The sequence below is a fragment of the Calliphora vicina genome, chromosome 2, assembly GCF_958450345.1.
Source record: "Calliphora vicina chromosome 2, idCalVici1.1, whole genome shotgun sequence".
NCBI classification, from domain to species: domain Eukaryota; kingdom Metazoa; phylum Arthropoda; class Insecta; order Diptera; family Calliphoridae; genus Calliphora; species Calliphora vicina.
The window spans coordinates 104,047,551-104,335,908 of NC_088781.1; the positions used below are offsets into that span (position 1 = coordinate 104,047,551).

General features: G+C 31.1%; 16 protein-coding genes, 4 non-coding genes and 1 pseudogene across 23 annotated transcripts in view; 13 read left to right on the forward strand and 8 right to left on the reverse strand.

Annotated features, from left to right (window-relative positions):
* Window positions 1-32,021: 32,021 nt before the first annotated feature.
* On the reverse strand, window positions 32,022-97,197 carry LOC135952680 (uncharacterized). 2 transcript variants are annotated; one of them, XM_065502700.1, is made up of 8 exons: window positions 96,970-97,197; window positions 89,980-90,367; window positions 62,375-62,426; window positions 33,471-33,529; window positions 33,243-33,399; window positions 32,991-33,171; window positions 32,612-32,920; window positions 32,022-32,541 (listed from the first exon to the last, which is right to left on the reverse strand). In XM_065502700.1, exons 2-8 carry the CDS (start codon window positions 90,068-90,070, stop codon window positions 32,494-32,496), a joined length of 897 nt encoding a protein of 298 aa, XP_065358772.1. In that variant the 5' UTR covers window positions 90,071-90,367; window positions 96,970-97,197; the 3' UTR covers window positions 32,022-32,493. The 2 variants fall into 2 exon arrangements, with proteins under 2 accessions (XP_065358772.1, XP_065358773.1); XM_065502701.1 differs by lacking the exon at window positions 96,970-97,197 and adding an exon at window positions 96,289-96,425.
* On the forward strand, window positions 64,793-64,989 carry LOC135952754 (U2 spliceosomal RNA). The gene has a single exon (XR_010576118.1). It is a non-coding gene; the product is annotated as a U2 spliceosomal RNA (small nuclear RNA).
* LOC135952760 (U2 spliceosomal RNA) lies at window positions 70,386-70,511 on the reverse strand (annotated as a pseudogene).
* On the forward strand, window positions 71,629-71,825 carry LOC135952759 (U2 spliceosomal RNA). The gene has a single exon (XR_010576123.1). It is a non-coding gene; the product is annotated as a U2 spliceosomal RNA (small nuclear RNA).
* On the reverse strand, window positions 82,190-82,386 carry LOC135952755 (U2 spliceosomal RNA). The gene has a single exon (XR_010576119.1). It is a non-coding gene; the product is annotated as a U2 spliceosomal RNA (small nuclear RNA).
* On the forward strand, window positions 83,399-83,595 carry LOC135952756 (U2 spliceosomal RNA). The gene has a single exon (XR_010576120.1). It is a non-coding gene; the product is annotated as a U2 spliceosomal RNA (small nuclear RNA).
* A 2,148-nt stretch (window positions 97,198-99,345) lies between the features above and the next one.
* On the forward strand, window positions 99,346-100,199 carry Arf102F (ADP-ribosylation factor 2). Its single transcript, XM_065499603.1, has one exon. It carries the CDS (start codon window positions 99,581-99,583, stop codon window positions 100,121-100,123), a length of 543 nt encoding a protein of 180 aa, XP_065355675.1. The 5' UTR covers window positions 99,346-99,580; the 3' UTR covers window positions 100,124-100,199.
* Window positions 100,200-102,607: 2,408 nt separating this feature from the next.
* Window positions 102,608-103,522, forward strand: LOC135951358 (protein FRA10AC1 homolog). Its single transcript, XM_065500997.1, has one exon. It carries the CDS (start codon window positions 102,671-102,673, stop codon window positions 103,484-103,486), a length of 816 nt encoding a protein of 271 aa, XP_065357069.1. The 5' UTR covers window positions 102,608-102,670; the 3' UTR covers window positions 103,487-103,522.
* A 1,935-nt stretch (window positions 103,523-105,457) lies between these two features.
* Window positions 105,458-133,115, reverse strand: Eato (Engulfment ABC Transporter in the ovary). The gene is made up of 21 exons (XM_065502462.1): window positions 132,915-133,115; window positions 132,546-132,846; window positions 121,579-121,823; window positions 121,294-121,516; window positions 121,066-121,218; window positions 120,828-121,006; window positions 120,541-120,760; window positions 120,323-120,468; window positions 119,405-119,559; window positions 119,032-119,344; window positions 118,823-118,974; window positions 118,569-118,758; window positions 118,212-118,464; window positions 111,508-111,730; window positions 111,375-111,433; window positions 110,967-111,299; window positions 110,647-110,891; window positions 110,423-110,585; window positions 108,222-108,682; window positions 108,035-108,165; window positions 105,458-107,936 (listed from the first exon to the last, which is right to left on the reverse strand). Exons 1-21 carry the CDS (start codon window positions 133,098-133,100, stop codon window positions 107,462-107,464), a joined length of 4,806 nt encoding a protein of 1,601 aa, XP_065358534.1. The 5' UTR covers window positions 133,101-133,115; the 3' UTR covers window positions 105,458-107,461.
* Window positions 133,116-138,680: 5,565 nt separating this feature from the next.
* p38b (p38b MAP kinase) lies at window positions 138,681-140,421 on the forward strand. The gene is made up of 2 exons (XM_065500467.1): window positions 138,681-138,929; window positions 139,057-140,421. Exons 1-2 carry the CDS (start codon window positions 138,821-138,823, stop codon window positions 140,058-140,060), a joined length of 1,113 nt encoding a protein of 370 aa, XP_065356539.1. The 5' UTR covers window positions 138,681-138,820; the 3' UTR covers window positions 140,061-140,421.
* A 1,706-nt stretch (window positions 140,422-142,127) lies between these two features.
* Window positions 142,128-143,087, forward strand: LOC135951000 (STING ER exit protein). Its single transcript, XM_065500546.1, has 4 exons — window positions 142,128-142,325; window positions 142,383-142,534; window positions 142,596-142,847; window positions 142,910-143,087. The coding sequence occupies exons 1-4, from the start codon at window positions 142,205-142,207 to the stop codon at window positions 143,060-143,062; spliced, it is 678 nt and encodes a 225-aa protein (XP_065356618.1). The 5' UTR covers window positions 142,128-142,204; the 3' UTR covers window positions 143,063-143,087.
* Window positions 143,088-148,092: 5,005 nt separating this feature from the next.
* On the reverse strand, window positions 148,093-161,005 carry Gdi (GDP dissociation inhibitor). Its single transcript, XM_065502521.1, has 3 exons — window positions 160,449-161,005; window positions 149,837-150,312; window positions 148,093-149,766 (listed from the first exon to the last, which is right to left on the reverse strand). The coding sequence occupies exons 1-3, from the start codon at window positions 160,840-160,842 to the stop codon at window positions 149,305-149,307; spliced, it is 1,332 nt and encodes a 443-aa protein (XP_065358593.1). The 5' UTR covers window positions 160,843-161,005; the 3' UTR covers window positions 148,093-149,304.
* Window positions 161,006-164,613: 3,608 nt separating this feature from the next.
* Window positions 164,614-165,063, forward strand: LOC135951111 (lysozyme 1-like). The gene has a single exon (XM_065500692.1). It carries the CDS (start codon window positions 164,633-164,635, stop codon window positions 165,056-165,058), a length of 426 nt encoding a protein of 141 aa, XP_065356764.1. The 5' UTR covers window positions 164,614-164,632; the 3' UTR covers window positions 165,059-165,063.
* Window positions 165,064-168,674: 3,611 nt separating this feature from the next.
* LOC135950252 (lysozyme 1-like) lies at window positions 168,675-169,144 on the reverse strand. Its single transcript, XM_065499793.1, has one exon. It carries the CDS (start codon window positions 169,111-169,113, stop codon window positions 168,688-168,690), a length of 426 nt encoding a protein of 141 aa, XP_065355865.1. The 5' UTR covers window positions 169,114-169,144; the 3' UTR covers window positions 168,675-168,687.
* A 1,958-nt stretch (window positions 169,145-171,102) lies between these two features.
* LOC135950980 (lysozyme 1-like) lies at window positions 171,103-171,560 on the forward strand. Its single transcript, XM_065500526.1, has one exon. It carries the CDS (start codon window positions 171,129-171,131, stop codon window positions 171,552-171,554), a length of 426 nt encoding a protein of 141 aa, XP_065356598.1. The 5' UTR covers window positions 171,103-171,128; the 3' UTR covers window positions 171,555-171,560.
* Window positions 171,561-178,307: 6,747 nt separating this feature from the next.
* On the forward strand, window positions 178,308-178,791 carry LOC135950331 (lysozyme 1-like). The gene has a single exon (XM_065499876.1). The coding sequence runs from the start codon at window positions 178,353-178,355 to the stop codon at window positions 178,776-178,778; it is 426 nt and encodes a 141-aa protein (XP_065355948.1). The 5' UTR covers window positions 178,308-178,352; the 3' UTR covers window positions 178,779-178,791.
* A 2,858-nt stretch (window positions 178,792-181,649) lies between these two features.
* Window positions 181,650-182,107, reverse strand: LOC135950333 (lysozyme 1-like). Its single transcript, XM_065499877.1, has one exon. The coding sequence runs from the start codon at window positions 182,073-182,075 to the stop codon at window positions 181,650-181,652; it is 426 nt and encodes a 141-aa protein (XP_065355949.1). The 5' UTR covers window positions 182,076-182,107.
* A 4,249-nt stretch (window positions 182,108-186,356) lies between these two features.
* Window positions 186,357-186,817, forward strand: LOC135950956 (lysozyme 1-like). The gene has a single exon (XM_065500492.1). The coding sequence runs from the start codon at window positions 186,391-186,393 to the stop codon at window positions 186,814-186,816; it is 426 nt and encodes a 141-aa protein (XP_065356564.1). The 5' UTR covers window positions 186,357-186,390; the 3' UTR covers window position 186,817.
* A 17,228-nt stretch (window positions 186,818-204,045) lies between these two features.
* On the reverse strand, window positions 204,046-204,555 carry LOC135951055 (lysozyme 1-like). Its single transcript, XM_065500622.1, has one exon. It carries the CDS (start codon window positions 204,532-204,534, stop codon window positions 204,109-204,111), a length of 426 nt encoding a protein of 141 aa, XP_065356694.1. The 5' UTR covers window positions 204,535-204,555; the 3' UTR covers window positions 204,046-204,108.
* Window positions 204,556-205,966: 1,411 nt separating this feature from the next.
* LOC135951117 (lysozyme 1-like) lies at window positions 205,967-206,418 on the forward strand. Its single transcript, XM_065500698.1, has one exon. It carries the CDS (start codon window positions 205,986-205,988, stop codon window positions 206,409-206,411), a length of 426 nt encoding a protein of 141 aa, XP_065356770.1. The 5' UTR covers window positions 205,967-205,985; the 3' UTR covers window positions 206,412-206,418.
* A 6,087-nt stretch (window positions 206,419-212,505) lies between these two features.
* LOC135952557 (phospholipid-transporting ATPase VD) overlaps window positions 212,506-288,358 on the forward strand; it is a 110,648-nt gene continuing 34,795 nt past the window's right edge. Inside the window, exons 1-3 of one of the 3 annotated variants that reach the window (XM_065502559.1) lie at window positions 212,506-213,222; window positions 244,015-245,309; window positions 258,229-258,249. In XM_065502559.1, coding sequence (XP_065358631.1) covers window positions 244,270-245,309; window positions 258,229-258,249 — 1,061 coding nt within the window. In that variant the 5' untranslated portion in view covers window positions 212,506-213,222; window positions 244,015-244,269. The remainder of the gene's footprint in view (window positions 213,223-244,014; window positions 245,310-258,228; window positions 258,250-288,358) is intronic. The other 2 variants (XM_065502560.1, XM_065502561.1) reach the window with 2 other exon arrangements.

Sequence of the window (288,358 nt, forward strand, 5' to 3'; positions counted from 1 at the left end):
AGAATTAATCCCAAAATGAGCTTGTTTCAAGAATTTTGAACTAGATTTAAGCACGCATTTTTTCTTTTTAAAACGAGAACGTTTTGACTTTGTTCTTGAAGGTGTCAATTGTTTCTGACTCTTTAATGAATTCAAATTCTTAATTCTAGCTTAAAATTAATGTATTGGCTGTACCAATACATACTTATTTTCTACAAAGATGCCGATTGTGCACTTTTAAACAAAGGCATCTTTGGTGGGCACATTGTGTCAAATCATACAATTAATCCAATTCAATTGTGTGGAAACTTTGTGTTTACATTAACCATCCGGTGGTCTTCGACAATATTTATTAAATAAGAGAATTTGTTTACAAATTCGTCAAACTAAAATTAATTTGAAATAAAACAGTAGGGTAGCACTTAAAGCCATTTTTTCTTTTGGCCTTTTATATTATGTTTTATAAATAGATTGTTGAATTTGCAACAAATTATTTAATGGAATAACAGTACAACGTGGTATGTATTATTTTTTCATTTGTACTAAATAAAAAAACACTTACCTTTTAAAAAATCATAGACTTTAGGGAGATTAAACTCCTGGAGCAGAAGGAGTAGGAGGGTGTCGTCCGGAACCACTTCACATATATTATTTTTTTTAACTATTTAATTAAAATACACAAAGCACAAAGCTCAAAACACGTAACACTAAACAACGTACACCATTGAACACACAAAACAGACAGATGCAAATTGCGTGTCTATTCATGTAACTAACCGACAACGCGAGTAGAAAATTACTTTGAGAGCAGCTCTAAGAGTAAATTTTATACCGCTCTTTTTCTCTTAGAGATCAATATAAGAACTGTTTTCTTATTTCAAGTTATCTTACTCTTAATTTGAAGATTAAGAGTTAACTACTTGATTTAACTTCACACTTGTACTTAAAACAAGATTTTCTTACTTAATTCAAGAATCTCATTCTTGTTTTAAGAAAATCTCCGCTTGATTTTTTTAATCAATCCCATTTATACTTGTTCTAAGTACAAATGAGTATGAATCGTACTTAAATTTTTAAGTACAATTCTGGCTAAATTTGAATAAAATAAACTTAAATTTAGAAGTGCTTTTTTCTTTCTGTGTAGGTCTTTTAGGGCCTTTGAAATCAAGACTAAAAATGGCGTTCAAAAATGCATTTATATCGGGCAGTTATTATGCTTAAGTGACACCTTATTGTAAAGCTACATTCTCAAGCAATCCAAATGTAAAAAATCTAGCTTCCTAGCCCTTTTAGGGCCTTTGGAAGTCCGATTTATATGTAAACAATCCAAATGTACAAAAATCTAGCTTCCGATTTATATGCGGGCGTTTGAAAATGGTGTAATTTTTCGAAATATTTCGCATATAACTGCATTAATATCGGACAGCTATACGGTACCTACTTAACTAATACTTTATTGTAAAGCTTGTAACGATTTGTTATCTCAACGCTGGGATAGCTCAGCGCTGTCCAGGGTCGTTCAAGAAATTAATAATTTATAAATAAAAACAAACGAATTTAATTGTTTTCTCATTTAATACGTTATAAAACTGTTATTGAAAATTTAATTATTTGTCACAAAACAATAAAACATTTAACATTATTTTACACACTTAAAAAACTCCACCTTTCTTACTATCTGTTAATATAGTAACCTAGCTAACTAACTAGTTACCTTTACAATAGCCGAGAACAAACTGCAATGAGTATTGCTGTTGGTCAGCCTTTTATAGTCTGAGTACGATCGCACACTTCCCGATCCGACTGAAAGAAACAGGTTTAAATCCTAATGTTGTAGATGAATATAATAGGAATCCTATTCAATTTGCCTTCCTCAGATATTTGTATCTCATTTAATTCGGATACTAAATTTTCAATCTTAGTGGCAAAACCAATTCGTTCAAAATGCTGTTCGAATTTTTTACTAATTTGTATGCACCCTTCAAGCCATTTAATTATTCTTCTATAGTTCTTGGTATTGAAATCTGCTTTATTCTATTCTGTACTTTTGAATCTAACCTTGAATTGAATATGCAGTTAAAAAATTAATTCTGTTTTTCTACTGGTATAGTCTGTGTTACAATTTCTAAATTTTTTATGAAATTTGTCAATTCATCTTTCTTTCCTGTGAAAATTGGGACCAATTTTATTACTGCTGTCAATTCATTGATTTCCATATTTGCCATTATTATCGCCTTTCGTTTGTCAATGTTAGTTTTCTTATTGGAGTGCTCTAATATGTCTAAAGCTTCCTTTTTCAAATTCTACCTTCTGATATTCAGTCGGTTGTAGTTTCAAAAAATCGTCTTCCAAATTATTTATTTCTGTGTTCTTTACAGATATTGTGTCCATTGAATGAATACGGTCTATTGATATCAGTATTCGTAGACTGTCTAATATAGAATACATACCAATTACCTATGAAGTTTTTTTTCCTTTTCTTTAATGTTTTCTTTTATTAAAATATTTCCTTAATGAAAATATTTTTTTAATCGATTCTATATAGTTAGTATTTTCTTCTACATATTCTTTTACTTCAGATATCCTAATTAAAAGGATTCTTTTTATCGAATATTTTATATATTTTAATAATAAAATACACGAGACTACTAAAATTATTATTATTGCCAATTTTATCAAATTTCTACTGAGTATTATACGTATGTATTAGTTTCCTTTTTATCATTCATAATGTATTTATTATATTATTATATAAGTTAAGCACGACGAAGATAGTGCTTTAAAAAAATAAGGGTTGGGCCACCCATGGGGCCCAACTCACCTTTTAAAATGATACACGGATTCGATATTTGTTCAATTAATTTATTTTATTTTGACTATACCGCTTTCAGCCTAGAATTGAACTGATTTTAATTGTCAGTTCAATTAAGAATGAAACTTAATTCTAGTTGATAAAAAGTGCTAAATATAATTAATAAAAATGCTTACACTAACTTAAATTAATGGGAACGGATGGACAACCTTTCATTCCCATAAAAATGCACGCATAGGAGGGGTTTCAAATTACTACACACTTGCCCAAAAGAATTGCTTAGTTGCAACTTATATTGAGCGCGTGCACAAGTGGGGTTAATACCCTTAGTCATATTGAATGTGTAGTGTGTCAACTTATATATTATTTATTATACCCTACACCACCATAGTGGGGAGGGTATTATGCGTTTGTGCAGATGTTTGTAACGTCCAAAAATATTAGTCTAGCACCCACCTTAAAGTATAACGATCGACTTAGAATCACTTTCTGAGTCGATTAAACGATGTCCGTCCGTCCGTCCGTCCGTCTGGTTGGCTGGCTGGCTGTCCATGTAAACCTTGTGCGCAAAGTACAGGTCGCAATTTTGAATATATTTCGATAAAATTTGGTACATATAATTTTTTCGGCCCAAGGACGAACCCTATTGAAACTGGCTGAAATCGGTCCATTATTTCATATAGCCCCCATACAAATGTCCTCCCGAAATTGGACTTTATCGGTCATAAATGTTTATTTATATATGTATCTACACAAATTTCGCTCCAAATAACTTTTATACATACGAAATTCATGTCACCAAATTTTATTACGATCGGTGCATAATTAGTCATAGCTCCCATATAAGACCCGCTTCCGAAAATCACTTTAACGTGCATAAATCGCTTAAAAATGTTGGTATACACACAAAATTCAACATAGTTAACTTTAATATAGACATAAATCACACGACCTAATTTTATGGTGATCGGTCCATAATTGGTCATAGCTCCCATATAAGGCCCACTTCCAAAAATCAATCAAAAATATAAATTATTGATATTTTAAAAGAAAAATATTTTTACTCATTTACTTGGTGTAGGGTATTATATGGTCGGGCTTGACCGACCATACTTTCTTACTTGTTTTTATTTTGCCACGAGCGACTTCTCGTTTACTGGCCCTCAGAGTGCGAATTAGACGCACTTCTTTTCTTTTTTTTATAATATTTGAAAGAAAAATTAAATTTGGCTGTTTTTCTGCACCCTTGCTTCTATTAATGCCTCTATTTCGTTAATCTAGTTCCACATTCTAGTTGCCGCTTCCCATGATGGTGGTGGTGTACTGTTAATGCATCTTAACAATATAGCTTTCCTTCTTTTCAGCTTCTGTGTGTATCCTCCTCTTCGTTTAAATCTTCTATTCACTGGCAACTCTTGTTGTTCTTCTTTCGGTTTTGTTCTTTTTTTATATTCCTCTATTGGGTTGAGGACCAACCTTCATTATTATTATTTTGATTAATAGTTATTTGGGTGCTAGAGAGCACTCCTTTTTATTTATTTTTTTTTATATAAATTAGTTTATTGTTATTTACTTTTTGATTATCTTTTACAGATAATTTAAAGTTCTATTTTCTTAATTTGCTGACACTCTCAGATCACTTAGTAAATAAAATCCAATGACAATATTATGTTTTCAAAATTTTTATTTTTATTCTTTAAATTTTCACAAAATTTAATTTTTTATAAAAAACTTTAAATAATTATTGTTATTTGGATTTAAATAATGTTTTTTTTTTCAAAATTTGTAAATATTTCATTGTATTTATAATTGTTTATTTAGTAATTTTATTCTTTATTTCAGTAAAAATGTTCATTGGGATTTAACTAATTGTTTATTTCACTTTATTCTTTATTTTAATAAAAATGCTTAATTATCTTTTCCCTTTTTCTAAATTTATTCTTTACTTCAGCAAAAATGCTTAATGGGATTTAACTTATTGTTTATTTCACTTATTCTTTATTTCAGTAAAAATGTTTATTGGGATTTAACTTAAATGTTAATTTCACTTTATTCTTTATTTCAGTAAAAAGGCTTATTAGGATTTAACTTATTGTTAATTTCTATTTATTCTTTATTTCAGTAAAATGATTAATTATTTTCTTCTTTTGCTTAGTAATATCAATTATGTTCAACTTTTACATTATCCCACTATGTGGGTCTGAATCTGCTTTAAGACTAACTTCAAATTTTGATTATTTAAAAAGACCCAAAACGCTTTGCCGAGTCTGCAAAATATCGCACACAAACATATTGCCAAACCAACCAATCACGTTAAAGCACACAATGAGGTGATCTGTAATAAGACTCTCGAAATGAATGTACAGAATTTATGCAAACGCAGCACTTTAAATGTGCAATAAATGCAGAACTATAAATATGTGAATTTTGAATTTAAATTTAAAGACGAACGTGTGCCCAATGCACAGCGTACGTTAACTTATAAAATTTTTAATTTAATGATTCTGCCGAGCATTAAAATGCCCTTTGATTTGATTCCGAATAAATGAAACACCAGTGTTGGCTTTTCTAAAATTCTGAATGAATCTCTTTATTTTTACATGAGCTTATATACTTAACTTATTCTAACTTATTACAATTATATGATTATCTCTTTCGGTTCCATGGATAATAGTTTTAGTTTCTTTTACTTCATTTCATTTGGCCAATCAGAATGTATCGAGATCATTTAATTTTACTCAAATATAAGTTACTCAGAATTGAGTGCATTTTTATATGTGTCATACAGTGTCAAGTATGCATTGTATATTTGACACCACTCAATTATGTTCGATACTTGCATTCATTTATGATTGCCCAAATGTATGTGCATGGTGTGTATGGTGAACATGTGTGGTACACTACATTATTTTCTTCCGCTAGATTTTCTTGTTGATTGTAATCTTCTTCAGATTTTTTCTGTTAATTACAATCTTCCTCAAGATTTTCCTCCTGAAGATACTCATCTGGATTCTCCTCTTGAAGATGATGTTCTGTGTTTTGAATATTGGATATTGTTAGTATTGCCTCGATACCTTTATTTTGTAAAAATGAATATTGTTGTTTAATGATAAAGCTGCAGGATATGATGTGTATAGATATTGTTTCCATTTGAATATGATCCATTTCAACCCACTAGGCTTGATCATAGCTTTTATCGTTTTCCCAATAAGACTTTAATATTTAAATTTCTAATATTAGTTTCTACTTATTAATATTGTTTAGAGTATGTAACACGAATAATAATTATGAATATTTATTGTTAATAAATGGTAATCAATGTTGTGGTGGTGGACTTCTTTTTACTTTTCTTCTTTAAATTATAGTCTTCTTTCTTTGGCTTCAGATTAATAATTCTTTATTTGCAAAATTCTTTTCTTCCCCTCTTAAATTCCAACGTCCGCGTTGGATGGGGGTAATGCTTGCAAGTACTTGATGCCTCAACCGGGTTTTCCAGCTTTACGTCGGTCTTAATTTTCAAAGTTGATTTTCTTGTCATTAACTTACAACATTATGCTAAATATTTATACAACCGTTAAAAGTTCGAACGATCCAATGCCAATTTTATGATTTGTAGTTAGCTTTTAATCTCGTCAACGTTGTTAATGTGTAGTTCTTTCAGCATTTCCAGTGATAGCATTTCTTCATATCTTTCTATTGTATTAGGTGCTTTTACTACAGCCGGTAAAGGTTTCATCATGGTTATTTCCTTATTGAAGTATTACCTTTCATCTATGGTAATCGTGGTGTTGTGATATTTTACGATATATGTTCCATGCAATAAGACTTCCTTTTTTCAGTCCTTATTAATATATATACAGTCACGGACAAAAAAATAGGGTCACTCAAAATTATTAAGAATAAAGCGGAAACAAACAAAAAATTAAATTGTAATTGTGTGTTTATTAATTTCATATTATTGCTATGTTTATATGTCTTTACTATTTATATTAAAAACTCAAAATAATTTACTTATGGAAAAAAAAAAATTAATTTTGTAAATTTCATTGATTTTTAATGGACAAAAATATAGGGTCATTAACGAAAACGATTAAAAAACTTAAACTACATTTAAAATCTTGGTTCTAAAGCTAATATTTTGTACTGTAACCCTTATTTCTAAGAACAGCTTTGCACCTTTTTGGCATTGATTCCACCAAATCTTGACAAGTCTTGTTTGGAATAGAATACCAAGCGTCTTTAATTTTCTCCCACAACTCCTCCTTATTTTTTGATTTTAGTGGTCCAATTTTTTGTTTTACGATTTTCCATAAATTTTCTATCGGATTTAAATCCGGGGATTGTGCTGGCCATTGCATTACGTTCACACCGTTATCCAGAAACCACTTTTTCACAAGATACGAAGTGTGTTTCGGATCATTGTCCTGCTGGAATATCCATTTGACAGGCATTTCCCATTCGGCATATGGTAGCATCACTTCGTTTAATATGCGACAGTATAAGTTTTTGTCCATGTTTTCTTTTATCCAGTACAGTGGTCCCACGCCATGCCAGGAGAAACATCCCCAAACCATAATACTTCCTCCTCCATGCTTAAAAGTTTTTGTTGTATAACGGGAACAAAGTTCTTTATTTTTGGGACGTCTTACCCACGTTTTTCCATCACTACCAATTAAATTAATCTTACTTTCGTCCGACCATAACACGTTTCTCCATTTTTTTACGAGTATGGAATCATCACAATTCAAATGTGTTTTTGCAAATAATATACGATTTTGCCGATGCCGTTTTGTCAACATAGGTACTTTTCTAGAAGATCTCCCGAATAGATCTTTTTCTACTAACCTCCGTCTCACAGTCCTAGTGGAAACTTCAACTCCTATCTCATTTTTTATGGCAGCAGCAGATTTAAAAGGGTCCCGAGTTGACAACAGCTTGATATAATTATCTTCTTTTGCGGAAGTCTTCCGCGGCCTGCCTCTAATTGAATGATTTTCTTTACCTTTTAAAGCATTAAACACAAAGTTCTGTGATCTGCCGATAGTTTTGGCAATTTGACGTTGACTTTGTCCCTTATTTTTTAAATTTTGAATGATGGAACGCTCAGCGTCTGTACAATGCTTTGCACGACCCATATTTTGACTATAACTGATTATTTTAGAGATATTTTTTTTAAAATTATGTTTTTAATTCTGAAATTACTACTTACAAAGCACTATTATACAAAAACACGTTTTATTTTTGAAGGTTTTAAGCTTTTATAACTGTTGTTTACAGCTGACCCTATTTTTTTGTCTGTAGTAACGAATGGTATTTGTAATGTAAAACGATTAATCATATTGCTTTCATTTGAAAAGCATTGCCAGATGCTAATTAAGAACCTAACAATCATTGTTAAAAAAATATATTCTTAATAACATCTTTTTTTTTAAAAAAATTTCGAAAATTTTATGTGTAATTTTACTGACCCTATTTTTTTGTCCATAACTGTATAACTTTATATATATTATATGCTCTGTATATGCTCTGTCAAATCATCTAGTATTTCAACTGATTCATTAATGTTATAATAGTAATTATATAAATTTCCAACAGGTGCATTAAATACTAAATTTTGTGGTTCAATTGATTTCAAATATATATACAATTCTTTAAAAGTTAAATTATTTATATAATTATTTATAATTCTAATACAATTTTTTATTAGAGTACTATTTACATCAAAAAATTTAAACTCTGATGATAGCCACATTGTAGTGTTTAATAAATGATGAGTTGGAGAAGTAGGGTGTTCTTTAAAGAAATCAATTATTTTGTCTCCCTTTCCTCTCTTTTTATACCCGGTATCTTTTGTATTTGATTGGTCACAGCCAACAATAGTTTCATTACCAATTGATGATTGGGATCCAAAGGTGACTGGATGAGAAAAGTTGAACGATAATTCGCTTCCTTCCACCAATCTGTCTTCGGTTTTTTAGAGATCTTCGAAAAATCTTATACATCTAGCTTCACTACTTGGTAGCCACGTTCTTCTGGCGATGTTATAGTAGAGATATTTCCTGGAATCCTTCTGGAGATAGATTGACAAATTGACCCAGTGTTGGATCGTGAATTTCCAACTTGGAAAGACTTCGAGAATATCTTCTATTGACTTGTCTTGGTAAGTATTGGATAAAGGCACATCGAGAGGAGTTGTTGGAGTATGTGCAATCGTGGACTATGTGGATATGGTTTCCATGATGCGAGATGATGAGGATGGTCCCATAAAATTTTCTGCATATTTGTTGGTAATCCAATTTGAAGTTTCCAAAGTCATCGTCGGCTCCAAATACATCGTGGACCACTCGCTGTTTAAGAGGATATTCACTAAAACTTTGAGTGAACACTTCCCTAATTCTTTTTTCTGGAGAATTAAGGTTTTCTGAGCTGATTGAAGGGAGTCCATCAATATATGTAGTATTTTCTTTGCCTCGTACTCCTTCTCCTTCAAGGAGAGACAAATAAAAGTCTCTATAGTCGAAGTTATCTCCAGTAAGAACTCTTTCGTCCATATTATTAATATTAAGGATAGAAGAAATATATGAGTTACTTCCTCCTTCATGATACTTGCCTTTTTCAGTTCTTCCTCCACATCTATTATATAACTTTAAATAAATTAAAAATTTTCCATGCAAAAATCACGTGAAATATGCATGGTAAAAATAATAACACATTGTACCGACGACGACGACGGGCAGCAAACGTCGGCAGAGGGGCAGCGCAGCATTTTCCTGATTCATGGCTTAGCTTAATCATGGCCTACGGCCGATAGCTGCCGAATATATATAGTTATATATATATATATATATATATTACTTATATAAATTTATATATATATATATTATATAATATCACTTATAATTAATTTTACGTTGGGCGCCAATTATGTTTATTAGACTGAATTCCGATTGCAGACATTTGTCAGCAATATTATAATTTTAAAGTTAAGTAAAAGTAATTTGATAATGAACATTAAATTATTTTAGTGATTCTAAAGCTAATTTCCCTCATTGGTAAGAGCTTCTATTATTTCCTGGCGTATACGTCGTGTGTCCATATTGTTTACTACGCCACTCACCAGTCTTTACACTATAAATATCTTCAGATACTCCTGTATATTGGCTGGCTTGAGTGTACCCCAAATCTGAATTGTAATATTCGCTTTTTTCTCAAAACTTTTATTTAATTTTAAATATTGCGTGTTGACGCTTTTATAAAAATCTTAATAATAATGCTTAATTTATTAAAATGGCGATCACAAAAACTATGGAGTGAAGTTAGAGTCATTACTACTAACTACATCAACCGTGTGTAGTGTTACCAGACGAGATCATAACAACATATTTTACTAAATGTTGATTTTATTAAAATTCATGCATAATTATTTAATTATATTCAAATCTAATTAATTATATCCCATTTTCGAAATAAATAAAACGCAGTTGCATTTTATGGTACATAAACACTTATTTAAAGGTAGTGAAAATCCGTATCCGTAACACAGTTGCAATTTATAGTACGTAATCACTTAGCGACATGGAGTGAAAATCCATACCATATAATGCAACTGTGTTACTGATGAATCAATTTCGCATCACATAATTGTGTTTAAAATACAATAAAAATATTAAAGAAAACTTAAAGACAAACATAAATTAAATAAAATTTTGTCTAATTAAAAACATATTCAGCCCAATTATGAATGAAAATTCCCCGGGAGTTTTCTCCCTTTTCTCATTTTTCCTATTCAAATTCAATGGGAAAAAACTCCCGGGGAACAAACTCTCAGCCCAGGACGTCTATTGTCCTGGGCTGATTTAGGACAATAGACGTGTGCATAAATTTTTATTATTAAAAAAAAAATATTTTAATTTATTCTTTTTTAAAGCTTTCAATCATCTAGAGTCAAACAAATTATGATATTTACTTATTTTCAAATATAAATAATTTAAATTTATTTTTAATACACAAAAACAATAACAAAAATAACAAGTAATTTGCTTTAAATTTTTATTCATAATTGGGCTGATTTAGGACAATAGACGTGTGCATAAATTTTTATTATTAAAAAAAAAAATATTTTAATTTATTCTTTTTTAAAGCTTTCAATCATCTAGAGTCAAACAAATTATGATATTTACTTATGTTCAAATATGAATGATTTAAATTTATTTTTAATACACAAAAAATAATAAAAATAACAAGTAATTTGCTTTTAAATTTTATATAATTATCTAAAACTAAAGGGTTTTGCCCATAAATAATTCCAAAAACAAACTGTATTAATCTATTTTTGTAACTTTATTTATTGTAATTTATTTAACATTTTTTAACTACTCAAGGCCCTACACCATATCCATAGCATTATTTAAGATTATTATTTAAAAATTGTATTAAGTTAATATTAAAAAATTCAACAGCAGCTAAAATAATGTGAAAGAAGTGAAACTAAATTATCTACATTCCTTAAGCTCTTATGACAACTGGCTTTTTTTACTGGTATAGTAATGAAATAAAAAGATTAGAGCTAAAATAATAATTAAAATCTACAGCAACATAAAGCTGTCCATGTAAAAACATTGATTTTCTAGATTTATGGTGTTTTCTTTTCTGAGAAAAAGTTTCCATTTATGTTACCATTGGCGCAGGGGTATGTTCCATTTCAAAATATGTTGCATAAATAATTGGGAAGTATGTTACATATTTCAAACTCAATTATATTTCTGGGTGAGATAATACCCTTTTTTGCAACTGCGTTAAGTACTTTTTTGCAATTGAGTAACAGCTGATTTCTATTATTGACAATCAGTGTTGTTAATGCTGTTGGCAAACACACACAATTGAATGTCGAAAGTCGCTTTAACAGTGTTAAATATCGCTTTTTAATACAAAATTCATTCACGCTAAATATACATTAGTGTTAAGTGTAAAATCAAGAATTTATTTTGTTCCATTCTAATAAAAAAAAAATGTTTCACTTTGCAAGGGTGTGTGTAACATAATAATAATATTAAACATTTATAAGGCATAATTTTTTTTAGAAAAGAAAACACCATAAATTAAGTACATTCCTTAAGATCTTATGACTACTGGCTTTTTTTACTGGTATCGTAAAGAAATAAAAAGTTTAGGCAACATAAAGCTGTCCATGTAAAAACATGGATTTTCTAGATTTTTAGTCCACAAACTTGCAAATACTGACCTTGAACTTTATTAATTGTCATTGCAAATGCTAGGCGAATAGGAAACTGTAATCGCTTAAAATCAAATGGCATTATCCGAAGTTATCATCAATAGCAATAATTCTGTCCCTTTATACATACTTTCAAGTTATAAAGGTCGCCTCGATTATATTGTTCATTATTAATTGCTTTACTGTAAGTCGAGTGCCATTACAAAGTCGTGGTGCATCCACGTTTCTTGGTAAAATAATAGGAACACCAATTTTCAACTGCAAGTCATGTGGTGGAAAGCCCGGTAAATCTAACGAATGGATAATTGACGACATCCTCAATATTTGTAACAGTGTCGATCGATTTATAAATTTTTAGATTACCATGCTAAACAGTGCTTTGTTTTTTGCTTGCTTTTCTGTTTCAGTGCCGCTGAAGTAGATGTCCTGTATGTCTTTTGCAAGCGCAAACTCCCAAGTCATATTTAATGTAATTAATTCCCTTGATATATTTAATCAATTTTATAGCACTCTATGTATAAAATTACAATTGTCCATTGTTGTACATTTTAGTAGTGTTATGTCAACAGTACAGCCTAAAAAAATTACCGTTTTTTAAATAAAATTACCGTATCCGAAGTTTCAGAATGTTGATAGCGTTAACGTCTATATTTTTGGCTGCCAGTAACAAACATTGCTTGTTTTTAAAATTTTTTCCGTTATTGGAGAAAACGCAATTTATTAACTCTTCTATAGATTGATGAAAATGTTATACATATTGTTTCTGGATCGATTGGCATTTTTGCGTTCCCTAAATCCAGTAATTATGTGGACAAAGTTAAAGCTGAAGCGTCACGTTGCAACTGAACACTCATATTAGTCGTAAATTTTAGTGTGGGAACATGTTTCCAAAGGTATGATGAAAGCTGAAGCGTCACGTTGCAACTGAACACTCATATTAGTCGTAAATTTTAGTGTGTGAACATGTTTCCAAAGGTATGATGATTTTAGACATGCATTTTGCTTATCAGCTGGCCTTGATCCCGGTATTACCGGAAGTGTTTTACGAAAATCACTAGCTATTAGAATTTATGCACCTCCAAATATATTGTTATTACTTTTTAAGTCCTGTAAAGTGCGATAAAGGGTTTCCATTGAGTCATTATTATTTCATATTGTTGCAGTACTTTACCCATAGAAGAAGAATTTTTCTTTATGTTGCATGTGTAATCTTCTTTAAATTTAGGCTTCAATGTTAATTTGAAACCACCGAAGAGTGTTGCAGCAATGCCGGATGATGCAATATGTTTTTACGATCGAACTTTAGCCAAAATCAATGAAATCAAAAATGTTTTTCCAGTTCCTTTAGGTGCATCAATAAAATACACTCCTTCATGTTTGTATGATATTGCTGCCATTATAGTGTTGTATGCTATTCTCCGCTCTTGTTGTAAATGTGGTAAATTTTCTTCCAAAAAACTTTCCAAATCTTGGGAGTTATAATCTCTTTCTCGTCGCAAATCTTGATCGTGTGCATCAGTTCTTGTCCGAATCGAGGAAATCATTCCAACTTCAATGATTGCGACATTCTTTATCTCCAAACATTTATCTTCCAATAAAATTAATGCCTCATTATACATGCTTTCATTGAGTTCAATTGTTGCATTGTTTGTGGTAACTCTCTCCCGGTGTAATAAATCTTCAGCCATATATGTTTCGAATTTATTCCACAGTTCTTTTGGATTGGCTGGTAAGCAAGATACCAATATTATTGCAAATAATGTTCTTATTTTCGAAGAATGCCGCTGCATTTGCAAGCGTTGTTTCCCAATGACTACCGTTCTCCAATAATTGTAGTTTTTGACATGCCTCTCGATATGTTGAACATATTTTGCCATAAGTTTCCTTGTTGATGAATTGGAATTTCTGAATACAACAATGTGTTAGCAAATAAACCCATTCTGCAAAGATAAAAAAATGTAGTTAGTGTTAGTAGCCGGTGGTGCTGTTGCTCTCTCCCGAGCAATAAACCCGTTGTCCATTTTCTAGATGTACTGATAAATGAACAACAGTTGGACTACTTCATTGCTACTAATGTACCTGGTCATCTGATACTGAGTAATTTCATCATTTGGATTTTGTAAAGAAAATACAGCCATATCCGATCCTTTAGTAATGTATTTGCAGATGTTCTTTATTGAGTTCACGGAATTACAGTGCTCATCAGGTCATAAAGTACATTAGTGCGAGGTTTAACTTGACGTAGTTTAAACATTAGTTGATATGAAATAAACAGACCTTCAGAAGTATGTATTTCACCTTTATTTGCAATGCGTGATGGAGTATCTGTCAGGCGGCGAAGAGCTCCACTAAGCATAGAACCGATAGAAAGATCGTTAGCAGTATGATGATATAATTTAATAACAGAAAATAAAGCACCAAAAGTATAAGAACCGATGATTACGACATTTGCAACAATATCAAAGTAAGTTTGTTCATACATAGCAAGATATAAGTTAAAGATGCTATCAAGATTGTACCGATTGATTTAGCATGTACCTCATAAAAGTTAAGCAATATCTTAAAAATTTAAGTTACTCCTTTCATTACCAACCTACGAATTTCAGCATATTTAGGACTATGAACTTCACGAAGCAAAACTTCTTCATCATGACGTTTACCATTTTCGGAAGTGGACCGTGATGTGTAAATTGTCAGTGATTTTTGGGTTAAAACGCGAAAATTATAGTGAATATCGTCTTCGCGACTGGGAATAATTTCGAGAATGTTATCATTAATGTAATTTCAAATATCACGAACGAGAGGGAAGACACATTCAGCACGTCGGAACGAGCCGTCGGGATTTTTTGTAACATAAACAGTAACTGCCTCATTGGTAATGGGAAATGGTAATTGACGAGGGCCATTATTTTGAGGAGATTGAGAATTGGTCGATACGGGGGTGGTAGAACAACTGAAAACGATAGTGAGTACAAAGATTTAAGATGAAATTGATATGGCGTAAGTAAGATTTTAAGTTTACTGAGCTCACGGAATTACAGTGCTCCACATTTATATGCGCTTTGAATGTATTCGAAAGCAGTGGGCAGTATGGTACTATCAAATTTCACGTACCTTTAATAATATAGATTGTCCACCATTATCCACGATAACGATAAACATGAATCATATTTTTCTTTACAATTTCATGCAGATCAGGATCAGTGTTAGGTATTGTCCGGTATTTCTGCAGAAATTATATCGTCAATTTGATCAGGCGTAATTTTTTAAACCAACCAAATTAGGATGTGTACATGGATGAATACATCCAGCACCTCGTTTCACCAAACACACGTAATTTTACAATAAAATCCATAAGAGATTTTAATTTTTGTTTAAACACACGAGTTTCGTGATTGAAAAATCGGTGAGAGCGAATAAAAAGAATTAAACGTCTTTTCACTTCTAGCTCTTAAATATCTCTAATTCTTTATTCAATTCCGATTCTTAATCTAGCTTAAAAATAATGTATTGGCTGTACCAATATATACTTAAAATAAATAATATTGGTGTTTGACCAGAAGACAACTCTGATATTATTTCCCTCCACATAGGATTACATGTGAATGTAATAAACAGATCTGTGCGTCCATATGTTCGAACATACTTCATTGCGTCCTGTGTGTATTCCTGCATGTGACGTGGACTACCTGTAAATGTTGATGGTAGTATAATGGCTTGACCAAGTTCATTAGGATTGATATCGTTCTGATTATTCAACGCATCTCGAAGATGAATGTAATTGTCTGCTCGTAATTTAGATTGATTGTGACGTATGTATAATAGGCGCGTTCCGTTTCAATTTAGAACGTGATTCACATTTTGGCGTATCATTATGCAATATGCTGTTGCTGGATTAATTTGCCGTAACTCAAAATGATATCCATCTTCCCCATAAGAAAAAATAATTGGATACTGAAGTGCGTCATATGAACGATGAGTTTCAGCTATCCTCTTTGTTCGACCTTCGCGGCGACTATCACTATCTATCTATCACTATCTATCTATTGGATCACCAACCATCAAAATTGTGGGTGTAGCGTCCTTGGTGTTGTCCAGCAGGTGTTTTATCAGCATGAATTTTTATGACGTGGTCATCTGTACATAATCGCTGGTCATCTTAGGCTTGCTTAAGGGTCCTTATTAACTCGTTGTTTTCATGAAACATTACCTGCAATTCAGCTACAATTCGTTGCTTTGTGCTAGGGTTATAATGCTGCCGTTGTTGTATACAACAACGGCAGCATTGGAGCAGCTGGAGTAGGAGGGTGTCGTCTTTGTCCGGATCCACTTCACACATAATATTTTTTCTTTAATAAAAACAAACACGAAACCACAAAGTATACCACTGAACGCACAAAACAGACTGATGCAAATAGCATGTCTATTCATGTAACTAACCGACAGCGCGAGTAGAAAATTACTTTGAGAGCAGCTCAGAGAGTAAATTTTATAAGAATTTTTTTTCTTATTTCAAGTGTTATCTTACTCTTAATTTGAAGTTTAAGAGTTAACTACTTGATTTAAATGTCCTTATTAACTCGTTATTTTCATGAAACATTACCTGCAATTCAGCTACAATTAGTGCCAGGCTTATAATGCTGCCGTTGTTGTACCCGATCATGATCATTTGCCTGTCCCATAAAATAAATATGAAGAAACTTGTACTCTTCATTTGGAATTGGCAAAATTGATCCCATTAGATAATAAATTTGTTTTGCCAGCATATCTGGCAAAACAATTTTATCGTTTAAGCATCACATTCCAGGAGCTTAATTTTTGTACCTGTGTGCATTACAATATTGGCAAATGCTGTAACATGATGCCGCATATTTTCTAGGCGTATTTCCCGTTCTGACGGCGTTTCGTTAGCTCATCATGTTGTGGCACGTTGTCGTTAACTTAGAAGGGATTCTTCGTTTACTGATGATGTTTCAATAGCTCGTGTTGCTTTATCATGATTCCGTTCTGACGGCGTTCCCTCGTAATGTTGTGGATCGTTGTCGCTGACTTTGAAGTCGTTCTGATTGTGATTCAGCAGTTCGCTATATTGATGATCGCGATCTTTCCCTTTCAATACTTTCGCCGTCTCTGCTGCTCTAGACGTTGAGAATTGGCTTTTCTGGATTAAAATTTTAAAAATGTTAGCATGGAGGTTCCTTTGCCTATAACAGTAAACATCAATCTTGGTGAGAAGATTTAATAACTATTAGGATTGTTTGGTTTCTTATTTAATATTTATTTCATTATTAATGGCATTGTCAACAGCTAAAAGAGAATTTTTTTTAAAATTGTAGCAATATCGAGGATTTCAGTTGTGTAGTTATCATTGAATTATCATTATTCTTCAGTTTTAAAACGGTAAATATACTAGGGCTATGTTCTGTCTATTATCGCATTCTGAGAAATGTTTTATTTTTCTAACAATTATTTTTGAAGTCCGATCGACTGTTATAGAAGACAGTTTTATCGATCTTTATCGCTTTTGATTGATGACCTCCAAATACTTCCAGTGTTCATACGAAATTGTTGGACATTGTTTAATTATAGTCCTTATGTCCCTATTCTTGCTACTGATACGTAGCTTTTTCTTAGCTATAAAATAATATGTCCTCGGTTTGCTCATTTTTGAGCAACACAATTAAGAGTGAATGTATTTTCTAATTCTGGGTAATGAGAAGCTATTAATATCACCAGCATCCCCATAATCAATAACCTAGTAACCAAGATAATGATTTTGAAATGAAATTACATTCATAAGATTTTGTTCAATTTATATTTAATTTCTTACAGAAACTAATTCTCTCTTATAAAAAACACGTCTCAACTTTTGAGAATTCAACAACCCAGTATAAAAAAAATTTATAGATTTGTTAGCTTTTTAATTCTATAACAATAAAATTCCAAAATAATGTCAGTGTCATAAGGGCTTTACAAAACATTAAGCTTAAACATTTTCTCATATAGTGTAGGGCCACTGAAACTGATCAGTTTTAATTGATCAATTAATTAAAATTTTACACATTTCAAAGCTAAACATATTGCAGAGCATAATAATATTTAAGTAATATCAAGAAACAGACTTTTTAATTTTTAGCATTTATAGCAATTAATAATTTAATTTAAATGTATTAAAAAAAACTAATCAAACAAAACAACTGAAACTTTAAATGTAATTTATTTTAATTATTATAAAAAAAAACTATAATGCAAAGTGCTTAAAACATTCAACTAACTGACTAAACTAAAGAAGTATCTTAAGCTTAAGATTTATAAAATTAATAATTATGTTTAAATTGTAATTAAACTTAACTCCCATATTTATACCCCCCAAAAAAACTTAGACACTTTTTTAATTGCTTTCTTTTTTTGTTAAAAACATTTTTAAATTAAATTCAATGCAATACAATTAATTATCTTAATTATAAAATAAATTTATAAAATATTTAAAATAAACTACACCATGTAAGTGTGTCTAAATTGTTGAGAAAAATAATAAAAATAATAAAACGAAAAATTAAATGTGATTGTATATTATGGCTAAATAAATTTAATCAATGAAAAAAATTTTATTAAAATCATATAAGTTTAATATTAATTTAACTGTAATAATAATAATGAAATTTTAATTATATGTATGTATGTGTACAATTAATTGTATATGTATGTATGTACAATATTTATGTGTCTTTCCGAATCTGAATTATTTCTATTAATAAATAAATTATAATCATTATAAAACAAAATAAAAAAAATATAACTGAAATTTCGTTTTATTTATAAAAAAAAATATCTCTTCAAGTTGAAGATTTCCATTAAATAGAGTTCTTACTATCTGTTATTGATTTGTTGTAAGTATAACGCCTTAGCGCCAAATTATCATAAGCGACATTTCCAATATTTTTTTTTTTTATTGTAAAAATTTAAATTTTATGGAACGACTGATGTTTTAGCGTTCTCAGAATATCAAAATTGTTAATAACTTCAAAATAACTTTCACATGCGCAAAGAAGAAGTGTTATCGTATTTAAGTTCTGAACGTGGACCTCATGGGCCCACCAGGGGTCCTCAAAGTAGAACACCTCGGGTATGTTACATTTTTAAAACGATCCCATTTCTTGGTTTGAGTTCCGATTTCAAAAAAATTACACATAAAATCTTTTCATCGAGCGCTACAAGAGACCTAGTCGTAACTATCAATTATCTCTTATAGCTTAGTCCCCTTTTACAATGCTGAAATTGAAAGACAGACAGACGAAGTTTGTAGAGTGTGTAGTACACAAGTTTAGGTTAATTCAAAAGAGAATAAGAAAAATGTCTGCCTTTCAATTTCTGCATTTTAAAAGGGGATTTGGAAGATAGGGTACGTTCGTAAATGCAGTAGTTGTGCATCACTGCAGCATAATTAACGTCAAATGTTCAAAAATGCATCACTTGGCAGCACTGATTTATGTCAAATGTTTTTTTTGTAAACAATTTGCAGTGCTGCCACAAATGTTTGCAAATACTGCCACAATTTAGTTTCTGATGCAATAGTGCGCTTTTTAGAATATTTTGTTGAAAAAAAAAACTAAAATAAATGAAAATTTTACATTGTGGCAAAATGGAAAAGTATGTAGTGGTATTAAACAATAATTGTTAGAAAAAATTAAAATAAAAATCATATTTATAGTTCCTAGGAAGATTTTACGTTTAATATTCAAAAATTAATAATAAGAACCAGATTGGACATGGAATCAGAGTTCCAGGAAGGAAGACAAAAAAGTCGGTCTTGTGGGGAAAGGTGTTGTCAAAAATTATGCCAGACTTTGAAATAACAAAGGAATAAAAAAGCCGAAAATTTTGCAGAACGTTCGATAAAGCAAACTCTGTGCAGTTGTTGCGCAATAGCAAAGCATCTGCAACAGCTGATCCCGCATCAGCAACAAAACTTAGCATAACTGCGGCAGTAATGCACAAATTTACTGCATTTATGAACGTACCCATTCGCATTTGAAAATTAAATTTTCAAAATTTTTACCCAACCTACTCCAGTTTTTTGATAACAGCGTATCCAAATATTAGTAGTCCTTCATTGGACTAACATCATGTGTATGTGTCAAATAGAAAAAGAACTGTTTAAAAATAATGACTAAGTCCAAAGTAATATACCTTTGAATTTAAAAAATTTTAAAATGCCGATTTTTTGTTAGTTTTTTGAAAAAAATAACATTTTTTCTTTTTAAGTTATCGCAAAAAATTTCTAAGAGGATGTATAAGGAATTTATACTTTCTGAAAGCTAAGTTTTCATAAAATATTTTAAATGAAAAAAAAATTAAAAATTTTTGTTACCGAAGGGACCAGGCCCATTAAAAAAAACACCAATATTTTATGTAAAATTAAACTTTAGGGCAAAAATTCTCAAATCGCATATTCGATATCAAAATATAGTAACCGATTTTAGATGGCCCAATATGTTTTTAATTACTTTGTAAAGGGTTCCGATAAGTCCGACCCTGGTATGGATATCATAGCCAAAAAAAAACTAAAAAATTCCATTTTTGGGATTTTTCAACACTTTTTTGGGAATTGCGGGATTGCTGATAATAAATTTCAAAATTTGTTTTTATTTTTCCATTTTAAATAGAAAAATCTACATAACTGTGAAATTTTATTAATAATTATTCATAAATAATAATTTTATTTCAATTCGAAAAATTTGTATCTATGCAAAAATTCATTAAAAAACATTTGTTGTCATATTTTTCAATAAAGTATTCCACGTTCAATATATATTGTGATATTTGGATCGCGATCCATTGTAATGGATCACGCAAAATTAGGTTATTCTGCGATTTAGATCGCGATCCATCAATACTACATGCTACACGTTCAATAAATATCGCGATACTGCATCGCGGTCAATATATATTGAACGTGTAGCAGTGCCCTTATAATTATTTTTGAAAAATAGACAAATAGCTTGAACGAAATTATATTATATCGCATCATAACATTTTTAATTATCAGCCCAATTATGAATAAAAATTCCCCGGGAGTTTTTCCCCTTTTCTCATTTTTCCTATTCAAATTCAATGGGAAAAAACTCCCGGGGAACAAACTCGCGCGGAATTTTTATTTCATAATTGGGCTGTATATGTATAAATTTCAAAATAATCAAAAAAAAAAAAACTTTTCATGTAAAATTTGTGTTTTGTCGCTTACGATAATTTGGCGCTAAGCCAAATTATCCAAACTTCAGATACGATGCGGCAAGCCGTTAACATTATCCGAATTGACTCGAATTTTTAGAATTGGAATTATCAAGTGTGATAATAAAATTCATGGATATTAAAGCCCCATTTTTAAAAATAGTTTTCTCCAGAACTGAAATATGAAATTTAGGTCTCGAAGAATGTTCAAAGAGCTGAAGAAACTTAAGACGAAGTGCATTGACCTACAAATTATGAACCCACTATTTAACATGATCTCGTACTTAAAATCCAAACGTAGCTAAAATTTTGATTAAAGAAAAATGTAAACATCGTTTTAAATCACTTAATTTAGAGATTTTTATTGGAATTCTTTATTGTTATTATTTTGTTATTGTTATACAAGTAGACAATTTACAATATTTATTTAAATTATATAATGTACTACATTCTATATATATATATACGACAATTGCATATATATATATTTAGGTTTATTACTATTGTATTTATATTCATTTTATTTGATCAGTTTTAAACAAAAATAATTAACATTAAATTGATTTATATTAACAATTTGGGTTCTCACAACTTTAAATAACAATTTGTATTTATTACAATTATTGAATAGTTGATTTGAAAATACATATGTATGAATATTTTAAAATCAAATACACCATTTTGTTTTACAATCTATTGTAATTTTTTGGAAGCTGTGAAAAGCCCTAATATAATAATTTGTTAATTTTTTATTACATATTTTTTTTATTAAATTGTTTTCAGTTTATACTATGTATGTATTTGAATATTTTGTATTGAAACATTTGTATGAGTGTGTGTGTGTTTTATGTATGGAATTATTTTTTAAATATTCATCTTGTTTTTATTTGTATTATTTATTAATTAAAATGTATTTATTTTGAATTGTATTACGTACAAATTTGATTATTTATTGTTTTAAATATTATTTTTTTTTATATTTTATATGTAAATCGTATACTTGATTTTATTTTAAAACTTTTTTTTAAATCAAAAAAGTCGGCTTAACTCCCCCGCCTTCTTATTCTTTACATTATGACAGTAACTAACATCCATATTCAAAAATGAGTTTTAAATTTAATACTGATTTATTAAGCACTTTTAAAATACAAAAATTCCTGTTGTTAACCTTTGACAACTTTAAAAATCTTTTTTGAATATGGTGGTAAATTTTTTAAAAAAATTTCAATATTTTTATACGAAAATAATTGTAACAAATGTTTAGAACACAGGGGAGTTAACTGAAAAAATAAAGAAATACCTAAAAAGTATTTTTAAACAATATTATTTGTGATAATTTAAATAAAACATAAAATATAATTTAGATCATGTCTAATAGAAAATGTTCACACTCTTTTAGTTGATTTACAAATACAAAGAATTTAATCTAAAAACAAGTAAGAGAGCTATATTTGGCTGTGCCGAATCATATATACCCTTCACCAAATTATACTTCAAAAAGCAAATTTTAAATATTTTTAGGTAAACAAAATTTATTTTTTTTTCTAAAGCAGTTTTTTTCATTTTTTGGAAATTTTTTTTTCGAATTGTTATTTAATTTTTTTTTTTTAATATTTTGAATTTTAACATTTTATATTTAAATTTAAAAAAAAATTTATTGTTTTTTTTATTTTTGGTGAAAAAAAATTGGGGTTAAAAAATATTTTTCCGATTTTGACCCATTGTAGGTCCAACATACTATGGTCTTATATACGTCGTTGCAAAGGTCTGTGAAATATCTATCTTTAAATATCCATATTGTCTATATTAATGATTTAGTAATCCAGATATAGGTCAAAAATCGAGGTTGTCCTGGTTTTTTCCTCATAACTCAGCCATTTGTGGACCGATTTTTATGATTTTAAATAGGAAACTTCTCGAAAGCATGTCTGACAGAATTATTGAAGATTTGGATCCCGAAGATATCTGGAGTCTTCAGTAAATTGATTTCAACAGACAGACGGACATGGCTTAATCGACTCCGCTATCTATAAGGATTCAGAATATATATACATACTTTATAGGGTCGGTAATGAAAAATGTAGAAATTTCAATCCTGAAGGATTGTAAATTTCCTGAAATAATCACTATTGATCATACATGTTTGATATTGAAAATCGGTTTATCAAAAAAAAGAAATTAGAACATATCCGTCCAACACCAATTAAAACGAAAAAGTTCCTAAACCATGGAACTGTGGACACTGCAGTGTGCATCCAATACTGTAATTGTTGACAAGATTAGATGCTAAAGCATTATAGATTTATATTTGATCTATAGACTAAGACGAAATGAGACTGTTTTATAGCATCCGTTCGAAGATTTTAATAATTTGTATATTCAAAAATCTTCATGTTGTAATTTTTAATATAAAATCAATTAAGCTTGACGGAGTTCTAGAGTCAGTACATCGAACCAAACTTCGAAAAAATCTGATCCCATTAAGGCACAAATTTGAGGGGAATTAATCAAAATCATTACCAAATGCTGGTGTCTTGATTAGATTTTAAACGTATGTATATGTTTTATATGAACTTAATTAACATTAGCTATGTTCAATAACTAAAAGTTGTTACTAGTTAGTAACAATTGTTACTGGAAAAGCGTTCATTAACTAAAAAACTTGCAAGTAGAGAAAAAATCAAGAGCGTATAAATTTTAGAGAGTGTTCTCTCGTTACAAACTATTACAAGTTCTATTTTGAACTCGTAATCAGTGTTGCCAGACAAAGTTTACCTCATGTCCCCAATTTGAAAGTCGATGTCCCCAAAAAATCCCCATTTCAAAATTTAAATCCCCAAGTTTGTACCCGTAAGTTTATATGTATTTTTAAAAAACAAAATTAAAAAAAAAACTTATATTATATTGTTAATACAAAATTTTACTATTGTCCGTTTTACAAAAAGTTGATTCATCGATTTTGGAACAACTTGTTTAGAAGATATTATTTTTTAGGACTCCTTGAGAAATCAAGAGTTTTTAATATTCAATTTTTAAAATGTAGGGGTTTGAATTTTTTATCCCAAAAAATTATGTTTTTTTAAAAAATGTAAATTCAGTTCACCTTTTAGTACATAATTAAGATTCGAATTTAGAACTTTAACTTAATTTGCAATACAATTGATATATAAGATGGATACTGTATTCGATTATAGCCATGTCCGTCTGACTGTCTATCTGTAGAAATCAACTTTCCGAAGCCCCCAAATAACTTACATACCCGATTCATACATCAATATCTCCGGAATTCTTCCGGCTCGGTTGCTGTTTAAAATCTAGAAAATCGGTCCAGATATAAGGAAAAAACCAGGACAACCTCTATTTTTGACCTATATCTAGATTACTATGACCATAGTATGTTGGACCCATTGTAGGGTCAAAAACGGAAAATATATTTTTTAACCCGATTTTTTTTCACCAAATTTTTTTTTACTAAATATTAAAAAAAAATTTAAAAAAAAAATTTAAATTTAAAAAACAATTTGAAAAAAAATAATTTAAAAAATGTTGCCTCTAAAAAGCCTTTAAGGCGCTGAGGCATAATTTATAATTTGAATTTTTTGTAATGAATAAAGAAAAAAACCCTTAAAAAAAATTAAAAAAAACTACTTTTAAAAATAAAAATTAATTTTGTTTACTTAAAAATATTTAAAATTTTTATTTTGAAGTATAATTTGGTGAAGGGTATATAAGATTCGGCACAGCCGAGTTTTTCAGTGCTATATAATTTTTCTTATTTAAATGATGATAGAATTATGGTAGCACTACTAAATGTCAAACAATTATCGATAATTTTGCATAAAACAGGTGTTCAACCAAAACAAAAATTTGTACGTTTTACCCAATAAAAAAATTAAAGTTTATTAAAAAATAAAATTATTGGTAAGAAAATGGACAAAGAAGACACCGCATCGGAAGTGGAGTTTTTGCTTTGGAGTTTATGAAACTTAAATAAATTTTAAATAACTAACGTTGGCCATTTAAGTACCATTTAAAAGAGCACTGAAAAACTCATTGAAATAGAACATAATGATAATTAATATTTAAATACGAATTCAAAAAATAGCTCTTAGAGAATGATTCAGCTTTGTATTTTTAGCAAGAATTTAAAACAATTTAACATCTGTGAACATTTTTTCAAACCTTTTTTTAATTTTTAGATTATCAAAGTAAATTGTGGCCTGGGAGCAAAAAAAGTCTCGAAATGCATATCTAAAATTTTTGTCATTTTCGTCAAATTCTGAAGAAATGTAATTAACATTTTTAATTACCGATACAAGCACTATAAAATTTAAATAAAGAATGTCTAAAAATGTAAAATCCCCAAAAATGCATGTAAATCCCCAAATTTTGTTAAAATCCCCAAATCCCTCCCCACGAAATTCTGTCCCCAAAAAAATCTTGAAATCCCCAGTTTGGGGACAAATCCCCACATCTGGCTACACTGCTCGTAATAGTTAGCAGCTTATATTTTATATGTTTTGTGTTATTGTTTATTTATTTAAAATTTTATTTTTGTGGTGAAAAAATGCCAAAACAAAAGTAATTTCAATAAAATTGTGTGTATAAAACAATTGTTACTGGAAAAGCGTTCATTTACTTTTTACTATTTTTGAGAATTTAAGAGAGTAATTTTGTAAATTTTGATTTTATTCTCTCGTTGCAATTATTTACTGGGAAAGTAAATGAACAGACCTATTATTAAATTCAATATGAATCTGTTCCTAATAGTCAATAGGTCTATTCAAGGTTTGCTTCCGAAAGTAATTTTAAGGCTCAAAAATTGATATAGGAATAATCATAGACACTGAAATTTGTATAAAAAGAATTTATATTTGAAAAACCTTCAAAATAATTTAATATTATGGCCAAAATAAGAAAAATTTCAATTGAAATATACTGTTAACATCAAGATGTATTAACAAGGTGTCAGCGTAACTACAACAATACAAGAACAATAGTCATTTTTGTTTGTGTAGTGTCATAAAAAAAATCACATTTTTTCTAACACTTTTAAACATTTTATACACATAAAGTGGTGACAAATACTCACTTTTTTAAATATAAAATAATCTTTTTAATCTTATAACAAAATTAAAAATGTTTGTAAACGAGTAGAGCAAAAAATAGTCAGCTGGCGTTACGCTGCCACCTGGATAAATATGCCTTGGTTAACATGGATTTAGTTAGAATGTGGTTTGAAATAAATTATTTGTTTAGAAATGTTTTGTGGTGATATATTAGATCATTCACAGCCGAATTTAACATTTAATGTTGTTCTATTTAATTATTTTAAATTGTTTTTAGACAAATTGTAAGGATATCAGATATGTCACAGGCATCAAATTCGTACGAATGTGAAAACAACAACGTATTTAGGTTCTATAGAAAACGAAAAATTCCACTTTTAAATGAAAAAGTTGAAGTAAAAAATAAAAGAATCATTTTAAAATAGTTCATGTGTACTTTTAGGAGGAATAATAGTAGGTTGCGCCTTAAGGTATGTGACGTTTATGTAGCGAACGTTTTTATGAAAGCTAAAGAAGCAAAACCAAAACGTTACGAATTGGAAAATACGATTATTTTCACTTTCTTAAAATTGCTGAATCGGAAGTAATTCTATAGGTTTTTGATATTAAATATTACACTTAAACAGCATTATCTATTATTACTTCATTTACTTACTGTATAATTTTACTATTTGCTCTGGATATATCAAACTGGTTTGAATCAACTTTAAATTTAACCAAATTGTGAGAATATATCAGAATTGAAAGCATATTTGCAGACTATTTTTACTTAACTCTCCATTATAGAACATTTGCTGCCATTTAAAATCTATAATGTATTCAAATCAACTAATAGAGTATCAAGTTAATTAAATCAGTTTGAGCTGAACAAAAATATTAATTCAAAATTGAAAAAAAAATGTCTAGAATACATTCCATAACACCATTCCCAAAAACAAATTTTTAAACTTCATTTAAAGGCTATCATTTGAAAAGAATATATTCATTGTTGAATTAATTCATAATAGATTTCATTTACTTATTGAACTATTAAATTTTTGTTAATTAAAATTTAATACAAATGGAATTAAAATATTTTTTCTTCATGGAATTCATTTAGTTTTAAATCATTTACTAAATTAATTGAAAACAAATTATATATGACGGATTTGATTTGATGAAAAATTTGATTATTCAATAGTTTTATAGGCCATTTTGTAATGGATTTGAATTCAAGAAAAGTTGAATGATTCAGTAAAAAAAATAATGGTCATATCCTTGGCAAAATTTTTTTAAAATTAAAATTTTAAAATTGACTCGACTTTACATTAAACCTACATACATACATACATACATACATATATTAAATTATTCTTTTTTACATTTTATTGGAAAAATGTATATAAGTTTGAAATATAAGTTTGCAATTGCCAAACACATTTTTAAGTCCATTTTTAAGTCCAGAAATTCATTCAAGTTTGTTACAATTTTACAAATTAAGAATAAAAAAAAATTGATAAAACAAATCGTAAATAGTGATGTTGATTTTATCACAGAATATTCGTCATTCGAATACTTTTAATAATAATTGAAAAGAAATATATAAAAACGTTTCTATCATGGTGCAATCCAACAGATAGAATTATTAGACAGAGTTGTTACCTTGTTATGTCAAATTACAGAAACGAAGCAAAATAAAATTTAAGATTGTTTCTTTAGATTTACAGCACTTGCAGCACCCAAATAGTTTATTTTATCACTGGACATTTCACAAAATTCACATTCGCTTAGATTTGTTCAAAAGAACATTTACAAACACTATTTTTATAAAGTTATTTTAAATCAGATTTAAATATTGTTTAGATTAAAATATTTGTTTTCATCTTCAAAATTGTATTATTACTAAAAATAGAGAATTAAGGAATATTTTAATCTAATTGCAACAACAATAACAACGAAAAGGAGGAAAAACTGAGAAGCATTGCCAGCTTAATTGATCCCCGCATAATTTTTTTGTCCACTTAATTGATCAAGAACAAAAACAAAAGAAAAATTCTTGTTTAATTGCGTTACCATTTTAATTTACTTATTTTTTATATTAATTATTGTGCCATTAACAAACTTTAGGAACACATTTTATTTATTTGTATTTTAAAGCCTATCATTTTTTTTCTGAATAACACCGTAATTCTGTATGAATTATGAATTCTCAAATAAATGAATTCAATACTTTATTTCGATCGCTTGCATATTAGGTGCATGAATAAGAAATTTCCATATGAAATCTACTTTTAATCAAAAAATTATGATGTTAACAAGATCGATGACCAAATACAATTGAAAGTGTCTGGCGAAACAATAAAATACAAATCGATTGACACAGTAATGAACGAAGAACAAGTCGTCAATTTTCCTACTGAATTTTTGAATTCATTAGAACCAGCCGAAATGCCACCACATGTATTAACATTGAAGGCTGGATTACCGACTTTTTCCGACACAGTACATAATCGAGATCGAGATGCAATATAAAACAGATGTTTTCTAAAGGCCAGCAACGCGGACCGGATGCCTAGTATTTAATAATTCTCTATTTCTTATGTTATTTTTTGACAGAGTTTTTTATTTAAAACAAAAGTGAAGTTTTTGGTACAGAAATTGATTAAACATTTTATAAAGACAAATAATTACAGAGAAATATCAATTACACTTCGAAAACTGAAAGTGGTTTTTATTCCGAAAAAATTTTCGTTTTACTTTTTACTAATTTCAGTTTCGATCGAAATGGAATTCTGTGACAGGCCCGATAATTTAGTTTGATTTTGAAAATTGAATTAAGAACTAATAACTTTGAACATTTGTGAATAAATGTTGAAATCGTACAGCCATTTAGTTTTTAAAATCCATAATATGGGCAAATTAACCACAAGTGTGAACTCTTTTAAAATTTCCTTTAGACTTCTACGGTTCTATTCATAATGAAAATGTCCTTAATAACAACTAATTAGTTGCCAACTTATTAACATAACAATTATTGTTATGAATCTATTAGTTCATAAATTTAAGTTTTAGTAAATTTATAATATATTTTGTTTAATTTTATTATTACAAGAGAAAAGAAAAACTATCACAAAATATGGTTGTTTTATAACAATTGATTACATACATATTTATATTTATAGTTTCTTTTGTTTTTTAATAATTTTATATAGAAAATTGGAAGAATTTTTATTTTAAGATATACACAATTTTATTTATATATAAAATATCATAAAATTATATGGAAATTTTGTATATATTAATTATAATTTTAATTGATTTGCTTGGTTAAATTGTTATTATAGTTATTTTCAAATTATTTATTTGCTTAACATATAATTTTATGTTATTAACCAACATTTTCACAAAGTCTGATGTTTTTTTTGTTAAACAAAAGTTATAAAATGTTTTTATGACGTTTAAAAAATAACTAGACATTGTGAAAATGAGGTTAACAATATTAAAACAAATTTGTGAACATCTTAAAAATTAGTATTATTGTTTTTTTTAATTTGTATTATTAATTATAAAGTTAAAGATATTTGCTTTAAAACTGCACCAAGGATTTGATTATAAATTCACTTAAAATTACTATGCAATTACAATTGTTTTTAAAGAAATATTTATAAAAAAAAAAAATTCATAATTAAATTACAATCATTTTTGTTTGTTTGTAGAAAACCACAACCTTTTTCTTTTTGGAAAATAAGAATAAAACAAATTTTGAAAATAATAAGCAAAATTAGAAGAATTCTTTTTATCTTAATAATATAGCAAATGTATTTCAATTGTAATTTTATTTGTATTAAACAATCTGTAGAGGCATTTCTTACAAAATATAAAAACAAATTAATTGCCAAATTCTATATGCCAGGCGAGTAATTTGAGTGAAAATTTTTAAAAAAATTAGTGTTAAATTTTCACTCAAAATACTCCCATGGAATATAGAAACCGGGGATAATAATTTGATTTTCTAGGGACCTGATTCAGTAACAATTTTAAAATTTTTGTATTAAAATCACTCAGTTTTCTAATTATTATTGGAGTGTTTTTTTATACAAACATTTTCTGTATCAGGTCAATTACACTGTGCTCGAAATTTACACTTTTTTTCTGTCAAGAAGGGCACCCAGTGGCTTAAACTAATTCGGGTACGCTGAATTCAGCGGTACTAGCCGTTTTTTTAGGTTAGCTCGTATTTTCGAGATATACCGTTATTTCGAAAATGGAGGAGGTTGCACAAAATATATTCGCGTAACTCTAAAACGGTTTAGTTTCTTGAATAAACTGAAAAAAACGAAATTCCACAATAAAATTACATTTAAGTAAGGCTTAACATGTTTTTAATCTTCGCAGTCGTTTTAGAAATATAAATTTTTCTTTGGCAAAAAAATTTTTTTTTAAAAAAATTTTGAAATTTTTGGTTTTTAAAAATTTAAAATTGGAAAATTCATATACGCTCTAAATTTTTTTTAAACATATAGAAAACGAAGTTCCAAATAAAACAAGCCCTAAATGATTAAAATCTGTCCACAACTTCTAACCCTCCGCTACTCGCAACTGATCTGGTTGATGCAGGCAAATATTTTTTTTTGTAAATTTTTTTTAATTTTTTATTTTAAGCTATTTTTTGATAAAATAATATTTTTACTGCAATTTTTTTTTTGTATTACACTTTTAAATACATTGCATTTAATATTGTTTTTATGTTTTCGAAATAAAAAGCGAAGAGATTATTTTCAAACGCGCCTTTTTTATTGATATCAATTTGATACATTGCGACTAGTCTCGATTGAAAATGATTCCGACTAACGGAGGGTTAATTTTATTCACAATTGGGGTATTCACACGGTCTACTATTTGGTCATATTGTCATAATGTCCTAATATATTATGATAGTTTAATCAAATTTTTGTTGTGTTTCAAACAAAAAAGTTCTAAACTAATAAGACTATTTGAACTATCTTTATTGTTTTGTCATAAAATAATACTTTTATACTTCATTTTCCAATTTATCATGCCGTTTTAAAAAACAAAAATTTCGAAATATTGCTAAAAAAAATAATCCCTATTTCTAAAATTACTGCAAAGAATAAAAACTTGTTAAGCCTTTCTTAAAGGTAATTTTATTTCGGAATTTCGGTTTTTCAGTTTATTCAAGAAACTAAAACGTTTTTGAGTTACGCGAATATATGTTGTGCAACCTCCTAAATTTTCGAAATAACGGTATATCTCGAAAATACGAACTAACCTAAAAAACGGTTAGCACCGCTAAATTCACCGTACCCGAATTAGTTTAACCCACCGCTTGACAGTTTTTTCAACTAGCACAATGTTATTAAATCATTGTCAGTTATTAAAGAAATGCTCTGTTTCTTTTTTTTCAATTATAATCCTTTAAACTCAATATCTTGGATATTGAATTTTTATTATATTTACTAATTGTATACATAAGGGCGGTTTTTTTTTAATTTTTTGGGGAAATTCGAGGTGTAATTGCAAAATTAGTATGACACTTGGTATAAAAGTGAAACTTTAAAAGTAAGTTTGAAAATAAATTTTAAAATTTTACTGTGTTAATAATCCCAACCGCCTTCCTCGAAATTCCCAAAACTAAACCAGCCTAATATACATTTATAATATTTCTCATATCAGTTAATAAAATAATAATAAAAAAATATTGTATATGTAGATCTATCGTTGTTTATTGTTTGAGTTTAAGACAATTTTATTTTAAATATTTTGAATTTAATTAATAAAAAAAAATGGCAATGTGTAAAATTTATTAATATTTTAATGGAATTATTTTATTAAACGCCTGATTTTCGGTGTAAATTTTGTTTTGTAGCAGTTAAACCAATTACTATTTATATAAATCAAAAACACCGAAATCATGGCGTATTAATTTGTTGTTATTTTTTTATTGTTAAGTTTTATTGATGGGTATTGATGTGCATCCGGTTGCTTAATAGAAAAATTCGTATACATGTGTATATTAATTAATTATATGTTTTTTTATAGTATTTTGTGTCACATTTGAGTTTTGTTTGTGGTAGATTTTAGTTTGAGTTGATTTCTGTTTCATGATAAGAGTTCGCAATGTTTTTGTTTCAAGAATCGGTTTACCTCATGGGGTTCCGATTCTTTAAACGCTAGCGATTCCGTTTAGTCTTTCGGCTGACATTACCCTCAATTATGATCTGTTAGGAAATAAATAAAAATAGTTATACAGTTTAAGAACTCTACTGATATTCTAATATCTATAAATACCTGCAATATCTGACTTGCTTCAAATGCAGTTCCTGGCAGTAATATAACCGGCGAAGAGACATGGCCAGCCTCCACACACAACATATTGGGAAATTCATCATCGCCGAAATCGCCTATCTCACGGGCCTTATCAATCCAAGGATTCCAGATAACAGTATCCGGGAAATTATACTTGTGTATGCGCATTTTACGGCCCGACACCACATTCGTTATAATGTGCTCTTGAGGCGTATGCTGGTAAATACGATCGGTCCATTCATTAACCGTCACCACTTCACGGCCCTCTTGATACATAGCACCATCGCGAGTCTACAAATTAGAAGAAAAAAATAGAACATAAAAGGATTTAAATAAAAACAATCAATATAAACCCACAAACCTTATCCATAAAGGTACAACCATGCAGTCCAGTTATTTGACAGCGTCTAACATCAGGAACTTTTAAATACGTATGCAACAATAGATTAAATGTAAGCGCTAAGTCTTTGCTAGGATTATAAACACCTATATGGAAATGCAATTCCTTTTCACGCAATATCAAACGATATGTAATGCGAAATCTAATAAAAGTTTTAAATAAATATTTTATAAACATTTTCTCAAAATCTCTCTCTCTCTGTCTCTTCCTTACTGATAATTCCACATGGATCTGGTGAATTCATTGTCCATTAAAGAAAATATAGCCTCTACATCACCATTATGCAGCCTTTCTGGTGGTCTCTCCAGGTTCCATCGCGTGATGCGTGCAAAACCATGCTGAGCACCAAATGACCATGGACCGAATTGAGCTGTGAACAGGTTAAGTATAAATTTTCATTAAGAATAGCTCAAGAAGAATATTAATTTTCTGTAAACTTACGGAAGACGAATGGTATGCCGCCGCGTATTGCCTTTTTCCCATCAAAAGAGGCCAATTTGCTGTAAGTATACAAAAGGAGAAAAATTAATAAAATTTGTTTCTAATTAATAGATTTGATTATAAACATTTACAATAGAAGATATACACAGAATGGAGGAATTTTCTTTCCTTTCTCCTTCTGTATTCCTTATTTTTCACGTCAAAATTCCAACCCAATCTATTCTTTTGCAGATGACAGCAACATTTGCCATTCATATTCATTCTGAACATGAATTATACCTTTAATCGGGACCTTCTGGAAATCTCTGAACGGGATCGTGTGAATAGGGTAGCATTCAACGCTCACGACAGACCATGTCGATTCATCTGTATTTATGGGTGTTGTAAATATTGTGGATTCAAACGCTCCTGATGTTCTGGGCATGAAAATACAATGTGATGTCCACTGGTCTAAACACATTTTTAAAGTGTTGAAAGAAGCATTCAAGTGTCTCGCATTACTGCAACGGTGTAGGAATAACTTCACTCCATCTGATCTCCTCACTATTTACACGACCTATATCCGACCGAAAATGGAATACAACTGCCATGTATGGGCCGATGTTTCAAAGTCTATTTTGGAGCTTCTCGACCTTGTACAGGAGAGGGCGAAGGTGATTATTGATGGCAGTAGGGTATCCAACTCTATTGATTCGCTGGATCTCAGTCGCTATGTAGGCTGCGTTTCACTGTTCTATCGGTACTACAATGGAATGTGTCCTGATGAAATTAGAGAACTTGTTCCTGATAACCGCAGATTTTTACGTTTTTCATCAGCACATTCCTTTGTGGTTGAAGAAATTCGTTCTTTAGTCGTAATGTAAGTATGAGGAACAAACTTCCCGCTGAAGTGTTTCCTGTCATTTTCAATGTAGGAAAGTTCAAATCGAATGTCCACAAACACTACTGCCTCTTTCATCCCTCCCATAACATATTTTCCTAGTTTCAACACACTGCATTGCATGAGTAGAGGTCTTCCCTGAGTGCTGGTCCAAGAAAAAAATAGGGAATTGCATCTAATCTGCGAAACATAATAAGGAGTTATTTAAAATTAGCAATATTCAAATAGATGATGTCAGCCATTTTTGCTATCTTGGGAGCATAATATCCAAAAACGGCGGGTCGGGTGAATACCTTTCCCAGCATACAAAGTTAATAATTTTTAACACGAATGTGAAATCCACTCTACGTGAAACGCTGCCCCTCGAGACATGCAAAAAATCAGGGTGTTTGTGAACCAGTGTCTTCGCAGAATTTTGCAAATATTCCGGCAAAGAGTGATATCCAATATTAGGCTCTGGGAAAAATCCAATCAACAGACCATAGCCTCAGAAATAAAGAGACGTAAATTGCGATAGATTGGCCATACAATGAGAAGGTCATAGAACGAAATCACAAGAAATGCAATTGAGTGAAATTCACAAGGCAGCAGAAGAAGGGGACACCCAGCTCATATGTGCAGAAGGCAAATCGAGGCAAATCATACGTGCAGAAGGCAAATCCGGAATGGATAAGGGCTGGAGCAAAATGAGAGAGTTAGCACAAGACAGGAATATGTTCTAAAAATTTATTGAGGCCCTATGATCTTTATAGGATCCTACCCTACAAAAAAAATTTGTTCAAAGTGAATGTCACTTACACGACTTCTTAAGCAATAGTATATGTATTACAGTTAATTCTTAATGACTTCCTAAATTCGAATAAATTTCTCTATAATGAAGTGCTTAAAAAAATCATCTTAAGTCGAAGGTCAATGAGAATAAGCCACAAACCGCAGCGCCCTCAAAACTAACATAACCCATGCCATCACATTCACATTTGGAGACAATATTTAAGATGAATAACCCATTTGTCCCTTGGACATTTAACTTATTGTAAGTGTATAAATATATGTATAAAATAGTATATATTGTTACGTTTTAACCTTTTCAAAACGCTGGTTTATTTCCTTTAAATAAACCGGATACTTTTGATTACAAATAAAAGCCGTTTAGTAGTTTGGAAATGGTAACAACTCTTTATTTATTCAAATGTACAACAACAACAGAATTAAATAGCCACTCAATGTTTTTTATACACGTTTATAAATTCTCAGAAATATGTACACAATTTATAATGTACACGAATTTACTTGAAAAACACAACACACTTTAAGGCACTATGTTGATGTTTATTCGAAAAGCGTCTCTGATAAACTGCTAACGACTGCAACCTCTGCCACTATTTATAACACTGCATTACCATCTAGAAAGCTCTTTAACTGTCTAGAGGTTTCTAATACATACGCCATCTGTGGTGTACTTTCTACAATGTTCTTTAACTGAATATTCGAAATCGAATACAGCGTTGCCAACTTACGATCAAATCAACTGAAAGCTTTTATTTAATAATGCCCACAAATATGTTACAGTGCTACTTTTAAATCAGCCGTTAAAATCTTTATATTTGAATTCAAGTACAATTTCGTAACAATATTATTTTCTTTTATATTTATATTTTATATTATCAGAAATATGGTTATTGTCTAAATAATCAGGGTTGTTATATTTATTATTTTGATAACCCTGTTTTTATTGTTTGACGTAGCGTTGCCGCTGTTGTTTAGGTATGGCATTTCAGCGTTAAAGCTAAGCGGAAAAATACGTTCCGTCTTACGATTTTTATTGCTCTCTATTAGTTATTAAGAATTGCATGTAAGTCTACTCTCAATTTTGGCAAACAATCTGCATCATCAGTGAGAACTATTGAACAAGTCAATCGTTTAATTGGAGATATTAGAGAATCTTTTGAATTAAACAAATATTGTTCTGATGTAACTTTACCAGTGCCCTTATGTGATAAAGGTAAATTATATAAAATTAAATGTATACTGCCACCATGCTACTTATACATTAATGTAGTTTTATTTATCGCACCTATTATTCAGAGTTGGCGTTCCATAGGTCTGTGTTCTCGGACCAACACTCTATTTAATTTATATATCTGACTTGCCTTCGTGCGATAGATTCATGATTTAAACCATTGTTAGGCAAATAGAGGCATTTAATTTGTGTGCTTTTTTGGGTAAAAAATAAAATATCCACTGAATGAAATGTGTGTATTTTTACGCTCCATTACGCTCTTTTGTTCACATTCGGGTTGTTTGACGAAAATCATCGTAACCTGAACAGTATGAACGCCTACCATAGATTTAAACATTTGCTGATGATTCCCATTATTATCATGCACGAAAAGCCATTCAATGCGACTAGATGCACTGGAAAATTACTTCAGATGTGTGGAAACGTGGTTACAAAACTGGCGAATACATAATAACGTACGTAACAATGATTTTTAGAGACATTTTCGTATTTGTTTAAGTTGATATTATTTAAGAATATTTCTTCGACTACCAGCTATATAGAACTACTGTCCAGGCTCTGTTCAAAGTCTGCAGAGACCTAAGATTCGTTATTCACTAGACAAAAATTATTCTTTATTTATTAATTATTTAAAAAGAGTTTGCGGAATTCCTTTCCATATGAATAAGGGATGAGACGAACACTACTAACGAATTGAGGATGTTAAATGTAGAAATTTATGTTCCTGACAATAGTCTACAGCGCACAGTGGTTCAGAAACTTTTGAATATTGGAACCAATATACTCAAATGTCCTTAAATCAATGGCATTCTAATTTTTGACATTTTTTTATTTTCAAATACCGAAATTCCTAAAACGGGGAAAATGTGTTCCAAAAACTAAGTTTTTTTTATTATTTACCGTGTGATAATAAAAACCCTTAGTAAGTATTTATACAAATATGGAGCTTTTTCGTGGATCCGTGCTTTGCATTTTTAGAATTTTTTACTCAAACCGAAATTTGTTTTTAAATTTTTTTTGCCAAGTTTAGATAGGTCTGGGGGGTGATATGAATCAAGGTGAACAATTTTAAGGGGCTACGCACAGGCCCCCATTAGCGCTAGGAAGCTGATCAAACGTAAATCAACTCGAAAACATCTCAGCTCAAACCATATGAAATTTCATAACAATATCTCCAATAGTTCCCCATGTTCCCGAATTATTTAAAAATAAAAAGGTTCTAAACCACTGTGCAGCGTCAATGACCTAAAAGGGGAAAATTAGATGTTGAAGTCACAATATTTTAGGAATATGAATCTTGTATTTATACAATTTATCAGGTATGTGATGGAAAAAATATCGAATTGACTTGAAACTGACTTTTCCATAAAGTATTTGACATTGATGCCAAAAATTCAACTTGAATTCATCATAACTTTATAAATCGAACGGTTTGAAAACGATCAATTTACATCTCAAAGAAACTATAAATATCCATAGTGATATATTCATACAACATACTCCAGCACATTACATTTTATAAATCCTTTGATCAATCTAGTGTTCACTTGAATCTTTCAAATATTGTATTTGATTTTAACGTTCCTATTTTAATTTCCTGCCCAATTTATATTCTATTCTCGGCATATCTATGACGTGTACAATGGAAACTGTTTCAAATGAATATTTTTTTTTGTTGAAATTTCAAAGAAATGCAAAAAATCATACCCACTTTAAAAACAAAAACAACATATTTTTATGGTTGAAAGTATCTAGTAAAAACAACTTAAGAATCTCGTATCTACTTATATAAATATGATTCTTCAATAGGAATGACGACTATATGTACAGATATGTATACTCACACGTCTCTACATACAGTGCATTCACACAGACCGTGTTGTGAAAAACTATTCCAGACATTAAGAAATTTCGTATTTTTTTTTTTTAACAAATATTAAATACTCGTACATATACACAGTAATATTAACTTCAAAAAAATTGTCTGGGTTTTTTTAGCTGCCCGTTTTTTTCTTTACGTAATTCGCTTTTGAAGTTTAAATGAAGTAAAACTTTTTATTTTCTTTCATCAAAATCATCTACTACAAAGACTAAACACACATGAACACATTTTAAGCAGCACATTCAAAAGGAGACACTCGAAAAAATTGATCAGTGGAAATGAAATGCAATGATGTATTAAAAAAAATTAACAAAAAAATTTATTGAAACTAAAGTTAGGAGTTTCTTCAGCTGGAGTTTCGCATAATTTAGGCATCGTTCTTTAATTTGAGAGTATCAGCAGAGAGTTACAGCATTGATAGAAAATATGATTCCTGAAGAATGATTGGTTGGAAAACTTAAATATAATATAGCAATGAAAATGTATAAGGCCCAAAAGATTCAAATAATAATGTTTCAAAGAATTTACTTCACTTGATTAGCTTGATCAAAATGTTAACAATTAATGAATTTTAAATAATTTTAGCAAACATAAGTTAATTGTAATCCAATATTGAAAAAGAGATTATAATATTCAAAAGAAAACAATTAATTTTAGGTTGTTTTTGTTAGTCTGCTTTTACACAGGGCAAGTTTTCTTGCCGCAAGCCATTAAAAAATTAATGGCTTTAACTGGTGGCGAACCACTAAACTCCCATTTTCCAGTCAAACACACTAGATACCAACCTGTATAAAAATAAGTACCTATTCTATTAAATAAAATAATGTGCTGCGTAACCACCACTCATTACAAAATCATGTATGTGGTAACTTACTTGTTGCTGGGCAACAAAGGAATAATTTCTAAAGAATAATTAATAAAGGATCTTCCAATAGGAATTTCCGAACTTTAAAAGTCAGAAACATCTGTCGTATTGACTGTCATTTATTGAGTTCGTTTTGCCAAATCACCATACACAGTTACATCTAATAACAACATGTGGTTTTCAGTTCGGCCAACGTTCCGACTGCTTTGCCAATTTGAAATTGGCAAAATCTTCATACCGGTAGACTATTCGCAGAGTAATAAATTTGAGTCCACTGGTTCAGTAAACAATGAACCAACAACCGTACGACGACGAAACGCAAGATCAGACGAAAACATTGCCGCTGTCCGTGAGAGTATGCAGTTGAATCCGAAGTAATCCATTTAATGTAGCTCACAAGAACTTGTCTTTTCGCAGATCATAACTTGGCGAATTTTGTGTCGTGACTTGGGCCTGCACCCGTACAAAATTGAACTGACCCAGAAGCTGATGGTAAACGACCATAGACAACGAAGTGTGTTCGCTGGGCCCTAGAGCAGTTGGAAACTTAACCTAATTTTCATCAACAAATCATACTCAGCCCATTTCTGAATGGATACGTCAACAAATAAAATTGTCTACCTTGGGACGTTCCCAATCCACATGAGATCCAAGAACGTTCAATGCATCCCGAAAGAGTCATTGTTTGGTGTGCATTTTGGGCTGGCATCGTCATCGGTCCATAATTCTTTGAGAACGACGTTGGCCAGGCCATCACCGTCAACGGCGAGCTCTATATATCGATGATTAACATGTTATTTTGGCCTGAAATGGATGCTATTGACATAAACGACTTATGGCTTCAACAGGAGGGCGTTACGTGCCATACAACTCATGCCACATTGGAAATTCTGCATCAGCGATTTGAGGTCATGGTCATATCACGTGGAGGTGATGTGAACTGGTCACCGATATCGTGCACAGGTCTATGCGAATAAGGCACAAACCTTAGCGTCCCTCCAAGTCAACACAACCCATGTCATCGGTAAAATTCCGCCTGATTTATGTGATAGATTAACTGAAAATTGGATATTTCGGATGCGCGGCACAAATATGAATTTATTATGATGCTTTATCCAATCTACATTTTTTAGAATATCGTATTTTAATATTTTATAGAAATGGAGAATGATGTTCGAGTTTTTTTTTAATGTCAAATATTATTTTTTCACAAATTGACAAATTCATATACATACATATTATTCTTTTGTCAATTTGTGAGAAAATAAAATTTTATTTCTTATCCTATCAATAACATATTCATAAAAATATAGTTTAACACGAAAAATGGATCGAAGACGTCTTAAAAAAAAAGCGCAGCCAATTATTGATGTTGTTTTTGACAATTCGAATCTTCAAAATCAGCAAACATCAGAAATATGTGCAGAGTTTATTGCATTTGAATTGCACACCTAACGCAACATTATTGGATAATAATAAAGGTATTGAATATGCATTATTTCAAGAAGAAATTGCTCGATGGTATAAAGTATACGAAATTGTTCATATATTTAATCGAAATAGAATCATTTTAGAACATTTTTAATACCGAAAAAGGTATAGTTTATCGATAAAAATTAGAATCAGAATAATAAACGATTTTCGACTCTTTATCGCTCTGCACTCTACTTAGGAAAACACGCACATTCTCGACATTATATCGAAGTCGATATCGATAAAATTTTACGAAAAAATGATTAATTTTTGATATAACTTCGAATCATTTTGCATACTGGGGAGGTGCTTAATGAAAGATCCGTTGTAAGCTGATTTCTCATGTATCATGTCTAGAGAGTCCAAAAAACCGGTTTCCGGATTAACCGAAAGAGTGTATTTTTGAAAAAAAAAAACGATTTTGATTTTTTTTCTTTCAAAGAAACCGTTAAATTTTTATTCAATATGAAAAAGGTCTACTTAGATTTATTTTTATTTGTGGATGCTTATAAGCAGGGAAACCAAAATATGCAAATACATGTTTTATCTGTTAAGTCTAATGATCACATGGATAAGATATTTACACGTTTCAGAACTATTTAAGAATTTTGGCATCGATTTGTTAGTGCATATTTTTGCACATTTTACCCTTAAATGCATATATTTGTTTAAAGAGCATATTTATGTCATATTTTTGTGTTTTTAGAGCATATTTTACTGTTTAATAGCACATTTTGACTTTATCAAACACAAATTTTGTCTTTGTTACAGGTTTTTACTTCCTTTGTTTAAAATTCAAAATTGAAAAATAGATTGCTTTTTTTTAATACAAAATAAGCACTATTTTAATAATAGCGCCATCTAAATATCGAATTTTAGTTCTAATTCAAACTTAACCGTTCTAAGTGTTAAAGAAATATTGTCTTTTAAATTTGCTCCTATAACATCAGTTGATGTCGAAAAAAAATTTTCAATGTATAAAAATGTTTTCATTGGATCTGAAAACATTTTTATACATTTTTAGACAACGGTTTTTATTTGAAAATTTAAGTCAATATTTTGTAATTTATTAATTGAAGAAGTGACTTTATATTTATATAAAATAACATCAAAAAATACCTCTATAGGCCTTTTCATAGCTTATTGTTTATATGTTGTATTTATTTTTTGTTATACTTGTTTTAGTTCATGTTATTTTTGTTTATTTTATGTTACTTTACCATTTTAGAAATGAATTGTATTGATTATAAAATAAAAGTGCATTTTTTGGTTAAAAATTATGTAAAAGTTTTAACTGCATATTTAAAGCGCTTAAAACGCTTTTATTAGAGCATATTCTCGGTTTCCCTGCTTATAAAAAATATGTTAGGAATTCTGTACTAAATCGTTGGAAATTTAACATTTTTGATTCTTAAGGCTCTATCTTTATACAATTATTTTATATATTTTACGTAATATTGTCAAATGCTATAATTTTCTATAAAATAAAACAATATTTTTAAAAATGGTATCAAAGTTTTTCCAAAATATATTTAAATGAGCTTTATAAAATATATTTCATTAAAATCGGTTAACCGAAACCGGTTTCTCAAAAAACCGAAAAGTTAAAGAAAACCGAAACCGGTCGAGTTTACAAAGATGAAAAAACCGTTTTTCGATTTCGGTTTTGGATACTCTAATCATGTCTTATCAAAATGGGCTTCATCTCTAAAGTAGGGAAAGTGTTTCATACCAATACAAATGATCTTAGAACAATCGGCCTCTTCTCCTTTCTACTTAAAATTTGGGAAGGAATCATTCATGTCTACATGAAATTATCTATCAGACCAGGTTCTCCATTCCAGGCTCAATATGTGTACATGAAGAGTAGATATATCGAAACTACACTCCATTAACTAGCCATAAATAAAGATCTCTAAACTGAAATCATGCATGCATGATCATGCAGTAAATTTAGATTAGAGTAGAATATAATCTATTTCAGGTACTAGGGTATTCATATGAATACCCTAGTACCGAATATTCGAATAGTGATCGTTTGATTAATCGAATAATTTCTTACGAATAATTATTCGAACAATTTAAAAATTACCATTTTTGAATAACGAATAATTCGAATAATTTTATGTAGAATAATCGAATAAAACGAATAAATATACATACATATTTAAGTTTATTAAATGGCTTAAAATTTTACATAATTCCAAATATAAATAAGTAATAATGACTTACAAAAATTCTAAAACTAAAAATAAAGGCAGTCAATCACTGTAGATGAGTGGTTGAAATTGATGGCGAATGTGATTTTGAAATGGTCATCGAAAGTGATATTGAGGATGACATTTATATTGATAACGTTGAAATAGACGAAGGCCATGATCTTAAAATTTATAACGCGTACGTAAGTGTTGCAAAATATTTAATAAATCTAACGATAAACACAAATAGGAAACTTACGTTTTGTTGCAAGACAAATATGTTTCGTCTTGTACATGATGTTAAACATCGTTGAACATCTTTGTCTAACATGGAAATAAACTATTTGCATATTTATAAACGTGTCAATTATGCACTGTCTGACTTCAAATTATTCACGTTCACTGACAGCGATATCAAGGTTTTGACGGATTTGTGTAATTCCCTAAGACCACTTGATTAAGCAAAAATTCGCCAACTAGCTCAAATTTTTTTAAAGCATAGCTCCAAAACGGAAACTAAAGAGTTTGCTAGTCAATTGTTTTGTAAATTGTTCGGAAGGGAGATATTCCATATCATCAGAATATTTCTGATGAAAATTCGTCATAAAACCGGATAGATCAGACTGTGTCATCCTCCAACTGAAGAAGAATTCCCTCCAAATATTCACTGACGAATCAAGATCACATTAGAGGGTTGAATGTGAAATCTATTCGACTCGATTATCCCTCAGTTTACCAGATTACGGTAGATCAGAATATGACATCTGCATTCAACTGCCGAGAAAGTAACCAAAATATTAACTGACGGATGAAGATCATATGTTAAGGTTCGATGTGGAATCTATTCGGACCAGTTAAATTTGAGACAGCTTTTTAGTTTACCATGGTTAGACCATGACAACGACCTCTAAATGTCGGATAATGCCATTCAAACTTTCAATGATGGATAACGATCACATGAGAGAATTTGATGTGGTATCTATTCAGACCAGTTGAATTTGATAATGTCCTTCAGGTTACCAGATTATGATAGATCAGACTATGACAACAGTATAAAACTGCCAGAGGATATCATTCAGTGTGAGGAAGATGTAGATAAAAGTGTCAATGACTTACCGTCATTAATAGTATCGGCTCTAAATCATTCAAAGAGTCAAATATTTCCTAAAACGGATATGCACATTTCCAACTCAGATATTGAACGACTTCTTTTAGAAAAGAGAAAACTCAGAAGAGAATGGCAACAAAATAGATCACCTGCTGCAAAGCAGAGGCTGTCTGCTGCTATTAAAAACCTGAAAAAAGCCCTTCAATTAGAAGAGGATCGCAGAAATAGAACTTACATTCAAAGTTTGACAAATACCAAACACACAAATTTTTCCCTTTGGAAAGCAACGAAAAATATCAAGCCACCGGTAGAGGGGCAAAGCCATTTAAGGAAAACTGATGGTACCTGGGCTCGCAGCACGGAGGAAAAGGCTAAAATATTTGCCGATCACTTAAGTACATTCTTTCAACCAAACTCGCCAACAACTGTTTTTGAACTTGAAGAGCCACCTGTGTCAACATTATCTAATGATGACATATTAGATATAAGCCCAGAAGACATTAACGAAGTAATCAAGGATAATATAATATTGAAAAAATCACCTGGAAATGATTCTGTTACACCTACTATGATTAAAAACCTACCGAGTGTGGCAATAATTGTGCTATCTACAATATTTAATGCGATCTTTAAACATGGAGTTTTTCCGACAAATTGGAAAACTTCTCAGATAATAATGATACCAAAACCAGGTAAGGACTTGACCGTACCATCCTCCTATATACCAATAAGCTTGCTTCCTTGCTTATCGAAACTGTTCGAAAAAGTGTTCCAAAAGAAAATCATACCATTTTTAAATGAGAAAAATATAATCCCAGTTCATCAATTTGGTTTCCGGGAACGCCACGGAACTATCGAACAAGTTATCGTATAAGAAAATATAAGAAGAGGGCCAGTCGAAAATTCTTGGGACCATGACGGGTGCACCATGGTACATAAGAAATGAAAACATCCACAGGGACTTGGAAGTGCCACTAGTGAAGGATGAGTTTAAGAAAGTCCGCGATAAATATATACTGAAACTGCAATCCCACCCAAATCCGCTTGCTCGGCTTCTCGCACAGAGCCAAACCAGATCAAGGCTTTGTAGAGGAGATCTACCACCCCGCTAAGATGAGGTCCATGCATCAAGCAATGCTCTCTTTAGAGAGCAATTAGTTTTAATTTTAGTTATAAGATTTAATCACTTATTGTTAGGCCTAATGATATAGGCAGATTCAATAAATAATAAAAAAAAAAAAAACTTACGAATTAAGATCACATGAGAGTTGGATGTGCAAATTCTGAGAATGTCATCTAAATGTTCACTGACGTATGAAAATCACACGAGTTGAATTTGAGGCTGTCCCTTAGGTTACCAGATTTTGATAACGTAATTCAAGTCAAAGTTATGGCTATGAAAGTAACAAGGAATGTCGGCCACATATTTGCTGATTGCAAAGCGGTCAGTAGATCACTAGAGAATGTATATATCATAACAAAAACTGCCCAAGAATGTCGGGTGCCTCTGGAGAATAAAGCTAGAGATTCGTTAAAAATTCAATAATGTTTATACTAAAATTAAAATATTTATGAAGTCCGACTCAGTTAAATCTAGAAAAAATCGTTCTTCGTTTAGTTTTCAAATCAGGGGCCGAATTAACGCATTCGATATCGAGTAAATTCGATAGTAATTTTCTGATTTGAGATTATTGCATTCGATATTGAGCATGAAATTTAGTACATTTTGTTATAATTACGATATAGAAATCATTTTTCGATACGATAGTTCATTCGATCACGAGTGCGGTAATTCGGCCCCAGAATATATATAAACAAATTTTGACCAGGGGTTAGTGAACTATCGTATCGAAAAATAATTTCGATATCGTAATTATAACAAAATGTACTAAATTTCATGCTCGATATCGAATGCCGTAATCTCTCGTATCCAAAAATAATTTCGAATGCCGTAATCTCAAATAAGAAAATTACGATAGAATTTACTCGATATCGAATGCGGTAATTCGGCCCCAGTATTATTGTCATTATTTCTTTAAATATGAATATCCAAAGAAGTTTTAGTGCTAAATATTTGAAATAATTCCATTTTCTACCAACAATATTTTACCGAGTGTAAAAACATGAATAGATAGATGGATGGATGGTTGATTTTTGGGTCCGAAGTATGCATGTTTAGCAACATTGTTGTTGTTTGTTTGTTTTTTTTGTTATTTAGTAAAAACGAAATCTCAAAGAATGAAGCACGACAAAAACAAGAACAATAAACAAAAACTGCGCCAATAATTGAAGGGAATTCATCCGCATATGTTGGATATTCTCACAGAAATATTGAACAACAAAAACTAAAAAAATAAAAAAAAACGACTACAACAGCAACAACCTTAGAATACCGAATGACAAATATGCGAAAAAGTATTTTTTGAAGGGAAATAAAAGATCTAATAAATTGTAAATGTGTCGTAGGATCTTGAATAGTGGGATGTGATTTTTTTTGAATATCTATTAATTTATTTTAGGTAATGATTAGAAAATCTGCTCACAGTACAGTTAATAAAGGAAAGATTAGCAATTTTATAGATCCAAAGAAATATTTTTAGTGCAAATGGAATTTATGAGCAGTTTAAGAACGAATGGAAAAAAACAAAGAATATTCACCAAAAGATAATCTATATATATAAAAGAGTAACGTTACTGACTGAATGACTGACTGACTGATTTATCATCGCACAGCCCAAATGACTGAAGCTAGAATCATGAAATTTTAACTGTTGGTTTACTCACTGCCCAAAACGATCCGATAAGAAGAGATTTTTGGAAATTCGAACGTTTAGGGGATAAAAAAAGGTAAAAACGGGTAAATTCGGTAACCTTATATCTTCAAAACTAATAAAGATACAAAAAAACTTAAAATTGCATGTTACTCCAATTAAAAAATAAGCTGACAGGTGTTTCGTACTTTTTCGAAATTCGAACCTTTTAGGAGAGAAAACGGACAAAAAATTTATTTTGGTACTTTTTTGGCACCCTATGTATTTTTTAAACCAATAAACATAGAGACAAATTTTAAATCGTATTCTTTACTTATCAAAAAATAAAAAATATAAATTTGGTACTTTTTGGAAATTCGAACCCTTAAGGGATAAAAATTGTGTTTATTTGTGGTACTTTTTCATAAAATATGTTTTTCTATAATTTGACATAGACATACGAATATTTTATTATGAGCTCCCACCACGATACAGAAATTTATTTGAATAAAATTTTTAAAAAGGTACCAAAACGGGGATAAAATCGGGAAAATAAATTTTATTTGAAACTATTAAGCCAATTTTGGTTCCTGGATTCATACAAAAATTAACTAACAGGGTATTATTTGGGATTCGAATGTCAAGGTGACAAATCTGACAAATCCGGGTAAACAGTTTGGTACTTTTTTTTAAATATATTTTTTCTGGGGCACATTAACACAGATTTTAGATTTGAGACATGTCTGTAGCATAAACAATTTTGTAAAAATGGAATATTTTAAAATTTCAAACTTGAGGGGTGTTCAAGGAGGAAAAGGGAAATTGGTACTTTTCTCCTAATGGTACTTTTTTAATATTTGAAATTATTTCACTTATCGACATTAAAGTTAGCTGATATGTATTTGAGTGAAGTTAGTGTTAGGAATAGGGGATAATATTTAGGTACCAAAATGTAAGAACTAAACTATAGGTACTTTTTTATTCTTCTAATTTGAATTTTTTTGAATTTTCTATAATAATAGACCTAGAAACATGAAATTAAGCATATACATATGGTCATAAGTGAGTGAGAAATCAAGACGGGGACTTTATGGTACTTTTTCTTTATTCTAATGGTACTTTTTAAATTTTTTATAACAATGGACTTAGAAACATGAAATTAAGCATATATGGTCCTCAGTGGGTGAGAATTATAGGGGAAGACTTTTTGGTACTTTTTCTTTATTCGAATGGTACTTTTTGTAATTTATTCACCAATGAACCTAGAAACATGAAGTAAAGGTTATATGGACCCGAGTGAGTGGGAAACTACAAATTGGTCTATATTCTAATGGACATAGAAATATGAAATTAATCATATATGGTCCAATGTGAGTGAAAATTCAAGGGGCTACTTCATATTACTTTTATTGTAATGGTACTTTTTTGAATTTTCTATAATAATGAACATGTAAACATAAAATTAAGCATATATGGTTCTAAATGAGTGAGAATTTAAAGGGGGGCTTTATGGTACTTTTTATATTTTCTTCACCAATGAACTTAGAAACATTATCCTTGTTTATATGGACCCAAATTTAGAAGAAGTGACAATATGGGACTTTTTGTTTATTATAGCGGTAATTTTTTATTTTTCTTAAAATGTTATTCTAAGGGTAGTTTTTGTATTTTCTTCACCAACGAACACGGTAACATGAAATAAAGCTTATATGGACTCGATCGAGTGGAAATGCTGTGGGGGCTTTATAGTACTTTTTTTATTCTATGATAATTTCTGAATTTTCTATGTATATTGACCTAGAAACATGAAATAAAGGGGTTTATGGTACTTTTTCATTATTTTTATTAGATATTTTGAAAATTATGTACAAACGTTATTTGCTAATCAAATAATTTGGTATGTTAAGATGATATACTTTTTTTTAATATCAAAATATGTATATGCTAACGAAGTAGCGGGTGATATGCTAGTTTTAAGATAAAATGTTGGAAAGGTCTTTGAAATATCTATCATTAGATATTCATATTGTTTATATTGATGAGTAAGTAATAAAGATATGGATCAAAAATATATAAAAATCAAGTTTAAAGGCAGTCCAATGCTAGAATTTGAAAGCCGTACCGAAAGGGTTAAAGGGTTAATATTTTGACACGGAAACCAATCAAAACAGAAACTTAAAAAAGGTTTTTAACTCTCTTTTAATTTTTTTACTTTGGACATTCATTGAAATCTACGCTTAAAGGAATATTAAAAGGCCATCTTTAAAAAGACTTTCGAAATAGTGGATCTTGAATTGTATTTCGGCCCCCACTATTTCAGTTCAGCATCAAGATATAACGCCACTTTGAATATATGTGTCCATTGCTCTTCAGGACAAGGTGTGGTAGGGATGGAAACATTATTAAATCCTTTAAAGGTTTTACTATTTCAGTTAAATGCCTGTCTAATTAAATACAGTTAGTTTGAGTTTGCTATTTTTACAAAAACTGAAAAAAATGCATTTTCCCCTTGTAAATACATCTCAAAACTTCAGAGGCACGTCTTAACCCCAATCCATTTACCTAAAATTTTTTCTGGATGATTTTTTTTACTAATGTTCACCAAACTTGGGGGTGAGAATGGCCAAAATGCAACTTTCGTTTATTAAGGGCCACCCTAGTGTCCATTGCTCTTCAGGACAAGGATGGAAACATTATTAAATCCTTTAAAGGTTTTACTATTTCAGTTTAATGCCTGTCTAATTAAATACAGTGAAAGTTACAGTTAGCTTGATTATTTAAAATCTATTAAATTAAAATTAACCTTTTCTTTTTAAAATTTAAAGAAAATAAATACTTAATTTGGTTTAAAGATTTTCCTTCTTGGCAAAGCATGGGAAATGCAGCTCTATTGAAAAACAGCTTCTACTAACGAACATAAAACTTACTTTTTCTACCCTAATAACGTGGCTGGATATAAAGAAAAATTTTGGAATACATATCATTAAATCCAGCAAAAAAAAAAACTGTATAAAAGTATAAAAGAACACACTATGAAGTCGTATTTATACTCATACCTCGTATATTTAAACAAAGTACGAATACGTTTCTTTTTATGTAGTTTTGTTTTTGCATTTAGTTGATGTTTTTCATCAGATTTTGTTAAATTTTAGCATGAAGTTAAGGAGTGAATTCATTTTTTTACTTTGGACATTCATTGAAATCTACGCTTAAAGGAATATTAAAAGGCCATCTTTAAAAAGACTTTCGAAATAGTGGATCTTGAATTGTATTTCGGCCCCCACTATTTCAGTTCAGCATCAAGATATAACGCCACTTTGAATATATGTGTCCATTGCTCTTCAGGACAAGGTGTGGTAGGGATGGAAACATTATTAAATCCTTTAAAGGTTTTACTATTTCAGTTAAATGCCTGTCTAATTAAATACAGTTAGTTTGAGTTTGCTATTTTTACAAAAACTGAAAAAAATGCATTTTCCCCTTGTAAATACATCTCAAAACTTCAGAGGCACGTCTTAACCCCAATCCATTTACCTAAAATTTTTTCTGGATGATTTTTTTTACTAATGTTCACCAAACTTGGGGGTGAGAATGGCCAAAATGCAACTTTCGTTTATTAAGGGCCACCCTAGTGTCCATTGCTCTTCAGGACAAGGATGGAAACATTATTAAATCCTTTAAAGGTTTTACTATTTCAGTTTAATGCCTGTCTAATTAAATACAGTGAAAGTTACAGTTAGCTTGATTATTTAAAATCTATTAAATTAAAATTAACCTTTTCTTTTTAAAATTTAAAGAAAATAAATACTTAATTTGGTTTAAAGATTTTCCTTCTTGGCAAAGCATGGGAAATGCAGCTCTATTGAAAAACAGCTTCTACTAACGAACATAAAACTTACTTTTTCTACCCTAATAACGTGGCTGGATATAAAGAAAAATTTTGGAATACATATCATTAAATCCAGCAAAAAAAAAAACTGTATAAAAGTATAAAAGAACACACTATGAAGTCGTATTTATACTCATACCTCGTATATTTAAACAAAGTACGAATACGTTTCTTTTTATGTAGTTTTGTTTTTGCATTTAGTTGATGTTTTTCATCAGATTTTGTTAAATTTTAGCATGAAGTTAAGGAGTGAATTCATTTAAGATTGATTCAAATAAAAATATTCAAAGTTACCGTAGTCATTCTTACTCGACTACCGTTACACATAAAATGTTGTTACCGACATAACTGCTGTTACAGTTACCAGTAAAATAACGTTACAGAAATATGTAATCGTAAATACCTGATAGTTAATAAACTCCATATGAATTTATATGAAAAAACTTGCTTTTAATAACATTTTTCTTTATAACTCCTGAACTAATCGAGTCTCCATCGAAATTATTTTGCACGAATATAATAGAGAGTATTTGTGTCCACATACCAAGTTCTTTTTTTTAACACCGCGATCTTTGATATTTTTTACATTGAAATATGTATATACTCCGAAAATTTAACTTTAACAATTTTATTCACACCATTTTAAGGACAATATCTTTGACTTTAAAGTGGTATCAAAAATTATGCTAGTCTTTGAGTATATTTTTGAAATGGAATGGATTTCCGATGAAAAAGTCATTGATTTGAGAAACCTTTTGGAACGGTAATATGTGTGATAAATTTCATTAAAATCGAAGATGACAAATCCGAAAATAGCGGTTTTCTGTCCGTTTTGATATGGATTCTCCCCCGTGCTACTATATGGCACTGAAGCGCAAGCAGATGAAGCTGTTCTTGGGGTGTTTGAGAGAAAGATTCTCTGCAAAATATATGAACCTATCGACGGAGAGTATCGCCGTCGAATGATTCACGAGCTATATGAGTTGTACGAGCATATCAACATAGTTAAGCACATCAAGGTGCAACGGTTGCGCTGGCTAGAGCATGTCATACGTATAGATGAGAATACTCCGGCGAGAAAATCATTCGAATTCGATCCCGAGGGAAGACGTAGAAGGGGAAGACCCAAACTCCGGTGGGAGGATCAAGCTGAGGAAGATCTCGCAAAACTTGGTGCTATAAAATGGAGGCGAAGCGCATTGAAAACTAAATCAGGCTACTGACCTAAACGGAGATCTAAGTAAATAAGTAAGTTTGTTAATTTATGTTTTGAATTTCTATCTATATTTTGCGAAAATATATAATTTCTCTATTTGCAATGAATTATTTCTTTCAAGATTCTGTTAAGTGCACACATACATATACAAATAAATAAATAAACAAGTAAAAGTTTTTTGTTTTGATGACCAGTTTTTATGATCCTAGATGTGATAGTTCAAAAAAACTACAACTACACAAACAAAAACACACACATAATAACAAAACCAAAAAAAACAAGAAAAACTATACATTTTTACCTCAACATAAAGGCGGGCAGAAATTGCCGTTAGTAACTACAGGCAGAAAGAAAAAAAATAAAAGGCGAAAAAAGTACACAAAAATAACAACAAAACTGCAAGCAGCACATTCGAAATGAAAATGCAACAGCTAGAAAAAAAGTTCTACCATGTGGAGCCATACCAACTGCCAACAACATAAGAAGATGAGAAAAAAAACCCCAACTAAAGTTCAAAAAAAAGCTTGCAAACGTGAAATATGAAAACTTATGAGAAAAAAGCGCCAGAAAAAGCAGCAGCAGCAGCACCAACAATACAACAAGAACACGAATAATAAAAACAACAAGCCAACAACACCGACTACAAAAAAAAAACAAAACGGAATCAACAAAACAAATCGTCAGAAAAAAGCCCCCGAACGACCAACAACATCGGCAGCAGCAGAACCAAACAACATTGCCGCATTCTACTCATCATCAACTCAATTGTACTACGAACAAAAACAAATAAAAAATGAAGCGAAATACATACCAAATAGAAGAAGAAATAAACAGGATTGCACGAGTACGAGTAGTAAATGTAGGGCCAACTATAACGAAAGCCAAACTACCGAGCCAAACCTTCAGTCAGTCAGTCAACCACATGAAAAACTCAATTGGATATAAAGCTACGAGCACAACACCAACACCATTGTTCAACACTCGTAGTATGGTCAACGAAATTTATCGATTTATATAGAAAGCAATACAAAAGCGCGCAAATCCATTCATAAAAACTAATGACCTACCGATATATTTGTCTCCCCATATAGTTGAAAATATTCGGTTAGCACTACTCTAAAATTGGTTTGATTTTGATCAAAAGTTTTAGAGGAATTTTGAGAAAGAATAATTGCTTTTATTTCATTAGCTGAGTATCTGAATTCGAAAACCGAACAGGAGTTCGTTTCTGATTTCTTCATCTACTATATCACAGTGAGGCAGAATCAAAATTTTTTGGAAATAAAAACGGCTCATCCGAGTATTCGAGTTTAAGTTATTAAAATGGGCCCTACAAATGATCCAGGGGCGTAGCTATGTGGGCTCAAAATAGGGTACCTTCGACATATAAAATTTTTAAACACATTTGTTTCCCATCCGATTTCAAAGATTTTTATATTTTTGGAAAGCGCTCGGCTAGGTCTTGAAAATAGCGTGTGCTATTTATCTCTTATAATTTCCGAGTTATAGGCATTTAAAAATTGAAATTTTAAAATTTTGCCATACCATGGTCCGCTTTTTTAAAAATATAGGTCGGACTTTTGGACGATTTTTTTTTGTTGGTTAGACAACTAAATTACAAATAATATACAACATATTTCAGAGCAATATTAAATAACGGATCCAAAAATAAACTGTTTTCAATTTAAATATTTATAAAATAGTTGATTTTTGCTGTTTTTTTTATTAAAAATAAACTTTCTTGAAGAACATATCACAATTTTATATTTTTCTGTAAGGAATCTTTATGAAGAACATTTTGGTATAAAAAACATATCCTATTTTTCGAATATGTCGCCCCTACGCCATTCGGAATGTGACCTATTTTTTATCAAAGTTTAAATTTTCTAAAATTCCAAAGCTGGGATTAAAAAACGGGGAGCAGTTTTAGAAACCTTGATGTGTTCCTTATTTATTCCCAAAGTATTTTCCCAGCACAGAAAGAAATGTGGACCCCATGGGCAAAATTGTAAAAAATACAATTTTTGGGATTTTTGCTCCAATTTTTAGGAATTGCGGGATTCCCTTTGACCTTTTTTTACATTTTGTTATTTAGCATGACAATTTTAAATAACGTTGAAAATTTCATTGAGTTTTGTTAAAAAATAAAGATTTTATTACATATTTATTGAGATTCTAAAACTAAAATTTGTATCAAAATTTGAATAGGATTGCAAATATTAGGAACAATTTGATCCACATTTATTCCGAGTTATATTTTTTTGTTCACATAAGTTAATTACAAACTGCGTCCATCAAAAATATTGCACTTATTCATACTAAAAAATTTGTATAAATTTTCTTAATATTTCATTCAATTCAATTTATACAAATTTTTTAGTGTGAAAAAGCGCAAACTCGAATACTGTCATATAGAAATATTTCTTGGAATACTGAGGGTTATTTGACTAAAATTTTCAATTTCTCAGTATATAAAAAATCTAAAAAGTATTCGGTATAACCAATAACAAACATCCTAGTATAGCTATAGATTACAGAGAAAGTTTCAAGCAAACAAAACAAATTGTCCTGCGGATGTTTTAGAAAATCTCGGGAAATTTCTGGAATTTCCCTATAAAGTTACGGTACTTCTTAAAGCTACAGTATTATTTCTGCACAGATAAAACAGATTGGTGGTGATTTAATGCCAATCGAATGGTTCGATTATATCCATAGATTTCTTAGATACTAGTAACTGAAAGTCAGTTGAAAAAGAAGAATTACGATTTACCCCTACAAATATTTGAGCAGCCAGAACAAAAAAAAAACAATTTTAAGTTCTTAAACATTAAACCCCGTATTTTTTTAAATTCTGTGATGGTAACACTATAACTTTTATGTGTCACTTCAATCATAGTGCAGCAAAACAACGAATATTAAATAATAAAGTACTCGTAATATTTCATTTTTCAGTAAATATAATCTGAAATTACAGATTAAACTTGTTGTTAAACTTACACAATCAGCGAATAAAAACCGTTCCTATTTATATTAAGCCTAAATGTATTAATATACAAACATTTTTAAATATTTTTTTCAATTATTATTAAAAGTATTCGAATGACGAATATTCTGTGATTAAATAAACATCACTATTTTATGATTTGTTTTATTAATTTATTTTTATTGTCATTTTGTTAAATTGTATCAGAATCTAATGATTTTCTATGAGTAAACTCTTAATTTTAATGCCGGAGTGAGTATATTAGATTGTGTGGACCTCCCTCCACGATGTTTACACATTTAATTACTACATTCCGTTATAGGTTAATAGTAAATTACAAAAATGTCTATAAAACTAACTTGTGAACCTCCTGTAGCTCACTGCCGGAGGAATATCTAACAAAATATTCCCCAGCGGAGTTAAAATTATGTTTAGCAATTGCAATATTATCGTCTATTATTGCAAATTTATAAACATTTATCTTTAAAATTCCTTTTTTTAAGATAAAATGTAAAAATAATACCTTAAAATAGGTTTAAAATAGGGTCGAAGCAATTTTAAAATTCGTTTATTTAAAACAACATTTGAAATAGGTATTTTAAGCTAAAATACGTTTATAAAATTTTTATGAATATGGCCGTAAAACTTCTAAGTATATTTATATTGTGAGAAAATATTGAATATAATGCTGGTACAAATTTGCTTATATATGTATATACGGATTTCAAAATGTTTTATTTCGAAACGAATAACGCAATTTTTCGACAATTTAATCAGACGGTCCTTTTAAATCTTTTACTAAAAGTAGGAATTTTGTTCTATTATTTGAAAAATTTTACTGATTTCTGGCTTAATTTGATATTAAAAAATTTCATGGATTAAAAAAATCCGAAAAATTAAGAACCCTAGTGTTGTCAGACCATAGAGTGCTAAATTTTACTGTGTTTATATACCTCTCTCTCTCACTTTAATATAAATAAATCGGTATTTGCTGAACAAATAATTTAAGTGTAGTCGTTTTTTAACCCATTGTTGATCGTTGAAAAGAATACAGAGAAAAACTATTTCCAAGAAATCGAGGTAGTTGTGGTTTTCTGCTTATATCTCAGCCATTTATGAATACTCATGAATATATCTGATATAATGATACCTCATGTGGGTTCGTAGGTTATATGGGAGTTTCGGAAAACATATTTCATTAAATACACTAAAAGATGGACATCGCTAAATCGACTATGTTATCTCTAAAGATCCAAAATATAAATGGAGTGACTAACGTAAAGGGTTATTCATTTAGTGTGGCCCGATAAACTAGATGTTAGTGTGCTGGCCTATCATTCTGAGGATTGCGGGTTCGATTCCCGCCGAAGAATCTTAGTGTTTCTGCAGACAAGCCTAAAAAAGTCTTCGCAGTTTGTGTTTGTTTTTGAGGAGTTCAGCAATTCAAACATCAGCCTTCAAGCTAATTTTGCGTTCTGGACCTCGAGCGTAGAATTGGGGGTTATGTAAAACCTCTGTCGATAAGCTAGCTACAATTCTAAACATTTATAACGAAGAGATTTAAGTCAAATAACAGGGTGTTGACGGGGATCCTATGCGAACGATATTAACCATAAAATTGTCCGTGACAACCACTCCAGAAGTAGTTAATATAAAATAGACAGTATTGAATACTGAATACCCAAATACTTCTTGAATAAATCACAATTCTGACAGCTTTAGAAGTTTATGTTGCGACCAGAACACAAATAACCTAATCTTACGCTTCGTGTTATCGTAATGAATACATTTTTCATCGCATGTTATGATTCGAAGGAAAAATGATTTTTTTTGATAGCGCTCAAGCATCATTTCGGATATGCATAATCGTCTGTCAAGGTCTCTCGGCTACAATTCGTATGGTACCCAATTTCCCTGGTTTTGGATATAATTTTCCGACCCTATAAAGTATATTAGTATATTCTGGATCCTTATTGATAGCGGAGTCAATTAAGCCATGTCCGTCTGTCTGTTTGCCTGTTGAAATCAACTTTCCGAAGCCCCCAAATAACTTACATACACGACGCATACATCAATATCTCCGGAATTCTTCCGGCTCGGTTGCTATTTAAAATCGAGAAAATCGGTCCACAAATGTCTGAGATATAAGGAAAAAATCTGGACAACCTCGATTGTTTACCTATTTTTGACCTATATCTGGATATCCATATTGTCATTAATATAGACAATATGGATATCTAATGCTAGATATTTCAAAGACCTTTGCAATGACATATATAAGACCATAGTAAGTTGGACCTACAATGGGTCAAAATCGGAAAAAATATTTTTTAACCCGAATTTTGTTTTTACCAAAAAAAAAATTTTAAAACCAAAACAATTCGAAATTTTTTTTTTACCAAAAAAAATTTAAAAACCAAATCAATTCGAATTTTTTTTTTTAAAAAAATGAAAAAAAATCACTTTGGAAAAAAAAATAAATTTTGTTTACCTAAAAATATTTAAAATTTGTATTTATTTTGAAGTATAATTTGGTGAAGGGTATATAAGATTCGGCACGGCCGATTATAGCTCTCTTGTTTTTATTTTTACTGATTTCATCCCGACTGGAAGACATAAATCTCAAAAGTTGGTGCACTTGACATGAAATCCCCCATATGACCGTAAATATTTAATAAAAAACATTTCGAAACTTCTTTAGCTCTCAATTCTCTAATCAGTTGAAAAAATAAATATTAAAATTTATTATTTAACAAAAGCTCATTCGGTTGGATTGCAAATATACTATATTCGGTTGGCCTTTGATACATCCAAATGAATAGTACCATCGTGTTTTGATGTTGGCGACAATGAGGATGAAATCGAGGAAAAAAAACTAAAGGAAAACACCAACAACATTACTAAACATAAATACATACATATGTATGTATGTATTTATACATATCTACATACATATGTATGTATATTTTATATACAACATACATAACTAAGGAGTGCCTCAATAAGAAAGTTAACACACATTCTTCTTAATAATTTCTTTTAAAATTAAAATTATTGAAATTTTCTTGATCATTATTTCAAACTATTCAAAATTAACTGCATTGAATCGAGGAGTTCCATAATAAACCGTAATAAATCCACTTTTCCAATTTTTCGAATAAACTTATAAATTTAATTAAAGATATTTGGTATTGAATTACAGTCAAATTATTGTTAATTTAGCATGTTACATTTTTTAAGGACGCACGCCTTATGTATATCTGTATCTACATTTCTCCCATGACTTGCTGAGTAAAAGTTGAAATTGAGAGAGAAAACATTCAAGCAATGTATAGTTTTTATTTGTTATTTTTGTTGATTCACCACAGGACAACCAATGTTGCATTGACTCCCTGGCAAACAAAATGTAATGCTACTGATTTGTGTGCATTTTACCAGGTTTAAAGATAAATGTCATCATCATTCCTACTGGAAACACACTGTTTATATCCATACGTACATCAATACATATGTGTACTTTTATAATACAGTAGAGTTGTAACATTTAACCGCTTATGGTTGTTCCTTGGTTTGTCCATTTTATGGATAGTTTTCTTTCTGGTCAATTGGTTGTGTATTTGCAGTTTTCGGTTAAATTTTATAGAGCATGCTTCTTTGGAACAAAAAAACAAAGATAATTTTTCAATATTCAGTGTTAACCAAAGACGTGAAATGGTACAAAATAGAGGGACGTGAAGTGGTACGCTGGAATATGGATCTGTATCGAAATGTAGACTACAACGAAGTATTTAAACCGACTCAAGCTCGAGACAGGCATGGTCCTATGATGTAGATATCACATTGACGTAGAGAAATATAACACAGGGCAACAAAATCGAAAAAAATTTGGAGGCTTTCTAAACCACTACACAATTTTGATGTATTGTGGTTCCAGTAGTACAAAAATGGTAAAATTTTTTAATTCTATAGATAGATTTTTTTTAAATTTTTTTTCTAAAATTGTGAATTTTGTTGGATGTTTCTAAACATAATTTATGATAACTCAAAAACGGTTAGACCGATATAATTGAAGTAATCTTAGAAAAGTTTAAATGTACATAGCCTTTAATCTGTTAATATATTGCATTTTAATCGGCTCAGTAGTTTCGGAGTTATAATACCAAATTTGAGCAAAAAATATATTTTTTACGTGAAAATAGTAAATTTTTTGTTTTAAAAAACTCATGAAAAATCGAAAACGGCAGAACTTGTTCAGGTTTATTACTTTGTCGTGAAGCTGCATAAAATAGCAACAAAATGATATCGAAGATAAAAACCGATTGATTCTTTTCGAATTTATTCACAATTAAGTTAAAATTTAACTTTTTTGTTTGATATACATAAAATTGAGTAGTTAATGTTAAAACATTATCCCCTAGATGAATTCTCAAAAGACTATATGCAGGCAACATCCATTCATCTGGAAAGCTTTGCTGGAGATTTAAATATAAGCGCGATCTATTGCCCACCACGCTTTTCAATGACCAAGGAGGTCGCTTTCTGGCATGTGGCGACTATAATGCCAAACACACTTACTGGGGCTCTCGACTAATGAATCCCAGAGGTAGACAGCTTTATAAAGCATTAGTTGATCGCAAAAATGGCCTGGATATTGTGTCCCCTGGACAACCAACATACTGGCCTGCTGATCCTAAAAAAATTCCTGATCTCATAGACTTTGCCATAACAAAAAATATTAATCGAAATTCAATATCTACAGAAATGTCATATGATTTATCTTCTGATCATTCCCCAATTATAGTATCTTATTATGGGAGGACTAACATTTCAAAATTTCATAATGAAACATATTACTTTAAAACAAATTGGCTTAAATATAAAAAAATATATAAGCAGTCATATCCACACAGATCTTTGTATTCAGTGTGAGGAAGATGTAGATAAAAGTGTCAATGACTTTACGTCATTAATTGTATCGGCTCTAAACCATTCAAAGAGTCAAATATTTCCTAAAACTGATATGCACATTTCCAACTCAGATATTGAACGACTTCTTTTAGAAAAGAGAAAACTCAGAAGAGAATGGCAACAAAATAGATCACCTGCTGCAAAGCAGAGGCTGTCTGCTGCTAGTAAAAATCTGAAAAAAGCCCTTCAATTAGAAGAGGATCGCAGAAATAGAAATTACATTCAAAGTTTAATAAATAGCAAACACACAAATTTTTCCCTTTGGAAGGCAACGAAAAATATCAAGCCACCGGTAGCGCAAAGCCCTTTAAGGGAAGCTGACGGTACCTGGGCTCGCAGCACGGAGGAAAAGGCTAAAATATTTGCCGATCACTTAAGTACAGTCTTTCAACCAAACTCGCCAACAACTGTTTTTGAACTTGAAGAGCCACCTGTGTCAACATTATCTAACGATGACATATTAGATATAAGCCCAGAAGACATTAACGAAGTAATCAAGGATAATATAATATTGAAAAAATCACCTGGAAATGATTCTGTTACACCTACTATGATTAAAAACTTACCGAGTGTGGCAATAATTGTGATGTCTACAATATTTAATGCGATCTTTAAACATGGAGTTTTTACGACAAATTGGAAAACTTCTCAGATAATAATGATACCAAAGCCAGGTAAGGACTTGACCGTGCCATCCTCCTATAGACCAATAAGCTTGCTTCCTTGCTTATCGAAACTGTTCGAAAAAGTGTTCCAAAAGAAAATCATACCATTTTTAAATGAGAAAAATATAATCCCAGTTCATCAATTTGGTTTCCGGGAACGTTACGGAACAATCGAACAAGTTAATCGTATAAACGGAGAGATAAGAAAATCCTTTGAATTAAAGAAATATTGTTCAGCTATATTTTGTTTTAAAGTAATATGTTGGCGCCGTCATATAGAAACCAAGAGACTTCACATGAAGTTAAAAGCATCTAGCCTTCACTGGTTAATAAGTGACCAATCAAAGTTAAGCCTGGACTATAAAGTCATCCTGTATAAAATCATTTTAAAACCAATTTGGACATATGTAATCCAATTGTGGAGAACGGCCAGTAATTTCAGTATTGAGCTTATACAGAGGGCCCAGTCGAAAATTCTTAGGACCATGACGGGTGCACCATGGTACATAACAAATAAAAACATCCACAGGGACTTGGAATTGCCACTAATGAAGGATGAGTTTAAGAAAGTCCGCGATAAATATATACTGAAACTGCAATCACACCCAAATCCGCTTTCTCGGCTTCTCGCACAGAGCCAAACCAGATCAAGGCTTTGTAGAGGAGATCTACCACCCCGCTAATATGAGGTCCATGCATCAAGCAATGCTCTCTTTAGAGAGCAATTAGTCTTAATTTTAGTTATAAGATTTAATCACTTATTGTTAGGCCTAATGAGGCAGATTCAATAATAAAATATAAAAAGTTAAAAAAAAAAATGTTCTTCTTTCGATTGATTGAATTGATCCCATGCTATGTAAAAATTTTCACATATCGCGGCTTTGCGACAAAGTAATAAACCTGAACAAGTTCTGCCGTTTTCGATTTTTCATGAGTTTTTTAAAACAAAAAAATTTACTATTTTCACGTAAAAAATATATTTTTTGCTTCAATTTGTTATTATAACTCCGTAACTAGTGAGCCGATTAAAACGTAATATATAAACAGATTAAAGGTTATGTAAATTTGAACTTTTTTAAGTTTACTTCAATAATATCGGACAAACTATTTTTGAGTTATCATAAATTATGTGGAGAAACATCTAAAAAAATTCACACTTTTAGAAAAAAAAAATTTTAAAAAAACTTCTCCATAGAATTTAAAATTTGTACCATATTTTTACAACTGGAACCACTATACATCAAAATTGTGTAGTGGTTTAAAAAGCCTCTAAAATTTTTCCAATTTTGTTGCCCTTTGTTATTTATTAATGACTTATAAATCATTCCTCGCAAATGTACGTACAATACATAAATACTCATCTACATATTTAAATGTTATACTGCAGCTTCATTAGTTTGCTTGGACTTGAGGAATCCCGCATATTATTTATATCAAGTAGTAGTTATCTACGTTTATAAAAGTGTACGGTTGTTATACTAGCTTTAGTATTTTTTTTTTTATTGTAGTTTTTGCTAAAAACTAAAATATAAAACTTTTCAAATCACTTTTTAGGTTGCTGGCATACGACTACTCTGTTGGCTCTATTCGCTGGTTAAAGTTACTCCATGAACTTTGAACTATCCGTTAAACAGTTTCCATTGTTTTTTTTTTGTTAATAATAAATAAAGTTCCATTTAAAGGTCGAAAACAAGAATGTATAGTTTAAAATCATTGCTTTGGTTTAAAATAATTTAATGATTTTATTTGAATGTCTAAGCTACATAGTAATAAACAATTGCCAAACTATTTGTAAATGTTAAACAAAGTATATAGACAAAAATCACTTAAGTATGTATTACTGAAATAGAGCCTACAGCCAATAAAACTTAAATGAATAGAAATGGAACATTCTAAACTGATCACATTGCGAGACAACATTCGATATTTTCAATGATAACAGAATCTTTAGATTCTTTTTTCATTTATTGTACACTAGAATAAAAACAAATTATTTAATTAACTTACCTGACAAATAACTGCTCTTGATTGTTGACCCGCCAAGATACTACAGTTGCACCTAAAAACAGAAATATTGTTATAATAAATTTAAAATAGTTAAAATTATGGTGTAAAATTTACAGTAGAAACTTAGGAACTAAATATATTTATTAGAGTGCTCCAAAAAAATAAAATTGCGAATTTCGACAGTCCCCCCTCTAGAATTGTTCTATGTATTGTATAAACACATTGTGTAAAATATTAGGATGATAGGATAACGCTAACTGGTGGCGCAACGACGCTGAAGTTTTGTGGTGCATTTACAAGGGGAAAATATGCAATTTTTTCAGTCTTTGTAAAAATTTTGCCATTAAATAATGACTTTTACAATTTAATTTAAAAGAATCGAAATGTGTACGTAATTGTCGTTATAATAAGATATAAAAGACAAAAATTGGTGAAAAAATGTTAAAGTTATTAAAAAATCGCCAGGCCATTAACGTGTCTCAGGCCACTAGAACAAGAAATTTATGAACAAAATTAACATATTTTGAGAAATATTAAAATAAAAGCTTATTTTTACTTAAAATATATCCATATTTACTTGTATATGAATTTTTGTCCTCGTAGGATACCGTTAACCTATTCGCAGTATTGACCAAAAAATTAATTTTTTTAACGGCAGTTTCAAAACTCAATTTTCAAATTTTTAAAAATTTTGTTAAACAAATTTCAGAATTTTTTGATCATCACATGGGGATTTATTGATAACATAATAGAGAATAATAATGTGAAAAAAGTATGTCAATACCTCGTATAGTTTTTCCGTACCTGCGATATAAATTTTGCGATTTTCGAGAAAAACTAATTTTTTGGCCATATTTTGGGGAATGACCAGAATTTCCTTACTGTAATGATTTTTAAGTAAAAGCTATTCAGAATAATATAGTCCAGGTAATTTTAAATACAGTCTGAAGGTTTTACTAAAATCGGAAAACTTTAACCCTTAAATCGTGAAGGTCAAAGGTCAAATTTTTAAGTATTTGGAATTTCTAATGGAAAGATAGCGAAATGTTATATATATTTTTAGGCCGATTTTGATGAAACTTAATAAAAATATAAAATGAAGTCTAGTATTCACAATAACAGTACAAAAATGGAAATTAACCCTTAATAGCACTTGGGGTCCAAATGACCCTCAACTTTTAAAATCACGAAAAACACATTAATTTTGACCCCAAGTACTCTTAAGGGTTAATTTCCATTTTTGTACTGTTATTGTGAATACTAGACTTCATTTTATATTTTTCGTAAGTTTCATCAAAATCGGCCCAAAAATATATAATATTTCGCTATCTTTCCATGAGAAATTCCAAATATTGAAAAAATTTACCTTTGACCTTCACGATTTAAGGGTTAAAGTTTTCCGATTTTAGTAAAACTTTCAGACTATATTTAAAATTACCTGGACTATATTATTCTGAATAGCTTTTACTTAAAAATCATTACAGTAAGGAAATTCTGGTCATTCCCCAAAATATGGCCAAAAAATTAGTTTTTCTCGAAAATCGCAAAATTTATATCGCAGGTACGGAAAAACTATACGAGGTATTGACATACTTTTTTCACATTATTATTCTCTATTATGTTATCAATAAATCCCCATGTGATGATCAAAAAATTCTGAAATTTGTTTAACAAAATTTGTAAAAATTTGAAAATTGAGTTTTGAAACTGCCGTTAAAAAAATTTAATTTTTTTGGTCAATACTGCGAATAGGTTAACGGTATCCTACTAGGACAAAAACTCATATACAAGTAAATATGGATATATTTTAAGTAAAAATAAGCTTTTATTTTAATATTTCTCAAAATATGTTAATTTTGTTCATAAATTTCTTGTTCTAGTGGCCTGAGACACGTTAATGGCCTGGCGATTTTTTAATAACTTTAACATTTTTTCACCAATTTTTGTCTTTTATATCTTATTATAACGACAATTACGTACACATTTCGATTATTTTAAATTAAATTGTAAAAGTCATTATTTAATGGCAAAATTTTTACAAAAACTGAAAAAATTGCATATTTTCCCCTTGTAAATGCACCTCAAAACTTCAGCGTCGTTGCGCCACCAGTTAACGTTATCCTATCATCCTAATATCTTACACAACGTGTTTCTACAATACATAGAACAATTCTAGAGGGGGGGACGGCCTGTACCTAGAAAGTTTTTTTCGTCCATACAATCTTGGAGCACTCTAATATTTATCTATGTAAGGTACCTAAAATTTGTGAAACATTCAAATTAAAAACTACCCTTAACTAAAGATATTGCAAATGCCATTTTTCTTTTCTTTTCATTCTAGGGTTTCTTTGAGTTTATAATTCCCATTTAGTTTATACAATTTATAGCATAAGATGTATGTTTCTTGTGTGTTTAGTTATCGCTTCTCGGCCTTATGGCTAAGATCAAAGTGTAGTATCTGTTCTTATCAGCTTAACATCTGATAGATCCTCCATCGGAGGACAACAAATGTTAAACTGATTTTTGTAATCAGACGGAATGTTTAGGGGCTTGCTCCACTTCTGTCACGGGTTGGCCCGGTATTGCAGTACCGCCGGGATTTCGGCCCAATTTAAGAATAAATTTCAAATGTTACACTATTCCATCTAAAACTTATCCTTGGTCCTACAAATTATTATTTTTTTAATTACATTCAGCGTTCTCAACTTAGTGCTTTAAGTAAGCACTGTTTTTAGTGCTTCTAAAAATGTTCGACGCAAAAAATGTTCGAGTTAGTGCCTAGTGTCTTTTGAAAAACTTTGGTGGCACTAAATTTAACATCGAAACTATAACTTTTATAATTTTCTTCTAGGAAATGCTCAGCAATTACGGTAATTTTATAATTTTCTAGATATTATTAAAACATTTGCTTATATCAGAAATTATATTTAGCAATAAGTTTAATATATTGCCTGTTCCTAAATCCGTGAAATCGTTATAGAGTTGTTCGTTCTAGATCAATGTTCTTTAAACGATGATTATGGTTCAAAATTGTCATACTCGGAACTGCTTCTACGGAAGTTTTAGAGAACATATAAAAGAGTTCTTGAACTATGTTATTATAATTAGAAAATTTACTGGAAAAAATCGTTATATTTGATAGATAAAAAAAATAAACGTGAATATATTCTGAACACGATATTTTAAATTATCATTGTTACCGGTACATTCGTGGTTCAAATCCTTTGAGATCTGTTGTACATAAAAATAAGTTAATATTTAAATCAGAGACCGAAAATAACGGGTTCGCTTTCATTTCAATGGTAAATTCTCATTCGCAGCCATTTAAAAATAATTTTTTGTGATATATCACTGAGAGAGTGATTTATTCGAGAACATTTTAGGATTGGGATTGAGAGAAACAGAAAATAAACAAACACAAATAATCTGGATGAGTGATTAATAATTTATTTTTTTCGTAAAGATCAGTTTGTGACTTTTATTTGCGAACATGAAAAATAAATCGCAAAAATGCATTTGATGCAAATCAACGCTTAAATATATAAAATATATCAAAAGATTAATAACAATTAAAAAAAAATTCGCAATTCTGTTAATCAGAGTTCATTACTTCATACTTATCATATTATTTCCATAATTTGTTAAAAATTACTAATAATATGTTATTGTATGTAAATAAAAGAGAAAGTAACAGTTATTAAGAACAAGAACAAATGAATTGTTTATCTCACACCAAACCATTAAAAAACAACAAAAACTAATAAAGGTCATACCAAACCATTTAAATGAAAATCATTCTATAACTGTTATTTTCAGTGATTTATTTTTATCACAAAAATATAAATCACAATTTGGGTTTTTTGGTATATGGACGAGTTATTTTCGATCTCTGATTTAAATCCATTTTTCTATTTCGAAAAAAATAAATGTATTTAATTTTTGATTGATTTTTATTTTATAAATTTTTTTTTAAAACGATTTTAAGAAGTTGTTTCGAAGCTATATATACTTCTAGCTGAACAAATCGACAATTCGCCCGGTAGCTATTTGCTAATTATTGAGAATAATGAGGAGTGAAAAGGAGGATGGTTTTTTCTTTACAAACCATCTCCTGAAAATTTCGAATCGACTACAAAAAAAATCAGTTAAATCGCTCCAGCCGTTTTCACGTGATGTCATTACATACATGGACCATTTCATTTTTATATATATAGATGTGTCCTTGTTATTGATGAAGTGAGGAACTAATTACCAAAGAACTAGTTCCTTAACAACTCCTTATTATAAATATTATAGAATCACAACAATATTTCTTGAAAAGGTTCCAAAAGTAATGGTGACATCACTAGTTCCAAGGTTGCACTTCAGTAATTAAAACTGTATCTGTTAGCACCGGTTCTAGATTTACTTAATTTAGAACAAATTCTTAAATTTTTCCTGGAACATATACACATTTTCATTGAAAATTGAAAAATAGCAAATGATCTGAAGGTTCAACGTCACACTATTTTAAAAGCTATTAAACAGTACAAGGAAGACTTGAACATTGAATGAAAACCTGGATCAGGAAGAAGAACAGGTCTAACAGATATTGGTAAGGCCAAAGAAGTCGAACAACTCTTTCGAAGAGCACCGAACACTTCTATCAGAAAAGCAGCTTGTAAAGTTAAATGATATGATTATTTGGTACGCAGAGCCAGAACTAATGCTGGGTTGAAGTCGTATAAAGTTCCAGATCGCAATACGGTAATGAATTTAGAAGCAAAAGAACGAGCAAAAAAAAAATACACCTGTTGTGTAATGGATGATGAAACTTATGTACTGACAGACTTTTCACAACTTCCTGTCAAGACTTTTATGTGGCTGATGGACGAAGAACAATACAATTTGTGACATCAGTCACGATAAATACTGAAATATATATTACGGAGTGTTACCTTTCCTAAAACAGCACAGAGTGCCTTCTATTTCTGGCCCGATCATGCCGCTGTGGAAAAAGGCCCTTGAGTGGTACTCAAACAATAATGTCAATTTTCTACCACGGGAGGCCAGAACTTCGGCCTGTGTAAAGGTATTGGACTCTTGTAGAAAATGAATTCAAGAACACAGGAAAGGTACACCAGGATTTTAAATATAAAACAACTATAAAATCTTTAATGGGAGGATTTCGGGAAAAAGTGGATACAATTTATAAATACCGATTAATATGACAATATTTTAAAGTGTAATGAATTTGTACAATATTTAAATAAATTTACATATTTTTGCGAATTTTTATATTGAACGGTTTAAGTTTTAACTTAATACAAATAAAAGTTTTTTCATAAATATATTCAGATAAGTTTTAAAAGATATATTTCGTTAAAACCGGTTAACAGTATTAAAAAAACCTTTGTCTAAAAACCGAAAAATTAAAGATAACCGAAACTGATCGAGTTTACAGCAATAAAAAAACAGGTTTCGGTTTTGGATACTCTAGTCTTAAGTCAATTGGAATGACTATGTTTGAAACCAAATTCATATGAATTTTTCTTTTAAAATTTCTTTACAAGGAACATTCTTCAAATCGCAGTATTCTATAAAAATAGTGTTATATACAAAATGTTCTTTAAAAAACACTGCATGTACGCAAAATGTTTACTTTAGGATGCTTTAATTACTTTTGAAATTGATTCTCTAATTGGGCCGAAATCCCGGCGGTACTGCAATACCGGGCCAAACCGTGACTTCGTTTACCCTTAATGCTGCCGTTGCAAGGCTAGAGCAATATTTTCTAGCATTTTCCATAAGTCCGTGTAATGGTAGATTCTTCAGCCGAGTACAGACACCTTATTCTTCTACAAGGGCTTCTTTCATGACTATGTTCAGAACAATGTTGAAGAGCAATGAAGACATAACGCAGCCCTGCGGAACAGGGTTACTAACTTTAAATAGAAGAATCCTACGACTGAACTGGTTTTCATGTAGGATTCGGAAGTTTACTTCCCCAAATATAAATTTAATGAGACATGACAGACCAGACCATATAACTTCGTGAGATTCTGTCGAATCAATGCGAAATTCCCCTTCATAACCAGGTGAGTTGTTATTTTTTAGAGTCTTTGTGGAATTAAACAATTCTGAATTGTCAGGGAAATTTGTGAATATATCCGTTCTTCATTGGTTTTCCAGATGTCATTGTACGGTTAACAAGTTCATATTGTCTTTTCATATAGATCCCCAGTTCGGCTTGTTTCGGCTTCCATCTGCTCTTCTTCGTCGAGATTATTTGATGACGTTCGCCGAAAAGTTATAAAAGCGTCCTAAATGTATGCGTATGGATGATTAGTTTATCCACTAAGGATTTATCAGCCTTCGCTGGTAGGCAAATGGAAATTTAAAGTGGCATTTAATCGCCCTGGGCGTGGTGATGAGCCAAACTACTGCTGCACATTGTTATAGACTCAGTATGATTTGTTGCGATAATCTTCTATTTTTTAATTTTCTCTATTGTTTTAATTAATGACAAAATTAATAATGACAAGCAAACGCAATCAATTGTAATCCTGTTTAATATATGGTTGAATTGAAAAAATCCACTGTAGTTTCCTCGATATTCAACACGACTCATCCAATTTAAATTTGATTGGCACAGAAATTAATGATTTTAAAATACTTTTAATGTCATTTAAAATCTCCATTTTCCATCTCTTGAAACAAGAGAACAAAGAATAATAACAAGAAGTGAAACGCTGTCAAAAAAAACCTAAGTCGGTTGTCATAAAAAACCTAACTCTATGCATGTATTGGTAACATTTTGTTTATATGTATTAGTTTTCAAACCACTTTCACCACACTCCTCAAACACACAGAGTTGTAAAAAAGCGACCTTAAAAATTATAACAAAATTTTATTACAAAAATTCAAACAATTCTCAAATTATTTGAATGATATTTGATCTGGAGAGGTATTTTAAAAAGATTTTTCCGCTTTTTATTCCATAATTTCTGCAAAAATTAAGTTTATTAAAATTTTTTTATTAATTTCCAATACGAAATTTTACAAATGTGTTTATTTTAGTTTTTATTTCAACCCCCAAAAAATTAATGTCAAAAAAATTAAAAAAATATTTTTTTCGTTTGTGCAAAATATACGCTTTTCGGTTATTTAAATGGTTCAAATGTGTGGAAAAAAATAATAAAAATATTATGTGATGGTGAAAGTGTGTGTTAGAATTGCAATTTTGTGCAATTTTCAAGAAAAAGTTTTGAAGTTAAATCTCTCTCTCAAGTGTGTTGAATTTACATACTACTTGTATGTGAGAAGAGAGAGAAGTTGTTGTTGTAGAAAAAATGAGAGGCTTCCCTTCTTGTTATTCTTTGTAAGAGAAGTCGCTCAAGTAGGCGCTACTAAATATAACTTTTGAAATGTATTCTTTAATTGGGCCGAAATCCCGGCGGTACTGCAATACCGTGACAGAAGTGGAGCAAGCCCCTAAACCAAAGTATACCAAGTAGTCCAACTCTCTATTTTATAAATTTACTCTCTCACATATACGGGTACTGTGTAAATTCAACACCCTTGTGAGAGAATTATACACATCAAAAGTCTCGAAATTTTAACTATAAATTGTCCAATAAATATAGTTTGATACGCGTAAATTCACTAACACACATTATTTTATAATTTTTTTCAACACATTTAGCACTTTTTCTTTTCCGAAGCACGTCCATTTCGCACAAACTAAAAAATATTTTTTTTATTAATTTTGACGTTTTATTTTGTTTGTGGTAGGTTTTAAAATATAGAACAGAGTTTCAATTTTTGGTATTGAAAATAGAACAAAATTTAAATAAATTAAAATTTAAACATTTTTTTAGAACTCTGTGTGTCTGGTGAAAATTCAAAGGGCACCAACACATATACATTTTTGTTACTAACACATATTTAGACTTAGGTACTTTTTCACTAACACATGCTTATAGTTAGGTACTGCTGTCAAAGAGTTGGACTACTTGTTATACTTTGCCCTAAACATTCCGTCTGATTACAAAAATCAGTTTAACATTTGTTGTCCTCCGATGGAGGATCTATCAGATGTTAAGCTGATAAGAACAGATACTACACTTTGATCTTAGCCATAAGGCCGAGAAGCGATCACTAACACACAAAAAACATGCATCTTATGCTATAAATTTTATAAACTAAATGGGAATTATAAAGACAAAGAAATGATATAAATAAATAAAAAGAAGGGAAATAACATCTGCAAAAATATTTAGAGATATTAAGGGTAGTTTTTAATTTGGATGATTTACAAAATGCTACCTGTACCTAATCTTGCGAAAAAGATTATTGGTTCGTTAAACAAATAATTTGTTTCGCACAATTATCGCATATTTTGAAAATAATTGTTCAGTGGTATTTGCCTAGAAACATATGGTCAATTCACAAGGTCTCTTATCAGTCATATTGTCATAATGTCCTAATATATCACGACTCGGCGGTTCGGCTTAACCGACCCTTAGGCATTCGGCACAGGTGTCTACTGGTTGATTACGATAACACAATAAATATAGCATACAGAGTAGTATTATTTTAGGCCATTTTTTCCTTGAAAAGCAGTCGAAACCATTGTGAAATATTAGGACATTATGACAATATGACATGATAAGAGACCTTGTGAATTGACCAATAATTTTGAGGCGAGGATGGCAAATGAAAATTTACAAATTGTACAAAAATTCATTAAAAATTTTACTTTTTCGACTCTGTATCAAAACTGACTTTTTCTTTGAATTATCAAAAATATTTATAGAATATGGAATCATGCAAAAAATATACTTCCATTTTGCCTTGGGCGAATATTCGTGCAGCCTCAAATATCTATTTAATTGTACCAAATGGGTCATTGGCATACCATTCTAATTTTTGGGCTCGAATTGTACCAATAAAGGACAATTGATATGATGTTGTCGTCTTAAATATATTTTGAAAGGGAAATTTTTGTAAGCGTCAGATTGAAATGTTTTCCATTATAGAGAAACATAGAGCGGAAACTAGAAAAAAACTCAAACAAAAAAAAATACTCAAAATAATCACACTTACGAGTGTTGTTTTTGTTTTCCCATACATAGTTTTTTCTACTACCTTACAAAAAAGTCTTCTTCAAGAATTTGTCTTAACAACATCTTACTTTTTTTACTTTTCTTTATAATTCCCATTTAGTTTACACAATTTATAGAATAAGATGCATGTTTTTTGTGTGTTTAGTTATCGCTTCTCGGCCTTATGGCTAAGATCAAAGTGTAGTATCTGTTCTTATCAGCTTAACATCTGATAGATCCTCCATCGGAGGACAACAAATGTTAAACTGATTTTTGTAATCAGACGGAATGTTTAGGGGCTTGCTCCGCTTCTGTCACGGGTTGGCCCGGTCTTGCAGTGCCGCCGGGATTTCGGCCCAATTAAAGAATACATTTCAAAAGTTACTTGACCGACTTCTCTTGTTTCAAGTGATGGAAAATGGAGATTTTAAATGACATTAATGTGCTGTTTTTCTATAGCGAACGAGTACTTTGAGTGGAAATTTAACATGTGTTTTGTTATTGTAACAAAAACAAAATACATCTAAAACGTCCACTCAAAACGTCCACTCGCTATAGAAAAACAGCACATAAAAGTATTTTAAAATCATTAATTTCTGTGCCGATTAAATTTAATTTGGATGAGTCGTGTTGAATATCGAGTACATATATGGAAACTACAGTGGATTTTTTTCAATTCAACCATATATTAAACAGGATTGCAATTGATTGCGTTTGCTTTTATCGAAAACGGTTAAAGTTAAGAAAGACTTGGAAGGGTGGACTAAAAATGTTCTTTACTGGTTAACATTTGAGCTTTTTTAGGAAAACAACTTTGACCATTTTCGATTACATTGGAAACTTCATGTTGACGATATTTTAAATATGAAACCGTCATAATTGTACCAAAACAAACTAAACTGTCTATACCTGATAAATTTATATCATGATAAACGTCAAAATGGTTGTCAAGATTAAAAATTATCAGTTATAGTCCCCATTTGTTAGTATTATTGCTTCGTTATGACAAAATTGTTAGACAACTTTGTATTGTCAACAAAATTGTTATGATAAATATTTGTCAAGTATAGACAGTAGAGTGCTCCAAGATTGTATGGACGAACAAAATTTTGTAGATACAGGCCGCCCCCCCTCTATAATGGTTCTATGTATTGTAGAAACTCGTTATGTAAAATATTAGGATGATAGGATAACGCTAACTGGTGCCGCAACGACGCTGAAGTTTTGAGGTGCATTTACAAGGGGAAAATGCAATTTTTTCAGTTTTTGTAAAAATGTTGGGATTAAAAAATTACTTTTGTAATTTAATTTAAAAGAATCGAAATGTACACGTAATTGTCGTTCTAATATGATATAAAAGACAAAAATTGGTTAAAAATGTTAAAGTTATTAAAAAATCGCCAGGCCATTAACGTGTCTCAGGCCACTAGAACAAGAAATGTAGAAACAAAATTAACATATTTTGATAAATATTACAATAAAAGTACATTTTTACTTAAAATATGTCCATATTTACTTGTATATGAGTTTTTGTCTTCGTAGGATACCGTTAACCTATTCAGCGTCGTTGCGGCACCAGTTAGCGTTATCATATCATCCTAATATTTTACACAACGTGTTTCTACAATACATAGAACCATTCTAAAATTCGCAATTTTATTTTTTTGGAGCACTCTAATAGACAGGGGTAAAACAGTTTCATGACAATTTTTAACCTATTGGTATCTTTTTCTACCACGACCTAACATTTTTATACCCTTCACCATGAGTGGCAAGGGTATATATAAGTTTATCATTCCGTTTGTAATTTCTACATTTTTCATTTGCGACCCCACAAAGTATATATATTCTGAAACGTTATAAATAGCTGAGTCGATATAGCCATGTCCGTCTGTGTGTTGAAATCAACTTTCCGAAGCCCCCAAATAACTTACATACACGATTCATACATCAATCTCTCCGAAATTCTTCCGGCTCGGTTGCTATTTAATCGGTCCACAAATGACCTATTTTTTACCCATATATGGATTGCTAAATCATTAATATAGACAATATGGATATCTAATGATAGATATTTCAAAGACCTGTACAACGACGTGTATAAGACCATAGTAAGTTGGACGGACCTACAATGGGTCAAAATCGAAAAAAAAAATATTTTTTAACCCGATTTTTTTTTCACCAAAAAATAATTTTTCACTAAATATTAAAAAAAAAATAAAAATTAAATTTTTTTTTTAAAATTTAAAAGAATTATTTTTTTAAAATTTAAAAAAAACAATTTCGAAAAAACAACTGGAAAAAAATTTAAATATTTAAAATTTTTATTTTGAAGTATAATTAGGTGAAGGGTATATAAGATTCGGCACAGCCGAATATAGCTCTCTTACTTGTTCTGCTTAAGTTTGGCATTTTAGAGAAAATTTTAATTAAAGAATATAATTATTAGGCTGTATGCTTATCTAGGAATTTTTGTGTGGAGATGGTTCGTTAAACATCAGCTTTATATTTCAATATTGACCCGATTTGATTTCGAAATCAAGTCTTAACTAAACTGCAGACTTTGAATCGTTTACTGTTCATTAAATACTCATTTTAGCTGAAAATGATCTCACATTTAAATTCTGGCTGCAAATAGCAAGTTAAAAAAAAAAAAAAAACGTGGATGCTGTTTACAAGCCATGATAACAATCGACACCATTAGAAATCAAAAAAAAAATTAGTTCATTGATTCCAATCGTATCCAAATGACAAGAAACACATGAATTGAATCAATGAAAGCGCGATTGAATTGAAGAAATGAATGAATAATAAAACAAATTCACTCACTCACTTACTCATACAAGTACACTTACTCATACAAGTACATAACAATTCATGAGTGCAGTGCTTGTGTGTGAGTGTACTGATCTATGATCAACTATGTATGTAAAAAGTAGATAGACACTGTACTTATACTTACTTACTTTTCAAACAATTACGCTCTAAGATACCGACCCACGTAAAACAAAAAAAAAAAACACAAAACAAGTACAAGTAATTCGTACACATGTATTGAACAAAATAAATTTTTAAGAAATAATAAAACCAAAAAAAAAAAACTAACTACAACGGCGGACAAGTTTTTTTTTCAATATTTTTTCTATAGTTTCTAACAATATACAAAATAGTAAAAGCTAAAATAATGACACACAACTTCGAAAAAAAACATACTCGTATTTATGTACGAAATATCAAAAACCAACAGCAACAACAAAATCAACATTTACGCATACACAAACAGTGGGGATCAAAAGTATGCGAATTAATTTGGCAAGATCGGTTTGAGAAGGTTATAGTTACCTTCTCCAAAAGTCAGTGTAATAGGATGTTCACAATAATGGGGTCTATTCACAATTAATTACTTTCTCATGCCTCCACATTATACAGTTCTGGCTCCCAGCTGTTACATGTCTCAAAGGCAGTTGTCGGCACTCATAGCCAACAGAGGCCGAACATGATCATTTACGTGTAGGGTTTTTATCCCGGGAATTCCCGGTACAAATTTCCCGGGAATGTTTCCAATTTTTCACTACCCGATTCCCGGGATTTTTAGTCGGGAATCCCGGGAATTAAAAACTGACGAAAATACATAGAAAAAAGTTAGAACTCTATTTTTTCACCAAAAAACAGTGAAAAGTTTTTTACAGTTTTTTGCTTATATAATAGACCGCAATAATAGACCGTGTATTATTATTATTTATTTGGGGTTTTTCGTATGAAAATTTAAAAAGTGAATTTAGTATTTATAGAATTTATTTCTTATTGAATCATTCTAATTTCTTTAAATTTCTTCTTCAAATCCATAACAAAATAGCTTCAAAAATGTATTAAGTGTTTAAATTTTTCTTCAATTCAAATCTAGTACAAAAAGGCTTAAGACAATTTATTCAATTAATTTTATAAATGATTTGATTTAACAAAAATTGAATCTTTCAAAGTTATTAATTTACTTTAAAATTAATTAAAATTAAATACTAGGAATGGATTTATGGAATGAAAGGCTGACATTCTTTAATTACGGATTAAGATTTTAGTGAATTAAGCTCAAATTTTATTAATTAATTCGAAGCTCTGATATTTAATAATTATAACACTAACATTTTATATGAAATTTGGCTTTAATATTAATAATTTATAGTACATATCATTATATATTTCGGGAATAGCCGGGTACCCGGGAATGTAGAAAAAAATTTCCCGTTTCCCGGGAATCAAAAAAGGTTGGGAAATTAAAAACACACAAAGTATATTTATACAAGTACATGCAACTCTACAACAAATCAACAATAAAAAAACAACATTCATTTTGTTTGTGTAAAAACTGGTGAAATTGTCAAAAACTGTTGACAAACACAGAAAGAACAAGTAAGAGTGCTATATTCGGCTATGCCGAATCTCATATACCCTTCACCTTTGTTGTGGATGCATTATTATTTTTTATAATTAGTATATATGTATGTACATTGCCCACTTTCAGCGTATTTATCAAGAACACAAAAAACAACAACAACGCCAAACGAAACAAAACACCAAAAGAAAAAACAAAAACAAAATACGCAAGCCAATGAAACCAACACACATCCAAACATACGTTTAATTGTATAAAAAACAACAACAACGACAAAAGAAACAAAATACGCAAAGCATGCACATTCAAACATACGATTTGTTGATTTTTTGTCAAAAAAACCAACACACAACCAAACAAAAGTTTAGTTGTATAAAAAACAACAACAACGCCAAAAGAAACAAAACACAAAAAAAAAAAAAATACGCAAAGCATGCACAATCAAACATACGATTTGTTGTTTTTTTGTCAAAAAAACCAACACACAACCAAACTAAACTTTAGTTGTATAAAAAACAACAACAACGCCAAAAGAAACAAAACACAAAAAAAAAAAACAAAATACACAAAGCTTGCACATCCAAGCATACGTTTTGTTGTTTTTTTGTCAAAGCATGCAATACATTGTGTTTTTTGATGAAATTTTCAGAGGTTGTCTCGGATTTTTGCTCATATCTCCGTTATTTATGGACGGATTTTGCTGATTTTAAATAGCAAAATTCTCGAAAGTATGTCTGACAGAATTGTTGAAGATTTGGATCCCGAAGATATCTGGGGCCTTAAGAAAATTGATTTCAACAGACAGACAGACAGACGGACAGACAGACAGACAGACGGACATGGCTTAATCGACTCCGCTATCTATAAGGATCCAGAATATATATACTTTATAGGGTCGGAAATGAAAAATGTAGAAATTACAAACGGAATGACAAACTTATATATACCCTTCTCACGAAGCTGAAGGGTATAAAAACAACAAAGTAAAAAATTTTGACAATCTCACAAGTATTTTCAAAGGAAAATGAAATAAACAGCTGATCACTTGCATGTACTTGTATAAATATACTTTGCGTGTAAACAACAGTGAGAATATCAATATAAAAACGAAAATCACAAGAGATAGTCAAATTACAACAGAGAAAGAAAGTCCCTACCAAAAATAGAATCAACAAATTTATGACTGCTCAAACAGTAATCCGGGGTGAAATTTGTAATCATGGACTGATATTGCCCATTTTCAATACCAAACAAGTAAGAAAGTATGGTCGGTCAAGCCCGACCATATAATACCCTACACTAAGTAAAAAGCAAAAACATTTTTCTTTTAAAATTTCAGTAATTTATATTTTTGAGTGATTTTTAGAAGTGGGCCTTATATGGGAGCTATGACCAATTATGGACCGATCACCATGAAATTAGGTCGTGTGATTTATGTCTATATTAAAGGTAACTATGTTGAATTTTGTGTGTATACCAACATTTTTAAGCGATTTATGCACGTTAAAGTGATTTTCGGAAGCGGGTTATATGGGAGCTATGACTAATTATAGACCGATCGTAACAAAATTTGGTGACATGAATTTTGTATATATAAAACTTATTTGGAGCGGAATTTGTGGAGATACATATATAAATTAAACATTTATGACCGATAAAGTCCAATTTCGGAAGGACATTTGTATGGGGGCTAGGTGAAATAATACACCGATTTCAGCCAGTTTCAATAGGCTTGGTCCTTGGGCCGAAAAAATAATATGTACCAAATTTCATCGAAATATCTTCCAAATTGCGACCTGTACTCTGCGCACAAGGTTTACATGGACAGCCAGCCGACCAGACGGACGGACGGACATCGTTTAATCGACTCAGAAATTGATTCTAAGTCGATCGGTATACTTTAAGGTGGGTGTTAGACTAATATTTTTGGGCGTTACAAACATCTGCACAAACGCATTATACCCTCCCCACTATGGTGGTGTAGGGTATAATGATCTCAACTCCACAGTTGACAGTTATTTTTTAACTTAAAAATAAAAGTTTCCATGAAACTCTTAAAAAAAGAGTTTAAACAGCCGTCATAAACAAACTCATTTAAGGAGTTTTATTTTTTCCGTCTGAAAATAAAAGTGATTTAAGGAGTTTTATTTTATCCGTCTGAAAATAAAACTCTTTTCGATTATTTTCTACTTTTGTTCAGTATTTTTCTTTATTGAGTCTATCTGATATAATGAATGTAGTAATTTATTTGTTTAAGAAAAATAAATAACAACAATTTAATAATTGGTATTGATACCATAGCAATAGCAAATCAAAAATCCCACTTATTTTTATTTTAATGACAATTTATTCAATTGCAATGCAAGGTGCTTTACAAATTGTAATGATCTGACCAGCGGCAAGCTTTAGGTGTCAATTTACATAAAAGGACTTTAATTTTCTGACGGGAAAAATAAGACTCCTCAAATGAGTTTTTTTTCTGATGGAAAAAATAAAACTCTTTTTTTAAGAGTGAACTTTTATTTTTACATTGAATAATAACTGTTTTAGATGGATTTTTAATACTAAAGTCACAAAATAACTGTTATAAAATAGGTTTTTTGATAACCGTTACGATCCCTGAAATAATTTTTGCACCAAATCATTACATGCGATGAAAAATGGAACCATTAAGATAAACCGAAGTGTAAGAGATCGTATGTGAAGGCCTGCCAACCAGACGAATCGACACCAAAGCCAAATATCTATGGCACTAAATAAGCTAATGCGGTATATTTGGTGGGACCAAAATGGAGATATCTATTATGAGTAGGGTTTTTAATTTCCCGACCTTTTTTGATTCCCGGGAATCGGTAAAATTTTTCTCTACATTTCCGGGTACACGAAATATATAATAACAATATATAAACTATGAATATTATATCAAAATTTCATATAAAAACTTAATGTTATAATCATTATATATACACTGAGGGAAAAACGACGTTGCAAAATCGACAACGGTTGGTGTCATTTTGACACCATACAGTGTCACTTTTTTCGACACCGTACGTTTACAATTTGTAAACAAACGGGTACGAATCGACAACGCAATGTTGTTAAATTATTTGCGACGCATTTCAACGTGAGTTTCTTTTTATAAGTGTGTTTTAATTTTATTTACATTAAACAATTTAAAATATTTTAATAAATAATAAAGGGTAATAGTGATGCAAATAAATGGTTAAAAAAACAAAATATAAAAGAAAGTGTAATTATGTTTGATTGTGAATTTGTGTTGATGCAGATGAAGATCCAGGCAGTGCAGTCAGTGAAGATCCAGGCAGAGAAGACCACCGAATCCAGTGACGACATACAACGCCAAATGGAAACTTATAGTTTTTATATTTAAGTATTTATAAGTATTGTATTAAAAAAATGTAAAAATAAAGAAATTGTTATTTATATTAATTACCAAAAAAATAGAAAGGAAACATTTTCAGGTGTCAAATCGTACACGAACGGTATCAAGTCGACAACTTATGGTGTCAAATTGACAACGGTCTGGTGTCAAATCGTACACGAACGGTGACAAATTGTCAACGGTCTGTTATAAAATCGTACACGAACGGTGTCAAATCGACAACGGATGGTGTCAATTCCGCAACGGAATGGTGTCATATTTTCGTTGTCAAATTGACACCGTTCGTGTACAATTTGTGCACATACGGGGTTGATACACTATTGACACCGAATGGTGTCAAATCGTACACGGATGTGTTCATTTTTTCTCTGGGTGTAGAGCTTCGTATTAATTAATTCAATTTGAGATTAATTCACTAAAATCTTAATCCGTAATTAAAAAAATTCATTCATAAATCCATTCCGAATATCTAATTCTTTAGCTTTTAATCATTTTCAAAATGAATTGAAAGAAAATTTCTTAAGCCTTTTAGTAAAAGGAATGAATTCAATACATTTAACTGAATAGTTAAGAGATAAAATTTATGTTGATCTCGAAAATTTCCAAATTATAGGATTCAAAGTTGAATTTTTATAATACAACACCTGCAAAACACACTCATTATAATGTTACCAAGGACGACTATTGCTGTGTTTCCTCTCAAGGCCAAAATCAATTCTATACTTGAAAATTGAAGATTATTCACCTTTATTTCTAGATCGTGAAGTTTTCTGTATGCTTTTTTAGCGGTCTATTATTGCCGAGATATAAAAGAAAAACTATAAAAAAAAATTTCACTTTTTTGTAAAAAAAAATAGAGTTATAACTTGTTTTATTTGTAGTTTTGTCAGTTTTTAATTCCCGGGAATTCCGGGAATCGGGGATAAAGCTGCTGAAATCTGGCCAAACCATGACAGGGAACCTGTACCGAAAATAAATGATTCGTTTAAAGTGGCCGAAAAACGCCCAGAATATGCGAATGAAGCTCATGACAACACTCGGGAAGTTGGAACAAAGTATCCGATATTGGATTGATTCGTTCTTACTTACTATGGTCTTTGAAATATCTATCATTTGATATCCATTTTGTCTATATTAATGACTTAGTAATCCAGATATAGGTCAAAAATCGAGCTTGTCCTTGTTTTTTTCCTCATATCTCAGGCATTTGTGGACCGATTTTGCTGATTTTAAATAGGAAACTTCTCGAAAGTATAATTTTTCAAATTGTTATTTTAAATTTTTTTTTTAAATTTAAAAAAAAATTATTTTGTTTTTTAAATTTTTTTTTGTGAAAAATTTTTTTTTTCCGATATTGACCCATTGTAGGTCCAACTAACTATGGTCTTATATACGTCGTTGCAAAGGTCTTTGAAATATCTATCATTAGATATCCATATTGTCTATATTAATGACTTAGTAATCCAGATATAGGTCAAAAATCGAGGTTGTCCTGGTTTTTTCCTCATATCTCAGCCATTTGTGGACCGATTATGCTGATTTTAAATAGATAACTTCTCAAAAGCATGTCTGACGGAATTATTGAAGATATGGATCCCGAAGATATCTGGGATATCTTCAGAAAATTAATTTCAACAAACAGACGGACAGACAGACGGCTTAATCGACTCCGCTATCTATAAGGATCCAGAATATATATACTTTATAGGGTCGGAAAATTATATTGTGGAAATTACAAACGGTATGACAAACTTATATATACCCTTCTCACGAAGGTGAAGGGTATAAAAACTGATTATGAGTAAGCCCTTTAAGCTTCATTAGAAAATCATTTGTCCAGTTACATGAACCACTGAAAAAAATTAAAAACTATCAAATGAGTTTCGGTAGTACTACGGTACTTTTGAATATGAAATACGGGTATTATCAAATAAAGTACTACCGTTCAACTTTTGTATCCCTGGTACAGAGAAACAATTCGAGAGGTTCATTCGTATTCATTAGTATAAAAATAATTTCAATTTAAAAAAAAGGAAGTCAAGCTTCTAATAAACCATTGTATTAGTTTATAAATTTCACTAAAAATATATATTTTAAAACAGATTACAACAATTTTGCTCATCACTGCATACAAAAATATAGGTACATAATACGTAGTCGGTGCTAGATATTGATGATGGAAAACATATTTTTTTTTACACAATTGGGGAAGTGATTTAAATCTTAGGTCTCTGTCGATATGTACTGTGTAGAAAAAAATAGGCTACAGTTATATCTATATCTTGCAGTGCGTACTTACACACATAATGGATACATAGTAAAATTGTATAAGTATGTATGTGTACAATTAGTACATGTGTATTTACGTACCTGTATTTAAAGTTTTTACATTATAGTTATGCTTAATATATAAAATAATACATTCAATGACAAACATTTTAGACATTTTGGTATAAAGTAGAATACTTTATAAGTAAATATCAATAAAATGCTGTCGTCGAAAACCAAATCGAACGAAAGTTTAAAAAAGCTCAAGTATTAACAAAGATTAAAGGACATTTTTAGTTATTCCATTTAGTTATTTCATTCCTTTTCCATTATATTTGGAACTTCCTATTGATAAATAACACTAGTCGACAGCCAAAAAAAACTGATCATGATTTTAAAATCTACGAAGTTGAGCTCCTAGTGAAAATATCTCTAAAACTGACTGCACGAGGAGCCCTTTTCAAACATTTTATTTCGTATAGTAGTGTAATTGTTAAAGAACATTTTTAGTCATTGCCAAACACTTTCCTGATTAAATCAGTTTGAAAATTACTGCTTTTAAAATACGACGCCGACGAAACTTTTAGAGCCAGTCTATATGAAAATTTATGAATTCAGTTTCATTTTCTTTAAACTATCCCCTATAATATAAAATATGAAATTTATTCTTTAATTGGGCCGAAATCCCGGCGGTACTGCAATACCGGGCCAACCCGTGACAGAAGTGGAGCAAGCCCCTAAACATTCCGTCTGATTACAAAAATCAGTTTAACATTTGTTGTCCTCCGATGGAGGATCTATCAGATGTTAAGCTGATAAGAACAGATACTACACTTTGATCTTAGCCATAAGGCCGAGAAGCGATAACTAAACACATAAAAAACATGCATCTTATGCTACAAATTGTATAAACTAAATGGGAATTATAAAGAAAAGTAACAAAAACGAAGATAATATTAATACAAATTCTTGAAGATAAAATCTATAATTTAAGGGTAGTTTAGAAATCTTGGGAATTTGTTAAGTTGCTGTTAGATGACAACTAGATAGACCCCTTTCACACTAGGCAATTTAGTTGCGAAAGTCTCTTGCCCAACAACAAAACAGCATGCAAAATTTCCTTCTCCTTAACCCGACATTACCTCTGGCATCTACAAACACAAGAGACTTGCGCAACTAAATTGCCTAGTGTGAAAGGGGTCATAGGTAACTGAGAGCCAAAAACCTAAGTCAGATGTCAGAGACCTAATTCATGAGAATGTATTTTGTTATTGTATCAAACAAGGCCAATTTATTTACAGGTAGAAAAAATGCAATATTTTTGCAAATTTAATACAAAATATTATTCATTGAGTGTCTAGACACCTGTAAATAAATTGGACTTGTTTGATACAATAACAAAATACATTCTCATGAAATAGGTTTCTGACCATAGACAATAACTAGATAGATAACTGAGAGCCAAAAACCTAAGTCTGTTGTCAAAAACCTAATTCATGAGAATGTATTGCATGTATTTTGTTATTGTATCACCCGTATGTGTGAAAAGAGAGTAATTTTTCAATATATATTACTCTCTCCTTCCGTTCTATGTGTTTATTCTATGTTTCTGACAACTGACTTAGGTTTTTGTCTCTCAGTTACCTATCTAGTTGTCATCTATGAGCTCTGCATTAATAATAACAATATCATTGCACATTCTGCTAGATAACAGCAACTTAACAAATTCCCAAGATTTCTAAACTACCCTTAAATTACAGATTTTATCTTCAAGAATTTGTAATAATATTATCTTTGTTTTTGTTACTTTTCTTTATAATTCCCATTTAGTTTATACAATTTGTAGCATAAGATGCATGTTTTTTGTGTGTTTAGTTATCGCTTCTCGGCCTTATGGCTAAGATCAAAGTGTAGTATCTGTTCTTATCAGCTTAACATCTGATAGATCCTCCATCGGAGGACAACAAATGTTAAACTGATTTTTGTAATCAGACGGAATGTTTAGGGGCTTGCTCCACTTCTGTCACGGGTTGGCCCGGTATTGCAGTACCGCCGGGATTTCGGCCCAATTAAAGAATACATTTCAATAGTATTTATAAGCTTTGTATATTTATATAAATCCGCATTTGAATATTGTTAAAAACATCAAAGCAGATTAACGTTAGATTAGATTTATTTTATCTTCAAGTCAAAAACCCGCCGTAATTCGTAAGAGAAATTAAAGAAAATATGTCCAAATTGAAATAATGACATCGCTAAAAAATAAAAAAATAATAGCCAGAGAACAGAAAACATATTTAAAAACTACAGCATTAAGTCGTTAATATTCGTAGATCGGCATAAATATTTATACAAATCTTTCAATTTACAGATTAATGCGCTGTTTTTCTAATCCAAACGAGTACTTTGAGTGGAAATTTAACATGTGTTTTGTTATTGTAACAAAAAAAAAATACATGTAGAATTTAATTTTGTGAGTATACCAACATTTTTGGAAGCGGGTCTATATGGGAGCTATGACTAATTATGGACCGATCGTAACAAAATTTGGTGACATGAATTTTGTGTATATAAAACTTATTTGGAGCGGAATTTGTGGAGATACATATATAAATTAAACATTTATGACCGATGAAGACCAATTTCGGGAGGACATTTGTATGGGGGCTAGGTGAAATAATGGACCGATTTCAGCCAGTTTCAATAGGCTTGGTCCTTGAGCCGAAAAAATAACATGTACCAAATTTCATCGAAATATCTTCAAAATTGCGACCTGTACTCTGCGCACAAGTTGTACATGGACAGCCAGCCAGCCGACCATCGTTTAATCGACTCAGAAAGTGATTCTAAGTCGATCGGTATAATTTAAGGTTGGTGTTACACTAATATTTTTGGGCTTTACAAACATCTGCACAAACGCATTATACCCTCCCCACTATGGTGGTGTAGAGTATAAATAAGAAACAGAAATCCTAATCAATTAATTGTCAGTCGATGGTCTCTTTATACCAACCACTGCAGTGGTTTAAAATCTTTTGATTCTTATTTCACCGAAGCTTATGGTAAATATGTCTTCCTTTGATATCAACGTGCGAGAGATGTTTGTGCGGTTCAGAAGTGGTGATTTTGACACGGAAGACAAATATCGCCCAGGCCAGGTAAAAAAGATTGAAGACCAAGAATTGAAGGAATTACTCCATGAAGATTGTTTTCGAACTCAACAAGAGCTTGCAAAATCATTGGGAGCTACTCAATCAGCAATTTCAAAACGTTTGCAAGCAGAATTATTCATTTAAAAGCAGGCAAATTGGGTACCATACAAATTGAAGCTGAGAAACACGATATTGTATGTCTGAAATGCTGCTTGAACGCTATAAAAGAAAACCATTTTAGCACAGAATCATTTCTTGCTATGATAAATTGATTCATTACAATAACCCGAAGCTTAAGATGAAGTCAGGCCAACCAGCCGTATCGACACCAAAGCCAAATATCCATAGCGATAAGGTAATGCTCTGTATTTGCGTTTGGTCACAGAGAACCTGTACCAAACGCAACTGATTCGTTTGAAGAGAGGATTGACCGAAAAATGACCGGAATATGCGGCCAGACATAAAATCGCAATATTCCATCATGACAACGCTAGTCCACATGCTGCAATACCTGTTAAAAACTATTTAGAAAGAAGTGTTTGGAAAGTTTTGCGTCATCCGCCAGCCCAGAGCATGCCCCGTCCCCGTACTATTTGTTTCGATCGATGCAGAACGCTCTCTCTGGGATACGCTTCACTTCTGAACAGAATATCAGAAATTGGCTTGATTCTTTCTTGGCCTCAAAAGATTAGCAGATCTTTTGGCTCGGAATCCATATGTTTCCAGAAAGATGGGAAAAGGTCATAGCTAACAATGGTCAATACTTTTAATACATTTATATTGTACAAATGTATCAAAAAAAAGCTAAAAATTTCAAACTAACTTAAACTGGGAACAATACATATTTGCAAGCATTTTCGCAAAATAAGATCCGAAATCGTTAAAATATGTACCAATATATGAGATTAACATGATTGGCTATGTAGTTGAGGCTGCTATTTCGCGGTCTGATATGAAATTGTGAATATCCTTCAGGTGTATATTCATGTTTAAATCGGAGCTACGAAATTAATTGTAATATTTGGTATTTATGAACCACATTACAAAACTTATTTTTATAGATGTGATCTTGGATTAACTAATGTACATACAAACTTTTTATTGTCATCAGGTGTATGTTCAATAAATTAAAACAAACTATTTTGCGTAGTTTATGCAAAGAACATAGAAAATCAAATTGTATGTAAAAAGTCATTGTTTGAACATTATTTGTAGTATATTTTTATTTCTTTTTTTGTATTTTTCGTTACCAAAAACTATGCCTACTCGTTTGTACTCCGTCCGTCGCACTCGCTATAGTACTCTGTAAGTACAGATGTGAACATTTAAACAAACGTAAACTATTTCAAGTTGTACTTTGAATTATCGTTTACCAGTATCTATACATAGCTAATTTGAAAATAGGCCAAATTGTTTTCAAAAAAATTTAGCAATTTATGTTTAAAATAAGTGAATATAAAGGTAGGTACACATTGCTAAAATATTTGAAGAATTAAGAGTTTGCAGTTTAGGGTAGTTTTAGGTAGGGTTGGGTCCGGTTTTGTCATAACCTTACAAACCTAATCTGGGAGGAAGTGGAAATTGAATTGATTTTCATTGAGATTCGAAGATATACAGTACAAACAATACAATAGAAACTGTTCTAAATATTAAATTAATAGGTCAAAATCCAAAATAGGCGATTGTTAGCTATGACCTTTTCCCATCTTTCTGGCAATATATGGATTCCGAGCCAAAAGAACTGCTCATCCAAGGCCAAGAACGAGTTAAGCCAATTTCGGATACTCTGTTCTGAAGTGATGCGTATCCCAGAGAGAGCGTTCTGTAACGAAACTGGTGAAACACATTCAGCACATTGAAACTGGTGAAACACATTCACCATACTCTTCAGAGATCAATCGGTGTGCTTAAGCGGCAAAACTTCGAAGCAAAAAAATCTTTGTTGTTTACACTATAATGTTCAATAACTAAGCGAGAATAAATGACAGATATTTACCCTTAAAAATTAAATATAAGTTATTAAAAACAAAAACCGAGTACAAAATATACACCATCTATTGTAAATCCCGTATTTAAATTAGTAGGCCAAGCGAATTCTTAAGAAACTTTTATATTTCATTGGAATCTCCACTTTCATGCTAAAATAATATCCAAACTAGGGTCATATATTTATCAGCGTATGTATCTCTGAAATTGTATTTGGATTCATCCCAAAAGAAAACCGTATTCCAATTATGTTACCACCAGTTAACATTTCATTGCCAATTGTATACGAGTAGTTTAATTTTTTTTAGAAATAAAGACTTTTTTAGTGAGGCGAGCCTCATTTGCTGTCCTGTCCTGAGAGTTCGATATGAGATACCTGCCTAGGGGGAGGTTAAGTTAATTTTCATACCTAAAGCAGATAAGGCCAGCCACTCGAAACCAAAGGATTTTAGACCTATTAGCCTATCGCCATTTCTCTTAAAGACACTGGAACGACTTATAGGTCTACATTTAAGGAGCAATATAGATACTCACCTCATTAGCAACGCTCAGCATGCCTATCTTAAGGGTAAGTCTGTTGAAAGTGAGCTTCATGAGGTGGTGAGGGAATGTACTTTGGCTGTGTTTTTGGATGTAGCCTTTAATAACAAAGATAGAGGCTATTAGGGATTCGTTAGAGGAACTTAGGGTTCACGACTTCCTGGTGATTTGGATAGTTTCAATACTGGATAGCAGGATTATCAACTCAACCCTAGGGGACAGTAATCAAAAGACAAGTTACCAGAGGCATACAGCCAGGTGGAGTTCTTTCTTCTCTTTAATGGCTACTGCCAGTAAAAATCTTTGAGTCTAAAGATAGTCGCCTATACGCATGACGTGGTGATTCTGATTAAAGGAAAGTTTCTCTCCACTATCAGTGACATCATGCAGGAAGCTCTTTGTGATATCCCGTCCTGTTCAGAAACTAATTAGTTGGGAGTAAACCCATTGAATACAGAATTGGTGCTCTTTACCAAGATGAAGAATTTCAATTTGCCGAAACTAGAAGGCGTTGAGCTGATTTTATCAGGGGGAGCCAAGTATTTAGGGAACTTCCTTGATAAAAAATTATCATGGAAAATAAATACTTAGGAGAGATTAAATAAGAGGCTTAATGCCTACTATACACACAGGAACTCCATTGGCAAGAATTGGGGTTTCGACCAAGAATCATAAATTGGATCTATACATCTGTTGTAAGGCCTATTATTACTTATAGTTGTAGTGTGAGGTGGGAGGCAATGATTATACTTAACAAAGCTTAAATGTGTGCATGTCTAGGTATAACAGGTGCCATTGACAGCGGCCTTGGATATAATATACCAAACTACACATTGAGAATTATGTTGAGAGTATGGCGTCAAGAAACTTACTATTTCAGTCCTCGTTAGTAAAACCATTGCGGGAAGGTCACACTAAGATATTGTATGGTCTTATAAGCCAGGATAATATTCCTATGGGAATCTCGGATCATAGGGTCGCGACCTTTAACTTCGGTGTCTCACCGCCAGCAGAGTTCCCCAGTAGGGATGGATGGATTGGATATGATCAACTGTCCGAAAGGGGTGCTGTTTTCACTGATGGATCCAATATGGACTCTGGTACAGCATCCGGAGTTTATATAGTCGACAAAGGTATTAAACTCTCTGACGAATGCAGCGTCTTCCAGGCAGAGATCTTCGGGATCTGAAAAGTCACGGAGTGGATAAAAGCACACATCACAGAGAGGTCTGTAGTGACAATTTATGTAGACAGTCAGACGGCACTTAAGACTCTAAAATTGCATATAATAAATTCTAGCATAGTGGAGGACTGCAGGAGAGCTCTTGAAGAGTTATTAGTACACTACTCAATCAGATTGTGTTAGGTAGCAGGGCACTGTAGCATACAGGAAAATGATGTAGGAGATTAACTGACCAGACATGGTTCAGATCTGTACCATAGTATTATGGACTGGCGAATAAGACCTCCTCTTTGTCGATTTGAAAGATTGCGGCACTCTACGAACCAATCCTGGAATAGTAGGACGGATTGTCAAGTGTCGAAAGCCTTTTGCCAAAACTGGATGTAAAGGCAACCAAAACACTAACTGGGTTGAATTGGTGTTATCTAAGAATTCTAGGAGTGATAACCAGTCAATGTTCAATTGGGTCCTTCATAGGTAAATGGGATAATAGCACACAGGATTTTTTTAGAGTGTGTGACGATGTAGAGAAGTTGAAGACAGTAGAGTACATTATGAACAGCTGCCCGAGACTACAGAGTCATAGATTTAAATGGCTAGGTACTAGATTTCTAGATGAACTTGGGAGTGTTGCTGGTTTTATCAGGGGAATAGGTTGGCTATTTAAAGGATATTCCAAGGTGAATTCGAATCTGTAACCACTTTTACCCTCTTTACGCCGATTTGTATTTTTATTTTTGTTTCTCTTTTTGCTATTTCTAAGACACTACTTTTCTTCTTCTTTCTTTTCTTTTTAGGCATGGCAACATTTTTTCTCCCAATCTGACTCTTGAAGTGAATCGCAATGGTCTTCCAAATTTAGATCATTTATAACCTCCCGGTTAGTAATTTGTCAAAGGTCACTGGTTTTTAACAATTAAAGGCGTCACTAATTGTAAAAAATTTAACACATCTTCTCTAGGTAAATAAGGTTAGCAAATTTCAGAAGGTTAGGTATGATTAATTACAAAATAATTTAATTTTGCCGCCCTGTGGTTCGCATTCTATTTACAGTTATGCTTATATAATTAGTAACACATGATAGACACAAATAAATTAACGTATAATAAAGTTAAATCGTCAAAAATACAACAGAATCTAATCAATAAAAAATTAGCATTAAATTAAAAAAATATGTCTGTTTTTTTTCCAACGTTCTCTTGTGTATATATTTTTGCAAAAAATTATTATAATTAATAATGATTAATCACAAACAATTCAAATATACACAAAAACAGCAACAACAATTAAACAAAAAAAAACTTTGCAAAATTTTAATAAATCTTACAGAAAAAACACACTTAATAACAGAAATAAAAGAAGGAAGTTAACGAATTAAAAAAACAAAACATAAAATGAAATAGTAATTCAAAATTATAACGGAGTCATAGAAATTAAACTCGAATATACAAGAACAACAACAACTAATACAAATATAATAGCAACTTGAAATAAATATTCAAAATTTAAATAAAACTAAATAATAAGAAATGAAATAAAATATAAAAAAAAAATATCTAACAGCAAAAACCACTTTAGCCTTAGCGGCGTCACTTACCATGCAAATTGATTGTACATGTTGTATTGTTGCCACGATCCAGAACTACAACACTTGTAGCAGCTGCTCCCCCTCCTCCCGTAGCGGCCATATTACCGGAGGTGGTGGATTTACACTTACGTCCGCGCGGCAAAGTGGCGATTATTTGAACAATTTGGGGAGGGAAAAAAATTCAATTAACGTGCGATCACTAGCGCACGAATTTCTCAGACGAATGTGAAAATTTCGTTACGAAATTAGACGTTTAACGACGTACTCTGTTTTTTTTTGTTGTTGTTGCTTGACGTTTAAGTTCCAAAAATGACTTTTGTTTATAGAGTTCCTAAACAGTGGTGTTGTGTATTTCTGTTGTATTGTGGTGGGTTAGCATAAGGCGCGACACGTTCACCTTGAAAGAGTAAAGTTTCTATTATTATATTTTTGTTCTTGCAATAAATTGCAGTTCATTTTAAAAGTTTTTTTTTAATATTATGCAGAATTTTGCAAAGGGATTTATTATTTATATATGTATATGCTAATTAAATATTTCCACAATTTGCAATGAAAAACAGAAGTTTTCATTTAAATTCAAACAAGACTTAAATTTAAACTTGAAATTTCATATAAATAATTAAGTTTAGTTATGAATTTTACACATAAAAAAAATTATCTTCAAATAGATGTATTTTATGAGGGCATGATAGTTTTCATCCTCAGTATTTAATTTAATGGAGCTTGTAAATATCGATAAGGAATGATCTATTATTTCGTGATTATGTATTTCTGTCTAGTTTATGTGCAACAATCTTTATCGATCCTCATTTTGATCTAACATTTAAAAGTATAAAAATAAACTTTCCTATTAAAATACTTCTTGGGAAACATGTAAATATCAATTAAATATGTATTATTTTAAATATAATTTTTTCTTCGAAGATATTATACAGCATAGATGTAAAGGGTTCTCCAATAAAAGCGGGTCAATGTTGACAGTCTGTCAAATCTGTTCTTTATTATTTATTATTAATGCCGAATTTTATGTGCAAATCTATTGAAATGTTGGTATTTTTTATACTTAGAAATCTAAACTTCACAGTACTTAGAAAAGTTAAATTAGTTGAAACAAGTAAGAGAGCTATATTCGGCTGTGCCGAATCCTTCATCCTTCAAATTATACTTCAAAATAAAAATTTTAAATATGTATTTTTAGGTAAATAAAATTTTTTTTCCCAGTTGTTTTTTTAAATTTTTTGAAAATTTTTTTTTCGAATTTAAATTTTAAATTTTTTTTGTTTTTTAACAATTTTTTTAATATTTAGCGAAAAAAAATCGGGTTAAAAAATATTTTTTCCGATTTTGACCCATTGTAGGTCCAACTTACTATGGTCTTATAGCGTTGCAAAGGTCTTTGAAATATCTATCATTAGATATACATATTGTCTATATTAATGACTTAGTAATCCAGATATAGGTCAAAAATAGGTAAAAAATCGAGGTTGTCCTGGTTTTTTCCTTATATCTCAGCCATTTGTGTGAACCGATTTTTGCGATTTTAAATAGCAACCGAGCCGGAAGAATTCCGGATATACTGATGTATGAATCATGTATGTATGTTATTTGGGGGCTTTGAAAAGTTGATTTCAATAGACAGACGGACAGATAGACGGACATGGCTTCATCGACTCCGCTATCTATAAGGATCCAGAATATATATAATTTATAGGGTTGGAAAATTATATTGTGGAAATTTCAAACGGAATGACAAACTTATATATACACTTCTCACAAAGGTGAATGGTATAAAATTTACGGTTACGCAGGCATTTTCCAACCGATTTTCAATTTCTTCTGTTTGGTAAACTTTTAAATAAAAGAAACTGTTTTAAAATCAATTTCGAAATAACACACTTATAATTTTTTGAAGTTGTAACTTTAAGAATATCGCTATCTATTACCGATACCGTTCTTATATAAACGTAGTGATCAAAAGCAATTTTTAGCTTTTATTTTGAAACATTTGTACAATATAAATTTATTCAAAATATTGGCCATTGTTAGGTATAACCTTTTCCCATCTATCTGGCAACATATGGATTCCGATCCAAAAGCACTACTCACTAGGGATGCCAATCCCGAAAATACCGTAATTTTCCGGGATTCGGGAAATCCCGAGATTTTTGACATTTTAGTAAGATTTTTGAAGCTCTTAAAATACCTAGAAAGCTAAATTTCATCATACTTATAATACCAATTACGCTTCAAATCCAAACGGAGCCAGCTTTTTTAATTTTAATCAGGGAGCAGCAGGTCTCCGCTGCATTGACATACTTATACACAAGCTTATTAATAAATTTGCGATGAATATGAACTAAGAATTAAAATTTTTTGGAAATAAATCTGGCATTTCTAAATAAATAGGACATGGGCGTAGCCAAGAAGTATATTATAAACATTTGTTGTTACATTAACGACATAAATAGTTTTTATTGTTGAATTTGATGTTTTTGACGTTTAACTAAAATCCCGAAAAATCCGGGAATTACATTTCTAAAATCCAGAATCCCGGGATTTGTAAAACCCAGTCCCGTTTGACATCTCTTTTGAGGCCAAGAACGAATAAAGAAAATATTTTGATTTATGCAAAATATTGGCCATTGTTAGCTATGACCTTTCCCATCTTTCTGGCAACATATGGATTCCGATCCAAAAGAACTGCTCATCTTTTTAGGCAAATCAACCCAATTTCGGATACTCTGTTCTGAAGGGAAGCGTATCCCAGTAAGAACGTCCTGTATCGATCTAAACAAATAGTATTCGGACGGGGAAAGCTCTGGACTATAAGACGGTTGAGACAAAACTTCCCAACCACTTCATTCTAAATAGTTTTTAACAGGTATTGCTTAATGTGACCGAGCGTTGTCATGATGGAATATTACGGTTTCATATCTAGCCGCATATTCTGGGCGTTTCTCGGCAAATGCTCGCTTCAAACAAATCAGTTGCGTTCCGTACAGGTTCCCTGTGATGGTCTGGCCAGATTTCAGCAGCTCATGATAGATACGACCCTTTTGATCCCTCCAAATATAGCGCCATGGATTTTTAGCTTTAGGTGTCGATTCAACTGGTTCGACAGGCTTCGCGTACAATCTGTTACGCTTTGGGATATCGAAATGGATCCATTTGTTATCGCATGTTATGATTCGGGGCAAAAATTATTTTCTTTTATAGCGTTCAAGCAGCACTGCCGACATACAAAATCGTCTTTCAATGTCTCTCAGCTTCAATTCGTATGGTATCCAATTACCCTGCTTTTGGATGAATCCAGCTGCTTGTAAACGTTTTGAAATTGCTGATTGAGTAGCTCCCAATGATTTATCAAGCTCTTGTTGAGTTTTACAACAATCTTCATGGAGTAATTCCTTAAATTCTTGGTCTTCAAATATTTTTGGCTTGCCTAGGCGATCTTTGTCTTCCGTGTCAAAATCACAACTTCAGAACCGCACAAACCATCTCTCGCACGTTAGCAATCGGTGTGCTTCAGCGGCACTTTTTTTTTCAAACTAAAGAAGTAAATCAAAACTTCCCACATATGACGCTTTGTTGGTGCAAAATTACTCATTTTCGAAGCAAAATAAAAATTTTGTTGTTTACACTACAATGTTCAATAACTAAGTTAGAATAAATGGCTGTTGTACCCTTCAAAATGACATTTAAGTTGACAGCTAATTCGCATATTATACTCCACCATTGCAAACATGCATAGTATTGTTAGGATACCTGGAACAATTCGTTTGTGGTAACTTCTTCTGTGATAATAGATCCTGTCTCAGAACCTGATTGTTGGGGTATTTAGGCAGGTGACAGGCCATCATGACCATATTGTCAAACACACATTTTATTGCCTTACCGCAGGAGCGGATATAGGGAGAAATTTTAAATAAATTTCTACTTTACAAATAAGGGGTAATTGCATTATCGGTAACGGTAGCTTGGTAGGTATAACGTTATATAAGCGTTAACAGCCTTATTTAAAATAAAGTGATAGTGAACAAAATTTGTCGCACTGGATAAACGTTTGTGGAACAAAAACTAAATTGAAATATTTTTACTTTTTTGTTAAATTTATCAATTATATTTTTGCACTTGTTAGTATAGAAATATCAGCTATTTATATAATCAGGATTTAAGTTTTAAAACAAATTTCGCTCCAACGTGTTATGTACTCGTATATTTATTGATTTATAGATCATAAAATTGATAAAACAAAAACTGTTCAATAAAAAAAAAAACACTTTAAATGGATTAAAGTGGAATTTTAAACTAAAGATAACAACAACAAACCAAACAGTTTTGTTACACAATAAATAGGTATTTATATGAATTAGTTTTTTTTTATTAAACATTTTCTTAGTATTAATATGACAAATTATGAGAACAATACGATGTGGAAAAGTTTTTTTTTTTAAAATCTCGTATCTCGTTTTTTTCAAAATCGGGTTTTTTACACATTCTGGTAGACAAAACTCAAAAAATTCAGTTTCTAAACTGCTTTTATTTGCAATCGAAAGTAAACCGTATTTAAAGGAAATAAACCACCGTTTTTAAAAGGTAAAAAGGTAATAATATATTATTTTAAGTTATTAAATGCATATGAAAGACAAAATTACAAGAAAAAAAACTATTTAGTTGGTAAATTTTCTTCTCCTTAACCCTACCTTACCTCTGACATCTACAAACACAAGAGACTTGCGCAACTAAATTCAGAAAGTCAGAAAATATTCTTTGAAAACGAAAATGCGTTTTCCAGGTTTTCGAAAAAAAAATTGTTGGTGAAATTCACTTTTATACCGATTTTCCATAACTTTGAAAACGCATTTAAAAACATAGAATTTATCAAAGTTCGATGGTAATTTTTTTTTAGTTTTTTAAGGTTATTATTTCTAATGCGATTTCAATGCAATTCGAAACAAATATTATCAGTACATACTTTGACAAATTCCTAGTTGAATCATATAAAACTTCCAAAGTTCTAGCGATTTTACAACGTTTTAACGAAAAGGATATATGGCGGGGTAACAAGTCCTTGCTTTAATTGAATGGAAATTTAGCTCACAGTATAGAAACTCAATTCTATATCTACCAATTTTTGAAACACGCCAGTCATAATTATATCTAAATTTTTTAATTTTTTTTGGTGGAAAAAAATTCGGGTTAAAAAATATTTTTTCCGATTTTGACCCATTGTAGGTCCAACTTACTATGGTCTTATATACGTCGTTGTAAAAGTCTTTGAAATATCTATTATTAGATATCCATACTGTCTATATTAATGACTTTGTAATCCAGATATAGATCAAAAATCGAGGTTGTCCTGGTTTTTTATTCATATCTCAGACATTTGTGGACCGATTTTGCTGATTTTAAATAGGAAACTTCTCAAAAGCATGTCTGACAGAATTATTGAAGATTTGTATCCCGAAGATATCTGGGGTCTTCAGAAAATTGATTTCAACAGACGGACAGACAGACGGACATGGCTTAATCGACTCCGCTATCTATAAGGATCCACAATATATATACCTTATAGGGTCGAAAAATTACAAACGGAATGACAAACTTATATGTATATATCCCTCTCACGAAGATTAAGGGTATAATAATACAGGATGTATGGGAGAAGGTATGTCCTTGCATTGAAAATGTAGCTATGGGCTAAATTTGTATTCTCTAATATAATTCCTTCTACATTTGTCCATTCCTTAAATTCGACTAGTTTAAAATTTAAAGAATTTTTTATTTAGATATTGTAGATAATTTAAAATTTGCAAATGTTTTTTTTTAAAACCATAGCCATTTATTATCCCACAAATTAATGTTAACTCTGTAGTTTACGAAAATCGATGCATTTAAATTAATTCTAATAAAATTGTTTGCTGGATATGGACGGATGTACCGTTTATTTGCAATACACTCAAAATATGGCAACTCTGCGTTTAACGGAAATAAGAGATGCGTATTTTTCTTAAAAAAAGCAGACACATATTTCGTAAAAGCACAAACGAAAAGAGCCAAGGAATACGAAGAAAAGGCATTGAAAGAAAAACTAAATAATAAGATTCCATTAAATTGATTGCATTCCACATTTTGCACAAACAAAATTAAAGAAAGCACATTTTTTTAAAGTCTGTGTGTGTGTATGTATGTATGTGTTTGTGTAAGATGTTTTTGTATTTATCTTGCAAGAGATAAATTTATAATTCTCATCTTCATCTGCATGTCGTAAAATGGCAAAACAACAAAAAAAAAATGAAATAAAAATTGTTTACAAACTTGAGACTTGTACATGCAGTGTGCGGCTATTGTTGTTGTTGTTTTTGAATTCTTATTGTATGTAGTTATTGTTGTTGTGTTTGATGTTTTTGTCTTGAACCCTTCGCAATCTTTTTAATCAGTAGTTACTTTGGAAATACACGAAATTCTTTTAAAACTCTCAACCAACCAAAAAATATGAAAAAAATCACACAAAAAAATGTAAAGAATCATCCACATCATTGTATATTATTTACTCACACATGCAGATCAATTACTTTACTTGTATTCATTTATTCTTTTGTACTTTTTTTTAATTTAACTACTGCGAAATTGAAAAATTATCAATTCATCAAAAACAAAAAAAAAATATAATTAATTTATAGTAGAGCTGCATTAATCGCATTAAATGTACAATTTAAATACTACGTATACAATATTAAATTTATATATTTTTGCTATAATATTCTTTTAAATTATAGATTTGTTAACGTTAAATTTTTGCACAATTTGTTCCGTCATTTTCTACATACAATATATTTTTTTTTTATAATTTAGCAAAAAAATTCATTTTTTTTTTTTGTGAAATTCTGCTTGTTTTTTGGTGTATCTAAAAGTTTAGTTTTTTTGCTGGTCTTTTTTTCTATACAAATTATATCTTCCTTTACAAATTTATTCGCGTTTTTTTCTAATGTATTTTACCATTTAGAAAAACAGCTGCGTTCGTTCGTTGTTGTTGTATGTTGTGTTTTTTGTTTTGGTTCAGTTTTTTCTGAATGGAAAAGTTCAAAACAAAAAAATACACATGCAAAAAAAGAGCGGCGCATTTAACCGCACTATACTCTCGCCCCAAACACTGTGAAATCGATCCGTAAATAAATTTAACCGTAAGTACGATGCAAATTGTATGAAATTTGCAAAACAACTGAAGGAACAAAGTTTTGTTGGTGGAGCACAATTTTGTGTGTGTTTTTTTTTTCTTCTTGATGACTTGTGTATGTTTGTTAGTATTGGATTGGGTTTATTATTGTGAATTGTCTTGTTTGCTTTTGTGCATTCTTCGTTGTTATTGTAGCTCCCCACCAAATATGAATGGTTGTGTTTTATGGTAGTATGGCTTTGTGGGAAATGTGTAGTAAAACCGTTAATTTGAAAATAACGAAAACACGACTGAAAGACTGTGTAATCCGAGTTTAAACTTATGTTTTCATCAAGGGAAGTACATGTATTGTGCGGAATTACTTAAAACTTAACTATTACTATTGAATTCTAAATTGTTTATTGTAATTACATATTATTGTCCAACTAATACATATTTATACATGTTAATTAATAATAAGTATTATCAATATAATTGTTTTATTTCAAAATTCTGCCTAATAATTTTTTGAAAATTATTGCTTAACAGGATTTATTTGTGTTTATCTAAGTTGTTTTCGAAGGAAAGCCTTTGCGTTAACAACAACATTATAGCAAGGTTGGTTACGGTTCCCTTTAAATAACTGTAATTACCGTTACCGCTAAAATACAGTTAGCGAAATAATCCAAAACCATTATTTTATACATAATTTTAAATTTGCGAAACACACAAATATTTGATTTCTATAATGGATTTTATTGAAACCTACCGAAGTGCAGTACTGTGCAGATCACAACAATAATATCAACATAGTAAAATCCTTAAATTTTACAATTTTTACAAATCACCAACTCCAATGCGCTAATATTATTAGTTTCCACTTATGTTTTACGAAAATAATAATTTCGTTCTTATTTAAAATCTTCAGTTCGGCTTCAAATCGTGAATAGGTTTCTAGCAAGGGATGGAAAATTGGAGAAACGTTGGTGTATTCAGTCAAAATTTGGCAGAATACTGACACCAAAACACAGAAAATCTATACAAATTTCTTTTTTTAACATTTTTCTTATATTTTTTAACATAAATTCTGATCAGATGTACTACATACAATATTTTTCTGTGTAATTGTAAAAAGAGCGTTAAATTTAAAGTTTTCTTCAATTATTTTTTAAAATTTTATTTGCATGATTTTTATTTTAAAAATCATTTTCAATTATTTTTTTTAGTTTTGTTTTAAAAAGTTAATAATTGTTATGAAAAAGATCAAAAATTAAAAACCAGAAATCAAGTCGAATTAATGTAAAGTGTGAGAGTTTCAAATTCATATATATTTTTTGAAAATGAAGTATGTATTACGAATAATTAATGTTCAATTTAATAAACGCTCATTTTAGTTCATAGTTGAAAAATGAACTAGATTGCTCATCAAGTTCAATCGCTCTTTTTTGATTTGGAATAACCTACTTCATGCAATTCATGTTTGGTGTGAGGGTATAAAAGAAATCTTTAGGTTTCAAATTTGAAATGTACACTGTTGATTGAATAAATGGCTTGCAACTTAATGGTTGACAAATTTAAGAAAATAAATTATTTTAATATTTCGTTTATGTCAGAAATAAATTAGTGTATTTTATTTTTCTATTGCTTTTTTATATAATTGAAATATTTAGTTAAAAAATAACTCCCATATTCATAATATATTTTTAAATTTATAAAAGTTTTTAAAAAACAATATTAAAGTACATTTGTTTTATAAACCTTTAATAAATTGAAAATTTGATTATGAATAAGGCCTTAAAAATGAAGTTAAACAATTTTCGGTAATTTTAGTGCGTGCGTTTGGATCATTTTAGTTCATAGATCAAAAATTTAACTAAGCGAACGAAAAGTGAATCGTTCAATTGAACTATTGTCGTTGATTCATGATCTATCCAAGTCTATTACAAACGGCATAACTCTGTTAGGGAACATGATTCAATGATATTGTAATTTTTGTTTAAATTTTGTTATCAGAAAGTATTGCTGCAGAACAGTTTTTAATAACAAAGTTCTAAAAAACTAAAATAGCATTGACTTACCCATCCCTGTTCTAGAATTTCTAGGTTGTATTGCAAAATAGAACCCTGAGAACATTGAGTAATTGCTTTTTGGTACTGAATAACCGAAAAATAGCCATTTTTGAGTACTTAGTAACTAAATACTCAATACTTTTACAACTCTATTAAGTAACTACGAACACGTCTCGCTTTCGGAAATTGCTGTCAACTTTTTTCTTTGTTTTATTCACTCGGATTATTTTTTTACAAATAAATCCTAAAGAATATAATAATTACAAGAAGCTGTTAAATATATTTATATTTCCAATAATAACTTAAGATAGTTTATCTAAAGTCGACACGAAACAATTGCAGAACAGAGTGATTGTGAAATTAAAGTAATAAAAAAAAGTTAATAATGGGTTTAACTATTTCTAGTTTATTAACACGGCTTTTTGGCAAAAAACAAATGCGTATTTTAATGGTGGGCTTAGATGCTGCTGGCAAAACTACCATTCTATATAAGTTAAAGTTGGGTGAAGTTGTAACGACCATTCCTACCATTGGTTTTAACGTTGAGAGTGTGGAATACAAAAACATTTGCTTTACAGTATGGGATGTCGGCGGTCAAGATAAAATTCGTCCTTTGTGGAGACACTACTTCCAAAACACCCAAGGTCTTATATTCGTTGTTGACTCCAACGATAGGGACCGTATTACTGAAGCTGAAAAGGAGTTGCAAAATATGCTGCAGGAGGATGAACTAAGGGATGCTGTATTATTAGTATTTGCAAACAAACAAGATCTACCAAATGCAATGAATGCTGCAGAACTAACTGATAAACTACGTCTAAATCAATTAAGAAATCGTCACTGGTATATACAAGCAACCTGTGCAACACAAGGAAACGGTTTGTACGAAGGCTTAGATTGGTTATCTGCAGAACTTGCTAAAAAATAATAAATCCAAAATTAGATTATATTAAACAAACAAAAAAACAAAAAAAAAGATAAATAAAAACTATATTTTTATCGTATACATTTATTCGTATCGTACACCGAAAAAAATCCACGCCTTATATACACGAAAATTTACGTACATTGTACGAAATACTTTGTGATTTCGCTCCACGAAAGGATGGTATAACATAAACGATTACGTACGAAAGCTGTTCTTAATATGTGCGAAAGTTTTAAGTTTTAAACATTTTCAAAATCTAGAACTTAACATCTTTAAAAAATTTTGGTGGCAAAATTTTATAATGTATTTCGACAAAAATATTCCATAAAATTTTATAACATAAGTATTAGAATATTAATACAGTAACATATTTCGTTAATAAAGAATTATTTATATATATTTTATTTAACATATTTATTTTGATTATTTCCGCTTAAAAAAAATTGTTTCGTAAAATAAATAAAATTAAAAAGATATTTTCGCCAATGGTCGCATGAATTTTTTTCGGTGTATACGTATTCTGATATATCGACGAGACGATAAATTTTGCGCGTTTGCACTTTAAGCTAGCTATATTTTTTATGTATGTACATTTGTTTGGCACGCCTTCGTCTGTAAATTTTCGCCAAATAACAATTATTGGTATGTAGAATTATTGACGTTTCACAAAAGTTTATACCAAAATGTCACTTAGGTCTTAAATTTAATTCTTTGTTTTTTCTCAAGAATGTAATTCTTCTGCAAAATACTTTTCCATAGAAAAAATTTAACGAAGAAAAGTACCTGCAATCTTGCAATTAGTTTACGCCCGTTTTTGTGTATTTTTTATGCAAATTCTTGGAATTTTATTGCTAAATACAAATTACTGTTCTTGTTCATAGACTAATTATTGCTGCAGCCGCATTTTAGACGGCACAGGTGTGTTTACGATTTTGTCCATAAACCTCATACGCTCAGAAAACTGTTTATTTTTCTGTGTTTTAGGGGTCAAAATTTTTAAAGAAAATCGGAATGGGTCATAGCAAAGATTCACCCCAATAAACATTACACCCAACCCCAAACTATACCCCAACACGTATTCATATATGTAAGTACATCTTGCTACACCCTTTTTGCCAACATGTATTGATGATGTGCCTTCTTTGGAGATTAGAGTTGCCAAGCTTCAATAGTAAACTCTTTGGAAGAAATGTTAAATTTAACCGTTGAGAATGCAATAAAAACTTATCTAAACATTCAATTAATAGGTCAAAATACAAAAAAATCTTATGAAATTTATATTTTTTAGTATTTTATTAATATATAATTTTATTTACTTTTATCAACAAACAAAAAACTTAAAATTAAATTTTGGGAACAAATCAAGATCACCGCAACAGTTTATATTTTTATAATATTTTTTCAGTTAATATTCATATTTTCTGTTTTGCCGGACTTCGGCTGTGCGAAGGGACTTTCAACTCTGGGGTATATCGATCACCGGCTTTGCTAAAATCACTTTTTCTGTATTTCAAAATTTTCTGAAGTACTGTCATATAAATTCAAAAAGGAATTTTTGGTTCACAATGTTAATAAACAGTTCCATATTATATATCAAAGGTATTTTGAAGCACTATTCAATGATACCCATAATGATCAGATTATTTTCCAAATATATGATAAATTTACTATTATATATATTGACTTTAAATGCCTATAATTCTTAAACTAAGAGAGAGCAGGCAAAAATTTGCTTCTAATTATGAGAGCTATAAACACCAAAAATAATATTAAAATGAAAGCTGTTTCGATGATCTTGATTTATGCCAAATTTTGAAAAAAGAAAAACTAAAAAGTATTCAATATTATGGTATTGGCAAAACAATGGAAACTACAAAAATTGTTTTGGTTTTTTAGTGATTCAGTATTTTTTTACATAAGTTATCCTTGTTTTTTATTACTGTTTCACAGTGTGATGCAATTAAACAATCAATCGTCTCCTTTGAATTATTTCGACTTCTGATAAAGCTTCAATCGTGGTATAATTTTGAGATCGTACGAAACTTAGTTTCATATAAAAGCAAGACAAATTTGCCTTGATATTAAAGTGAGACATAACAAGAGAGCAACACTCTACGTATGTGGTTTTCTTAATTTTTTGAAAACCAAATTGTTTATTTAAGCTGCCCACACACGGATGATTTGTGAGTGTGATTTGTTCGTGATCGACTTGTTAATGGGGATGTGCGCGAACAAAATCACAAGTAATTGAAAATTTTCAATCACAAATCAGGCCAAAACATCATTCCGTGTGAATGAATTTTTTCACATTGTTTTTGCTAACACTAAATTGTAGTTAAATTATGACCTATAGTTAATACTAACTTTAAGTTAAGTTTTTTATGTTAATGGGGGTAAACCAGTAACACAATTTGAGAACCTTTTTGAGTTTGGCAACTCTAATCGTTTGTTTATAAACAAAAGTCAGCTGGCATGTTTTTGCAATTGTTTAAATTTTGTTTTCTCAGTAAATTGATATTTTTCAAATTTTTCTAAATATTAAATACGATGTTTCCCATTTCATTAAAATCTTTAAGTGATCAAGAACGCCACGATTACATACTAAAGACGTTTATATTAAATAAAAACTATTCAGCCGAACTAAGGAAACATAAACGCGACATCGATGTCATACGAGAGCATCATCGATTTTTGTGGGACGATGATAACGAATCGGCGGATGAAGATTCCTGGGAGGTGCGTTTAGCCAAACGATATTACGACAAGCTCTTTAAAGAATACTGTATCGCTGATCTAAGCCGACATAAAGAAAATAAAGTGGCATTACGATGGCGTACAGAAGCAGAAGTCGTGGCCGGTACTGGACAATTTCAATGTGGTAGTCGTAAATGTTTGGAAAAAGACCATCTACGTAGTTGGGAAGTAAATTTTGCCTACCAAGAACAGGGTGAACGTAAGAATGCTTTAGTTAAACTACGACTGTGTCCGGAGCATTCCGACCAATTGAATTACACCTCCAAGAAACGGGAAGTAAAACGTCTCAAGCATATGGAACGCCAGCAGTCTAAAGAAGAACGTGAAAAACGTAAATCTACAAAAACGAAGAAAAGTCTGGGAAGTGAAAATGACAAAGATATAGAAGAAGAAGAAATGCATAGCGCAAATAGCGGTGCGAATAATATGGAAAATGAGAGCGAAAAAGATAATGAGGAGTTAGAGCAGACTGTAACATTAGATAATAGTAAAGGAGAAGAGGAAATGGAAGACTCAGAAGACATTTGGAACAAGAAAACAGACGTTGAAGTAGAACCTGTTTCTAGAGAATCAGAGTTTGAACGTTATTTAGAAGATTTACTTCTATAATTTAAAATAAATATTTATAATTTAAAAACTGAATAATTGTATGTTTACTTATTTATCCAGCAGGTCTAGACGACTGTCCCGAACTAGTGATTTTACCTATCATTTAGAGTGACATCTACTTACATAACTAGCTACGTGACTAGTTATTTTAACGGGGGCATGTCCTAAGTAGGTGGTCAAATGAACCTTTTGGATTGCAATGAGACTGTTTAATAGCTGGGATTCCCTATCGCTTATATAGAGTCAACTAGTCAGTTAAAAACACATCTCATTAACTGTCCAATAACCGGTTGCCTGTTACTGCTAGTGGGTAAAATAACTACTTTCTATATGCAGTATAAAATAAACGTTTAAAGTGAATACAATCTAGGTTAACTGGAGACACTAAAGTGAAAACTGACTCCACGCTAAGTTGCATGGGATGTGAGTATATTTAAGCAAAAAGAAAAACTATTTTAATACGTTTATACGTAGCCTATTCGCAAATAAAAATAATTTGCAATTAACTAACTCTCTGTTTATATGTCACTTTGGTTACGGAAAATTCTTATTTTTTTAAATGCTAAAATGAAAGAATTAAAAATTCTTGTTTGTCTTGCAATCCAATTAATGCAAAAACGCAATGAAATATTTAAAAAATGAAAGAAAAAATAAAAATGTTAAAAAATATGGCAATGTTTAAAATCTTAATTGCAAATAGTGTCGTTTGCAAATAAAAAATTAATTCACTGTTTATACGGCTAATTCTTCTACTTTCAATATATTTATTTGCGAATAAGTCGTGCGTATAAACGTAGTATATGAGAATTATATCAACAGAATTTTTATAAAACCAGTTTATACGAATTATTCACAAAAAAGTGCATAACAAAATAAACGTTTAAAGTGACTACACTCTAGATTACTTACGACACTTATGTAATAATTGTCTTCTCGCTAGATTACTTGTTGAAAATAAATAAATTACATAAAAAGAGCTCATACGTGTCAAATGACCCAAAATATATAAATTGGAGTCACAAAATGATCAGACAATTTAATTCTATATTGAATCATTAAAATTTTCTTGAATTCAAATCTATTACAAAATATGTAGCTTTTAAAATGTATTGAATGAGTAACTTTTTTAATTCATTTTGTAAATGATTAAAAGCAAAACAAAAACAAAACTGAATAAAGAAAAAATATTTTTATTCTACTTGCATTAGATTTACATAAATTAACAAAAATTTAATGAATTCTGTTATGAATTAATTCAACCATGAATTCTATTTGAATAAAAGCCTTTATATGATACTGAACAATTAGATGTGGGGAATTATTAAAATGGATCTGTACTTGATTCAAGTCATCTTAGGTGTATTTTATGATATTAATTGGACCCATACCTTTTTTTAGAAAATTCTATAGCAGTAAGGGTTTTTTGCGGGGCGTTAGCAAATAATACCAATCTCGCCTTTGCCCTTCGGCCAACAGTTCGAGAATTTTAGTGGAGTAATTTTCGGATTTTCTTAAACTCTCTTGATATTAAATATTCTTGTCTTTTGCATTATAACTGTGTAAGATTTGTGATCAATAGTGTAAAAAGACGAAAATATTGGAATAGACTTTAAAAACTCTATCAGCTCAATTATGAATAAAAATTCCCCGGGAGTTGTTCCCCTTGTCTCATTTTTCCTATTAAAATTTAAGGGGAAAAAACTCCTGGTGAACAAACTCCCGCGGAATTTTTAATTCATAATTGGGCTGATAGAGTTTTTAAAGTCTATTCTATGCAAATTTCTCGTTCGTTGCGATTTCGATCCAATATTTTCGTCTTTTTACACTATTGATCACAAATCTTACACAGTTATAATGCAAATTTTATTTTGCCTGCAGAGCTTTAAAAAATTCCACTAAATTTCCTAAAATATTTAGTAAAATTAGTTTTTTACTCACACATTTTTATATCATTTATTTCGAAAATAAAAATTTTATGATTATTTTTATATTTTATTTGCAGAAATAAAGTTTTTGCTTTTGTAATTTATTTTTGTTATATACAAAAGTATATAGAACATATAACATTGATATACATATATTTATACTTACAAATAACAGGTATGTGATGGAAATCAATTTGAAATCAAAACATATTGACGAATTTATTTCGTTTGTTGTGTGTCTGGTTATAATATAATTTAAATTTTATACTTTTCCAACAATTTGTATCACATTTGTTCCTTTTAAATTATTCGATAGTTGTCATAAATTATTTTATATTTGTCAATCATATTTGAAATGGATTGAAATTTATAGCAGTGTCATACATAGACCCGGATCGGTTGCTATTTAAATCGAGAAAATCGGTCCACAAATGGCTGAGATACAAGGAAAAAACCTGGATAACCTCCATTTTTTACCTATTTTTGATCTATATTAAATAAATAGGTCATAAATATATACAATATAATGATATATATTTTAAAGACCTTTGCAATGGCTAATAAGCCGGACCATCAATGGGTCAAAATTAGGAAAAATATTTTTTAAACCGAATTTTTTTTTTACCAAAAAAAAATTTTTGTTTCATAAAATATTTTGCACTAATAAATAAAACATTTTGAATAAAATTATTGATTAAAAAAATTTTATGTAAAAAAATTTTTTTTTTAATTTTGTTACCTAAAGATATTTAAAATTAATTTTTTAAAGTATAATTTGGTGAAGGGTATATAAGATTCGGCACAGCCGAATATATTTCTCTTACATGTTTTGAAATCGATTTATTTCCACCACTTACCTGATACTAAATTTAGGTAATTAAATACTATCCCCCATATTCATAAACAGTTTTTACATTTATCAAAGGTTTATAAAACAAATTTTGTTAGGTTTGTTTTATAAACCTTTTATAAAATTAAAAATTTGTTATGAATAAGGGTTACTCCCTCATACATAAATAAATAAAGATAATTATGTGTAATAGTATGAAAATGAGAGTATGAAAATAATATGCATTATGAAAACAGTTACAATTAACTTTTAATTTTAAATTATCAGGTTAACTGTAATGTTTTTAAATATACATATAAATTGTTTAGTAAATGATGTTTAAGTCAAAGGTGTTTCGTAATAACAATGTTTAGTTATTTTGTTAATTCAGTTTAAAATAGCTAGCGTCCGACCGAACTCACATTTACTTGAACACAGCCAACAACCGTATCTGGGAATTTGTCTGAAATTTTCGGAATTTCATTTAAATTTTTTTTTCTAACTGCAAAAAATTCATAATTTACAAAATTTATGAAATTTTTTTCATAAATTTTAAATGTGATTATGAAAATGTTCTGCAGTTTGTAAATCGAATTTCAATCATTTGTTTTATAAAAACTGTTACCATAGATAGAGAAACATAGAGCGGAAACTAAAAAAAACTAGGTTTTTGACAACTTTGTTAGGTTTTTGACAGGAGAGTTTCCGATCTATGTGTATTTATCTATGACAATTGCAGTCTGTTCGTTTTGCTGATAGTTTAACTACACCATTGTAAATTCAGAAGATTCCAATTGAATTTCAGAAATTTTCCAATTATATTTCAGAATTTTCTAATTGTAATTCAGAATATTCCTATTATATTTCAGAAAATTCTAAATTAAAATTTATGAAATACAAATGGAAACTTCTGAAATTCAATTGGAAATTTCAGAAATATACTTTGGTTAGTAATTTTTGAAATACAATTGTAAATGGTATAAGTAAGTATAGTACACACTAGCAAGCATATGAACAAAATAAATGATTTATAAAAACATTTTTATTATTTATGTATTTGTATACTACTGTTAACACATTTTGTTAGTGTAGAATTTTATTTGTTCGAAAAAACTTTTTTGTACAGAAGCATATTTCAACTTCTTAAAATCATACTTTCTTCGAAAGTTAGTTAAATTAGCCTCTTCACAACGCCCCCGTTCGGACACTAGCCAATAATATCTAAACTTCTTCAATGCTTGGCGAACTACCAACACCACCATTTCCGTTCGATAAGGCTCGCTCGCTATTGTTATCACTACTATTATGTCTTTTATTTTTCGTATCGTATTTTAGGAAAATATCCTCCAATGTCGTTTCATTTACCGAGTACTCTTCGACAACATCCAGTGTTGAGCTTAAAAATGTCTCACACTTCGAAAATACCTCAGACCATTGTATGATATCGAATGATTTGATAAAATAAGTTAAAATGCCAGCATGATTTTCACGCAGTTTAGAGTGGGTAAAAAAGTGCTGTAACTTTTGTGTTACGTACGCCACATCAGAGTCGGTAGCTTCGCAGCTATGGAGTTTAATACTGATGGTGAAACCAGAACCGTAAAGCTGTTTAAGTTCTGGTACATAGCCTAAACATTTGAATTGGCCGTCGGCCATGATGGCCAAACGATTGCACAAATGTTCACACTCGTCCATGCTAAAGGGAGAGAGAAAATAATTAGGAAAAATGTTAATTAGTTTAATTCAAGTTGGTAAGTAATAAAAAAAAAAACATATCCTAACCCAAAAACTTACCTGTGTGATGTAAGTACTAAAGTTTTGTCACGTTTTTGAAAGTCTTGTATTGATTGCCATAGAAAACGTCTTGATATGGGATCCACACCCGTGGTGGGTTCATCTAACAGCACCAACGAAGGACTGCCAATCTAAACAAAAACAGAAAATTACTACTACTTTAACATAAATTTTCATGAGTACCTACCATAGCAGCTGCTGTTTGTAATTTACGTTTCGTGCCGCCCGAATAATGTTTAATCTGTACATTTTCATATTTGCTCAAATCTAATTTCTCCAGCCAATACATTACCTCATCGTGTACAAATTTCGTTTGTATGCCACGCAATAAAGCCATGTAGCGTAATGTTTGATATGCTGTCATAAAATCATTTAGACAATCATTTTGGGGACAATAGCCAAAACGATAACGATATTCCGGTTCGTTGAGCAGAATGTCAACGCCATCGATTTTAATTGTTCCCTTTGTCAGGATCTGATTTGCAGCTATCATTTCGAAGGTGGTCGTCTTACCGGCCCCATTTACGCCCAACAAACCAAAACATTCCTTTTTGCGTACGACAAAATTTAAATCACACACCGCCATCTTACGATTGAATTGTTTGTGTATGTTGTGTACGACGAGAGGGAATTCATTTTCACCATTATCTAAAAGTATAAATGAAGAAATGTATCAAATGGGCAATAATCGCTTATAGATGCTCTCCATACTTATATGTCAATTGTTTAAGTATTCCACAAACTCTAGAAACCCATAAAAACAAAATACACATCTGCTCAAAATAATAGATACACCTAATTGGAAAAAATTTAAATGGCGGTAACATTGAAAATTTCCTCGCAAGCGTTAAGAATACATCATATTATTAAAATTTCTATCTGGCAATGTCATGTCAGTCAAAAATCTGGCAACTATTTGCTTTCATGTTGATTTTTAAAAACGAATTTATTTGAATTACAAAAAATTATTTGCTCATAAAAATAGATACACATCAGTAATTTGTAATTTGTTTATATACAATTTTTTTTTGTGCAATTTTTTGTTCCTATTTACGTGAAACAGTAAGTATAATTTAAATTTTAGCAACAATTTTATAAAAAATAGGACTCTTTTGAAGAAAATGGGACGAAATCATCATTGTACCGAAGATGAGAAAAATATTGTTCAAACGATGAGAAATCAAGGAAAATCATTACGGGAAATAGCAAAGAGCATAGGAAGATCTTTACATTTTGTCCAAAATGCTTTATCTAAAAAACAAAAAAGAGAAACTCGCGGTAGACCAAAGAAAACCAGTCCAGAAACAGATAGGCGGATCGTCCTTATGGTTAAAAAAGACCCTTTCATATCATCGAAAGCTATTTCTGCGGAGCTATGTAACGAAATCAGTCCACAAACAGTTCGTCGTCGTCTTTTACAAGCTAAATTGCAGGGAAGAATTGCCAGAAAAGTGCCACTAATGCGCCAAAAAAATATCAAGACAAGATTAGAATTTGCTAAAGAGCACTTACAATGGTCCGGGTGTGAAGGCGAAAAAAAATGGAGAAATATTTTATGGAGCGACGAAACAAAAATAAATTTGTTTGGAAACGACTGCCAAAGAAATGTACGCCGACCAAAAGGAAAAGAATTCCACGTTAAATTTACAAAAAAGAATGGTGTTGGTCCGATATTCCGAATAGAAGATACCATGAATGCTAGTGGGTATAGAGACATATTGGAAAACGTAATGCTTCCATATGCATCGGAAAATATGCCATTAATATGGACATTCCAGCAGGACAACGACCCAAAACATAGTTCAAGATTAGTTAAAAACTGGTTCTTGGAGAATAACGTACCTGTTTTAAGCTGGCCCAGCCAATCCCCTGATTTAAACCCAATAGAAAACTTGTGGAGTGAATTAAAGATAAGGCTTTCGAAGGAAGTTTTCAAAAATAAAGACGATTTATGGGAGAAAACGCAAAAAATATGGTACGAGATTCCATTGGAGAAGTGTCAGAACTTGATATCCAGTATGCCCAGAAGAGTGGAGAAAGTTTTACAAAACAAAGGTGGATATACTGGATACTAGCTTTACTTTAATAATAAACTAATTTTTTTAAGATAAAATTTATTAGCTTTTGTTTAATAAGAATTTTTAAAAATGTATCTATTATTATGAGCACCAAATTTTTCGAAATTTAAGAAATTTAATTTACTTTATAATATTTATTATTAATTATGAAATATTTTGTTTTTGTTTTTTACTCTCCTTTTAACTATAAATAAAAATCGACTGAATTTTTTTTATAATTTTACAATATACCATTATTTTTTTTCGTTTTTAAAAAATAAATTTTGGTGTATCTATTATTTTGAGCAGATGTGTATATACAACTAATTACCTTTAACAATTTTCTCCACAATTGATTTTTCTTCTTGTATAAATCTATCCTCCTCATTTTCAATGGGACATTGTTCAGACTTGCCATTGAATTTAGCTCTTTGGCAAGAATTGCCAAATATTTGACGACGAGTTTTATTCTCCACAACATACAGAAATATAAACTGCAAAAGATAGGTTTAAATTATAACGAAAATCACCCAAAATAAACTAAACACAACTCACCATCATTAAAGGAAATACCAGGAAAACATAAAAATAAAAACTACCCAAATTTAAAATTTGTTTGCTATTCAATTCCTGGCGTATGTGATCGGGCAAATGGTCTGCATGAGTATTAACGAAACGTTCATTGATAATGCGCAACTGATGGCACAAATTGAAATCGGGCAGCAAACGTAAAAATAGTATATAGTTTTTAAATTTCATCATATCAGCCAGGGTAAATGAGACCAGGAAAGGTGGTATAACTAAAATAAGAAAATATACAACATAATTTATATAATTACAATTTAGTGAGCCTTTTTATAGCTTAATTAACTTACATGATATATAAAATAATACCGCCAAACAGGTGGATAGTGCTGAAAGTGTTGTCACCATATTTGCAAAACAATATATTATGGGCAGATATGTGAGACCATAGAAGAAAATGGAAATTGTAATATTGCTTAGATCTGTTAAATCATACAGCTCTTTGGGCATTATGGCCACCTGATAGCCATACAAAGCCACACAAATCAAGAGCAACAGTATCACGTCACATATCAAAATACTTCCCCAGTAAATGTAAGGTGACATGGTTTGCAAACGTTTAAAGCCACTGCGATTTTCCTTAAATGGCAACATGGCAAAATAAAACATCAACATAAACATGCCTAAACAAAATACATAATAAAAATAGTTACAGTTTTAATTTTATATAAATAACTTTATTATTTATTTCTACTTACCAAATGGTATTAGAGTTGCAAAATATGTTAACTTTAACGAACCCGCAGAATCATCTCGCCTATTTTTTAAACATAATTAAATAATTTATTTATAATTTTTTTTAATACTTTTATGGCATTAACTACTACTTACACAGCTAATGGTGCATATATGGTTTCCAATATTCGTTCCCTATTATTCGCCACCCACATATAAATTGCATTATCTATTAAATTCGCCAATATTGCAGAACTGTGCATCATATTTTCCGAATATAGTATTGTTACGGTTGGTCGATTTTCGCCCGAGATTTGTAGAGTACCCAACACATTTTGTTGAAAATTATGAAAATCTTTATTCATAATTTCAATTAATTCTGAAAAATAAAAATGTAAACATAAGTTTAGAGACAAAGTGCTGATCATGTTTCTCTATGGTACTGATATTTATATTGATAGAGAGAAAGCATTTTTGTGGTCTTGTATTACTTGTGACTTTATGTTCAGTGAGCCAAAAAAAAAAAACTTAGGTGCTGTTTTTCTATAGCGAACGAGTGCTCTTAGTGGACGTTTTACATGTATTTTGTTTTTGTTACAATAACAAAACACATGTTAAATTTCCACTCAAAGTAGTCGTTCGCTATAGAAAAACTGCACATTATACTTATATTGAGTTAAATGAAGCATAAACCGTTCATTTATCCACTTTTTTCTCCCATTAAAGATTTTATAGTTGCTTCCGTTACGCTTAAAATCGAACATGTCCTGGGATATCTTTCCTATGTTCTTTAATTCTTTTTTCCACAGACCGAAGTTCTGGACAGTTGGGTGAATTTAAAAAATTTACATTATTGTTTGTATACAACTCAAGAGCCTTTTTTCCATAGTGGAATATGAAGACACTCTGTGCTATTTTAAGAAAGGTAAAAACCGTTTTTGTAGACACTCCGTAACATAGACAACAACTGAGAGCCAAAAACCTAAGTCTGTTGTCAAAAACCTAATTCATGAAAATGTAAATGACTCTCTTTTCACCCGTATGTGTGAAAAGAGAGTCATTTTTCCATATATATTACTCCCTCCTTCCGTTCTATGTGTTTATTCTATGCTCCGTAATATATATTTCTGTGTTTATCGTGCCTGATGTCACAAATTATTGGATTCTTTTGCCACAACTGCAAATGACTTGCCACACAAGAAACTTCTTGGGGAATTTTGTTTGTTTTTTTTGTCCGGTATTAATCTTGAATCGCCCATTAGCCACATAAAAATCTTGACTCGGAAGTTATGAAAAGTCTGCCAATACATAAGTTTCGTCATCAATCACACAACAGGTGTATTTTTATACCCTTCGACATGAGTGGCAAGGGTATATCGTTACCTTAATATAGAAAGGCCCTAACTAATATTTTCATTACTTTAGAGGAGAAGCAAACAATTTAATAAAAGTTAAAGTTCTGTAGTTGCAATTTTTTTTTAACACAGACTTTTATGAAGGTCTTCAACCAATTTAATGTTGTGACATTTAATTTTATTTTATTAATGGTGTATTACGGGATTATCTATTTTTGATCTATATCTGTATATAAGGTAGGGTTCCTAATTTCCCGGACTTTTTTCTTTCCCGGGAGGAAATTAAAAAATCGTTTCATTCCCGGGAATTCCCGGGAATTTTTTAACATTAAATTAAAAACCAGAAAATTTTTTTCGAATAAATTGTATTATAATTTCACCAGGGTTTTAAAAGAAGTATAAAATAACTGTATTTGGTTGTTGGTCCAGCCTTTATAAGGGTTTTTGATTTAATAGTGCCATTTGATCGGTATTATCACAGCGTAGTTTTAATAAGTAGGAAATCAATAAATTCATTGTTTAATTAAAAAACTTAAGAATTTCGAACATGTTAAATCTACAAAACATGCGTAGTTAGAGAAAATTTTCAAATCTGATTGTATATAAACAAGTTTGAACCACTATTATTATTATTTTCTCTAAATATGAATAATGATCATTGATTGTCCCTAAAAGATGTAATGTTAGGCATCTTAATAATTCGTTTAAGAGCATAAACTTTAAATTTGATTCATTCTTAATAACCAAATTTTTCTGCTGTGGCTTGAGTTGATTGAAAAAAATAAGATTATTTCAATAGTAATACTTCTTTGCCAACTGACTATCTGTTGTTAGAACCGAAAAAATCTATGGATATAATAGAATAATTCAATTAGCAACAAATTTGGCCATTGAAATATAGTAACTTTTAGAAGAAAACTTATGAAGAAATTCCCGACAAACATTTCCCGAAAATTAACAAAAAAATATTCCCAAGAATTCCCGGGAAATTTTTTCCGCGTAGGAACCCTTATATAAGGCTATAATAAGTTGGATCTACAATGGGTCAAAATCAGGACAAATATTTTTAACAAGAATTTTTTCATCAACAAATTAATTTTTTGTCATAAATTTTTTGTGCAGGTATTATGCGTTTGTGCAGATGTTTGTAAAGCCCAAAAATATTAGTCTAACACCCACCTTAAAGTATACCGATCGACTTAGAATCACTTTCTGAGTGATTCATTGCGCCCTAGAACTTTCTGAACTTTATACGAATCAAAGCATTAAACTTTACGAACTGCTCATAGAAGTGTTCGGTGCTGTTCGACTCTTTTTGCCTTACCAATATCTGTTAGAGCCTCTTTTCTTCCTGATCCAAGTTTTCTTTCAATGTTCATATCTTCCTTATACTGTTTAAGGGCTTTTGAACCTTCAAATCTTTTGCTTTTTTTTGGAATGTCCATATTGTATTTTTTTGGAAAAGTTTTAATTATTTTTTTCCGTACTTTTTTTCAGTGACCATTTTGACCGAAATAACAAATGTAAGTGAATGATTTAGAAAAGATAATCATCCCAATTATGAATAAAAAATTACACGGGAGATTTTTTCCATTGAATTTGAATAGGAAAAATGGGAAAAAATTGGAATTTTTACTGTCTAATGATGACACTTTTCTCTAGAAAACAGTCTAATGAAGACACTTTTCTACAGAAAACTGTCAAATGAAGACAATTTGCTATAGAAAACTATCTAATAAAGACAATTTTCTATAGAAAACTGTCCAATGAAGAGAATTTTCTATAGAAAACTGTCTAAAGAGGATGGCTAAGAATGTCTGTTAGATTACGAATTTACCGCAGTCACCTGAACCAATCAGGATCGTAGATCACAGATTAGTATTGAACCAGAATTGAATATATTTAAATTAATGCATAGGATAAAATCAAATAAAAACTTACCTCTAGCACACTAATCGCTCGTCCAATCAGGATCAGTGTTCAAAGATTAGTTATTAACCAGATCTGACTATATTTCAGTTTACCAATAGGATCAAACCGAATATATACTTACCTTAGCGCATTAATCTCTCACTCTGGTCGATCTGCATTTCTTGTGATTATGGAGTTCAATGAGTTATAATAGATTAACACAATTATATCTATATATATAAAATACAAAAAATGTTTCTACCTATGTCCGTTATATACTCTGAGACCATCCAACCGATTAGCACCAAACTGGTATCATTGGAAAGGAAATTTGCTGAATATGGTTTTGTACACCTAAAATACTACATTAGGTCCATTCGGTGATTTCGTAAAGAAGATTTTCGAATTTTCTCATACAAACATTTTTCATCTATATATATAAAAATGAATGTATGTTCCGAATGAACTCAAAAACGGCTGGACCGATTTTAATGAAATTTTCAGGGAATCTTCAGAATAGCATAGCGGGTAACACTCTAAAGTCAGATTTTTGATTTTCGGTATGTGGGCGGAGAGGTGTGGCAAAATCAAATTTTTACATTATACCGCTAATGACATCTACAGTGGTGGCCACCAATTTAAGACAAATACTTGAATTTTTTTCATCAACTGAATTTTAAGTGCAATAGAGCCAAAATAAAAGGACCTCTAAGGGTATGAAATTTATTATTAATGTTTCTAGTTTCTGAAAAATGTTTGGAAAAATCGGTAAAACATATATGGACAAAGATATGTGGAAATACGTTGACCCACCTCAGCGAACATCCGCTGTTAATAACATGATATGACCGAAACTAATGGAACTAAAAATACGAAATTTGGTCCGAATAATTTATAATAATAAAATTATAATGATATAAATGTGAGAAAATAGATAGAAAGAAGCTTTACTAGGGGTTTGTGGTCCGTGTATAGGGTGAAATCTCGACCTTCAAGCATATACCGAAAATGTTTAACGGCAGAATAAGCAGCTAAAAGTTCGCGATCATAAGTGCTGTATTTATTAACTTTTTGCTCAATAACAGCACCAATTGCGAAATCAGAAGCATCTACTTTTAATGCTAGTTCAGCATTTTCGACTGGATGTGCAAGAAGTGCAGCATTAGCGATAACTTCTTTACATTTTATAAAAGCATCTTCGGCATCTTTTGTCCACACTACTGGTCGTTTGTCTTTCTTCTTAGCACCTTTCATGTAGGCATTTAAGGGGGCTTGAAAATGTGCTGCATTTGGTATAAATCGACGATAGAAATTAGTCATACAAACAAATCTTCGTAAGTCCATTATAGTTTCTGGCTTTTTATAATCCAAGATTGCTTGAACTTTCGATGATGTAGGTGTACTGCCAAATTCGTTTATACGGAATCCCAGAAAATCAATTTCAGAGGAACCAAATTCACATTTAGCAGGATTGATGACAATACCATATTCACGAAAACGAGAAAATACAATTTTAAGATGATCAAGATGTTCTTCTTCGGTTTTTGACGCGATTAAGACATCATCAATGTACCCAAAAATAAATTGTAGTCCTCGTAATATTTCATCCATTAACCGTTGGAAGCTTTGGGGCAGAGTTGTGAAGTCCAAAAGGCATTTGTAGGAATTCATAAAGGCCAAAAGGTGTAATTATTGCCGTTTTACAAACGTCGTCAGGGTGCATTGGGATTTGGTGATATGCTCTCACTAAATCTAGTTTCGTGTAAAACTTGCAACCATGGAGTGCAGCTGTGTAATTTGTGATGAATGGAATTGGTTATCTGTCTGGGACTGTAATTTTGTTTAAAAATCTATAATCCCCACAGGGCCTCCAGTCGTCATTCTTTTTTTGGACCATGTGTAATGGATTTGACCAATTACTTTTAGAGAGACGTATAATGTTATTGTCTAACATGAATTGAAATTCATTTTTAGCAATATTGAGACGTTTTTTATCTAAAGGTCTTGTCTTAGCACAAACTGGAGAACCAGTGGTCTCAATACGATGAAAAACCTTATGTTTCTTATCCCGAAACGAGAGAGATACATTGTGTATTTCTTCCAAAAGTTTCTTATATTTTGATTGATCTTTAGATATGGTGGAGATTCCAAGAGAAGGTTCGTTAGTTAGACGTGCGTTAGAAAACAAAAGTGTTGTTCCATCAACTAATCTTTTATTTTTCAAATCAGATAGTAAATTGAAATGGTTTAAGAAATCTGAACCAATAATGCATTTATTAACATCAGAAATTACAAATAACCATGAAAATGATCTTCTAAGTCCAAGTGATAGTTGAATACTTTTTTTGATAGGGGGTCTTTTATAAAAAGGCGGCTTGAGTTTGAGTTATTAACATCGGTAGCCGCATTCTCCGATGTTGGACTTAGTTGTTTGGATAGGAACACGGATTAACACATTTTGTTGCTTTGTTCCCAAACCTGTTGTGGTACCAGCAATAATCACGATTATTTTCTCTTGACTTCGATCTTGATCTACGTCTTCGTGGTGTGTTGCTCCGGCTTCGTGTTTGATTCAAATTCTTAAAACTTCTTTCTAAGGCTTCGATTCTTCATGAAATTGACATTTCATTATTAGTAATACTAATTTAGTATCCAAACTTGAAATTGTTGCTGGTTGTGTCATGTCCATTATTTTGTCAGTTTGAACTGCCAATTTGTTAACATCTTCTTGTTCACTTATTGTGAGGATAGCACGAACGTTTTCAGGCAATTGGTCAAGAAAAATTGATCTAATTACTTTATCGCCAACTTGTCCTTGTCCTAAATTTTGAATTGTACGCAAAAACTTCGAAGGCTTTTGATCACCTAGGACTTGGCCAGTTAAAAGTCGTTTCAACTTACGTTCATCAGACTCAGAAAATAGGGAGATAATTCTTGATTTTAATGTCTCATACCTATTACCTGCTTGGCCATTATCTAGCAAATCACTGACAAGATCGAGTGTACCGGGATCAATGTTAGCCACCAAATAACGAAATTTTGCTTCATCTGACGTAATTCGTTGCAAACTGAATATAGTTTCAACCTGGAAAAACCATACCTTGGGATTCTTTTGCCAAAAGGGAGGAAACTTGATTGTTGAAGCTGCATCGATTTGAACAGAATCGTTTCTTGGTACTTGTTGTATGTCTTGATTTACTTGATCTTGATTAGCAGAATCTCTTGCTCCGTGCGATGGTGAGTAAAACATCTTTACAAATAGTATTTCAATCACTACAAGATCTTTCGACTAAAAAGAAATACAGTATATCACTTTTTAATTGGAAGAACTAAAAAAAACAATTTGAAGAATCTTCTCTTTTCTTCATACTGTTGTTTTCAGTTTTTCTAGGGTTTGGGAAATATTTTTTTCTTTTTAAGGAATCCAAAATTTCAAACATAGTTCTAGAATTTATTTACTCAGAGTATAATCGTAAAATCGAAGCGCGAAAAAATTTTCAAACAGGATATACCCTTTTTGGTTTATCCTATATGTTGTGTATGCCTGGTAACACTGTTATAGACATTTATACAAAAAAAATAATATTTACTTACCATCTTCGATGCTGGTAGAATTATAATTTAATGATAATTTTTCTACTTTCAAGCCAGGATAAGTTTCTATTTGTTGTTGAACAATTTGAGAAAATCGTAAAACATTTGCGGAGGATTCATCAGGTACATTAAGGTAAACAATGCCATTTTTATAATGGTTCAAAGATAATTGAAGTCCGTTACCAAGTTTCATAATAGTCGAGAAATGTATGGTCATGATGGCAATTGTAGTCATAAAAAATGGTATAGAAATCTATAAACAAAATTAGATAAAGTAATAATTATCTTATATGTATAAACTAATTCATACATGATATGAATTATAGCATGAGTTGAATTATTTTAGTTTTTACTTACCAAAAATATTGCTAAAAACCATTCATTTTTCATAAACAAAAGCTTTTTATAGGCAATAGCTAGAAATTGTTGAATCAAATCAATATTCTTCAATGTATCCAAACGTTGATATGGTACTCTTATATTGGCATCAGCGTGGCAGTTAATAGAACCATCAACTTCATCGTGTGTTTCCACTTTGGGTACAGAACTAGATCAAAAGTTATGGTTAAAAATATTCAACTATTTAAATGTATGTGTATTCGATTTCTTACTTTAAAAATACATCCTCCAAAGTTGTATCGGTAACCGAGACAGTGTTTATACCCAATTGTATATGTTGTCTCTCCAAGATGGCCAACATTTTTGAATAATTTTCTTTATATTCATAGGGCAAACTTATGGATACAGTAGGTGGTACAACATTCTATAAAATGGATGCAATTAAATACAAGTATATTTTTTCTAAACCTATTCATCTTACCATAACACTTGCCAATGGTACATGTTCTCTAATCAACTCTAAACACTCATCTGTATTAAATTGACTTGGATTGGTACATAGCTTAAGTATGTAGCCACTGCCAATTTTATGTTTCAGTTCCAAGGGCGAGCCAGTCAATTGTAAACGTCCATTCGATAGTATACTTATGGTATCACCTAAAACTTCAGCTTCTTCCATATGATGGGTGGTAATCAATATTGCCTTGCTTTTTCGCAATTCCAAAAGAATGTCCCATAGTTCACGTCGCGATTCAATGTCTAAGCCGGATGAAGGTTCGTCCAAAATAACAATTCTAAATGAAAGAGTTGTAGAAAGACTTAAATTATTTAAAAATTAACTCCTTTACACTCACTTTGTATCTCCCGCTATGGCGATGCCCAGTGATAAGCGACGTTGCATGCCGCCTGATAAATTTTTACCATATTCATTGGCTTTGTCCGTTAAATTTAGTTGTTGCAATAACTTCTTTGCCAAAGTATTGGCCTCCTGATGGGTCAAACCTCTTAGCTAAAAACGAAAATATTTAATAAAGTTTTTATATAGAAAGCTGTCTAAGACACTTTTATATAGAAAGCTGTCTAAGACACTTTTCTATAGAAAACTGTCTAAAGAAGTTACTTTTCTATAGAAAACTGTCTAAAGAAGACACTTTTCTATAGAAAACTGTCTAAAGAAGACACTTTTCTATAGAAAACTGTCTAAAGAAGACACATTTCTATAGAAAACTGTCTAAAGAAGACACTTTTCTATAGAAAACTGTCTAAAGAAGACACTTTTCTATAGAAAACTGTCTAAAGTAGACACTTTTCTATAGAAAACTGTCTAAAGATGACAGTTTTCTATAGAAAACTGTCTAAAGAAGACACTTTTCTATAGAAAACTGTCTAAAGAAGACACTTTTCTGTAGAAAACTGTCTAAAGAAGACACTTTTCTATAGAAAACTGTCTAAAGAAGAAACTTTTCTATAGAAAACTGTCTAAAGAAGACACTTTTCTATAGAAAATTGTCTAAAGAAGACACTTTTCTATAGAAAATTGTCTAAAGAATAAACTTTTCTTTAGAAAAGTGTATAAAAAGGCATATTTTATATAGGAAATTGACTAAAGAATTATTGTCTTCTACAGTCAGTCTACTATCTACACAAGACAATATTGTCACTATTCTATTGAAAACTGTCTAAACTATACACTTTTCTATTGAAAAATCTCTAAATGACACTTTTGTATAAAAATTATTTAATTTCCCTGACATACTAGCAGTTATGTTTACCTTAGCGAAAAATACCAAATGTTGTTTACACGTCATATACTGCATATAAATACTGTGTTGCGGGCAAAATCCTATTAAATGTCTATAACAAGAAGCATCACGTTCACTGCAGACCACAATTTTGCCACTATCTTTAGGTATCATACCTGAAAAATGTAACAAAGGAATTTGTAAAACTTAAAAGTATAAAATGTTTCAAAAATAATATTAAAACTTACCCATTATCATATTAATTGTGGTAGTTTTACCAGCTCCATTATGTCCCAATAGAACGGTAATTTGTCTGTTTTTTATTACCATATTTAAACGATCTGCTATTAAGATGTTACGTCCAGATGTTTTGAATTGTTTTTCCAAATCTTGTACAATGATAGCATCTGCAGTGTTATCATTAGAACATTCCATTTCATTACATTCCTGTTTTTTCCAAAAGTCGGGCTTTGAAAGAAGATAATACAAAATTAGAACATATTTATTTTACTACCTTTTAATTAAGTTTAAATACCTGTATGAAAAACAAATAGGGTTTCTTTATACCCCCAGGTCCCGGCAGTATATTGCTGAGATATAAATATAGTATGGAATATACTATGCATTGCATAATGAGTATAAAATATATTTGAAATATGCTAAATGAACAATCCGTCAAATGTTCAAATATATGGGAAAATTTAAATTTATCATCTAAAAAAAGTAATCAGTTGAAAAATCTTTCAGTATTTAGTTTATAAAAAGGTACTTACACTTATTGCCAAATATTTGAAAGCTATACCAAGCATCTATAAAAGCATTTAAGCTGAATATGCGTATACACAGTTTTTGTATTGCACCCTCTATATAGGCGAATATAAATGGCGGCACTATTAATAGGTAACCGCAATTTTTGGCATAAAACACTGCAGAGAAACAACGAATAAGATATAATAACTAAACACAACATATGTATCTATGGTAAACAATAATTTACTAACCCGAATTAAAAAATACTGATATCAAATATGTGTATGACATACTGGCCAATATGAAGAGAAATACCAATATGAATGCATATATTGGTGGTACAATGCCCAAAGCATTATAAACACCAGCCACAATTAAAACAGCTATAGCATATACCAAATACATAATTAAACGTACAACATAGAAAGATACGCCATTAAGATACGACATAGGCGAAGCAATAACAAGAAATTCCTAAAAAATACAAACAATTACACAAAACATTCACGTTAGAAAACTACTGTATACTATCTTACCTTTAAACCATCTTGCTTCTCTTCGACTAATGGTACCAAAAATGTACTTTCCAGTAGTATGAAAAAAAATAGGGGAAAAAGTATACCGAATTGTATGCCAGATTCATTTTGAAAGAAACCGCCTCGCATAAAGGGCATTGCTCCAATTTCAACTGTTATGTCTGGTGATATATTTGTCTCTTGTGCTATATAGTTCATGTCAATGGAATGTTGTAGTCTAATGAAGTCCTTAAAATCTCGAGATTCTGGAAAAAAAAAGAAAATAGTATGATTGTAGGGGAGAGGGGGTCACCTTTGAACAATGTTAATAAAATCTCAGTTAAACATTTTTTCCGACCCTTAACCGAGATTTTCAAATGGCAAGCTTGTTTTCTAGCAACGTCAACAACTTTCGATATTTTTTCAGTCGTCCACCGAATGTAGTTGGGTGAACATGTTTTTGCAGTGCCATTGTACATTTTTTTATTTTTTTTTGTAAGAGTTTGTAATGGCCCTTACCATTATTACAACTTGCCTTTATAGTTAAAGTTAACTTTAAGGGTACCTTTTTCTATTGCTTAAAGTTACCTTTAACTATAAAGGCAAGTTGTAATAATGGCCCTAAGAGTATTCAGTGATCGTTTTATTTTGAAAATGAAATTTATTTGCAGTCATAAATTAATTTTAAACAAAATTAAGGTAAGTTCTTTGATATTAAGGTAAAAAATGGAATATGTGGGGCACCTATGAACATATTATTTTTTCTAACTCCTTTCGTAGATGTAGCTGCATGAATCATATGATTCCTACATCAAACGTCCAAGACATGTTAAGAAACCAGCCATAAGCTCTTTCAATAAATATCCCAATATAAATAAAAATGCAAAATGTCCAATAAAAGCTAAAAAGCCTGAGGATTCTAGGTCGGACTCTAATGAAAGCAAGCTTGTTTTCGGTGAATGATGATACAGATCTCGATTTCAACTTTGCGGATGATTCATCTCAACACAATGACTTCATACATTAAAAGAATAAAACTAAAGTTTATTTCCATACATATTAGTTAAATTATGTAAAAAGTCAATAATTCAAAAACATAAATTTTTATGAGGCTTGAAAGCAAAAAGTGTTCAAAGGTGCCCCCTCTCCCCTATATTATTATTATTGCAATACATTCTTCCTTTTTTTACAGTGATTTTAATATTAATTTAAAATTAATAAGAAATAAATATGAAATGTAAAGGCTCTTTTAAATAAATGTTATATTGGAGACTTGGATGTAAATACATCATGAAAATATAAATACAGAAAACAATACGCTTTTATGGGTCGATTATGGACAACAACCGAACTTAAGTTGCGTTGCCAGAGGGCAACCACAAATTTAGATTACATGGCTAAGTATATCTTTAAGTACACTAATACCCCGGTTTGCGTCGCTAATTGGGCCTGGAGAAACGCAACGCAAACCGAAACGACGCAAAACGAAGCTCGATTTTTCATACATGTGTATTGATTTTCATTTAATTGGTTCCTAGATTCATAATTTTTGCTGAAAAAAATAATTTTTCAATACAAACATTTTCATATTAACGTACTAACGACACAACTTCGAAGCCATGCGTCGCAAAGTGAAACAAAAACGATGCAAATCGAAGCACTAACGATGCAACTTCAAAATCACAGAAATTTTAAAAGACGCAACTTCGAAACCGACGCATATCGAGGCGACGCAAACCGGGGTATTAGTGTATGCAATTGTAATGCAACTTATTATAAAACATCAACAGATTCATATAAAAAAAATTTCTTAATGTACAATTTTATAATATTTATGAACATGTTCTTATTCTGAATGAAAAAAGTTTGGGAAAAAAGTTATGTTCGATTAATAATATTTATTGAAACAAACAAGAGAGTTATATTCGGCTGTGCCGAATCTTATATACCCTTCACCAAATTATACTTAAAAATAAAAATTTTAAATATTTTTAGGTAAACAAAATTATTTTTTTTCCAGTTGTTTTTTTTTTCTTATTTTAGTAAAATTGTTTTATGCTAAATTCCCAATTTTTAATATGATAAATTCACTGAAAATTTATTGTTGGGGGATAAGCTAGTTCCTATGTGCATTTCACTGGTTGCTTAGGCCAGATCATCAGGAAACCTTTTCCCAAAAGGCTTTAGAAAAACTAAAGATATTATAAAAATAAAACTATAGAGTGTTTGAGAATTACAGACACTCAAGCTTTATTTGTAAAAATATCAAAGCTTAAACAAAACACCAACAAATAAACCGTGATTTATCTTTTCTTACATTTCCTTACTACAATTGGTTGGTTTTTTAGAAAAAAAAATTTTGAATTGTTTTTTTTTAATTTAAATTTTCAAATTTTTTTAATATTTAGCGAAAAAAAAATTTTCATTGCAAAGGTCTTTGAAATATCTATCATTAGATATCCATATTGTCTATATTAATGACTTAGTAATCCAGATATAGGTAACAAATCGAGATTGTCCTGGTTTTTTCCATATATCTCAGCCATTTGTGGACCGATTTTCTCGATTTTAAAAAGCAACCGAGCCGGAAGAATTCCAGAGATATTGATGTATGAATCGAGTATGTAAGTCATTTGGGGGCTTCGGAAAATTGATTTCAACAAACAGACGGACATGGCTTAATCGACTCCGATATCTATAAGAATCCAGAATATATATACTTTATAGGGTCGGAAAATTATATTGTGGAAATTACAAACGGAATGACAAACTAAGGTGAAAGGTATAAAAATCATTCCAATTATGAATTTTTTTTCTGTGTACAAGGCAACACTCTCAAATAGCAAATACCCATTCAGAGCTATCAACCGAATACCGCAGGAAACTGAGGATCTTTTAAAACAACAACTGCATACTTTCGGGGGTTTATACAAAAAAAAACTAATTTCTAATAAGAATTTCTATTTTCTTCATCAAAAAAAGTACCAACTCTCATTCTGCAGTATTTCTTCGAAAAATCCCTTAAAAAACTCAAGATAAAAATATAAAATGTAGACTCCCTAAAAACTGTTTACTTTTTATTAGCAACATTGATATATTATAATTTATATAAAATTGTTTTGTAAATAATACAATAACTTGATAAAAAATTTGTGATTCATAAAGTTCTTTCAATAATTTCAACTAAAGAGTGAGTGTAACAGAGTTGAAATGTCACTACAGGGATTAAATGTCAAGCAAACACCACAATCATATGCCAACTCTGTAATAGTTACATTTTTGCAATGTAATACGCACTTCTGATTGAGACGTTGACTTAGATTGACTAAGAAAGTAGAAGCAAAATTAATTAAAGCTTAATAAAAGAATTTATAACGAGTTTTAAAATAAAGTTAATTGTTTTATTTTATTATAAAAATAATCCGATACACTAGGGATTATTACAGTGAGCCATAAAAAACTAATACTTGTATTAAGTTAAATAAAACTTAAACCGTTCAATATAAAAATTTTCAAAAATATTTGAATTTATTCAAATATTGTACAAATTCATTAAACATTAAAATATTGTCATATTACTGGGTATTTAAAAATTTATCAACATTTTGCGGAAATCGCCACATTAAAGATTCTATACATAGTTGCAAAACAAAATACTGAAAAGGCCAGTTAATTTTTGTAAAAATGAAAACTAAATTTTCATACAATTTCTTAAGAATTTTTTTGGACTGTGACTTATTAATAATATATTTGGAAAAGTTTCCATTGTAAACTATAAAAAATTATATCATAACTTTAAAATTTTTAAAAACTGTTGTTTTTCAATATTCCTATAATCCAGTTACCCTACAGCAAAACCCTTCATTACAAATGAAAGGGTATTTAATTTAAATTATTATTTTACAAAATTTCAATGTACATACAATGATTGTTTTAAATTTCCTATCAATGTTTACACTCAACGACTGTATGTAAATTTGTAATGTTTTCCGATATAAAATGCATTTTTTCCTATCAACATTTACACTTAACGGAAGCATTCAATTTTGTAATACTTTCCCATATAAAATTACTATGCAATTAGTTAATAAATATAATATAAAATTACTATGCAATTAGTTACACACACAAAAAAAATATTCGAGGTAATATTAACTTAGCTGGCCTAGTTAAATTATTTTTATATGAGTCTAAATAAATAAGTTGTATTAGCTATGCCAATAGTTAATTTATACAATACATTTTAACTAAAAATTATGTTAATTCTACTATTGTTGTTAGGCATCTTCTTCGAATATTTTTGTGTGAATGTTTATTCAACTAATTGTAATTTTAAAAATATTTATACAAAAAATAGTTAATTTAACTAAACAGATAATATTTTGTTACACAGATAATTTACCAAAATTAAAAGTATAAATTTACTTTGCTATTATTTGTAATTTTGAAAAGTTTATAATTAGGCAATTAGGCAATTAGTTGCGTAAGGTCCGGTAACTAAAATTTTAGACATATTTACTAAATAGCTTTGTAAATGCCATTCTGTCCTTGCGCTTATTTGAATTTATACTATATTTTAAGACAGAATTTTTTGGGTGTATGTATTCATAAACAGGCACGATTTAAAATAAAAAATATCAAAACGAAAACTGATTCATTTTAAAATGTGCATATATTATATGTGAATGATAAACCGAACAATATCCAATTTCCCCTTCTTTGCGACCCGCATTCCTTCAAGTTCAAAACAAATTAAACGAAATCCCCTAATGCAAACTGATAAAACAATAACAATGTAAAACAAAACTATTTGCTGGGTGAATGTATAAATATAACAGAAAAGTTCAGAAAACAAAGGATGTATTATCAGTATAGTTGTGACGCTCTAACTAAGGCTGCCAGCCATTTTGTTTACTCATATTCTCATAATGTCCTAATATATTATTTTAGTTTAAACTAAATTTTGTGTTTAAATTTGTTTAAACTAAAATAATCACCCCTATCGCGAATCAACATTTCACATGAAATATTTTCCTTTTTTCGTTCATCAACTTTGTTCATGTGAAAAAAATTCCCCTTGTTGTGAAATTTTTAGATGGAATTTTGTAAACAATAAACAGCTGTTACGAACAAAATCAACTATTGTGAATGTAAAGTTCATCATGATATTCCCGATAGCAATTTTCCCTTAGAGGGAAATGAATATTTCATGGGAACAAAATTTCACATGTTATTGCCGATAGGGGTGAATATATTAGGACATTATGAGAATATGACTTAATAACAGACCATTTGTTTAAACTAAAATAATATATTAGGACATTATGACCTAATAGGAGACCGTTTGAATTCACTCATATTTAATTTTTGATTTTTTATCAGATGAATTGTTTGTTAGTACATTGTCCAAAAATTGCCATTTACTCCTGAGAATTTAATCAAAAATCATGTTTTCTTGTAAACGTTAAAAACATTATGGGTTCGTTCGTAAATGCAGTAAATTTGTGCATCACTTATGCATTGACCTGTAAACTTTTGCAACAGTAAACAAAATGATGCGATGTTTGAATAAATTTGCTGCATCTCTGCCAAAAATTTGCATTAAAAACGTTTGACGTAATGCTATGATGGCAAATATGCTTTTTCGAACGCTAAACTTTTATTATGCTGCAGTGATGCAATTACGAACACATCCTAAATTACGAACACTATTGTTTTATGATTGATACATCAATATTAAGGATATAGAGAAAATCTGACATAAGCCAAAACCGCAACTACTTAGTCTTACTTGTATATTACTGCTTCACATTGACGATGCATTGAATCAATTAAAGAATCAATCGTCTCCTTGGAAATATTTTGACATTCCAGTCATAGTATATTTTATGTTATTAATTGAACCCATACTTTGCTCTGAAAAATTGCCCCACAAACTTGACTGTCTTATTTGTGTACTTGGTGTCCAATCTCTTTCCATTTCTGTCTCGAACAGTTTACCTATTTCTTTCTATAATTTTTGAAACTGCTGATTTATTAATTGAATATTTAGCATAGATAATATTAGAAATATATGTACATTTATATTTGGTAAAAGATCATGTTTTTGGAAACTTAAATTGCAGAATATAGTTTTCAAAAAAATGTCCATTGTATTGTCACTCACTGTATATTCACCACCAAAAAATGCAAAAGTTAAGTTAAGGGACGGATGCCGATTTTTTTCGACTTTGTAAAAAAAATTTAGATTTGTTGAAAGTCAATTAAAATTCAGATATTTAATTTGCAAAGAGCTAACATTTCTATGCTACTTTCAAGCATGTTTCTCTTTAAAGTAAATACAGTACGAGACACAAATATGTAAATAAATTTGGAAATATCTATAATTTGAATTTTTATGCTCAACATTTACCAATCTGACAATATTTTTTACACAATATGAAGATCATGATTAGTGAAGTATAGCAATACAAAAAAATTAATTTCAAGTAATGGCATTTAAATACCAGGATATCAAAAAGTTAATAACTGAATTACACAATTTTGTCGCATTTTCTTTAAAGTTAAATAAACTTGTTATTATTATTTAGAAAAAGAACAATTTTAATCAATTTCATTAATGACAGTTAGTTAAAACATGTTACTAGTTAACAATTTACAATTCTTTAAGGAATATTGAATATGAAGAAGATTATCACCGAAGTTGCAAATTCTGTTACCGAGCAGCTGAAAAATGGTATCTCCCATCGAAAAATATCCACCAAATTCAATATTTCTTTTAATCTGTTGAGAACATAGCGAATATATGTGGTTTGGCTTTTCCAGCACCAATTTGTGGACGGAATTCAATTCTATTGTTAAAAGATGGTCTCACTGTATAACGTCTAGTTGCATCAGGAGAAGAAAATAGTCCCCGTGAGGTACAACCAAAACTATCTTCATGCTACCAAATTAAGATTTCAAAACGTGCATCTCTTAGAGAAATCAAAAGATGTGGTTTTTATGCAATAAAGATTGTTAAAAAACCTCGTTTAACTGAAAGACACAAGTCTCTTCGACTAACATTTGTAAATTTTTTTAAGAAATGGGCCTTTGATGATTGGGAAAAAGTTATCTGTACAGATGAATCGAAAATTAACCATTTTAGAACTGATGGACCAAAATATGACTACCAAAAACGAAATGCGCCATTAAAAGACCGTGATTTTATGACGACTATGAAATATGGTGGTGGAATATTGCCATTTTGTGGTTGTTTTTCTGCGAAAGGTGTAGGAAAACTCCATAAAATTGGTAGTAATATGAATGCAGAAATGTATATAGACATTATCAAGACAACAGATGTGGATAGTCTGAATGATTGGCGTGGACAAATTTGAAAACACTGTGATACTACAAGATAACGAAAACAAACATAAGTCTAAAAAGACGCTTAATTTTTTAAAAACCGCCAAAATTACATTGCTAGATTGACTCCCACAATCTCAGAATTTAAATCCGATTGAGAATTTGGTGCGAATTCTAAAACGTCGCGTTTATAATTATCAAAATGCATTTAGAAACACAACTCAGCTCTAGGAGCGCTCCCATGATATCTAGGGATCTATAATGCAAGAAGAGTGTCGCAAACTGGTGGAGAGTATGCCCTCCAGAATTCAGGCTGCCATTGACGCGAAAGCAGGTTATTCGAAGTACTAAAAAAGTTACTTTAGTAATCTGCGCCAAAAGTGTGTAAATGGGTTGCAGTTATTTTTTTTAGATTACTGGAGTATAATTAAGGAAATATTTTATTTATTTAGTCCTAAAATATCCTTAATAAATATTGTTTAAAAAAAACACAAAACGTTTCTTTATAAACATTGCACTTTAAAAATGGTGTCACAAAGTGTAAATATATGACCATCATTTACACATTTTTGTCTTACACTGTAATCCTTACCCCCTTATTCATAATCATTTTTTAAATTTATCGAAGATTTATAAAATAAAATTTTTATACAAATAATGAACCATAGAGAATCATACATAGAGACGAGACTCTCCGATTTGTCAAACAAAAATACAACAAATCGTATGTTTGATACAACAACAAAATACATTGACTAGCATGTATTTTGTTGTTGCAAGAGTTAGGTTTTTGACAACAGACTTGGGTTTTTGACAATTACTTCTCGTCTCTATGTTACCCTATGTAATGAACATTTCATAATAAATTAATATTAAATCCCGAATCCTGGGATTCGAGAAAAATTATTGCGATTGGCATCGTTAATGTTGTTTACATTATGCTGCGGTTTCTCATTATCACGATATTTAGCGGTTAAGTGTTTTCCAACTACATACAGTGGTGGCCACCAATTTAAGACAAATACTTAAATTTTTTTTCATCAACTGAATTTTAAGTGCGATAGAGCCAAAATAAAAATGTTTCTAGTTTCTGAAAATTTTTTGGAAAAATCGGTAAAACATATATGGACAAAGATATGTGGAAATACGTTGACCCACCTCAGCGAACATCCGCTGTTAATAACATGATATGACCGAAACTAATGGAACTAAAAATACGAAATTTGGTCCGAATATTTTATAATAATAAAAATATGATATAAATGTGAGAAAATATGTTTATTTAAGTTGTAGAAAAATTTCAGGTGTTCGTGGTGAATATGTATGAATTGACACAGTCGAATAAAACACACTTGAGTGTTAAAACAGTCCTCATGAATACATATTTGTGGAAATATTTGAAAAAATAATTGAAAATCACGTGGAATTTAGCAAACAATGTTTGTCTTAAATTCCTGGCCACCACTGTATGTATATGTTTTTAAAAAATAATGTGATAATTTAATACAATAATAAATTCTGACAAATAATAAAAATGTACATTAGGTTGGGTCGATATCAGAAATAATACAAAAATATTAAAAATATTATGATGTAACGACAAATTTAATGGGGCGCGCACAAAATCACAAGTAACTGAAAATTTTCAATCACAAATCAGACGAACAAATCATTCCGTGTGTGGCCAGCTTTAAATATTTTTTAACATTTAAGAAAAATTAAAAAATAAAAATTATTTTTAAATTATGAAAGAATTACCTACACAGTAGGGTATTCAATTGATTAACCGTTAATCGGTTAAACGATTAATTTTGGACTGTTAACTGTTCGAATAATTTAAAATTGCCGATTTTCAAATAACAAATAAACCGATTAATTTGTTTCGATTAACCGATTAACCGAAATTCCTTTTTTTTGCACTTTAATGGCGTTTTCTTTTCTGGCATAAATGATGCTTTTTACCCTTTTCTGTGTTCTTTTCAAATGTTGCCCTAAAACCCCGAAGATATGCTACACTTTTCACCCTCAATTTTATCAAAGGTTTAGAAATTCTATTGTGATCGTTAGAAATGTAAAATATTAAGAGGGTATGGGTAGCTTTTAATAAATGGTACAAAATATGTTGGCAACATTTTGTGTCAGAAAAGAAAACGCCATAACATATTTTTTTGTAATTATTTTTCCAATTCAATTACAAATTAAAATTATATATTTTTTCGAATATCCAAGAAAAATGTTTAGTGAAATAACAACAGACATATTTAATTTACATGTATTTAAAACTTTGTTTGCATTTACATGTACAGAACTTAACAAAACTAAACGAAACTATCAAAAGTATTCAATATCTAAAACATTCCAAAAAGGACACCAATGGTATGCTTAGAAAAAAATTAAAAAAAACTTAGATATTGAATATTCTTCCTCTTCAGCGAGAGAGTTTTTTTTCAAGTCAAGTTTTATTAAATCTGAAGAAAAAATCGTGTAAAAGGAAAAAAAATAAAACTATAATCTTTTTATAAAAGCTTATTTCAGAAGATCTCACTAAAATCCTAAAAAAAACTCAAATGTGCATACAAAAAGGATCTCAAATACCATATTTGCTATTATTTTTTGGTTGAATTATGTTTTGTTTGTTTTTTATGTTTTTTTTGTAAACAAAATTCGTGGTTGTATTTTCAATTTAAAACAGATATTATTCGGTTAATCGAATAATTTTAAATTAACCGATTACTAACCGAATAAATCTAAACCCCGATTAATTATTTGCTCGGTTAACCGATTAAACCAGAAACCCGATTAATTCAATACCCTACTACACAGTGATATAAAAAGGAATGAAATGCTGAAATGTATTTTTTTGGGTTAACGGTAGCCAACATTGCTAAAAATCATAGGTCAAAAAGGATTTCGACATTGTGAAAATTCCAAAATATGACACACCATAAGTGGGGAAATCCTGCTAAAACAAGACACTATTGGCTTAGGAGTTTTATGAATATGTATTCGAATACTAACACGATTACGCTAAATCCAGTGGTGCTAATCGTTTTTTAGGTTAGCTCTTGTTTTCGAGATATACCGTTATTTCCAAAAACAACATATATTCACGTAACTCAAAAATGGTTTAGTTTATTGAATAAACTGAAAAAACCGAAATTCCGCAAAATTACCTTTAAGTAAGGCTTAACATTTTTTTTAATCTACGCCGTCTTACAAATATTTCCAATTTCTTTCCGCATTTTCCAATTTTTTAAGCCGTTTTAAAAACAAAAATTTCGAAATTTTGTTATTAAGCCTTACTTAAAGGTAATTTTATTTCGGAATTTCGGTTTTATATTGTGCAACAAGAACTAACATAAAAAAGGGTTAACTCCACTGAACTCCACAGCGTACTCGAATTAGTTTAACCCACTTGGGTTCCCCGCTTGTTATATTGTACACAGGAGGCACATAATTTGGTTACTCTAACGCACATTCCACCTGTTCTTTGTTATACCTATGAACAATTTAAAATGTGTTTTTAGCACTTGCTTCACCATATTCCTTATATTGATTATCATTTTGCTTATTCGTTATAAGAATATTAATGAGAATTAATACAATAATATTTAATTAAATAAATATGTATGCAAACTTACGACTAAATGATGTGTCCAAACTATCTGTAACATATCGCTGGTCGGTACGTAATTTCATACGATTTGTATAAATTGTATACTTCAGAGTTTTTTCATCCACTTTCGGCAATTCAAAGTAGACTCCCTCACATCTCTCCTTACATTCCTCAATAGTTTTCATCATAGTTTCACGATGAGAAAATGTTTGTATATTTAAATCACTATTACATATTTCTTCCATAAATGCCACAACTTCGGGAGTGTCTGGTGCGTAAAATGTTTGTTTATGACCTACTTCCACGTCAAATAAGCAGCCATTATTCTAAAACAAACAAAATGCATATTGTTTTAATAACTTCCCGTTTTAATTATTTTTATATTAATATATACCAAAATATCTGGGTTTTCGGGATCATAGTACTGAGTCAGTTCATTAATTGGTTGATGCGAAAAATACAGCACCACATATTGTAAACCAAACAAAGCTACCACTATCACACACAATAATTTCCAATGGAAACGCACTACCATTAATTGTTTGTTAACAAACAATAAAAATGTTTCAGATATCTTCATGATTATTATTGTTTTTTACTGGATGTACATAAATGTAAGTACAATCTTTAATATTTGTTTAAAATTAATAATTCTTTGCACTGAAACATTTAAAAACAATTGCCACACAAAGTATACTTTGTGCTATTGCAGGAAAATTTCTTTATTTTGTGAAGTAACACAGTGTTGCCCAATCATAAAATAGGGAGAATCCCAAAATGAATGTATACAATGCAGCAGTGTTTAAAAAGCTACGATAACTAACAAATTTTTAACTGTTGCTACAACTACTGCTTAAAAAAAGTGTATGTATCGGTAGCAGCAGCATTTGTCTTTTTTCGCTTTCTTGTTTTTTTAAAACAACTGCTACCTTCAAAATATAATGTGCTATTTTTCTATAGCGAATGAGCGTTTTGAGTGGACGTTTTACATGTATTTTGTTTTTGTTACAATAACAAAACACATGTTAAATTTCTACTCAAAGTACTCGTTCGCTATAGAAAAACAGCACATAAAACTCTTAACAGAGCAGTAGTAACAAAACATGAATTGTAAATGGAGTAGTAGCATAAAAATACAAATCATTGCTACTGCTCTATATCGAGTTTTAATTTTTAAGGTAGCAGTAAAGTAGCAGTTAATGCAGCAGTTAAGGTAGAAATAAAAGTAGTCAAAAAAGAAAATCTTCAGTCATAACACCAAAATTGATAGAATTAAACACTGTGTGTTGTTTTTGTTTTGAGACAGTTTGAAAGAATTATTCGATATTATTCGTCTCAGATGTTCGTGTTGCTAACAGAAAGATCGTGTTTTCTGTGTGTATAACAAAAAAGCCGAACTTTTGTTTACAACACGACCAACTTACACAAATATACATTCACAACAACAACACATAATATACTTTTTTGGCTGAAGATTTTTATTTTTGACTTATTTTATTGCTACCTCAGCTGCTACTTCAACTGCTACTTAACTGCTACTTCTTCTACTACCTCAACTGCTACTTCTATTACTACTAAATTTTAAAAGTAGCAGAATTAATAAAAAACTAATGACTGCTACATCAAAACTTTTTCTTTTTTAAGGTAGCAATAGAAAATAAATTACTCTGCTACTTTTACATTTTTCTTTTATTAGTACTACTACAACTACTGCTACCAAAATGTGAAGGTAGCAGTAGTAGTAGTAATTAATGACTCCGAGTTTTTATTATTTTTTTAACTAGACTACTTGTGTTTTTTCGTTGCTACTGCTACTTGTAGTCTAGTTTTTTAAACACTGCAATGCAGTCATAACTTTATCAAGACAAAGCATGCAAACGCGTAGTCAAGGTGCATTTAATAAGGTGTCAACGGGAGCACAGCTGATTACAGAACTAGCACGCGAAAATGTCAAACTACATATATAAAAAATATTCGCCGGAACGCCATTATGTCAAACTCCATATATAAAAAATAAGTGAATTCGCCTGTATTTATTTCAATTCGCCACTGCTGTCACACTGCCCTGCGCGTAGTTTTTACTTTTTCATACATTTTGTTAAGAATCGCTAGACTTTTTAAAGTTGCATTGCATAAATACATTTCGGAATTCACCCATACTTTCGCTTCAACAGCGACCGACAGTTAAATACATGCATTTCGAAATACTCTTTCCCAATTAGTGCAGTGAACTTCAGCGACAAGTTCACTGTGTTGTTTTTGTCTTTGAAGTATGTAAATGTAGCAATATAAATTTAAGCAATGATAAAATTAGATAGCATATTTGTTTTTTAAAATTTAACATATTTTTTCTCAATTTAACACATTTTCAATTACATCCTCTGGCAACACAGAGTATTTACATTTTGTTTTTTTTTTTTGTATAACCAACACTCAGGGGATACCCCTATATATGCAGTGCATTGTGTTGATGTTAGGAAATAAAGTTGTGAGAAGGAGGAAAGAGGAAAGAGGTAGTAGTGTTTGTTGACGTTTGACTTGAATTGATAAATAGGTATAAATCAAGATCAGCGAAACAGCTTGCATTTTTATAATTTCTTTGGTGTTGATAGCTCTCATAATTAGAAGCACAAAAACGTTAATATTTTTCCCTGCTCTCTCTTAGTTTAAGAGTTATATGAATTTAAAGTCAATACATATAATAGTACATTTCTCATATATTTGGAAAATAAACTGATCGTTATGGATATCATTGAATAGTGCTTCACAATACCTTTAATATGATATATAATATGGTACAGTTTATTAATATTGTGAACCAAAAATTCCTTTTTGATTTTATATGACAGTACTTCAGAAAATTTTGATATACAGAAAAAGTGATTTTAGCGAAGCCGGTGTTCAATACACCCCAGAGTTAAAAGTCCCTTCACCCGGCCGAAGGCCGGCAATACAGAAAATGTGAATATTAACAGAAAAAAAATTATGAAAATACAAACTGTTACGCGGATCTTGATTTGTTCCGAAAATTCTACCCCGACACCGAACGAGGTCAATTTCGAAACTAGTCCATCATGCCACACCCGGTCGAATGCCTTCGAAATGTCGATTGCGACTACATTACGCTTCGCAGTTTGTGTTCGTTTTTTAAAAAAAAAAAAATAAGTTGTTTGAATAACTGAAAAAGTCCTGTGAACTAGCTTCTAAAATGACACGCAGGATCGCCATAGAAGCATTTAGTCCTAAATGCATAACCTATTGTCTATTACTTGCAATAATGTATAATTTTAGTTGTGCGTTGCCGTTTGTGTTATTTTGTTATCATTATGTAATTTTTCCAAAAATTTAAAAAAATACATATATATATATATATATATATATATATATATATATATATATATATATATATATCGGTTTAATAACTAAAAATACGTCTACTGAAAAATTAAATTTTTTAGTTATGACGACGTTGCAGCAAATGAGCGACATATATATGAATATACTTTGTGTCTGGCAACACTGAATAAAATGAACACCAGTGATGGCAAAGTTGGTGTAATTGAAAAATTGTTCCAAAGCGTATTAAAAAGGTGAGTGCGTCCCGGCAAAAATTACTACAATGCAAAAACAACAGGGATAATGTAGAACAAGGCGTATTGCACCTTGATGTAGAAGATATGTCAAAATCAAGGCGAATTAAATTATGTAATGCTATTGTTCAAGGCGAATTCATATATGAATTCGCCTTGCTATTGTTATTTACAATACTAATGTATTGTACTGCGAATTAAGAGACAGCTGATTTTATATAACCAAAGTAAATTAATAAAGTAGTGACAGTACAGTCAGCGTCTAAAGAAAGTGTACAACTTGTTTTTACATTTAAAACATTTTATTTACATATTAAAAAACTATTTGTTCTCCAGTTCTAGTATATTTAACAAAACACTTAATTGTTCTCTTGCAATATATAAACAAAAAACTAAACTAGTTCAACTGCAACAAAACCAAAAATACTCCATTTTTAACGCGTCAAAAGAAAGTGTTCAGTTTAGGGAAATTAGAAGAAAAAACGTATTTAGTATTTTATTTGACATCTTTTGGGTTTTAAAACAGTTTCAAGCCTCCTTGGCATTGTTTCTACCAATTTTGATGTCACCGAGGTTGGGATGTTGAACCACTCTTCCTGCAGGATTTCGTGTAGAGAGTCATTGCTGGTAATATTTCATTTTCTGATCTGTCTGTCCAAATGCTACCACAGATGTTCAATGGGATTAATGTTCGGTGACTGTGGGGGTTGTTCCAGTTGTTTCGGTGTATGATACAACAACCATTCTTTAACAAGTTAAGAAGTATGCTTCGGATAATTGTCCTGTTGGAAGATCCAGGTTCGGTCTAGATTTAATTTTCTAATGATGGGTTCCATATTTTCTATAAGAATGTTTAGGTAATCGGTTTTGCTCATCAAACTATCAATAAATATGAGTTTTCCCATGCCACTTGCCGCCATACACCCCCACACCATCACCTAACCACCACCATGCTTTACGGTGGATAGTACATTTTTTGGTCGAACTCTTGATTTTTGCTTCTCCAAATTTTACTCCTTTTTTTACTTCCAAAAATCTCAAACTTGCTTTCGTCCGTAAACAGCACATTATTCCAAAACAATTTTCTTGGTTTTTATACCTGTTTGCGAATTCTCGATGTCGCTCTTTATTTCGTTTGGAAATGTGGGGTTATTCTCTCGGAACTCCACCATATAGAGCATTTGGGTTTAGCGCTCGGCGAACCGTACTGTTACTAACTCTCACTCCAGACGAATCTGTTAATTCTTCGCATAATTTTACTGCACTTACTGTGAATACTTTCTTCCCTGCTCTCACAATCGATCTTATTTCAAGGTTGTTAAGGCGTTTTGGTGTTCCGGCACGTTGCTGATCTTCTAAAATTCTAAATTTTTTTGTTTGTCTATAATTTTTTTTACAGTATTATGGCTTCTTCCTATTATAGAGGAGATTTCACGTGACGATTTGCCTTCATTTTTAAATTTTATGACTTACTTTCTTGTTTCAATTGCAGTTTGTTTTCCCATTTTGGTTTTAAAGTTCTCGCGATCAAACAAGAAAAGCTACTATCTTAAAATCTCATGAGACTAGCAGAGAAGATCCACAAAAAATTATAATCTAGGCAAAAATAAAGAATAACAATATATTTTTTATGTAGCTAGAAAAATCTTATTGCAATTCTAAATGTGTACACTTTTTTCTGACGCGTTAAAAATGGAGTATTTTTGGTTTTGTTGTTACTGTTTTTGTTGCAGTTGAAATAGTTTAGTTTTTTGTTTATATATTGCAAGAGAACAATTAAGTGTTTTGTTAAATATACTAGAACTGGAGAAAATATTGTTTTTTAATATGTAAATAAAACGTTTTAAATGTAAAAACAAGTTGTACACTTTCATTTGACGCTGACTGTATGTCAAACTCTATATATAAAAAACAAGTGAATTCGCCTGTATTTATTTCAATTCGCCACTGCTGTCACCTTGTTAAATACGCCTTGCTTTGGTGTGCGCCATATATGTGTTTGTGTTTGTGCGTCTACTTTTTTCGCTTTGTTTTATAATAATTTCGTCCGTTTTTTCACGCGTTTGAATTCTTTATCGAACATTTTAACATCCTCCACATGAGCTAAAGCAATAAATATAAATCTTACACTGTTTTTTTATTAAATTCCAGTTTAATATTTAATTCGCCTTACTTTATTTTTTTGACAAAATATACATATGTTGTTTTTGTATTTGTTGTAGGGACGAGTACAACTTACGATGTTTTTGTGTGAAAATTACATTTGTTATTAGTCACAGTTGTGCGAATAATTGTTCTGACATCGTTGTTCGAACATAACATCAACAAGAGTTGTCCTCGCGAGTCAAATTCATGTGCGGACAAGAAATTGTTCGCTGCGTAAACATATTAAAGTCTTGTCAAGACAGGGTGTTAGGACATGGAAATTGCGCGTGGAGATGGGTAGTTACGGTTACATTACGTCTTGACAAGCCATCAATTTGTATGGAAATTATAATGGAAACACCCATACTGTTGTTGATGTATAAGATATGGCATCTCTGGTTTTCTTGTATGTTTTCTCCTTTGACGTTTTATTTTCACTCGTATATTTATGTTGATTGCGTGAATATTTTTTTTGTGGCATAGAATTAATGAAGAAAGTTTCTAATTTGTGAATATTATTATTAAATTAAAACGTTAATACAATTGTAAACGCATTAAAAACAGAATGGCTAATTTCTATAAATTAGATATAAATCGTACAGAATGGGAAATACCAGATACATACCAACAATTGCAGTCAGTGGGCAGCGGGGCCTACGGTCAAGTATGCAAAGGTAAATAATGTTAAACTGGAAATTAATTTATCTGTATACACACATATATATAGTACATGTTATTGATAATATACATAAAACATATAAAAAATAAAAATTTATATTTCTTTTAACAAATTGAATTTAGCCGTTGTACGTGGTACAAGTATGAAAGTGGCCATTAAAAAGCTAGCACGTCCTTTTCAATCAGCCGTACATGCCAAAAGGACTTACCGCGAATTGAGGTTGTTGAAACATATGGATCATGAAAATGTCATTGGTCTTTTGGATGTCTTTCATCCGGGTCAGCCTGTGAACTCTTTGGAAAATTTCCAACAAGTATACATGGTCACACATCTCATGGATGCTGATCTCAATAATATCATTAGGACACAAAAGTTGTCCGACGATCATGTACAATTTCTGGTATATCAAATATTGAGAGGACTCAAATACATACACAGCGCGGGTATAATACATCGCGACTTGAAGCCATCAAATATTGCCGTCAATGAGGATTGTGAACTGAGAATTTTAGATTTTGGTTTGGCACGACCAGCTGAAAGCGAAATGACTGGCTATGTGGCCACCCGCTGGTATAGGGCTCCGGAAATTATGCTGAATTGGATGCACTACAATCAAACGGTGGATATATGGTCTGTTGGTTGCATTATGGCAGAATTATTAACAGGACGTACTTTATTCCCTGGCACTGACCATATACATCAACTAAATTTGATTATGGAGATTTTGGGTACACCACCAGAGGATTTTATGCAAAAAATCTCCTCTGAGAGTGCACGTAATTATATACGTTCACTACCCGTTATGCAAAGGCGTAACTTCCGTGATGTTTTCCGAGGCGCCAATCCTCAAGCTATTGATTTGTTAGAGAGAATGTTGGAACTCGATGCCGAGCAACGTATCACCGCCGAACAGGCCTTGGCTCATCCCTATATGGATAAATATCATGATCCCACTGATGAGCAAACATCACCTTTGTATGATCAAAGTTTTGAAGACATGGATTTACCGGTTGACAAGTGGAAGGAATTAGTTTTCAAAGAGGTCATAGATTTTAAACCTTTGCCAGCCTATGCTGATGTCTTAAAGCAAGCTCAAGAATCACAACCACAACCTGCAGTAAATTAGTTTGAATAATAACTTAAGTAAATAAGTAACCTCAAATTTTGCGTAATGTACTTAACCTCAGTTAAAGTAACTACTATATATTGCATACATAATACATATATATTTTTAACAAACTTTTATTAATTTAAATTAATATTTTACTATAATTAAGAAAAAAACAAAAACGAAAACAATACTATGCCTTAAAATCGTTAGTCGATTTATTATCTTATTTTATGAATAAACAATACAAATACGTTCAATTGTTGGTGGTATATATTTTTAAAATATTCGAGATGTGTATTAGATTTATAATCTCTTAAAATTTCAATTAGAATTTAATAAATTTTTCAATAAATAATTGAATAAAATTAAAAATAAATATGAAGATTTGTTTGGTAAAATTAAGTTTTGTTTGCTAAAAGCATTAGCCATAGGGTAACATATAATTCTCTATGGCATTAACGATGAGCTGCAAGTTGTATAAACATGGACTTCTTTCGATTTTAAAAAAGTCGACTTCGAAGTATTTGGTAAAAAAAAATTAGCTGAAAAAAATATGGACTAATATCGGATATATTGATTTATCAATCATATATGTATGTTATTTGGGTGCTTCGGAAAGTTGATTTCCACATACAGATGGACATGGCTAAACGACTCCGCTATAGCGATTCAGAATAGGTACGCAAATGTGGAAATAATAAGCGGAATGACAAACATATATATACCCTTATCACTACACAGAAAAGTCGACTGAAGGGTGTGCAGTTTTGAGTTATGGGGCCGGAGTTTATGTAGTAGATAACGACATCAAAGTGTCATACAGACTCCCAGACGAAAGCAGCGTCTTCCAGGCATAGATCCTAGCGATCTTGATAAGGGCACAATTTATATAGTCAGACAGCACTGAGGACTATGGTGCACTCGGGCATAGTGTTGAACTGTAAGATGGCTCTAGAAACGTTATTGGAACTAGAAAACCTGGCCAGACAGGGTTCGGATCTGAACTATATCAATAGAGACTGGGAGGTTAAACCTCCTATATGCCACTACTATAGGTTGATATTCCAAAGATTCCGGGACTCTATGAATCAATACTGGTGTAGTAGGACGGACTGCAGGGCGCCCAAGGCTAGAATACTAATTGGGTTGGATAGGAAAAGTCTCTGGTATTTACTAGAAGAGATAAGCGGTCACTGCTCAATTGGAGCCTTCATTGTTAAATGGGATATGGGTGCACAGGACTTTTGTAGGATGTGCGAGGATATTGAGGAACTTGAAACAGTAGAACATATTCTGTGTAACTGTCCTAGATTACAGGGTCTCATGCAAAAATGGTTAGTATAAAGATTCCATGATGAACTGGGGGATATAGCTAGACAAGAACTATGCAATTTATTAGGCTTTATCAGGGGAATATTCTGGCTATTTTGGGTAACAGAACTCTGAGAATCCCAGTCTATACTTATTTGCTGTCATTTTTAGACTGAGTTTTCACTTTATTTCTCTTTATATCACCTTACTTCTTCCTTTTATTTACAATTCATATCTTCTCTTCATATCTAGTTCACATCTATTTATAATAGATCCTAAGGGTCTCCGAATGGAAGTGTATTTCTTATAGTATACACCCCTTCAAATTTATCATCCTCCCAAATTTTCATTTTTTACAGTACCTCTCACAAAAATTGTTTTATAATAAAAATAAACTGTTTTTACCCAAATAATTTTTTGCTTCAGTGCAGCAAATTTTCAAAAATCATTACTATAGAAATAACGGTAAAACTTTTTACATCGTTTTCTTACATATTCGTTTTGTTATAGTCTTCTTTCTGTCACTTGCCTGGAAATCGATTTATAGTTTTAGCTACTACAACAGGAAGACCGGTTCAACTATTATATCTATAAACGTTGGATCAACATTGTACAACTAAAAATATTGGAGAATTCTTCTAAAGACTAATTATTTGAAAAGTTTAAAATTTTTTTAATTACTTTAAAAATAAAATGATTTCTTCTTGATATTTTTTGTTCAGTGTATTTTTATTTCAGCAACAGTGGCATCACTAACCCAGCATGTTATCAATTATCAGTGAATATTTGTGGACAAAAATAAACAAACACAAATTGTAAACGTTTTTAGAGAAATTATTAAATAAAATATGCCAAAAGTTGTATCCCGTAGTATAGTTTGTTCTGATTCCAAAGATCAAGAAGAATATAATGATGAGACTCCATTAAATATTTACTATTGTTTATGTGGTAAATTGGCCTTAATTTTAGGTAAGAATAGAGCTTCTCTGAGTTAGAACAATAACATAAAATAAGTGTCTTCCTTAGATTGTTCCATAGAAAAGTTACCATTAAGAAAAACAGATGGAGCAAGAGTAATAGACGGCAAACATCATGCCCACAAATTAACGTTTCAAGATGGGGAAACCATTTATATACGACGCAAGGAAAAGGGAATAGAAAAGCAATATCGTTTCAATGTAAGCAAATACACATGTTGGGAAAAGTGCTCTTAACTAATTTCTCTTCCTTTAATTTTAGTGTAAATCCTGTAATTTACCCATATATTATCGCCATGAGCCCAAATCCGATATAACATTCATAATACATCACGCTTTGGTCAAAACTAAAAATGATATACATCTTAATTTGGAATCATCTGCAACGACTGCTAAAAAGTTATTGCCTGGTGAATCGGAAAAGGTTATGGTAACACGTCATACCAAAAATATGGGTAAATTTAGCTCGGTAACTGTTTCCACTATCGACGAAGAAGAGGATGAAATTGAAGCGGTATGTAAAATACTAAATATACCTAGAGGATTTTTTGTTTAATTTATTTGGTTTTATTTTAGCGTGAAATTGCGGATAGCTATGCTAACAATGCCCGCATTATTGAGAAACAATTACAACGCAAAGGTGGTAAACTAGTAGATGTTGGAGCTCGTATAAAACCCGAGGAAGGTCCGCCAGGCAAAAAGCCTAGAGGAACATTGTTGGATATTTAATAAATTTTATATAAAGTTAATTAAATTTGTGTGTTTCAATGCTGTTGGGACAACTTACTAACATTTATGTTATTATATCTAAAAACTTACACAATTTTAGATTGCATTTTAATAGTTTTTTGGAGTTTCCTTTCCATTCCCGATTTAGCTTAGAAAAAGGAATGAAACCATTTCCAATTTCATATGGGCAATTCCATATCATCGTACATGACATTTGTACGCCTATAGAGTGGAATAGATTTTGCAAAAATAAGAGTATCTGAAAAATAATTTGGTCTTTATGTTCCATTCAGAGGGTACTATATTTTAAAATAATAAAAAGTTCTTTCGAAATATTGTTGTCCAAAATATTAAGGGTATATCGTATATGTAGAAATATGCGAAAATATTCGGGTCGTGAGAGGCGTTATTCGGAGTCAAATTCATTTCATACTACAAGGTAATTGCATAGAGAATTATATATAGTGACGAGACACTCCGAATTGTCAAACAAAAATACAACAAATCATATGTCTGATACAACAAAAAAAAACCTTGACTAGCATGTATTTTGTTGTTGCAAGAGATAGGTTTTTGACAATTACGTCTCGTCTCTATGTTGCCCTATGGCTAATTGAGAGCCTAGTTTTCACCGCAATTTTAGCCTAAAACATACTTAACATTTTATACATAGTAACATTTTATTATTTTCGTCTATTCCAATCATCTTGAAAAAAAGTTTTGTGTTTTCAGTCGTGGTAGCGAATCACGTGGAATTGCCAATATGTGGAATTGATATTTATTTGTAATTATTTTTTCTCAAATATTAATTCGATTTCATTATCAACAATTTGAATTTTATTTTAATACTAGCTGAACCCGGTCCGCGTTGCTGGCCTTTAAAAAACATCTGTTTTATATTGCATCTCGATTTTAATATACGATAATCCAACCTGCAATGTTAATACATGTGGTGGCATTTCGGCTGGTTCCAATGAATTCAAAAATTCAGTAGGAGAATTGACGACTTGTTCTTCGTTCAATACTGTGTCAATCGATTTGTATTTTATTGTTTATCACAGACCGAAAATCAAAAATCTGACTATACACTGTTACCTAAAAGGCTTTTCTGAAGATTCCGTGAAAATTTTATCAAAATCGGTCCAGCCATTTTTGAATCCATAAGGAACATACAAACACACATCCATTTTTATGAAATATATGGCATTAGCGGTATAATTTAAAAATTGGATTTTTACACGCCCCTCCGCCCACAGACCGAATATTAAAAATCTGACTATACAGTGTTACCCGCTAGGCTATTCTGAAGATTCCCTGAAAATTTCATTAAAATCGGTCCAGCCGTTTTTGAGTTCATTCGGAACATACATCCATTTTTATATATCGTCACATAAAATGCAAAACAACGTATCATCAAAAAATTCGAAATTGATTTTATTTTTGATTACGATTCCCTACATCATATTACATATGTGTACAAAATTTTAAAATTTTACTATCAAAAATAACCAAGTTATAACCAAATTTGAAACTAAAGTATCATCAAGTATATGATTTTCTTAAACCAAATAACGTACATATATGCTTTGAGTAATTAATTAATAAATATTTTGTCTAAGTTTTTATTTTTTCATAAAAAATTATATTGATGATACGTTTTTTTGTTTCAGAAAATAACAATTCAAAAAAACGTAAGCCACATATCTTAAAGTGAGCTTTGAAAAAATTAGTTTTTTTTAATAAAATATATTTCTAGAGTCATTGTAATTCAGATTTGAAAATTTTGTTTCAATATCTCAAGTTGTTTTCATTTTATATCGTTTTTTGCTTCTCCTAAAAACTTATGAAAAGTGATGTTACGTTATTTTGCATTTTAGGTGACGATATATAGATGAAAAATGTTTGTATGAGAAAATTCGAAAAAAGCACCGAATGGACCTAATGTAGTATTTTAGTATTTTTTCATTGACATTTCTCTCACCTTCCGTTCTATGTATTTATTCTATGAATTGTGTTATTTTAGTATTTCTATTTGCAAAACGTTGCCAAAATTAAAATCATTGACATTTCTCTCACCTTCCGTTCTATGTATTTATTCTATGAATTGTGTTATTTTAGTATTTCTATTTGCAAAACGTTGCCAAAATTAAAATCAGAATAACAAAAATGGAATCTGAAGAAGCTAATACCATAGAGAATAGACATAGAACGGAAACTCTCCTGTCAAAGACCTAACTCAGTTGTCAGAAACCTAAGTGGTGAGAATGTATTAGTAGAAAAAACTATGTGAAAACAAAAACAACACTCGTATGTATAACTTTTTTGAGTAATTTTTTTGTTTGAGTTTTTTTCTAGTTTCCGCTCTATGTTTCTCTATGTACTTGGTATACTTTGGTTTTTTCTACTAATACATTCTCACCACTTAGGTTTTTGACAGGAGAGTTTCCGCTCTATTTCTATTGTCTATGGAAAAAGCTATGTGAAAACAAAAACAACACTCGTATGTGTGATTATTTTGAGTAATTTTTTTGTTTTAGTTTTTTTCTAGTTTCCGCTCTATGTTTCTCTATGGCTAATACATATACAATTGATTGGAATAATATCTACGGGATTGAAACCATAGTTTTTTCTACTAATACATTCTCACCACTTAGGTTTTTGACAACTGAGATAGGTCTTTGACAGGAGAGTTTCCGCTCTATGTCTATTCTCTATGATTGAAACCATTCAGAATAAAATATGTTATGTACATATGTTTCATTGCAATGTTACAGTTACCCTGATTGTTGTGGCCAGGACCATTATTCTAGAATGACTCGATATCTCATTCAGACAATCATCAACCTACGAATAACATAGATCTCAAGTAGACATCTGCTATTTCGTTAACGGAATCCTTACTATTAGTGAAAATGGTATTAAAATAAAAAACAATGTTAATTACAAACAAGTAAGAGAGCTATATTCGGCTGTGCCGGATCTTATATACCCTTCACCAAATTATACTTAATTTTTTTTTTAAATTGTTTTAAAAAAAAGTTTTTTCCAATTTTTTTTTTCGGAAAAAGAATTTATGACAAATCATTCGGGTTAAAAAATATTTTTCCCGATTTTGACCCATTGTAGGTCCAACTTGTTATAGCCTTATATACATACATCGTTGCAATGAAATTTGAAATATCTATCATTAGATATCCATATTGTCTATATTAATGACTTAGTAGTCCAGATATAGATCAAAAATAGGCCAAAAATCAAGGTTGTTCCAGTTTTTTCCTTATATCTCAGCCATTTGTGGGCCGATTTCAAATACCATCCGAGCCGGGAGAATTCCCGATATATTGATGTATCGAAAGTTGATTTCATACAGACGGACATGGCTATATCGACTTCACTATCTATAACGATCCAGAATATATATACTTTGTGTAGAAATTATAAACGGAATGACAAACTTATATGTATATACCCTTGCCACCCATGGTGAAGGGCATAATAATTGCACGTTCCACATTAATCAAGTAGTATTAAAAATCTTACCTAACAAATTAGACCAAAGTAAACAGAGTTGTAAATTTTGTTTTCCTTGAGGTTGACGATTAGTGATTTCGGAATTTTTGGAATAACAATCTATTGTTTGATATTTTTCCAATCAAAAAATCGATTTCGATTTTTTTTCCAGCAGATAGTCGATTTTTCTAACATTCGACTTATAGAACCCTACTTCAGAGTTCCTGAACTTAGATCCAGAAAAATTGTTTGGACAAATTTATAGAAATAAAAATTCCGAGGGAGTTTTTTCACTTTTCTTATTTTTAACATTGAATTTGAATAGGAAAAAACTCCCCGAGAATTTTTATGTCGCTGATTAACCAGTGTAAATTAGAAGATTTTAGTCTCATAGGGATCCTCTCCAAGTGTATGCCAAGGTTTGAAAAGATTAAGGGATGTTAGTGAATTAAGATACAATTATGGATGGCAACCGCACTTCAGTTGCGTTGGTGGGCAACCACAAATTTCTGGTTGTCAGCTTGGCAACAGAAATGATAGAGCTGCAAGTCGCTATCTTTTATACCATTTAGGTAACTAACAACGCAACTGAAGTTCGGTTGCCATCCATAATCGACCCATTAAGCTTTGTTAAGAGAGACAGGCGGAAAGTTTCCTCCTCCGTAACGTGTTGACTTTTGCTATCTAGTTATCTAGATGCCATGCTAGTGTCAACTAATAATGCCAATGTCATCTGTAATTGCAGATCTTCAATTCAAATCTATATACATATTTATTACAAAAAGACTTAAGTAAATTTGTTTCCATTCATTCAAACAAAACTGAATGAAGAAGAAATATTTAAACTCAATTTGTATTAGATTTGAATTAACCATGGCAGACCTAACATTGATTGTACTATGGAATTAAGTCCCTAATTTTGTAAATCACGTCACCAAAGTGATATTTATATGGAAAGCAAAAACAAAATTTCAAAAATTTTAAAAATTTGTTTTTGTTTTATATAAAAAATTTTCAAAGGCAAATCACGTTTGAATTTTGGTGCGTTTGTTCTGTTGAGAATTTGTATATAAAACAAAAACAAATTTTTAAAATTTTTGAAATTTTGTTTTTGCTTTCCATATAAATATCACTTTGTGAAGTGATTTACAAAATTAGGGCCTAACTAAAATTGAATCATACAAAGGTTGAATTAATTCTGCTATGAATTAATTCCAGGATGAATGAATTCTATTTAAATAAGATTTTAGTGAATTAAGCTCAAATTTAATTAATTCGAAACACTGTCTGATATCAAGTAAAGTGTTGGTCCGAGAACGCTTTCCTGTGAAACGCCACCTTTGATTCCTCTATACTTTATCCGAAACAAAAGGTACGATAGATAATCCGATATACTCTAACAACTGCATTTGATAACTTACCTTTTAGAATTTGCCAATTCAACACGTAACGAAGGATTTTGCAAATAAAATCAATGATTTTTTTTGTTGGTTTTAAAACACAAAGTATTATAAGAAGTGTTTGTCTTTTGTTTGGTTTACATTTATGTATTTAATGCATGTTTATCATTTAAATCTTTTGTTTTTTTTTTTATTTGTTTGTTGGTATTTAAAAATTGTTTTTCTCATTAGTTTTATTTAATTCTGTATACACTGCTACAATTAAGTTGGAATTTGGAAAATTAAAAAATAAATAAAAATTGTTTTATTTAATGAGAGAAATGGATTGTTTTAAGATTCTCTCTTTTTAGTTAAGAATCAATCGTTGATTTTGGTTTAAGCTTGAGTTTTGAATTTTGGTTGTGTGTGAATTATGATAAAAAAAAACAATAATTGTTACATTTTTTATAACTAACAAGCTGGGTTTTTGTTTCTTGGAAATATGACGTATAAACTTTTGTTTTTTATTTATAATTTAGCCTTTTTTGTGGTAACCATAAACTATAGAATATTATCTGTTTTGTTGTTTTATTTTTCTGGTGAATATTGTATTTAAAACGCAGAAATTATATATTTTCTTCCATTACTATATTTTTATATATAAAATGTTTATTTTTTTTTTCGGTTTACGCTTGTTGTGTATTAGAAGAATTTTTTATCTTTTTCATTAATAGTTTAATTTCAATACATTTTTGTTGTTTATATTTTATATTAATATATATATAAATATTATTTAAATAGTTCTTCTGTTTAACAATCTATTTACTTGGAATTGTTGCAGAGTGTGAGTTATTTGGGGGACGGGGATGTTGGTGAGAGAAATAGAGAGAGAGAGAGAGACAGAGTTACAGTTATGGAGTTTTCATTTTTCTTGTAGGTTTTTTTTTATAAAATCTCTTAAACATTTTGTGTTTTCTTTCTCTGGTTTCTTTTTATTTAAATATAATTGAGTTTTTGTTTATATTTTTTTTAAGCTTTTATTTTATATTATTTTTTTATTGATGTTTTTTAATGTTTTCATTCTAAGCAAATCTTCTTTTTTGTTTGTTTTATTTATGTTTATAATGCATAATTTTACTTAATACCATCTTTATTTTTTGTTGTATTTTCTTTTTATAAGTTTTAAATTTATTTCAAAATTTCTCGTTTTATATATTATATATTTTCTGTTGTGTTGCTGTTGATGTTTTTAGCCATTTTTTTGATTCCCCTGTTAACTGCACGCTAATAAAAATATGATCATGATGATGTTGTTGTTGTTGTTGTTGTTAAAAAGTCATTTAATTTTCTGATTTACTGATCTTCATCACCCAATTCATGTTTGATTTTAGAGAAATCGAAATCCTCACCAGTACCACGTTTGAAAATGTCCAAAACATCGAGGCAAGTGGTTTCGAAATGAGTTGTGGCATCATAAGATTCCGAAATGAATATTTGAGTATCGGCACCATCCTCGAGCGGCTCATAGTAGTCCGAGATCGAAATGAACTTTTGTGCAATGGGTTCTAGTAGATCCAAACCGTGTTTAATTTCGTTTTCAGGTTGATCGGTTTCAACGGTGGTCGAAACCATGCCAACGAACCAGCCTTTAGCGGCAACCTGATGGGCATAACTGACCAACGAAACATAAATGTCTGATTTGCGACCAACTTGTTTTTGTGGAATGATAATTTGGGTTGATAATGCATCTTTAGTGTTGCCAATTGGATGATCCAATAAACAAATGCAACGTATAACCTGGCCCCTCTTTCGTACCTATTAACAAAATCGAAAAAGAAAAAACTTAAGAAAAAATTTATAAGATTTATTTTCTTTTAAAACTCACCTTATCGGGCACATAACTGGGATCACAATAGACCTGTTTACATTTGGCGATCTCATCACCAGAACGTACACCCACTACTTTGCCACCCTCACCCAAAACGATTTCATCGATGGGCTTATCCAACATATAAGTGCCACCATATATGGCTGATAAACGTGCAAAACCCTGTGGCAATTCTCCCAAACCGTACATGGGATATAAATATGGTGATTTACCATATCGGGCTAATGAATCCGAATACAATTTAATACGTTGTATAGTCTTAACAGCTGGCTCATTCAAATATTCATCGTCACGGAACAGGGCCAAGGCATGACCTGTGAAATCTTGTGTATTCTTGTCCAAACCGAATTTATCGTAAAGTGCTTGCATATTTGCTTTGGAGGGATCGAAATCCTTCCAGGTTTTGGGATCGTCTTCCTTAAAGTCTTGCACATAGATCAAGAAGTTGCGGAAACGGCGTTTTTCAAACATACCTGTAATAGAATGTAATAAATGATTAGACATTTTATTGTTACAAATTATAGTTTAATAATTTTTAAAAATGGTGTAAAATGTGCATAAACTCGTGGTTTGTTATGGTCTTTTTTTTCTAGTCTTAACATGAATCCGAAAGTTCTGTGTCAAATTTAACAGATTTTATAAGATTATTTTTAAATTGGAAAGTTATCCTTAACTTCAGTTTCCTATGAAAAATATATGTAATATTGTAATATCATCGAGACAAACATTTAGTAATAAATCAAATTTTTAGGAATTCTGTGGATAATTATAAACTTGACTTTCACTTCAGAAATTTATCGATATTTTTATTGGGTGTATGACTTAAAAATGCGAAATTTTTTAAAATTTTTTACTCTTATTTTAAAGCATTTGCACAATATAAATTTATTCAAAGTATTGGCAAATCTGGTAACATATGTTTTCCGAGCCAAAAGAACTGCTAATCTTTTTAGGCCAAGACCGAATCAAGCCAATGTTGGATACTCTGTTCCAAAGTGAAGCGTATCCCAGAGCGAGCATTCTGCTTCGGTCGAAACAAATAGTACTCGGACGGGGCAAGGTCTGGACTATAAAGTGGGTGAGGTAAAACATCACAACCACTTCATTATAAATACTTTTTAACAGGTATTGCAAAACAGGTATAAGCGTTGTCATGATGGAATATTACGGCTTCATGTCTGACCGCATATTCTGGGCGTTTTTTGGCCAATGCTCGCTTCAAATGAATCAGTTGCGTTCGGTTCCGCAGCTCATAATATATAGGAACTTTGCTGCCGCCAAATACAAAGAATTACCTCAGCGTATTGGATATTTGGCTTTGGTGTTGTTGTTGTAGCAGCAGTGATTGCTGAGTTGACAGCCCTTGGCCGAGTGAACTCGGGTCATTCCGGTGCGTAGAATCGGCTGTCGTGGGAATGCTTTGGTGTCGTTGTTGTTGTAGCAGCGTGAACAATTTTACAATATTTAATCTGGGGGTTCTGCAATATCAAGTCCATGAAATTGTGCTACTTCTGCTGGATGGGTCCATAAATCTACTGGACGTAGTGAAGTAGGGCTGGCTAGACAGTTGAATATGTGTAGGGTATCATGAGCACCCTGACGGCGCGGTCTATGCGGGACCAGAAGGCGTTAAGCCTGTTTCTTCATCCTGATCTTAGTTGTGCCAGAACGACTCTTGTCTTGATTCTGCTATCGGTGGTGGGCGACCTCCAAGTACGACATTCATACGGTATCCTGCTACCGCGGAATTGATGGCGTCTCTATGAATGTCGTTCAAAGCTGTCATATACGAGCTGCGATCCAATGGATCCTGCACATACCTCTGTATGCTCACCTCGTATTTTCTAAGGTCCTGTCTGACATGCCTCGGGGGAGACTCCAACTTTGGTGTCGTTTCGGCTGGTTGGCCGGATTTCACATACGATCTCTTATGCTTCGGGTTATTGTAATGGATTAATTTTTCATAGTAATTAATGATTTGCTGCAAAAATTATTTTCTTTAAAAGCAGCATTTCGGACATGCAAAATCGACTTTCAAGGTCTATCAGCTTCAATTCGTATGATACTCAATTTACAATTGTTGAGTTTTACAACAATCTTTATGGAGTAATGCCTCCAATTCTTTTTCTTTCGTGTCAAAATCACCACTTCTGAACAGCACAAACCATCTACCGTACGTTGAAACCAATGGGACACATTCACCATAAGCTTTGGTTAGCAATTATGTAAGAAATAAAGCTAAACTTCCTGCATATGACGATTCGTTGGTACAAAATTCGACATTTTTGAGAATAAATGACAGATGTGTACCCTTCAAAATGACATATAAGTAATTAAAAACAAAAAGAAGACATATACCGAATAATAAACATAAATATTTATGAAATTTATCAAAAAATTAAACAGCTTTTGAAAATTTCTTAAACAAATTCTTAAAAAAACATTTTCTGAGAAGTTCGTCAACTTATCGACCTGTAACTCAGGCAATTAATAAACATATACGGGCACAACTACGTGATAAAAGACCAATCGAAAAAATTCGATTTTTTACCTTTTTTCCCCTGTTCAGGTCCATAAGTAGCAAACCGTTCAAAATTCAAGGAAACAATCAACTACAAAAATGTACCTAAGATCTCAATAAATAATTCTTAACACCGTTTAGTTAGGTCAATATAAGTTAGTAAGAAAAAACTAAAGGAATTAAGTGTTTTGGGTCACAAACTATTAAATTACAGTGGGACCTCGATTATCCGTATTGGTCGGGACCGGAAGCATTCTGGATAATTTTCCCGGTTAATTGAGTACCAATTTTTAGTAGTTTTTTAAAGGATTTTATGTACATGTTTAAATAATATAAGGATTTTATTAAATTTCGGACATTTTCCAAAACTGCAGAAGTAACAGCGTTCCAAGCATTATTAATTGACAACAGTGCTTTCTGGATGTTAAACGCTTTCTTAAATTTGTATCTAGTTTTTCGATAATGACATTTAAAGCTCCATATTGCACCATCGGTTGGATCAAAGACGTTTGGTTTGGAAAATTGTATAAATCGTTCATTGCTGAGTTTATTTATTCTATTGATATGAATTGTGGCAGCTATATAATCAGCTAAAGATTTTTCTCCTAAGTTTGTGAATTCCACGTCGCACAGTGGTATGATGGATAAAATCGGGGAATATTTGGAACCGCGGTCACCAAAAAACTAGGTGGGTAATTTTGAAAATTAAATTTTCAAATGCGAATATCTCCTAAGCTATAAGAGATAATTGATAGCTACGACGAGGTTTTATGTAGTGTTCGACGAGGAGATTCTATATGTGTAACTTTTTTTAAATCGGAACACAAACGAAGAAATAGGATCTTTTTAAAGCCTTTTCATATTTTAGCCTTTTCATTCACTATTAATCCTGAAATTGGAGTTCGATCATTCCAGAACCATTCATAAACTGCGAAATCTACTTTTGGTTATTCAGCAGTCTTTAAATATTTTCAGTTTCGTTTGGGGAATTCCTCTTTTTCGTTTTATTCACATTGTGTTTGTTGTTCAAAAATAATCGAAAAAAAATGTGGCTTATAATCCCGGATAATTGAGGTAATTACGGTTAATCGATGCAAAAAAGTTGAAATCGATCCAAATTTTTTTTCTTTTTCTTTCACAGATAATTGATGTTGCCGGATAATCGAATCACGGATAATCGAGGCCTCACTGTATTATAAACTAAAGCATACTTTTAGGCAACTTTAAAAAAAATTATTTTGAATTTGTTTGCAAGATGAGACTGAGAAAATTATCACTTTTTTGCAAAAATGACACCGAGGACCCAAATATTTGGGGGTCCATAAAAAAATGCATGACTTTGTTAAAAACTGAGAGACACGGGTCTTTTTTTTTCCCAAAATTAGTGTATCTACATTTCATTATGGCCGAAAGTTGAAAAAAAACAAAGATAAATTTAAAAATTTTATTTTTCTAAAGAGTTAAATACAATATTATTTCTAGTCAGTTAGAAAGAAATATCAAAATATCTCTTACATAATTAAGAAATTAAATTCGGGATTTTTTTTGGTTAAAAATATTCTTTAGCTAATTTGTTTCATTTAATTAGAATGGATTATACTTGTTTAAATTAGCAAGTTGAAAACACACATTTGCAGACTTAAATATGTAAAGTGAGTCCATCCTCCCCTTTTTTGTTAAATGGCTATTATGAAAAATTTTATATTAGTCACCATTTATGACGTCACACACAACATATGAGTACATATGTACATAGAAAATATGCTCTCATTTATAAATTTATACTAAGAATTCATATGTAGCTGCTATATAAAAATATTTATTATGTATGACAAACTAAAAACTAAGAAGAAAATAGAAAAGAAAAAAATAAAAATGTTTTTGGTTAAGTGAAAGGTATGTATGTACTAAAAATTAGCTTAAAAATATGATAATGTAATAGCACAAAAAAAAAAACAAAATTTGCAAAGACTTTATATATAAATATATATATATATATAAAGGTATCTAACCAAATAACTTAAGGTAGTCAGTTTCCTTAGTATTAGTCAAGTTTATAGAGAAAAAAAAAACATACCAAACAAACAACAATACAAAAAATAAATACCAAAAAACATTGTACAAACACCAAAGAGTTATAATACAACAAAATATAAAAAAAATGTAGTTCATTGGCCTGATTATCTATACAACAAATAATAAAGTGAATCAAAGAGGAAAAATAAAATAACAATAACAAAATAATCAAACGTTAAAGAAGGTGAACAATTAAAGTGTATGAAGAAAAAGGAACAACAAAAAAAAAAAAAAACATTGTTGCAACGTTCTAAAATTTTTATACAAAAATAGAATCAAAAGTCAATATCAACTTATGTAGATGTTGGTTGTTTCTCGAATTATGAACTCCAATAAAACAATATTTTTCCATTATCTTTAAACGAGCAATGTTTTTGAAACAAGTTTAACCCATTTTTATGGATGATGATGATGATTTTATAATGATCTATTATGACTTTGTCTGTTTTGATGACGTGCTTTTAAATGCACGTTCTTAGTTGAAAATAAAATTTGATTTTTTTTGGGGAAAATTAAAAATATTACTCATACAAACAAGTCTCTGAGTTGTTTTTTTTAAGTTTTAAAATTAGTTATACTTGGTCTGTAGAACAATAAGAAATAGCCAATAATATTACTCATACATTAAAGTCATTAATTTATGTATTTAATTCTTGTATTTTAAAATTAAAATTAATATTAAGGGGCAAATCTCTACTTAAAACTGTTCATGAAGCAATCATAATTCAGAAATAAGGTGTTCATGGAGTATTTACAGTTTAAGATTTATTTTCAAATGTTTCTAGGCAAATTGTATATAGTAAATTTCTTAAACATCTTTTAAGAAAAGTTGAATGAGGGAAAGTAAATTATTAATAGATATGATTGAGGTGAATAAAATTTCATTAGCTCATAGGGCTGCACAAAGAGCCAATTTAGATGCTGCAACTTTTTTTGTTTGTAGGGTAGAAGAGAAGCAAACGGATCAGGAAAATTTGTTGATTATAGGGGATTTTTCATGTTTTGCTTTTAAATTTTTGTCAGTTGTCAAAATTTATTATGAAAATTTTCAAGGCACAACTTGATGTGTGTATAAATCGGAATAAAATTGCTGAGATTAATCCCCGATGTAAATTCGCTCACTTTGACAAACTTAAAATAAATACAAATTTTTGGTACAAAAAATAAATTTATATGTATCTCGACCATTTGTGGTTTTGTCTTGATTTCAAATAGCAATTGATCCAGGACTATTATACCCGGACACATTGATATATCAATCATGTTTGTAATTCATTTGAGGAATTAGAATAGTTGATTTCAACAGACAGGCGGACACGACTCTATCGACTCTGCAGTATATAACAATTCTGAATATATATACTTTATTGGGTTGCAAATGTAAAATGTGGAAATTACAAACTTTCATATACTACCCTTGATAAATAAATTTATATTTATACATTTATTTAACCTTTTGACGATCACGGGGACACCGGTGTCCCAAAACCAAAATATTGAATAACTAAATAACGAAACAAAGAATGGGTTCCATTTTAATTTTAATTAGTTCTTAAATGTGTCTCTTATTAATGTTTTTAGATTGAAACAAGTTCGGTTACAGCATTTATTTTTAATTGTCTTTGAAAATTTACAGTTTTATTGGTACTGTGTTCAAGAATTGTTCAAAAATTAGTTTATGGTCGTGACAATTGAAATTTGTTCATAAAATTTCTAAATGTAAATAAAACAATAGATTTTTTAACGAAAATTTTAAAATTTCTGGTGAAAGTGAGAATTTAATTTGTTAAGCTACTGTTAATCTTTTAAGGAAAATAAAAATTATCGAAAATTTTCTCAAAGAAAACTAAAGCTTCTAAAGCTATAAAACAAAAACAAATTTTAAAAATTTTTGAAATTTTGTTTTTGCTTTCCATATAAATATCACTTTGTGACGTGAAATACAAAATTAGGGCCTAAGTTAACGAACAATTTCTTAAGAAAATTTTGAAATTTCTAGAGAAAGTAAAAATTTATTAAATAAATTATGATACCGATAACTTTTAAAAGAAAATTAAAGCTATCGAAACAATGTTAAACAAAATTAAAGTTTTCTGGAACAAAATTTAAGCCAATGATAAATTCCCTAAATAAAATTATTTTAGTTTGGGAGGGGAGACCATAAGGTCCATTGGATTCTCTTCAAGATTCCGATAAAAAGAAAAAAATATGCATTTCCTGAAAGAATGGAGAAACAAAAAGGAAAATCCAAATCTGCACAAAGAGGAAAAAGTGGTTACGGATTGGAATTCTCTGTAGATTATCAACCAACCTATTCCCCTGATAAAACCTAGATGTTACCCAATTTACAGTTAGCAACATCCCCACCCAAGTTAATCTAGAAATCTGTTACCTAGCCATTTAAATAATTGACTCTGTAGTATCGGGCAGTTGCACATAATGTGCTCTACTGTCTCCAACTGCTCTACATGCCCACACACTCTACAAAAATCCTGTGTGCTAAATTTAAGTTAACGATAATTTTTTTAAGGACAATTCAAAATTTCTACAGAAAATTAAAAATATCGATAAATTTATTAAAGAAAATCAAGTTGTTAAGAATTTTATTGAGCGAATTTAGCGATAAATTTATTAATTTTGGAGAAAATAATTGTTATCGATAAATTTTTATAAGAAATTTAATTTATCTTTGTTTAAAAATATAAACAAGAAAACAAGTTATTGATACAGTTTTTATGGAAAAATTAAAGATATCGATAAATTTGTAAAATTAAATTAAAGCTATCGATATAATAAAATAAGTTATCGATAAATTTCTTTCTTTAAAATAATAAGGACATCGATAAACTTAAAAAGGTTATTCATAATTTTGTTTGAAGAAAATTAAAGCTATCAAATTTAGTTATCGATACATTTTAAATGTAATGCTAAAGTCAATACATTTTTTCTAAAGAAAATTAAAGTTATCGAAAAATGTTTTAATGAAAATTAAACTTATCGATTGATATTAAAAGTAAATTGAAATTATCGAATATATTACAAGTAAAATTTAAGATATTGATAAATTTAAAATAAGGTTATCGATAATCTTGATAACACAAAATTACAGTTATCGATAAATTATATGAATTAAGTTATCGATAAGTTTTAAATTAAATTTGTCGATACATATTTAAATTAAAATTTTTAATAAAATTAAAGTTATCGATAAATTCTATGAATTAAGTTATCGATAAATTTTAAATGTAATACTAAAGGAAAATTATAGTTATTTATATATTTTTAAAATTAAATTATCGACAATTGTTTAAAGAAAATTTAAATTAAATTATTTTTTATGAAAATTTAAATTATCTATGATAAAATTTAAATAATCAATAAATTTCTTAAATAAAGTTATCGATAAATTTCTCAAAGAAAATTAAAGATATCTATACATTTTCAAAGTAAAATTAAATTATCGACAAAATGATTTAATGAAAACTGAAATTATCTACAAAATTCTTTAATAAAATTAATGTAATCACTAAATTTCTTAACGAAAAATAATGTTCTCGATTAATTTCTTAAAGAAAATAAAAGTTATTGAAAAATGTTTAAATAAAATAAATTTTTCATTTTATTTATCAAAACCATTGACAATTTATACATATCAGTAGCAAGATTGGCTATCAATGCGAAACTGTTAAAAGTTAACTCTTATTTATATAAATTCGGTAACGGTTTTTCGAACAATAATAAAAAATAATACCGACTCTCACCTAATCCTAACTAACATCTTACTTTAAGTTCTCAGACTCACTGCCTGTTTCTCTAAATGCGAACGAACATTTTCTTTCGTATTTTATATTGAAAACAACAAAAAAAATTCAAATTTATTTGTTGTTTTCAATTTCAAATACGAAAGAAAACGTTCGTTCGCATTTAGAGAAACAGGCAGTAAATCTTAATTTATTATTCGTTAAAAATAACAAGTTATTTTATTTAAAACATAACTTTAAACCTCATCAGACAAAAATGGGTTAATAATAACATCTAGTTTCAATCAATTGTTAAAAACAAATTGAAATGTACAGAAATAAATAAAACAAATAACTACAAAGTTAATTGTTAATTATTTTTTGTCTGTTACTTGATGGTAATTATTGTTATTATTTTTTGATTTTGCAAAATTTATAAAAAAAAAAATAATATATTAAATAAAAACGAAATGAATAGATAAGAAAAAATAAACGATAATAGTACATACGAATAGTATGAACAAAAAAAAATTTTACTAAAAAACCAGTAAAATACTAGTACACTATAGAAGAGAAGAATATAAGGGAAAACGTTAAGTATGATTCACTAAATATAAAAAGCATGTATGGAATTTAATAATTTATTTAAGTGAAGATTTGGTATCCCATAAATCTGTATACAACTATAATACATAATTTATCTATACAATACAAAAAAATGTGTGTTTTAGAGAGCAACAAAAATAATGATCTTATAAGATTTAAATAACAAATAATTCCATTCATAGATGTTTATTATCTTTAATGATTTCTATTGTAGTTTAATATATAGTTACTAGCAATAGCTAGAAGATACTACACTATAAATATAAAGTTTTAATTATTTTTTATACATTTTTTAAATCATCATTGCAGAGTTATTTAAGGCATACATTTCTAGAAATAATAAAACTTTTTTTAAATGCTCCAAAAGTCATGCAGCGGATAGTCCCCATTACGTAATTTCGTTAAATTGTTTACAAATTAGACCCTCATTAGGCACATTGTTTAGATTTTGCAAGAAAATTCTACAAAAAATATGGATATCGATGGAACAAAATCTGTTTTAATCTCATATTAATTTTCATTTAATTTATTAAAACCTTTTGTGCTAAACATGATTTTGCCGCCAGTCCATATCTACCCAGATATAGGCATCCACAATTAAAATATTTGATATATTGTAATTTTGTTATTTTTTATCCGCTATGGTCAATATATAAGTCATTGGATAGCTTTATAAAATAACTTTATGATGAGAAATGTATTGAAATATTAATAATTTTGAACCCATTAAGGACAAAATTTAAAATGTTGTGTTTTTATCTCGATAATTTTTGGAAAAATGGCTCTTAATATATGTCCAATTAAACGTATTAATTTTTTATATATTTCTTTTATTCACAAGTTATGGGTCATTACAGAAAACTATTTTATACAAAGCTGGGATTCGACATACCACATAGTTTAAAAGCCCTTCAAGGTTTTTATTTTTCTTGCGTTAGTAAACGAGATTTGTTCCAATATTTATATTTTACTATATGAAATCTTGCTAAAATTTATAATTTCACTAAAATTCCCAAATGGCCAATTAATTCCCTACCTTAGTATTTTCTTTTACAATCTGGCATCCCTAGCAACGAATGTGTATTTGCTCACTTTTTTGCATTTCTTTTACTTCCCCAACAAAAAACAACAAACACACTAGAAAAACGCAATTAACTTCGCTCTGTTTAACGACGAAGAACGAAACAAAATGTAAAAGTGGCGAAGTAAATTTCTTCACCCCACCTTTTTTGCAAATTGAAGAAAAAATGAAATCAATCAAAAAAAAAATTACAACCAAACAAATAAAAGTTCCAATTAGATCACAAAATTGTTATATGAAAATGCCAATGGAAAATATCACATGAACGGTTTAAATTAAAGAACTTTTGTTTATATATAAATTTAAAAACGCTTCTGAAACCTATTTTTTTTATTTATTACATGTTTTCTACTTGTTTGTTCACTACATTTTAACTATAAAATACGTGTCACGAAAATTCAATGAAGAGAAACACCGAAATTAACACAAAAAACGAAAGAAAGAAAAAAAATCAAGCAGACAAGTACCTACAATTTCATATAAGCTTTCCGCAAAGTGCAATCAATGATGACGATAGAGGGGGGTTGATGTTTTCTTTTATTGAAATTTTTTTTTTTATTTTCAATGGATCTTGGAGAAACTTACCCATGAGATCAGATGCTAAGGCTTCCTTTTGATCGACGGGTACCTTGGCAATTTTTCCTCCCTTATATACATAACTACCCTCGATCGACTTGAATTCGAGGTAACGGGTAACGCCCGTATGTATCAGCAATTTAACCAGCTGGCCATTGGCCATCAGGAACTTGGGTATTAAGTCCACGTTCCAGTCACGGCCGCGCCCATATTTATCACCGGGCACCTCAACATTAAAACGTTGGAACAATTCCTCCAATGGTGTTATCGAGGCCGATTCACCGCCATAGTACTTATTGCGGTCGATATGAAGTACTTTCTTGCCGGATACAGAAAGCATACCACTTAGGATACACTCCTTAAGGCCGGTGCCCAAAACAATAGCATCGTATTCTTCATTCATTTTCTGTCTTTTTTTATAAACTTTTCTTTCTTTTAAACAATTAAAATTCTAAATTATTTTCTTCACTTTGTTCAAAAGTGCAATTTTTGTGTTATTTTTTGCGTATCGTTAATGTTAAATACACAAAAAAAGACTTATTTCTTTTTCTTTCGTCGGGTTTTTTCTCCTCTACTGCAAACACTCTTCTACTTTTGTGAACGTTCAATAAAATTTTTTCTATTCGTCTTTTTTTTCTTTTCCAATTCGCCTGGTCTTTGTCGTTCGTTTAGTTCGCTTGAATTCGCTTTCGTTTTTTTTTGGGTTGTGATGTTGTCACTACTGTTATTTTAAAGGGTTGCATTTTCTTGTAGTTTTGCACAAGAAATTTGAAAGGGGGAAATATTTTGGTTAAATGTGAGAAAAATTAAATTTGATTTTAAAAATCGATACAGAACAACTAATAAGGAAAATTAGGAAAACTCATATACAACAGTAAACGGATAAAAAATCACTTAAAATAATTATTCGATCTCAAGTGTTTCGATATCATTTAAAAGGACTTGGACTTGAATTGACATTAACGACATATAGAAATATATTTTTTTTAAATAAACTGTTTTTTTTTAAATAAACCTTTTAAAAACGGGGGTTTATTTCCTTTAAATAAACCAGATTCTTTTGATTGCAAATAAAAACTGTTAAGTAGTTTAAAATTACGCACACTTAAAATGACACTTTATAATGTACAAGATATAGTTGATGTTAACTCTAACAGCGCTTATAATAAACTCATTCACGTTTGCAACCTCTGCCACTATTTATTGACAATGCCATCTGCATCCGAGTAGTCTAGATTGTTCTAAACGGTCAAAACTCGTATATTCAATTATAGAGCTTTCGATATTAATTTTAGCAGCAAGATGCATAAATACGCCTTGGTTAGCAGCTTAAACATTCAGTGTTACCATACTTTCTACAATGATAATCAATAGCATGCTATCAACATTGTTGAGAAGTAAAACCTTCTACTGATGTAAATGTTTATAAACACGATGAACGTTGCTGACCTTTAAATTCAAATCGCTAATGCAAATTCGTAACAATACATATTACATATCCGATAGGTTTTATCAAAAATAGATGCTGAAATATGCTAGCGGTATTCACAATGTAGAGTACTTGGTCTGGTAATGTAGTAAAAGAGAACAATATCAAAAAACTAAAAACAAAATACATTAGCTGTATTCACAATGTAGAGTACTTTCTCTAGCAAAATAGCAAAAGAGCAGTTTAGCAAAAACCAAAAACAAAATACATTAGAACTACTTTTTTACTTCTTTACACTTTTGCTTTCTAAACTATTTGAGGTAATTTTGTTTTTGATATTTCATGACATTTAATTTTTGTTTTGGAAATAAATTCAATATTATTTGTAAATAAATTTTATAGAAAAAAAATATAATACAAAATAATGTGGACAAATCCGAAGAAAGAAATCGAAAAGTGCATTACAAATGCAATCTATGGTTCGAGAATAAAATTTATTTTAAAGGTATGTTCACAATGTGTAAAATTTTGTGTCACTAAATTGCTTTTTTACACTTTTACCAGGCCAAGAGCTCTTCATCATGAATACCGCTATTTTGAAATTGAAATGTTTGTCAATAAATAGCTTTCCTGCTTTTTTACTAGGCCAAGTCTACTCTACATTGTGAATACCGTTACTATATATAACGAGGAAATTAATATTTTGAATTGAAAATTTGCAGTGTACGGATTAAATGATAAATTCATAAAACGAAAACCTTGAACACACAACAAATTTCATCGAAATCGGCCCAGCCGTTAAGGAGGAGTTTAGTTACTAACACACGAACAGAAGAATTATATGTATGTATATATAAAGATTACACATCCGATATGTTTTATCAAAAAGTATATTGTCTATACAATCCTCCTCTTCCTCACGTCCCATACCAAATCCTCTGACTGCAGTGGCAACTTTTGGTGCTGAACAAATACTAACTTTTTTACTTGAGACTTGCTCTCATATCCGATGGGGTATTTTAACATTTCGCCAATTCATGACTTTGTCCCATATCCAAAGAAATGCTGTGACTAATCATGAAGTCTGCACCATTGATTACATCGTCCACAATATCGGTAACAATAAAGACATGATTCACGCTAATGCCACATTAACTTTACCATTGCCAGTGGCAGGCTCTTAAAGCCTTTAAAACTGCCTCTTTTAATTCGTAGACCATATTTCTCTCATTTTCAGCGACAACCTCAATTTCCGCTTTGAAATTATCTTCGCTGTCTCTTGTACCAGTGCGAATGAGACGGATTCAGTGAATGAGGACTTTGGTGTGGCACAAACCGCATGTATTATTTCTGGATCTCGAATTTCATTCACAAATGCCTCTATCTTTATTCCCCTGGATAAATAAGCTGTAGCAAACGCTCGATTTCCATTGTAAAATCTTGTAGCGTCTTCTGCACTCTACCGTCATTGTTCCACATGTTTCTACACGTGGTAACCATAATATAGTTAATTTATGATTCACATGATTGTATCAACCATATATATGTACAGTAAACAAGTATACATATGTTTGCGACAATTTTTATGATAAAGGACTTGCCATATTATGTTGCTCTCGGCTTATGGATATCATAATCGGCATACTTTAAGATAAATACGAAGAACTATTTTTGTTAAAAAAAATAATTTGGTAAAAAATAAATTTTTGGTGAAAAGGGAAATTATTGTTAAAAAAAAATTTAGTTGAACAAAATTTTGATTAAAATAGGTGAAAAAATAGAGGTATTGGGGGTTTTTATTTATATCTTGGCCATTTATGGACCTATTTTCTTGATTTTAAATAGTAATCTATGTTGGACTATAGTGAAGTTATTTGGGGACTTCGGAAAGTTGATTTCAACAGACAGACGTACAGGCTAGATGTCAGTGTCGATGTCTATAACGATCCAGAAAACTGTAGAAATTACAAACGGAATGACAAACATGGTGAAGGGTATAAACACTCATTGCCATTATTCAAGACACTCATAACGGTATTCTTTGGAGCCGATCCTCATTTAAGATATCCATAAAAATTACTTACATTTATTGTCATGATACTTCTTCTCAATTCTTTGCTACTTTTCATCTGTGCTGCATTTATCATGATATTTATCAATGATATTTGAAATCGACAAAGATGTTTGAAATCGATAATACATAATTATAATAATTCAAAGTTTGTAACATACATAATTATAATGAATAAAAGAGTTTAATTTACAGATTATTTTCTCCATAGTCTAAAAATATCAAGAGAGACCTACATATCGATGGCTTAATATAAAAAAGGCGTAACTCGATTTTTTGTTACTTTACAGGACAAGGAAACAAATTATTAAAATCCATCAAATTTTAGACACAAAAAAAGTTCAAATGAAATTTTTAATAAGAAGAGACATCACATTTTATTTCTTATTTAAAATTTATTTTTTTTTATTTTAATGAAGTTATTTAATATAATTCTTTTTTCATTGAAATTAAGCCATCGATATACTTAATGTCAAATATATGAAAATGCTTAATTGCATATCTATTCATATTTTTAACACTAGTACTCAAGTGGAGTATGCAGCACTCAGACAATTCTCCTTCTCACAAAAGTACCACTAGCACTCTGATTATTCTAAATTAAAATAATGTTATCAGTTTCAGAAATCGACTATAAATTGTGGTTACATTTTATACAATTATCACAGTTTACTTTAACTTTGTATTGCAAACATGAAATTCATCATTGTTGTTTTGGCCATTTTAGCTTTGGCTGCTCCAGCCTTGGCTACAACCTATAACCGCTGTTCTTTGGCCAAAGCCATGTACAATTTGGGTGTACCCAAGGATCAATTGGCCCGTTGGACTTGCATTGCTGAGCATGAATCTTCGTATCGTACTGGTGTAGTGGGTGCCACCAACTCTAATGGTTCTAATGACTATGGCATTTTCCAAATCAATAATTACTATTGGTGTCAACCTTCCAATGGACGTTTCTCCTACAACGAATGTAAAGTAAGCTGTGATGCTTTGTTGTCGGATAATATCAGTGCTTCGGTGACCTGTGCCCGCAAGGTGTTGAGTCAACAGGGTTGGTCCGCTTGGTCTACCTGGAAATACTGTGACGGCAGCTTGCCCAGCATTGATAGCTGTTTCTAAATTGTGATAAATACAATGATTAATAAATAAAGTTTGCGAAAAATAATTAAACAATCTTTTACGTTTTATTTTGTTTAGAATTTATATTTGCCGTCTATAATCTATTTTCAGCTTCTTTACATATAATACAAATCTATAACTTGAAAGTAAAGTTTAATTAGGCTTAAGTTCATTTTTTTATTATAATTTATTTGTAATAATTCAAAGAATATCACTGAATACTAAAATGTTTAGACAATTGGCAAACAATCTTTATTGAAGTAGTATTAGGTCCTTCTCAGTTTCCATCTTGATTTGCATTTTGACCATTTAAATATTTTTACCATGTCATCAATAGTAGATAACCAGTATTCAACAGATACATCTTGATCTTCCCCACTGAATGTGTCTATAGCTCCTTCAAAATCCTTGAAACTTAGAAAATTATTGAGTTCTCTTGTACTATGGACAATTGATTTTTGTTGATTTTCTTCACCGTTATGTGTAGTACTGCGTTCTCTGTTTCTTTTGCTACAATATTCATTAAATGAAATTTAAGAACAGCTTTTGATCCAGTTACTGATTCATTGCATTTTTCCAATTCATCCCTTAGTTGAGTAGGTGACATTTTGTCTACTACAGATAATAATAGATTTACGTTCTCCATATTCTTCGTTTATATTCTTCTTTAATCGTCTTTAATATTTGTTGTGACCTTTGACGTTCAATATTTCGCGTAACGTAAGTTGTTTACGTAGCTTTTATCTTCAAATTTAGAACAGTAATACGAAGGTCTATGCTAATTTTTATTTCATTCCGAATTAAAATCCTTATTTTACTAGACCATAAATGTTCTAAAATTCACTACATTTCTTAATGTAATTTGTTATAGAAAAACTACCGTAACTTTTGAAGCCATTGGAATCCCAATTTGTAATTTCCAAAGTTATTCATTTCTGAACTTCAGAGGTCTATACAATATGAACCATATACGATTCGGTATTGAATTACAGTAAAATTACTGATCTTTGGTTAGGTTTTTAACAGTGGTTATATGGATTTTAATGGATTCAGTCAAAAAAAGAAAAATGTTAAAAGTGGAGTTATTGCGTTTTATTATTGAAGTGGTTTGTCCTCGATGTTTTCATCTTGATGATGTCCCCACTAAACGATTTCAGTAACATAAAAACATCAGTTCAGAAATAGACGAAACACGAAACATTTTATAGACCTATTTTTTAAAAACGCTGGCCTGGCCAATCAATCAATAGAAATACAGTGGTGGCCAGGAATTTAAGACAAAAATTCTTTGCTAAATTCCACGTGATTGTCAATTATTTTTTCAAATATTTCCACAAATATGTATGCATGAGGATTGTTTTAACACACAAGTGTGTTTTATTCGACTGAGTCAATTCATACATATTCACCACGAACACATAAAATTTTTCTACAACTTGACCAAAAAAATTTTTTTTTAAATAAACATATTTTCTCACATTTATATCATTATATTTTTATTATTATAAAATATTCGGACCAAATTTCGTATTTTTAGTTCCATTTATTTCGGTCATATCATGTTATTAACAGCGGATGTTCGCTGAGGTGGGTCAACGTATTTCCACATATCTTTGTCCATATACATATGTTTTACCGATTTTTCCAAACATTTTTCAGAAACTAGAAACATTAATAATAAATTTCATACCCTTAGAGGTCCTTTTATTTTGGCTCTATCGCACTTAAAATTCAGTTGATGAAAAAAATTAAAGTATTTGTCTTAAATTGGTGGCCACCACTGTATATAAATTTTATACAAAAAATATTTTTCCTTTATTTTTAAGAAAATAGGTTTTTTTAATTCTTAAAATTACCGATATTGATAACAGAAATTCAAAAATATATTAAATTGAAAGTGGAATTATGTTTAAGACAAATTAAGGACGGCATTAGAATCATAGCTGTAAATTGTGAATATTTTTATTCAAAATATTTCCAAAAGCTTAATTATTTTTGAATTTTAGTTACATTTAAAAAAATAAATTTATATTGAAATCATTCTATATTATTCAAAATAGGATATTAATTAATATATATCTATTTAGAATATAAAGCATTAAATATTATTTGATTTCAATAGAATACGATATTAAATAAATTATACTTAAAAGTTTTTAATAAACATTTATAAAATTATACTAATAGTATTTGTATTTTAGTAACAATAAGTTGTATTTTATTTATTATATAATGAATAGATTTTAAAATATTCTAATCAATATGAAAACATGTAATTATTTTCAAATTATATTTTTATAGTAAAAATGAAATATTAATTTAGTTTATTCAACTAGTTATGAATAAAATATTATTTTACTTATTCGAAAATTTGTTGATAGATTTTATTCAAAGCAATTTTCTTTGAATAATTTTATTTCTCCAAAAAAAAGAAAAATATTTAAATATTCAACAAAAAATTTTATAATACTTTTTTATTCATAGAAATTTTCTTTGAATAATTTTATTTGTGAAAATAAAATCAAATATTTTAACAACAAATTTTTGAACAATTTTATAAAAAAATATTTTTGTTTGTGAAAATGAGCTCGGACGATAAAGATTTTTCTTCCGAGGATTATGAAAAAGATCCTTCGTTTGCTATAAATAAACAAAAACAACTTTCAAAAATAATTCAACGATATTTTGAACGTCTAATTTCACTTGCAGGGTTATTAAATAGCCTTAGGAGGAATGCCATGTAAGACGATCATTTTGAACAACTAGTTACTTTAAAAACTGTTTTTAAAAATAATTCATTTTCTTCTTCACAATTTAAATTAATAATAAACCTCAAATTGAAACCATTAATCTGTGTCCATATTCTAGTGATAATCAATGATTAATTAGTAGTTTTTAAAAATAGAATATTAGATATCAGAGAAACAATATCTAAGAAAAAACAAGTTGAATCTGAAAAAAATTTGTAATTCGTTTCGAAAATAACTTTTTCAACTCAGAATGCAATCAGAAGACATTTTACATCAGTATTATTGTGAAATAAAAATATTCTTTAACATTTATTAGAATTATTTCTATTCTGTAATTTTTGGAAAAATAAATTTATTTGTTTCAAATTTGTGAGAAATAAAAATATTTCTAAAGTTTTACTAGAATTATTTCTATTCAATCATTTTTTGTTTGAATAATTTTAGTTTTTTGTGTTTTGTTTGAATAAATATTCCAAAGAAATTAGTTGATTTTATTTGTATCTAAATGAAATAAATTTAAATTTTATTCAACTTTGTTTTATTTGAATATATAAAATTTTACTATTTTCTAAAAAAATATCAATATAATTTAATTAAACTAATATAAAATGATTTTATTTATTATTTATTTGGTTTTAAAAGATATAAATATGCATAAATTTAACTGTAAATATTATTAATAAATTAGAGAAATACTTTAATTAACTAATAAATAATTTGGAAAATAAATATTTATAATTGGAAACAAAAGCTAAAATAATATAAAAAATATTTATATTTTGTATTTTATTCACAAGTTACAGCTATGATTAGAATACAATTTTAAACTTCGTTCAAGTATTTTTCACAAACTTTATTAATTAATGTATTTTAAACAATTTAGAAACAGCTATCAATGCTGGGCAAACTGCCGTCACAATATTTCCAGGTAGACCAAGCGGACCAACCCTGTTGACTCAACACCTTGCGGGCACAGGTCACCGAAGCACTGATATTATCCGACAACAAAGCATCACAGCTTACTTTACATTCGTTGTAGGAGAAACGTCCATTGGAAGGTTGACACCAATAGTAATTGTTGATTTGGAAAATGCCATAGTCATTGGAACCATTAGAGTTGGTGGCACCCACTACACCAGTACGATACGAAGATTCATGCTCAGCAATGCAAGTCCAACGGGCCAATTGATCCTTGGGTACACCCAAATTGTACATGGCTTTGGCCAAAGAACAGCGGTTATAGGTTGTAGCCAAGGCAGGAGCTGCCAAAGCTAAAGCGGCCAAAACAACGATAATGAATTTCATATTTGCAATTAAAAATGAACGTGAACGTAAACTGTGATAATTTTGTAAAATGTAACCACAATTTATAGTTGATTTCTAAAACTGTTATCAGTTAGTTTAATTTTTCATAGTCAGTGCATTAGTGGTACTTAGTATGAAGGAAATATGCTTGAATGAGACCTACTCAATTTGGAGTACAGGTATTTAAAATTAAAGTAGATGTATAATTATAGATATCGACATACTTTTATGTTACGACAATACTGAGTACTTATTAATATTATTCAAAAACGTTTGTATCATAATAAAATTTCATCGTCAAAACTATGACAAAACAATATAAGGGATAATCCATGATACAATAATTGTAGAAGGTAGAATTACTAGGGAGAGTTTTCAATATTTACCCCTATAATGTCAAACTTTGATTTTGATTTTTTTATACCCTTCGCCAGGAGTGGCAAGGATATATGTATATAAGTTTGTCATTCCGTTTGAAATTTCTACATTTTTCATTTGCGACCCCACAAAGTATATATATTCTGGATCGTTATAGATAGCGATGTCCGTCTATCCGTCTGTATGTTGAAATCAACTTTCCGTAGCCCCTAAATAACTTACATACATGATTCATACATCAATATGTCGGGAATTCTCCGGGCTCGTATAACAAAATTTATAATTTTACTTAAAATTTCAGAATTTAAAATATGGACATTATTTTTACTACTGGAACCACAATACAAACAACAAAATTGTCTAGTGGTTTAAAAAGCCTCTATTTTTCGATTTTGTTGTCCTGTGTAATCATTAAACAACAGGATGAATTTAAAAATACTTTAAATTGGAAAAGTCTTAATGCACAACATTGTAGCCAGTAAATACTTTAAGTGGCTACATAAATAATAAATGAAGACGTATTAAGAATATATTTAAATATCAGCCCAATTATGAATAAAAATTTCCCGGGAGTTTTTTCCCTTTCCTCATTTTTCCTATTCAAATTCAATGGGAAAAAACTCCCGGGGAACAAACTCCCGCTGAATTTTTTTATTCATAATTTGGCAGTATATCATAATAAAGTTGAATGTCTTCTTAATTTCAAAAGGAAAACATAATAGGGAAACCTTTATAATTTCTGGAAAATTAGTTTGGAAGCGGTGATTACACTACTCAAATACATATATAAATAACATTAAAAAGGTTTTAAATTGTCTTTAATTTTTAGCATTGACATTAAAATTCGGTTGTCATATGCCCGCTAGAAATTTGTATCAATTGTTTTAAAAGCTTTAGCTATTACCTCACTTGTCCAATTGTGTCAAAAAGTTAATAATTTGTTAAAAAAAAATAAAATATAATTTTATGATCAGTATTATAATATTCAAAACAGAGTGCCTAAAAGTTGTAAATTTATATCTTCCTAGGAAATTGCCATGTTAAAGTGACAGGTCCCTTTCATATAAAATTCTAGTTTTATGTAAGTCCTCTGACATTAGAGATGTTTGCTTATTTTTACAACAATATTTTTAATAGAATATCGTTTATTGAATTTTCTTATTTAGTTACAATTATTGCACTTTACTAAAAATACTTCAAATAAATACTTATCGCTTATTTGACACAATATTGTTTGTCATGATTCTATAAATATATGTACGTAGTTCCAAGTAAATTTACGTTGAATGTTTTGTGTCATTCTATTAGGGGTTTTCTAAAATATTTTTATCTAAATCGAGTATTCTGAGGTTTATTGAACCAGAGATATAGTTTGTAGTATATATCTGGTCATGTACTTAATGTCCAATATGTAAACAAATTCTCAAATCCATAACTATATTTTTAACATTAGTACTTTAAGGTGAGTATGTACCACTCAGACAGTTCCCCTTCTCATAAAAGTACCAATAATGATACACTGATTATTCGCAATTAAAATAATGTTATCAGTTTCAGAAATCAACTATAAATTGTGGTTAAATTTTAGACAATTATCACAGTTTACTTTTACGTTCACTTTGAATTACAATACAAAAATGAAATTCATTATCGTAGTTTTGGCCGCTTTAGCTTTGGCTACTCCTGCCTTGGCTACAACCTATAACCGTTGTTCTTTGGCCAAAGCCATGTACAATTTGGGTGTACCCAAGGATCAATTGGCCCGTTGGACTTGCATTGCTGAGCATGAATCTTCGTACCGTACTGGTGTAGTGGGTGCCACCAACTCTAATGGTTCCAATGACTATGGCATTTTCCAAATCAACAATTACTATTGGTGTCAACCTTCAAATGGACGTTTCTCCTACAACGAATGTAAAGTAAGCTGTGATGCTTTGTTGTCGGATAATATCAGTGCTTCGGTGACCTGTGCCCGCAAGGTGTTGAGTCAACAGGGTTGGTCCGCTTGGTCTACCTGGAAATACTGTGACGGCAGCTTGCCCAGCATTGATAGCTGTTTCTAAATAATTTAATTTGAAACAAATACATTGATTAATAAATAAAGTTTGCGAAAAATAATTAAACGATCTTTAAAATTTTATTTTGTTGAAAACCAATTTTGTTTAGAATTTCTATTTGCCGCCCATAATCTGCGGTCAAATCAAATATTAATTTATACTAGTATAACCCGGTGCACTTCGCTACCCCTACCCTAGTAAAATTAAAAAAATATGAATGGATTTCTGATAAAACCTAACTACACCCAGAGAAAAAATGAACACATCCGTGTACGATTTGACACCATTCGGTGTCAATAGTGTATCAACCCCGTATGTGCACAAATTGTACACGAACGGTGTCAATTTGACAACGAAAAAATGACACCATTCAGTTGCCGAATTGCCACCGTTCGTGTACGATTTGACACCAGACCGTTGTCAATTTGATCTTCTCATTTCTTGCACTGCCTGAATCTTCATCTGCATCAACACAAATTCACTATTAAACACAATTACACTTTCTTTTATACATATTTTCATTTTTAAATATTTTCACTTTTTTAATGTAAATAAAATTTAAAACTCACTTATAAAAACAAAGCAGAGCAAAAAGTTTAGCCGCAACACTTTGACAATAACTTGTCAACAACTCACGTTGAGATGCGTCGGCGTTTAATTTAACAACATTGCGTTGTCGATTCGTACCCATTTGTTTACAAATTGTAAACGTACGGTGTCGAAAAAAAGTAACACCGTATGGTGCCAAAATGACACCAACCGTTGTCGATTTTGCAACGTCATTTTTCCCTCAGTGTACACATACAAAATATAGAGAATCTCTCAATTACAGTTCACTTGATATTCGAAAATAACTAACTAATTTTGTATGGGAGATACCAATCCACTGCTCTGATCCCACCCATTTTTAAACCTTTTATGTAAATATCAAGCTTTACTTTAACTTTCCTTTATAATGGAGGGGTCATTCCTACTAAGCCGAACATGCTTAGCTAAACTTCGAACAGGGAACAGGAATAAATTCGTTTTTAATTCGTAAAAAGTTTAAACACTTTTACAATTATAGTTCTCCAGATATTCGAAATTAAATATTTATTTTGTATTGGGTGTTCCAAGCCCACTATTCCAATCCCCAAAATTTTCAGTGAAACTATGCAAAATGATAAAAGAGCTATTTAGACAAAATTCAAAATCTTGCAATTATAGTTCACAAAATATTTAGAAATACCAATTTACTTTGTATGGGAGGTGACTCAACATTTGTACCAGTACCATTTTTGATTAAACTTCATGCAGTGATAAGAAATTGATTCGTATGAAGTTTGAAAACCGTCACAATAATAGTTCTGCAAATACTATAAAATAACTATTTACTTATGTGCAATTACATATTTACCCCCATATGCAGTTTTTAAATTTGTCAAAGGTTTATAAGAACAATTTTGAATGGAAAGTTTGTTTTATAAACCTTTGATAAATTTAAAAATTGCTTATGCATATGGGAGTTAGAAAATAAAAAAAACGCCTTCAAAATATATTTTTTTAAGTGGCTTTAAATTACTAAAGTCTTCTTCTTTGTTTTCTATAACAACTCTCACTTAAAACAGATCGAAATCATACTTTTTAATTGTTTCTCTTATTTATTTACAACAACAAATTGGACAAACATGCATTGCTTTGTTTACATTTTAGCTTAAGGTTCACATGTACAAGTTTTTGCAAATGTGTTAGTAACATCTTTAAACGCTTATAACTCCTAAAAAACTGAACCGATTTCAATAAAATATATATTCTGCACATCTGTGAACAAATCCCTATAAAATGGTATATTTTTTGTCCAAATTGAATGTATAATGTGAACGTAAAAGGGGTCTAAAGAAATCGACTTGCCTATTAATATTATGATTTTGTGGTTTCTCAGAAAAGTCCAGTCAAATATTAAATAAATATGAATTGAAAGAGTTGAATATTGGGATGTTAAATTTACGCTACTGATGGTAAAATGTCTCAAAAATGTGATAAAAAATAAAAATAGTTTGTTTTTTTTGTTGAAAAAAAGAAGATAAACAATTTCCAACAATTTCCAGTTCAATCCCGCAACACTTAGCGATTGGTATTGATACCTGTTGGTGAAAGCCACTATTAACCACTCAGTTTTTACTGATGTAGAAATATACTTCTCCGATTTGAAACCGAAAACAGAAACAAATTAGCAAGAAAAATTAGTCCAGGAACCATTATGTTTCAAAAAGTTTTGGTACATTGTTTGTTCCTCGAAAGAAAAAAACATATTTCTTTAAAACTTCTTCTTTAATGGAGTGATTTTATAACACATTTTATTAAAATGTTTTTGAAAAAAACTACCAAAAAGAGTGATCAATTATACGATCAAATTTCTAAAAAGTGCTAAAATCCATTTGAGTTTTTTTTTCCATTTAAATTTAATTTCTGGGATATCGGATAGAAAAAAATGTACCAAAACTCGGTGTTCGCCCCTTTTATCACCTTAAAAGTTCAAAAATTAAAAAGTACCACACAACTGTTCACAAATTTTTTGCATAAATTTAGATTATGTTGGATTTTTGGTGCTAACTTTATCAGTTATGGAGATGTAGAGACACATTTTACCAGTTTTTAACCCCTTCGAAAAATCCCTTCTCAGTGGATTTATACATCGGGAGAAATTTAAGTCATACAAATTTTCACAAGTTTAAAATTAGGAAAAAATGTTGTATGGGAAAACTAGAAATTCGGCTTCTCGAATGGACCTAATGCAGTGTTTTAGGTGTCTAAAACCATCATCAAAAAATTGCCTTATAATAAATCCTTTTTGGAGCTCATCGGTTGAATGGTTTCAGAGTCTATAACGGACATAAGTAGAAACATTGTTTGTGTTTTATATATCCTTTATATGTTAAAATTTTAAAGCATACATGGGGTTTAGAAGTACGAAAGACGTCACGGTGTCCTACTTTGATTAAAAAGCTAACTAGTATCTTAATATTAGAAGCTGCAACTTAAATTTGTCTGATTTTGTTGTCCTCTCACAAGAATATAAAATAAATGTTAATAACATTTCCTATATTGAAGCTATATTATTTGATTGACCTATTTTTAAAAATCGCTGAACAATAAATCAATAGAAACATAAACATTTTATATAAAATCTATTTCCTTTATTTTTATAAAATTTTAATATTACAAAAGGAATTTTAAGTTTAAATATTTCCAATATAACCGAATCTACCCTTCACCAAATTATACATCAAAATAAAAATTTTAAAAATTTTTAGGTAAACAAATTTTTTTTTTCATTTTTTGTAAAAAAAAAAATTTTCCTATTTTTTTTTTTAATTAATTTTTTTTTTTTAAATTTAATTTTTTTTGTAATATATGGCGGAAAAAAAAACTTTTGGTGAAAAAAAAATTCGGGTTAAAAAATATTTATTCCGATTTTGAACCATTGTAGGTCCAATTTACTATGGTCTTACAGCTGCGGTCAAAATAATAGCACCACGACATTCATATTGTTTTATAATAATATTACGTAAAAACTGTTAAATTAATTTTTGTTGTTTTTGTATAAATTTATGCTTAATTCAATGAACTTTCAAACCTTAAAAATAGTTTTGAAAATTAGATGCAAATTTTAAAGAAAAACTTCATAATATATAAATACATAAGAAATTCATCAGTCAAAAAAATAGCACCAAGATAGAAATCGATTAAAATAAACAAAAATTAACCAGTACAAAATTTAATTTAGTAACAATTATTATGGTTTGTAACGTTCTTAACACGTTATTATTAAAAGTAAAATATTGTTGTCTTTTGTTTTCGTAATTTTTGGCAAAAGAGACCGACACACCTATAAAGATTCTTAAATTTGAAAAATTTTGTATCAAACTTGTATGCCAAATATATTTTTTCATTCCCCAAAATAAATTCTTAAATATTGTTGCTTTCTTTTTACCCTTTTTGTGACTTTTGGCCATCTATATTTAATAAAATTGTGTTTGGGGATATCGCATCCTGTCCCACGACATTGACCTTTTAGCTTGAAACCCAAATTTATATCAGTTTATCATTCCATAGATCATTCCTATGGTCATAATTTCATTGATTTATATCTGAGTATGATTTTATCAAGCATTTGATCATATAATATTGAATTATTTATTCCACATATTCAATATATTCTTCGAATGTTATAATAGAAAAACCACAATCAAAATACAATTTTAAAATCTGTGTGTTTGTAAGATAAGATGAATATATTATTTTAAATTTTGGTTGAAATTGGATTCGGAGGACTTTCTATAGATGTCTGATATCAAACAATATAATTTGTTTAATTATTTGACCAAAAAATGTTTTGGTACTTGAATGTTGAAAAATGGTAATGCGACTTCGGAAATTTTACCTTTAATGGTAAAACTTTTCTAGGATTTAAATAATTTAAATGTTGTTATTGTAACTAGTCTCACTTTTGACCACCGTGCAGAACATAAATGCCTGATTTTCGAAACGTTGGGCCAAGAGTGTTATCTGAATTAAGCTAATTTGTATGTTCAGAAATCATAATTTTTTAAACTAGAGCTGACATGTACCACTTTTTTGTTACAAAAAAAATTAAAAAAGTTAAATTAATTTGTTTGTTTTTAATTTTATTCATTTCGATATAAATAGATTCAAATTATAATTTAATGACGATTTTTAAAACAAAAACATGAATATTCTATATTTTTTCGACAATTTCTTACGATGGTGCTATTATTTTGACTGCACAAAATCTGGGTATTTTTCAAAAATAACATAATTGATTGAAAGGTTAATATTTCTTAAAGAAAACTTAACTCATAGAAGAAATATAGATTAATTAACCATCTTATATTATATTTAATTAAAATTACTATGGAAATAAAAATATTTCCCATGTTAAGTGCTTTAAGGTTCTGTGGTGCTATTATTTTGACCGGCACTGTATATACGTAGTTAAAGGGGGGTCAGACGGCATGTATTGCTTGTGTTTTGTGCCATGTATTGGGACATTTTTCCATATGTAAACATATACATGCCGTGTGATCCATATGAAACTTTGTGTATGTAAAATACATGTGTATTACTCGTGACATTTTTGGCAATTAGAGCATGTTCTATTTTCGTGTGTATAACAGAGTTGTATTTTGAAATACAACACTGTGTGAGTGCAAAATAAAAAAAACAAAACAAAAAAGAGTAAAGAAAAATCATAACAAAATAAATTTCATTGCATTAAATATATTTATTGTGTTTTAAATAAATATATTGTTAAAAACAATAAACATATAAACTAATAGAGGTTATGTCACATGTAATTACATATGTACGTTTGAACGTGGAAATTATGAATCGTATGTATAAAGTGAATTTTGACATACACATGGAATTCCATATGTATCGAATACATGTCCCAATACACAAGCAATACATGCCGTCTGACCCCCCTATTACAAAGTACTTTGAAGTATCTGTCATTAGATATCCATATTGTCATATTAATGACTTAGGGTTGTCCTGGTTTTTTCCTTATATCTCCGCCATTTGTGGACCGATTTTCTTGAACCGGAAGAATTCCAGAGATATTGATGTATGAATCATGTATGTAAGTTATTTAAAGGGGGGTCAGACGGCATGTATTGCTTGTGTTTTGTGCCATGTATTGGGACATTTTTCCACATATAAAAGGGGGGTCAGACGGCATGTATTGCTTGTGTTTTGTGCCATGTATTGGGACATTTTTCCATATGTAAACATGTACATACCGTGTGATCCATATGAAACTTTGTGTATGTAAAATACATGTGTATTACTCGTGACATTTTTTGCAATTAGAGCATGTTCTATTTTCGTGTGTATAACAGTGTTGTATTTTGAAATACAACACTGTGTGAGTGCAAAATAAAAAAACAAAACAAAAAAGAGTAAAGAAAAATCATAACAAAATAAGTTTCATTGCATTGAATATATTTATTGTTATTTAAAAATGTTTTAAATAAATATATTGTTAAAAACAACAAACATATAAACTAATAGAGGTTATGTCACTTGCAATTACATATGTACGTTTGAACGTGGAAATTATGAATCGTATGTATAAAGTGAATTTTGACATACACATGTAATTCCATATGTGTCGAATACATGTCCCAATACACAAGCAATACATGCCGTCTGACCCCCCTATTAGGGACTACGGAAAGTTGATTTCAACATACAGACGGATAGACGGACATCGCTATCTATAACGATGCAGAATATATATACTTTGTGGGGTCGCAAATGAAAAATGTAGAAATTACAAACTTATATACATATATCCTTGCCACTCCTGGCGAAGGGTATAAAAAAATCAAAATCAAAGTTTGACGTTATAGGGGTAAATATTGAAAACTCTCCCTAGTGATTCTAACTTCTACAATTATTGTATCATGGATTCTACCTTATATTCTTTTGTCATAGTTTTGACGATGAAATTTTATTATGATACAAACGTTTTTGAATAATACTAATAAGTACTCAGTATTGTCGTAACATAAAAGTATGTCGATATCTATAATTATACATCTACTTTAATTTTAAATACTTGTACTCCAAATTGAGTAGGTCTCATTCAAGCATCTTTCCTTCTTACTAAGTACCACTAATGCACTGACTATGAAAAATTAAACTAACTGATAACAGTTTTAGAAATCAACTATAAATTGTGGTTACATTTTACAAAATTATCACAGTTTACTTTCACGTTCATTTTGAATTGCAAATATGAAATTCATTATCGTTGTTTTGGCCGCTTTAGCTTTGGCAGCTCCTGCCTTGGCTACAACCTATAACCGCTGTTCTTTGGCCAAAGCCATGTACAATTTGGGTGTACCCAAGGATCAATTGGCCCGTTGGACTTGCATTGCTGAGCATGAATCTTCGTATCGTACTGGTGTAGTGGGTGCCACCAACTCTAATGGTTCTAATGACTATGGCATTTTCCAAATCAACAATTACTATTGGTGTCAACCTTCCAATGGACGTTTCTCCTACAACGAATGTAAAGTAAGCTGTGATGCTTTGTTGTCGGATAATATCAGTGCTTCGGTGACCTGTGCCCGCAAGGTGTTGAGTCAACAGGGTTGGTCCGCTTGGTCTACCTGGAAATATTGTGACGGCAGTTTGCCCAGCATTGATAGCTGTTTCTAAATTGTTTAAAATACATTAGTTAATAAAGTTTGTGAAAAATACTTGAACGAAGTTTAAAATTTTATTCTATTGCCGTCCTTAATTTGTCTTAAACATAATTTTACTTTATACTTAATATATTTTCGAATTTCGAATTAAAAAAAACCTGTTTTCTTAAAAATAAAAAAAAATGTTTTTTGTAAAAAATATGTCTATAAAATAATGTTTCGTATATTTCTGAACTAATATTTTTATGTTACTGAAATCGTTTAATTTAGTGAGGACAGGATAAAAACATCGAGTACAAATGAGTTGGTCCATAACAAAACGCAATAATTACATTTTTTAATTTTTTTGTTTTTCGACTGAATCCATTAAAATCTATATATATAACCACTGTTAAAAAACAAACCAAACATAAGTAATTTTATTGTAATTCAACCGAATATAATGGTTCAGACCAAAATGAAACATTTCCATCCTACTGTCTTAAATTAAATTTTTGCATTTATACCAAACATTTTTAGAGTGAAATTATTGCGTATTGTTAGGGACCTCCACAGTTTTATACCCTCCATCAAAAAAGAAATTAAATTAAACAAATTCCTAATTATTTTTAGAAAATTTTAAATATTATAAAAAGTATCTATTAACCTAAGGGTAAATTCAGAAGTTATGGTAGTTTTTCTATAACAACTTACACAATTTTCTAAGAAATGTAGTGCATTTTACCTTTGGAGTCCTTTTTGGGTTTTTTTAGATTTTGAATACTTTAATAGTTTCGTTAAGTTCTGATAAAATACTCGTTTCAGTAATGTCTTCATTTTCGTCTGTTACCATGTCGTCCTCCGACTCATTAGGACAAAGTTCATCATAGAACATTCTAGAAAAAAGGTCATTTAAAAGTTCGTACTAACTTCAAAACACTATTTCTAGAAGGGAATGTTAAGAATGAGTTAAGAAATAAAATTTGTGTTTAAAACTATATTTCTATATAAAGGGCAAAACAAAAGAAATTTCGGTTAATCGGTTAATCGACACAAATTAATAGGTTTATTTGTTATTTGAAAATCGTCTATTTTTAATTATTCGAACAGTTAGCGATCAAAATTAATCGGTTAACCGATTAACGGTTAATACCCTAATTCATATTCATACAAATTAATTACATTTATTGTCATGATTCATCTTCTCAATTGTTTGTTACATTTCATCTGTGCTGCATTTATCATAGAAATAATAAGGGGAAAGCGAGAAGGGTATATACATATGTATAAGTTTGTCATTCCGTTTGTAATTTCTACATTTTTCAATTCATACGCTATAAAGTATATATATTCTGGATGCTTATAGAGAGCGGGGTCGATTAAGCCATGTCCGTCTGTCTGTCAGTCTGTTTGTCAGATTTTAATTCGGAATGAAATAAAAATTAACATAGACCTTCGTATTACTGTTCTAAATTTAAAGATAAAAGCTACGATAAACCAACTTTACGTTACGCGAAATATAGAAGGTCGATTAAGCCATGTCGGTCAAGCCCGACCATATAATACCCTACACTAAGTAAAAGAGCAAAAAAAAATTTCTTTTAAAATTTCAATAATTTGTATTTTTGAGTGATTTTCGGAAGTGGGGTTATATGGGGGCTATGACCAATTATGAAATTAGGTCATGTGATTTATGTCTATATTAAAGTTAACTATGTTGAATTTTGTGTGTTTACCAACATTTTTAAGCGATTAAGGCACGTTAAAGTGATTTTCGGAAGCGGGTCTATATGGGAGCTATGACTAATTATGGACCGATCGTAACATGAATTTTGTGTATATAAAACTTATTTGGAGCGGAATTTGTGGAGATACATATATAAATTAAACATTTATGACCGATAAAGTCCAATTTCGGGAGGACATTCGTATGGGGGCTAGGTGAAATAGTGGACCGATTTCAGCCAGTTTCAATAGGCTTGGTCCTTGAGCCGAAAAAATAATATGTACCAAATTTGATCGAGATATCTTCAAAATTGCGACCTGTACTCTGCGCACAAGGTTTACATGGACAGCCAGCCAGCCAACCCGACGGACGGACGGACGGACATCGCTTAATCGACTCAGAATGATTCTAAGTCGATCGGTATACTTTAAGGTGGGTGTTAGACTAATATTTTTGGGCGTTACAAACATCTGCACAAACGCATAATACCCTCCCCACTATGGTGGTGTAGGGTATAAATATGGAGAACGGAAATCTATTATTATCTGTAGTAGACAAAATGTCACCTACTCAACTAAGGGATGAACTGGAAAAACGCAATGAATCCGTAACTGAATCAAAAGTTGTTCTTCAATTTCGTCTAATGAATATTGTAGCGAAAGAAACAGAGAACGCTGAAGATGAAGTGGATCCATCAGACGAAAGAACTACTGCACATAACGGTCAAGAGAATCAACAAGAATCAATTGTCCATAGTAAAAGAGAACTCAATAATTTTCTATGTTTCAAGGATATTGAAGGAGCTATAGACACATTCAGTACACATTCAATACTGGTTATCTACTATTGATGACATGGTAAAAATATTTAAAGGGTCCAAATGCAAATCAAGATGGAAACTGAGAAGGACCTAATACTACTTCAATAAAGTTTGTTTGCCAATTGTCTAAAAGTTTTAGTATTCAGTGATATTCTTTGAATTATTACAAATAAATTATAATAAAAAAATGAACTTAAGCCTAATTAAAATTTACTTTCAAGTTATAGATTTGTATTATATGTAAAGAAGCTGAAAATAGATTATAGACGGCAAATATAAATTCTCAACAAAATAAAATGTAAAAAATGGTTTAATTATTTTTCACGAACTTTATTTATTAATCAATTATTTATCACAATTTAGAAACAGCTATCAATGCTGGGCAAACTGCCGTCACAGTATTTCCAGGTAGACCAAGCGGACCAACCCTGTTGACTCAACACCTTGCGGGCACAGGTCACCGAAGCACTGATATTATCCGACAACAAAGCATCACAGCTTACTTTACATTCGTTGTAGGAGAAACGTCCATTGGAAGGTTGACACCAATAGTAATTGTTGATTTGGAAAATGCCATAGTCATTGGAACCATTAGAGTTGGTGGCACCCACTACACCAGTACGATACGAAGATTCATGCTCAGCAATGCAAGTCCAACGGGCCAATTGATCCTTGGGTACACCCAAATTGTACATGGCTTTGGCCAAAGAACAGCGGTTATAGGTTGTAGCCAAGGCAGGAGCTGCCAAAGCTAAAGCTGCCAAAACAACGATAATGAATTTCATATTTGCAATTCAAAATGAACGTGAAAGTAAACTGTGATAATTTTGTAAAATGTAACCACAATTTATAGTTGATTTCTAAAACAGTTATCAGTTAGTTTAATTTGTCATAGTCAGTGCATTAGTGGTACAATTTGGAGTACAAGTATTTCAAATTAAAGTAGATGTATAATTATAGATATCGACATATTAATGTTATTAAGTGGCTACATAAATAATAAAGTAAGACGTAGTTAGAACACATGTATGTAAATAAAGTTGAATGTCTTCTTAATTAAATAAAACATAATAGGTAAATCTTTATAATTTCTGGAAAATGAGTTTTGAAGCGCAGGCAAACTTAAGATGTTATGCAATGTTAGCTTAAAATTTATTAAATTGTCTTTAACTTTTATCATTGACATTAAAATTCGGTTGTTACATTCAAAATTTGCATTTTCAAATCGTTGTTTTGTTGATCATAGAGAACATAGAGCGGAAACTAGAATAAAACTCAAACAAAAAAATTACTCACATAGTTTTACTACTAATAAGGAGTGAGATCGAAAAATTCTTAACACACGTTTTTCATTACATTTTTTAACCCAAGTATTATTTGAATTTTTTTTTGATCAAGTTACCTTTGAAAAACATGTCAGTTATTATGTGTAATGTCAATAATATTAATTTTTTTGTTAATCCGATTAAAATGAGTGACCAGAAAAAAGTGCGTACTGAAATTATTAAATATTTTCAACAAAACCCAACTTGGTCTTACAAAAAGTTGGCCAAGCATACAAAGGTCTGCCGTCAAACTGTTTCCAATGTTATTAAACAGTACCGGGAGAACTTGTCAGTTGATAGAAAACCTGGTTCAGGTAGAAGGAATGGTCCACATGATGTTTCTAAAGCCAAAAAAATAGAACGCATTTTCAAAAGAGCTCCCAACACATCCGGTAGGAAAGCAGCCCGGTTAGCTCAGTGCTCGGACTATTTGGTACGAAAAGTTAAAGCTAATGCAGGTTTAAAAACATACAAGGCTCAAAAAGTTCCTGACAGGAACGCTACTAAAAATTTAGAGGCCAAAAACAGAGCACGGAAATTGAAGTCAAGTTTTATAAAAAAATATTCTTGCTGCATAATGGATGACGAAACGTATGTTCTGGCAGATTTTTCGCAACTTCCAGGTCAAAAATTTTATGTTGCTGATGCTCGAGGGAATGTTGAAGAAAAGTTTAGGACCCAAAAGCAGACAAAATTTCCCAGAAAGTTCTTGGTATGGCAAGCAATATGCAGTTGCGGCAAAAGAAGCCACTCATTTGTTACAACGGGCTCTATAAATACCGAAATTTACATCAAGGAATGTTTACAAAAAAGGCTGCTTCCATTCATAAGACTTCATAATGTGTCCACTTATTTTTGGCCTGACTTGGCATCCTGTCACTATGGCAAACAAGCCCTTGAGTGGTACAAGAACAATAATGTGGTATTTGTACCAAGAGAGGCAAATCCTCCAAACTGCCCGGAGCTAAGGCCAGTGGAGAGATATTGGGCTCTTGTTAAAAGAGAATTGAAGAGTACAAAAAAGGTGTCCAAAAGTGTGGTAGATTTTAAACGGAGATGGACTACATGTTCGAGCAAAGTGACAGAAAGCACTATAAAAACGTTAATGGAAGGGTTTCCGAAAAAGGTTCAAAATTTCATCACTAGTGACTAAAACTATAAAAATAATTTTTTTTGTAAATTGTAATAATAATTTCAATCAAATAAAAAAAAAATTAAAGCTGTAAGTTTAGTGGTTTCTTTTTTATAAACATATATGTATGTTAAGAATTTTTCGATCTCACTCCTTACATTCTCTCCACTTATGTTTTTGACAACTGAGTTAGGCCTTTGACAGGAGAGTTTCCGCTCTATGTCTATTCTCTATGTTGTTGACTTTTTGTCCCACATTCAGAATAGACTTGCCACCTTTTGAAATTTCCAAAACGGGACACCACTAAATGATCAGAAAAAAATCGTTTATAATTATTATACTATTTTATTTATTAAAATCAATGTGTAAAAACTACTAATAAAACTTAAAGAAAACAAAAACGTAAATAAAAATTGGAATAGTTAGTATTAACTAGCTATCCCGGCAAATGTTGTTCTACCATAGATCACACACAGTTTGAAGACTCCCACTATAATAGACCTCCAGATATGCAATAATAAATTTTTACTTTGTATGGGAGGTGCCATGCCCTTTGTTCCTATATAGGTCAATTGTGAATATAAACCATCCAGGGACCCAGCCGTTAAGGAGGAGTTCAGTTACTAACACACGAACAGAAGAATTATATTGTTACGAAATTGTACTTGAATTCAAATATAACGATTTTAAGGTCTGATTTAAAAGTAGCATAATGCTTTCAAATAACATTGCTGTTTGCTATTAAACTGTAACATATCTGTGGGCATTACTAAATAAAAGCTTTCAGTTGACCATTGATCGTAAGTTGGCAACGCGGTTTGAATTCGAATATTCAATTAAAGAACATTGTAGAAAGTACACCACAGATGGCGTATGACCTAGAATATTCGAACTTTGACAGTTAAAGAGCAATCTAGAGTGCAGATGGCAGTGTTATAAATAGTGGCAGAGATTGCAGTAGTTAGTGAGTTTTATCAGAGACGCTTTTCGAATAAACATCAACTAAGTGCCTTAAAGTGTGTTGTGTTTTTCAAGTAAATTCGTGTACATTATAAATTGTGTCTGTATTTCTGAGAATTTATAAACGTGTATAAAAAACATGGAGTGGCTATTTAATTCTGTTGTTGTTGTACATTTTGAATAAATAAAGAGTTGTTACAATTTATAAACTACTAAACGGCTTTTATTTGCAATCAAAAGTATCCGGTTTATTTAAAGGAAATAAACCAGCGTTTTGAAAAGGTTAAAACGTAACAATATATATAAAGTATATGAACATGTTTATTTGTTTGTGATTTAATGCAGAATTAACCACTCGGTCCTGTCTTGAAATTTGTTCTGTATGTTCCCCTATATCTGGAAGGCCCAATAGGCTATTTTGAAATTTCAAGTGGTCGTGACACTTCCCATACAAAGTAAATAGTTATTCTGGAATATCTGGTGAACTATAACTGTGAAAGCCGCAGTTGGTTAGTATCATCAATACCAAATTTTAAATGCGATACAATAACCGATTTAGTAAATTAAATTTCACATACGATAAAATTAACCTAGTAATATTGCCATAAATATAGCGAATATCGGTATAATATTTTTACTATGTAAATATGTAATTACCGATATACAAAGTCAATAGGCAGTTTCGAATATCTGGAGAACTATCACTATGAAAGTCTTCGAACTTTATACGAGCCAATTTCTTATCTGGATATGAAGTCTAATAAAAAATGGCACTAATCCGAATAGCGGGTGTGGCACCTTCCATATAGACTAAATAGTTATTTTCGATTATCTGAAGAACTATAATTGTGGAAGTCTTAAAATTTTGCTCTACTATTCTACATAGTTTGGGTGAAAATGGTATTGTGTTAGTGAGCGTGGCACCTCTCATACAATGTAAATTTTTAATTTCCAATATCTAAAGAACTATAATCGTAAAAGTATTTAAGCTTTCATCAATCAATCAATTTCTTATCACTATACGGAGTTTTGATGAATCGCTCACGGTTTGAAAAACGCAAAACGCATTTCAGCATGTTCTGAAAACCACTATTGGTTTTCGTTTGTCAGAACACCTGTTTTGCATTTTCAAATCGAAAACCAAGTTTTAAGCGATATGCACTTTCTAGAATACCTTCATAATTTTATTAGGTTTTCTTAAATAAGTTTTATGGAGAGAACGTTATTCTATGGATCAAATCCTCAAAGATTTATAAGTATTTTAATTTTGAATAGCGTTTTTGAAACTAAAATATATTTAAAAACGTTTATCAAAACTTTATTCCACTTAATGCGTGATTTAATTAATTTAATTATACAAAGGTTTATTGAACCAGAGATATAGTTTGTAGTACTCAGCCCAAATATCATTTGTTTTAAATATAGTCAGGTACTTAATGTCCAATATGTAAACAAATTCTCAAATCCATAACTATATTTTTAACATTAGTACTTTAAGGTGAGTATGTACCACTCAGACAGTTAGTTCCCCTTCTCATAAAAGTACCAATAATGTAACCAATACACTAATTATTATCAATTAAAATAATGTTATCAGTTTCAGAAATCAACTATAAATTGTGGTTAAATTTTACACAATTATCACAGTTTACTTTTACGTTCACTTTGAATTACAATACAAAAATGAAATTCATTATCGTAGTTTTGGCCGCTTTAGCTTTGGCTGCTCCTGCCTTGGCTACAACCTATAACCGTTGTTCTTTGGCCAAAGCCATGTACAATTTGGGTGTACCCAAGGATCAATTGGCCCGTTGGACTTGCATTGCTGAGCACGAATCTTCGTACCGTACTGGTGCAGTGGGTGCCACCAACTCGAATGGTTCTAATGACTATGGCATTTTCCAAATCAACAATTACTATTGGTGTCAACCTTCCAATGGACGTTTCTCCTACAACGAATGTAAAGTAAGCTGTGATGCTTTGTTGTCGGATAATATCAGTGCTTCCGTGACCTGTGCCCGCAAGGTATTGAGCCAACAGGGTTGGTCCGCTTGGTCTACCTGGAAATACTGTGACGGCAGCTTGCCCAGCATTGATAGCTGTTTCTAAATAATTTAATTTGAAACAAATACATTGATTAATAAAGTTTGCTAAAAATAATTAAACTATTTTTAAATTTTATTTTGTTGAAAACCAATTTTGTTTAGAATTTCTATTTGCCGCCCATAATCTGCGGTCTTCAAATCAAATATTAATTTATATTTTGTGGTTTCTCAGAAAAGTCCAGTCAAATATTAATTAAATATGAATTGAAAGATTTGAATATTGGGATGTTAAATTTACGCTACTGATGGTAAAATGTCTCAAAAATGTGATAAAAAATAAAAATAGTTTGTTTTTTTTGTTGAAAAAAAGGAAAGTTTGTTTATCTAAATTATAGAAGATAAACAATTTCCAGTTCAAACCCGCAACACTTAGCGATTGGCATTGAGACCTGTTGGTGAAAGCCACTATTAACCACTCAGTTTTTACTGATGAAATATAATTCTCCGATTTGAAAACGAAAACAGAAACAAATTAGTCCAGGAACCATTATGTTTCCAAAAGTTTTGGTACATTGTTTGTTCCTCGAAAGAAAAAACATATTTCTTTATTACTTCTTCTTTAATGGAGTGATTTTATAACACATTTTATTAAAATGTTTTTGAAAAAACTACCAAAAAGAGTGATCAATTATACGATCAAATTTTTAAAAAGTGCTAAAATCCATTTGAGTTTTTTTTCCATTTAAATTTAATTTCTGGGATATCGGATAGAAAAAAATGTACCAAAACTCGGTGTTCGCCCCTTTTATCACCTTAAAAGTGTAATGTTTCTTTAAATTTTTTTACTTCAGAATTGAATAATAAACGTTATAGATATAGCAGACAAATATTTAACTATTCGCCGAATGACCAGGCGGTCTAGGCTATAAACGTTTGGAACATTTATATATTCTTCTAACCAAGGAATGTGGGAGCCTTTGAGCTGCTAGCTTCAGCCGGTCGGGGGGTTCGTTTTCCCTTTAGAAGAATCATTCCATTTACAGATATATTATAGACTCCCTTTACCAAAATCTATACCCCAAACTTGATGAATGCTAATTGATATCTGACATTACCAAAAAAACTCTCAGATGTTGTTGAGTTTAGGCGCAATTTTACCCTCCCAATCCAATGTTCTGAGCACGCCTTTATTTTATCTCGGAACCCCTAATTATATTTACAATCTACCCATTATTGGCACATTTTAACAGAAAACACTTCCTTTTAGATTTAGCAATTCATTATAAATCAATTTTATTTATCAAAAATATTAGAATAAAAGATCGACAGTGTCGAATTAAAAATTAACAGAAAACTTAAAATTTTAGTTTTACTAGAGCATAATGTAAAACAAATAATGATTTTCAGTATAGGAATTTGTAATTCCAGAGAATTTAAAGTTGTTTTGTGTGAATACAAAACTCTACTAAATATCGAAATTATACTATTAGAAAAGTAATAACGAATATAATAATCGGATACGTTTACGGGGTGGACTTATTTTATAAAGTTTTAATTCCGAGCGTTTCGTATAATCAAGTAATAATAAATTGACTTTAAAATGAGTAAGAATAGAAAGAAATTGAAATGTAGCTTTTGAGTAAACGCATTTATGAATGAATAACATTATCCATTCATAAATCTCGCTACAACATTTATTTTGCAGAAAAAAAATATATATATTTTTTTTTGTTGTCCTACTATTTCTTCCAAAAATTAGTAAGAACAGAATGAAATTGAACTAAAGCTTCTTGAGTGAGCGCATTTATGAATGAATAACATTATCCATTCATAAATCACTCTGCAACAATAATTTTACAGAGAACAAATATGTTTTTGTTTATTTTACTATTTCTTTCTTTTCTTACTTATTGTTTTATTATTGCTTATTATGGATTTTTTTGGTTGTTTTTTTTTTGTTTGTTATTTTTTTATGCAAGAATAAAAATTTACTATTAACATTTTTTATAACTACACTCACCCAATATTTTCATCGTACGTTGAAGGCCTTCAGCTCCGATAATGAGGATGAGGATGATGATGATCATTTACTAGATGTTTAAATTAGTTTTTGTTCTTGCATTTACATAAAGGGTTATTGGTAGCTCAAATATAAATTAAATTAGATGAATATACGATGTTTGCTAAATTAATAAAAAAAATTAAAGAATTAAACGTATCACTTTCCTACATAAAACTATTTCATTAATTGATACCACAGTAGAGTATGACCCAGTACAATTGATCCTCATAAAGTTTGATGATATCTCTTGGTTATAGGTTGCAATAAATTGTTGTGTGATTATGTCGCTAGATCTATAGTAGGTCTGAAAATCCTTTAATTCTTGTGTCTCTAACAAAAACTTGGTCAGCAAGGCAAAGACGTATTTCGTTCCAGAATATCTCGAATTGGTGCCGTTTTGATATTAATGATTCCACTTCACGCTTTTTGGATATGTTACTTGGAAAAGTCTTAATGCTTCGGTATGGATTTTCGAAGTATATAGTAATGTTATTGCTATATCCAATCTAAGACTACTTCTTAAAGAACCCGTGGTCCGTTATATAACCAATATATGGGTTGATGGTTTTGCGTGTTCTAAAAAATTAAGTTGACACATGTGATATCGAATTTGAGGGCACAAAAAAAAATGTTGTGATATTACCTTTGATATTTTTTCTAGATTGAATTGAATGACTGCGTTTTTGAAGAAATGGTCAGACAATTGGAGTCTTCCTTGGGAAATAGGAAGAGTCTATTCTTCAATCAAATATCGTTGTTCGAGTTAATAATATTTAAAATAATTTCGTTTTACGAAACAATATTTTATTCACAAATTATATATAATTCGTAGTACTCAAGATTTTAAATTGATTTTACTCAATATTATATTTGAAAATTATGCACTTAGATGATTAAGATTTTTCCCGATTATTATTTTAACTTTTTTTTTAAAATAAGTATTTTAAGTTAATGAACGTCTTCACTTGCTGACATTTATTGTTGAAAAGGAAGTATAAAGACCGCATTGGTTTCTTCGAGACCTTCTTTTTCCATTTCTTTCACACAGCCGAATGCATTTAAAAAGCGAATAATGATGAATAAGCAATTATTCATATGCAACTAAGTTATTATATGCTATATGCATTCAAATGTTAATTCGCCCCAATGTTAACATACATATACTGTTAAAAAATGCATTCATGTTATTAACATGTAAAATTATCACAATTGTCATCTCTAACTATGAGTCAACACACAAACCATTATTATACAGTTGTTTAGTGGTAAAAAGGCTGAGGTAGCAATTTCATATGCAAATAACCAAATAAAATAAAAATGTGAAAAAATATAAAATATTCATTACAAAACCGAGTAATATTGACCTTTTAGGTAACAATATTAATCGGAAATACAAAAAAAAAAAAAAAAAAGAGAATTTATATTTAGAGAAAAAAAAATGTTATTTTGAAACCTATTTACTTTTCTTCAAGTATACTTTATGTATTGTATATATGTATATGTAGTACGATATGATTTATTTTCAGATTGTCTAAGTTTTGGTTAAAAAATGTAATATGTAATAAATGTTGTAAAATTTTTAAACAGATTATTTTCCTGTTTAAACGAAATTCCTAAGGTAAATATAAAATAAATGTAGAGACTTGTGTTTGTTTATAGATTTTCTTGAATTTTTTCAAAACCACCAAATTGTTTTAGGGATAAAAACTTTAACAACCTAAGCTCGAATATCTTTACCGTGAAATGTTCCCAAAACTTTACCATTAAAGTCCTCTAAGATATAATAATTTCCACCCACTTTCTCTTTAACCTTCGCCTTTAGGAAAAGTGGTGCTAGTTTAGCGTTATAACTTTTCTCAGCCGAGCTTTGCGAGAAATTTCTCCTGTACACTTCCTGACCCACATGAAATGTTGATGGCCGAGCCCGTAAATTGTACTGACTTTGATTACGATTATATGCTTCCGAAATATGTTTTCGTAGTTTTGCACGTAAGAGTTTCAAGTCATCATCTCGAGACAAAGCAAAAGACGGTTCATCTAAGAGCTGTAATTTTGACAACAATTTATATGATTCACCATGTGTAATCATATCGAACCCGTATAGGGCATGATACGGTGAACATTTTATCGATTGATGTGTGGAATTTCTAAGGGCGCAACTAATATAACTAAGGTTTTCATCCCAAAGTTTTTGGTCAGATTTTAAAAATGATCGAATACCACTTATAATCGACCGATTTACGCGCTCTGAAGCATTTGATTGTGGCGAGTAAATGGCCGTATAGACATGAGAGATACCCAAAGACGTTAAAAAGGCGTTAAACTCGTTTGCACGAAACTGAGAGCCGTTATCGCTTACTAGAGTTTCAGGTACACCGTAGACGTGGAAAATATTCTTAAGTAAAAACGTTTGAATAGCAGACGAAGAAAATTTTTTCAAAGGACAAAGCCAATGATATTTTGATAAGTGGTCGAGAACAATGAAAATACCGATATTACCAGCCTTACTTCTCGGATATGGACCAAGAATGTCCACAAACAGACGTTGAAAAGGTCGAATGGAAACCACTGCCTTACCCATTTCTGGCTTCATAATATAATTTGGAGATTTGGTTGCCTTACAAACTTCGCATGCTCTTACATAATTCCTGACGTCATTAGTCATCCCTGGCCAGAAGAAGTTTCTACGAAGAAGGTCTAAAGTTTTTCCTACGCCCCCATGACAAGCGACTTTGGAATCATGAAATCTTGACAATAAACCAGGTCTGAGTTGTTTCGGGATCCATAATTTCCACGTTCGTTCTTCTTGTTCTGGATCACCACGATAATGTTCATTACGAATATATATAAAATTATCTACAATTTTTAAGTCGGAATATTTTGATGAATTTTCATTAATTTTTTCTTTTAGGCTTTTGTAATCATCATCGAAAAAGTGTTTAGAGTTGAGATCAACTTCAGATTCTGATAACTCAATTGACGCAACTTCCTCACAGTGTTGTCTGGACAACGCATCAGGCACAATATGGTCCTTGCCTTTACGATGACTTATCGAAAACTTATAGGCCTGCAGTTTGAAGACCCATCGAGCTAATCGACCACTTAAGTCAGGCTGTTTCATCAGCCATACTAAGCTCGAATGGTCAGTTATGACTTCAAATTCTTGAAGCTCTAAATAGCAGCGAAATTTCTTTATTGCTTCGACGGCAGCTAGGCATTCCCTTTCCGTCACGCTGTAATTCCTTTGGGCCGAGTTCAATTTTTTGGACATATAAGCTATCGGTTTTTCTTCGTTGTTCTCATCCAACTGGACTAAGACCGCCCCGATTCCATAGTCACTTGCGTCACAGTGGAGATAAAATTTGCGTGTAAAATCTGGGTTGGAAAGAACTGGAGCAGATGTTAAAAGTTTTTTAATTGCATCAAAGGACTTTTGAGCTGATTCTGTCCAGCTGAATTTCCTTTTGGTCGATAAAATTTCGGTAATAGGGAAAACAATATCAGAAAAGTTACGAATAAAACGACGATACCACCCTGCCAAGCCTAGAAACCCTCTAACTTGTTTCAAATTCTTTGGTGTAGGCCAGGACAGGATGGCATCGATCTTATCAGGATCCGTTCGAATTCCTCCATTACCTATCAGATATCCTAAATATCTTACTTCTGTTACACAAAAGTGACTCTTAGATATATTAAGCGTCAGGTTAGCTTTTCTAAATTGTTCAGCTATTCTTACTAATACCGATAAATGGGTAGTAAAATTTTCGGATACGATAATGAGATCATCGAGATAACCAAATACACAATGTCTCAGATCAGCAGGAATTAATTCGTCCATGAGTCGACACATCGTTTGAGGCGCATTACACAATCCGAATGGCATAACCGTGAATTGATATAACGGTCTGCCAGGGACTGTGAATGCTGTGAGTGGTTTTGCCTCATCGGCTAAGCCGATTTGCCAATACGCGTCCTTTAAGTCAAGTTTTGATATTAGGTTGGCCTGTGGAAGACGTGCAAAGATTCCCTCGATACTGTGCAATGGATAGGCGTCTTTTTTAGTGACGGAGTTTAGTTTTCTGGCATCTAAGCACAGACGGACTTTGTTTGGTTTAATAACCAGACGCATGGGAGAGCTCCATGGGGAATTGGACGGTTCAATAACTCTAAGTTTCAACATTCTATCAATCTCTCTGAACATAAGTTTCTCCACTGCTGGAGATACCGGATAAAACCGTTGTTTTATCGGCTTGGCATCGCCAACGTCGATATCATGATGAATCATGTCGGTTTTTCCCAACCCTTGTTGTTCAAAATTGGGGAACAAAACAATAATTGCTTCTAATTGTTGATGTTGATAGGGGGACAGAGGATATTTCTTTTCGTCTGAACTTTCAGATTCAAACTTTTCTGCACAAACTGGTAGGACTTCGGACATTTTAATATCGGACAAATTGGACGGGACATTTGACTTATATTGACAGACAGACTTACTAGACACTATTCCTGACTCGAAAATGTCAGGCGCAAGATGGAACGCCTTCCAAAAATCCAGCCCTAATATCAATCTTTGACTTAAAGTTGGGACGATTAATATTTTGGTGTGCTGTTTCTGATTTTTAAAAGTTATCTCGACATCTAAATAGCCTAAAACTTTCTGCCGTTTTCCATCAGCAGTTTTTACACTAGACTTTAGACTATGAAATTCGGGAAACTGTGAAAAATCAAATAAAGCCAGATCTGAACCTATGCAGCTCACATTTGCTCCTGAATCTAACAAACCTAGCTCATGAAATTTTAAAAACGAAACTTTTGCATAATACCTTTCATCGTCAGACAATTTTGTAATTGTAGAAATTGTAAACTTTGATATATATTTTCTATTTTTGAAATATTGTCGAATTCTAATGGTAGATCTTTTGGGACGTTTGGTTAGTGGTAAAGACAATTCTGAAACATGAAAAATTCTGTTACGTGTAGCAATATATTCGGCTAATCTTTGGTGATAAGGGCGAATGGGATATATAAGTTTGTCATAATTCTCGTTTTCAATATCATTATGGTTGTTACGTTTCAATATTTTCAACGGTTCTAATAACAATTTTGTAGATTTTAAATTGGTGGTTAAGGATTTTAAGGAAGATTTAGGATTTACTCCCGGTCCTTGGGAGGATTTGGAGGATAATAGTTTTTTGAGCGTTTAGAACATTTCTCACAATTCGGTTTATAGGTATTCTTGGCTCCGCAGCCGTAGCAAAATATTGACCTTTCCTTCATACAATCTTCCCAGTAATGACCTGGGTCATTGCAGTTCCAACACAAAGCAACAGTTGGTTTCTGTATAGCATTTACTTTAAATTCATCGTTAGGAAAATTTAAATCATCGTTACTTAACTCAAGTTCAGCAACGTTTCTCTTGGGTATATAAGGGTGTTGTCTAGTTGCAGTTGAACGTCTGTAATTTTCCTCCCCTACCAAGTTTTCTCGCATCTGAACTAATTTGCGAAGATGGGCTAACGAGTATATAGGCACATATAATAGCTCGTGTCTAATATCCGGGCGAAGATTTCTACTCAAAATTTCTATTAGTTCCTGCTCTGACATTGCTGTACCTAATCTGTCCAAATTAATCACAATCGACTCGTAAAAGGATTCAAAACTTTCGCCAGGTTTTTGTTTTCTGCCTCGAATTTCTTCTTTAATGTCGAAATCTGATTTGAATTCTTTATATTGGTAGCGAATGGCAGCACAAAATTCATCCCAAACAATATTCTGAACCTGCTTATGATATCTCCAAAACCAGTCCCGTGCCTTTCCAGTTAGGAGGATATGCAAATTTTTACATATAGGGGAAAAATCATTTCCAAAATTATCAGCGGTCAATGATCGAACCCTATACAAAAACTCCTCGACATTGAGACCATTTGTAGAGCCATCAAATTTGAGGTTCCAATTTTGTATAATGGAAGTAATTTTATCTGTTCTAAGTGAAAAGTTTTCGAAGTTATTTGGTGTAGGATTATGTGAATATGTTGCATGATTATTTAAGTTTTGTGTATGATTGTTTGATGTGGAATTATTCAAATTATGAAAAGAATTTTGAGGGGGATGTGAATCAATACGAACATGATTACGAGTTATAGGATTTGCGTTTAAATTCAAATTCCTAAGTATTCTCGTAACACTAGATTCGATCATCTGATTAATCTGGGCATAATTAATATTTCCTGAAGCAAAATCTACCCTTTGAGGAGTTTGAACAATAGGTGAGTTACTAAAATTTACTATATTTGCCGGAGCGGGGCCTGCAGGGGTTGAAAGACCTTCAGCATCCTGACCAATAGCTCCTTGATCACCTGAACTAAATTCTACTAATTGACTTCTATTTGCCTCTTGAAATAAATTTTTACTAAAACTGCGTGTATGATGCCGTTTTGCACCTGCACCTCGAGGTCTACCACGAATGGGATTAGTGTTTGACTTGGAATTTTGCTGAGTATTTGTATTTTTAAAAATATTGTCCTGTATAGGTGGAGACTGAGAAGGTTGTGTGAGCGCTTGAAAGTTTGCTTTACGTAATTCTGATAGTTGGCACGGACGCTTGCAAATGGGACATTCCGAGGATTGTGATAAAACATCCTCAATACAGCTTCTATGAAAAGAATGCTCGCATTGTGAGATGACCAAACAATCCTGCTCAGAAGTCATAGTCTCATTACAAATTATACATTTTGACAAATTGTCTGGATTAGGTCCAGATGCCTGTTGGATTGGAGATCGTACAATAGACATTTTATCAAAAAGAAAAATTTTAAGGTTGAAATGAAAAAACTAAAAATTATGTTATAAACAAATATAAATTTATGCAAATAAGTGTTTTCTACTAAAATTGTGTTGGGTTAGATTGGAATACTAGAATAATAATGTCAGATATACTAAGAATTTATTGTTCTCTTATTATCTTTAAATATATTCAATATCTTGATAGGAGATCAAACCAGTGGGCGAAAAATCAAAAATATAAACTAAAATAACACCATTGAAAGTCATTGGATATCTAAATGCAATCAGCATTTAAGATATACTCCTAACAAAATCCAATACTGATAACTCAGTTCTCAAATCTTGATATAAACTACTAAAAATAATTTTTCATTAAGAAAAGATTCCTTTATAGAACACAGTCATGCTCAACAAAATCATATTAGCAATCTAATCGGTCAGTATATCCGAATTATGCACCTCAGATAAATGAATATCCAGAAAAGGACTAAAATGTATTATTGATGCTGACTTGTTATAATAAAAAACTCAAAAGCTATAATGATAGACACAACAAATCTATATGTTGAGCAGAGCCGTAAAAGAACAAAATTAAAGTTCATTCGGGCCCCACGTTGGGCGCCATTTCTGTAATGTTTCTTTAAATTTTTTTACTTCAGAATTGAATAATAAACGTTATAGATATAGCAGACAAATATTTAACTATTCGCCGAATGACCAGGCGGTCTAGGCTATAAACGTTTGGAACATTTATATATTCTTCTAACCAAGGAATGTGGGAGCCTTTGAGCTGCTAGCTTCAGCCGGTCGGGGGGTTCGTTTTCCCTTTAGAAGAATCATTCCATTTACAGATATATTATAGACTCCCTTTACCAAAATCTATACCCCAAACTTGATGAATGCTAATTGATATCTGACATTACCAAAAAAACTCTCAGATGTTGTTGAGTTTAGGCGCAATTTTACCCTCCCAATCCAATGTTCTGAGCACGCCTTTATTTTATCTCGGAACCCCTAATTATATTTACAATCTACCCATTATTGGCACATTTTAACAGAAAACACTTCCTTTTAGATTTAGCAATTCATTATAAATCAATTTTATTTATCAAAAATATTAGAATAAAAGATCGACAGTGTCGAATTAAAAATTAACAGAAAACTTAAAATTTTAGTTTTACTAGAGCATAATGTAAAACAAATAATGATTTTCAGTATAGGAATTTGTAATTCCAGAGAATTTAAAGTTGTTTTGTGTGAATACAAAACTCTACTAAATATCGAAATTATACTATTAGAAAAGTAATAACGAATATAATAATCGGATACGTTTACGGGGTGGACTTATTTTATAAAGTTTTAATTCCGAGCGTTTCGTATAATCAAGTAATAATAAATTGACTTTAAAATGAGTAAGAATAGAAAGAAATTGAAATGTAGCTTTTGAGTAAACGCATTTATGAATGAATAACATTATCCATTCATAAATCTCGCTACAACATTTATTTTGCAGAAAAAAAATATATATATTTTTTTTTGTTGTCCTACTATTTCTTCCAAAAATTAGTAAGAACAGAATGAAATTGAACTAAAGCTTCTTGAGTGAGCGCATTTATGAATGAATAACATTATCCATTCATAAATCACTCTGCAACAATAATTTTACAGAGAACAAATATGTTTTTGTTTATTTTACTATTTCTTTCTTTTCTTACTTATTGTTTTATTATTGCTTATTATGGATTTTTTTGGTTGTTTTTTTTTTGTTTGTTATTTTTTTATGCAAGAATAAAAATTTACTATTAACATTTTTTATAACTACACTCACCCAATATTTTCATCGTACGTTGAAGGCCTTCAGCTCCGATAATGAGGATGAGGATGATGATGATCATTTACTAGATGTTTAAATTAGTTTTTGTTCTTGCATTTACATAAAGGGTTATTGGTAGCTCAAATATAAATTAAATTAGATGAATATACGATGTTTGCTAAATTAATAAAAAAAATTAAAGAATTAAACGTATCACTTTCCTACATAAAACTATTTCATTAATTGATACCACAGTAGAGTATGACCCAGTACAATTGATCCTCATAAAGTTTGATGATATCTCTTGGTTATAGGTTGCAATAAATTGTTGTGTGATTATGTCGCTAGATCTATAGTAGGTCTGAAAATCCTTTAATTCTTGTGTCTCTAACAAAAACTTGGTCAGCAAGGCAAAGACGTATTTCGTTCCAGAATATCTCGAATTGGTGCCGTTTTGATATTAATGATTCCACTTCACGCTTTTTGGATATGTTACTTGGAAAAGTCTTAATGCTTCGGTATGGATTTTCGAAGTATATAGTAATGTTATTGCTATATCCAATCTAAGACTACTTCTTAAAGAACCCGTGGTCCGTTATATAACCAATATATGGGTTGATGGTTTTGCGTGTTCTAAAAAATTAAGTTGACACATGTGATATCGAATTTGAGGGCACAAAAAAAAATGTTGTGATATTACCTTTGATATTTTTTCTAGATTGAATTGAATGACTGCGTTTTTGAAGAAATGGTCAGACAATTGGAGTCTTCCTTGGGAAATAGGAAGAGTCTATTCTTCAATCAAATATCGTTGTTCGAGTTAATAATATTTAAAATAATTTCGTTTTACGAAACAATATTTTATTCACAAATTATATATAATTCGTAGTACTCAAGATTTTAAATTGATTTTACTCAATATTATATTTGAAAATTATGCACTTAGATGATTAAGATTTTTCCCGATTATTATTTTAACTTTTTTTTTAAAATAAGTATTTTAAGTTAATGAACGTCTTCACTTGCTGACATTTATTGTTGAAAAGGAAGTATAAAGACCGCATTGGTTTCTTCGAGACCTTCTTTTTCCATTTCTTTCACACAGCCGAATGCATTTAAAAAGCGAATAATGATGAATAAGCAATTATTCATATGCAACTAAGTTATTATATGCTATATGCATTCAAATGTTAATTCGCCCCAATGTTAACATACATATACTGTTAAAAAATGCATTCATGTTATTAACATGTAAAATTATCACAATTGTCATCTCTAACTATGAGTCAACACACAAACCATTATTATACAGTTGTTTAGTGGTAAAAAGGCTGAGGTAGCAATTTCATATGCAAATAACCAAATAAAATAAAAATGTGAAAAAATATAAAATATTCATTACAAAAGTTCAAAAATTAAAAAGTACCACACAACTGTTCACAAATTTTTTGCATAAATTTAGATTATGTTGGATTTTTGGTGCTAACTTTATTAGTTCAGAAGATGTAGAGACACATTTCACCAGTTTTTAACCCCTTAAAATTCGAAAAATCCCTTCTTAGTGGATCTATACATCGGGAGAAATACCTACATATTAAAATTTAAGTCATACAAATTTTCACAAGTTTACAATTAGGAAAAAATGTTGTATGGAAAAATTCGAAAATCGGCTTCTCGAATGGACCTAATGCAGTGTTTTAAATGTCTAAAACCATCTTCAAAAATTTGCCTTATAATAAATCCCTTTTGGAGCTCATCGGTTGAATGGTTTCAGAGGCTATAACGGACATAAGTAGAAACATTGTTTGTGTTTTATATATCCTTTATATGTTAAAATTTTAAAGCATACATGGGGTTTAGAAGTACGCAAGAAGTCACGATGTCCCACTTTGATTAAAAAGCTATATAGTATCTTAATATTAGAAGTTGCAACTTAAATTTGTCTGATTTTGTTGTCCTCTCACAAGAATATAAAATGTTAATAACATTTCCTATATTGAAGCTATATTATTTGATTCACCTATTTTTAAAAATCACTGGTTTAAATATTTCCCATATAACCGAATCTACCTTTCACCAAATTATACATCTAAATAATAATTTTTAGGTAAGCAAAATTAATTTTTCCTATTTTTTTTTTAAATTAATTTTTTTTTTTTTGTTTTTTACAATTTTTTTTTTGTAATATATAGCGGAAAAAAAACTTTTGGCGAAAAAAAAAATTCGGGTTAAAAAATATTTGTTCCGCTTTTAAACCATTGCACAGTGGTTTCCCTTATATGAACAAGCGGTCAATAATCAATATCTCCAAAACTAAAAAAGCTGGGGTCTTCAAAATTTGTCACCTCATAGCATGCCCGAAGAACTTAAAGTTTGCAAATTTTTAAGAAAAAATATTAACAACTGTAACCACAGTAGCCCTTTGATCTTTCAAGGGTTAATTGGCTTTTAGATTTGTTTTATGAATTTTTGAAATAAAATATTTCAGTATGAAAATTTGTTTGTTTTAAACAATTTAAGTAAATTTTTATTCCATTTTAATTCATTTAAATTATACACTGAAAAAAAAAACTAAATTAAAAAGTTATACAAAGTTATATAATGCAATATGAGGTATTACTAAGTAATATAAGGTAGTAAGGTAAAATAGGGCATTAATATATATCAAATATTAATCAAATTTAAAAATCCTTGACTTAAACTACTTGTTTTCTTTGTTGGTAAGTTTGGCCTCCAGAAATAAATGGATCTGAACTTAAAACAGCCTATTTAGAAGTTTTTGTATTTGTAGCATTGCGCGATATTTTTCGGGTATGTTGCAACCTAAACGTTTTATATGCTTATTTTTCGCTTCAGCTGCTTCCTCCGATAATTCACCTATTGACACTACTACAAGCTTGCTTACCTCAGCTCCATGGATCAGATTTTTATGTACCGATGCAAAAATAAGACGGTGCACAGAGGGATTTTGGTGTCAAAAAGTCAATTTTTCAAACACTTAATTTCAACAATCAAATGATGCAATTTTGTAGAGAAATGTTTATAGATGAAATGTACACTTATAGTTTTAAGAAAAAATTTATTTTATTTTATTTTTAGAAAATTGAACTAAAGTCCATGCAAGGGTGTTAGCAAAAATTTACTTATATTTTCACGCAATTCAGTGGTATAATTTTCCTAATAATACCATTTACCTTTAACATATTTGAAAAATATAACATTTCAACATCAGTAAAAAAAAATTATGGGGAAACCATAAACCGTTAAGAAGACATGTCCAAATCTATAAGACTCTAATTATTATTGTATTTTTGATTTTCCATGGAGAAAAAAAATGTAGCCCCACTTTCCCCCAAGCTCTTTTTTTAATAAAATGAAAGGTGGGAGTGTCTTGTTTCGATTAAAAAAAAGAATAGTTTTCGGAACAGGATGAAAACTTAACATTTTTTGTCGAATAATAAACGAAATATCCAAAAAATTCTTATCTATGTATGGGTTTCGTGGGCGGTGGCGTGACCGATTTTATTGAAACTCGACATGTGTTCCTTTTTGGTTTCAATAAATGTATGTACCAAATGTCTAGACTTTTGCTTGGATATAAACAATATTATGCGAAAAAATCAATTTGGATTGTATGGGCAGTGGGCGTGGACTTTTTTGATAAAATTTAATTTTTTTTTTTAATTTAGTCTATATACAGTGTAAGACAAAAATGTGTAAATGATGGTCATATATTTACACTTTGTGACACCATTTTTAAAGTGCAATGTTTATAAAGAAACGTTTTGTGTTTTTTTAAACAATATTTATTAAGGATATTTTAGGACTAAATAAATAAAATATTTCCTTAATTATACTCCAGTAATTTAAAAAAATAACTGCAACCCATTTACACACTTTTGGCGCAGATTACTAAAGTAACTTTTTTAGTACTTCGAATAACCTGCTTTCGCGTCAATGGCAGCCTGAATTCTGGAGGGCATACTCTCCACCAGTTTGCGACACTCTTCTTGCATTATAGATCCCTAGATATCATGGGAGCGCTCCTAGAGCTGAGTTGTGTTTCTAAATGCATTTTGATAATTATAAACGCGACGTTTTAGAATTCGCACCAAATTCTCAATCGGATTTAAATTCTGAGATTGTGGGTGTCAATCTAACAATGTAATTTTGGCGGTTTTTAAAAAATTAAGCGTCTTTTTAGACTTATGTTTGTTGTCGTTATCTTGTAGTGTACAGTGTTTTCAATTTGTTCACGCCAATTATTCAGACTATCCACATCTGTTGTCTTGATAATGTCTATATACATTTCTGCATTCATATTACTACCAATTTTATGGAGTTTTCCTACACCTTTCGCAGAAAAACAACCACAAAATGGCAATATTCCACCACCATATTTCATAGTCGTCATAAAATCACGGTCTTTTAATGGCGCATTTCGTTTTTGGTAGTCATATTTTGGTCCATCAGTTCTAAAATGGTTAATTTTCGATTAACTTTTTCCCAATTATCAAAGGTCCATTTCTTAAAAAAATTTACAAATGTTAGTCGAAGAGACTTGTGTCTTTCAGTTAAACGAGGTTTTTTAACAATCTTTATTGCATAAAAACCACATCTTTTGATTTCTCTAAGAGATGCACGTTTTGAAATCTTAATTTGGTAGCATGAAGATAGTTTTGGTTGTACCTCACGGGGACTATTTTCTTCTCCTGATGCAACTAGACGTTATACAGTGAGACCATCTTTTAACAATAGAATTGAATTCCGTCCACAAATTGGTGCTGGAAAAGCCAAACCACATATATTCGCTATGTTCTCAACAGATTAAAAGAAATATTGAATTTGGTGGATATTTTTCGATGGGAGATACCATTTTTCAGCTGCTCGGTAACAGAATTTGCAACTTCGGTGATAATCTTCTTCATATTCAATATTCCTTAAAGAATTGTAAATTGTTAACTAGTAACATGTTTTAACTAACTGTCATTAATGAAATTGATTAAAATTGTTCTTTTTCTAAATAATAATAACAAGTTTATTTAACTTTAAAGAAAATGCGACAAAATTGTGTAATTCAGTTTTTAACTTTTTGATATCCTGGTATTTAAATGCCATTACTTGAAATTAATTTTTTTGTATTGCTATACTTCACTAATCATGATCTTCATATTGTGTAAAAAATATTGTCAGATTGGTAAATGTTGAGCATAAAAATTCAAATTATAGATATTTCCAAATTTATTTACACATTTGTGTCTCGTACTGTAATTCTCGGTGCCAAATTTCAATACTCTACGACCACCCCTTATAATTTTTGCTCAAAAATGTATTGCATTTGGATTGCATGGGCGGTATGCGGTGGGCATGTCCGATTTTAATAAAACTTACGTTCTTCTTTTGTTTCAGAAAATATATGTACCAAATTTCTAGACTTTTACTTGAATAGGGAAAATTTTATGCGAACAAATCTATTTGGATTGTATGGGCAGTGGGCGTGGTCGATTTTGATAAAATTTTACTTGTTTCTTAGTTTGGTCCATATAATTATCTGTGCCAAATTTCAGCGCTCTACAACCACTCCTTACACTTTTTGCAAAAAAATGTATGAAGCATTCTTCTGTGGGGCGGGTTAGTATATTACAGATTACACGCCCATCCGCAAATTTCCGCAACTAACTTCAGCACTTTTATTATCTTAAGAATCAGATTAATACAATGAAAAAGAAACCTACGGGGGAATCTTGGGGGAACACAACTAAAACTTTAAGTAAACATAATGAAGTTTTACAAAAAAGTAACAAACATATAGGTTAACTAAAACATTAATTTCACAAGAATTACAACACAAGTTAGTTTTTATTATTTTCAAAAGATAAAATAAAAACCTTTAACTTCAAAATCCATTGAAAATAATTTAATTTTGTAGACTACAGCAATTGCAAGACCGTTTTGAAGTGCACTTTTGCTTTGAATTATTCTTCCAGCGTTCAGCTGCGCTTTGCAAATGAATATTTGCTCATGCTTTCAATTTTATTTTTAAAAAGTCCCGTTAGATTTCCAGTAAAAACCGGTTTGCCATTAAAAAGATTGGATATTTAAGACACAATTTTTTTGCATTTTGTCTAAATATTTTGTGATCGTTTTATTTATTTTTGGCCTATGGGCGGAACCACTGTGCATTGTAGGTCCAACTTACTATGGTCTTATATACGTAGTTACAAAGGACTTTGAAGTATCTGTCATTAGATATCCATATTGTCATATTAATGACTTAGGGTTGTCCTGGTTTTTTCCTTATATCTCTGCCATTTGTTGACCGATTTTCTTGATTTTAAATAGCAACCGAGCCGGAAGAATTCCGGAGATATTGATGTATGAATCGTGTATGTAAGTTACTTGGGGCTTTGGAAAGTTGATTTCAACAGACAGGCGGACATGGCTTAATCGACTTCACTATCTATAAGGATCCAGAATATATATACTTTATAGGAAAATTATATTGTGGAAATTACAAACGGAAAGACAAACTTATATATACCCTTCTCACAAAGGTGAAGGGTATAAAAATGCATCATCAATTTCTAAATAATTTAGGGGGGTGGGGGTTGGTAAATGACTAAATTTTAAACATCTTTTAAGTATTTTTTACAAACTTTATTAATCAATTTATGGTTTTTTTTTTCAAATTAAACAATTTAGAAACAGCTGTCAATGCTGGGCAAGCTGCCGTCACAGTATTTCCAGGTGGACCAAGCTGTCCAACCCTGTTGGCTTAACACCTTGCGGGCACAGGTCACCGAAGCACTAATGTCATCCGACAACAAAGCATCACAGCTTACTTTGCATTCGTTGTAGGAGAAACGTCCATTGGAAGGTTGACACCAGTAGTAATTGTTGATTTGGAAAATGCCATAGTCATTGGATCCGTTAGAGTTGGTGGCACCCACTGCACCAGTACGGTACGAAGATTCGTGTTCAGCAATGCAAGTCCAACGGGCCAATTGATCCTTGGGTACACCCAAATTGTACATGGCTTTGGCCAAAGAACAACGGTTATAGGTTGTAGCCAAGGCGGGAGCTGCCAAAGCTAAAGCGGCCAAAACAACGATAATGAATTTCATATTTTCAATTCGAAGTGAACGTGAAAGTAAACTGTGATTACTGGGTAAAATGTAACCACAATTTATAGTACATTTCTGAAACTGATAACATTCGTTTAATTTTGTGTAATCATTGCGTTAGTGATTCTTTTGTAAGAAGGGGAAACTTGTCTGAGTGTGACGTACTCAACTTGGAGTAGGAGTATTTTAAATGAAGATATGATATTACAGAATATTGCAGTACATACTTATTTCGTATTGAGTACTCGTATATGAACTACAATTATTTGTTTTATTATGAGGTATATTTGTAATTATATTTAATCTTAAAATGGAATTTCACAGAAGGTTCAATGCATTATAAATATGTCCTAAAACAGCTCTTAAATATAGATTTGATTTGGATGGGTTTTATTTTGTTTTTTTTAGTTTCTAACTTATCCTGCAAGGAAATCGATTGAAAGTTGTGTCTAGGAGGGTACCCTAGAAACTAATTCGGGTACGCTGAACTCAATGGTGCTAACCATTTTTTAAAGAATAGCTCGTATTTTCGAGATATACCGTTATTTTGAAAATGGAGGAGGTAAAAAATATTGCTATTTTAATAACACTTCTTTAATGTTTGAAATAAATAGTTTTAAAACAAGTAAGAAAGTATGATGATCGGTCAAGCCATACATTTTTCTTTTAAAATTTCAATATATAATTCGACATTTTAGCTAAGCAGGTGTTTTTTCTTATCCATGTATCTTATTACCTATTGTTCTTAGCAAAATGTGTCCCAAATAGCTTAGATAGCTCTTTCTTCAATCTTTCGAAAAAAAATAAAAAAATTTTAATATTTTTTTTCAGACATCAAACTTTTTTGATATTTTTTTAAATGAGCCCTTTATTTCTTAAAATAAAGGTTAGATATTTTCCTTGAAGACCTATTTGGTCCCTTAGTGGGATGCGAGTGCGATATCTATCAAAATAAATATTTTGTAACTCAAAACATACAATTTTTGACTTTTTTTTCCAAAAATTTTTTTTTTCTTAAAAGAAGGCTTTGGTCTTTTCCTTTAAGACCTATTTGGTTGGATATCTATCAAAATAAATGTATATATACATATTTTAGACAATGATTGCTCCTTTGAATCTTTTTTAAAAGCCTATATTAGCATAAAATTAATAACACATAATAATAAAACAACTAGTAGTACATACTGTTTTTGTATATTACTATCTTTCAAAACTAAATAACTATGTAATAATACTTTATTCCATATCTATATTTAAAATACTTACTTGGAGTATCAAGTTGAGTATCTTACACTCAGACAGTTCCCCTTCTTACAAAAGAATCACTAACGCAATGATTACACAAAATTGAAATAATGTTATCAGTTTCAGAAATCTACTATAAATTGTATTTACATTTTACCCAGTAATCACAGTTTACTTTCACGTTCACTTTGAATAACAATACCAAAATGAAATTCATTATCGTTGTTTTGGCCGCTTTAGCTTTGGTTGCTCCTGCCTTGGCTACAACCTATAACCGTTGTTCTTTGGCCAAAGCCATGTACAATTTGGGTGTACCCAAGGATGAATTGGCCCGTTGGACTTGCATTGCTGAGCATGAATCTTCGTATCGTACTGGTGTAGTGGGTGCCACCAACTCTAATGGTTCTAATGACTATGGCATTTTCCAAATCAACAATTACTATTGGTGTCAACCTTCCAATGGACGTTTCTCCTACAACGAATGTAAAGTAAGCTGTGATGCTTTGTTGTCGGATAATATCAGTGCTTCGGTGACCTGTGCCCGCAAGGTGTTGAGTCAACAGGGTTGGTCCGCTTGGTCTACCTGGAAATATTGTGACGGCAGCTTGCCCAGCATTGATAGCTGTTTCTAAATTATGATAAATACATTGATTAATAAATAAAGTTCATGAAAAATAATTAAACGATATTTTACATTTTATTTTGTTGAGAATTTGTATTTGCTGTCTATAATCTATTTTCAGCTTCTTTACATATAATACAAATCTATAACTTGAAAGTAAATTTTAATTAGGCTTAAGTTCATTTTTTTATTATAATTTATTTGTAATAATTCAAAAAGAATAATACTAAAATTTTTAAACAATTGGCAAACAATCTTTATTGAAGTAGTATTAGGTCCTTCTCAGTTTCCATCTTCATTTGCATTTTGACCATTTAAATATTTTTACCATGTCATCAATAGTAGATAACCAGTATTCAACAGATACATCTTGATCTTCCACACTGAATGTGTCTATAGCTCCTTCTAAATTGTTTAAATTGTAAAAAAATATGTACATACATATGGGGGATTTCATGTCAAGTGAACCAACTTTTGAAATCGATGTCTTCCGATCGGGATGAAATTTGCACCAAGGTTAGCTCTATTGGATAGTAACTCAGACACAATTTTTCAACAACATCGGTCGAGAACTCTCTGAGTTATAGGGGGTAAAATTTTGACAATTTGGTCAAACAGGGGTTTTTTCTTATCCATGTAACTTATTACCTATTGTTCTTAGCAAAATGTGTCCCAAATAGTATAGATAGCTATTTCTTCGATCTTTCGAAAAAAAATATTTAAAAAAAAAAATAAAAAATTTTTAAAATTTTTTTTCCAAATACAAAAACTTTTTTGACTTTTTTTTAAAATACGCCCTTTTTTTTTTTTTTTTTTTTTTTTTTTTCTTAAAATAAAGTTTAGATATTTTCCTTGAACACCTACTTACTTGGTCGCTTAGTGGGATGCGAGTGGGATATCTATCAAAATAAATATTTTGTAACTCAAAACATAAAATTTTTGACTTTTTTTGCAAAATCAAAAACTTTGTTGACTTTTTTTTTTCAAAATGGACCCTTTTTTAATCTTTTTTTTTAGGTCAAACAAAAGCTTAGATATTATCCTTGAAGACCCTTTTGGTCGCTTAGTGGGATGCGAGTGGGATATCTATCAAAATAAATATTTTTTAACTCAAGACTTACAATTTTTGACTTTTTTTTTTGCAAATACGATTTTTTTTCCAAATGGGCCCTTTTTTTAAAATTTTTTTTATAGTCAAAAGAAAGCTTAGGTCCATTCCTTTAAGATATTTTTAGTCCCTTAGTGGGATGCGAGTAGGATATCTATCAAAATAAATATTTTGTAACGCAAGACATACAATTTTTTAATTTTTTTTTGCAAAATCAAAATTTTTTTCCAATATGGGCCCTTTTTTAATTTTTTTTTTTGCTCAAAAGAAAGCCTAGGTCCATTCCTTTAAGATATTTTTAGTCCCTTAGTGGGATGCGAGTGGGATATCTATCAAAATAAATATTTTGTAACAATTTTTTAATTTTTTTTTGCAAAATCGAAATTTTTTTCCAATATGGGACTTTTTTTTAAAAATTTTTTTTTAAAATTTTTTTTTGCTCAAAAGAAAGCTTAGGTGTTTTCCTTTAAGACCTATTTTGTCACTTAGGAAGATGTGAGTAGGATATCTATTAAAATAAAAATGTTGTAACTCAAGACATTCAATTATTGACTTTTTTTTTGCAAATTCGAATTTTTTTTCAAAATGGGCCCTTTTTTAAAAATTTTTTTTTAGTCAAAAGAAAGCTTAGGTCCATTCCTTTAAGATATTTTAGGTCCCTTAGTGGGATACGAGTGGGATATCTATCAAAATAAATATTTTGTAACTCAAGATATACAGTTTTTGATTTTTTGGCAAAATCAAAAACTTTTTTGACTTTTTTTTAAAATGGGCCCTTTTTGTAATTTTTTTTTTTCCTTTAAGATGGTTTTGATCGCTTAGTGGGATGCGAGTGGGATATATATCAAAATAAATGTTTTGTAACTCAAGACATACAATTTTTGTGTTAAAACATTTATTTTGATAGATATCCCACTCGCATCCCACTAAGGGACTACAAATATCTTAAAGGAAGGCTTTCTAGGCTTTCTTTTGAGCAAAAAAAAAAATTAAAAAAGGGCCCATATTGGAAAAAAATTTTGGTTTTGCAAAAAAAAATTAAAAAATTGTATGTCTTGCGTTACAAAATATTTATTTTGATAGATATCCCACTCGCATCCCACTAAGGGACTAAAAATATCTTAAAGGAATGGACCTAAGCTTTCTTTTGACTATAAAAAAAATTTTAAAAAAAGGGCCCATTTGGAAAAAAATCGTATTTGCAAAAAAAAAAGTCAAAAATTGTAAGTCTTGAGTTAAAAAATATTTATTTTGATAGATATCCCACTCGCATCCCACTAAGCGACCAAAAGGGTCTTCAAGGATAATATCTAAGCTTTTGTTTGACCTAAAAAAAAGATTAAAAAAGGGTCCATTTTGAAAAAAAAAGTCAACAAAGTTTTTGATTTTGCAAAAAAAGTCAAAAATTTTATGTTTTGAGTTACAAAATATTTATTTTGATAGATATCCCACTCGCATCCCACTAAGCGACCAAGTAGGTGTTCAAGGAAAATATCTAAACTTTATTTTAAGAAAAAAAAAAAAAAAAAAAGGGCGTATTTTAAAAAAAAAGTCAAAAAAGTTTTTGATTTCGGAAAAAAAATATTAAAATTTTTTTATTTTTTTTTTTAAATATTTTTTTTCGAAAGATCGAAGAAATAGCTATCTATACTATTTGGGACACATTTTGCTAAGAACAATAGGTAATAAGTTACATGGATAAGAACAAACCCCTGTTTGACCAAATTGTCAAAATTTTACCCCCTATAACTCAGAGAGTTCTCGACCGATGTTGTTGAAAAATTGTGTCTGAGTTACTATCCAATAGAGCTAACCTTGGTGCAAATTTCATCCCGATCGGAAGACATCGATTTCAAAAGTTGGTTCACTTGACATGAAATGCCCCATATATTGATTAATAAAATTTGTGAAAAATACTTAAGCGATTATTTTAATTTATAGCAATATCGGTAATGTTCAAAGCTAAAATCAATTTTGAAACATTTACAATTTTATAAAAACAAATTACATACTTTTTGTTTAAAAAAAGGTCGATCAAATAATTCTTTTAATTTTTGGAGATGTCAACTGTTGATATTAGTGGAGGTTCTAATATTCAGATACTACTGACTTTTTTCAATGTGGGACATCAGCACTTCATGCGTGCTTCTATTTGTCACAATATTACTAAATTTTTAAACTAATAATAATGAGCTAAACATTGTACTAGCGCGCTAGAATTGGATCCGTTATTAACAAAAACGCAGACCAAGTTAGGTAAAAAAAAATAAAATTTGACCCTTCAAATGCGAATAACTCGTAAACTATAAGAGATAATATATCGCTAAAGCAATGTTTTTGCAGATCTCATCTAGTAGTTTTCACAAATCTTTCAAATCGGATCGCAAAAATTTGGCATCATATATGTATGTATGTATACTAGGATCGCCTGGTGGCCGAAATACGACCACTTTTAAAACGCTTTTTACCACTTTTATGGAAAGAACTTTTAAATAATTTTTTATATTGTGCATATCTAGTAGGGTATTCAATCGATTAACCGTTAATCGGTTAAACGATTAATTTTGGTCGGTTAACTGTTCGAATAATTTAAAATTTACGATTTTCAAATAACAAATAAACCGATTAATTTGTGTCGATTAACCGATTAACCGAAATTTCTTTTTTTTGCACTTTATATAGAAATATAGTTTAAATCACACAAATTTTATTTCTTAACTCGTGAACATTTCCTTCTAGCAATAGTATTTTTGAAGTATTGTACGAAAACTGAAACTAAGGAATTTGGAAATGACCTTTTTCTAGAATATTTCTATGATGAACTTTGTCCTAATGAGTCCGAGGACGAAACTGAAGACATTACTGAAACGAGTCTTTTGTCAGAACTTGACGTAACTAATAAAGTATTAAAAATCTAAAAAAATCAAAAAAGAACTCCAATGGTATGATGGTCGATTTTATATGCTTAGAGAAAACTAAAAATATAACTGAGCAATTGGATATTCTTTATCATGCCTTACTTTCGATTTCTACAATCAGTGAGAGCGTAAAAAATCGTTTAAAAAGAAAGCATTTAACTTATATTTTTTTTTAAAGATTATTTCAGAAGATTTCCTATTTATTGTTTTATTGAATTCCCTTCAATGTAAAATTAAAATACAAATTATTCGGTTAATCGAATAATTTAAAATTAACCGATTATTAACCGAATAAATCTAAATCGGCTATAGTTACTATCAAAAAGCTCAGCGAACAATTTTCTTTACAAAATATTTAGGAACATTTTTTAACTACTACACACAAAAAAATCCATAGGTTATATTTCCTAAAAATATGGTATAAATTTAACTAAGAGCAAGGGTAGAATGGCATTTGCAAAGTTTCTTAGTTAATATAACTAAAATTTTAAATAATTTCATACATACCCTTTTGCACCAAAAATATTTTCAATTGACAATAAAATAAACAAAAAAACTTCGAAGAAGATACCAAACATCAAATTACTAATTCCAATAGTTATATTAACATAGTTTTTAGGTAAAGTGTATAGTTTGAATTACCTATTGGCATAGATAATAAAACTTAGTTTTTAGTTTTCATATAAAAAGAAATTAACTATGCAAGCTTAGTTAATATAGCCTCGATTATTTTTTTGTGTGTACTTTGCAATTATAGAAAATTTTGTTTAATAATGAAATCTACATCCAAAATAGCTATAATTTGGATGTAAATTTCAATAATATTGTTACGTTTTTACCTTTTAAAAACGGTGGTTTATTACCCTTAAATAAACCGGATACTTTTGATAGCAAATAAAATTAGTTTAAAATTGTAACAACTTTTTATTCAAATTTATGCAACAATTCAAATATTCTGTACACACTTATATTACACACTTTATAATGTACAAGTACTCTGGTAATACAGTTCATGATACTTCTAACAGAGTCTATTATAAACTGACTCTCCGACTGCAACCGAAGCCAGTATTTATACCAGCGCCATCTTCCTTCCAGTAGCTTCATGCAAGTTTTATTTATACAACAGTTGATCGATCAAAGCTTTAATTCTATGTTGTATGTTCCAAAGCTATGTTAATAATATCCACAGTTATTTTAACTGCTGTTAATCGGTCGTTAAACAACATTGTCCACAATTAGAAGTCTCCAGAAATGGGAAGATTGAGAAACATGACACAACTTTAAACCAGCTCTTAAAACCGTTAAATTTGAATTCAAATACAGTTTAGTAACAATATTTTTAATTATTTTTAATTTCTAAAAAATTTTATGAAGTTACCGTTTAAAAAACTGTAAATTTATTATACTTTTTTTTCTAAATTTCTCGTATAACTAAAAAATAATGTACATAATAAATACTTTCTTCGTTAAAAATTTGGCGATATTATTATTTTTTACACACTACAGATTTTTAAACAATTCTGTTTTTAAAAATCTTATAAATTTATTCTGTTTAAATTAATTGTTTATTCATGTAACTTTTTTGTTTTAGTAGAAAAAAGACACACGTTTATATGAAGACAGCACAGCAACACTGTCACAGGACTTATATTGGCGCTGTAGCCGACTTAGGTTAATTTATATATTCGTAGGCGGCAATGAACAGATCTTATGCTGTCAACATAATAAAAAAATATGAAATAAATAAGAGTTTTTTTAAATTGCTGTATAAATTTGAATAAATAAAGAGTTGTTGGAATTTTAAAACTACTTGGCGTTTTTATTTGTAATTTAAAAGAATCCGGTTTATTTAAAGAAAATAAACTACTGTTTTTTAAAGGTAAAACGTAACAATATTCTTGTTCGGTGCATGGAAAAACAGAATTTAATTGGTAATACAGTTTTGGGTTACTATATTCGGTTACCTTAACGACGCTATAATTGATAATAACGTTCTTCTCACTAGTACTATTTTTACCAACAATGTTTTTAGTACAAATACTTGGCAACCCTCTACGCTTTAAACAATTTAACAACCCTGAATAACGTAATGAAAACAGTTGACGTTTGCTCGTGTTCGTGTTTACTTCGTTAGTGCAAAGGGGTACGCATATCGTTTGACATAAATATTATTATTTTTTTTTAATTAATTAAAATTAAACATAATTATAAACAACAACAAATATAATAAGAATAAAATAAAGGCCTTTTATAGTAAAGAAACAAGTGAAGTGCTTAAAACAAGGAAAAAATATTTGTGTACAAAAATAAGAGAATATCTGAAAAGAAATATTAGAAAATACCTACAACAAAAATAATAAAAGAAAATGTAAAAAAATTATTGTATATAAATGGTATTTAGGGCATACAAAATTAATGCAAAAGAAAATAAATTTCAAACATAATGGCAACAAGAAAGTTTTCATAAATATTAAAATAAAAGTGATACCTATAAAAAAGCTGAAATAACAAACAAATGTTTATAAATAAATAAAAAAAATTACCTAAAATTAAAATCTTAAAAAATCAAGACCACAAGTGGTTTCATTAAGAACATTTAGTGTGAGTGTATGTTTTTAAACTACAACAAAAGTTATAAATAATTTTTTACAAAAAAAAAGAAGTGTTCTTTTGTTTAAGAAAACTTCATTACATAGGTATTTTGTTTTTATACCAACAACAAAATTATTAAGGAGAAAAGAAGTTCAAGGGTTTCTCTTTTATGCAGTGCATCACTAATTAATAAAGAGTAGGTTGGTTGTTTTTATTATTAAATTTATTTTATCACTTTTTAAGATTAATTAAGTTCATAAGAAAATTTAATTAAAACAGACACAAAGCCTGCCATTTAGTAAAAGAAAAAGCAAATAAATACAAAAGCAAAATCATGTATAAAGAGTCAAACGAGCTCAATTGCCAATAAATAAAAAGAATTAACTAAAAATAAAAACAACAAAATAACCAGTCTACCACATCTTTTTTTACTTATAAAAGCAAAAACAAAACATTGAAACTGACATAGAGACAGAAATATACAACAAACATTTAGTAGATTAGAACTTTTTGCAGTTGTTTTTGTTTTGTCGTTTTAGAAAAAAACCAGTTGTTTTGTCTGTCACTTTGGAGAAGTTAAGATGAAAATAACAATAACAACAAACTTATTGGAGTCTTACAAACACATGTAAATAAACATACTTGCATACATTCTCTTTATTGTTTCTCAATTCAGCCTCCATCTTCCTCCCCCTATATTCTCCCCTTTTATTTATCTACTAGTTGTTGTTTACCTTTTTTCCTTTCATATTATATTTACACTTTTTGTTGTTTAGTATAATAAATGTATCTTTGTTTGAGTAGTTCCCGTTCTATGTGTAATTTTTTTGTTTTTGCTTCATTTTCTTATTAAATACACTTACACATAAACGCATTTAACTTTTTTTTTTACCGAAATCATAGTTTTTCCTGTATTGTGCAAACTTTGGCACGCTTGGCAAATTCGAAATAATTTAGTTTGTTACAAATTAAAGGCTTTTGCAAGATTCTCTAAATAATATGAACCGACTAAATGCTCATGAACGTAGATTAAGAAGTGGAACATACCAATAAATTAATTTTAAAGAAATAATTGAACATAGGGAGAATTTTGTAAAAGATATTTTGTGATTTTTAAAGTGAGAATCAAACAATATTTTTAAACGAAAATGACGTTCGAAATACGAATAGAGCATTGCGCTAGAATTAGCTCTTTTTAAGTGGGAAGGTTATTATTCGGGGACTGGGATACAAAGTCCCAAAGTAAAAATATGATATAGCCATAGATTATTTCTTATATTTTACGAGATATTTACTTTTTACGAATTTTTATGAAATTTATTTTCTTATATTAAAAACAAATTTGGAATAATCATAAAATTGATATTTTTAATAAATTTAGAACATATTTACATTTCTCTGAATGACAATTTTATAGAGTATTTCAAATTAGACATATTTGAAATTTCAAATGTATTCTAAATATTCTCTTATCTCGCTTAATACATTTAAAAACCTGTTCTAAATTAAACTCGCTATGGATAAGGACTGAGATCGAAAAAAAACCTTAAAACATTTTCTTGCTTAGGACTTTTAACCCAAGTATTATTTGATTTGTTTTGATCAGTTTACCTTTGAAAAGTATATCAGTTGCTATATTTAATGTCAATTATGTTCATTTGTTGTTAATCTCATTAAAATGAGTGACGAGAAACAAGTCCGTACTAAAATTATAAAATATTATCAACAAAACCCAACATAGTCCTACAAAAAATTGGCCAAACAATCAAAGGTCAGCAGGCAAAATGATTCCAATATTATTAAACAGTATCGGGAGAACTTGTCCGTTGATAGCAAACCTGGATCAGATAGAATGAATGCTCCATATGAATATAGACCCTTTTCAAAAGAGCTCCCAACACATCCGGTAGGAAAGCAGTCCCGTTAACTCAGTACTCGGACTATTTAGTATGAAAAGTTAATGCCAATGCAGGTTTAAAAACATGCAAAGCTCAAAATGTTCTTGAAAGGAACTCTGCTAAATATTTAAAGGCCAAAGTCAGAGCACATAAATTGAAGTCGAATTTTATAAAATAAAGTAAGAGAGCTATATTCGGCTTTGCTGAATCTTATATACCCTTCACCAAATTATACTTCAAAATAAAAAATTTAAATATTTTTAGCTAAACAACATTTATTTTTTCTTTCACCTTTCTCACGAATATACCAGCTGCATAATGTAAATAAATATGTTCTGGACCATTTTTCGCAGCTTCCGGGTTAATATTTTTATATTGCTGATGCTCGAGGGAATATTGTAGAAAAGTTTAAGACCCAAAAGCAGAATATTTTCCCAAAAAAGTTGTTGGTATGGCAAGCAATATGCAGTTGCGACTAAAGAAGCCAAACATTTGTTACAAAGATCTCTATAACTACCAAAATTTACATCAAGGAATGTTTACAAAAGAGGATGCTTCCATTCATAAGACATCTTAATGTGTCCACTTATTTTTGGCCTGATTTGGCATCCTATCAATATGGTAATCAAGGTCTTGAGTGGTACAAGAACAATAAAGTGGTATTTTTACCAAGATAGCCAAATCCACCGAACTGCCTGTAGCAAAGGCCAGTGAAGAGATATTGGGCTCTTGTTAAAAGAGTGTGGTAGATTTTAAACGGAGATGGACAACCTGTTCGAACAATGTGGCAGAAAGCACTATAAAAATCTTAATGGAAGGGTTTCCGGAAAGGGTTCATATATTCATCACTAGTGATTAGAACTATAAAAAATATTTAGTGGTTAGATTTAGTGGTTTCTTTTTTATTAACATTTATGTACTCACTCCTTACATGTCGCTTTCATTTGCAATTGAAAAGAATCCGGTTAATTTAAAGGAAACAAACCAGAGTTTTAAAGCGTATTCATTGAATTAAGAAATCTATCAAATTTAAAATTAAATAAAAAACTTGCAGTAATTTTGAAAGAGAAATGACATCAAACTTATCTTTAAAACAATAAAAATTTAGATTAATCACCTCTTACCATATTTTATTCGATTAAATTTATTTCAAAATATTTATAACCAAAATTCCCCGAGAAAGGCTTGGCCATTTCTGCTCTACTCTACTCTGTTCTATTGTATTCAATTCTTGTTTGCCTTCCACCACTTTAGTGTCTTGTTTAACATCTTAGTTTTTATTTGCTTTATGTATGAATGTAGTTTTTGTTATTGTTTGTTGTGTGATTTTTTTTGCTTCTCTGATACATTTCCATTAAGTCTTCTTCTTCTTTAATGTCTTTTTCCTTTTCTTATTAAAACAAAAAACTTCCACCTCTACCACACATTTTGTTTTCATTTTAATAGTCTGCAGTTTATTGAGTGAGAGAATTTACGAGAGTAGATATGTATATTTATATATTTACGTGTGTTTGTGTGTGTGTATTTCTCATCAGTTATTTTATTTATTTTTACATTTGCATTTTGTATCTTCTTCTTTGGTTAAATTCTTATCTTGTTTTACTAGTTTATGGTATTATTGTTGTTGTTGTTTATTGTTTATATGTCTGTATGTTTTTTGTTGTTTCCTTATGGTATGACGTACGAAATTTCTGCACTGAAATTTATGGTGATCGATCATTTAATGCCTGTTTTTTTTTTGTTGGTGTGTTCTTCTACATCTTTTTTTGCCAATTAGAAATAATGTGATTTATGTTTTATGATTCAAAGAAGAAAAAAAACTAAAATAGGTAGAATTTTGAATTTTTTTCTTATTGTCCATATTAATTCAAGATGCCAATAATTTCTCTACAAAATGTTCAACCTCAATAAAAGATCACAAATTTCTTAGGTTCAGTGATTTTACTATTTAAAGACGTAATCGATTTTTCTGCACGTAAAATCGAAGTGAAAGTCATCTAAATTCATCAAGGAGTGAAACACAAACAGATTTTAATTTAGAGAACCAGCGAATCCTAGTGACTCGAGATAAAAGCTAAAAAAAAAAGATAATCAATTTAATTGAAATCTTTGAACACTACACAATTTTTCATTGAAATTGAGAAAATTCCATATGAAATTGGGAATTTCCATTTTGAATTGAGAAAATTCCAAATGAATTTCAGAATTTCAATTTTAAATTGAAAAAATTCCAAATGAAATTGAGAATTTCCATTTTAGATCGAGAAAATTGAGAAAATTTCAAATGAAATTAAGAAATTCAAATTGAAATTTAGAAAATTCCAAATGAAATTGGGAAAATTCTAATTGTAATTCTGAAAATTTCAAACGAAATTGAGAAAATTCTAAATACAATTGAGAAACATTATATACATGTTTTTATATTAAAAAAACGATTTTATGTGGAAAGATGTGGTGGTCTGGATAGAGATACCAATTTTAATTTATTTTGTCGCAGAAAACATGGTTGTTCTCGTGTTGGTTCCCGAACAGCTCTATACCTTCTTCCCGTGGCCACAACATGCACCTAATAGGTGTAATTGGTACCGCAGGCATTATGGAAATGGATAGTCATGAAATGAGATCATGTTCCCAATTATGGTGTGTAAAATTATTAAAATGTTTCCAGAAAGAAAAAAGAAATTTATAATAAATATATGACAGATGCCGGCGTTTGCATTTTAGAGTGCTCACAATCAGGTTAGGATTTAGAGAACCAGCGACAAAATCATTCTAAACATGCTCTTCTTTAACTAACCATAAGTAAAATTTAGATTGTTTGATTAAATATTTGATGTCAAATGTCATCTAAATTCGTTCATTATAGTAAAGAATCTGACTCAATTCAGAAATCCAGGGAAACTAGTTGGTGGAAGAAGACGCTTCTTCAGAAAATGTCGTAATGATATTCAGACTAACGTCTAGTTTTGAAGCGAGTAAAATGAATAAAACCGAAGTGAATCGAAGTGCTTCCTTTTTCCCAATACTTAAAGTAATTGGGAGATCGCCTCATTAAATCCATCTACTACCGATACACAACCATAAAATTGTCTATGTTCGTTAGGTTGGTATTTAGAGAACCTGCAAATCATTCTAAATGTGCGATTCCTTACCTCATCAGAAGAACCAGCGTTAAAATCATTCTAAATGTGCGATTCCTTACCTCATCATAAGTAAAAGTGAGATCGTGGACACTCATTTGATGTCGACTGTAATCTAAAGTCGTCAAGGATAGAAATGAATCAGACTCAATTGAGAAATCCAGGGAAACTAGGTATTCAAAGAAGAAGCTTCTTCACCAAATATCGTAATGGGATCTAGTTTCGAAGTGAGTTGAAATAGTCAACCAGGATTCTATTTAGAAATACAGTAATACAATATGGTCCAGAGTTGTTTGATCTTTGTCGATAATCGTATAAAATTGTCTATATTTGTTCAGGAACAAGCCGATAATGATATGTTAAAACCTACAAAACGGAGACGTTATCCTCGATGCTTCACTTTAAAATTTAAAAGACAATTACAGCAATTTATCTCCTAAGGAAATCTCGATTGAAATCAAAAACAAAGGCATACAATCAAATAATATCTACAATCTTCAAGGACCCTGCAAAAACTTGGATTGAGTTTGCAAGACATACGAAATATTGAAATCTTTTTCACTGGCTGAAGAGATCTAAACAATAACTGAAATTGTTCTTGGTGCAAATGATGATAATGATTGGGAAACCCAGATAAACAGGGTGGTAATGGCATTGTCAATCATTATCGAAAGCAAAATAAAATCATATCAATTCGCCTGGGGTCGAAAGAAAATCAATTGTCCTGTGGTCGAAAGTCAAAGTGAGTTGGTAGATCAGTCGGACTTCCAGGAGCGAATTAAAATTAATTTAATTTATAAATCTAGCGAAGCAAAAGGGAATGAGATGGTGCTTCTGCAATAAAAATTTAAGTGATATTATCAATGATTCATTCTACATTAAAGTAATAAAAAACCTTTCAAATTCTTCTTGGAGCGAACATAGAACACAACATAGAATTGGCATTAATCACTAACATCTGAAGAGAACATACTGTTGCATAAATAAAGAACTGAATGTAGCTACCATATACTTTACCTGGCCAACATCAAATTTGATATGAGATCATAGCTGATGCGAGCGTTAATTCTGAAAATATTGAAATTACGTTGTTAGTCTTTATATCTTGTCTACTTCTAGATGCTTCAGCTGATCAAGAAAATACTAATCTTGATTGTCTCTGTTGTCACTTCGTTAGATTTTGGAGAAATATATCACTGAAACCAAAAACTTCCTTCTGTTTCTCTCATTGTCTTCTAAAATATTTGATTCATTGCTACAATCACGTTACTTGGAGATTCCCCAGCAGCTGTAACATTTATAATTCTCCACTCATGAGTTGGGAGTTTAGGATTGCAGCACTGAAGAATTCTCAATATCTCCTCCGGATCAGATGGTTGGACCGGACGTTTGGTGATGGATCTAGGCTTACAGTTTCTACCTCCAGCTTAACGCCATCCAAAACTTTTATAGATTCAAAGACGAGTTTTAGCAGCAACGCTCAGCGTTCGACTACGCAAGCCATGAATTTCATATTCCCCTCTCATGAGTTGGAAGTTGAGGATTGCAGCACTAAAGAATCTTCAATATCTCCTCCGGAGCAGATGGTTGGACCGGAAGTCTGGCGATGGATCTAGGCTCACAGTTGCTATCTTCAGCTCAACACCATCCAAAACTTGTATAGATTCAAAGGCGAGTTTTAGTAGCAACGCTCAGCGTTCGACTACGCAAGCCATGAATTTCATATTCTCCTTTCATGAGTTGGAAGTTGAGGATTGCAGCACTAAAGAATCCTCAATATCTCCTCCGGATCAGATGGTTGGACCGGAAGTCTGGCGATGGATCTAGGCTCACAGTTTCTACCTCCAGCTTAACGCCATCCAAGACTTCTATATATTCAATGGCTAGTTGTAGTAGCAACGTTCAGCGTTCGACTGCAAGTCATGAATTTCATATTCTCCCCTCATCAGTTGGGAGTTTAGGATTGCAGGACTGAAGAATCCTCAATATCTCCTCCGGATAAGATGGTTGGACCGGAAGTCTGGCGATGGATATAGGCTCACAGTTTCCGCCTCCAGTTTAACGCCACACAATACTTTTTATATAGATTCAATGGCGATTTTTAGTAGCAACGTTCAGCGGTCGACTACGCATGCATGAATTTCACTTTCGATCGAATGGCTCTTACAAGATTTTGAACGCTTAGATTACATGTTGATGATTTACAGCTGTTGCTTCCTCCTCTGCTTCCGAATATGAAGAAGGAGTAGGGGCATCCAGATATATGAGCCTGAACTCAGTCCAAAAAAGCTTTTAATGCAATAAATCGTATGATTTTTTGGGCTTTGGGTGATTAAAAGTGCCTGGATTGGCAGAGGGAGATGAAGTTGTGTCGCAAAGGATATTCCGTCAATATTCCCTGGGTCGACTTAATAGTTCAAGGAGATAGGATGGTTGTGGATGTTGGATCCAAGTGAGTTGCTTCTACAGAAAATATAAGTGTGCATATTCAACTTGAATTCTGTTCTTTCATTTCAAACAAATGACTATGAACTGTCTTTTGTTAGCATCAGAGCTTGAAGAATCTTTGTATTTTTTAATCAGTGTTCTTACCGCAAACAATGTCTCAATTACCGAGGTCATTATCTTTCAAAGAATACATACGTCAATGTACGTGAATAAATGACCTAATTTTGCTTCTCTTTTTTTGTGTTTGTTTGTTGTTTTCAATTCTACAGAAATTGCATAAATGCAAACTTTCCACAAAGTGTAAGAGTTACGTTTCATTTATAATGTAGTACGATTTCATAACAACCCACACAATTTCTGTTCATATTTTAGACAATAGAAGAAGAAGTTGATTCTTCTCTAATGCAAAAAAACCAAACCAAACTAAACCAACTAAAATGAAACTAAAACAATACAAACTGTTAGAGGTTTGTTTGTTGTTTGTTTAAAAATAGTGTCGTAAACTTATGGAAATGAAATGATGAAATTCATTGGATTCACCACAAATTCAATTGAATGTTTCGTTTGTACTCTGTAAAGTTTTGTTTGCACAAGTAAATTGTATATAAAATAATTAAATATTTGTAGTAAGTATTTAATGGTGTTTGTTATTGTTGGGGTTGGGGTTTGGTTTTGTTATTGTTTATTGAAATGAGGTGAAGAATGCAATGAACTATATTTAAAGTGACTATGGTTAGGTAAGATTGTTTAAAGGGGGAATTTCCAAGTAGCAATTTAAAGTAAATTATTTATTTATAAATTTAGGTTAGCGGGCAGTAACAGAATCCCTAGCATAAGTTGCCTGCAGAAGAGCAATTGGGAAGACCTGGGGAATTAGCCCTAGAAATGCACTAGTATGGTGGAAGGCTGTAGGTAAATCCACCTATTTTGGGATGATCGAGAGAATCCTGCGAATCTCTGCACTAATGATTACGGGTGTGCAACGGAGCACTCCATCTCGTGTTATGTTCGTTATGATGCACTGGCTACCTGCTAATCGCATGGCCATCAATTCAGCGGTTAGGCTAAGCACTATATGAGCATGGAGGCCTGGCACCGGCCATGCGTCTATTTTGGGAAGTATACCTTATCTCCCTGCCAGCATTGATTACTGCACTCCCTTACCCTTTGTCGACTTACCTATGTATCGTTGGTGGGTGAGTTACCTTATTTTAGGGACTCCATTGTCATCTATACAGATGGCTCTAAGTCTTGGGTTGAGGTGAGTGGTGGCTTCTATATTCCCCATTTTCAGAAGGGGTGTGTTTCAGGCTACATGATCAAGCTGAAATTTCAGCGACTAAAAGGGCGGTACACTGGATGAAGTACTATAGGTTATTTGGTGTGAATATCCGAATCTGTACTAACAGTAAACCTGCTATCAAATCCTTATCTGGTGTCTACTCGACATCCAGATTGGTACATGAATGCCGGGTATCTCTTAAGGAGATGGCGAGACATTTTAGCCTGGAGTTATTCTGGGTGCCGAGCCACTCTGGTGTACCTGTCAATATTATCGCGAATGAACTGGCCAAAAGAGGCTCACGTCTTCCAGGTGATGAGATTGATCTTCTGGTCGGTTTACCGCTATCCTGCTGAAAATCACTCATACAGCGTAAATTATTTGAGTCAGATGGTCTAACACTACGAACTGCTCGATATCGAGGCTCACTTGGCCCATCCATGACCTTCATAGGTCAATGTCCCTCATGGGGCTATCACGGGCTAGCTGTGTGCTCTGATATCAGTACTTACTGGGCACTGCATGATTGGTGCGCAAGCTAGGAGACTGAACACTCCATATAACGACTTCTGTAGAAGTTGTCATGATGAAGACGAGGAGGAAACTGTGGAACATCTCCTCTGTCTTTGCCCTGCTCTATCGGGGGTTCGGACTTCGATAAGAGGCAGTCTTTTTTTGCACGGCCTAGCTGATCTATCTACTGTGGATGTCAGGAAGATAGATTCGTTCATTCGTGCGTCTGGTTGGTTCGGCACTGCATCCAATTCCGACATGTGAGGATCCTAACCTAACTGAGGATGATTAGATCACTAGAGCTTAGGTCAATTATCTAGCTAAATGTCAAAACCATAGGTCTTGTAGTTCAGGAAGTTAGACAACGTTTAAATATTAAGATAAAGCCAAGACAATAAAACAAACATGCAGTTAATTGAGACGTTAAAAGTAATGCAAGCTTGTGCTTTAAACAATCTACTTGTACGATCTTAAATAGTTCATGGAAATTTGCTTTTAATTTTCAAAAAACAAACTTTATTTTATCTCAAACAATTACAAAATAAATAAAAAAAACTGACGCACATTGGGGATTGCAAAAAAGAAAATGGAAATAAATCTGTAATTTCTAATCACCAAATCAGATCATTGGCATCATTTTTAATTTTTCATATACCCGAGGTGTAATCCTTTGAGGCCTTGAGTTTCTTCCTTTGGAGTTCAAAGTCCAAATTCAGAACCTAAATTCAACTACATCTCCTACTTTTAATAAAATCGGACTAGCCCTTTAAAAATTACCAATTTATTTCCACTTTATTTATTGGAATTTCCCCACTGTTGTGACGTTAATACTAAAAACTCCGCGTTTCATTCAACATCAAACAGAAAAAATCGTGAAGATAATAAAAACCACTTTCATACACACATGGTTAAAAGCGAGGTCTTAATTCAGTTTCATTTCCACAGAATTTTGCACTGTCAAAGTATTACTTTTTGTTTGTTTTCATTGTATGGTATTATTTATGACTCTATGATTCGATTGTTATACGATATTTCTTTATCTATTCCGCATTGAATTCATTCATACTCGCAGTAAGTCAGTCCATTCAGTCAGTCTGTTTCTAAGACTGTCTGCTCGTCGTGCGTATGAGTGGGTGTTTCATACTTTTTTTTTTCGTACACGACTTCACAAATACAATAGAATACATAGACGCACAGACAGATAAATATTCACTCAAAAAAAGAAGAAAAAAAAAACGAAAACTCCATACAATAGCCTCAGTATTTTACACGATTTTACCTTGTAAACAAAAGTGTTTATTATGAACTTTTTGTGTAAAGTTATTTGGTTGGAAGCAAATAAGTTAAAAATACATTTAGAAAATGTTAAAAAGTTGTTCCAATTGATCAGAGAAAGAGAGAGACAGAGAAAAAACTACCGAAACAAAATCAATTTCCGTCTTTGATTGTTATAACCGCCACCCTTTTTACACCAAAAATATGGGAGGTATATTGGTTTTGTCATTCCGTTTGTAACACATGGAAATATTCATTGCAGACCCACATAAGATTATATATTCTGGGTCCGTACGTCTGACCATCTCTCTGGCTGGTATCTTTGCAGAATTCCTCAGGTGATTTTTATACAAGGAATGTATTGTGCAAAACAATATTGTAATCCTTTTTTTAAACAAATTGCGAAACTTTTTGCTTGTCAGCAGCTACAACCAGAGTCTCTGGTGGGAATCGAACTCGTAACCCTCAAAGTGTCGGTAGCACTCTCAGAGCAGAAGTGATTCCAAAGATTTGTGTTAATAATTCCCAGCGATAGAATATTCCCAGTACCAAGATCACTCAATGGCCAAAATCCTTAAAACTTATGTCTCGTCATTAGTTAGATGTCATTCCGTTTTTAATACATGGAAATATGAATCGCAGACCAACATAAGTTTATATATTCTGGGTCCGTACGTCTGACCATCTCTCTGTCTGTTGAAGGTACGGCAGGGTCTACATGGTAGGACTTTTTGAAATTTTTTTTTGGCATTGAAAATGGCAAATTCAGCCAAGTAGAGTCTGCACTAGTTTATGTCTTTGGAAGAAATGGGTTTAAATCTACAAAGGCGAATCAACAAAGTGATCATAAAGGATGTAGAATCTAAAGAGATCCAGGAGATCCTAAATGAGTTGGGCTGTAAACCTGAACTCTTAGTTCAAATGAGTTAACGGCACACAATTGATCTATCTATTTGCACCAAAAATCTTACAAAATATCCTGAGGATTCTTCAGGAATGAATAAATGCAGGATTATATTTTGAAAACTAAATACACATGGTGGCCCAAGTTATGAAGTAAGTTAATTTAAGCTCGAGTTGAACCCAAAAACGGCTTAAATTTCGTGGGCTCTAGACAACTTATTAATTTACGAAATTTTGACGAATTCGTTATCATGTGATCGATCATCATCCTAAACATAACCATACTAGTTATCTAGATTAATAAAATCCAGAGTAAGACAGCAGTATAAGGCTCTGCTTAATCATAAAACGGCTTAAATTCCATGTCCACAGGATAACAAACGTAATGGTCTAATGAACTTAGAAAACATCATTATCTTAACATCAAATAAATACGTCCTTATTCCAACGCCATATCAGGAAATGAGAAGAATTTACCATGGAAAGTAAAAGATTATCTTGAGCGACATATTTCATAACCCATGTAGACCTACTTACGCCCAGAATATTGCAAGAATTCTCATGATACACAGACATATTGAACTTATAGCCAACTCTTCTAAATTATGATATGAACGCCATATCAGGAAATGAGAAGAATTTACCAAGGAAAATAAAAGATAAATACGTTTAGAAGACCAACATACACCCAGAAAGTATAAATATGGATAAAACGGAAGGAGAGAGTTATATCAATGGAAAAAATTACTCGCTTTTCACACATACTTAGGTTTTTGGCTCTCAGTTAACTATCTAGTTGTCATCTATGACCAAATGGCTCTTCGACATGATGGTTAAGTGCATCCTATGTATGGTTCACTTGTTTGGTGGAGGGCTCTTGAAAAATATTGTCAACGTAAGTCCTATGATAGATACTTATAGCCAATAAATTTGCCTTTCGCTGTTATAAGACACGATATCAAGGGCGTTTGGGACTGCAGGAACTTTGGTTATGTAACCATACGGATTTATCTTTCTTAGGCACGAATGGATCAATTGCGAGGTTAGGTATGTCTCTGTCTGTAATCCATTTGATATCTTTATTAATAGCTTAAAGTCGAAGGCGAGAATTAGGGAACTTGTTCCCGAAAACCGTAATTTTTAACGCAACTCACATTCTTCGGCAAGAGCTCATCAATTCGTTGTCGACTGGCAAGTGGGTCGCACAACACATTACAGGGGAAATCAAATGTATACAAACACTACTCCCTCTATGATCCCACCCATAACCTATTTTCCTAGTTTCAACACAATGCATTGCATGAGTAGGGGTCATCCACTGAGTGCTGGTCCAAGAAAAAAAAGGTCGAAGGCGAGAGTTGTGGACTAACATACCAGTCTAAGCTGAGATATACGGGAAGGATATTCAAATATATACCGAGAGTGAGGGAGCCTAAATTTCTTATGAGTGGATACACGTCATCAAATCCGGTTCCAGAATGTCGATCATCTATTAGCGAGACGGATATATAATCTGCGTTTAGAATCTATTGGATACTACTTCTCAGGAGAAAGTATTCAGGTTTCATTGACCAATAGGCCACCGATTGATTGAACCTTTACGATTATTCCCAAACACGAAGGTCGCTTGAGACTCCAGGTCATATGTATGAATGTTGTCCATCGCAACATTGACTAATAGGCCGATTGATTGAACCTTTACAACTATTCCCAAACACGAAGGTCGCTTGAGACATGCTGTGTCACTCCAGGTCATATGAATGAATGTTGTCCATCGCAAAATTGACCAATAGGCCACCGATTTACCGAACCTTTACGATTATTCCCAAACACGAAGGTCCCTTGAGACATGCTGTGTCACTCCATGTCATATGTATGCATGTTGTCCATCGCAATAACATTTAATGACTTTTATAGAAGTCATGATGAAGGAAAGGTGGAAACTGTGAGACATACCATCTCTGCCACTTCCCAGTCCTAGCTGATATGATGGATCTACTACAGATCGATCCTCAAAAGGCTATGCGTCTTCATTCGTACAACGAAATGGTTTGGTGTCGGATGGTAAGCTGACATGACTTTTCCATAATCCCCAACAGTTATAACAACCGAACCTACAAAGAAAACAAGTATGTCACTCTATGCAGTTGACTGGCTATTTGATCTAACCTAACTCCTAACCTAATAAACAGCAAACTTCTTACCATCCAAATACCTTGGTTATTATTGGTTAAGACAGATGGCAGTAGCTTCAACACATCTCACGAAGCTATAGTATTTAATATATAATCGGTCGTCAATCAATCAATAAGATATTCCTAGGACTCATTACACATTATAAATAAAAAGATCCATTGAAACTTTTTAAATGATTAAGAACCTCACCTTTCTTGGTATGAAGGTTGTGATATAATGTCCCCCAGCTTGAAACAAACGTAATGTTACGGTGACCAAATGTATTGCGCAATGTTCGGAATACTGAAATAATCGTTTGGACTGAAATGCTAACCAAATCAGCTTGTAAAACTTGTTGCGCTCAAATTTAATCATGAAAGAACCATAGTAGAGTCGAACTAACTCTGCGTTGGTCTGAAATGAGCCAAGAAAATGTACAGTGAATGAAATATACTTCATAATGGGTATCTTTACGGAATTACTCAAGTGATTTGTATACCAGGAAATTAGAAGATAAATAAAGTATTGACAATTGCACAAAACAATATTGTAATTCCTGTTTTAAACAAACACAAATTTCGAAGCTTTTTGCTTGTCTGCAGCTACAACCAGAGTCTCTGGTGGGAATCAAACCCGCAACCCTCAAATTAATAGCACTCTATCGTCTAGTCTATCTTCAAGTCTATCTACCGACCTAAAGTGTCGGTAGCACTTTCAGAGCAGAAGTGTTTCCAAAGATTTGTGTTAATAATTCCCAGCGATAGAATATTCCCAGTACCAAGATCACTCAATGGCTAAAATCCTTCAAAACTTATGTCTAGACATTAGTTCGATGTCATTTAAACATTTCGCTTGAATTATTATGCCCTCAACACTGTGTAGAGTGCCAGCAATTGGGAAAAAAGCTAAAAAAAAACATTTGCTAATAATATTGTTTTCTTATCGAACTTTGTTTTATTTTCTATGTATTATTAATATTTGTTGTTTCTCTTTGGTGTCTATGACTTCAATAAATTTTTGTTGAGGTTGTTGTTGTTGCTGTTATAACGCCAGTAGTTGTTGTAGTTGCCTCAATTCAACTGCGCTTATCGAATTCATATTTATTGAGTTTTATACCAACAATACAAGATTCGTGTTTTTAGTTTTTAAAACAGAATAGATATCGTAAATTAAAATCCGTTTTGAAATGAAGCAAAAAAAAAAAACAGGAAAATACGAGAGAACACTTGAAATAAAACTTTAAAACAAATTGTTCTTGTTGATAAACACACGAGCAAAATTTATAATTTGATTTATAAATAAAAATGAAATAAATATGCTACAGAATTAAAAGACTACAATAACGGATATTTATTTAAATGCATTTAAGTACGATAACAATTATTGATAAAGATCTGAACATATGGTATGGAAAGAAACGCAATTATTAAACAAATTTAAATGAAAAGGCAAGGAATATAATGTTTAACATTGCTGCGGATCAATTTGAATAGACAGATTTGTAATTCTTTAGTCTAATTTAATAGAATATTTAAGATTTAAAATTTCACCTTTTCACAACCTCCCTGAAAAAAAAGATTGAGCTGCTGGAAACCAATGCGATTTCCTGCAAAAGTTAACAATATATTTGTTTAAATAAACTGTATCTCCTTGGACACCATCAGATGAGACAGATAAGCATCTATGTAATGTATTTGGAGAAAGGAGGGATCTTCGAGTAAAGGGGTAGGACATCTAGTTCTGAACCCTTTTAAACGAAATGCAAAGAGTCACCTTCATCAGTTCAGTGCGGGGTACTGGGTTAGAGTGTTCCAGATGTTCAGTATAATCGATATCATTGGTTTGGAAGAACTAGAATAAATGTAGATGTTATTCAATGCTTCTTTAGTTTCTGATGTTGAATTCATTAAGATTTATTATTTAGTTCTACTTTAATCGAATTTCCCGAAGAACAAGATTGAACTACGAGAAAGCAGTGCAAGTTTTAACAAAAAAGTTATTATCTCCTTGGATACCATCAAAATAGCTCATTTGAGAGAGAGGAATGAACTCCGAGTAAAGGATGAGATCATATCAATTTCCAGGATTCATTCGATCGCAGCTTTGGACTCCTTTAAACTTTCAAAGAATCATCTTTATCAATTGCAGGACTCTCCCATCGCCTATTGCAGCCAATGAGAATAACCTGGAAAACAAATTGTCATTTCAGTGCAGGGTACTGGAGAGGAAAGGTCAGGATGTACAGTATAGCTGATATCATTGCTTTGGAAGAACTAGAATAAACGATGTTGTAATTCAATACTTCTTTAGTTTCTGATGTTGAACTCATTAAACGAACTTCCCGAAGAATAAGTTTGAACTACGAGAAAAATAAAGTTTTAACAAAAAAGTCATTATCTCCTTGGATACCACCAAATGAGACATTCAAGCTTCATGCGAGAGAAGAATGACCTTCGAGAGAAGGAAGAGAACATAGAAATCAATTTTCAGGATTTATTCTTTTTACCCCTTTAAACTTCATCAATTCTTCTGTTGCAGAAAGTCTCCCCTCGCTTGGAAAACAAATTCTCATTTCAGTGCGGGGTACTGGACAGGAGAGGTCCAGATGTTCAGTGTAATTGATATCATTGCTCCTTGGATACCATCAAATTAGACATCCAAGCTTTTATATAATGCTCCTGTAGACCTTCTTAGAGAGGAATGATGTTCGAGCGAAGGAGGAGAACATAAATGTCAATTTCTAGGATTCATTAGATCTCAGCTTTGGATCCCTTTAAACTTTCAAAGAGATATATTCATAAATTTTTCAGTTGCAGAAAGTCTCTTCTCGCTTGGAAACACCTGTAGACCTTTCGAGAGAGGAATGAATTCGAGTGAAGGAGGAGAACATAGCTAACAATACAGTAACCAATGAGGATAGCCTTGAAAGCAGTGCATGACTTAAAAATGCGTGATTTTTTCAACTTTTTAGCATTTATCTTTAAAAATTTTTACAATATAAATTTATTCAAAGTATTGGCCATTGTTAGCTCTTCCCATCTTTCTGGCAACATATGGATTCCGAGCCAAAAGAACTGCTCATCTTTTGAGGCCAAGAACGAATCAAGCCAATTTCGGATACTCTGCTGTAAAGTGAAGCGTATCCCAGAGAGAGCGTTCTGCATCGATGGAAAAAAATTGTAGTCGGACGGGGTACGGTCTCGTTTATAAAGCGGGAGAGGCTAAACTTCCCAACGACTTCATTGTAATACTTTTTTCCAGGTATTGCAACCTGTGCCCGAGTGTTGCCATTATGGAATATTACGGTTTCATGTCTATGCAGCCAGATTCTGGGCGTTTTTCGGCAATATTTGATTTAAACGAATCAGTTGCGTTAGGTACAGATTCCCTGTGATGGTCTGGTAAGATTTCAGCTGCTCATAATATATAGGACCCTTTTGCTCCCACCAAATACAGAGAATTACCTTAGCGCCTTCACATACGATATCTTACGTTTCGTGTTATCGTAATGGATCCATTTTTCATCGCAAGTTACCAATCGATACAAAAATTATTTTCTTTTATAGAGTGAAAGCAGCATTTCAGATAAACAAAATTATATATCAAGGTCTATCAGCTTCAATTCGCAAGGTACCCAATTTCCCTGCTTATGGATGAATTCAGCTGCTTTTGAAATTACTGTTTGAGTAGCTCCCAAAGATTTTGCTAGCTCTTTGTTGAGTTTGACGACAATCTTCATAGAGTAATGCCTCCAATTTTTAGTCTTCAAACTTTTTTGGCCATCCATTTCCGAACCGCAATCTCTCGCACGTTGAAACCGATGGAACACATTCACTCTAAGCTTTGGTGAGCAATCGTTGTGCTTCAGGCGGACTTTTTTCAAATTAAAGAACTAAAGTAAAACTTCCCGCATATGACGCTTTGTTGGCACAAAATTCAACATTTTCGAAGCAAAAAAAACTTATGTTGTTTACAGATATAAATCCAGCATTATTAAGTAATACACCCAATAAATAATCAAAAGATTCGGCTTTCAGAAGTCTTGCTTTGATTCTTTTCGAGAAGGAGAAGGAGCAAGACCGTGCCTTTCCGTTATACATTACAGTTCCGTTAAAGATAAAACCACTCGGAGAAAGATGTTATACTTCCATTTTGACACATTTGAAAGAAATTAATCATTAATGAACAAAATCATTTCAAATTTTGGTTCTTTTCTTGACAAAAAGAACTGCGGCAAGTTTGAACCTAATTTATATTAAATACAATGCCCGATAGTATATCAAACGGATCTCTAAATCAAAACCCTCTTATCATTACTGAATTATATTGTCAATTTGAAATGAGTTGGAAAAAAGCCACGTACTACAAATATTCATAATACCAGCTGTTAAACATTGCATGCTGAATAATTGATAAGAAAAGTGTAAAAGTTTATATATTTGTGAACAAAGCAGCAAAGACAAAACAACAAAAAAAACAATAGACAGCTTGCAAAAACAAATTTGGTTCAGTGTAAATTTTATATACGTTTCCATTTAAGAGAGTTTTGATATCGATGTATCTTCGATTTAAATTATTTATGCCACTTATAACAAATAACAGAAAAAAAAACACCAACACGAATGGTGTTAAATGATTGACTGTTTTCATTTTGGCAGAAAAACAAATTGCAGAAACAAAAAAACACAAATTGGAATAAATATAATAAATCACAACGAAATCTAATACAATATGGAAAATCTTTTTTTTTTCTTTTTGACAATTAACAACTGTCTATTTTTATACACGTACGTTTGAATTTCAGTTTTCTAACAATAAAAGAAGCACCATTTAGAAACACGCATTCCACCATCGCGCCAACGTTATTATGAATAATACAGAATTCCAAATGAATTGCGCCAAATAGATTTATTTATGATCAGTTGACATTTTAATTTCCTTCTGTTTGTATGTTTTATATAAAATTTATGTTATAGACACGGGTCTATATTCCAAACAACACATACTATTTGAAAATTCTTTATTGTTTGGTGACACATGGAAAATGATTTTAAACATTTTATTGTTTGGGGTAATTCAGAGATTTTGGGGAAATTTAAAAAAAAAAATTTTAATTTTGTGTAGATTTGGTTTATCTTATGACATAAAGAAAACTGTATTAATCCTAGAATTGTCTTATAACCTTAAGGTTTATATTATATTTTAATTCTTATAATGTGACAACTTAAGTGAGGAAATTTTTCTCTGTTAAAAATATCCTCAACATTTCCGTGATTATAAAAAACAGAATTAAGGGCATTTCGTGATAAATGTGTGGCAGTAGCATAGAATTTATTCAATACTTTCCTTGTCATTTGCGTCCTTACAACTAGAAAGAGCGCGATTATTTATACAACTTTCCTAAACAGTGGAAGTAGCTGTTTCGCACTTCTAGGATAAAGAGTTGACCAACTTTAGTTGTTTTAATATATTCTACAAGATTTTGATGTCAACTAGTCACAAATTGTGCTGCTTGTCTAACATTCATTGCTAAAATCGTGAAATGTGATTGTATGACAGTTTAGTCGAAAATATCCTTGGAATAATTCGAACCATCATCATAAAATTTGTATGGAAACTTGTTACTTCCTCACATATACTTTTTTCACAGCTTCATTTCGCGATACATTTCCCGTGTGAGAGATGGTTGTGAGGTTCAGAAGTGGTGATATTGTCAGGGAAGACAAAGATTGCTCAGGCCAACCAAACAAGTTTGAAGACCAAGCATTGGAGATTGTTGTAAAACTCAACAAGAGCTTTGCAAAATCGTTGGGAGCTACTCAGTCAGCAATTTCAAAACGTTTGCAAGCAGCAGGGGGGTTACTCTCTATTGCGATGCGAAAGAAAAATGGTACAATTGGTACCCTTTATTGCGTTTTCGCATCGCACAAAAAATTTGATTAAAATGTTTTTATTTACAAGTTTTGACATTTCATTTTGTCATTCCTCGCTATTGTTTATTTTGTGGTGCCTGTGTTGCTTCATTATGCGAAAGAGTTTGCGTAGACGACACACAGTACCAAATTGTATTCTTATCGCATTTACCTTTCGTATCGAAATTGCTTTCGCATCGCAATAGAGAGTAACCCCCCAGGATTTACGCTTCCCGCATATGACGCTTTGTAGATTGAAGCTGAGAGACCTTGAAAGACGATTTTGTATGTCTGAAATTCAGCTTGAACGCTATAAAAGAAAAATACCGGATCCATTACAATAACCCGAAGCGTAAGAAATCGTATGTAATGCTCGGCTAACCAGCTGAAACGACACCCAAACCAAATATCAATGGCGCTTAGGTAATGCTCTGTATTTTGTGGGACCAAAAGGGTCCTTTCTATTATGAGCAGCTGAAATCTGGCCAGACCATCACAGGGCACCTGTACCGAACACGACTGATTCGTTTAAAGCGAGCATTCAACATGTGGCCAGACATGAAACTGTAATATTCCATCATTACATGTTGCAATACCTGTTAATAAATATTTAGAAAGAAGTTGGATGTTTTGCCTTATCCGCCTTATAGTCCCGACCTTGTCTCGTCCGTCTACTATTTGTTTCGATCGATGTAGAACGGTATCTCTGGGATACGCTTTGCTTCAGAACAGAGAATCTGAAATTGGCTTCAATCGTACTTGAACTCAAAAGATGAACAGTTCTTTTGGCTCGGAATCCATATGTTGCCAGAAAGATGGGATATGATAATAGCTAACACTGGCCAATATTTTTAATACATAGAAAAAGAATCATCAAAATTGGCTTCCTCTGATGGAGATCTTGATAAGAGCAATACTTCAAACGTTTGCCTAAATACACTGTTTACTGGAATTCTTGTCGTATCATATTATAGCAATCGGCGAAATATGTCCATAGATTAGAAATTCAAAGGTTAATATATGAGGGTATCATTAGGACCCTGACCACATGCTGGGCATTGCGGAACCAGAAGCCATATTACCTTTTGTTCCATCCTGATCATAGTTGTGCCAGAAAGACTTTTGTTTAACGCGGCAGAATATCGGCATCCAGTACGACATTCATGCGGTATCCTGCTACTGTGGAACACATGGCGTCTTTATGAATGTCTTTCAAAGCTGCTATTAAACGGACCCTGCACATACCTCTGTATACTCTCCTCGTATATACTTAGGTCTTCTCTAACATGCCTCGGCGTAGCCTCCATCTATGTGATGTCGATATTTGGATGACTTCTCCGGTCCCTTTGTGATACTGTGTGTCTATCGCATAATTTTTACTATTTTTCTTGTCCGCAGTCATTCTCCTGCCATCCTTATGTTCTAATGAAGGTGTGAATCTAAACCAAATCATACCTTGATAGACAAGTTTTGTAAATTAAATATTTGCTGACCAAACATTCGACGTCTTCATTTATAGAGAAGATATTCAGTTGTATCTGCTTCTTTCTTTTTGCTACAGCTTCTACAGAAGTCGTTGCAAGGGATTCGTAAAGTTTGAGCGTGAACCCTGTGAATATAATCCTTCTTAGACTAGTCTAACGAAAAGAATGAGATGATAATGGAAAAACTTCCCATTATCGATGTACAATATTATATATCTGGCACAGTGACACCTAATCGATCTTATGTTCCATAGATCATTAGTTTTTCCAGGCTTTGTATGGAATTCCTTAAGAAAATCGCTACACAGTTTAGAAAAGCTTTCTGTGCCCTTACTCAGAAGGTTTACTTGAAGAAGCTACAGTGATTGCGAGTTTATATATTGAGAATTAAAATTCTTGATGTTAAATACAAGTACAATATTATTTATCAATATATACTTATTCGGAGCTCTGTTTGAGAATTCTAATATCACAGAAACTCAGAAGTTCGGCTTGTTATGTCGAAGAATAATAAGAAGACCTTGCACCATCTCAGAAGTTCGACGGGTCTGCTATGCAGTCTCCAGAAGCTCCATTATTGAAGAGGATGTGGAGACTTCAAAATAACACAGCTCGGCCTTCGTCTACTTTAGATTGCGAGTGAATAAAGTTCATATTGATGACAGATCTAACCCTACAACCAGCACTGCCACATCTTATGAATCTCTTGCTGCACATACCATTAGTTATTCCGTCTAATATCACCCGAATTGTTTTACATACATAATATATTCTAATGATTGTTGTATCTGCTCTTGGACCATAATATCTGAAATCATATATAATCCACGCTACAGCGAAAGGTTTTTTCCTTAATTTCCTGGATATACATTATTTTGGTGTGACTTTAGAATATTGCTTGATGTTCTAATACCTTAGAAATCTAACAATTTATTGTTCTTTGAAGAGTACGTTCCGGAATATACGTTGGCTTCTGTAGGAAAATGTGACACAAAGAAAACAGAATCGTAGTAGCAAGGGATTATTTTGCCAATCGAATGATTATACATTGGTGACCGAATTTTACAGTTGTGGATACAATTTTTAAAAGTTTGGTTGCTTCAATCGAAATTCTTCCTTATTAACTTATTTTCTGTTACTAAAACCGTCAAATTCTATGTGTGCAACCGAATCATCCGATTGACGACAAATTCGATTGCCACTATGAATCTGTTTTCTCTGTTTAGGAATCGGAAATAAGTATAATTCTGACTTCAATATGAGGACTACATACATGAATGGATAGTAAAGATCTACTCTAGCAAATATGTCAAATATTAGACATTTATTGACATATTTAAGACAAATAGAGATCTTACCCGTGTTTACAGCATTCTCAAATTCTAAAAATTAAACAATTCAAACACTTATTTTCACACACAAACTTAACTATGCCAATCAACTATTAGCACTCTCTTTTCTTTAATGAAAGGCGTTCTTCACTCTTACTAATGAAATGTCTAAATAATAATTATTAAATAATTCCATAATTTTTACGACCGTATGGCTTAATGTCTATCTAAACACATTCATTTGTTAATAAATACTGCTAAATATAATTGTAATTGAAAAAGGAAATAAGGAAGTGTTAAAGTAGTAAAGAATATCAAATAATTTTCAAACAAATTGCGCGTGTTAACGGCACATTTGCGGTACTATACGAATGAGTATTTGCTAAAAAAAAACAACATGAAATGAAATGAAAGAAATAAAGATTTTTTGAAAAATTATTGTTGGCAAAGAAAAACGTACAAATAAATTTAATATTGTACACGTTCGCAGCATGGCAGAGAAGGTGTACAATGAATTCTTAGAGAATTTGTGTTGGAAATTGTTGTGGAATATATAGCACAATGTGGTCAAAGTATACAGTAAAGTGGTTGGAATGAAATTTGTATACATATATACCCAATCAGCAATTTCCATTTGATATAAGGTCGGGCATTATATTTAATATGAATCGCGTTCAAACGCCGCTATTTAATGAAATAGTTCTTTTTGACTAGAAAAGAACCAGAATTTGGAATGATTTTGTTGATCAATGATTAATTTCTTTCAAATGTGTCAAAATCGGAACATTAATGTCTAACGGAATGGCTCTATTATATGAATAATTCTTCTCCTACTCGAAAAGAACCAAAACAAGGGTTCTGAAGGGCGAATCTTTTGATGTATGACTTAAAAATGCGAGATTTACATGTTGAATTTTGTACCCACTAATCGTCATATGCCGGAAGTTTTGTGTTACTTCTTTAATTTAAAAAAAAGTGCCGCTGAAGCACTCCGATTGCTCAACAAAGCTTATGATGAATGTGTTTTATCGGTTTCAACTTGCGAAAGATGGTTTGTGCGGTTTGGAAGTGATGAAAGATCGCCCAGTCCAGCCAAACAAATTTAAGACCAAGAATTGGAGGCATTACTTCATGAAGATTGTTGTAAAACTCAACAAGAGCTTGCAAAATCATTGGGAGCTACTCAAGCAGCAATTTCAAAACATTTGCAAGCAGCAGGATTTATGCTTCCCGCATATGGCGTTTTGTAGATTGAAGCTGAGAGACCTTAAAAGACGATTTTGATGTTGTAGTCTAAAATTCAGCATAAACGCTGTAAAAGAAAATCATTTTTGTACCGGATCCATTACAATAACCCGAAGCGTAAGAGATCGTATGGGAAGCTCGGTCAACCAGCCCAATCGACACCAAAACCAAATATCCATGGCGCTAAGGTAATTCTTTGTATTTGGTGGGAGCTAAAGGGTCCTATCTATTATAAGCTGCTGAAATCTGACCAGACAATCACAGGGGACCTGTACTGAACGCAACTGATTCGTTTGAAGATAGCATTGGCCCGAAAATTTGTATGATCTTTTCCGAGCCTAAAGAACTGTTCACCTTTTGAGGCGAAGAACGAATCAAGCCAATATCGGATACTCTGTTCCAAAATGGGATTGAAAAAGTCATATGGTCAGGGTCCTCATCATATACGAGGAGTGTATACAGAGGTATGCGGCCAGACATGAAACCGTAATATTCCATAATGAGATGTGGCCGATTGACATGTTACAAGTTTTGCCTCACACGCTTTAAGGCCCAGACTTTGCCCCGACTACTATTTGTTTCGATCGATGCAGAATGCGCTCTCTGGGATAAGCTTCACTTCAGAACAGAGTATCCGAAATTGGCTTGATTCGTTATTGGCCTCAAATGATGCCGGAATGACTTTTGTTTCAGTCGAAAGAATATTATTAGTGTTGAAGTCCGATCGTCAGTCATCGAAGACTTCGATCTTAAAGACTACTTAATTGACGACGATGGAGGCTTATCGACTTTGACTGACAGCCTCCGAACACCTCCAAAAGGATTCCGAACACTTCCAAAGTGTTCGGAAAAAGCCGGCATTGCCGCCGTCAAAAGTTATTGTTTTTCATCAAGAGCTGACTCCCGGTCTCCATTTTTTAGTGTAGAAAAATAATTAAATAAAACAAAATAAAATGAAAACGCACTCTCGTGCCGCCGTAAAAAGTTAATGTTTTTCATCAAGAGCTGACTCCCGGTCTCCATTTTTTAGTGAAAAAAAATAAAATGAAAACGCACTCTCGAGCAGAATATTATCGACATCCAGTAAAACATTCATACGGTATCATGCTATCTTGGAACTCATGGCGTCTCTATAAATGTCGTTCAAAGCTGTCATAACGAACTGCGATCAAATGGATTCTGCACATACCTCTGTATGCTCTCCTCGTATATCATGAGGACCCTGACCACATGGTGGACATTGCGGAACCGGAAGGCATTAAGCCTCTTGCTCCATCCTGATCACTTGTTTTACGCGGCTCTTGTTTTACATGCCTCGGGGTAGCCTCCATCTGTATGATGTCGAAGTTCGAATGACTTTTTCGATCCCATTTTGGAACAGAGTATCCGATATTGGCTTGATTCGTTCTTGGCTTCAAAAGATTCGTTTTGGCTCGGAAAAGGTCATACAAATTTGAAAAAATCCCACATTTTTAAGTCATACATCCAATAATAAATTGTTAATGCTTTTAATTCTAATAAAGTTTCAATTCCTTTACATGTCTGGCCACAAAACAAAACAATTTATTTATTGAATGAGTGGCATTCGAAATAATATGTTTATTTTGTTTTTAGTATTATTGTTTTATTCTCATAATGATTCAAAATGTGTTTTATTAATAGCAAATTAAAATATAAAATGAAAATTTATATTTATAAGCCAAATAAAATGGGGCGGCATGTACTCAACTACTACTCGTACTATTTTCTAAACAAATTTTGTGTATTTTGTATGATTCTTTATAGCGATTTAATGGGATTTTATTGAATTAATAACAAAACAAAACGGATTAATTTAAAATGCTTAAATTAGTAATTTATCTTTGTTCAAATCTATAAACTAATTAAAAAATCTGTGTGTTTTATTTTCATATACAAACATTGTCATTTAAATACAAAACACAAATTCATATTAACCCATATTAATTTAAAAAAAAAAAAAATATATTCCTGTCTCTACATAGAACATTCTGTTGTACAAATGCACATCATGTTTTGTAAACTTCACCTGAATGTGTCAGTTTTGATTGACATTCGAACATTGGTTTGTCATTTAGAGCTGTCAATTGTTTTGAAAGGTGTTTACATGCCTATAGCAAAAAACTAAATATTACATTTATATTTTATGGATTTTATTCCATTGTTTGCAACATAATTTATAATACTGGAAATATTGAGTTGTATTTCAGTTATATTGTTACATCCATAACAAAATTGAGTGGTTTTAAAAAGAAATTTTAATAAAATTTCTTTAAACATTATTTGTAATTCTGTTTTTCCCATGTCTATTACATGTCTTTGTCTTTGGTTTTATAAAATAATGTAATATTAAACTGTCTGTGTATTTTTTTTTATTATTAACTTAATCAAAAATTCACAAAGAAAACTTCAAAGTTATTGATTACTTATACCACACATCATAACCTCAATTATTGTTACACTTTTAACGTTAGCGTAGCCTATTTAATGACTAACTACGGCTATGTAATCTTAACACATGCTAGACATTATTTTAAATAATGAAGGTAAATTTCAAAGTTTTTTAAACAGCTGTTTACATTAAGTCCTTGAATTTTCTTGTAATAACAGTCGTCAGCGGCTGGTGTTGGAAAGTGTAAATATAATTTGTTTCAGTGTTTTAAAAAAAAGTTTGCAAGAAAAAGCAGTGAATTTTTGTGCAAAACTTAAAAATGCTTTATTTTTTTAAATTTTTTTCTTTTATTTGAAACATTTGTACAATATAAATTTATCCCATTATTCTGGAAACATATGGATTCCGAGCCAAAAGAACTGTTCATCTTTTGAGGCCAAGAACGAATCAAGCCAATATCGGATACTCTGTTCCAAAGTGAAGCGTATACCAGAGTGAGCGTTCGGCATCGATCGAAACAAATTGTAGTCGGACGAGGCAAGGTCTGGACTATAAACCGGGTGAGGAAAAATTTCTTCTAAAAAAAACTTCATTCTAAATACTTTTTAACTGGTATTGCATAATGTGGCCTAGCATTGTCATGATGGAATATTACGGTTTCATGTCTGGGCGTCTTTCGGGCAAGGCTCGATTCAAACGAATATGTTCCGTTCGGTACATTTTACCTGTGATGGTCTGGCCAGATTTCATCAGCTCATAATAAATATGATCCCTTTGGTCCCACCAAATACACAGAATTACTTCAGAGCCATGGATACGGGCTTCACATCCATACGCTTCGGTAAGCAACCGGCACTTTTTCTCAAATTAAAAAGCAAAGCAAAACTTCCACCATATGACGATTCGATGGTACAAAATCTTATTTATACTACTATTAAAAACGTTAAGGGTGTTTGGTTGCATTGCTGAGAACCCGAATGGCAAGTGTGTGGTTGAATCCTTTGTCTAAGGATAAAGTCTTTTCAATACTTTGTATTACCCCTTCTTTCTTACTCCCACTTGTAAGGTTAAAATGTTTGGTAGCAGTAGCAGGCAGCTGAGAACCTCAATGGCTAAAGAGGACTAGTCACTAACAGCTTCACTACAGTCTTAAAACTATGACGGATTGTAGCCTTAGTCTACTTAACGACCAAATGTGAAAATAAATAAAAAATTTGGAAAACAAATAAATGAAAATAATTTAATGTATATCTCATCATCGAACGAGTTTCTATGCTCCAGTCAGGAAACGTTAATCGACCTCTCAGGCAGTGATGTTAAAAGTCACAGTAACTCGCCACATTCACATAAAAACACGTAAATTTCCCGACAAATTTCCATCAATAGATTTTCAAAACAAGGTATTCCAACGAACTGTTCAGACAGCCATGCATTTTCGCAATTCCTAATGCACGGGATGCGCTACATCGTGTTAAATATCGGTCTGTGTTAGACTCGCTCCCCTCATATGCAAACACATCTATTCCCGACAAATGGCCTTCAAGTCTGTACAACAAGTGATGTTAAAAGTCACAGTAACGCTCCATTCACATGAAAACACATAAATTTCACGACAAATTTCCATCAATAGATTTTCAAAACAAGGTATACCAACGTGCTGTTCAGACAGCCATGAATTTTCGCGACCGCAATTCCTAATGCATGTGATGCACTAGATTGCTTGAAATATATAAAGGAAAACGCAGGAAAAAAGGATATTCAGAAATAGATTCCCAAATCAAGGTATTCCTAGGCAATTGATTCTTGACAAGAGAGTTACTACTTTTCACGATCGCAGTTCCTCGCTTTAAATATCGGGCTGTGTTAGACTCGCTGAAAACACATATATTTCCCGACAAATGGCCTTCAAGTCTGTGAAGCAATCGATGGGATAAATCAGGAAAAAAGTCAACAATAGATTTTCAAAGCATGGTATTCCTAAGCCCTATTCATTCTTGACAATACAGCTAGAATTGTCGCTATCTTATTTCCTCGTGATCGCCTTTTTATAGATCGCTTTAAATATCGGTGTGTTAGATGATTATCAAGTCCAAACGATGGCAAATCAAAGGAAAAAGAAGAATCAGACATAGATTTTCAAAGAAAGGTATTCCAAGGCGCTATTCGTTCTTGAAAAGATAGCCTGACTGTGGTAGACGACTGTCTTAAGTATAGAGATTCCGTACTCAAAACGTTTCAAAAAGTAACCGCTCTCAGACAGAGAAAGGCAAATCTTCATGTATATCTGATCTGCGAACGAGCTTCTCCTCTTCAGGCATATGAAAACACATCTACTTCCCGACAAATGTCCGTCACGTCTGATGACCAATCCGATGGTATAAAGCAGGAAAAATAGTCAAAAATAGATTTTCAAAGCAAGGTATCCCTATGAGTTATTCATTCTTGACAATACAGCTACGAATTGTCGCGACCTTATTTACTCGTGATCGCTTTAAATCTCGGGCTGTGGTAGACAAGTCTGAGGTCCAACCGATAGCAAATCACAGGAAAAAGAAGAGTCAGAAATAGATTTTCAAAGCAAGGTATTCCAATGCGCTATTCATTCTTGAAAATATAGACGACTGTCTTAAGTATAAGTTTCCGTTCTCAATACGTTTCAAAAACAAACCGCTCTCAGACAGAGAATGGCAAATCTTCCAAAAGGAGATTGGTACTCCAGGTACTCGAAATTAAAATATATTTATGATACAAATTCGTATTTTCAAAGCATAGTATTCCTAAGCCCTATTCATTGTTGACAATACAGCTACGCTATTTCCTCGTGATCGCTATGTGATAGATCGCTTTAAATATCGGTGTGATAGACGAGTATGAGGTCCAAACGATGGCAAATCACAGGAAAAAGAAGAGTCAGAGGAAGATAAATGTTCTAAAACGAGATTGGTACTCCAGGTACTCGAAATTAAAATATATTTATGATACATATATGTATCTTTTTATGTATTAACACCTAAAATACTGTCATCTACAAGATCAACCTTGAACGTGATAATCTGCTGGAGTTTTGGCAACCGCTAAGACTTTTGTAGTATGCTAATGGGGTGTTATTAAATCCAAATTGACAGAACTCGTAATATATCACGTACTCACCAGCAGAGACCTGCGCCGAACGGCTGTAAGCCGGCTGAGCCGAGACGCCGATAAATTTTTAAAGCCGCCGCCGCCGAAATTTTGTTCGGCTTAAGTCGGCTTGAAATAGCCGCCGTTTTGAAAAAAGTTCATAAAATTTTCGGAATTTCACTTTTAAAATTTTTAGTTATTTAGAATTTGAGTAGTTATTCTTTAGTCGGCTGACAGCCGGCTTTGAGGCGCCAGTCAGCCGCCGCAGCCGCCGCCGCCTCCGTGAAATTTAGTCGGCGCAGGTCTCTGCTCACCAGTAGGGATATTCCAGCACCATATTTCAACCCTCATAATATTCATTGGGGCTTGAGTAATCAGAAGCTTGGATTTTTTCTGACTTCTTTGGCGAGTGTATAAAATAATTTCTTGGTAAATACATAGATAAAAGAAGTGTCACGTCTTAATGAAGCATTTGCGGTAGTCCACAGATTTGACAACAAACCTCTCAAATTATAATTGTTATATTATAAAACACTTCGAGGTATTCTCAAGAGAGTCTAAAACTCATCTTGTGTGCGAGCATAATTTGGAGTGGTGCACAGGTTTAAACTCCTCATAATGAATTGTATTCTACCAAACACCAGAGATAGAGTTTGAAATACATATTTAATTGCTTTGCCGAGATTATCAGCATTATTTCGGCACCAAACTTCGACTCTAATGAAATTCTTTGGGCCTTTAATCTAACCAAATCCAAGGACTTCATCATCTTACTTGGTATCAACAGAAATGCCGATTTTAGGGGGAGCTCCTTTTTTGGAGATGCGCGTGTGGTAATTTTCATGTTTTTTATTAAAATTATAATCCGATTGCTCTTAAATTGTTAAAGAATCGTGGCTCTCTATGAAGTTCAGTTGTCTTCTGGAGCATTCATCAATCCACATTGCGACGTTCACCGACCGATTAAGCAAACAATATCGTTCAATTGCATTAACCTGCTACAAAACCAGATATCTTTCAACATCGCCATCATTCCATCGAACTCAAATTTTTGTTTTTGTAAGTGAAGGGCTTTGAATTTTTGTTAAATTCAATCACATGACCCTCGTTTATACACAATATTTGGCAATGAATTTTGAAATATTTATTACGTTCTTATGTATTTATATTTTCTTATACAACTCGTATCTAATTTAAATGGAACACAATTAAATTCACAAAACCACAAACAAACAAACAAAAGTACTATTAAGCTGGCATTTTAATAATTTATGTTGGTATTTTGAAAACATAATTTAAATAATTTCACACAATTGTTGTGGAAAATTAAAATAAAAACAATATAAATAAAATTTATCTGCAATTTTATACAATATTTATCTCAATGCTGTATTGTTTTTTTATATACTACGGAGAGTAGATAAAGTTTAAAAGGTCGCAAGAAACGGGGATGCACGAGCCAGTAAAAATGTCATTTATAAATTTAAAAAAAGGGAATCATGTTGGCTATTTTTAGATTTGAAATTTAAGTGATGGACATATGGAAGTTTTACTGATATCAACTGAATCGTTTATTTATGTTCGAAGGACCATTTATATAATGTTTGCTTAAAACATTCGAAGGACCATATTTTAAGACTTCATGGTGTAGGGCTACATTATAATAAATATTTAAAACAAGTTCATTAAACCAGCAAACTTGTAAATAACTTGTACTAAGATTTATTTTATTTTTTTTTTAATTATCTTTATTGTGTTTCTCATTCGAACAATTACTATTAAGTTTATAATTGATAATCTGAAAAACTCAACATTTTCTTATTGTTTCTCTTCTCATTCTTTTCATTTACTTGCAGTTCACACACAGCAACAGCTACAAAGTGTTTGGTTTGGTTTGGCGATGTCGTCGGTTCATGCAAGATGGCGTTTTTGAAAAGCAAACATCTGCGATAACTGCTATTAAATGTCAGTTATCATTGTCATTAATCGTTAACAACTTATTGAGTATTTTAGAATAGAGTGTGTTGAACTAAGGAAAAACGAAAAAAGAAATTAACAAAGAAAAGAAAACTGTGATTTTATTTTTGTGAAACTAATGGTGTCTTGTGAAAATGCCTTCTGCGAATACCGAAGAGTTGAGGCGAAAGTTTACAGTTGTACAACAGCAGAGATCGGCTCCGCCAGGCTTTACGGGGACGACAACGCCGACTGTGAATGCGGCCGCAGTTTACGATCCCCTAAATGCCTCTGCCATACCACTAAGCAATACAGCGACGGGTCTGTTGAGCTTACAGGAGCCCGAACGGACCTATGTGTTTCCGGGCCCCGGTGGTGTTGGTGGAAACGTTATCGGTAGTACGGCCACCGGTGGTATACCCGGTGTAGCTTTTATAAATCCCAATCCACATTCGTTAATGGTGGCGGGGTCAGGACGAGGCCACTCACGTTCTGTCAGTCATGGTGGTGGCGCTATATTGGGCCCTAGCGGCCGTCCCATCAAATCGGCCATGAAAGGCCATCAACGGGCCTTTTCCCAAGGTCAGATCACCGATTCTCCCGGAGCATCTGCCACGCCTCGTGGCCATAGTCGTGTGGGCTCTAAAACCGATTTCATTTTACCTCCCGGCCACAAAGAAGAAAACGAAACCCGCGAATTTGGCCCCTCGGCACCCTCCTCTGCCGCTGGCCGTGGCCATTCACGTCAGGCCTCTCGCTCCGAATCGATTTACACACTGCGTCGTTCGGAGGCGCCGCCATGGTGGAAACGTGTCGGCATTTGTCGTACAGAGAATCTGGAAGAGCGTCCCTATCGCGTTGTAGTGCCAAATCATACCGTACCCCCGAAAACGCCCAAACGTGATCATCCCAATGGTCATTTTGTGGGCAATAAAATACGCACTACCAAATACACGCTGCTGTCATTTATACCGAAAAATCTTTTAGAACAATTCCATCGGGTGGCAAATTTGTATTTTATTTTTATCGTTTTACTCAATTGGTTTCCGGCGATAAATGCGTTCGGCAAAGAGGTGGCCATGATACCGGTGTTATTTGTGTTGGGTGTGACGGCGGTTAAGGATTTGTTCGAGGATCGCCGTAGACGGTGTTCGGACAAGAGGATTAACAATTCGACGTGTCGCGTTTATGATGGGTAAGTGTTGAACATGTATAGTAATTTAATTATTTAAATCTCAAATATAAGTTAAATTGTTTAATAGGCTGTTAATGTTTGTAAATAGATTTTAATATAGATATACTGGTTTTTTTATTGATTCATTTACATAGTTTGTTATACTTTAGAAAACACAAAAGATGCTTTAAGAAAGGCTATTTAATTTTAGGAAAATTGTTGTAATGTCTAATTTAAATTAATTAAGGGCCTGAATCAGAAACACAAGCGTTAATTTTCTGAATCTGGCCTGAAATACAAATGAGGATAAGTTTAAATTCTGTTTTCTGTGACAGCTGATTTGACAGTTCTCGGTTGTTTTGAGGTTAGTTTGGTTTGACAATTTATCATGAATCGACTCACATCTGAACAACGTTTGCAAATTGTTCAAATTTATTTTGAAAATCATGATTCAATCCGACAAACTAATCGGGCATTATCTGAATTTTAAGGTTCTCATAATCATCTGTAAGAGCATTAAATTCGAGAAACTATGGGTCGTTTTCGCAATACGCTTACTCTTAGCGATAATTCGCATCTTGAAAGACGCCGTACAGTGCGCACAGAAAGCGATTGTGTTAATTCGTCATTGAGCTCAACAATTGAACTTGTGTCCATCCAATTTATTGAACATTTTGTGTAAGGTATTGATTTGCTTGCTTACAAAGTTCATTTCATACAGGAATTGAATCCTCACGATTGACCTACAATTTAATGGATCGAATACGGGCTCGTTTTATGGTATTTTCCATCACTCTTACCAGAACTTCGGGCGACACGTTCTCGAATATTCTCCTTAGTCCCCATTTACACTGTAAGATTTTTCGCGCATAAGATTTTATTATTCTTCTTTAAACTTGCATTCGCGTTTACACACAAAGATTTTTATTGCAGACAGTTTGCACATTAATGTGCATGTTTTTGTGTATGTAGGTATTAGGAACGAAAACACACAACGAATTGCAAGTACATCAGAGTGTGTACCCCTTTCTATTCCTCTTGCCTCTTTTGCCTATAAAGTAAACTTTCATGCGAGGAAAATCTGCATGTGTAAACGGCGACTTAAGGGCTTCAGGAGTCTGAGGCTAGTTGAAGTAAACCCGGTCGGCCAGAGCAAATCACCAAAACGAGAGATTAAGCGACCCGAAAATGCTTCCTTCAGAATATCGGTTGTGGCTCGAGCAGTGTGCGCCGCTGCACTGTTCTGTTGGAACCACATGTTCTCCAGTTCCAATTATTCCAATTGAGGAAGAAGAAAATTTCGGTAATCATGGCTTTGTAGCGCGTGCGGTCCACAGTAGTTGTTTGTCTCTCGGCGTTCTCAAAAAAATGGCCCGATGACTCATCCAGCGTAAACAGCTCACCATGCAGTAACTTTGAGCGGCTGTAATGACTCTTCGTGGGTGATATACGAATTTTCGGTGCCCCAGAAATGATTATTTTGTTTATTTACATACCGCTAAGATGGAAATGATCCTCATTGCTCATTATAATTTTTGATGAAATGAAACACAGTTTTTTTGAATTAAACATAGATTTATAGATAAAAAAAAATCATTTTATTTTTCAACATAGTCTCCTATGAAGTCTGTACACTTTGCTCAACGTTTCTACAATTTGTTAATCCTTCCAAATAATTTGTCTAGGTCATCGTTGAAGTCAAATCTCTTTTCGCCGATCCATTTATTCAGGTTTGGAAACAAAAAACGTCACTTGGGGCCAAATCCGGAGAATAGGGCGTATGAGGGAGCAATTCGTATTCAAGGATTTTTGCTATGGAAACTTTTTTCTTCGCAAAATGCGGTCGTTTTTTTCAAATCCTCATTAAATCGACCCAATAAGTTGGCATAATATTCGCCATTGATTGTTTTATCCTTTTGAAGATAGTTAATGTGGATTATACCGCGTTCATACCAAAAAACGGTTGACGTGAGTTTATTGGCTGACAAACCCACCTTGGCCTCCTTTGGCGCCGATTCACTCCGAGAAACCCATTGTTTTGACTGTTATTTTGTGGTGGATCCACATTTCGTCCACGGTTACGAAACGAGGCAAAGACTCGTCCATACTGCGGTTGAACAACTTCAAGCATTCCTGAAATTGTCACATTATTGTGTTTGTGGCTGATTGTGAGCAAACCAAGTGATCATGCAATATGAGATGCCTAATGCATCCACAATCTCTCGCACTTTCAATCTCCGATCGGGCAACACAATATCGTGATTTTTTTAATTGTTTCGGGCGTAGAGAGCTCAACTGGGCGTCAAGAACGTTTGGCATCTTCCGTTCTTCCGGGCCACTTTATTTACACCCTGAAGAACTACTTTTTGTTCAAAAGGTTTTTAAAATTTGAACAAAATAGTTTTTTGCCCATATATTAATGAAATGAAGAATTTGATTGGATTGTGTCACATTAATTGAATATTTGCATAAGTTTCCAATGTATTGTCAACCACTATATTTCTAAATATTAATATAGTAATTTTCTTATATATAATTTATCAAAAATAATTAACAAATATTTGATATTCTCTCTTATAGACATTAAATCGATAATTTTCTTATCGTCTAGCCATTATTTGTCAAATTATTAACATGTCTATTGTTGGGTTTATAAACATTTGAAAACACCAAAAATTTTGCCAATATTTTTCTTTATTTAAACTAGATTTTCTACAAATCAATAGCCAACAAAAAAAAACCATGTTTATTAGTTTTCTTTTTTAAGTTCAATCAAAGGTTTATTTACGACATCAAAACGTCATCGTACTAAAAACGTGATCTAGTAATCGATAACAAAAATGTACTCACTCTCTCTCTCTCTCTCACACACACGTAAAAACTTTCCCTCGATATGAAAACGTTCATAATTTTTTTACTTTTTGGCCGATTGTCTGTCGCTATTTGTACATATTGTGGGCAGTTCCAGTATGTCGCATTTTTTCTTTATGTATTTTAAATTGTGTCCACTTTTTTTTTTATTCAGTATTTTTTGCATGATGTTGCTCTTATTGTCCCACATTTCGGCTGTATGGCAGCAACAACAACATATGTTCATATGATTTTGTGTGCCAACAACCTGCTTGCTTATTAACATTTATGTACGAGGAGTCTCGTCTTCTTCAGCTGCCTCTTGCTCTGGCTTAGATGGCAAAAACGTTTGTGAGGTGGTGTTTGGGGACAGTGTTAAAAGCCTGTGTGTGTGTGCCCCGTTAAGAAAAACATTAGTATGTTAAAATTGTTTATTTTTTTTACTGCTTCATTTGTTTACTGGGCACGTGCTTGTTTTTGTTGTATATTTTTAATAACACTGTTTTTTTTTATTCGTCTGCCAAACAACTGTCATCGACTTTATTTGCTACTGTTCTTGCTCCTCGTCACTCTTTTGAACAATAAGTTACACTCTCCGTGTCTTTATGCCTTTCTCTTTAACGAAATTGTGTTCGAAATATGTCGTCATAAGACGTTTTTTCTTGTTATTGTAAATTTTGTCACTTGTATTGGTTAGTTGTTTTTGTTGTTGCTGTGTTGTACCAGTAATTGTTGTCATACATCAGGGATGAGTAACTGAAATTACAAATTGTACTTTTTGCGAGCTTAATTGTACCATTAAAATTTGCATCAACAATCAACGAGTTGGTTATAGAGAGATCATCAAAAGTGAATTTTGTTGTTTTTTTAAAGATCATAAAAATCATTATAGTTCGACTTAAATCTTTTTTTTCAGAACCGAATCCATTATTCAGCCCCATCTCTAACAAATCCAAGCTCATCGGTATGATAGAAAGCAGAAGAAATCCATCGAAATCAACTGTCCTTAAATTATTCGAGAATACAACGATCGCATGTGTGGAGTAAATCTCAGGGTCGATACCATATTTGAGCTAAGACTCGCAATATTATGATTAGGTTGTTTTACCATTTTGTGGACATAGTCTCAACAATGTGTACGATAAGGAACTGCTTTTCAGCTTCCAGATTTCCGTGACTTGTTTCCTTCAACAATATACGGTCTGCCTGAAAATTAAAACTTACGCTTGTTTTGACTATATATACTTGAAAAAAATTATTGCCGTCATCGGCTAATTTTTAATGTTTTGCCGGTTAGAGAGTTAACTTTTTGGACGAGGTAGGTAGTTCACTTACGCTTAAAAGCGGACATGTCCTGGGATACCTTTCATGTGTTCTTTAATTCTTTTTTTTTACAAGTGCCCAATACTTTTCTACATGCCGAACTTCTGGACAGTTGGGTGGATTTGCCTCCTGTGGTACAAAATTGACATTATTGTTTGTATACCACTCAAGGGCCGTTGATAGTGGCATGATGCCAAATCAGGCCAGAAATATGAAGTCATTCTGTTCTGTGTTTATCGTGCCTGATGTCACAAATGATTGGCTTCATTTGCCACAACTACAAATGGCTTGCCACACAAGAATCTTCTAGCGGAATTTTGTTTGTTTTTTTGTCCGGTATTGTTCTTGCTGCATACAAATCTTGACCCGGTAGTTGTGAAAAGTGTGTCAGTACATAAGTTGCATCATCCATCACACAACAGGTGTATTTGTTTACACAATTTGTTCGCTCGTTCTTTTGCTTCTAAGTTCTTTGCCGCATTGCGATCTGGAACTTTCTGAACTTTATACGACTTCAACCCAGCATTAGCTTTGGCTCTGCACACAAAATAATCTGAGCATTTAACTTTACGAGTTGCTTTTCTGATAAAGTGTTTGAAGCTCTTCGAAAGAGTTGTTCGACTTCTTTTGCCTTTTTTTTTCTTGATCCAGGTTTTCTTTCAATGTACAAGTCTTCCTTAAACAGTGTGACCATGAACGTTCAAATCTTTTGCTATTTTTTATACCTTTCACCTTCGTGAGAAGTGTATATATAAATTTGTCATTCCGTTTGTAATTTCCACAATATAATTTTCCCACCCTGTAAAGTATAAATATTCTGGATCCTTATAGATAGCGGAGTCGGTTAAGCCATGTCCGACTGTCCGTCTGTCGGTCTGTCCGTATTGAAATAAACTTTCCGAAGCCCCCAAATAACTTGCATATACTATTCATACATCAATATTTTTCCGGCTCGGTTGCTATTTAAAATCGAGAAAATCGGTCCACAAATGGATGAGATATAAGGAAAAAAACCAGGACAACCTCGATTTTTTACCTATTTTTGACCTATATCTGGATTACTAAGTCATTAATATAGACAATATGGATATGTATAGTGGACCTACAAAGTAAGTTGGACCTACAATAGGTCAAAATCGGAAAAAATATTTTTTAACCCGAATTTTTTTCCACCAAAAGTTTTTTTTTTGCTAAATTTTATTAAAAATTTAAATTTAAAAAATTTAAAAAAACTATTCGAAATTTTTTTTTAAATTTAATTTTTTTTCCAAAAAAAAAAAAATTGTGTCTATCCAAAAATATTAAAAATTTAAAAAAAAAAACAATTCTAAATTTTTTTTTTTCCAAAATCAACCCGAATTTTTCCACCAAAAGTTTTTTTTTTGCTAAATTTTAAATTTAAAAAAACTATTCGAAATTTTTTTTTAAAATTTATTTTTTTTTCCAAAAAAAACCAAAAAAAAATAAATTTTGTTTATCCAAAAATATTTAAAATTTAAAAAAAAACAATTCTAAAACTTTTTTTTCCAAAAAATCATAAAAATAAATTTTGTTTATCCAAAAATATTTCAAATTTTTATTTTTAAGTATGATTTGGTGAAGGGTATATAAGATTCGGCACAACCGAATATAGCTCTCTTACTTGTTTAAAGTCCATATTGAATTTTTATGAAAAGTTTTAATTATTTTTCCACGTACTTTTTTTTCGGTGACCATTTTGACAGGCAGACGAATTTGAGACGCCGCTGGTATCTAGTCAAATTTCAGAGACGATGTGAGACGGGACGGGTTAACATAATCCGATTTGACTGAAATTTTCAGAGTTACGTTAGTTTGGCGTCTACCATCCAGACCAAATTAAAAGACATACGAACTTAAAAATTCAGTTTCATCATTTAATATTTATATTTTTCTAATTTTAATGGTCCCTCCCAAATAGTGAAAAAGTACCAAAATAAGTACTCCTACCTAGTTATATTAAAACACAGTAAATTGTCCAATGAACTTAACCATTATATGAGTGCGTCTGCTGTTGTGGGTCCATTAAAAATGTACAATTACTTTAAAAAACTAAACAAGAAAAAAATATATGTATGTACATACGTACATAAATTAATAATAAACTAGAAATGGAAATTAAGTTTAATTGTCAATACAGACATTTGGAATTATATACATTTTATATATGAATGAATGTATGTAGTTTCATTACATGCGTAAGTTGTAATTAATTATTTATTAATCTTCTCGGGCAGACAGTGTCATTAGTTGTAGGATGAGGATTTATGAATTTCTGTTTCCAAATAAACTTTTAAATTATTGGTTTTGTTAAACAGTTATAATTACACGAAATTGGGCGTTAAATTGTATATCTAAAAGGTGTTTTTTAAAAATAGATGCGAGTATTTTAGTTTTTCAATTAAGGTATTAGGTAAATGGCATTTAAAAAGTCGAGGACGTTTTAAAATAAGTTTCATATTTTTAATAATTCTATTTTTTTTAATTTTTATAAATATAAAAGCCTGATTTATTTCATTTATTCTACTTCATCACAGTTTTATTTTATTACACACTTCATCAACATATTTATTTACTTAATTACTTTCATTAAACTATTTAATCGTCATTAACATTCATTAATAATCCCTCAATTATGTTGTACACAACAACACCATCCATCCATCAGTCTTTGGTTTTCCATTTAAATTGTAAACAAATTGTTTATGACTTTATTCTATTGGCTTTATTTTACAAAAAACATTAGTAACAACACTAATAAAAACAAGAACAACAACAATAATTTATCATAATTCTTATCATTTTATATTATTCTACAATTCTTTGCACTCACTCTCTCACACACTTTGATGGTCAAAGACAAACATGACCTAATTTTTTTGTTTTGTTTTTATTATTGTTACTGTTTTGTTGTAAATTACATTACTTTAATGTACAGATAGATAGACATACAGACAGACATACAAATAAACAATCATAAACATTACATATAATCATACATATGTACATAAATATCTTACAACATCATTAAGAGAGCGAGAGAGCAAGCATAAGAAACAAAGGTAAACATACATATTTCATGTAATGCTCATAATAAATTCACTTTATAAATAAAACAAAATTAAATAAAAACTAAAAGCCGAAAATCATATAATGGGGTTTAATGGAAAAGAAAATGTCCAGGAAAACTAATAAAACCAGAAAAAAAAATAAAAAACAATTTGCTAAAGAGCACAAATACAAAAAAAAATAATGCAAGCAAAACAATGACATATCAGAAATTTAGTGGTGAGAAAAAGTAAATCTCCTTATATCTAAAGTGATGAAAGAAAATTACGGCGACCCCAGCTGGATGTCTCAGAAATATTTATAAACCATTGGTTCTATAACATAAACACATTCTAAAAATCGCTTGGCACCTCATGAGTTAAAAGTTTAGTTTAGTTTATTTTGGAAGGGGTGTGCACGTCAGATAACACGAAAAAGTCTGGCTAGTTCATCTGCTTCCTCATTTCCCTGTATGTTACAGTGCCCTGGTACTCAACTCAATCTGATTGAGTAGTGTACCAATAACTCTTCAAGAGCTCTTCTGCAGTCCTCCACTAATCTAGAATGAATCGAATGACATTTCAAAGCCTTAAGTCCCACCAGTCTACATAAATTGTCACTACAGATACCTCTCACAACTCCATGGGTTTCCAGATCGCGAATATCTCTGCCTGGAAGACGCTGCAATCGTCAGAGAGACTATGTGACCGTTTAATATCGTTGCCGACCATATAAACCCCGGCCCCTGTACCAGAGTCCATCTTGAATCCGTCAGTGAAAATTGCACCCCCTTCGAACAGTTGATCGGATCCAATCCATTCATACCTACTGGTCGAGAGCCTATGATCAGAGATTCTTGTAGGAATAATTTCCTGACCGATAAGACCTGTCTCATTCAATATTCTAGTGTGACATATCGGCATTGGTTTCACTAACGAGGTCTCAAATAGCCTATGTTCCTTGTCGCCACACTCTCAACATAGTTCTCAATGGGTAGTAGGGGTATATCCAAGACCGCCTGTGGGGTGCTGCCAATGGCATCTGTTATACCTGTATATGCACACCTTTGAGCTTTGTTTAGTATAATCCTATAACTACGTTTCTCATTGACTCCCACCACACTGTACAAACATAAGTAACAATAGGCATAACAGATGTATAGGTCCAATTTACTATACTTGGTCGCAAACCCAGTTCTTGACAATGTAGTTCCTGCATGTATAGTGGGCATTAAGGCCCTTCTTTAATCTTTCGTGAGTATGTATTTAGTTTCCATGATAATTTTCTATTAAGGAAATATCCCTAAATACTTGGCTCCCTCTGATAACATCAGCTCGACGATATTTAGTTTCCGCTAATTTAATCTCTCCATCCTGTATTTCCTGGTAAAGAGCAACAATTCTGTCTTCGATGGGTTTACACCATAACCGTTATATTTTACCCAGGACGAGAGATTACCATGTGCTTACTGCATGATGTCACTGATAGCGGAGAGAAAATTTCCTTTAATCAGAATCACCACGTCATCCGCATAGGCTACTATCTTTCTACCTTTAGACTCAAAGATTTTGAGAATAGAGTTTACCGCCAGTAGCCACAAACGAAGAGAAAGAACTCCAGCTTGCTGTGTTCTTCTCGTCTTCTAACTCGTCTTCTGAGTTTATCGTCCCCCAAGGTTGAGTTGATCATCCTGCTATCATCCAGCACTGAAACTATCCAACTCACCAGGAAGTTATGACCTCTAAGTTCTTCTAACGAATCCCTAATAGCCTCTATCTTTAAGTTATTAAATGCTCCTTCTATATCCAAAAACGCAGCTTCAAACTGTGCTATATACAACCCACCACCTCATGAACCGCACTCTCAACAGACTTATCCTTAAGATAGGTATGCTGAGCGTTGCTAATGAGATCGATTATCATCTTCTTAGATGTAGATCTATCAGTCGTTCTAGTGTGTTCAAGATAGGCTAATAGGTCTAGCCTTACCGGCTGTAGGTATGAAAACTACCTTAACCTCACTCCACCTCCTGGTCTTGATCTTAATGTAGAATTTCAGACTTTTTTTTTCGAAAATGTCAAGTTCAATAGAACTTTGTTATATATGAATCAATAATCATTGACAGTCTATGAATAAATAATCTTTGCATATGATCCCCAAAGTTATTTCAAGACAAGTCAAATCCAATAAAATTTATCTGCATTTCTTCAAAAAGGGACATTTCTCTCAGCATCATTAGAGCAACAAATAACATGTAAACTTAAATAAGAAAATTCAACCGAATAATTCTGCAACACGAGTTTTTACAGTTCGGTTAAAAGAGTGACTTTTTGCGAACTCAAAACATAACTATTTTTATACCCTTCACCTTCGAGAGAAGGGTATATATCCTTATAGATAGCGGAGTCGATTAAGCCATGTCTGTATGTCTGTCTGTTCTCCGGAATTCTTCCGGCTCGGTTGCTATTTAAAATCTATTTTTGGAGAAAAAAAATTTAAAAAATCAAACATTTTTTTTTTTTTTTAAATTTTTTTTATTTTTAAAATTTAAATTTTTTTTTTTAAATTTAAACAATTTTTTTTAAACATTTAGCGAAAAAAATTTGTTGGTGAAAAAAAAAATCGTAATAAAAAATATTTTTCCGATTTTGACCCATTATAGGTCCAACTTACTATGTTTTTATAAACGTCATTACAAAGGTCTTTGAAATATCTATCATTAGATATCCATATTGTCTATATTAATGACTTAGTAATCCAGAAATATGGCCAAAAATAGGTCAAAAATCGAGGTTGTCCTGGTTTTTTCCTCATATCTTAGCCATTTGTGGAACGATTTTGCTGATTTTAAATAGCAAACTTCTCGAAAGCATGCCTGATAGAATTATTGAAGATTTGGATCCCGAAGATATCTGGGGTCTTCAGAAACTTGATTTCAACAGACAGAAAGACAGACGAAAGGATCCAGAATATATATAAGGAGTGAGATCGAAAAATTCTTAACACACGTTTTTCATTACATTTTTTAACCCAAGTATTATTTGAATTTTTTTTTGATCAAGTTACCTTTGAAAAACATGTCAGTTATTATGTGTAATGTCAATTATATTAATTTTTTTGTTAATCTGATTAAAATGAGTGACCAGAAAAAAGTGCGTACTGAAATTATTAAATATTTTCAACAAAACCCAACTTGGTCTTACAAAAAGTTGGCCAAGCATACAAAGGTCTGCCGTCAAACTGTTTCCAATGTTATTAAACAGTACCGGGAGAACTTGTCAGTTGATAGAAAACCTGGTTCAGGTAGAAGGAATGGTCCACATGATGTTTCTAAAGCCAAAAAAATAGAACGCATTTTCAAAAGAGCTCCCAACACATCCGGTAGGAAAGCAGCCCGGTTAGCTCAGTGCTCGGACTATTTGGTACGAAAAGTTAAAGCTAATGCAGGTTTAAAAACATACAAGGCTCAAAAAGTTCCTGACAGGAACGCTACTAAAAATTTAGAGGCCAAAAACAGAGCACGGAAATTGAAGTCAAGTTTTATAAAAAAATATTCTTGCTGCATAATGGATGACGAAACATATGTTCTGGCAGATTTTTCGCAACTTCCAGGTCAAAAATTTTATGTTGCTGATGCTCGAGGGAATGTTGAAGAAAAGTTTAGGACCCAAAAGCAGACAAAATTTCCCAGAAAGTTCTTGGTATGGCAAGCAATATGCAGTTGCGGCAAAAGAAGCCACTCATTTGTTACAACGGGCTCTATAAATACCGAAATTTACATCAAGGAATGTTTACAAAAAAGGCTGCTTCCATTCATAAGACTTCATAATGTGTCCACTTATTTTTGGCCTGACTTGGCATCCTGTCACTATGGCAAACAAGCCCTTGAGTGGTACAAGAACAATAATGTGGTATTTGTACCAAGAGAGGCAAATCCTCCAAACTGCCCGGAGCTAAGGCCAGTGGAGAGATATTGGGCTCTTGTTAAAAGAGAATTGAAGAGTACAAAAAAGGTGTCCAAAAGTGTGGTAGATTTTAAACGGAGATGGACTACATGTTCGAGCAAAGTGACAGAAAGCACTATAAAAACGTTAATGGAAGGGTTTCCGAAAAAGGTTCAAAATTTCATCACTAGTGATTAAAACTATAAAAATAATTTTTTTTGTAAATTGTAATAATAATTTCAATCAAATAAAAAAAAAATTAAAGCTGTAAGTTTAGTGGTTTCTTTTTTATAAACATATATGTATGTTAAGAATTTTTCGATCTCACTCCTTATATTATAGGGTCGGAAAATTATATTATGGAAATTACAAACAGAATGACAATCTTATATATACCCTTCTCACTAAGGTGAAGGGTAAAAAAAATATTTATTTAAATCTTAGCTACAATTTTGCTAAAGAATGATATGAGAATTCATCAATGGTTCTTGAGTTATAGCTAAAATTAAGAAATTACAAAATATTGTGCAGATGTTAAAATGTTTTAGAGCTCAAGTGTTTACCGTTACCAATCCAAAATTGATTGGCAAAAACTTGCAGTCATTGTCTATGCAGTTAAGAGCATAGAGAACATAGAGCGGAAACTCGAAAAAAACTCAAACAAAAAAATTACTCAAAAAAGTTACACATACGAGTGTTGTTATACCCTTCAGCTTCGTGAGAAGGGTATATATAAGTTTGTCATTCCGTTTGTAATTTCTACATTTTTCATTTCCGACCCTATAAAGTATATATATTCTGGATCCTTATAGATAGCGGAGTCGATTAAGCCATGTCCGTCTGTCTGTCTGTCTGTCTGTCTGTCTGTCTGTCTGTCTGTCTGTCTGTCTGTCTGTCTGTCTGTCTGTCTGTCCGTCTGTCTGTCTGTCTGTCTGTCTGTCTGTCTGTTGAAATCAGTTTTCTGAAGACCCCAGATATCTTCGGGATCCAAATCTTCAATAATTCTGTCAGACATGCTTTCGAGAATTTTGCTATTTAAAATCAGCAAAATCGGTCCACAAATGGCTGAGATATGAGTAAAAAACCAAGACAACCTCGATTTTTGACCAATTTTTGACCTATATCTGGATTACTAAGACATTAATATAGACAATATGGACATCTAATGATAGATATTTCAAAGACATTTGCAACGACGTATATAAGACCATATCAAGTTGGACCTACAATGGGTCAAAATAGGGAAAAAAAATTTTTAACCCGAATTTTTTTTTTTTAAAAAAAAAAATTTTAAAAACCAAAAATTTTTTTTTAAAATTTAAAAAAAAAAAAATTTAAATTTAAAAAAAAAAAAATTTAAAATAAATTTTTTTTCAAAAAATGAAAAAAAAACAACTAACAAAAATTAAATTTTGTTTACCTAAAAATATTTAAAATTTTGAAGTATAATTTGGTGAAGGGTATATAAGATTCGGCACAGCCGAATAGCACTCTTACTTGTTTTTGTTTTCACATAGTTTTTTTTACTAATACATTCTCACCACTTAGGTTTTTGACAACTGAGGTAGGTCTTTGGCAGGAGAGTTTCCGCTCTATGTGTTTTCTCTATGGTTAAGAGTAAAATTATTTACGATTTTTGAGTTTCTTTAAATAATTCAAGTATTTTGACATAATGAAATTATAATTTAAACTACATAATAGTTTCGAAATTTACAATTTAAGCTTTATTAATATATTAATTTTATTTTATATTTTAGCAATCTGAAAGTTTTAATACAGTGAGTAAAAATTTGTAAATATGGTTATTTTGTGTTAAAATGTAGAAAATTAGTATTTTGTGTCTTTCTATATATTTACTTATTACATTCTATGTGTAGCTAGTTTATGTTTAAGATTTACATTTTTCTCTTAACCAATAATCACTTATTTGTAAATATTTGAAATGCAACAACATAAACAGATTTTGAAACGAAAAACTATAAAAACAAAAAAGAATAAGTCACCAGCAGGCGCGAATCCAATAAAAATTCATACTACGTGTTGTTGTTACGTGAAATTTGTACTGAATCACAACAAACTCAAAAATATTGCAGTTCTTTTTTCACTGCATTTAACACAAAAGCAAAAAAGTACCCGCATGTCAGTGCGTGTTATTTGTCAATACTTTTTGTTTTCAATTTTCTTTTTTTACATACTATTCATAATTTTAATGGATTTTTATGTGGAAAAGTGTATTGCATTGAAGTGTTTTATGAATTTAAAAAAGCAATGATTTTATTTTATGCCAAATTGTGTAGTTTTCTTTTTAAATTTATGAGATATTGAGTTTTTTTTTTGTAAAAGTAAAAGGTAGACCTTTAGAAATCGTCTGAAATGGGAAAGTACGTTTTACGTTTAAATAATATTTTATTGATTTTTATTGAGAAAGTAATTCTAGTTTATTACATAGTATTTATAATAATCAGAGATTCAAATTAATTAATTCACTAAAATCTCAAAATTTCAACAATTCCTTCTATCAAAAAGCTTAATTCAAAGTAATGGTAGGAAAGTACTCAGTACTCAAGTTTTTCCCGGTACTCAATAGCAAAAAAGTAACTATGTACTCGATACTTTCAGAGTTGTATTTTTCAGTACAATAAGCGAAAAAACTTCAATAAGTGTCAGTGAAAAAATGCAACTATGTTTTTGAAATACGAATTTTTCCAAATCTAATTCAAAGGCATTTATTTGAATTGAATTCATTAATTGTTTAAAATTCATAATGGAATTAATTCATAGTAAAATTCATTCAAACTTTGAAAGTTTAATTTTTGTTTTGTTAAGTCAAATCTAATGCAAATTGCATAAAAATGTGATTTCTTCATTCGATTGGTTTTGTTTCAAAATTGAATTGAATATTTGATTGTCTAAAGTCTATTTGTTATAGATTTGAATTGAATAAAAAAAATAATTCAATAATTGTTATGAAGCGATTTTGCAATGAATGGAAAGAAAACTTGTCAGTAATTTTATAAATAATGAATATTCTCAAAGGAATGAATTCAATATTTTTGAAGTACTGAGGAATTAAGCCTATGAATAAATTCGTAATGAATTCTTAAATAAAAATATTAAAAGATAAAATTTAATTTGATTTTGGAAATTGAATTAAGAATTAATTCTTTCGAACCATTGATAATAATGTATATTTATTTAGCTCATTATCACATGTTTTTTCCAATTTCAAAATCACTGATTTTGATTGTTTCTTCCTTTTTATGTAAAGTTAATTTTTATACCCTTCACCTTCGTAACAAGGGTATACATATATAAGTTTGTCATTCCGTTTGTAATTTCCACAATATAATTTTCCGACCCTATAAAGTATATATATTCTGGATCCTTATAGATAGCGGAGTCGATTAAGCCATGTCCGTCTGTCTGTTGAAATCAACTTTCCGAAGCCCCCAAATAACTTACATACACGATTCATACATTAATATCTCCGGAATTCTTCCGGCTCGGTTGATATTTAAAATCGAGAAAATTGGTCCACAAATGGCTGAGATATGAGGAAAAACCAGGACAACCTCGATTTTTGACCTATATCTGGATTACTAAGTCATTAATATAGACAATGGATATCTATCTAATGATAGATATTTCAAAGACCTTTGCAACGACGTACAGTGGTTGACAAAACAATGGAAACTTTTCAAAATATTTCATTACTAGAGGTGTGTTTCGGGTCGTTGTCGTGTTGGAATCTCCAAACTAGGGGCATATTTTCCTCAGCGTATGGATACATAACATCGTTTAATATGGTTCTGTATCCTATACCTGTCATGGTATCTTTTATAATATGAATTGGGCCCATACCTTGCCTGAAAAACATCCCCATACCATAATATTGCCACCGCCAAACTTTACAGTCTTATTTATGTACTTTGGATCTAATCTTTTTCCCTTTGGTCGTCTTACAAATGTTCTCCCATCACTGTCTCTTAAATTGTATTTAGATTCGTCGGAAAAGAGGACAGTATTCCATTTCTGTATCGACCAGTTTAAATGATCCCTGGCAAATTGTAGACGAGCAGAACGGTTCTTTTTAGAAATGAGTGGTTTTTTCACAGGACGATAGCAACCAAGACCAGCCTCATTTGCCCTGTGACTAACTGTTCGGGTACTTATTTCTAATTTTAGGCTATTAAGAACCTCTCGAGGAGTTATATTTGGGAATTTCTTCAACTTTCTCGCTATTAAATTAGTCTTACGAGGTCTTTCACCTAAATGTTGAGTTTTTACAGAACCGGTCTCACGAAATTTCTTTATAATTTTTGAAACTGCTGATTATTTATTGAATATTTGTCACAGATACTTTTGTTGTTTTAAACCAGCTTTAAAATCGTTAATTATTTTATTTTTTAAGTCTTCACAAATCTTAACTTTAGCCATTTTCGTTAACTTAAAAAAAAGCAATTATGCGAAAAACTTAGAAAAAGAAATTGTGAAAAATTACCAGAATTTAAAAATAAAATAAAATAACTGTAAACAGGATGCTTTTTACATCGTTCTTTTAAATATTATTTTCGTTTTACACTTCTTTCTTGCGGAAGTTTAAAAGTTTCCATTGTTTTGCCAGTAGCGAAATATTGAATATTTTTAATTTTGTTCCCTTTTTTCAGAATATAATTAATTATATTGTTTGTTTTTCAGTTAATTTATATAAATACAAATAAATACTAAAAAAAAAATTTTATTTTAAAAAAATATTTTAAATTTTGGGCTACATATAGAATATTTGGAAAAGTTTCCATTGTTTTGTCAACCACTGTATGTACATAAGACGTATTGGACCTACAATGGCTCAAAATCGGAAAAAAAATATTTTTTAACACGAATTTGTTTTCACAAAAAAAAATTTAAATTTTAAAATAACAATTGGAAATTTTTTTATTTCCAAAAAATAAAAAAAAACAACTTTGGAAAAAAAAAATAAATTTTGTTTACCTAAAAATATTTAAAATTTGTATTTTGAAGTATAATTTGGTGAAGGGTATATAAGATTCGGCACAGCCGAATATAGTTCTTTTACTTGTTTTAATATTTTATTTTAATAAAAAAAAAAAAACGTTTGTGCTTGTACTTTCTGGCAACTCTTCTTGTATGATTTCAATGTGTCGGAATGACAACATGAATGTGCATGTGTTTAAATAAACTCTACATTACATTTTAAAGAATTTTGGCTAAATTTAAAACATTTAAAAAATTCCCTTTCACAAGCATTTTACCTACTATTTTTGTTTTGTTGGTATCGTTAAAAATATATTCTTAAATTAACAAAATTTATAAATAAATTGCAAAAGAAAACAACAAAAAAAAAGTTCAATGAATAATGAAAACAAGTAAATAAATGCAATCAACAGGTGTCAGATGTAGTTGCTGCTAAGTATTGCCACAAAAAAAATTAAAGAAAAACTCAATTATTCAGACAACAGCGAGCAAGTCAAGTCATTCATATAGAGATGTATTTATTACAAAATGTTTGCTGTTGTTGTTGGTGTACTGGTACTTATTTGAGCAACAAATGTGCAAACATTTCTACATACTTGTATAAATAGTATTGACAGATAGATAGATACATTTACATTTAATTTATACAGATGTAAACATTTTACTTACAAACATGAACATTTGGTGGTTGCTATTACATATTTCGAATTTCAAGAAGTGCGGCACGAATTAGTTTGGCATTTGGTATAAAACTGCAACTCCGAAAATTTGAGTGAAATCGTAAAGTCCTGAATTATGAATACTTGTACTTGTACCTAGTGTTGGGTATTATGTGGTCAAGCTATACTATAATTTATTTCCATACAATTGTTAATGAATACAAATTCTGCTGAGAATTTGTCAACGTGTCAACAACAAACAGCTGGGTTCTCCCTTTGACAACATGTATGTATGAATGTTTGTTATACTCGTGAAATTCAACAATTCACTGTTATAAGAAAATACACCAGCAACAACAACAATAACAAGAAACAACTGCAATAACAACAATCGTGTTGAATTTAATATGATTGTTTTTTTTTTATTTCAACATTTGTATGCATACTCTGCTCTCTCACTCACCTCACGTTGCTCTGTGTTTATGTTTGTTTTTCTTGTTGTTGTCGTCTATGTAAATAAAATGCTAAACAAAAACAATACTTTGCTAATAATTATAATAATATTAATGTAATTAGTTCAATTAATAATACCTGGTACTATAATATAAGTCTTTGCATTTATATGTTAGCTGCTGGTGGTGTTATTAAAAAGCAAATTAAAATATTTCTTTTTTTAATTTTTATTTAAAAATAGAAAGTTTACATAATGTGCAAAAATTCCAAACTTGTTGTATGCAGTGTTGTAATCAACAGGGCTGCATTTTATTTTTTATATTTGCTTTCATTTCAAGAAAATAACAAGTTGGATTAGTTTTTGTAATTTTTGATTATTAAAATATGAAATAGGTAGAAATTGTTTTATAATTATTGAATTTGTATTTGTCATGCTGATAAAGTGCAGTGGTTTAAAGGAATGAACTATAAAAAAATGGTCTTATTCTGCCCTCTTATACGGAAAAGCCGCTCGACCTAAGTCTGCACCAACTAAGTTCCATTTGCTCTAATGCCCTTTAAATAATAAATATTTATAACTTGGCATGGATATTTGGCATCAGTGGTAAAATAATACGCAGCAACAACATGGCCGCCACAGATTGTGAACATCGACCCGCCCTTAATGTAAAAGGCGGACAACACTATCTTACTCTTCTCTGGATAACCTCAACCTGTATAACCTCACGAGAGTTCAGCATTAACTGGACACATTACACTGTGCTAGTTGAAAAAACTGTCATGCGGGTCACCCGGTGGGTTAAACTAATTCGGGTACGCTGAATTCAGTGGTGCTAACCATATCTTTAGGTTAGCTCGTATTTTCGAGATATACCTTTAAGAATTACCTTTAAGAAAGGGTTTACGTGTTTGTAATCTTGATTTTATAAAAAGAAGATGAAGCAAATATCCCCTAATAACATTTTAACATTTTTCCCACATGTTTACAAAAAGTCTTCTATAATTTTTCTAATTCTTAAAAATTTTATACATTTTTGAAAAGAAGACACAATTTCCTATTGATATATAATATATGTATATATATCTTAACTTTTCCACTAGTCAAATTTATGGATTCAAAATCAACAACAAACCGAAAAGTTACATAAATCTTGCCGTTTTGTTAAAACGGCACTGCATTGCCGACTATTGCAGTACTAAACATAGAAAACAGTGCACGATGTAGCTAATTACTACGAGTTATATTTCTTATATTTTGTGAATAAAATTAAAAGTTGTGGACAGATTTGAATAATTTAGGGCCATGGTAGGCGTTCATATTGTTGAGGTTACGATGATTTTCGTCAAACAACCCGAATGTGAACAAAAGAGCGTAATAGAGCGTAAAAATACACACAATTCATTCAGTTTATTGATGTTGTTGTGGATATTTTATTTTTTACCCAAAAGAGCACACAAATTAAATGCCTCTTTTCTAAAAAAATTTCGAAATTTTTTTAGAAAATATTTTTTTTTGCCAAAAAAAATATATATTTCTAAAACGACTGCGAAGATTAAAAACATATTAAGCCTTACTTAAAGGTAATTTTATTGTGGAATTTCAGGTTTTTTCATTTTATTGAAGAAACTAAACAGTTTTTGAACTACGCGAATATATGTTGTGCAACCTCCTTCATTTTCGAAATAACGGTATATCTCGAAAATACGAGCTAACCTAAAAAAAAACGCTTAGCACCATTGAATTCAGCATACCCGAATTAGTTTAACCCACTGGGTGTCCTTCTTGACAGAAAAAAAGTGTCAATTTCGAGCACAGTGTTATCGTTGATATTATGATAAACAAAATCATCTTATCTTTTGGATAATTACGATTTGGTCAAATCAAGTTAAAAAATTTAAAGTTAAAATTTGCCCAAATTGGAAGAAGCAAATTTATTATATAGAGTTGACTTGGTTACTTAACGATTTGTTTACGGTAAATTTCAAATGAATGAATGTATAATATTTCTTGGTTATTATTCAACGTTAAGCGACTCCTCGTATCAACCGAAACTTGTAGCTTTTCAGAAGGAATGGGGTTTTTAAAAATTCTTGCCCAATTTAATTTGAATATAACGGATACCAATTTCCAATTACTTCTCACCCTTCATAGATACAGTTTATTTATATTTTCTAGCATCGTGTATTTTAACATTTTAGTTGATTCCATGATAGTACAGGGAATTGATAGAGGAAGTGATGAATGGTTTCCTCTTCATCACCACACCTTCTCCAAATATGGTCAGTGTACGGTTGTATCTTCATTAAGACATATCTTAGATCCTGTAACAATCCCCAATTTAAAGAATACTCATGCATAGTAAGCTTTTCAATGTCCTGTTACTCAAGAATTTCCTTTGTTTACATTTTGGAGAATTAATTCACAATGTGTAATGTGTCTCCATCGAGTCTGAATTTATATCTCATCGTCATGTATACAAAGTCAAGGTAGTGTATTCCCACAATCGATGTCTGTATCAAGATCCACTAAGACACGTGATAATTCTTCCGCAGTTTCAATACGTATTGTTCTTTAAGCACTTGTAGCTCTCTGCGACAACGGCTATCTCTTGGCGGAATGTTTGTGCTGATCTCCACATCTAGTGCCATTTTCTTTATTTGAATCGTCGGTAAATACTCCAATAGCTATGAAATATGTAATTCCCGAAATTTACAGAGGCAACCGATTCGGAAAACATCAGATAATCACAATAAACAACTGTCGGTGGGGTGACCAGGATATTTTGGGGACACACCGACAGATACACAAATTTTCAGAATCTGAAACCATTAGACCAGTAACTTTTGGATCTTATAATATGACGGCAGACCTTCCCTTAGATATGGAATGTTGTTAAATGCTCCATCTTTTCAACTTAACATAGAGGCCTTTAGGAAGACAAAGGGGAAAAGTTAAATCTACTTCGATTATAACGAGAAAGAAACTGAAGCAACCTGCAAATTAGGTGTCAATTAATTTGCTTTATCTCGTACCAAATTATTGGTATCTTCTCTTCTTTCAAACTTATTACTCAGCATCACTTATTTGCAGGACTAAAGTGTAAATTTTAGGCAGACAAATATTGGAACCGTCGCTATTAAATGGAGTGAAAGTTAAACTCTCCGCCATGATAATAAGTATTACAGTGGAATTAAAGTACTCATGCAGCTTCCAATCTTATTAAAGATGTGGAAATAGTTGTAAGACCATTAAATTCCGGGAAAACAAATCTGTACTTTAGTTAGAGAAATATTGGAAACGTCGCTATTAAACTCTCTGACTGGAATTATATTTGACATGCTGACTTAAATCCTATTGAAAATATACGCAATAGTTCTCGTAGCTTGGTGATTGATACTAAAAAAATTAAGTTTCTTTAAAAAATCTTGAGAACATTTCCTCTGAAAATTACGGATCTTAGTGTATCCGACTCTATCCAATGCCTCTTTTTATTATCATGTCTGACATCTCTAACTACTGCTCACAGATATTATGCTTAATATGGGGACTCATCCCTTCGTTTTTTTGCTTTCAGACGATACCATTCAGTCTCCCATGATCATTCATACGACGAGGTTGTGTCAAATTAAGAAGGAGTATGAGTAATAGTTTTTTTTGATTTCTCTAAGTCCAATTTTTTAGAATCATACAAGCTCAAATTAAAATTTTAAGGCTTTGCTAAGCAGCACATTATAGGATCAATCGGTTTATTATCCGTAAGTACTGCATATTTGAAATCTTTACGAAAGCATCCAAATAATCTGTGAAATAGTTGGAGTATTTTGTTATCCTCGGTGTGGAATGTGAAATTTTGTTTAGCCTGCAGAATCAATGCAGTCCTTTTTTGTAGCTTAAATTGCTGTTATTAAGAGTGTAGAAAAAACTGCTTAAAAATTTTAAGGATATGCGACGGATATTTGATTTTATATCGACAGTCAGACTGCCATTACATTTTTATTGGCTGCCGATAGGATATCCTTTAATGGGTTAGTTTTAAGTTGGAGCTTTACTGTAGTCATGAAATGACCAAATTACTGATATATCATTGTATTTCTGATATTTCAGCCTGAAATATACTTATCTACATACACAAACCTTTACCAAAATGGACGGTACTTTGAAAAACCACCATTTTAAGTTTGAGAACAAATGCTTTTAGAATTATAAGGGCAATTCCACACTGGATATATTAGTATGTCCTATATACGAGGAGATAGTAGTGTGAGCTTTACTGTTGTCGTGAAAGGACTAAGTGCTGCTTCACACACGTCGAATTTATTTGAACAAGTCTTTAGGTTATGGAAGAGATAGGAAGAAGAAGAGGAAAATCTTTGCAATCTCCTTTCCTCTCTCATCTACAAGCTCAAGACATGCCCATGTAAATTTGACGTGTGTAAACCAGCACTAAGAAGGTTACCAAATTACTGGTATATCACTCTCTTTCTGTAAACTGATAATTAATTAGAATTATATGCATCTATATAAACTATTAGGTTAGTGTACCGTACTTAGAAAATCTACCAATTTTAAGTTCTTTGAAAAGATTCTGAGAACATGGGTGTTGCGGTTGGGATTCCCGCTAACGAATCTGGGTGTTTCTGTAGACAAGCCAAAATGCTTCGCAGTTATGGGTGCAACTCCGCAATAGTCCTCTCAATGGAGTGAGATTGGTGAAGCCTAGATACTAAGAGACAGAACAGACACATTATTATATTTAATCTGCCTTAAGTGAGCGCTGAGACTGGGCATTCCAGTTTTGCATGCTTCCCTACAAACATCTGTTTTGGCTTGATCATGGATCTCTTTATGGAGTAAGCTTAATTACACTTCCCACACAAAACTCCCAGGTCCCCCCAAATAGCTGCAAGTAGTCAGTTGTCTGTAGAACCCAATCTAAGGGCGGCTGTAGAGTCACAGATTAACTGATTTCAACATTTACATTGATGTGCTTTAGAGAATAAATGAAATTTACCTTCACCACAACTAAAGCTCATAAAATTCATTATTATTTTCATTACAATTTACAATTGTTTATTGAAAAATAAAACAAAACTGCCATATAAATTCATACATACATATTTACATTGTGTTTTATAACATATTTATGGCATTTTTACATAATAAATAGATATACTACAATAAAATACATATGAATAACAGAAAAAACTTTCTGTGTACAAATATAAATATTGGGTGGATGACTTAAAAATGTGCGATTTTTTAAAATTACTTTAGCTTTATTTTGAAACATTATTGTACAATATAAATTTATTCAAAGTATTGGTCCCATCTTTCTGGCTACATATACATATGTTCCTAAGTTTGAGGCCAAGAACGAATCAAGCCAATATCGGATATTCTGTTCCAAAGTGAAGCGTATCCCAGAGAGAGTGTGCTGCATGGATCTAAACAAATAATAGTCGGATGGTGAACCGCCTGAACTATAAAGCGGGTGAGGCTAAACTTCCCAACCATTTCATTCTAAATACTTTTTAACAGGTATTGCATCATGTGGCCAAGCGTTGTCATGATGGAATATTACGATTTCTGTGCATTTTTCGGCCAATGATAGCTTCAAATGAATCAATTGCTTTCGGTATAGTTTCTCTGTGATGGTCTGGTTATATTTCAGAAGTTCATAATAGATAAGACCCTTTTGCTCCCACCAAATACAGATACTTACCCTAGATCCATGGATATTTGGCTTTGGGGTTGATTCGGGTTATCGTAATGTATCAATTTTTCATCGCATGTAATGATTCGGTTCTAAATTGATTTTCTTGTTTACCGTTCAAACATCATTTCGGACATGTAAAAACGATTTTCAAGGTCTCTCGGCTTCAATTCGTATGGTAGCCAATTTCCCTACTTTTGAATGAATCCTGCTGCTGGCAAACGTTTCGAAATTGCTCTTGAGTAGCTCCCAATGATTTTGAAAGCTCAAGGTCTCTCTACTTCAATTCGTATGATACCCAATTTCCCTGTTTTTGGATAAATCCTGCTACTTGCAAATGTTTTGAAATTGCTGCTTTAGTAGCTCCCAATTATTTTGCAAGCTCTTGTTGAGTTTGACAACAATCTTCATGAAGTAATGCCTCCAATTCTTGGTCTTCAAACTTTTTTGGCTGGTCTGGGCGATCTTTGTCTTCCGTGTCAAAATCACCACTTCTGAACAGCACAAAGCATCTATCGCACGTTGAAACCTATGAAACACATTCACCATAAGCTTTGTGTGCTTCAGCGTCACTTTTTTCAAATTAAAGAAGTAAAGCAAAACTTCCCATTTTCGAAGCAAAAAAAGCTACGTTTCCGCATACACCGTAATCCCCACCGAAAACGAAATTCCATACATTTGCACCGAAAAAAAGTTCGTTTCAGAAATCGGCAACGAAAAACCTGTCATTTGGGTCCGGAACGAAAACATCTTCAAGTAGGTTGTTTTCGGTGCTGTAGGAACTAAATTATTTTAAATATTTTTTTATTTCAAATTTAAAGAAAATCAAAATAAATAAAAAAAAAATAAATTTTCTTTATTGGAAGAGGAAAAAATAATAGATTTGGTCAAAAATAATGAAATTCTATCTAATGTGCGACATCCAAAATTAAAAAATAATTTCGTTTCTGTTTTATGCCGCAACGAAACGAAAACAATTCAGAAACGAGAGGGTGACGACCACCAACGTTTTTCAGTTTCAGTTTTCGTTATCGGCGCCGATTACGGTGTATGCGGAAACCCAGCTTAAGTAAGTAAGAATAAATGACAGATTTGTACCCTTAAAAATTACATATAAGTTATTGAAAACAAAAACCGTGTTCAAAATAAACGCCATCTATTGTAAATCCCCCATTTTTAAGACATACACCCAATAATTTAATTTATAAATTGTAATCGTGCTCATAATACCACCAGCTAAGTAGTACAACAATTCAGTAAAACAAAATTAAACAATAAAACTAAATAAAACAAAAAATAAATGAAATAAATTGCATTCGCTACAATAAATATTTAATATTCAAGACCTTTTGGTATTTTTTTTTTTGGTTGGTTACTGTGTATTTATTTATTTTCATTTATTTATATATTTGTTTATTATTTAGTTGCAGCCATAAAAGGTTCTCGTATTATGAAATCAAATAAAGTTGAAACTTTAAACGTGCTAATGTACGAAAACGAAAAGAGTGAGTTGCACACACTAACACTTAATGTTGTTTTTGTGTTTTTTTTTTATTACACAGTACAACATTTTTCAGTTCATTGCTTTGGGACTCAATTCTGACAATTGCACGTGAAAGTAGCTCCAAAAATAAGAACTTCTGCATCATTAGTTTTGTCAAGTTGGCTGCCGTAATAATTTAATGGCAATACGATTTTTTTTTCCTCAAGGAGGTTTTTTATCACTTTTTCTATATTTTAGCACGGTTATATCTCGTATACCGTACGGAATATCTCTTTTGTGGCTGAAGCAAAGTTGTAGATATTGAATAGTAGAAAAAAGGTACGGAACATACCTACCCGAATATGGTGCATCCAGTGCCTTAAAAATCGCAAAAATTACCATTTTTTTTAAATTTGTTACCAATTTTTCACGTTTTTTGCTCAATAACTGGATTACAAATCCAATTATGGACCGATCACCATGAAGGTCGTGTGATTTGTGTCTATATAAAAGTTATTTATCATGAATTTTGTATGTGATTTTCGGAAGCGGGTCTTACATGGGAGCTATGAATAATTATGGACCGATCATAATAAAATTTTTTGACATGAATTTTGTTTATATAAAACTTATTTGGAGCGAAATTTGTGTAGATACATATATAAATTAAACATTTATGACCGATAAACTCCAATTTCGGGAGGACATTTGTATGGGGGCTAGGTGAAATAATGAACCGATTTCAGCCAATTTCAACAGTTTTCGTCCTTGGACCCGAACAAATTATATGTACCAAATTTTTTTATGATCGGTCCATAATTAGTCATAGCTCCCATATAAGACACGCTTCCGAAAATCACTTTAAAGTACATAAATCTGTTAAAAATTATGGTATACATACAAAATTCATGATAAATAACTTTCAGACACAAATTACACGACCTAATTTCATGGTGATCGGTCCATAATTGGATTTGTAATCCAGTTATTGAGCAAAAAACGTGAAAAATTGGTAAAAAATTTAAAAAAATGGGAATTTTTGCGATTTTTGAGGCACTGGATGCACCTTTTTCGGGTAGGTATGTTCCGTACTTTTTTTCTACTATTCAATATCTACAACTTTGCTTCAGCCACAAAAGAGATATTCCGTACGGTATACGAGATATAACCGTGCTAAAGTATAGAAAAAGTGATAAAAATCCACCTTGAGGAAAAAAATTCGTATGCCCATTAAATTATTACGGCAGCCAACTTGACAAAACTAATGATTCAGAAGTTCTTATTTTTGGGGCTACTTTCACGTGCAATTGTCAGAATTGAGTCCCAAAATTATGTGTTGTACTGTGTTATTTATTTCCTATGACAATCCTTATAAGGTGGGCCAATTTAGCGGTTTTTATCGTTTGTTTGTTAGTTTTTTGTTTTTCGCTACATCCGGTGATTTATGTATGTAGTTTCTTCTTCTTAACCCGGCAATTCCCATACCCTCGCCAAAGGGAGAAACAATTTGTTTTTATTAAAAATAGTAAAAATACGTCTAGTTTACACTATAAATAAGTTTAAAATAAATAAAAAATATAGCTAGTTGCGATTTTATAGCGGGGTCACCAATACGTGACACTGGGCAGAGACAAAATAATTTTCTAAACATACTTGCTGATATTGTTAGCCTGAATATCTAGCAGTATTTATTAAAAAAAAATATTGTGGTACTTAACCGTTTGGCATTTTTATAACAACTTATTTATCATAAGACACACACCAGTATGATAAAATCAAAAACACTGCTTAAAGATTTTTAAAAATCCCATAGTTAATAAAATTCTGGCGTTGCCAAAATAAAATCAGATATAAAACAGGATCTTGTCTGTATATAAATAATGTCAATATTTATCAGTGATATTTGTTTCTATGTTTAAAACTAAGGTTAATGTTTGTCACCTGTAGGTGACACTGGGAATTGCCGGGTTAAAGCCAAAAACAAAAGTTTTATTTAAAATTTCTTCATGGGGTTAAAGTATGCATAAAAAATTAGATGAATCTGATTTGCTAAGTGACGAACGTGTTTAAAAAACTTTCTTTCTAAAATAAAAAAATAAAATTAATTAAAACATGATTGTGGAACGAGTGTCATAATAATTTTTGGATGCATATGCCGCCCTTTTTTTTTTTTGTGTATTTTTATAGTTGCTATTAACAATTATTGACAGATAATATGGAAGAGAATTTAAAGGAATTTAAAGGAATTTATTCATTTATTTCTTTTTTGCTTCTGTCAAATGTGTGTCTGACAGAAGTGTTGACAGTTTGAAAATGTTTATGTCAATATTGTGACTCAGTTTACATGATTTTGTTCTTATCAATTAATGTGCAAAGTTTATTGAATTCCTAAGAATATTAAAATCACTGAATAAACATCTGTCAACATTTTGCATGTGGTTATATATTTTGCAAATTGTTTTGTTTTTTTTTTTTGCTTTTTTTCTCCATTAATTTAAATATTTATTTAAAAAATAATGGAAAAATAACAAAGTTAAATAACTAATTATATACAATGATAAACCTGATAATTGCTCTTTGTGTAAATAAATTCAACAATAATAATTGAGTTCATTAAATTCAGTAGATGCAAGTTTTTATTACGATTATAATTATTATAAGTTAATGCAATTGAAATTTATAAAAGGGTGACTTTTATTATATAAAAAAAAAACAGAACAATAAAATTATAAACAAATTAAATCAAATTCAATATTTGCAAAAAATCACATTTTATTCCCTCTAACTCTTTACTTAGAAAAATATCTGTTCCATACTCGTATTAAAACTGTAGCTACAAATTTTATTGTTTAAACTTGTTATTTGATTTAGCAACACGTTTTTTATAATCATTTGTATTTAAGCCTGCATACATTTTATATTTATTTTTTAAAAGTTCTAAAACAATATTTGAATTAACGGCCAAACAACTTTTATTAGAAAAAAGTAAACAACTCTTTATTATTATTCTCACTTCATTAGATTTATTCGTGCAGTTGTCGTGCAAAGTACATTTTTTTGTTTAATTTTAAGATAAGAAGCTGTTAAAAATAAATATTTTTCATTGCTGGTGTTTGCAAAGATATTTATGTTTTTTTCTTATTTTTTTTATCAAGCTGCGGTTTTAAGTTTCAATATTTTGGTAGCGACAAGCAATTTGTTTGCTATAACAGCTAGACTTGACAAATTCTAAAGTATTCAACGCCTAAAATTAATTCTCAGAATAGATAAGGGGTTTTCTTGTGATAAAAAATAGCAATTTAATATTAATATGACAGATGAGAACATAATACTGTTCTTCTGATATTAATATGCAGTCTGGCAACTTTATTAATGTCTGGAAAACCGTTAACTCGCTGTGTTGCCAAATTATTGCCAACTCTGCATATGAGCGATAGTTAGTTTTATTTAGCATTGTAAATTAAATCGATCAGGAGTTTAATTGATTCCACATTCGAGATAGCTCTACACAATTTTAAGTAAATACAAAAAAACTTCCTCTTTAAATATTGAATTCCTACATGAGAAAAATATCCTAAAAACATTGCCTTATTGGACTGGTTTAAGAGAAATATTTCCTAATAATTAACATCATAAATTGGTCACTATAAAACGTGATCCGTCTGACATTATGATTGGAGCCGTAGAAAATGTATAGTAAATGAAAAGGAATGAGATTGGACGGGATTCTTCACTGATGATCACGAGTGCGCTACGAAGCACTCCATTGATGCAATGGTAGCCGGCCAAACAGTTTGTTCTGTATTCATCGTTGAGGCTATGTATTGCAGACTCATGGAGTCCTGGAAATGCTGGTAATTTGGGTCGTGTCAATAAAACCTCTGCGACCATTGACTATTGCACAACTACACCCAATCTCGACAGATGTTTTTCTTTATTTTATCACTAACATTTCAATTTCGATAGAGGATACATCTATTTCAGATGTTGGGGTTGTTGTAGGCTAAAACCGGTTCTCTTAATGAGATGACTAGGCATTCTAACCTGGACCTATTCTGGGTGTCTGCTCCTGCTGAAATGTTGAGGACGAACTGGCTAATACCGCTTCACTCCTGAAAGTGGAGCAGGAAATCGACTTCTTTCATGTTTTCGTCTATATATCAGAAACATTATGTGAATATTGACTATTGCACTTCCTCAACACACGTTTGATAGAAAAAGTTTCTTTACACTAAGAGTTCACCTTTGATAGGGATGTGTTCCCTAGGGATGACACGTTCGAGATCTATGCAGATGCATTAAAGTTTGAAGTTGGGGTGAGTGGAAGCTTTTACAATCCCAACATTCGTATTGGGGTTATTTTCAGGCAGCTGGAACAATGCTGAGATCTAGGCACACTGGCTGAGGTGCTCCGAATATATCTCTCTTTTGTCTATACGAATCTAGATTGATTCGTAATGAGATGACGAGACATTCTAACCTGAAGCTATACTGGGTGCCGGAACAAGCTGACGTACTTGAAAATAACGTTGCGGACAAATTAGCTAAAATCGGTTCTGGTCTGCAAGAGGAGGCAATTGACTGGTTGGTTGGTGTTTCGCTTTTATGCTGTAAGTCATCTATATAGCGGGAACTTTTCGGATTTGTTCAGAACACATGTTTACCAATGACTTCATGCTCAACATAAAAAACTTCTGATTGCTGTGTTGACAGGAAACTGTTTAATGAGTGCACATGCGAAGATATTCATATACATATGTATGTGATGAAATTCGATCGATTTCAAAACGAAATGTGTGACGAATTTCGATAGATTTCAGGAGCAATTTTTCTTTTCTAGCTAAATCAAGACCTGAGGGTTACTGCGTAACTCAATCCGAAAACGAAAATGTTCGAAAATGTTGCTAAATACATTGTAATTCAAAAATATTTCCTTTCGAATCGAATTAGGGAGTAAGCCCCCTGGTGACAAATAGAAACATTAACAGAATTTATTCCAGAAATGTTTCATTTTCGAAATCGATTTCCATCACATATCTGATTAACTTGTATTGATTTCTGTATGTTTTAATGACCAGGAACAGTTGGTGGAACACTTCCTCTGTCTTTGTATTGTATCCATGTAGTCTATTTCTGAATAATTCGACGGATATATTGAGGATAGATATTCGAAATATGCAGCCCAATTATGAAAAAAATTCCCCGGGAGTTTTTTCCCTTTTTTCATTTTTCTTATTCAAATTCTATGTTAAAAAAACGAAAAGGAAAAAAACTCCCGGGGATTTTTTTTTTTCATAATTGGGCTGACGGATTCATACATACTATTGGTTTGGCAAAAATCTGCACATGGACATGCAAAGGTTTTGATTGGAGGGATAACACAATAAATGGGATAACACAAAGCGATCATCATCCTTTTTCTATTATTATCAGTCTACACTGCGCAGTTTATCTGCCCTGGATTGTCGCTATGCTTTCTTACGATAATGAGCGAGTAGACGAGCAAATCAGAATTTCTCACTTGCTATATAAGTATGTTGCAATACTCCTTGTGAATTAAAAGTTGAATCTTTAAATATTCACTTTAAAAAGTCGTTCAGTTTCTTTATGCATTTTCAGCTCATTATATAATACCTCGTTTTAGGATTAAGAAACCTTAGAGAATTATGTCTGATAACAAATTTAAATAACGTAATTTTCCAAATGTTAAGCGACTTTAATCAGTCAATAAGATAACCAAACAACCAATTCCTCGTCAAAAATGCAATAAACCCTTGCGAAAGGAATATTTCGGAAAGAGATAGCGTACCTTTAACAGCACTTGTTACTTTCTGTTGTTGTTGTAACAGCATGAACAATTTTACAATAACCAATCTGGATGTTCTGGGGGTTCCGCATGTTGTTCAAGTCCAATAAATTGTGCTACTTCAACAGGATGAGTGCATAAATCCATAGAACTGAGTGAAGTAGGGTTGGCTGAACAGTTAAACACGTGGAGGGTGTCGTGAAGATCCTGACCACAGGCTGGGCATAAGTTGAGGACGGCAAGGTCAAAAGGCATCACGTCTGTTGCTCCATCCTGATCATTCCCACGACAGCCGGTTCTACGTACCGGAACAACAACAACTTTACAATTTTTAATTTCGGAGCTGCACCTTCCGGCATTGCTGCTCCGCATACTATTGGTCCGTACCGGATTTGAAGAAAATCCCGGACCATGATTCTGCACGTTTTGCCAGAACCGACTGCACCACATGTCAACACAATTAAGGTGCAACTCTTGTTTGGACTGGTGCCACCTTAGGAATTGTTACTTTCTGTGAAAGTGTTAATCTAGCACTTTCACAGAAAGTAACAATCAAATATACGGCCATGTTCCGGAAAACGTAGCGTTTTCAAACCGTAAAACGGCAAAACGCATTTTATCATGTTCTGAAAACCACGCGATTTGCTATTGGTTTCAGTATACACTAGCGGTTTGAAAACGCCAAATTTTTAGCGTTTTCGTTTGTCAAAACACCTGTTTGGCATTTTCAAATCGAAAACGCAAATTTTCAGCGATATGCGCTTTTCAGAACATGGGCAATAGTTGTAACAAATGTTTCACACTTAAAATTCCTTCAAATTCTAAATTGATCTATCTTTGGGGTTTTGGAGTGTTCAAACTTTAAAGATAAACATTCAATGTAAATATGACTAAATCTCTTATGATTACTTTCATTATTATTTATTTTACATAATTATAACAGTCAATGTTTTATTCCACTAATATCTGCTGAATTCTTTGTATACAGCAGACAAAAGTTTTGCCGGAAACAGAATAAACAACCAATTTGCCTTTTGTAGTAATATAAAAATAGAAACTTGTTTATTTTTTTTTACTTTAAAGAGTTTCATTAAATTTTGTTTTTGTTATTTGTAATTAAGACAATATGGTAACACTTAATTAATAGCTTTTGTAACGGTACTTTGGCGTGTGTTGTTGATGTGGCAACATTGAAATAATTAATTTAGTGATGCCAAATAAAGAGATAAAAATAGTTGCGGCGAAAAAAATAAGCAATGAAAAATAAATAAATTTACGTATTTTTGAGAATTTTTATATTAAACGGTTTAAGTTTTATTTAACATTCGCTTTACCAAAGGTTTTTTATGTACATGGTTTACCAATACCCACCTGGGTGGTACTGCACTTGTATACATATATCCGACTAACAAAAAATCGAAAAACCTTATAAAAAATTTAAAATGTAAAAACGTTTTAAATCGAAACCTAGAAGTCACCCAGGTAGGTATTGGTAAAGCGAAGGTTAACTTAATATGAGTATAATTTTTTTCTGGCTCACTCTTTATGTAATTTGAAACAACATCAGGAATTCATTTTTATTGGAATGTAAGACAAAAACAATTTTTTTTGTATTAATATTCACTACATTTTTTCAATTTTCTTACAGTTAAATTTATTTAGTTATAGGTAGTTGCAATTGTGTTTCTCTCCATCTTTTGTCACTTGTCAAACAAAGACAAATTACAACTCTGTTTAGGAAATGTAAACAAATACTAGAAACAACAACAACAAAGACTCTGATAAAATATATGCCAGTATGAACACTCAGTCTCATCACAACAAAGTAATTTGTGAAAAAAAATTATTTATAAATAAGCAAATTTACCTTGTTTTTAGTACGAAAAAAAAGACATTAACAATAAAAAGAAGATAAATACTATAATATACTTTCTCTTTAGAAAGTGTGGCGTATTTTTTTTAAGAAGTTAAACAAAATATCAAAAAAAAATATTTAAACTTCTTTATTGTTTTTAAATGAAAGTAAGATTTTATTTGTTAAATACATATTTTTTAAGCCAGAAGAAATCAAAATTTATATAGAAAATAAAATAAGCTTATAAATAAAGAAAACAAATTAAACAAAATGGAAAAAATTATAAAATAAAACAACTTAATTTAAAAAGAATAACAGAAATAAGAAAACCAGTTAACAACCTTGAATTGTTTAATTTTTTTTATATTTTATTTATAGTACTCTGATACTTAGATTCAGATATTTCGTTAATGAAATGTTTAAATCATAAATTTTAGCTTTTTTAACAAAAAAGCCTTAATAAAACACAGATTTTTTATATAAATTAAATTTTTGCTATAAATAAACTCAAATTATTAGTCATTTGTTTTAAAAATATGTTTAAAATTGCCATAAAAATTTAAATAATTATGTGCATCATAAATTAAAATTCTTAATTTTTTTCGAGATTATTAATCGTGCTGAATTAAACATAATTTATTTCAATACAAAAGTCAACAACCATCTAAAGTTTAACACTCACACACATCCAAACTTTTGAAGAGATAAATAAAAAGATGAAAAATAAAACATATTAATGTTTAAATAAACAAAAAAAAAACAAAATCACATAAAATAATAATAAAAAAATATACATGACATTGAAAACATAAAAAAACATAGAAGAAATACAACAACAAACCTCTTAATAATTGTAGTAGACAAAAACAATAACAAAAAACCGGTTAAATGACCGTTCGTTTCTTTGTTCGTTGAGTCAATCGGTCGTTTGGTTAGTGTTAAAAAAACACAACAACAACAATATTGCGCTGCCGTCAATGTTGCTGCTACAGTGGCAGAAATTTGTAAATGGGCAATGTGCGTAAATAAAATGTAAACAATAAAACGGTGTTACCATCTGTTTACTCAATCTAAATATTTTTACACAGAAAGAAACACAAAAAATCGTTGTGGCAATTGTAACGCTTGACATGAGAGAATGATATCCTTTTGATAACTGATATCTTTCTCAATGATGATTAGCGATCACAAGCCACAGTGGGGACAATATAAAAATAATGATTTCTTTTGAGTACATAATTTCTTTTGTTGGGTAAACTATTGTTGCATTTTATATATCAATTAATCATTAATTTTGTTGGGGCTCTTAGGGCCATTTTCTCATTAGCTGATTATCTTTTTTCCCAACGAAAAACTGCAGATTAAAGAAATTTGGTTTTCTCAATGTCTCATTTGCTTATATTCTGTCGCAAAGCTAACTGCTCATAAGCTCATCTATCGTACAGATAAATTCAATCAGCTGACTGCTGTTCATAGTTTTTATGTGTTTGTGTTTTTGTAAACGAAATTAAATAGATTTTATAAGAAAAACAAGTAAGAGTGCTATATTCGGCTGTGCCGAATCTTATATACCCTTCAACAAATTATACTTCAAAATAAAAATTTTAAATATTTTTAGGTAAACAAAATTAATTTTTTTTCCAAAGTTTTTTTTTCATTTTTTGGAAAAAAAAAATTTTCTAATTGTTATTTTTAAATTTAAAATTTTTTTGTTTAAAATTTAAATTTTTTTTTGTTTTTTAAATTTTTTTTTTTGTGAAAAAAAATTCGGCTTCAAAATTTTCTTCCGATTTTGACCCATTGTAGGTCCAACTTACTATGGTCTTATATACGTCGTTGCAAATGTCTTCGAAATATCTATCATTAGATATCCATATTGTCTATGTTTAATGTCTTAGTTTTCGAACTTTGTCTTCGTGTCAAAATAACCACTTCTAAACCATTAGCTGGCAATCTCTAAAATCTGAATTCTACCTCCTCTTATGCACATTAATCACGCAGTAAACTGTCAAATAGCTTACCAAAACCCGAAGCGGATCCCGTTGGAGAAAGTTGCCAATCTCCCGCACTTGTTGGGGTGCAAAAGAAGCGTCGAAGTCGAGGAACTAACTTATCTAAAGAGAAAAGATTCAGCTATGTAGATTACTTTTAGCATGAGACTCCAACCAGTTGTTCTTCTCGTCACTCAGGCGGAATCCGGTTCTAGCTAGTTAAATATATATATCCGACATGAACCAGTCTTGATGTTGAATAAACAACGAATAGTGTTTTAATTGCATGTTGGCTGTCGTTACATACTGGATATTTTCGCTGCAAAACCTATACTACCTCAGCCTATATACCGCCCTTTTAATGCCCTAGATATCAAAATGAATGATCGGGACACTTCAATTTCATTCTCTTTCGAATGTTTACACGACATTCATGAACCGAACTTGATTTCGCATAAACAGAAGAATGATTCAATCGCAGATTGGCTGTCTTTACATATCTAGATATTCTTATCGCATATCATGTTGTACCTCTGCCAATTTACCGAAATCTCAGTCTGAAAGATCGGGCAACTTCAATTTCATCCTTTTTCGAAAACGGAATACAAAAGCTACCATTAACCTCTGACTCATACTTTGATCAATACGTTGAGATCTCCAGCGGACGCATTTCCAGTTTATTGAGGAAGGTTGTGAATATTAGTCAACATTCCTAGATGTACTAATAACACATTCCAAAATAGTAGCCTGACCTTCGAATTTAGAATCAATTGTTTCGAAATAAGGTCAGCCGAAACCGACAGTAGTAGATCATTATAAATAAATAACTTGATGGCATAAATCACCCTTGATCATCAGTGTAAAAGTCGACAGGAGCCTTTTCATAATCCCACCCCATGATTACCATGTAAAACATTAATTTTTCCTTGAATTTATACTCCAGATGCTTTCTTTATGCCATCGATTGGTTCTAGAATGATTCACAGATACTTAGCACAGTTTGAAAGTCTTTGTTCCAACCCATTCAGGTGTGATAATGGAAATTGTGGTATCTTGTTCTTGTTCTAGAAGATAACGAGGACTGTTTTTCCTGGATTAACATCAAGGCAACTATCAGCCGTCTAGAGACTATGAAGACTTATGAATATTGTAGGCATTGTGAAAGAGTCAATGTCACGCCGAATTGAGGACCAGATCTTTGTAGTTTGTTCACCTAAATCCGATCTTTCAAATCGCCACAGAGAAAATATTGATATCCCCAAATCAAGAAAAAACCTAATCAGGAAATTTATCATGCAAATACTGAATTGTGTGTGATGTGGCCACATAGAAAATAGCCCAGCGGCGGTAAATCACAGGAACGAGGCGGCCAAACATTTCATAATTTGACAGTCAATTTACTTCCTAACCTCAAATTTGTCCAATCTTACGATTTTCTGCTGCAAATTTTTAAAACTCGAAGCAATACTAAATCTGCCCTATTAATGAAATATAAGTTGATCAAGAAACATTTCTGCATTATACATTTTACAAATCTGAATAAAGTTTCTCAGCTTTAAATAAATTCCCAACAATGTAGTTATCTCTCGTATACTATTTTTATTTTATTCCAACTTCATACCAGAATGTATGCTAGTAAGTATCTGCAAGTATGTATGAATGAATGAATGTATTTTTAAGTAGACTATTTCACGTCTAACCAAATTAAAGAAAACGCTGATGATGTCAGTGTAGAAGAAAAAAAAATAAATAAAGTCTCATTTGAACATTTAGCTCATTTACTTAGTTTGGTTTAGTTGAATGGAATGGAACTGAGTTGAACTGAACTGAATGCATGTTGAACGGCAGTTATGCGAATAATAAAAAAAATGTTTGGAATGAAACTACAAAAATTAAAACACTGATTACAAACAAATAGCAGCAGCAACAAATTTACCAACAATGAATGTGGCTCACAATTGCAAAGAGTCTCTCGCTCGCTCGCCTGGCGAGGAGGGCCATTAAAAAAGTTTAACAAAAAGATTTATTTTTTTTTAAAATAAAATGTTAGTGTTTTTTTTGGGTTTTAAAGTATTTTGGCAATGATTAAGATTGTTTTTTTTTTTGAGTGTGCGTTTTTCCCCTGTCTTTGAGTTTAAGAGTATAATGACCATTGTGCACATACACTTTATAGATTCAAGTTCGTTGGTTTCTTGTTTCAAATGATTTCAAATCATTATTTCTTCTATTGTCAGTGCTTAGAGTTTAATTTAAAGAATTTGTAGACAATGGTTTATTTGTAATTTGTATTCAAATTGGTTTATTTATATATAAATAATAAATGTTTTGAATGTGTAGTGTAGTTCATATATAATATGGGTTATTTAATTGTTTGTTAGGCCATTTAATGTTTGAATAAAGTTTTATTGAGATCGTTAAATATCTTTGGAAATAATATAACATTGAGAGTAGAATTTAAGTGGTTGAAATTTTAATTATACCTTCAAACATGTGGACATTACAATAACTGCTGCATTAATAGTAAATAATATTTATAAACATTATGGTTTGCATCAACAAAAACTGTTTGTGAATAAACAAATTTAAAAATTTAGTTTTGAATGGAGATAATATAATAAATAATATTGTAAAAAAGAAGGTTTTACTGCGGATGACCCATCAATTCTTCAGATTTGAGTGCTGAAAATGTCTCTGTTGTAAGTCTTCCTCTGAGAGTTCGAATTTTCGTAGTGGAGAAAAGTGCTTATTCGGCCTTCTTCGGGGAAATATTGAGTATATCAATTGAATTCAGTTGTTTACTAAGCGTAACAACAAATTCAGACATGTTATTACTGATAAAATTACTTTGTAATGACTACTGCATACAATCAGCTTTACTTGGAAGTAGTCAAGTAATGGCTGGTTTATATTCTAATATATAAACAGTTATAGATTTTAAATCAAATTCACTTGGTTCGGAAATTTCTTCAAATACGTGATTAGTTGTTATTTGCACGATTGCTTGTTTTCTTGTGTTGATGATTTGACGCCAGAGCTTTTGCTTGTACTGCTGCAGTCCTATTTATTTATATTCTTGCATTTAGGTGAAGATGCCACGGATCTCGACAGCTTTAAAAGTGAATATAAAAGATGAAATAGCATGAAATAAAATGACAAGTGAAGAAATATGGTCTTAATCGGAACAAAGTTGTATCTTCGGCGCTATAAATAACGACGAAATACTTTATTCATGTCAGCTAGAATAAGAACATGGTCTTCTTTATGTAATGTTTCAGGGATTTTCAATCCCATGACGTCTTCTATCTGGTCCTTAACACATGTCCTAAAAACGTAGTATCGGAATGTTTCATTCGAGCTAGATGTGATCTTAGTTCTGTAAGCAAACCAACTAGTTTCTATTTATTTTTAGAATTTTTTTTCGTTGAGGTTTCCTCATTTTCTTTTATCTGTTCTTACTCCTTGAGATCTGCCATTTCTTAAAATTTTATTGAGTGAATTTTAACTCGAATACGGGGCTGGTTCCAGACATATACGATATAGTTTTGGAATCTTCTAGTCCCAGGCTACTTCCACTCTGATGGTGACCCGATTCATGTCTTCTCTAAATTTCCCAAAAATTATCTTGAAAATTACACATTTTTGATAAATTTTTGGTGAAAAACCAATTTTTTTCAAAAATTTTCACTCGAATGCGGGGCTGGTTCCAGACATATACGATATAGTTTTGGAATCTTCTAGTCCCAGGCTATTTCCACTCTGATGGTGACCCGATTCATGTCTTCTCTAAATTTCCCAAAATTTCACTTGAAATTTCCATATTTTTCATAATTTTTTGGTGAAAAATCTATTTTTTTTCAAAAATTTTAACTCGAATACTGAGCTGGTTCCAGACATATACGATATAGTTTTGGAATTTACTAGTCTTAGGCTACTTCCTCTATGACGGAGACCCGATTTATGCCTTCTCTAAATTTCCCAAAAATTAACTTGAAAATTACACATTTTTGATAAATTTTTGGTGAAAAACCAATTTTTTTCTAAAATTTTAACTCGAATACAGGGCTGGTTCCAGACATATACGATATAGTTTTGGATTCTACTAGTCCCAGGCTACTTCCACTCTAATGGTGACCCGATTCATGTCTTCTCTAAATTTCCCAAAAATTATCTTGAAAATTACAAATTTTTGATAAATTTTTGGTGAAAAACCAATTTTTTTTCAAAAATTTTAACTCGAATACAGGGCTGGTTTCAGACATATACGATATAGTTTTGGAATTCTAAAAACTTTTAGTCAGGTATTGCAACATGTGGCCGACCGTTGTCATGATAAAATAATACGGTTTCAAGTCTGGCCACAAATTCTGAGCGTTTTTCGGTCAATGCTCGCTTCAAACGAATCAGTTGCGTTCGGTCTGGGTCTGGCCATATTTCAGCAGATCATAATTTATAAGACCGTTTTGCTCTCACCAAATACATAGCATTACCTCAGCGCCATGGATATTTGGCTTTGGTGTCGATTCGGCTGGTTGGCCATGCTTCACATACTATATCTTACACTTGACAACAATCTTCAAGGAGTAATGCCGCCTTATTTTCAATTTCAAATTTTTTGAATTTCAAATGAAAAATCTCAATTTAAATTTTTCTTTTGCGAATTTCAAATGAAAATTCTCATTATCAATTGGTTTTTTCTTGAATATCAAATGAAAAATATCATTTTCAATTCAGCTTCTCTGAATTTAAAGTAAAAATTCTCAATTTCAATTGTTTTTTTTCCGAATTATAAATGACAATTCTTATTATCAATTTTTCTTTTCCGAATTTCAAATGAAAATTCTCATTATTAATTGTTTTTTTTCTGAATATCAAATGAAGAATCTAGTATACTAAAATTCAGCTTTTCTTAATATCAAATAAAAATCTCATTTACAATTATTTTTTTTTCCGAATTACTGTTGAAAATGGAGTAGTACATTCCATTCTGTGGACTATAGGATGTCTGCTTATCAACAAATAATTAAAATAAATTGTGAGACTTAAATGTCTACAGGCCGTTTTCTCATTAGGTGATTATCTTTTTTCCCAACGAAAAACTGCAGATTAAAGAAATTTGGTTTTCTCAATGTCTCATTTGCTTCTATAATGAATTTTTCAAAAGATTCCGGCTGTCGATGGCCACATTAAACAGCTGATTTATGTAAACATGTTGTCACTTGAAGGCAGGGTTCCCAACTTTCACATCTATTTTGAGAGGTATTGCCAACTGAAAATAATGTTTTTTGTCGGTATATAGAGAAAACCAAAATTGTTAACGGACAGTTTATCGGCCTAATAAAGTTATGTCGACATTTAGTAACAGGCAGTTTGTCGATACATTGAGAATACGGGCCTACAAATGTTTGACGTGATCGCACATCTTTGCTATAGTTGGGGAATTCACAATTTTCAATTGTATTGTTGCAACACAGCACTGCAATGATGTAAATTGTTTTAATTTATTGATTTCAGCTAAAACTAAAAATGCAATGTTTGTATTTTATACAGATTAGTTTTGAATATTTATTTTTTCATTAATATTATATTTCAAAAAATCCATAAAACGCTAATTACTGCAAAATATTGTATATAAAATCCATTAATAATTACCCAGGCATTTTACCATTAATGCTTCACTAAATTTTAATTATTTTCCATGGAATTTTTTTTGCTATAAATTACAAAAAAAAAATTAAAAAAAAAATACTAATTACTCTAGACTAAAAAGCACATGCATACATACAGTCAAGAATTTCCGCAAAGTTTTAAACATTTTTAGAGCAGACATGTAAATTTACTCTGCGATTTTCCTTAGAAAATCATGCATGTAAATTGTAATGTAATTAAAATGTACAATTTACATACAATTTGGCACAGAGAACTAACATGCGTGCATCTATGCTAGCTAATAATGATAATGAAAAGTTCATTAAATATAAAAGTTTATTTTTTTTAATAATAATGGTCTAGCCACGCAAAATTTTTAAATGAAATTTTAAATCAAATACGTTTAAACACCCGGTAGTTGTTATGACATAAATTGACATTGAAAATAATAAAATGGTGGCTATATTGTGTGCAATTATTTCAAACACACTCAAACCACTTGTTTTATAGAAAATATAATAGACAATTAGGTAAATAATTTCAAATAATAAAATTGTTATAGGTATTTTATACAGACATACATATGTATTTATGTGTATAATATTTAATACAAAAATAATAATAATGATTGTCATATTATTTTGTTCTTAACATACACACAAAGTGTAATTATATTGGCAAATATTGACACATTTTCCCAGATGGGACTTGTCTTACATTTAATGACGTTGAATATAAATATGGGACATTAATTATATACAGTTAAGGGTAAAATGTTTACTTTTTATTGGTCATAAATTATCCTTTGAAACTGAAGTGTACAGCAAAACAAATATTATTAATATTTATGTAGATATTATGCAATGTTTGCCCTATGTCTATACTTGATATATATTTGTCTCGATATATGTACTTCAAAATGATTGTCAGGAGAACAAATTATCAGGTAGAGTCTCCATTTATTAGTGTTATTGCATCGTTATTACAAAATTGTCAGACAGACAACTTTGTCTTGACAACAAACGTCATTAACTCTTAGTCTAGACTGCCAATAAATTCATTAAACATAGATTGCAGCAAATGTCAAAATTATGTTATCTCCAGTGAAGACACATCTTTTTCGTACCAGGAAATAATTGCGACAATTATTGCGAATTTAAAATGTAAAAATTTGGTTGTCAATTTTCAAAGAAAACCAAAAAAAACAAGCTATATTCGGCTGTGTCGAATTTTATATACCCTTCAACAAATTATACTTCAAAATACAAATTTTAAATATTTTTAGGCAAACTAAATTTATTTTTTTGTAAATTTTTTTTAAATTTAATTTTTTTTTGGTGAAAAAAAATTCGGGTTAAATTTTTTTTTTAAAATTGTTAATTTTATTTTTTAAATTTTTTTACGAATTTTAAATGTTAAAATTTTTGTTTTAATTTTAAAAAAATTATTTTTGTTTTTTCAATATTTTTAGGTAAACATTTTTTCGAATTGTTATTTTAAATTTTTTAAATTTAGGGCCTGGCTCACTAAATGCGAACGAACAAATTCATTTTTATTTTATATTAAAAAAAAATTCGGGTTAATTTTTCCCGAATTAGTACGAATTACATTAGTAATCCAGATATAGGTAAAAAATCGGGGTTGTCCTGGTTTTTTAATCATATCTTCTCACAAATGTGAACATCAAAAGAAATTAATTTGTAGAATTTTACAAAAATATAAATTAAAGTATTTTAAATTGTGTGTTAACATAATTCTGTCTGCGTTATTTCTGTGTTGCCAAAAATATAAAATAAAGTATTTTAAATTGTGTGAATGCGTTATTGCTTTATTGCCAACATATTATTACGAAATTGTATTTGAATTCAAATATAATGGTTTCTAACGGCTGGTTTCAAGTTGCATCATATTTCTCAACATTTCTATTTCTGGAGACTTCTAATTGTGGACAATGTTGTTTACCGTCAGAATAACAGCAGTTAACATAACTGTGGACATTATTAATATATCTAACATAGCTGTAGAACATACAACATTGAATAAAAACTTTGAGTTGATCATTGTAGAAATAGAACTTTCAAGAAGAATCGATAGATAGTGCTAGAAACATCTGGATGCAGTACATATAAGTCTAATTTGAAGCAACGTTAAGTAAAGTTAAATTAGCTGCCTGACAGAGTGCTTTATAAGCTGTGAATCAATCAAAAGAATACGGGTTATTTAAAGCAAATAAACCAACGTTTTTGAAAGGTAAAAACATAACAATATTTATTGCTAGCCTAGTCCTGAGAAATCAGCTATTGTAATTTTACCATTACATAATTAGACAATAATTTGTGTAAATTTTTCCCCAATTCTACTTTACAGCTCTCTACTGTATATTTTGTGTATTACTGAGTCCTTATTATTTTCCTTTTTTGAAAGGATAATTTATGATAATGTTTGTTTCTATTCATATGTATGTATAATTGATGAAATCAATATTATTTTACTTACTTTCAGTTACTTTGGCAAATGTCAACTACATATTTGTTATTACGAGTTAAAAAAAATAATAATAACAATAAAAACCTTTAATAGTTATGGTTTTGCTATGCAGATAGTAAAATTTCTTTATATTTCAACTTTAACTTTGACCTTTATTTCATAAAATTGTGATTTTATATGTTAAACTTTTGACCTTAAGATTATTTGATATTTCAATATGCAATGAATGAATGTTAAACACAAAACATATGATAAGAGGCATAACTATAAAAAAATTTAAAAACTATCAAAATTCTCAATTCTGTAGTCCGGTCTATAAAATAGACTGTAGTCCAGTCTATAAAATAGACTGTAGTCCAGTCTATAAAATAGACTGTAGACCAGTCTATAAAATAGACTGGTCTAGTCCAGTCTATAAAATAGACTGTAGTCCAGTCTATAAAATAGACTGTAGTCCAGTCTATAAAATAGACTGTAGTCCAGTCTATAAACTAGACTGTAGTCCAGTCTATAAACTAGACTGTAGTCCAGTCTATAAACTAGACTGTAGTCCAGTCTATAAAATAGACTGTAGTCCAGTCTATGTTGTCCAGTCTAAAAAAAAGACTGTTGTCTAGGGTTAGTTTTTAGAAAAAACCAACTAATATCATCGGAAAATTTTATATTTTTCTTAATCCAGTGAATTTAATTAAAAACCTACCACAATTTCTTAATATTTCTAATAAATATATTTTAATTAAAATACTACTCATACGTTGATTCTCAATTCACTTTCATGAAATAAGCCAATAACAAACT

Excerpts from the sequence above, each read along its gene's own strand:
- p38b (XM_065500467.1), top strand. The coding sequence starts at position 138,821 with ATGGCTAATTTCTATAAATTAGATATAAATCGTACAGAATGGGAAATA. Across the intron at positions 138,930-139,056 it reads CTACGGTCAAGTATGCAAAG|CCGTTGTACGTGGTACAAGT; the intron begins GTAAATAATGTT and ends AATTGAATTTAG.
- LOC135950333 (XM_065499877.1), bottom strand. The coding sequence starts at position 182,075 with ATGAAATTCATTATCGTTGTTTTGGCAGCTTTAGCTTTGGCAGCTCCT.
- LOC135951358 (XM_065500997.1), top strand. The coding sequence starts at position 102,671 with ATGTTTCCCATTTCATTAAAATCTTTAAGTGATCAAGAACGCCACGAT.
- LOC135951111 (XM_065500692.1), top strand. The coding sequence starts at position 164,633 with ATGAAATTCATCATTGTTGTTTTGGCCATTTTAGCTTTGGCTGCTCCA.
- Arf102F (XM_065499603.1), top strand. The coding sequence starts at position 99,581 with ATGGGTTTAACTATTTCTAGTTTATTAACACGGCTTTTTGGCAAAAAA.
- LOC135952680 (XM_065502700.1), bottom strand. The coding sequence starts at position 90,070 with ATGGCCGCTACGGGAGGAGGGGGAGCAGCTGCTACAAGTGTTGTAGTT. Across the intron at positions 62,427-89,979 it reads ATGTACAATCAATTTGCATG|GTGCAACTGTAGTATCTTGG; the intron begins GTAAGTGACGCC and ends TTCTGTTTTTAG. Across the intron at positions 33,530-62,374 it reads CAAGAGCAGTTATTTGTCAG|CAAATTGGCCTCTTTTGATG; the intron begins GTAAGTTAATTA and ends GTATACTTACAG.
- LOC135951117 (XM_065500698.1), top strand. The coding sequence starts at position 205,986 with ATGAAATTCATTATCGTTGTTTTGGCCGCTTTAGCTTTGGTTGCTCCT.
- LOC135950331 (XM_065499876.1), top strand. The coding sequence starts at position 178,353 with ATGAAATTCATTATCGTTGTTTTGGCCGCTTTAGCTTTGGCAGCTCCT.
- LOC135951055 (XM_065500622.1), bottom strand. The coding sequence starts at position 204,534 with ATGAAATTCATTATCGTTGTTTTGGCCGCTTTAGCTTTGGCAGCTCCC.
- Eato (XM_065502462.1), bottom strand. The coding sequence starts at position 133,100 with ATGAAGATATCTGAAACATTTTTATTGTTTGTTAACAAACAATTAATG. Across the intron at positions 119,560-120,322 it reads ATTTGGTATTTTTCGCTAAG|CTAAGAGGTTTGACCCATCA; the intron begins GTAAACATAACT and ends TTTCGTTTTTAG. Across the intron at positions 118,759-118,822 it reads TTGGAGGATGTATTTTTAAA|TTCTGTACCCAAAGTGGAAA; the intron begins GTAAGAAATCGA and ends CTTTTGATCTAG.
- Gdi (XM_065502521.1), bottom strand. The coding sequence starts at position 160,842 with ATGAATGAAGAATACGATGCTATTGTTTTGGGCACCGGCCTTAAGGAG. Across the intron at positions 150,313-160,448 it reads CTTAGCATCTGATCTCATGG|GTATGTTTGAAAAACGCCGT; the intron begins GTAAGTTTCTCC and ends ATTCTATTACAG. Across the intron at positions 149,767-149,836 it reads CCAGTTATGTGCCCGATAAG|GTACGAAAGAGGGGCCAGGT; the intron begins GTGAGTTTTAAA and ends TTTTGTTAATAG.
- LOC135950980 (XM_065500526.1), top strand. The coding sequence starts at position 171,129 with ATGAAATTCATTATCGTAGTTTTGGCCGCTTTAGCTTTGGCTACTCCT.
- LOC135950252 (XM_065499793.1), bottom strand. The coding sequence starts at position 169,113 with ATGAAATTCATTATCGTTGTTTTGGCCGCTTTAGCTTTGGCAGCTCCT.
- LOC135951000 (XM_065500546.1), top strand. The coding sequence starts at position 142,205 with ATGCCAAAAGTTGTATCCCGTAGTATAGTTTGTTCTGATTCCAAAGAT. Across the intron at positions 142,326-142,382 it reads TAAATTGGCCTTAATTTTAG|ATTGTTCCATAGAAAAGTTA; the intron begins GTAAGAATAGAG and ends TGTCTTCCTTAG. Across the intron at positions 142,535-142,595 it reads AAAAGCAATATCGTTTCAAT|TGTAAATCCTGTAATTTACC; the intron begins GTAAGCAAATAC and ends CTTTAATTTTAG.
- LOC135950956 (XM_065500492.1), top strand. The coding sequence starts at position 186,391 with ATGAAATTCATTATCGTAGTTTTGGCCGCTTTAGCTTTGGCTGCTCCT.